The 252602-nt window shown below is 39.4% G+C and overlaps 1 protein-coding gene across 1 annotated transcript; it reads right to left on the bottom strand.

The window, feature by feature from the left end:
* Window positions 1–62965: 62965 nt before the first annotated feature.
* LOC126249536 (EH domain-containing protein 1-like) lies at window positions 62966–233025 on the bottom strand. The gene is made up of 7 exons (XM_049951199.1): window positions 232904–233025; window positions 179000–179785; window positions 127222–127330; window positions 118512–118676; window positions 116509–116662; window positions 86921–87022; window positions 62966–63186 (listed from the first exon to the last, which is right to left on the bottom strand). Exons 1-7 carry the CDS (start codon window positions 232978–232980, stop codon window positions 62981–62983), a joined length of 1599 nt encoding a protein of 532 aa, XP_049807156.1. The 5' UTR covers window positions 232981–233025; the 3' UTR covers window positions 62966–62980.
* Between the last annotated feature and the right edge of the window lie 19577 nt (window positions 233026–252602).

Below are 252602 nucleotides of genomic sequence, written 5' to 3'. Positions count from 1 at the left end.
TAGACAGCAAGGACGAGGTTTTGTGTGAACTACTCATGAGAATAAGGAAGGAGAAACTAGTGAGACGACGCCAATTCCGAATTTATACCCAGATTTCACTTATCAAAGGAAGTCGTACTTTTCTTTTCAATGTTGTATGTGAGAAACTGGAGCATATGGCGGACAGGTGAGACTATTTATCTGTTTTCTAAAATAGTACTGTTTATTTGTAGTAGTATGCGTTTTATTTCAGTCCTTCATGAACTCTGTGGTGTTATTTATGCAAATCAGGCACATGAAAATGACGAATTATGCCAAAACAGTCTTATTTATCTGATGTGTGTTACAATTCTTGCGGTAGTGGAAAGGATTGTTTCGTTTTATTTAGCAGTACCTTAATAGACTTAACCAGATCGAACAACCACACCAGTTATAGGTACTATTTGTATTAACAGCTGTTTTAGTTTGAGATAAAAACATTGATTTTTCATACAGTCAAACGTTTTGATAAAACGGTAGTGTTCCAGCTTCATCCAGCCACATTACTTCAGTAGCAGAAAATTATCTTCCACTCTGTTTTCCCTTACGAATGACTCTTTTCGTAAACATCACATCAGAGTTACAACAACTTTCGCCTTTCAGTGAAAATATTAGGATTATGGGCCCATTAATGCTTCAGAGCAACGGCACTATTACCTCCTACTATTATTCACTGAAGCCTGTGGACTATCTGTGCTTCCTCAAGCTAAGTCTAACACAGTAAGAGTAAAAGGAAATTCAGTAGCCGGCTGGGGTGGCTGAGCAGTTCTAGGCGCTACAGTCTGGAACTGCACGACGGCTATGGTCGCAGGTTCGAATCCTGCCTCGGGGATGGATGTGTGTGATGTCCTTAGGTTAGTTAGGTTCAAGTAGTTCTAATTTCTAGGATACTGATGACCTCAGAAGTTAAGTCCCATAGTTCTCAGAGTCATTTGAACCATTTGAAAGTCAGTATTTAAAAATAAAACGGTGATAGCTGCTCAGCTACAGAGCTACAGAACATAGTTGTTATATATACACTCCTGGAAATTGAAATAAGAACACCGTGAATTCATTGTCCCAGGAAGGGGAAACTTTATTGACACATTCCTGGGGTCAGATACATCACATGATCACACTGACAGAACCACAGTCACATAGACACAGGCAACAGAGCATGCACAATGTCGGCACTAGTACAGTGTATATCCACCTTTCGCAGCAATGCAGGCTGCTATTCTCCCATGGAGGTGATCGTAGAGATGCTGGATGTAGTCCTGTGGAACGGCTTGCAATGCCATTTCCACCTGGCGCCTCAGTTGGACCAGCGTTCGTGCTGGACGTGCAGACCGCGTGAGACGACACTTCATCCAGTCCCAAACGTGCTCAATGGGGGACAGATCCGGAGATCTTGCTGGCCAGGGTAGTTGACTTACACCTTCTAGAGCACGTTGGGTGGCACGGGATACATGTGGACGTGCATTGTCCTGTTGGAACAGCAAGTTCCCTTGCCGGTCTAGGAATGGTAGAACGATGGGTTCGATGACGGTTTGGATGTACCGTGCACTATTCAGTGTCCCCTCGACGATCACCAGTGGTGTACAGCCAGTGTAGGAGATCGCTCCCCACACCATGATGCCGGGTGTTGGCCCTGTGTGCCTCGGTCGTATGCAGTCCTGATTGTGGCGCTCACCTGCACGGCGCCAAACACGCATACGACCATCATTGGCACCAAGGCAGAAGCGACTCTCATCGCTGAAGACGACACGTCTCCATTCGTCCCTCCATTCACGCCTGTCGCGACACCACTGGAGGCGGGCTGCACGATGTTGGGGCGTGAGCGGAAGACGGCCTAACGGTGTGCGGGACCGTAGCCCAGCTTCATGGAGACGGTTGCGAATGGTCCTCGCCGATACCCCAGGAGCAACAGCGTCCCTAATTTGCTGTGCGGTCCCCTACGGCACTGCGTAGGATCCTATGGTCTTGGCGTGCATCCGTGCGTCGCTGCGGTCCGGTCCCAGGTCGACGGGCACGTGCACCTTCCGCCGACCACTGGCGACAACATCGATGTACTGTGGAGACCTCACGCCCCACGTGTTGAGCAATTCGGCGGTACGTCCACTCGGCCTCCCGCATGCCCACTATACACCCTCGCTCAAAGTCCGTCAACTGCACATACGGTTCACGTCCACGCTGTCGCGGCATGCTACCAGTGTTAAAGACTGCGATGGAGCTCCGTATGCCACGGCAAACTGGCTGACACCGACGGCGGCGGTGCACAAATGCTGCGCAGCTAGCGCCATTCGACGGCCAACACCGCGGTTCCTGGTGTGTCCGCTGTGCCGTGCGTGTGATCATTGCTTTTACAGCCCTCTCGCAGTGTCCGGAGCAAGTATGGTGGGTCTGACACACCGGTGTCAATGTGTTCTTTTTTCCATTTCCAGGAGTGTGTATATATATATATATATATATATATATATATATATATATATATATATATATATATATGGTGTCCCACTCAAACCTCCCTGATTTCAAGGACCCAGGAGAGAAAAGCCACAGTAGATAGGATATGAAAAATGCACCACATTGTAGAGCATCTGAAAGAATTTATATTCCCATGTTAGAAGTGCCAAGTATCGTCGCCAGAGTGCAGCATGGTCACAAAATGGCGACTCCACAGCAGTGCGCACGAGCAGTAGTGTGGTTTGCAGAAACAAAATCGCTGATTACTGTGCAAAGAAATTATCTTCGTGTATATGAATGACATCTACCTGATGTGAAAACAATTAAGGAATGGTATAGGAAGTTTCTGGCAACTGGAAGTGTTCTGAAACATTCTGGCGATGCACATTACAGAGTTTCAGAAGAGACAGTGGAGGACATCAGACAAACGTTTCTCAGAAGCCCACGTAAGTCAACTCGTCAAGCATCTAGGCAACTTGATGAATCTCGATTAACATTGCATCGTGTCATTCACCATCGTCTTCATATGTGTGCTTACAAAGTGCCAATTCTGCAACATCTGACGTCAAATGACAAACCAAACTGACAGCAATTTGCTGCAGATATGCTGTAGTGTATTGATATGGATGCCAGCTTCCTGGAAAGAAATTTATTCTCAGATGAGGCAACCTTTCATCTATCAGGAAGGGTTAATAGGCATAATGTTCAGATTTGGGGTTCGTAAAATCCGCATATTGTTATTGAACATGTTCATGATAGCCCTAAATTAAATGTCTGGTGCGGGGTAATACATGAAGGGATTGTTGCTCCGTCCTTCTTTGTGGAACAAACAGTGCATGGGTCAGTGCATCTAGACATTTTGGAGCAGCTTGTGTACCCTCAGATGCAAGACTTTTAAACCAACATCATTTTTCAACACGATGGAGCTCCTCTGCATTGGTCAACAACTGTTCACAAGTTCCAAGATAGGAAATTTCCCAATCATTAGATCAGACTCAGAGCACCCATTGCCTGGTGACCACATTCACTCGACATTACGCTGCTTGAGGTCTTCATGTGGGGATTCGTGAAGGACAGCGTATATGCGACCAAAGTGAATGATATTGCTACACTGCGACATCATATCACTAATGTGATTGCAACAATAATGGAGGAAATGTTACAAAGAACTTGACAAGAAATTGAATATAGACTCGATATTCTTCGTGCTACAAATGGTTCATATGTAGAGGTATACTGATGCTAAATAAATAAATTCCATGAGATGCTCTACAATGTGGTGCATTTTTCATTGTCGTATCTAATGTGGGTTTCTTTTTTTCCTGGGTCTTTGAAATCAGGGAGGTATGAGTGGGACACCCTGTATAATATGAGCAGACAGGAATTTAGAAAAAGTATCAACATCGTTGTAGTATGTGGAAGGAGTGTCTGCAATGCTATGTTTTTATCTTTCTTTGAGTATCAAGTTATTTTCAGTGTCCCCCTTTATTTCAGGTTGTAACTAGCTGAAGGTAACTTAAACTGAAGTATCTTATATTTCACTTCTGCTAAGTGCCATTTTCCTGAGATTGATGGCTAATTATGATTGTTTAATGTAACAAATAGTCTGATAGTGAACTAATTAATATGTAGAAAGAAGGAATTGCCACATTTGTCAGAAACTGCTTTGATTTCAATTATAATGATAATAAATTTCGCTCAGAGCAGCACTTAGAAGCTTGTGCAGCAGAAGTAGTATTTCATACTAAGTCCTCTATAATAGTAATGCTGTGCCGTCCGAACAAGACATAGCCAGGCCCAAAGATGTGAGCTGGTGCCAGTGCTACAGAGACTCACCACTTGCGCGAGCTCCACCAGCGCCACGGACGGCGCTGAGGATGAATATATCGACTTCGACTTGGCCAATTGTCGGCCGAGTACAATCCACCAATGACCAAACGACAATGGACAGAAGTCTACTCGAAAGACAGATCATCGTCCAGGGCTGACTCAGACAGGGAACCTCATTTAGTGAACTCTTAGAAAGTAAGAGACAGTTGTTGTAATTTGTATTTGCTATATACAGTGAAGTTGCAGACTGCATTTTTCGACGAGTCACAAAACTAAGTAAACCTTTTGAACTCAGTTGTGTGACTTCATTATTAATTTGTTGGAGTGTTGTAGAACCTTCGTTCTCCTATTCTGTTACCTGACTGTACGGCATAGTTGTGTAATAGTGGTAGGGAGAAATTGTCATAGCAGTGTACTGCACGAGAAGCCATTACACGAACTCCAAACTCGTCCTCCACAGCAGTAGCGCGAGACCATTACAAAACTGGCGACGAGGGTTTACAAAAAGTAAGTATATACAGAGCATCTTCAGTGAACTTTAACCTCTTCATAAAAAATCTGGAAACTCTGTTATCCCATCTCACAGTAAATGAGAAGGAAATAGTGACTGCTGGTGATTTTCATGTGGATTTATTGAAAAGCTCTGTCAGTGAACAATTATTGCAATCAGTAACACTGTCATTCTATTTAATGCCTACTGTGAACTTTGCAGCTTGGGTATGTAAATGCTCTGATACTGGTATTGATAATATCTTTGTAGACAAATCTACGAAAAAAGTCATATCACAAAACAAATAGTAAATGAGCTGTTTGGTCATGACGTGCAGCATCATGTGTCAAATGTTGACACCAGGATAAAATAGATATTAAATCTGAGGACAGGAGGGTAATAAATCAGTAAAAAATTGAGGATTTTAGGAGATTGCTCAATGACATGAACTGGATAAATGTTTTCAATAGTTCTGACTCAAATGGAAAATACAAAGCATTCATTAATAAAGTTGCTTCCTGCTTTGAAAATTCTTTTTCGCTAAATGTAACTCAGATGAAACAGAAGTCTGAAAATAAACCATTTGCTACAAAAGGAAAACAGATATCATGTGGAATAAAAAGGAGAGTGTATCAACTACATGGGAACAGCTCTGATGTTAGCATTGTTATGCATTACGAAGAATACTGCAAAATATTGAAACAAGAAATCCAGAAATCTAAGCAGCCTTCAATATGAGAAAAAGATTATCACATCAGGCAACAAAACTGCCTGGGATATAGAGAACACAGAGACAGGTCGGGCCGACATTGCAAACCTCATAAACAAGCACTTTGTTTCTGTTATGACAGCTTGGGGTTATCAGGTTCGGTGAACAGTGCAATGGAGTATCTGAGACCAGTCTCTACAAATAAATTTAGTAAAATGGAATTGACGCTCACGTCTCCCACAGAAATAGCATCCATCATAAAATTATTAAAATCGAAGTATTCTAGTGATTATGATGACACACCAACAAAGTTAATCAAAGAGTGCTCATGCGAGTTGAGTTCTATCTTAAGTTATTTGTGTAATCAATCTCTTATTAGCGGAACATTTCTAAACTGGCTAAAAAAGCTGAAGTTAAACGTCTTTACAAGAGGGGGGATAAAGAGATAGCATCAAACTATCTATCAATTTCACTTTTGCCAGCTTTTTCAAAAATATTTGAAAATGCTGTGATGGATCATCCCCTTAAGCATCTGACTGCAAATAATATATTGTCCAAGTCACAATTTGGGTTTCTTAAGGACTCTGATGTAGAGAAAGCTATTTACACGTACAGCGAGAACGTACTTAATTTTTTAGACAACAAACTGGAGGCTACTGGAGTTTTCTGGGACCTGCCAAAAGCCTTTGACTGTGTGAATCACAGCATTTGCTTAAATAAATTAGAATATTATGGTGTCATCAGCAGTGTGGCGAAACGGTTTGAGTCTTATCTAACTAACAGGTAACAAAGGGCGTCGTTGAAAAATACCTGTGTAGTAAGCAATCAGTCTTCATCTGATTGGGAATTAATTACATGTGGTGTTTCTCAAGATTCCATCTTGGGTCCGTTGCTTTTTCTTGTGTACATTAATGTCCTTTCCTTTGTTACATTGCCAGATTCCAAGTTTGTTTTGTTTGCAGATGATACAGACATTGCAATAAGTAGTAAGTCAAGTACAAATTTAGAAATGGCTGCTAATCAAATTTTCACTGACATTGATAAATGATTGAAAGCTAATTCACTCTCATTAAACTTTGAAAAGACCGACTATATGCAGTTCAGAACCTGTAAGAGATTTCCTTCCACCATGTGTATAATATGTGAAGATATGCAGATCGAAGAGGTTGACAGTGTTAAATTTCTGGGATTTGCTGAAGCGTCTAAACAAGTCTGTATTTGAAGTGAGAATGGTGTCAGATGTAGGAGATATAAATATAAAAAACTTGCATACTTTGCGTTCTATTATTTCATTGGGATCATATTCTGGGGTAAATCATCAAACCGAGCAAAAGTTTTTAGCATTCAAAAGTGTGTAATAAGAATCATTAGTGGTGTAAATTCAAGAACATCATGTAGAAACCTGTTCAAAGACCTTTGTATTCTAGCTAATGCTTCTCAGAATAAATTTGTTGTAAGTATCTCCATTTCCAACCAATAGCTCAATTCATAGTATCAATACTAGAAATAAGAATAATCTACATAAAGAACTAAAATCACAAACCAGGGTCCAAAAAGGGGTCCAATACTCAGGAACACACATTTTCAATAAATTTCCAGCATCCATTAAAAACTTGGTTTCAGATAAAGCACAATTTAAACAGAGTTTGAAAGACATTTTGATAGGCAACTCCTTCTACTCTATAGATGAATATCTTAACAGGCACTGTTAGAACAGCTTAACTAAAAATGTTTATTAGATTTCAGTTTTGATAGCAATTGGTCACAACAGTCAAGATTAGGTATTTTGTGTATGATAAATTTATTAAAAGTGCACACTATGTATTAACTCTGTAAATATTAGCAGTTTCAGTTTACTGTAATGTATTCATCTATTTTGATGATCTCCTCACCAAAGAGTATTATATTCAAGTGTTTTATTTTGTAATGTTATTCTTTCTGACATGTTCCACACCCACGAGAATCATCTAATTTTTGGATTTATGGAAAGAAAACTGAATCTAATCTAATCTAATTTAATATAATATACAGAGTTCACTCAACCACATCTATAGCAGAAAACATTGTTCATTCTTATCTCCCACTGGGAGAACAACTTTCTATCTTTTAGAGAATGCTTCAGAGCAAAAATAATTATACACCACCTAGAATTACTCCTATAAACATATAAATTATTTGTGCTTACTCAAGCTAGGTTTAACACACTAAAATTAACAAATGGCTCTGAGCACTATGGGACTTAACATCTGAGGTCATCAGTCCCCTAGAACTTAGAACTACTGAAACCTAACTAACTTAAGGACATCACACACATCCATGCCCGAAGCAGGATTCGAACTTGCGACTGTAGCAGTCGCGCGGTTCCAGACTGTAGCGCCTAGAACCGCTCAGCCATGCGGGTTCACATTTTCAAATAAAATAATCACATCAATAGTTTCCAAAATTGTAGTGAATATCCCAGTTGAGGATATAATTTAGTGTCTCAAACGATCACAAAAGTAGATACGCGATCTCTGATGATATAATTTAGTGTCTCAAACGATCACAAAAGTAGATATGCAGTCTCTGTTGTCTTCGGTAAAACGTGTACATCTGATAATGATGTCACACGTGATACTACCAGCGTGCAATAAGTCTCACCCATTTCTGCCATATACACGGTCATGTGCACATCTCCATATTTCGTTTCGTAGTGGTTTTTCACGGTACATATCAGTTGTTTGTTGTTAGTTATTTGTCTTAAATTGATCCGTTTCGCTATTTCTAATGTTGAAAGTTATAATTTTATAATAAATGACGAAAGATTATTTGAGGTAATGAGGCAGCAATCTGAATTGTATGATTCTAGCGTACTAAATTACTTGCCCATTACTACAAGGATAAAATTCATTTTTATACAAACCAGTATCGTATTTAATATTTTACAAGATAAGGATTGCAATATGGCTGCAACTTCAAGTGAAAAAAAGTATGGGAAGAGTCAGATTGTTTAGTAAGTGGAATTTATTTATAAGTTGTCAGATATTTGTGACATTGCGAGATGCCAGGTTGGAGAAGAGTTTGTACCTCTTTAATTCAGATGAATTTTGCATGAGAACTGGACATGCACTCGACCCCCTCCTTACATACCACCTAATTGAATATGTGAGCAATGGTAATGGAAGAAAATGATTGTGGACCCTGCTAGTTGGTAAAATAAGGAGTGCACACTCACAATAATTTAACAAAAATCGTAATCTACTCAGAAAAAAAGAGAACTTTATCATAATAAACAACATTAAATGGGATTCTGCATATATCTATGAAATTATATGCGGGTTAAATATTCCAATGAGATTTATTATACATCACAACATAAATGTACGTGATTATCGACACAAACAGTGGGTTAAAGTACAGGGTATACTGAAATATTATGAGAATAAGAGTTGGCTTGAGAACAAGGGGCTCCTACTCTCTGTGTTGCAAACGATTGACGATAATGGCTGTAGGCCCTAATGAATCAAATATTAATCTCCCAACTATATAGCAGTATCGCAATTAGTAGTGAGAGCTCAAATGGGGTCACATGGAGAAACAAGCAAGGTGGACTTGTAGCAAAGCGATCGCGCGTGCTGCTGAGGGATTCAGTATAAAATTGATAAGGACCTACAATGCCGGAGCCACAAAATACTGTACTAGTACTGAAATCTGCAGCACGTCGTCGGTAGGCAGCGTCCTGATGATGTAGGCGCTGACTTCTGCCGTGCAGCAACTCTGTGTCAACCCCTGGCAGCGAAGGCTGTCCGAGAATTCTAAGTTCTTCCGAAAACGAGCGACCAAGTCGCAAGACCGTCCGACTCCGAGGAAGATCAGATCCCGAATCCTCTCTGTGATGCGATGCAAAAATGGAGCCAGCATTGCTCAACTCCCTACTCTCCTCGAAAACCGCTAATCAGCATTCAGTTCTGATTCCAAAATTCCCCCACACTGTCTGAGTACATCATTCGCGCCAATAGCGACCATTCCCTCCAATTTCGAGCAGGGTTTTATGACGTCAACTAGCCACAGTTTAAGTTGACGAATCATGCCTCTGCTATTCAGCTGAGGGCACTGAACTTTCCGTTTGACCGGCTACGAAAACAACCTGCCTAGACCACCAGCCATCCAGTGCCAGACAGTCGCACCCAGCAGGGCAGAGTCCACAAGTATTCTCAGAATCTTGAGGACAATGCAGTCAGTCGGTGCTAGGAATCTTTATTCCTGACGTGCCGGAACAGTAAACACATAAACTGCGGCGACACTCAGGCGTCTCGCAGGTCGTTTCGCCCTGCATAGAATAGGGGAAACTCGACCGGCGTCAGTCGTTCCGCTAGGCGCTTTAGCCTATTGTACGAACCTCTCAGAATTCATGGAAGTGCAGCTCCCAACCGGAAATGCAGTGTGCTGCATCCTACAATGCTTGTCTCGCCCAGGCCACCCACAGAAGTAAAACCACATTTTTACGAATCAAGTAAAATGCATTTATTGAGCTCTCAGTACTTAATACTCTCATTACATTAACCTTATTCGGTCTGTTACTACCGTGCAATGACATAGAACATTAATAAAATTGGTGAAAATGAGAGGAGACATGCAAAAGAGGGCATGGAACCTCTCATTACCCTCCAGTCACTTTAGATTATTTTTGGTAGGGGTTGACTCACTTGACAAAGGTAGTGTGTCAATCACTCAAAGAGAATCGGTCTAAACAGTTTCCAAAATGTCACAACAAATTGACAGATTAAATTGGAAATTGATGATAAAATGAAAGGTGGTATTTTTCTTATGACTTTGCCAACATCTTACTCACATTGACGAATAAGTCACACGCAACTCAGATTCACCCTCAGGGAGCCCACTGTCATACAAGGCCATACTCCCACAGTCATACAAATGTTGAACATATGCCAGAAGGCCAAGTTCGAAGCTGCAGTAAAATGTTGACCTAATGGGCCTGCATGCTTCTCATTAAGGTAACATTTAAGAATTAGCTACTGGTGCCCAACTCAAACACACACATACTTCTGCATGAAGCCAAAAAGACCAACACTATTTCTATGCTTCATAGTCGAAACATTTAACCACATTCACGTCATTTCCCTGAACAGAAAGGATGATAATTTCTCACAGTGATTGATTGACTGGTGGTCCATTCACCATTAACCAGAATTGTAAGCGCATATATCCCATTCACATACACAAACAAAGATACTCTCGTGTAACTGTAGCATATTATTGTGTGTAACATTTTGTAACTATTGACACATACACAAAAAATTGGTGCACATAGTGACAATTGACACGCATCAACATAAATGAGATGGATAGATATATTGTACACAAAAAAATAGAAATTTTGTGAGTATACCTGTGTGATCGAAGATTATGTAACATAGTGTGCATAACAAAAAAAAAAAAAAACTTTGTTCCAAACTGACATGATGATAGGGAACCAGGATGCCTTTAGCGTTAACATGTATATATATATAAATAAGACTGAAAGGTATAAAACAAAACAATATACATGCAGTTAACATTGTATTTCTAGTTTCTAGTGTCTTAAATAAAGTCTGGGGGCTGCAAAAACAACAATGTTTTCACTAAAGGCACGAATATTACTGTGTTCACGAAGCTGTCTGAGCAAAAAAAAAAAAAAAAGGGGGGGGGGCAGTTGGCCATAACATCCTTCCAATGCTAACATCACACAACGAATCACTCAAAACACGGACATTACCGCACTCGCCTGTGGAGTGGGGTGGTGGTTCCTGGCGTGCAGAAAGGGTTGCCTCCTGGGAGGAGTGCGACTAGTGGTGTGGGCCACCAATCTAATGTTTCTCAGAACCAGGTGCGGCATCCAGAAGAAGCTCCAGTCATCCTTCAGTCTCTGTAGTGGCGTTGTCCATCGACAAGAAGCTCGTGGTGTGGTGCGACAGCCTATTGTTGATGTGCAGTACAGTGCAGTACAATGGCAAGCACATGTACAGGCTCTGATTCTATTGAGGACCGCAAGATTCGGGACAGAGGCATAGGACAGGTAGTTGGCTATCCGAAGGCTGTAACACTTGGTCTTATCTAGACCGAAAAATTGCAATACAGGATACTACTTTTAAAGTGACTCCAATGCTCGTGGAGTTATCTGATGGATGTTGAAACAAGGATAGCAGATCGATCAATGTGGTCGATTGCTCGGAACTGCTCTCTGTAGGAGAGGAGATAATCACGTCAAACTGCAGTCCAGCAATACCCAGCACAGAACTGCTTTGGCCTTGCAGTTCGGGCTATTGTAGTGACTTATGTGAACTCGTGCAGGAACTGTCAACGGCGTCCGTCGTAAGTGCGGCTCAAGAGGTCTCTCCGAAGCTTCGAGCCGTCACTGTTAGAGCACGCCCTCGTCGTCCGACACCTGGAGTGGTATCCCCATTTCTGTGTCACCGCTGAGCGGCACCGTGCTATCTCCTCGGCCAGCTGCCAACGGGGTCGCCTGTCCGTCCCCAAAACTTTTCACAAAAACAACATTCAGAATTCGTAAAGATCGCATTTTCTACAATCAATTAATAATTAATAGAAATCAATATTTACATGAATAGAACTGTTACACTAATACAATACAAAATTCTTATACTCTGCTGAGAGACTTTATAATTAATGCTTATTGTAAAGAATAGTGACTTAACCTATGGGCCCATTGTTAATACTAGTGAGTGTGTGTGTCTGTGTGTAATTATGGATTCATTAAGGTAAATAAAACCTGAAGTATGCTACCCATAACCCTAAAATACTATATGTAATCCCAACTATGGCCTACCCGTCACTGTAGCATGCTCACAACTACGGATGACACTTTAAATCTGCTAACTACGCTATCTACAGGCGCCACTGCACTTCCCTCGCCATCTCTGATCCCAGAGGCCTGAATGGATCACTGAAACTACTCAAGACATGGCAGCCGCACACAAATACACAATGAACACATATTAGACGATATAGAATTAGACGCAATGGCCTTAGTAATGAAAATTAATAAAAATACTATATGTAACTTATCGGCCACACCCATTTACCATACATACTCCCCCGTCCTGCCCCGCTGAGACAACTTGATGGATGTTGCTGTCTCTGGCGTGGCCGATACGCCAGAGTTGGTCGCTACTCATCTGGGATGCAACTGGATGTACTGAAACTTACGGTGGAAAATTTACACACAAAAACAAAAAAAACCACGGCAGACTTCGCAAGTTACAATGCAAAGACTCTACCTCTGTAAACAAGTTGTTATAAATATCATACTTTTAGACTTCTCTTGTGTGCTAGGTCTCACACCAAGACACCAATTACCGGACTTGTTGAGGAATTGCAAACCTTCTGCAAAACACCGCTCATACGATAAATCCCGACGACCGCACACGTTCAGAGACGTGACGTACCATCGTACGAGAAACTCGCCACGCTCCAGAAAGGTTGCGCCCAGCAGCAGTGGCATGGACGGGCACAATGGCCACCTTCCTATACCCGCCTCCAAACCCTAAGAGTATGGTGCAACGGGCTGTGGCGCGCCCAACACGCCAACGAAGAAATAAAAAAGCCTCACTGAAAATAGGTGCAACAGTGCAATTGTGTGCCCATGACACCAGTGACAAATACCGCGAAAACAAATGGTGCAATGCTGTAAGGTGTGCCCAGATCACTGTCGATATACATCCAGTAGCTCTTCCTCAACAAAGACACATTAATAGGTATGGTGTAAAGACAAAACACACATGAAGATCGAGTCTGTGTTACCAATGACTGGGAAGAGTGGTGGCTCCTCCATGTAACGGAAACTCTGGAAAGTGAGTTAGACCGACACTTCGCTTTCTGATATAACCAATTTCGCGCAAGATCATATGTCGCTTCGTAACCTCTTCGAGTTACACATTTACATGTTAAAGAATATAAATAAAAACAAATTACCAAACTTAATGTCTAATATGTACACAACAGTAAGTAGTTTTCTAACCCAGTTTATTTTACAAATGTTTCCTTTTTGTTTCACACACAGGCACCACTTTTTTTTCGTATACGAAAACTACGTTCCCACGCTCCTTACATTTCAACATATGTTAACGGCTCTGTCCTAGTATTTGTGCGGATTTTCCCCTCTCTGTGATGCGATGCAAAAATGGAGCCAGCATTGCGCAACTCCCTACTTTCCTCGAAAACCGCGAATCAGCATTCAGTTCTGATTCCAAAATTCTCCCACACTGTCTGAGAACATCATTCACACCAACAGCGACCATTCCCTCCAATTTTGAGCAGAGCTTTATGACGTCAACTAGCCTCAGTTTAAGTTGACCAATCATGGCTTTGCTATTCAGCTGAGAGCACTGAACTTCCGGTTGACCGGCTACGAAAACAACCTGCCTAGACCACCAACCATCCAGTGCCAGACAGTCGCACCCAGCATGGCACAGTCCACAAGTATTCTCAGAATCATGAGGACAATGCAGTCAGTCGGTGCCAGGAATCTTCGTTCCTGACGCGCCGGAACGGTAAACACACAAACTGCGGCGACACTCAAACGTCTCACTATAACTGGGTAACCTCAGTTGATACTAGTCAATTGTCAGGATGAGCGTTACTGCAAAGAGCATTTGATTCTAAAGCATTATGTCAGGGTGAAAAACACTAAATAAATTACTTTTTCTCTCTTAATAACATGTGAGCAGGGTGGGTTCTTCGTTGGCTCGGGTATGAGGTAGAACGAAACAGCATTTTTCCATAAGATAACTTTTATTGAAAGTTTTGTACAATGGTTTCCTTACTGGATTGTTCTGGCTGGGAGAGCGGCAGCTGTGTCGTTTGCGAAGCCTTTTGCTGCGTGAGCGGCGGCGTCTGATTACGACTGGCAGTGTGTATCTCATGTCGCCGTCTCGCCCAGTTGACTGGAGACGCGCATCGCGATGTGGCCCGTTTAATTATTGAAAACGAAGTCGTGAATCGGATGGTGATACCTTGGATGTGGCATCCCAGTGTTTCTCTTCTCTATGAGGCTGCGTGTGACAGTGTTGTGCGTCGGCCAGCGGAGCGGCGCGATGGGGGAAGGCCAGTGTCGTTCCGGACTCGAACAATGGACTCCATCTTGCCAGTCTTTGGCTGTCATATCTTCATCACCAGCTCACAGGTGACTGCTGATGTGAGGCCGTTTCCTTTCCCTCCTCACGAGTCACCTGGGTATGTAAAAATCAGTCTTCAAATACCTTCTGACTTCTGTCTTCTGGCGGCGAGGCTGCTGCTTGCTATTCCATTACAGTGGCGGGCTTGGTACTTCTGTGTACGAAGTAGTCTCTTCCTGCATGATGGTCTTCAGCACCAAAACTGAACCGAAAACTACTCCTGTTGAGCCCACTGCGTCTCGCGTATTTATTCACTTCAGTTCACTGGAGGTGAACGACTTCACGGTCATTGCCTCTTTTGTCACGTTGAAAAGCTTCCCGAAGAATCTTCTTAACGTCGGTCATTGGCTCTTGGAATGTAGGCGAGGGCCTTTGATCACATGTGACAACTGAGAAACACGTGAGCCGGTCGGGCGATGCCCTGACGGCTGAATCGACAGCTTCCGCTTATGTGGGGAGGGCGATGGCTTCTCCTGAATGTGCTGACTTCACAGTCATCGCCTCTGCTGCTCTGCCCGCTGTTTGCCAGTGTTAAACTAAACTAAATTTTTCATTTATTTACTAATCTCTACTTCACTTCACATTGATTTCACTAATTTATTCACCTATCTTAAGTAACACTCAACATCACAGTTCGTTTTGCCCTGCATACAATAGGTGAAACTCGACCGGCGTCAGTCGTTCCGCTAGGCCCTTAAGTCTATTGTACAAACCCCTCAGAATTCAGGGAAGTGTGTAAAAACAGTTGAAAATCAGCTTGCAAAGATCGTAGTTATTGCTGAAAAACAGTTGAGGGCAACCATGTGGGTTGAGATTGTGTTACTTGAATTGACTGGATGTGCTGTGACATTATGGACAGTATGAGTACACCGGGACGTGATGGTACTGTGGTGTGATGGTGCTGTGATGGACAGTGCAAACTGGTCTTTACATTGCTATGACTAGTGAACGACAAATAAAAAGTAACTGCAACAGTGAAGTATGATATATTTTTCATGTAGTTTGCTTTGTATTATTTTATGGCGTCTCTTGCACTGTATTGTACGTCTTTATGATCACTAAAGGAGTGTTTATAACAGCTTGTGTCTTCTTACTGCATCTACTTTCATAAGGAGCATTCCTACAGTGGTGACCCACCTTTCAACAGAAAATAACGTCTTCACAAAGCAACCATGGGGTAAAACTGGAGGACATGGCAACATTCAGCTCCCGCTTCAAGCTGCCAGACCAGGTACTTCCGAAGGCCTGCAACCACGACTGCAATGGTCAACAGCACAAGGTAGGACTGCACAGCACATGAAATTGCCAGCGTTCTGGGCATCCAGACCCGAAATTTGGGAAGGTTTTACATTCTTGCAGCTACATGCTGCTTAATATGTGCTATATTAATATCCATAGCAACACCGGAAAACAAACAAAAGAGGTTAATGGCTGCCGAAAATTTCAGGACATTTCACCTTATCAACTTCTTCCCAATCTTCGTTCGCTAGCAGGACTGGATTTGTTGCCAGCGCCATCCTTATGCATATTTTGGCATAAGGTGCTGCCAGAAATATGAGAATAATTTTGGTTGCAGACAAAGATCTCCCCTATCAAGTGTCCTCCGAAAATGGTAAGGTTATGGGGCAGGCTTATAATTGAAAGTTGGGAGCACTGTCGACTGCCTCACTTTACGTAGAGGCCCTGAACCGAGCATTTCGGAGACGGGCGCGCACAGTGACCCAGAGCAAACATTGAGGGGCAAACACCAGTGTCTGATACCAAGCAGCTAGCAGGAAGCATTCAGGCTCTAGCAGCTCAAGTGGCAGCACTGCGGAAAATGCACCGTGGGTCAGATGCAAAATCTAGCAGTTGACAATGATGAGGCAATAGACAGTATGACGACAGGCTTTAAAAGGATAAAACTCACTGGTGCTGATTTCGTCAGAGATTTAGAGATAAGGCACATAACTGCATGGCTCCGTGTCACTACCCAAACTCCTTTGACAACCTCTAATGGGCACAGCAGATCATCAAACAAGATTTCTCAGACGCCCTGTTCTACCCTCTATTAGCTTGGCTACTACATCAGATTTATAGGAGTCGTTAGGAGACGATATTTCCTGCTTTGCGCACCCAGAAATGCAACACAAGAAGGTGTGCATAGTGGAGATGTCAAATCGTCGTCCTCTCTTCACGTGTAACCATTCAAATGGGCACATGTCCTTGAAGTTAATGACAACAACAACAACAGAGGGATATACCAGATGTAGGAGAATATTTAACACACAGGATTCGACACACAATCACCATCATAAGTTGGAACGTATCCTGGGCATGGAGTTGGTGCACACATGGCGATACTGTATTATAGCTGCGTCTGGATATGAGAATTTAAATTTTGAAGAGTACTAATTCTAGGCTGAAACCCAGCAAAGGATAACTCCGAACACAAGAACAACATCTGAGAGTTTTATTTACAAACTTTACAGAATGACTATGATGGATAGATGGCCATAGAGGACTTTTTGGTTGACACACAGTCAGTTATTAGTTTGTTGCTGAGAGACTTGTCTGACCCAGATGGCACAGTAGCACCTCTCCATTTAAGCATGACGAATAATTCTACAATAGAAGGATATAGCAACAAGAAGTGGTGTCAGATCTTGGCATACACGAATACTTAACATGGACTTTTCTGGTTGTGAAGATCACTGAGCCCATCCTGGGGGCAGATTTTTTTGCACTATTCCGTCTCCATTGTGGGCGTCAACAAAAGGCAACAATAGCGATAACTAGCTATGATGAAGAATGTCACTGTATTCTCAAGGAATTTCCAGGCATTTATTCTCTGGTAGAGCCAAAGACGATGATTCAGCACAACACACAGCATTTCATACACATCATGCCAGGTCAATCACTGGTGGTTGAGCTGTGCTGCCTTACCTCTGAGAAGTCTGCAGTAGCAAAGGAAGCATGGACAAGCAGATCAATCAGGGAGTGATTAGGCCTTTGGAAACCCAATAGGCTTCGCCATTGCACATGGTGCAGAAATACGAGAGCACATGGATGCTGTGCAGCAATTTCTGGATATGATCCTGGACTGGTGTCCTATACCACATGTTATGGTTGTAAATACTGTAGTTCAATGGTAGGTACTACAGTCTTCTCTCTTATCGACTGCACATGTGCATACTCTCCAATTCTGGTGACACCATCTGATGTAGATAAGTCAGAAACCACCACACCCTTCAGGTTATTCGAATACTGGTACATGCAATTTGGGTTAAAAAAAAAAGATGTTGCTCAAGTGTGAAGACTGTATAATGGGATAAATTGCACAACCACAGTCACTCAACAAAGAGATAAGGCTGCAGAAGGAGCAAGGTCAATCCAGTTTGAACCTGAAGCAAGTCAAGACATTGTCAGATAATTTAACCTTCTGGTGCAATGTTGCACATGACATGACACAAGTTTTCATACCAGCCTTTTTGGCATGGCATATCTGAGGGGTTCTACATCCTGGCACATCCAGGGATATGGGCTACCATACAGCCGTTGATTAAACAGGTGTAGTGGCCTAGAATCAACAAAGACTGCTGTAAATGGGAACAGCTGTGCAATTGCTGCTAGAATGCAAAATGGGAAGGTATTTGCCTGGACAGATAGGATCCATAATAACACCTACATCAGGGTTTGGACATATCCACATGGATCTGGTCGGGCCACTCCCATACTCCAACAGCTACTGTTATTTGGTTACCATTGTAGACCATTCCACAGGGTGCCATGAGGATATTCCAGTTGCTGACATCACTGCCAAAAAATGGTTCAAATTGCTCTGAGCACTATGGGACTTAACTTCTGAGTTCATCAGTCCCCTAGAACTTAGAACTACTTAAACCTAACTAACCTAAGGACATCACACATATCCATGCCTGAGGCAGGATTCGAACCTGCGACTGTAGCGGTCGCATGGTTCCAGACTGTAGCGCCTAGAATTGCTCGGCCACCCCGGCCGGCAATCACTGCCACACTCATGGCAAGGACACTACTCAGCGGATGTATTGCAAGATTCGGCATGTGCCAAACAGTAGTTACTGGCAGGAGCAACAATTGGAGGCCACATTATTCCAGGAATTGCTTTGTTTGTCCGGCCAGAGCCACGTTCATTCAATGAGTTACCACCCATCCAGCAACGGGATGGTAGAAAGATTCCACAGCACCCTGAAGGTGGTTCTGATGTGTAAGGAAGTGTGCTATAAAACTGTATGCCTACAACATATATCACTACGATATTCTGAACTGACTGCAGTACATACACACAAGTAATAACAACATACCTCATTATTTACACCTATATTCCACTAACCTACAAAATTCTTTTTCCATCAAGTAATCCATTAGCAGGTTTTGCAATGTCTTTTCACTCATACTGTACTGTAAACTTCTAAGAAAATGCTTTGCCAACTGAAGAGTGTGTCCTTAAAAGTCAATAAACACAAAAAATTGAGGAAACGCATTTTTAAGCACCATACTGAGATACTAATTATATAAACGAGATCATTTAGCATTTACAATGATTTTAAAAATAATTCTAAATGTGTGTTTGATTTTTCTAAAATTTCCATTTTTTTATATCAGAGTAGAAGGACAAAGTTTTTCCAAAGTCAATAAATGTACAGGTATAAGTTAAAAGTTTTGTTAATATACACATTCAAAGTTATGTTTTCTGTTTCTTTTTTATATTTAATTACAAAGGAAGTTATTTTATTGTTCATTTTGCATAGAAATACAATACTATACTACAATATAAACCATTAGTATCATTCATTTCATAAACTTTGATACGCCAAAGTGAAAAATAGCAGCAAACTTTGAAATACTACACAAAATACTGGTTACAACAACACTAAACTGGAAATCTATGGATCACTTTCAACAATGTCCTTATAACACTCTTCTGATCCTTCTGGTACTTTAAAATGCCTCATAAGTTGTAAGACTTTTTTTTCCTTATCGACCATGTTCACCTAAGGACATCACACACATCCATGCCCAAGGCAGGATTCGAACCTGCGACCGTAGCAGTGATTAAATCAGAGATATAAAATATGTTTGTACTTTGATAAAGAACAAGTAGGAAGGCCTGATGTTTACCTTTTTTTACAGAAATGTTTCCACATTTTGGTTGTCTTCCACTTTTGGATTTTTTCCTTGAATAGTGGTTCACTGTACACCTATATTTTCTGATATCATTCTTTATATCTGGTGTAACGTTCTTATATTTACTAGTGCTGCAATTTTCCAATCGGTTTGTACTCAGTAACTACGCTGTTACATGAAATTTATTGATCAAATTTGGGAGTCTGTCTTTCGACATACCTGATGTGTGAGCCACCCTTTTTCCTTACGCTGTACTTTGTCGAAATACTGTTTATCCTCTTTGCTTGTTTCGTGATACCACTGCATTTTGATGATGTGGTTACGATGTATTTTGTCTCTCTCACAAAGCTCGCTTGAACTGAGCGATAATCAGGAGTTAAGATTGTTGTATAAAACAATAATTTCTATTGCTGATTCTGGCAGCAGTGCTTGCCTACCGTTTATGATCCTTTTTTTTGCATAAAACTCTCTTACATTATCATTGACAATCACATCCTACATTGTTATTGTCCTACACTGTCACTGAAGACCTACATTGTTATTCTTGATTCAGCTCCCACAGGAGCAAAGTACAGTTTGCGTTCATAGATTTTTTGCTTTAATTGGCTGAGAGCAAATGCCAAGTTTTGCAAAATATCGTAGTTTCCAACACCCTGTAACAACAGCAAATATCAGATTTTGACCAAAGCATTTCAATAAGTCATGCATGGCAAGACGCTTGATTTGTAACTACATAAATCTGGATTTTTTAAAAATCAAACATTTATCGACTTTTGAAAAAACACTCCTTGATAGGGTATTTGACTGTTTTCTGGAAACTGTCTACATGGTTATTATGTCATTTTATGCTACTAACAAGCTTTTCTTTCTTTTGAATTTCAGTATTCTTTATAAAAACGGAAATGAAATTCAAATAATTAGAAAGATCTCTAAAACACTTCATTCATGTCATATGATACCTGTGACATCACTGGCTAGGTCGCTGCTTCTACTTTCGTAATGCTAATTCACAGTGACGTCTCGTTTTGGAATTTAAGTTTCGAAAAATGTGTTACAAATAGTGTGTGGTACTATACAAATACATCTATAAAAGTTCCTAAACAGTTGGTTTTGAATGTTGTAGAAAATGAGAAGATGCGTAAAATGTGTTAGCACTGTATTGGCAAATTGCCACCTCGTCGACACACAAGTTCACTAACTTAATTAAGAATGTGTTACACTGTGAAGTTAACATTAACTTACCTCCGAGATACGCTCTCCCACTGTTACAACGAAGGAAAGCGTCATTCAACAAAATTGAGCTCTTAATGAAAATTGTCGTTTCACCCAACTACACCTTAGTTATTTGGTAGCTTAGTTGTTAGAGTGGTCAACTGCTGAATTTCGTAAAATAATGTCCACAGATCTCTCTTTCGAATCTAACTCGAAGGAACATTTTAACTTATTTGCAAAACGACTAGACAGTCCTCTCATATGAAAATCAAATCACAATTATAAAACTTCACCACATCGACCAGAAACACTAAATTTTGTGTTTTCCTTGCTGTTTACATTTGCAAGCGGTGTTCACACGCCTTGCGTTCAAAAAGATATTTTCTAGTTAATGTGACCACACACTTTTCACTTTTTTAGAAATGGTGTTTTTATCTTCACTCTATCCAGTTAGGATCTTTGTCATTTAAATTTATGCAGTTTTATCATCTTACATAAAGATGAAGTAAGTCTTATGTTACTTTACACTCACAAACATCACAGTCCTAACATTTCTGTTACCTGCATTTTGTACACTCTTTATATCTCTCCATATAACTTCATCGTCCTGCACCTCATTGTACTGTGGGCGTATGGTGATAATCACCACTACTAGCAATGATTTCCAAAAAAGTGAATTGTTTGTTGGCATAGCAAATGCATTTACACTCTGTTGTTCATTTCTCAAACAAAGACTGATGTGTAGCTATATACAGTACATCCCACAATCGAAACAACTGCTACAACCATTTCTTGCCAACGCTATTTTCGTTTTTTGTGTAAAACTATTAAAAATATATGACCCTCCACGATTCAACCATGTGACCCTTTCATCTGCAGACGAAGGCACTATCCATTGCGCCACCGATTGCCATATGGAGGCAGAAGCTCTACTGAGTATCTTCTAGAAAGGAAACAGACCTAAGTTTTGCCAAGAATAGTTTTATTGTTTTACTGCGCTTTGGGTCGTAGCTCATGACTGACAGTCGACAATCGAGTTACAATGTATTGACCCATTTGCAAAAGTTTTACAGTTCCTTAATTTTGAGCAACTTTAATCATGTTGCAAGGAGCAGCGAAAAAGAATGTCCGTTGTTCAACATATCACCACTCTAAATGGGTGGACCATAAACACATCAACTTTTGCAAGGCTTCCACTATCAGCATTCACAAAATTCGTTTCTATTGTTAGTTAAAATTGTCATTGGCTCTCCATCACTAAATAGCCAAACTGTTTGCAGAAAAAGTACATAAAAACCCTGTAACTTCAGCTAACACTCCTATAACACAAATATACGTTGGTGTTACACCTAGTCTGTGACGTCACCAGAGGATCAGTCAAAAACAGCTTATTTGATCACGTGACCAGATCTTGATATTTAATGATTTTTAAGCTTTAATTACATAAAAATAACAGATATTTTGTGGGAATATTGACTGTAAATGCTATTTAAATGCTATAATCAATCAGGATAACAACAATCCAAACCATATTTTTGACCTAAGAAAATAGCCTATTCTACACCCTTTTTTAGCATCTCTTGGTCTGTGATATATACTTCTCACCTGGCCTTCATTGTGTGTGTCATATGAATGAACATTTGCATTTTTTCTAGTATTCTATTGTCTTTGATTTATAAAATTATTGCTTTGTATATGTACGTTAGGGTGACCATTATTTTCCGACTTCAACAGTTTTGGCTGCTCGCCGTTCAGTATTATTTGAATGACCCTATAACATGACTGTTCAAAACTTTGTTGCGATCAAAGCACTGTAACCCATGCTGACATGGGAACAAATTTGCTTGAGGTATGTGATCTTTCACATTTTTCGCAGATGTTGCACTGACGTATCACCTCAGCTTATCAGTGCATGCATGTGCAGTCCAGTCAGTTATTTATTTGTTATCGATTGTGCCACCTCAATTATACAGTGCCAAGGAAGTATGTTTTTAATAGAAGATATAAAACACCAAATAACTGGACATAATTTACCATTGCCGGAAGTTTTACTACACGGGAAGTAAAATTAACCATTAATGAAAGTGCTACCATGTGGTTCCCAAATGCATTATATTTTGGGAGAAACCAAAAATTACGACAAGAGATATTCAGCATCATTCACAAAAACGTATTAACTTGATATACCAGGTGGTTACAATTAAACTTTCCCCATTTGACATAACAAGGAAACCAATTACAGTACGAGTACCAAACTTGGTAATATTAATGTCAAAGACATAGAGAAGAGAAATAAATCAGAATCATTTCAATTGAAATACTTTTAATGAGCTGCTACGGTACACCATACCATTACATACTGGTACCATTACTGCTACAAAAGGGGCTCAATATGGCGCCCATCAGTGCCCAGAAGATTCTGAAAGCGCAGGACTGCATCCTGCACAGCAGAACGAAGCATGTCCATAGGTATGCTGGCTACTTCTCTTGATGTGCTGCACTTCAGATCAGCACATTTCTAAATGTTCCTCAGGTACACCCTGTCCTTCAGGTAGCCCCACATCCAGAAATCACAGGGAGTGAGATCATGTGATCATTCTGGCCAAGCATTTGGAAATGATCAGCTGATAACTCGATCGTTTCCAAATGTGTTTCAGAGAAGCAGGTGAACTTCAAGAGCGATGTGCGGTTGGGCTCCATCTTGCATGAAAACTGTTGAGTTCAGTGCGTCTCTGTCCATTAGGGCGAGAATGACATGCTGGCGAAGCATATCACAGTAATGCTTTCCAGTCACACTCCACATCTTTGGTCTTTGAGCCTTGAGCGCCTGCCTGTTCAAAAACAAAAAACAAAAAAGGGCCAAAGATGAACATAACCGTGAAACCACACCATACAGTGACACAATCACCATAAGGAGGAACTTCATGCACAGTGACTGGAGGTGAAGGTCCCCATACTCGGCAATTCTGTGCGTTCATCTCACCAATCAGAGAAAAATTAGCTTTGTCTGTCCATAGGACATCAACTTCAATCCTTGCGAGAAAGTGGAGAGCGAAGTCAACACATTGTTGTGTATTCTGTGGTGCAAGTTGCTGTACGATATGGATCTTGTATGAATACCATACCGATAAAGCACCAATTGCAGCGTGGCGGACGAAAAAATGTTCGCTAGCACTGAGTGAAGTAAGCTGCAAATTAATGTACATCTACTTCACAAGGGAACCTCCCCACCGCACCCCCCTCAGATTTAGTTATTAGTTGGCACAGTGGATAGGCCTTGAAAAACTGAACACAGATCAATCGAGAAAACAGGAAGAAGTTGTGTGGAACTATGAAAAAAATAAGCAAAATATATAAACTGATTAGTCCATGCGCAAGATTAGCAACATAAAGGAGATTCTGAGCGCAGGAGCGCCGTGGTCCCGTTGTTAGCGTGAGTAGCTGCGGAATGAGAGGTATTTGGTTCAAATCTTCCCTCGACTGAAAATTTTACTTTCTTTATTTTCGCAAAGTTATGATCTGTCCGTTCGTTCTTTGACGTCTCTGTTCACTGTAATAAGTTTAGTGTCTGTGTTTTGCGACCGCACCGCAAAACCGCGCGATTAGTAGACGAAAGGACGTGCCTCTCCAATCGGAACCGAAAACATTTGATCGCAAGGTCATAGGTCAACCGATTCCTCCACAGGGAAACACGTCTGATATATTCTATACGACACTGGTGACGGCATGTGCGTCACATGACAGAAATATGTTGTCGACCCATCTAACTCGTACACTTAGCGAATGGGTAAAAAGATTCTTCTACCTTGCCCGATTTAGGTTTTCTTGTGGATGTGATAATCACTCCCAAAAAAGTGATGAAAACATAAGAGTTTGTCACATAAACTGAAAATAAAAAATTAAACTTTTTACTCGAGGGAAGACATGAACCTAGGATCTCTCTTTTCGTAGCTGCTCTCGCTAACCACGGGACCACGGCGCTCCGTAACTCCCATTGTCCTTGATGTTGCCTATGTTCGCATGGACTACTCATTTTGTATATTTTACTTATTTTTTTCATAGTTCCACACAACTTCTTCCTGTTTTCTCGATTGATCTGTGTTCAGTTTTTCAAGGCCTATTCACTGTGCAACAAACTAAATCTGAGGGGGGTGCGATGGGGAGGTTTCCTTGCAGTACAGCGTTCGTTCACCATCCGTTGCTCTGCATTCGTAGGTACTATGTAGACGATGTTAAAAGTAGCGCTGAAGAAAACCATCGTCCATACTTACGATTACATAATCCGCGTAACTCAGGTAACAAAATAAACCTGTAAACCTCTAGAAATAACAGACAAAAGTGGATGCTTCCTTCCTTCATTGAAAATGTCTGCTTCCCAATACTAATGTTTTTTTATTGTCTTTTAGTTATGGTCGATAGCACGTCTACTACCGGTTCATGCAGCTTATAACACACGCAAGACAGCCAGAAATGTACGAAGTCCAACCCGAAATATTGCTAGATTAATACAGTCAATACCCTGCTACGAAATGAGTTTCACACTCGGTCCTTTTAAGTGGATTCTTCAAAGGAAGATGCTCGCCAAAAAAACTTTTCTGTAAATGCGTACTGAACACCCCACGCAACGCAGAATTTTTCACAAAGACCGATAGTTTCACACTCGGTTTTCTCTACAACAAACACTCCAAAATCTCCCAAACTTCACAGAACTGTCCGTAAATGCGTCTGCTTGCGTGGTGATACAAACCGAAAGCGAAATAACAGTCACTTCCTTATTTTACAAATAACTTTCTCGGACACGTCTAACACGACCTTCTCGTCCGACAGCTAGTCCACGACTGTCTGAATGCCGTTGCTTTCAGGGCATATAACTCATTCCAATGCGCGGGGAAGACTTTACTCTGATTGGTTGATCAAAACGAACAGCCAATCAGATTAATCTTTCAAAATCATATTCGCGCTTAAACTGTTTTACTCCAATCAACATGCGCAGATGCATTTACATCATTTCATGCTGCAAATATTAACAAAATGTTCCACCAAACCAAACCAAACGAAAACTAAGAGAAAACTATGCTTGAAATATAATTTATAACTAATTATCCTCTTATTACCTTTCTGGCTGCCTTATTACAAATGCAAACACTCGTAGACATACGTCGTCAGTTAGGGGATTTGCAGTTTTCATGACACCCTGGTGGCGTAACACTTGCTATTTACGTAAGGTGTAATACAATATAGAATTGAAATTTGACGTATGTCCCATATACACACTCACATTCACTCTCATTTACTCTCACTCTAACACAAAATATAAATATTAACTATTAAACTGTTATTTTTATTACGAAAGAAAAATTATCGAAAGTTTACAGTTGAAAATCTTTATAAACTAATTCAGCACAATGAGAGTGCTATTACTGTTCCTATCTGAATTTACTTTAAGTGTCGGTTAAGTACTTTTTAATGGGTTTTTATATCTCCGAAACTATCATAGGTAGCGGTATCAAATTTTGACGCAAAGTTCGTCTGAATAACAAAAGGTCATGTACCAAATTTGGAATAAAACAGATAATATTTAACACAGTTATTTAGTTTCTTATGTGAGGTGAATAAGCGATTTTAGTACGCACAACAGTGAGCATTCTCACGGTCCGCTTTAGCGACAGGTGTGGCTATGACGGATACGGTAGGCCACAAGTCGGCCGTCGCCGAATGCTACTATACTTCAGGCTTCAAAAAAAGCTTGCCATAACGTAACAAAACTTACTGCAAAAATCTGCAGTCGCGTAATAGCTGCGATACTACACTACCAGAACACATGGACACTGTTGAAGTTACGTAGAAGCTACCTGTTTAAGTAAATAAAGAACTCTGTTAATACATGTGAGCAGTTGTGTTGTAGAAAGAGAATACTCGCCACCAAACAACATCCTCTACCTTGATTCCTATGCTCGAAGACTGAACATAAGGAGCCTGTTCATGAACAGGAATCTGGTTTTTCTGAATTAAGTACAAAGAATGTGCTGGAGCATTGTCGTGATGGAGGCACTAATTTCCTGTTGACCACGAGGGCTGTCTCTTGTGCAGCATCACTTTGACATTGCTGCACACTTGGTGGGCCATCTTTGGACTTGGTGAAAGGCGTTGCTTCCATCGCGACGACTGGGATTTGGTTTCTGGGCCATACCCATACACCCAGCTCTCTTCGCCAGTGATTGTGGCGTTCACTACGTCAGGTTCACTGTTTGTGGAGTCCAGCATGTCCTGTAAGACTTCAACTGAAAGTTGTTTTTGCTCTGCCATCAGCAGCTTCAGCACGAATTTTGCTGACACTCTCCTCATTGTCAAATATTCGCTCGCAATGGAATGTGCCGAAAAGGTGCTTGCTGATGCCTACCTCTTCCACAATTTCTCTGATACTCACGACGGTCCCACATCAGCACAGCGTTCAGTTTGCCAATGACCATGTCATTTCGGCATGTCGATCGGCGACCAGAGCGTTGCTCGCTCTCCACCGTGTGTGGCCATCTTTAAACTGGTTGTACCACTTCTTAATCTGTGTGATGCCCATTGTATCGTCACCAAAAGCCATCTAAATCTTCTCAGTGGCTCCCACCTGGCTGTCGCAAAGTTTCTGGCAAAATCTGATGCAGTAGCACTGCACCAGTCGTTCTGTGATTTCCCTTATAATGAAACGCCCACAAGGAAACTATGTACTATGTCACTCAACTGCTGCTTACCAGAAACTGATGCTATCAACAGGCAGGAAAAATTCATGCGTGAGCTCGAAGGTACAATGTCAGCTCACCAAGTTCCAAATCCATCAGGTGTGCCCGAAAATATAACGTCAGATACTTTTCAAACAGGCTTCATATGTTTTACTTGTGTTACTCTATTTTTGGCAAGCTGATGTTACCTGCCACTTTTACTAGGTCTACAACTTTCCTTCCGCCGTTTTTTTTTCTGGAGGTTTGGGGATTTATTGTGAAAAACTTAAAAAAAATTATGATTCATAGTACTGCCCATCGCTGGCCACTACATTCTCTCCTCTTTCGGATAGCATAAGAACCCTGTGGCGAAAGAACTGGGCGTCTTTTGTGGGGATCCATGAATCAATTCAATTTTGCACTTATTCATATGATCGGAAGTGCTGGTCAGCCAGACTGTATGCCACTGATCGGAAAATGTGGTAGTCAGAGACATAAACGTATGTAGAATTCGGCGGGAGGGATAGGGCTCCTCATTTAAACGTTTCCATGTATATTTTGACGGGTTTTGCGACATGGGGTCGAGCACTGACCTGCTGCAAAATTACCTTTACGTTTCTGTCGCTGTATTGTGGACGTTTGTGTTTCAGTGCTGAGCTCGAACGCATCAAATGCTTTCTATAATGAAGTCCTGTGACTATCTTCATCTGTTTCAGTAGCTACGAAAACGATCTGTCTTCCCCCGCCATGCCGGTCTTCGACACCAAAATCACCGTTCTTTGGGCGTTTAAAACGTTCTCTGCACGTTCTTCCACTGATAATTCCCTCACCATTGGTCTTACCCAGCATTTTAAGAGCCACAGCCGCAGAATTCTTCTTGTTAAAGCAGAAAATTAAAACTTCCCACAAATGGCGAGAAATGGGTACGTAAGTTGACGTACTTAATCGAGAATAACTTTATGATGCAATCACAAATCGACTAGTATTTTCGTGGCATTATGTTTTCAGATGCCTAAGCCTATTGTATTACACCTATGACCAACCACCTGAACCCCACTTGCCGCTACTGCCGTCTATTGCAAAACGGCGGAAGCAAAGTTGTAGACCTAATAATTACAATTTGAGGCAACATCACTATGTGACTTCCAATGTTGTAACAAGCATATACATGTAATAATCTTAAAGATCTGATAATGATAGCAAACATCTGTCAAAACTAGTCATAGTAATATAAAGAATTACTAGCGAGCTTGGAAAACTTGAGTCTTCAAGAATAGTACTAAGTTGCATTCACAGTGGAGAAAATTGGGAAGAAAAAATGAAAAGGAGTGTCAAGATGCGTTTAAGCACTCTGAAGAGAAGTTTATAAATAATTTGGACAATTTATTTTATATCTGACATGCCAGTCTCTACAAACAATCAAACTGGGACAAGACAGGAAGTTTTCCTTTGGCAAGATGTGTTTAAGCACTATGAAGAGAAGTTTATAAATAATTTGGACAATTTATTTTATATCTGACATGCCAGTCTCTACAAACAATCAAACTGGGACAAGACAGGAAGTTTTCCATTGGCATAAAGAGTGCTGGCAAAAAGGCCAACATACAAAAGTAGATCGAATACTTGCAGATAAAGAAGAAAGGGTGAGGCAGAGAAACTTGGAAGTAGAGAAAAGGCAAGAGAAACAAAAATGCACAACTTCTACTTCTACATCTTCTGCTATACTTCCTTCTTCATTAGCCAAAGAATCAGGTACGACATTTTTAAGTTCAGATGAAACTGACTTTAGTGATAGTGATTTTTTTAAGATGTACTTCTGAAAACAGTTCATTGGAGAATGTTGTAAGGCGAGGTAGCAAAGATGTTATTACTGAAAAATTAGCAACTGCCTTGGATAGATGCCAGCTGAATGTAAGTGACAGCAGAGGCACTTGATCACAATACTGAAGAGCGTTGTACTAAGAAAGCTTCTTTTCATGGAATCACACAGAGGAAGAGAACGATCTGAAACAATAAAATCAGCTTTCAAGAATGATATTCCAGCAGTTCTTCCTGTTCACTGAGATGGTAAACTCTTGCAGCATTAAATGTCAGGGAGCCAAAAGAATAAAGATGTCCAACCACTGTTACATTTGGGGGTAGTGAACAGCTCATTGACATTCCAGAATTAAAGAATTGTTCTGGTGAAGTGCAAGTAAATGTTGTTTGGAACGCATTAACATATTGTGGTACCGACGACAATTTCTCTGCAGCAATTCAACTGCCTAAAACACTGCTTGTCTTAATGGGGTATGCATCTTACTTAAACACAAATTGAACAGAGAGTTGTCATATTTCCCATGACGTCAGCACATCTATGAACTTACTTTAAAAATTAATCTGAATATAAAGAATTTGGTGTAACAAGCAATCCTGACATACGAGTTTTTCAACATTTCTGAGCAAAATGGAAAACTGTCAGTGTCAGTAATTTTCACGCTGGCAAGAAAACTGTGCCGTAGTTTTTTAATGAGTCAGAAATTAAGGAGATGTTAGAATTTTATGAAAGTGAATGAAATGAACCAACTGTGAGAGGTGATTATCATGAACTCATAGAGTTCTGTGTGATTCTTTTTGGGGAGAGACTTTCGAAAACTGAAAATATACCTTCCTGGAGCAATGCATCAAGCACGATCGATGACAAACGTAATTTAGTGCTTAAAATGTTTCTGCTAAGATCACTATAGAATTATACATTGAAAATAATACATTGAGAGATACCTCTCTTTTCATTGTTAAGTGTTTATGTTAAGCATTCCATAATTGCAGTGGAGATTTAAACGCTGCTCATCTCGGTCTCTGCTTCTTAAAAAAATTGAAACCATCTGAAAGGATAGATTCACGAATTCAAAACAGCTATAAGGAAATTTAGTAATCATTTGTGATATATATCGGAACAACTGTCTTTGGCTTGGTTCAAATGGCTCTGAACACTGTTGTTGTTGTTGTGGTCTTCAGTCCTCAGACTGGTTTGATGCAGCTCTCCATGCTACTCTATCCTGTGCAAGCTTCTTCATCTCCCAGTACCTACTGCAACCTACATCCTTCTGAATCTGCTTAGTGTATTCATCTCTTGGTCTCCCTCTACGATTTTTACCCTCCACGCTGCCCTCTAATACTAAATTGGTAATCCCTTGATGCCTCAGAACATGTCCTACCAACCGATCACTTCTTCTAGTCAAGTTGTGCCACAAACTTCTCTTCCCCCCAATCCTATTCAATACTTCCTCATTAGTTATGTGATCTACCCATCTAATCTTCAGCATTCTTCTGTAGCACCACATTTCGAAAGCTTCTATTCTCTTCTTGTCCAAACTATTTATCGTCCATGTTTCACTTCCATACATTGCTACACTCCATACAAATACTTTCAGAAATGACTTCCTGACACTTAAATCTATACTCGATGTTAACAAATTTCTCTTCTTCAGAAACGTTTTCCTTGCCATTGCCAGTCTACATTTTATATCCTCTCTACTTCGACCATCATCAGTTATTTTGCTCCCCAAATAGCAAAACTCCTTTACTACTTTAAGTGTCTCATTTCCTAATCTAATTCCTTCAGCATCACCCGACTTAATTCGACTACATTCCATTATCCTCGTTTTGCTTTTGTTGATGTTCATCTTATATTCTCCTTTCAAGACACTGTCCATTCCATTCAACTGCTCTTCCAAGTCCTTTGCTGTCTCTGACAGAATTACAATGTCATCGGCGAACCTCAAAGTTTTTATTTCTTCTCCATGGATTTTAATACCTACTCTGAATTTTTCTTTTGTTTCCTTTACTGCTTGCTCAATATACAGATTGAATAACATCGGGGAGAGGCTACAACCCTGTCTTACTCCCTTCCCAACCACTGCTTCCCTTTTTGTCCCTCGACTCTTATAACTGCCATCTGGTTTCTGTACAAATTGTAAATAGCCTTTCGCTCCCTGTATTTTACCCATGCCACCTTTAGAATTTGAAACAGAGTATTCCAGTAAACATTGCCAAAAGCTTTCTCTAAGTCTACAAATGCTAGAAACGTATTTTTGCCTTTCCTTAATCTTTCTTCTAAGATAAGTCGTAAGGTCAGTATTGCCTCACGTGTTCCAGTGTTTCTACGGAATCCAAACTGATCTTCCCCGAGGTCGGTTTCTACTAGTTTTTCCATCTGTCTGTAAAGAGTTCATGTTAGTATTTTGCAGCTGTGGCTTATTAAACTGATTGTTCGGTAATTTTCACATCTGTCAACACCTGCTTTCTTTGGGATTGGAATTATTATATTCTTCTTGAAGTCTGAGGGTATTTCGCCTGTTTCATACATCTTGCTCACCAGATGGTAGAGTTTTGTCAGGACTGGCTCTCCCAAGGCCGTCAGTAGTTCCAATGGAATGTTGTCTACTCCGGGGGCCTTGTTTCGACTCAGGTCTTTCAGTGCCCTGTCAAACTCTTCACGCAGTATCGTATCTCCCATTTCATCTTCACCTACATCCTCTTCCATTTCCATAATATTGTCCTCAAGTTCATCGCCCTTGTATAGACCCTCTGTATACTACTTCCACCTTACTCCTTTCCCTTCTTTGCTTAGAACTGGGTTTCCATCTGAGCTCTTGATGTTCATATAAGTGGTTCTCTTATCTCCAAAGGTCTCTTTAATTTTCCTGTAGGCAGTATCTATCTTACCCCTAGTGAGATAAGCCTCTACATCCTTACTTTTGTCCTCTAGCCATCCCTGCTTAGCCATTTTGCACTTCCTGTCGATCTCATGTTTGAGACGTTTGTATTCCTTTTTGCCTGCTTCATTTACTGCATTTTTATATTTTCTCCTTTCATCAATTAAATTCAATATTTCTTCTGTTACCCAAGGATTTCTACTAGCCCTCGTCTTTTTACCTACTTGATCCTCTGCTGCCTTCACTACTTCATCCCTCAAAGCTACCCATTCTTCTTCTACTGTATTTCTTTCCCCCATTCCTGTCAATTGTTCCCTAATGCTCTCCCTGAAACTCTGTACAACCTCTGGTTCTTTCAGTTTATCCAGGTCCCATCTCCTTAAATTCCCACCTTTTTGCAGTTTCTTCAGTTTTAATCTACAGGTCATAACCAATAGATTGTGGTCAGAGTCCACATCTGCCCCTGGAAATGTCTTACAATTTAAAATCTGGTTCCTAAATCTCTGTCTTACCATTATATAATCTATCTGATACCTTTTAGTATCTCCAGGGTTCTTCCATGTATACAACCTTCTTTCATGATTCTTAAACGAAGTGTTAGCTCTGAACACTATGCGACTTAATTTCTGAGGTCATCAGTTGCCTGGAACTTAGAACTAATTAAACCTAACTAACCTAACGACATCACACACATCCATGCCCGAGGCAGGATTCGAACCTGCGACCGTAGCGGTCGCTCGCTTCCAAACTGTAGCGCCTAGAACCGCACGGCCACTCAAGCCGGCACAGCCGTCTTTCTCACCGGATTTTGATGATGATGTAGATGTACAATCCAAAATCAAAATGGAAGCATATTTCGACAGAGACAATCTACAAGTGGAAAAGAGATATATTCCTTCTTGTGGAGAATTGCATCGACCGTGGTATGTTAAGTTTAATATTATTCCGATTACCATTTATTATTGATTTTTACTCGCTAATTTACGTCTCCTAATCCAGTCGGATCTCTATTTCAGAGAGAACGTTAGCTGACTCTATGTGAAGCAAGAACAGAGAGATCTCTTCTCTTATGTGAAAATTATGGACACTACTTTTATTCAAGAACGCCCATCAACATGGACAGGCCGTATTTCATATTTAGACGCTAAAAGGATAATTCAGGAGTTAGAAATTGTTAACGACTTTGCTGAAAAGTGTGTTAAGTAATGCAAGATTTTCACGGACTACTGACCAAAGATGAAGAGCAAAAGGAATATCTACCGCTCAGTGTTCAGGAACATCATATACTGTATGTGGACTGCAAGAAATAAACACCGAAAATAAAATATTCTCTAGAATACTAAATGCATCCTAAACAGAAAAATGGGATTTAATTTTGACAATAGCACTGACTAAAAACTGCAAAACATAAAATTCCTAATATTAAAATTTGTCACTCTGGTTGTTAATGATGATGTTTGGTTTGTGGGGCGCTCAACTGCATGGTCATCAGTGCACATACAAAGTCCCAACTTTTACACAGTCCAATTTTTCACAATTCAGTCTAGCCAAAGTCACAAATGATGATGATGATGGTAATGATGAAATGATGTGGATAACGCAAACACACAGTCCCCAGGCAGAGAAAATCCCCTACCCAGTTGGGCATCGAACTCGGGACCCCGCAATCCAGAGGCAGCAACACTAGCCACTAGACCATGAGCTGTGGACAGCATGGGTTAATGTCATGCTATGGAGATGAAATTGATTTCTAGAGTAGATGTAACCAAACAGAAAACATTTCAGATGTGAGCATAAAATGTTTATAAAAAACATTTTTAGGGCAAAATGGGACACCCTAATGTACATGGATGGAAAAGTCAGTATTTTTAGATTCTGGAAGGCAGTTCTGTATGAGTCTGTTTGTTTTTTGTTCAAAATGATCCTAATAACATTTTTTGCAGTAAAAAAACTCTTTTGGTATGGTATTACTATTTATTTACATATTAATCGAAGGATTAGTGCCAAGATAAACTTGTACTGTTATTTAAAAAGTTTTGAGAACAGTAAGCCTGTCCTTGTTCAAAACAATTGGTCTCTAATTTCGTTCTACAGTTTTGTTGAAATAGGATATTTTTGAGAACTACTGGACACTTACAAAACTATATTCTTGTAAGTTACTGGTATGAGTGTTTTGGACACGTAGCTTATTTTGTAGCAAATCAGTATTTATTGTTCTCAGTTACTACCAAAAAATACATCACCCCTGAATTTATTGTATATCAAGGCAAATAACAGTGTGTTTTTGAGAATTTTCGAAGGTACCATTTGTAAATTGCAGAATGTACGAGTAATTTGTAGTAAATCGGCGTTTGCGATTTAGTTACTGTAGCAGACATTCTAAAATATTGTGTTACATCTAGTTTTCCCTTAGAGAAGAGTTGCCATATATATTATCTACATTAATTGTAAACTAACTCTATTTTTGCGTTTGCTAATAACTTCAATTAACCTCAAAACGTTTCAGGAAACAAGTAATTTTTACCAGAGTTCTTTCTGTTGCCTTGATAGAAATCTCGTTTTGTATATTTTCTTCAATTCTTATATGGAATTAACAACTGTTTAGCTGAACAGATTGAAAGAATATCAGCTAGTTTAATTTAAAGTTATTCGTTCACTGGTCCCTAATACGAGGGCGGTTCAGAAAGTAACCTCCGATTGGTCACAGTGCGGGTTGTGGGGGGGAGTAGCGACGCCATCTGTGCGTTCACGCACTCAACAGGTCTGTCGGCATCAAGCCGTGGTCGAGTGAACGTCGTACCTGCGCTAGTTTAGTTTTTGCGGCAGTTTGAAATGTGTGCTGCAATAGAAAACCCCGCCAAATGTGAAGTGCGTGCTGTCATAAGGTTTTTTACAGCCAAAGGATATTCTGCAGCAGCTATTCATCGTGAGCTTTGTGCCGTGTACGGACCAAGAGTTATGAGTGAAGGAGTTGTCCGTGAATGGGTACGTTTATTTAAAGGTGGACGAGGAAACGTTCATGATGAAGAGAGGAGTGTTAGACCATCATTGGTGACTGACGAACTCGTTCAGACAGTTGATGCAAAAGTTCGTGAAAATCGACGTTTCTCAATGTCGGAGTTGTCTACTGGTTTTCCACAGATTTCTAAGACTCTCTTGTACGAGATAGTGACAGCAAGATTGGGTTACCGTAAGTTCTGTGCACGATGGGTGCCCAAAATTCTTACCGACCACCACAAAACTCAAAGAATGGCCTCTGCATTAGACTTTCTGTCACGTTATGAGGACGAAGGAGAACCATTGTTAAACAGAATCGTGACCGGTGACGAAACCTGGATTAAGTACGTGAACCCTGAGACAAAAGAACAATCAAAGATGTGGGCACATTCAAATTCGCCTACCAAACCAAGAAAAGCCTCGCAAGATTTTTCTGCCAGAAAACTGATGGCAACGGTGTTTTGGGATGCCAAAGGGGTGTTGTTGGTTGAATTCATGGAACGTGGTACGACCATTAATCAAGACGTGTACTGTGAAACAATAAAAAAGTTACGACGGGCTATACAGAACAAACGCCGTGGTATGCTGACTTCCGGTATCGTTTTTTTGCACGATAACGCCCGTCCTCACTCTGCTCGCAGAACAACGGCCCTTCTTGAGTCCTTCAAGTGGGACGTTATCAACCATCCACCTTACAGCCCAGACCTGGCGCCAAGTGATTATCACCTCTTCATGCATTTGAAGAAATGGCTCGGGTCACAGCGGTTTGATGACGACGAAGAGCTCAAAGATGCGGTCACAGGCTGGCTCCAGGCACAAGCGGGTGATTTTTATGCAGAAGGAATTTCAAAGCTTGTGAAGAGATACGATAAGTGCCTCAATCGCTATGGAGACTATGTAGAAAAATAGTGCAAAGATGTAGTTGTAAGATGTATATATTGAAATATTTTTATTTAACTTGGTGTATTTTTTTTAAATCAACCGGAGGTTACTTTCTGAACGGCCCTCGTACGTTGCACCAGCCAAATGCAGCCCCTCTTTGAATACTGTTCTCGAGCATGAGCTAAGGTGTTTGACGTTTGCAAACAGCTCGAAATCACAGACTACTGGCAAACGATTGGCAGCTGCTGCGAATCTGTGTGTTGGAAGAGCTCAGAGAGCCGTGTGCCTGTGATACCAGGACCAGAGGTACCCCAAGTACTATCTTCTCTTGTGAATCCTGTCTCCTCTGCAGAAAGTACAGGATCTATCATTAGTCGTACACTTGACTGTGAGTGGTGGTCACTGGTAGATATAGACCTCCTCTAGAGGGTGGATGGGGACGAGGAAGGACTCAGGATCTTATACAAATCCTCCTAACCAACACATTTAAGGCATTGTTTTCCACTGAAACTGAAACTGAGCCAGTGGGACTTACTTCACCTGTTTTGGGGACACCCATCTGATCCCATGTAAAGAGGAGGCAAATGCAAAAGGGTAGGGTCTATTAATCATCAGCAGTTAAACGTAGAGCGAATGATGGTACCCCTTAGGGAAATGGCAGCAAGGGTTAGGGAAGGACACTATGTGCACTCAGTGTATATGCCTGAGGTGTCATTCAACAGGTTGAGGAGGCTATTCCTGCAGCCAATGAGGGAATAGGGTGCAATCAACTGCAGATTGTGCGATATGTTGGAACAAAAGACGACTTTTGTCTGGACTCTGAGGTCATACTTGGGTCATTCTAGAGACTAGTAGAGAAGGTTGAGGAGACCAGCCTTGTGCTTGGAGTTTCAACAAAGATCATAAATTGTGGTAGTGTCCACTGGTTCTGAGTCGAGTGGAAGGACTGAACCAGAGACTTCAAAGGTTCACTGAAAATATAGGCTGCGACTTCCTGGACTTGTGCCAAAGGGTTGTGAACTGTAGGAGGCCCCGTAAATGGGTCGTGCGTGCACTACATGTCAGAGGGTGCTACTCAGGTAGTTGACTGTGTGTGGGGCGCACACAAGTGGGTTTTAGATTAGGCGACTATCCATCCAGTCCAGATAGCTACAGCTGTAGGATACCCAGAAGTATCTGTAAAAATTGAACGAAATGCCTCCCACAAGTGAAAGTATTAAAATCGTAATGTTTAACTGCCAAAGCACTGGCAACAAAGTGCCAAAGTTTCAAGCGCTGCTAAAAAGCAGTGAAGCTCACATAATACTGGTTTTTCAAGCGCTGCTACAAAGCAGTGAAGCTCACATAATACTGGGTACAGAAAGCTGGGTGAAACCTGAAATTGATAGCAGTGAGACTTTTGGGAAAAAATTAAGTGTAAATCGAAAGGATAGCAAAGAGGAAATATAGGTGGTGTATTTGTGGCAGTAGATACGAAACTCAAATCCACTGAGATACAAACTGATGATGCATGTGAGATTGTTTGGGCAAGACTCATTATCACGGGTGAGCATAAAATTATAACTGAATCTCTCTATCACCCACCAGACTTATATTCTGATGTACCCGAAAACTTTAGAGAAAACCTCAGTTCACTTGTTCATGAGTTCCCCAACCATACTGCAATCATTGGTGGAGGCTTCAATCATCCAACAATCAACTGGGAAATTACTGTGTTGTTAGTGGTGGGCCTGATAAGACATTGTGTGAAACATTACTAAATGCTTTCTCTGAAAACTATCTAGAACAGGTAATTGGGAAGTCCACTCATGATGAAAATATATTGAACCTAATGGCCACAAATAGACCTAACCTCTAAGAGGATGTCCACATCGAAACTGGTTTCAGTTATCATGACACTGTTGTGGCAGCAATTATTACAAATTACAAAGGACAATTAAACCAGCAGAAAGATATATATGGTCAGTAAACTAGATAAAAATATCCGTAGTGTCACATCCCAATGAGGAACTTAAGACTTTCAGCACAGGGCAGGAGCATGAACACCACTGATCGAGGAGTTGCTTCGACTATGCCTTTGCTCACACAACTGCACCACCAATTAGCATTCCGCTAGTACTGGAATGGTGGAGTGCCTACGCCAAACCTTGAAGGAGGCATTGATCTGCAGAGTTGAAAAGTGGATAGACACCTTCCCTTTGGTCCTGCTGGGTTTAAGGACAGCTCCAAAAGAAGACATAGGACACACAGGGGTCCAGTTGGTCTATGGAAAAAACTTGAGACTGCTCACTTACTTTACTATTGATAAAACCACACATATTCCACCAGTGATGAGTATTTATGAGATAGGAAAGCTATTCTGCGAGACTATGTCTGCAGAGGCCGACTGCACCTAGACTTCATGGTGACAAACCAGTGTTCAATCCCCGGGATCTGATCACCACTACTAATGTTTGAATGTAAAATGACTCCATCCACCTGTCTTTAGTGCTCCATACAATGGACCTTATGCAGAGATAAAAATATGACCACACATTTTTATAATTTTGTAGAATGGGTGCAAGGAGACGGTTTCATTTTAGTTCTTAAAAGCATGTCTCTTTCAGAGGAGATGTCTGACAAATTAAACCAGGAGCCAGCCTATGTCAATGAGGTATGACCTTCCTCTTATTATTGCCTCGCCCCAGATGGACATCAAGAAGATGAATGGGCCACAGTGGCCACCCCAATCACCAGGGCATCCATTGACGGTGACAAAGACAGGACAACAGCTCAAACACCAGTTCCTGAGGATCTGGGTTTCAAAAATGGGGGGGTCTGGTGAGCACAATGCACCTCATATGAAAAACGTATGTTTTTATGGGTGTCCATATAGTTTTATCACACAGTGTATATTTTATATATTTTACTGTTTTTTTTTTTTGAAAGAAATTCCTGATTCATTCGTCAGCATATATCTCCAGCCCACTTTACCATTAATGTCCAGATGCATCTCACTTGTGTCTTCCCTGGTCGATGGATCAGACGAGAGGGTCCAGTTGTGTGGCCTACTTGTTCGCCAGATCTCACCTCATACAATTTCTGGTTATGGGACCATCTCAAAAGTATCATCTATCCAGAGTCTGGTACAGATGTGGAGACACTGGAGCGAGGTATTCATGCTGTCTTTGACCTTTTGGTATATATATATATATATATATATATATATATATATATATATATATATATATATATATAATGACATGGTGTTTACTTACGCAAAGGCAACTGGCAATGGGCGGAGGGCAGCAAGGTAGTATCGGGAGACCTATCCCCATCGACAACAACCACAGCATTCAATGTCTGAAACAGTGTTTCACCATTTGTCTGAGACAGGATCGTTTCAGGAAGCAGAAAATCATGAAGGATGTACCCAAAATGTTCATATACCAGACTTAGAGGAAAATGTGGTTAATACTGAGGAAGGTGATCGCTGTGTCAGTACCAGGCAATTGGCCTGTCAGTACAGGGTAAGCCAGAGAGCTAGGTGAAACTTTCTCCATGACAATTACTACTACTCTTATCACTTACACCATGTGTAGGACATGCCAGCGACAGAGTTTCACATCAGGAGCAGTTTTGTCACTGGTTTCTTCACCAGGCAACCACGATTCCAGGATCTGTGTCATCCATACTATTCGCAGATGAGGCCACCTTTATGCAGAGTGGTATCTTCAACTTTCACAACAGTGATCTTTGGGGTAGTATGCAGAACCCCCATGACAGCAAAGCATCAGCATCGATGCAGCCATGGTGTGTGGGCCAGGATAATTGGCGACCATATTTTGGTACCAGTCTTCTTTCCACGTCGCCTAACAGCCTGGAACTATTGTTGTTTCTTGTAGGTGACATTGCCTCCCCTGCTGGAAGAGCTCCCACTGATGATTCGATGGGTTATGTGGCTGCTACATGATGGTACTCCAGACCAATTTACTGTTGATGTTCAGATGCATCTCAATTGTGTCTTCCCTGGTCGATGGATGAGACGAGTGGGTCCAGTTGCATGGCCTACTCGTTCGCCAGATCTCAACCCATGTAATTTCTGGGTATGGGGCCATCTCAAAATAATCATTTATGCAGAGCCCATTCCAAATGTGGAGACACTGGGGCGATGTATTTATGCTGTCTTTGACACTGTTTGGACGCAGCCTGGTTGAAGTGAACATGTGAGACAGAACATGCTACATGCATACATTGAGGCACGTCGAAACCATTTTACACATTCTGTAACTGTAGCTGCATGGTACGGTGTATATTAGACCGCAGTTTTTGTAAGAATGTATGTGTGAATAAATGGTCTCTAGCATGGAAACCAGGCAATTCCGGACATAAGTTTTTTGTTCCATATCCTCTCATCAGTCAGTGGAAGTGGACGTTTTTACATGGTGGAAAAAATCACACTGTATATCGAATATCTGAAAGATGGCATCTATTCAAATTTTATGCCAGTTGCATAAGAGTAGCACTAATAACACTACTATGAGGATGCAAATCAGGTTTGCTTGAAATACACTCTGTAATGGTCATGAGCATTAGTTATCTTTGAGACTGAGTGTAGTGAGTTGATGCTAGTGAAGAATACTTTTAAGATGACACAAACACCATTATTAACAGCTTAATGAGTTTGAACGAGGTCATGTAACAGGGCTACGAGAAGCTAAATATTGCTTCTGTGATATTGTAGAAAGACTTGGCATGGCCGGCCGTTGTGACCGAGCAGTTCTAGGCGCTTCTTTCCAGAATCGCGATGTTGCTACGGTCGCAGGTTCGAATCCTGCCTTGGACATGGATGTGTGTGATGTCCTTAGGTTAGTTAAGATTAAGTAGTTCTAAGTCTAAGGGACTGATGACCTCAGATGTTAAGTCCAATAGGGCTTACAGCCATTTGATCCATTTGAACTTGGCATGAATGTAGCTGCTGTACTTTACTGCAGGCAGCGGTGGTCATGGGAAGATATGGTTGCAAGAAGACCAGATGGTCACGTTATTGAGACAGGAGGCCATTGTGTGTGGGTTAGAAGTATTCCAGGTGAGTGACTGGAAGCAAATTGTCTCCGGCCTAGTCTCACTGGAGCTACGTCTGGAGTTATGTGGTGCATTGTACTGATCCTGCAGTAGCAAGTTTGGCAGCAGTTGGCACCATGGTGACACAAGAAACTGTTAGAAACCAGTTACTTCAAGCACAACTCTGAGGCAGACACCATGTAGCATGCATTCCACTGACCTCAAACCACTGACAGTTGTGACTTCAGTGGTGCCAAGTGAGGGCTCATTGGAAGGTGTAGTGGAGGTCCATGGTGTTTTCTCATTTAACGCGGATCTGCCGTGGTGACAGTGATGGCTGTGTGTGGGTTAGAAGTATTCCAGGTGAGTAGCTGAAACCAAATTATCTCCGTTCTAGTCTCACTGGAGCTACATCTGGAGTGTGAATTTATACGCAGCAGGAGCGCTCTCATAGTTATTCCAAACACCCTGATTGCAAATTTGTATGTCAGTCTAGTGATTTGACCCATTGCACTGCCATTCGTGAATGGTATTGCAGGAGGTGTTTTCCAATGGGATAACACTTGCCCACATATTGCTTTTGTAGCCAAACATGCTCTACAAAGTGTCAACATGTTACCTTGGCCTGCTCAATCACCAGATCTGTCTCCAATTGAGCATGTATGGGACATCATTGGACGACAACTCTAGCATCATCCACAACCAGCATCACCCATCCCTGTATTGACCAACCATGTAACAAAGGCTTGGAACTCCATCCCACAAATTACCATCCAGCAGCTGTATGACACAACACCTTCACATTTGTATGCTTGCATTCAACATTTTGGTGCTTACACTGATCATTAATATAGCAGCATTCTATGGCTTTTCTAGCACCTATGTTAAATATATTACCTAGACAAAATTTCATTAAATTAATAATTTCTTGGTGTGAGTTCTTTCCATCAGTGTGTGTCTCTCTCTCTCTCTCTCTCTCTCTCTCTCTCTCTCTCTCACACACACACACACACACACACCTACCCACCCACCCACCCCCACACACACACACACACACACACACACACACACACATGGGTTAAATCACCTAAAACGTGCGCTGCAAATATTGCAGAAATGGAAAGTGCTATTGATGTGTGGTTTTCACATATTGGATTGGTAGTCAGCAGCTCGTATTGTTAGCCGAAAAACAGATTGTAATAACACTTAGAAAGCGCATTTGTTGTGTAAACATACCCTTTGTGAAATGGAGCAACGCCTGTTGACTCTGACAAACTAAAAGTACAGTAAATTAGAATGTTAGTGGTTTTGATGCAGGATCCTAATGCGAGTCGTTTACGAGATGTATTCTGAAAAGTTCCTACAATGACACTTGTACAACACCTATGGTAGCACACATTAAAGAACAACACAAGTGCATACAGTAGTTATGTGGATTCTGATCAGTAACGAGACAATTGACGATCGCAGGTTGTGTTTAGGATGACTACTGGAAATGGCAATATATGCTTCCAGTCTGGTCTGGAATGGCTGCACATGTACTAGCATTTCAGTGGAGATGTCCAAGCAGGCTGCAGTAATACATCATTGCGTATCATCAGTTGTAGTTGGTATGTCCTTATAGACAGTATCTTTCTGCTTTACCCAGAGAAAAAGTCTACAGGTATCAAATCAGAGGAACAGGCCAACCAAGATGCAGGTCTTCTTCGTCGAATTCAGCGATTTGGTAACAATTGATGAAGACATGTTGTAGTACTTTGTGCACTATGTGCTGACAGACATCATGATGGTACCACAGGTTCCTCCTAGTCTGCAGAGGAACATCTTCTAGCATCTGTGGAAGATGGGTTTGCGATACTCCTTCAGCTTCAATTATAAATTATGTGTCCTTTGGAAATCAGATCTGGAACCTGGAGAGATCTGGAGAGATTGAATAAGAGTCTCTAACCATTATTTCCACCAACCTATCGTCTTCTAAAGTTGTGTCCCCAGAGCAGAAGACAGCTCGTCGATCGTGGGATCTTCTTTGGCGGAGGGTGCTATGCTGTCATCTCGAACTTGTGATTGTGCTTTTTATGGGATGCCACTTGCCCAGGTTAGTTTCTGTATCTACAGAGGGCAAGATATGTAGTAGTGACAATGAAGATGGGTGACACTTCTCATTAATGTATCCTGTTTCGATATTATTTAAATATTCAACATTTTACACTCTCTTTTACAACACTCGAGATAGATTTCTTAATTGTATGGTAACTTTTCCCTTCAACTTGCGATATAGGGTACGACATGTCCGCCCCTCCAAAATTCCCGAAACATAGTTACACGCCTGGCTCTGAAGAAGGCCCGAAACAGAGGGACTAGGGCAGCTGAAGTACTTCATCTCCCCGGCACGCCAAAGCGACCTGAAGGTGTCCGAAGTACTTTGGTTGCAATGTTGTTACTCTTATATTTCTCAAAACTACTGAAATTTAATAAACAAAAACGATAGACTGGTAATGTAACCATGAAGGATTGTCATACTAAGAATTGGGTTAAATACAATGAAAAGTATATAAATAACTAATAAAAGAAGTTAGGAGTTTTGGTGCCTAGCACCCGAATGTACCGACCAATCAGAGGCAAATTCAGTACAATTAGCAGACTCTCTATTGGAACTGTTGCTTGTACCTCATTCCAGTTTTGTACCATATGCTACTTCATGTGTATCAAGCTGCATCATGGGGAGCTTCTAGAAAAATGAAATACTAGTGGCCACAGCCAGGAATATCACACAGTATTCTGTCTATGAAAAACGGATCTATGAGTTGACGGTTCACTATCAAATACCACACTTTAACACTCCATGCGTGCTGACATTCCAACTCACGGAGCCAATGAGAATAGTCGACAGACTAGTAGTGCATGTTTCGGCGGTTTAAATGGCCATGATTGGTAAATGTTAGGACTGTTGATATTTGTGAAAATATCAGGAATCCAATAGATCGACGTATAAAAAATAGCACCATCGGCCCTCGATATATCGAAAATGTATCGATATACAGAAAGAATACCAACGTACTGGTCTATAAAAATATCAGCTGTACATTGTGAATATACTGCCGATTTTAGAGCTGTATATTTAAGTATTGATTTATTATTATATATTCTATACAGCAACAAGTTAGCAGTCTGCCCATTCCCCTTAAAGCAAGAATTGAAAGGAAAAGAATGCACGTTCACACTTGGTAATAACCACTTTGGTACCTCTGGTAACTGCATATAAGTGGCACAACAAAAGGTGTCTGATAGGCCTGTCGTTCGTTTCTTTACGTATCGGATTTGTTTGGAACACTTCATGTCGACTTCCCTGTTTTTTTCATTTCTACCAACCTGTCAGTTGTGGTGTCAAAAAGACCAGGTCTGTAGTGCACTTTCTCCACTACTTATGCCTCGTTAAACTATGGGGAAAATTTCTCGCGATATGATTTGTTGCCCACTTTGAACTGAGATTATGCCAAAAGCATTGCTTTCTGAACTCTGCTTGCAACATTTGTGTGTAGAGCACACAAAGTTGTACCACTATACCCAAAAGCAAGAGTCTAGCTCTTTTACATTAGGAACAGTGGACTGCCAAACTTGACGATTTCTTCACGACTTTTAGGTCTCTGTAAAAGTGGTCTTCACGAAAATGGCTCTAGCATCTCAACCAAGTTACAGGTGAGCCTGGAACTTTGCATAAGTTCATGTAGGGCCCTCAGGTACATCCTGTACAAATTTCATCAAAATTGAAGATGGTCGAGCTGGGAGCCCTAGGACTCTTCACGTGGAATGACCCATAGCGAACTGAGGGAGAGCGTTGCTCAACTAGCCTTAAATATACTGGGGCCCATGATGGTCCCTGATGGTGATATGTCTCTCTCCTCAGCTGATGCCCATGGAGTGGCTCTGCCAGGCTCTTCTCACCAGACAGTGTAAAATGGTACAAGGAGAGAAACTGATGTAAAGAACATTGCATAAAGAGTTGGCAACATAATTTTTCATCTTTGTTTTGAACGTTCACGCTAGGCATTCCACCTCACCTTTAGATTGTGGATGGAATGGCAGGGTGAGGTGGTGACGGATTCCACAGGAATTGCAAAATGCTTCAAACTCTTGGAATGAAAATTGTTGACCATTATCAGATCTTAATGTTGTGGGCAAGTCTTTGAGTGAAAAAATTTTGCTCTCGGCTGTGATGGTGGCGGTTCTGGATGTGGAGACACAATGAATGACATAGGAAACAAGAACATGTGTCAATGACCAACAGTCGCATTCAGAAAGAGGCCAGTGAAATCCAGACATGTAGGTTCCATGTGTGCAGTAGTGTGAGAAAGTTGTGAATCTGGGCAACCATTTTATATAAATGTTATGACCTTCTGCAAAACAGGATCTGAAGCTACAGCCTTTGAGACTCATGTGCTCATTACAGGATAACCATCAACCACCTGCTGTGTGGTGATATCAATGTGAAAACAAGGAAATTTCTCCTGATGTGATTCTGGTCCTGGAGCAGCCAGCAAGTGGGACAGAGCATCAGGACTTATGTGTCGATTTGTAGAGTGAAACTGAATCTCGTAGTTGTAATGCGAAAGGAAAAGAGTCCAATGTTCAATGGGATGTGCTACTTTGTCAGTAATGATGCAGAAGGACTGAATAAGGATACCAATGGTTTGTGATCAGTGACTAGGTGGAATTTGGTACTATATAGAAAATGTGGAATTTCTTCACAGCATGTACAGTGGCCAAAGCTTCCTTTTCTATCTGAAAGTACCTAGTTTGAGCAGGAACCAGCGTTTTTGAGGCATAAGCAATAGGCTGCGCAGAGCCTTTGGGATATCTATGAGCCAGTATCATCCCCAACCCATACTGTGAAGTGTACATCGCAAGGACCAAGTGGAGGCCTGGTTGGTACATCACTAAGCTGGACCCAGACTGAAACATGATCATAAGGGCTGAAAACATTGTTTCACAAGCCAGTGACCAGCAAAACTGAGTCCCTTGCAGCAATGCATAAATGGCTGTGTGATTGTCACTGCCCAACGCGAAAATATGTGGTATTAGGCAACTTTGCCTAGAAAAACCTGAAGTTCTTTGACTGATGTGAGGCATGGAAGCAACACAATTGCAGAAACATGTTGATGCAGGAGTTTGAGGCCCTCAGAAGAAACTTCATACACAAGATAAGTGATAGAAGGTTGAAAAATTGACATTTTTCTAAATTATGCTTCGACCTGGTCAGTTGTAAGACAGAAAAAAAAGAGTGGTAGAGTTTGTAAATGTCCCTCAATTGATGCACCAGAAACTACCATGTCATCTAAATAGTTGCGCAACCCAGCAGAAACACTGGAAGTTGTCCCAAAAAGTGTTGAAAAAAGGTGTGAGGACACTGGCAACTCCAAAAGGCATCCGCAAGTGTTGGTATTGACAACTAACATATATTGTGACTCTGTATCTACAGAGAGTTGTAAATAGGCATCCAACCAAGTCAGTTTTTGAGAAATATTGACCAGCTCAGAACTTTGCAAAGAGTTTGCCTGGGCACAATATCGGGTATGTACCTACTATAAATTGTGCATTCACAGAAACTTTAAAATTGCTGCAGAGGCCTAATGAGACCAACGGTTTGCTTACTATTACTATGGGGATAAACCATTCACTTGATGCAGTAGGCCAAACAACGTCAAATTCTGTGAGGCAATCTAATTCATCTTTAACTTGTTTCATGCCCACTTCTGGAACTGGACACGCTCGGAAAAAAAGAGGCTGAGCAGAAGGTTTCATGGTAATGTGTGCTTGAAAATTGTTGGCACACCCCCAATACAGGAAAGAACTAAGAAGAAAACTTAGAGTATAAAGCATCTAACTGTGTATACGACACTTGTTCAGAGACTGAATTCACTTCATTTGAAATGGTAAAACCAAACAACTTAAAAGCAGCTAATCGAAAAAGATTCCCTGTACCTGCATTGTCTACAACAAGAAATATTGGTGACTGCACTATTTAATTGTTGGTGAATGGTGCAGAGAATTGGCCGAGAATAGGAATACTCCGTTTAGTGTAATTTACTAACTTTTGTGACACAGGAAGAATACTAAATGTCTTTTTCCAAAGCTGTTTCACAGAGGAAGCCCAGCTAGCACTAAAGCTTATTTCAAGGTGGATATTGAGTTTAGGTTCAGTTGAAAATTCAAGATTGAAAAATCAACCTGTTACACAGTTTACATCAAGCTGTAAAAATTTAACTTGAACTAAAATAATTTTACCAAGCTTGAAATAAACTGTAATTTCTCTGGGAGGCTGTACAGCAGATGCACGCGCAGCATAGCTTCCATAGACGTCCACGGGAAGCGCCACAAGCGTTTATAAGCCTTGCTGTTGCACTGACTCTGCTAGGTTTACGGCCATTTTATTTTTGTGACGTGCATTAATGATTGTTGACTGTTGTGAAGTTTGTTTTATACTGGAAAATAGTTCGGAAAGTGTGTGGCGTCCCCTGCCTTACTGCTACACCGGGTCTGAAGAAGATATATGGTGTATTACAGGTATGCTGGTGCATTTTTTCTCATATTACAAATGTTAAATATTATTACATAACATAAAGAAATATCATATTCTTTTAAGTAGAAAAATTGAACCTGGATGAAAGTGAAATGGATTACGAGCTAAGAAAACATATTACAAATTGTTCAGCAAAAAGAGGTCAATTTAAACTAGCTCTCTAGTACGTGGCACTAATAAATTAAAACTTAATGTTATTTTACCTTTTTAAAATCTCACCTTTTTATATATATCGCCCTATTACATTTGTTTACTTGTAAATACTCGCGTGTGTCACACCATGAATGAATAATCGTGAAGTGTGAAAAGTTTCTTTGCTAATACAAGTAGTAATGACATGGTGAACGGGAAAAGTGCATCAAGAACCAGTCACTACATAGGTGTCAGTATTTTTTATTTACGTAGCTTTGACTGGTCTTCAATTGCTCTTAATTTTGTTGTTCCCTAGGTGAAATAATACTGCAAGGCCTACTGCTACTTCTTACTTTTATTGTTATTTGTAATGTGGCTGAAATCTAATAAAAGGCAATATTAAAATATGACAAGGAGAACATTTTTTGTTCTTTTACATTTCAGTTCCACTGAACTGGTAATTTCTTAAATTCATTTCGATTTCATCTTTTATTTCATTTTGATTCAGTTTTACTCACCAAAATATAATTGTGGATAGAATAAACCGTCTACATTTTTCTAAACGGTAGTTTCCTTATAAGCTTACAGTATGAGGTGTATATGATTTCAAATAATTGTTTCTTTATAATTCAGATTAAATGGCCCTGAAACTGTTAGAAATAGTGATGTGTGGCTTCTTCATGAAGTCATCTTAAAATTACCCAAATGTCATCTTTACTTTCAAAATTTCAAACAAAAAGTTTTTTCAAATTACTTTAAAAACCCTTTGGAATGAAGTCACCAGAAGCAGCTGCTTACTCAGTGACGTTTATACTAGTTAATGATTCTTACTACATCAGTGAGTTTGAAGTTATTTTGCTAATCTGGGGCATAAATTATATTTAGGTTGATCAGTTTCAACCTTTTACATTTTTTATGTTTAGGTATGGCTAACATTTTCTTTTACCTGTTACAGGATCATTATACCAGTAGAAGTCAGTGATATTTGATCCTGCTCTGGTCTGTGTGCTGGGGCCGGAGGGGCTTCAGAATAATTAAATTTTAAAATAAAACAATTTTAAACACTTTGAAAATAAAAATTTTTAAACATACATGTCTTGATAATTTTTTTCACACCATTACCATTCTGATATTTATTTAATTAATTAGGTTCAATAAATTCAGATTAATAATTATATAGCTTAAAACAAACTGTAAATACCAGGCTGTATTCCACGTGTGTAGATACAGCTGGAGCCAAACTTGATAAGTCAAGCTTGAAATATAGCTTGAACTCTGCCAACTTTGATGTTTGTTTCAAGCTTGAATCCAACTAACAGGCTTGAATATTCCAGCTTTGATCAAGCTTATATACGTGAACTTTACATCTGGAAACAAGTTTGAAACCGGCTTACTGTGCTATCTGGGAGACTGCACTGTAGTTCGTTCTCTAGATTCTCGTACAAATGACAAAATGGTATATATCGAAATAGATGACAAAGGGATAGAAATACAACTAAATTCGCTCAAAAGAGGAAAGGCCGCTGGACCTGATGAGATAATAGTTTTATTTTACACAGAGTACTCGAAGGAACTTGCCCCCCTTCTTACAGCGGTGTACTGTAGGTCTCTAGAAGACCGTAGCGTTCCAAAGGATTCGAAAAGGGCACAGGTCACCCCGTTTTCAAGAAAGGACGTCGAACAGATGTCCAGAACTATAGACCGATATCTCTAACGTCGATCAGTTGTAGAATTTTGGAACACGTATTATGTTCGAGTATAATGACTTTTCTGGAGACAAAATCTACTATGTAGGAATCAGCATGGGTTTCAGAAATGACGATTGTGTGAAATCCAGCTCGCGCTATTTGTCCACGAGACTGAGAGGGCCATAGACACGGGTTCCCAGGTAGATGCCGTGTTTCTTGACTTCCGCAAGGCGTTTGATGCAGTTCCCCCCAGTCGTTTAATGAACAAAGTAAGAGCATATGGACTATCAGACCAATTGTGTGATTGGATTGAAGAGTTCCTAGATGAGAGAACGCAGCATATCATTCTCAATGGAGAGAAGTCTTCCGAAGTAAGAGTGATTTCAGGTGTGCTGCAGGGGAGGGTCGTAGGACCGTTGCTATTCACAATATACATAAATGACCTTGTGGATAACATTGGAAGTTCACTGAGGCTTTTTACGGATGATGGTGTAGTATATCGGAAGGTTCTAACAATGGAAACTTGTACTGAAATGGAGGAGGATCTGCAACGAATTGACGCATGGAGCAGGGAATGGCAATTGAATCTCAATGTAGACAAGTGTAATGTGCTGAGAATACATAGAAAGAAAGATTCTTTATCATTTAGCTACAATATAGCAGGTCAGCAACTGGGAGCAGTTAATTCCATAAATTATCTGGGAGTAGGCATTAGGAATGACTTAAAATGGAATGACCATATAAAATTAATCGTTAGTAAAGCAGATGCCAGACTGATATTCATTGGAAGAATCATAAGGAAATGCAATCCGAAAACAAAGGAAGTAGGTGACAGTACATTTGTTCGCCCACTGCTTGAATACTGCTCACCGGTGTTGGATCCGTACCAGATAAGGTTGATAGAAGAGATAGAGAAGATCCTACACAGAGCAGTGCGCTTCGTTACATGATCATTTAGTAATCGTGAAAGTGTTACGGAGCTGATAGAACTCCAGTGGATGATTCTGCAAGAGAGACGCTCAGTAGCTCGGTATGGGCTTTTGTTGAAGTTTCGAGAACATACCTTCACTGAGGAGTCAAGAAGTATATTGCTCCCTCATGACGATAAAATCAGAGAGATTAGAGCCCACACAGAGGCATATCGACAATCTTTCTTTCCATGAACAGTACGAGACTGGAATAGAAGGGAGAACCGATAGAGATACTCAAAGTACCCTCCGCCACACACCGTCAGATGGCTTGCGGAGTATGGATTTAGATGTAGATGTAGATGTAGATGTAGAAGAAGTGGAGGGGAGTCCAAATCAATGTAAGTTTGTGAGTTTAACAAGGTTACTGCAACTCCTGTATCCACTTGCTTGTGCAGAACTGTACGAAAAACCATAACATCAATGGTAAGCTTGTTTGGCAGAACAGAAATAGCTGATACAATGTTTCAGTCTATATCTGCATCAGGATTGCTGTACTGAATTTTTGCATTATAAACAGAGGTAGTGTGACATTTTTTGTAGCAATTATAGTAGGCAGCCCAGCGTTTTGAGCAGTCTGGGCACTCATGGTTAATGAAACAATAATAGCAACACAGGTGTGTGGAATGCATATGTTGCTGTTTACTGGCATGTTTACTATGTTGGTATGGCAGCTGCTAGGAATGAGGCTGGCTGCCTTGACGCTGTGATCATGTCCGGACCACCATGTAAACTATATGAATCATGGTGTGGAGAGAGAATTGGATTGCTGATACCTCACACCATGACTCAATTTGGTTACCCACAGTTTGTGACTCCTCAAATGACTGTGCAATAGCTAAAACCTCAGAGAGGAATGGATTTTCACACTGTAGGACATGTTTTTGCACCTTATAATATGGAGGTAAATGAATAACAGCATTTCTCACCATCTGATCAGCATACACGTGATTACGCACATTGGACACAAAATGACAAAAATGAGTTAACACATGGGGTTCAGGTGCCCATGCTCAGTAGGGCTGATGTGGTTGCTTCTGACAGTGGCAAAATTCACCCAATATGCATGAACATGAGTGCATTTACAGTAATATTTTGAAAGTAGTTCACACATTTGGCCAAAAGAAGACAGATCCTGCAAAGGGGCAAGTTGACATAGGACTTGAACATTCTTGGCAATATCCATGAAATTAACAAGGCATGACATAAAATAGTGCCAATAATCCCAAAAGCTTAAAACTGTTGTCACAGATGTTTCTCAAGTGTGTCCCATTTCTCAACGGTCTCATCATATGTAGAAAAGGGAGACGGATAAACCATCGAGGCTGCGGAGGGTGAAACAACAGGTGATACAGATGGAGGAGCATGCCAGCAAGACAAAACAGAAGCCTACTGTGTCTGTGATTGGTAATGCAATATCATAGTGAATGATTCTTGCTGTTCCACCAACGAACGTAATATGTCCTCCGTAACACCATCAGTCATCATGAGAATAAACAGAGGACCAACCAGATTATAAATTTGAGTAGAGGACAGGACTACACTTTTCACAGTCATGTTGTAAGTGGGTATCAGTACAAGACGACCAGCAGACAACGCAACTCTATTCCACAGAAGCATCAACAACTTGAACACAGTATTTAAGTAAGATCAAGAAGAAGCTGATTACATATACTAAGAACTGTGCTGATACACAAAGAGAACTGATGTCAAGCATAGCCCAGAGAACACCAAACAAAGACAATGTGAACTGTTGTATGTCTGCCAAAAGTAAAAGTGGAACCAAAGGGCAAGGAAACAGACATCATTACAGTGAATAAATGTGGACTACGAAGGATGAGTGGGAAAGAACAATTATCTTTATAAGTATTTGTGAATAATCTAAAATAAGAAATTTTGCTATAATGTGGATGGACAATGAAGAAAAAGAATTAGAAAGGAAAAAACGTTTTTAATAAGAATTTTATAATTACTTATCTCATTTTTATTTTCTTGTGTAAATGTGAGTGTGTACCATGGACATTGATGCAAATATGAAACAGAATAATTTCTAAGTTGTTTGTAAATGTTTATAATCTGTGTTTTGAGCTAAAGAGAGTCTTAACTTCGTTTTGCATAGGTGTTTTCTGTCCAGCTGCATAATACTTTTTTGTGAAGTTGCCCAAAAATTTTGATTTGGATATTTGACTGATTATGTCACTTTCAGGACTACATAAAATTACACAAACCATTACACTATTAAATATAACACTCTGTATTTGTCTATACCAAAGCTTAGTTTTGCTATATTCACAAAGTGTTTCAGAATATTTTCAGTATAAAGCAAAAACTCAACTAAAAGTGAAAATTTTAATAGCAAGACAAGTTTTCAGTATATGTGATAATAGTTGTCTTTCATAGGGGCACACTTTCCAATGCATCATAAATGCATAGTATTTTGTGGTGGTGGTGGTGGTATGGGTGGGAGGGGGGGTGGGGAAATATTAAAACTATTTAGTACATCAAGTACCTTTGTTCAACAGTAAATTATGATACCAACCAGTATTAAAGAAATTTATGAATTCATTCATTTTTCAGCTATTGCAAATCTGATGTTCAGTAAGGGAGCCTTTGGGATCAATATATTGTTTGCAAAAATTTATTTTAAGTTCATTCTTTTTCATGTTTTACATCATTTGTATTTTACATAATAACCTCTGATTTTTAAGAAGTTAATTGTCAAGTAAATTCTATTTGACTCTTTCATCTGTTATTGGCCTGAATCTTGTGTATTTCAATATTTGGACATGGATATTCCATTGCAAAATTATGTTCAAAAAATATAATTATATTGATTCTATAAATTTAGTTTATATACTGAGTAATTTTAGTAAATGTTAATGCAAGCACAGAAAAACATGTACAAGACTTAATTTGCTTATTTTTTAGTCATTAATGCTGTAAAAATGTATCACTGATACTTTGCAGCAAAGTGTTGTGCTATCTTTGTATAGATTTTCATGTTACATAGTCTTTGTTCAGTTCTCGAGGAGGACAATCTAGTCTTGTTGACGTTGTGAAGTGTAGTTACAATTCTGGTCTGACTGCTGTGAATGTTATTTTTTACCCAATTCTACAACTATTAATGAAACATGAAATTGAAATATAATGCAGTCTCATAAATTTGATATCAGTGTTTGTTTAACTGTGACTCTCTTTTGTGTAGTTCATAAAGTTGAAAACTTGAAGTTGATTGTTTTAAATGTTGGATTTTGAAGTAAACCTCTATGTCATTATACTGTGAACTTATATCTTCACTTATACTTTAAAAACCCAGACCTCAAGAAACACCCCCTAAGATAAAAAGAGTCGACAAGCTGAGTTGCAGATACACTACTGGCCATTAAAATTGCTACACCACGAAAATGACGTGCTACAGACGCGAAATTTAACTGACAGGAAGAAGATGCTGTGATATGCAAATCATTAGCTTTTCATAGCATTCATACAAGGTTGGCGCCGGTGGCGACACCTACAACGTGCTGACATGAGGAAAGTTTCCAACCGATTTCTCATAGACAAACAGCAGTTAACTGGCGTTGCCTGGTGAAATGTTGTTGTGATGCCTTGTGTAAGGAGGCGAAATGCGTACCATCATCTTTCCGACTTTGATAAAGGTCGGATTGTTGCCTATCGCGACTGCAGTTCATCGTATTGCGACATTGCTGCTCGCGTTTGTGGAGATCCAATGACTGTTAGCAGAATATTGAATCGGTGGATTCAGGAGGGTAATACAGAACGCTGTGTTGGATCCCAACGGTCTCGTATAACTAGCAGTCGAGATGATAGGGCATCTTATCCACATGGCTGTAATGGATCATGCAGCCCGTCTCGATCCCTGAGTCAACAGGTGGGGACGTTTGAAAGACAACAAACATCTGCACGAACAGTTCGACGACGTTTGCAGCAGCACGGACTATCAACTCGGAGACCATGGCTGCGGTTACCCTTGACGCTGCATCACAGACAGGAGCGCCTGCGATGGTGTACTCAGCGACGAACATGGGTGCACGAATGGCAAAACGTCATTTTTTCGGATGAATCCAGGTTCTGTTTACAGCATCATGATGGTCGCATCCGTGTTTGGCGACGTCGCGGTGAACGCACATTGGAAGCGTGTATTCGTCATCGCCATACTGGCATATCACCCGGCGTGATGGTATGGGGTGCCACTGGTTACACATCTCGGTCACCTCTTGTTTGCAGTGATGGCACTTTGAACAGTGGACGTTACATCTCAGATGTGTTACGACCCATGGCTCTACCCTTCAATCGATCCCTGCGAAACCCTACATTTCAGCAGGATAATGCACGACCGCATGTTGCAGGTCCTGTACGGACCTTTCTGGATACAGAAAATGTTCGATTGCTGCCCTGGCGAGCACATTCTCCAGATCTCTCACCAATTGAAAACGTCTGGTCAATGGTGGCCGAGCAACTGGCTCGGCACAATACGCCAGTCAGTACTCTTGATGAACTGTGGTATCGTGTTGAAGCTGCATGGGCAGCTGTACCTGTACACACCATCCAAGTTCTGTTTGACTCAATGCCCAGGCGTATCAAAGCCATTATTACGGCCAGAGGTGGTTGTTCTGGGTACTGATTTCTCAGGATCTATTAACCGAAATTGCGTGAAAATGTAATCATATGTCAGTTTTAGTATAATATATTTGTCCAATGAATACCCGTTTATCATCTGCACTTCTTCTTGGTGTAGCAATTTTAATGTCCAGTGGTGTATATTTATGTCAGTCACACCTCTTTTAAGTTGGTCAAACAATGGAAAATCCAGGATGGAATGTATCAATATTGTGAAAAGGAAAAACACACACACACACACACACACACACCATGCAAACACAACTCACACACACGATCGCAGTCTCAGGCGGTCGTGTGTGTGAGTTGTGTTTGTGTGTGTTTGTGAATGTGTGTGTGTGTGTGTCTATTGTTGACAAAGGGCTTAAAGGCTAAAAGCTTTATCTGTTTGTTACAAGCTTTTTGTTGTGCCTATCTGTGACTCAGTATCTCCGCTATATGGCGAGTACCAACTTCTCCTTTAAGTTAGTCATAGTTACTGTTTTCGTGTAGTTTTAGTCATGAAAATGTATCTTGAATAGCATGCACTATCCCATTTACATCAGATCACTTGACTTACAGCCACATTCCAGCTGTGAGGATTCATCTTAGCTGCAGACAGTATGTTAAAAAAGTATTTATTGAGCAAGTCAAACGATTCTCAGTACTGCAAAATAAAGTGTGTTATGTTTAAGGAAGCTCTCTCACTTGATGATACAATTTGCCTCTCTCACTAACTATACAGTGATCATCATTTTCATACCATTTTGTAGGTAGAACAGCAATAAACATTGCAAGAAATGAAGCACTTATTTAATTTTCATCAAATCTATTGTATTTTCATGTGGCATACAGAGACAGTAAAGTGTCATCCTTTTAGTAACACAAGCCACTCAACTGTGAGTGCCAAAAGAAAACAGATTGTATTTCAGATTTATCTGAAATGAAACACACACAAAAAAAACAGACAGGCTAGGTTTTAGATTTCATTTCCGATTCATATAGCATATAAATTGTAAAAGTGAAATATAGATATTTAGTGAACTTTTATTCATAAAATATATTTGTTCCATTACTGCAAGTGTTAACTATGCCTTCTGCTATGAATAATGAAGTGTAGGACCTTTTTTACAGTTCTAACAGTTTCTACATGCTGCATTTCTTGTGCAGCTGTTGCTGTAGTTATTAGGTGATGTGCACCACCACCAGTTGTATTCTTTCTTCTTCTAATCTGAAATGAATTTTTTTAAACTTACAGGGGATATCTTTTATGTTACATACAAAAGTAAATTAATAAAGTTTACATGAACATCATTTGTTTTATTTGTTTCGATGCAGCATGGTATATTTCCTCAAGCAACCGTAAATCATGTTGCAGGTTTCAGAAGTCATTTTAGATAATAATTGTGGGGATAGAACTACACTGAATTTGAGGTCCTTGTAAGATCTGACAGTGGCTAGAAACCATAATGTTGCTAACAGCCTCTCACTGCAGCTTGCAGCTTCTATGATGAGTCTATTTATTTTTTCAGAATATGGTTTTATGACAGTCAATAACCCTAAAAACATGTTTAATCCATTCTTAAACAATTCCAAAAGTCATTAGCTCCCAGCTCCTTAAGTAACAGAGTGCAGCTGCATTTCTCATTTTGTATTAGCTGTTTGCTTGTCGACAGCTCTCTCTCAAATTTTATTTGTCTTATTAGGTGTAAAACAGACAAGACAAATCCAAGTTTGTCTGTGTAATACCAAGCAGCATCTTATAGAACCTAACTGTAACGAGTGTAAGATAATCAGTTCACAATCAGTCAAGGGAACAAGTTAGTGCTGTAATCATTGAGTGAAATTGGTTGGGATATTTGTAGGCTGAAAGAAAATTGGATGATTGTTTGGTTGGCTCATAAACTGGTGTGTGTGTTTGGCACTTGGTGTCTGCTGCAGAGATATTTTTTTTTTTTTTTTTGGAAGATGCATACTACACATGGACAGTTTGTTTTCACTTTCATTTATATATTCTTTGTATCTTGTATTAAATTTTCGTCCTGTTTGTCTGTTGCAGCTAGACTGCATCTATATACTGCTTGAGAATGGGCTCACTCAAAGCTGGTAGACGTAAATAAAGTATAAAAAAAGCATTATTACAGTAGTATGCATTTCATACAATTTGTTAAAGCTACAGAACAGTATATAAAAGAAATATTCAATTTCTATATAGTCTGCTTAATCCTTAAATACATACATATGTGACGTGTGTCAGTTACTCACACAAATTTAAGTTGTAGGGATTTGTGCTGAAAAGGTACTCTATGTGTAGTTTCACTGCAACATCTATTGCCCTCAATCCAGCCTCCTTCTGATAGTCTCTCCCTTGAAATTGCCCTTGTAGAAAATGGAACATCTGTACATATTTGTTATTAAATGTGGCTATATGACGTGGCTGTGAATTGTGGCAGGTTTCACTCATAAATACAATCAGTGATGTGACTAAATACATTTAGTATTTCAGACAATGTTGTGAAAATAATTTTGCTGCACTGCTTTGACACTTTACAACAGAGAGTGATAAAAATATATTACAATTCCTATACTTTGTTATCATGAGTTAAGGCTGTTCTAAGTTAAAGGCACTGACTGCCTCCAGCTTTGGCCACAATCAGCATTCTTTGTATTGCATTTACTGAGTCCTTTTTTGTCAAATGGAGCTTAAGACAATCTGCATAACTATATTCGTTAAATTTTATAAATTGAGATAATTTTCCTTGGGCCTATGGAGCATTTAATTCATACCATGCAGACAAATAGTATTATTAAAAATGTTTTCTTCATGCAAAATTTTCACTCACTTCTGTGAAGCTGAATCATTCCCTTGTGATGCCTGCAGACACTATTTGCATGAAATACAGCTCCTACCTATCTCATCATTGGCATTAACAGCTGTTGCAACTGCTGTTCTGTTGGTCATGAGAACTGGGTATTCTCTCTTATCATTAGCATTAACAGCTGTTGTAAATGCTGATCTGGTGGTCATGAGAACTGGATCTTGTGCACAGCTATCTGTTAGATGCTAATGACAGGAACAATGGACATTATTTTTAATACCATATGAAATACAGAATCAAATTATCACTCTGATCAGAAACATCATGAGGTGGTAGAAATTATTTGGTGAGATAGATGAAGCACATAGCACATTTTAAGTGTGCGATAGTAGAAGTGTTTCCACAACTTCGAAATTTGATTAAAAATAGAACAGTATTATGTAGCAAACAGGGTGCTGCATTAAAAAGACAACTGTTAGCAAAAGAGGTATGCAAGTTTACCAGCTATGGAAAATAATTGCAGAAAAATGAGGCACTAATGGGAAATGTATAGAATAGCTGTGATGAAAATAGCTTTCCATTTGAAAAAGATGTTTTTACCAGGGATGGGGATGGAGCAAGTGCAAGCAGGAGGGTGCATACAATAAGTTTTGCATCATAAGGATATTATTAACTGTGAAGTAAGGAAGCATAATAAAGATGGACATAGAGTTTGTAAAGATATTTAGAGGGCTAACAAAAACTTATGATGAATGGCGTGGAGGGATATTGGGTAGGATAGAGCTAATTTTGGGGCATCACTTCAGATAAAATCCGTGTTGGAGAAAATAGTTCTGACATACATGGTTATGACAGTCTTAAGTGTTAAGAGGTACACTTTTTTGTTTTTTGTGGCTTTTTTATTGTTTACGGCATGCATTTTCTGACAGGAGTGTCTGCATGAAGTTAGTGAACACAAGAGAAAATTTATACAAATGATATTCCCTCTAGTATTACGAGTAGCTCTACATTAATTCTTCTTGCTGATGACACTAGCTTGGTAGTATAGGATGTTGTGTGCAACATTGGCTCGGTTTCCAATAGTGCAGTTCATGAGCCAAGTTCATGGCTTGTTGAAAATAAACTAACGCCAAATCACAGGAAAACTATGTTTTTAGAGTTTATAACACACAATTCAACAATTCAATTTCATAGAATGGGCATATGATTAGTGAAACTGAACAGTTCAAATTTCTAGGTGTTCAGATGGATAATAATCTGCCGTGGAAAGCCCACTTTCAGGATTTTGTTCAAAGACTTAATGTTGCCATTTTTACTATTCGAAAGTTACCTGAAGTGAGTGATCGTTCGACACGAAAATTAATCTACTTTGCTTATTTCCATTCGCTTATGTCGTATTGTATTATATTTTGGGATAACTCTTCCCATTCTAAAAAGATAGTGGGTGGTTCGGGCAATAAGTTGTGTAAGTTCATTCCTTGTTAACAATATATATTATTTATAAGAATAAGCAGCTTTCCTCAGTTAATATTCAGCAGATATCAAACCTGCATTTGAATCGGACTTCCTTAACTTTTGTGCAGAAAGGTGTGCAGTATACTGCTGCATCCATTTTCAATAAGCTACCCTTCTAGTCTGTTGAGGAGTTCCTCAAAAAATTAAGCTGATACTTGTTGTATTGTTGATTGCATTATGGGCTGACTTTTTCCTGGTTCATAAACATTTTATTTTTATCTGTTATTACTTTTATGTTGCAATCTCATGTCTTCACACGTTCCATGACCTTGGAGACTTGCTCCTCAATTTGGTCCTACGGAACTTGGCACGTAAATAAATAAACAAATAAACCTGAAGATGATAGCAAAGTCTGTCAAAACTGGTTGTTTTAAATAACGAAAGATTTATGTGACCTTCGTTGTTGAATGTTTTTTAGTAAAATTTATTAATGACAATATTCACAGGACTAGCTTAAATGGCTTGCAACTTACACCCACCATGGATTTCCAGTTAAATTATTGAAGTGTGACATAGTGACATTAAATTAAGGATTAGCAGTGCTCAACAGAGAATATGTTGACCCAAAACATGAAACAAATAGTTTTTGCAAGAAACGTAAGGTGATAGGTGATCATAACCGCTAAAACAAGCAGACGGCTGCGTTTGATCATTCATATAATGATGACGTTGCACCTACACCTACCTGTGAAAGTTTCAAAATCTGAAAATAAAACTAAATAGACGTGTGCAGCATATCATAAGAAAACAATGGACATTTCACAGTAATTAGAAAAATAAAAAATAATTTTGTCTTGTACATGATACCCTGGTGAAAAATGTGGTAGTGCTGAATTCCTGAATAGACACTCACCCAGCTATCTGTGCACACAAGCTGAATAAACATTTCAAGAACATGTCAAGTTCATGGGATGCTTCGGAACATGAATTCAGCAACAGCTATAAAGGATGTTTCCAGAATGAGATTTTCACTCTGCAGCGGTGTGTGTGCTGATATGAAACTTCCTGGCAGATTAAAACTGTGTGCCCGACCGAGACTCGAACTCGGGACCCTTGCCTTTCGCGGGCAAGTGCTCCACCAACTGAGCCACCGAAGTACGATTCATGCCCAGTACTCACAGCTTTACTTCTGCCAGTACCTCGTCTCCTACCTTCCAAACTTTACATAAGCTCTCCTGCGAACCTTGCAGAACTAGCACTCCTGAAAGAAAGGATATTGCGGAGACATGGCTTAACCACAGCCTGGGGGATGTTTCCAGAATGAGATTTTCACTCTGCAGCGGAGTGTGCGCTGATATGAAACTTCCTGGTAGATTAAAACTGTGTGCCCGACCGAGACTCGAACTCGGGACCCTTGCCTTTCGCGGGCAAGTGCTCCACCAACTGAGCCACCGAAGCACGACTCACACCCGGTACTCACAGCTTTACTTCTGCCAGTACCTCGTCTCCTACCTTCCAAACTTTACAGAAGCTCTCCTGCGAACCTTGCAGAACTAGCACTCCTGAAAGAAAGGATATTCCGGAGACATGGCTTAGCCACAGCCTGGGGGATGTTTCCAGAATGAGGTTTTCACTCTGCAGCGGAGTGTGCGCTGATATGAAACTTCCTGGCAGATTAAAACTGTGTGCCCGACCGAGACTCGAACTCGGGACCCTTGCCTTTCGCGGGCAAGTGCTCCACCAACTGAGCCACTGAAGCACGACTCACGCCCGGTACTCACAGCTTTACTTCTGCCAGTACCTCGTCTCCTACCTTCCAAACTTTACAGAAGCTCTCCTGCGAACCTTGCAGAACTGGTGGCTCAGTTGGTGGAGCACTTGCCCGCGAAAGCCAAGGGTCCCAAGTTCGAGTCTCGGTAGGGCACACAGTTTTAATCTGCCAGGAAGTTTCAGCTATAAAGGAGTCTTCATTCACATAGATACTGGTTCTCTTGTCAGCAGCAGCAATGAGGAAATTGTGAAGCCTCAACAAATAAGCCCCTTGGTAGTAAATTTTCAGGTTAAATGGACTATGTCCCAAAATTCTTACTTATATGTGTAAATTTCCGAATAACACATGAAACTAGTAAAGAATGATGAGGATGGTAAACACTATGTTGTAATAAAAATGATAAGCCCTAAATGCCATAAATAAAAAATAAAACATGCCTCAAAGTGCTACATTAAAATATTCAATACCCCAGCAATAAGTGCATATAATTACAGCACATACTAACTGTGTAGAGTGCAGATGCGGTGTTTCTTATAAAATATGATGTGTCTCATAATTTAATTATTACGGTGAAAGTCAAATACTATGCTTTCTCCAGCAATTTCTGCTGAGCATACATTGAAGTGAGGAAAGAGGAAAAGGAGGGTTGCCATACATATATTGTAAAGATAATTTACATTTCACAAAACTTGATTGTATTGCAGAACTTGGTGTACGGGTAATATTTGATGTATCAGCAATAAAATTAATTGCAAATAAAGTGCCCCTGGTTGTAATAGAGCTGTACAGATCTCACAGTTGTACAACTGGCATCTTTTTACGAAACATGAAATAAATGATAGATATTTTGTGTAAGAAATGTAAGAATACATAAATTATTTTAGCTTTTAAGTTAAATATAGACTTCTTAAATGACTCAAAAATTTTTGAGAACTTGAATTCCGTACAGTGTAACCATAATTCATCAGACAGTTTAGATAACCATAAAGTGAATATAATAAATATTCATTTCTCTGATCACCCTGTCCACGCAATTAAACCATGGGATAGTATGTAGTGATCTACTTGCATGGTCTGCCTTTCCAAACTCAGAATTAATTGAAAGCACTCACTTAGTTTTTCCACTCCTTCACTACACCCTAGCAACCTTTATTAAACACCACAAAAATACATGTTTTGTACTGTATCACATCTGGGGCTGTGTGAAAAGTAGCTTATGCTTGCAGAACAATTGCTTCCCTTACTACCTGTAAAACCAAGAAATAAGTAGCATTTTTGACATGTGAGGTGACTATATTTTTGTCCAGTGAAGTTATCATTACAAGGTCTTGTGTGAAACTTCATTTATATTTTCTGTAAAAGGTCATGCTAATCTTACATAAGGTTTTATACCTTTTTTAGTTATTACTAATTAATTCCTGGTAAGTGTTTACAAGAAAATGACTGGGAATTTCAGTCTTATGACATGTCTGTGGTTGTTTGCGTAGCACTGTTCTGAGTTTCCTTATTTTAGGTACAGTAGAAAATCAAAATAATAGTTGAACTTTTAACATATATATCATATAAAATATAAATTTGTTTCACAATATGATTTGCTGCAAGCTACACTTCTATTTTATCATCTTGACCACCTGAAAATGGCGTCTGATTTAAATTCTCCTGGAACACTTTATTCCTCAATAGATGCATGGCCAGAGAGAACTCATCACTGTCCAGTTGACCATCACTGTCAATATCAGATAGTTTCCATATTCTTCCAAGGACTCCATCAGGCAGGTCTGGGTTTCCAAATTCCTTCTTTGCTTCTGCTGTAACAATTTTTGATTTATTGATGTAATTTACTTACATAATAAACTGCATCAGCAATACTTTAAAACATTTATTGCTAGTATAGACAGATCACCTACCCCATGTAAAAGCATGACTTATCTGACACTATAACTGTGTTCCTGTTATACCACTTTAAGCTTCAAGCAGATTGAAGAAATAAATCAAAGAAAGACAATTCGAGATTAACATAATTCATTTTGAAGACTGCCTGACAAGAAACTGAAGCACTTAGATGACATAGTCAGATGTCATTATAACTTTGTATATGTACACCCCATCAGCAGCTATGAAAACATTTACAGCTGCAATTCACTGAGTGAGATAGAATGGTAACCAGAGTGCATTAGTGTTGTTACCAGGGCTGGAAGGATATATAAGGGGTATGTACAGCATCAGATTTTGAGCAATATGGAGACCACATCCATGTGTGAAGCCGCTGACAGGGTTTCAAAGGGGCCTCAATCTGGTCCTCCAAATGTCTTGCTGGTTGAATCATACAATATCAGATCTGTGGGGCATTCAGATGTAACAGTGGCCCAGTGTTGGGCTACATGAGAATTTATTTGTTTATTTACACGTGAAGCTCTGTAGGACCAAATTGAGGAGCAAATCTCCAAGGTCATGAAACGTGTCAGTACATGAAATTGCAATGTAAAACTAATAACTGATAAAAATAAAATGTTTATGAACCCAAAAAAAGTCGAGCCATATGTTGAAGTAAACGCAATCAACAATACAACACAAGAATCATCTCCATTCTTCAAGGAACTCATCGACAAAATAGAAGAAGTCACCCATAAGGTAACTCTTCAGTTTCGATTTGAAAGTGCGTGGATTACTGCTAAGATTTTTGAATTCTTGTTGTAGCTTATTGAAAATGGGTGCAGCAGTATGCTGCACACCTCTCTGCACAAAAGTTAAGGAAGTCAGATCCAAATGCAGGTTTGAACTTTGCCGAGTATTAACTAAGTGAAAGCTGCGCCAATGTCAAAATAACCAGACTAGTGAACAGGGTTCAACAAGAGGTTCGCAAACCTACACAACTTATCGCCCGAGCCACCCACTTCTGAACCAAAAATATCTTTTTAGAATGGGAAGAGTTACCCCAAAATATAATACCATACGACATAAGCGAATGAAAATAAGCAAAGTAGACTAATTTTTGCATCGAACGATCATTCAATTCAGGTAACTTTCGAATAGTAAAAATGGCAGCATCAAGTCTTTGAGCAAGATCCTGAAAGTGGGCTTTCCACGACAGATTATTATCCATCTGAACACCTAGAAATTTGAACTGTTCAGTTTCACTAATCATATGCCCATTCTGTGAAATTAAAACGGCAGGTTTTGTTGAATTGTGTGTTATAAACTCTAAAAACATAGTTTTCCTGTGATTTAGGGTTAGTTTATTTTCAACAAGCCATGAACTTAGGTTATGAACTGCACTATTTGAAACCGAGCCAATGTTGCGCACAACATCCTTTATTACCAAGTTAGTATCATCAGCAAGAAGAAATAATGTAGAGCTACTCGTAATACTAGAGGGAATATCATTTATATAAATAAGGAACAGGAGTGGCCCCAACACTGATCCCTGGGGCACCCCCACTTGACAGTACTCCACTCAGACCCCACATCACAGCCATTCTCAACATTGTGAATAATGACATTTTGCTGTCTGTTGCTAAAGTAAGAGGTGAACCAACTGTGAGCTGCTCCCCGTATTCTGTAATGGTCCAACTTCTGGAGCAATATTTTGTGATCAACACGATCAATGCCTTAGTTAAATCAAAAAATATGCCAAGTGTTTGAAACCTTTTGTTTAACCCATCCAGTACCTCACAGAGAAAAGAGAATATAGAATTTTCAGTTGTTAAACGACCTCTAAAGCCGAACTGTACATTTGATATCAAATTGTGTGATATAAAATGATCAATTATCCTTACATACACAGCCTTTTCAATAACTTTAGCAAACACTGATGGCATAGAAACAGGTCTAAATTGTGTACATTATCCCTTTCTTCCTTTTTATAAAGCGGCTTTACTACTGAGTACTACCTAAATCGTTCAGGAACCTGACCATTCCTAAAGGCAAAATTACAGATATGGCTAAATTCAGGGCTAACATGTGCAGCACAGTACTTTAATATTCTGCCAGGCACTCCATCATATCCATGAGAGTCCTTAGTCTTCAGTGATTTAATTTTCGACCCAATGTCCCCCTTGTCTGTATCACAGAGGAGTATTTCAGACATCAATCTCGGAAAGGCTTTTGCCAACAGAGTTATATGATTCTTCCTGGCAGATTATAACTCTGTGTCGGACCGAGACTCAGACTCGGGACCTTTGCCTTGCGTGGGCAAGTGCTCTACTGTCTGAGCTACCCATGCACGACTCACGACCCCGTCCTCACACCTTTACTTCCGCCAGTACCTCGTCTCCTACCTTCCAAAGCATCCAAATCATTGTTGGTGAGAATGACAGTGGCCTGGAGAGTGATCCCATTCTTCCACTGAGAGGCGCAGTGGTGTTGCTGTTTGCACCATGGTGTGTCGAGCCATTGTGTATGACTTCTAGTCACGGCTGGTAGGAAATGAGGAAATCTGACTGCAAATTGGTACAACACGGACATCCCTTGTCCTCATATGTTATCTCGAGCAAATCTGACTGCACAGTGGTACATCGCAGACATCCTGTGTCCTCACATGTTACCACTTGTGGCAGAACAAGCTTTCCATCATTTGAGAGATACAGAGGCGAGCGGGTGTGCCGGGACTTATCCCATTTCACTGCTACTAGTGCCACGTCACCATAACGCGCCTGTGTGTAGCATACAAACTATTGCACTATAATGAAATTAAAAATTCTAGTAGCTTTTCCAAACTTTGTCAACATACACTTCGGTAAATTAATGTTAAGATATTTCAATCTCAGAGTGATCAGATGACTATGTTTCCGTAAATACATCGTTTGAAGAAAAAATAAGTGGCGCTAAATAATAGAGCTACGAAGCCAAAAATTGTTCAGAATGTGCAAATGTGTGTCAGTTTCAACTGTTACAAGTCTCAACTTTATTGGAGCAATAATTTGGTCGAAATCGATGTTTTTACGAAAAACTGAACGCGCTAAATATTAGACTTAGAAAGATGAAAATTGGTATGAAGCGTCAGTTTGATATAAGAACCTTAACTTTCGAGTAAGTTACTGAAAACTAAATTTGGAACAAAAACATCCTTATTTGTAATAGATTAAGTGCCATTTATATTAATGATAGAAAGTTATGATTACAGCACCTGATGAAAACCATTAAATAACAAAAGCTATAACAAGTTTCAAGACTTTGATGTAAATAACAATCAATACAAGGTCTCTTACAGTTGTAATTTAGAGGTCATCTTCTACTGTCAGTTCCATTCTAAAAATCTAGCCGTCGAACTTTAAATGCAGTCGATCTGAAATTTTTTTCTATAATGTAAGCCAACTTTACTCTACTCATATAAACATTACGAAGGTTGTAAATTGATTCATGAGCGAGTTATTAAATAAAATGTGTCCGAGAAAGCGGCCATTTAGATGCTGCTACCTGTGCACACAGCAGATGACAACAGGTGTTCCCTTCAGCTGTCCGCTGCTCCCATATATAAATACGGCCAAAGAGACAGTAGAGAGAGTGCGAGTTACGGATGATGTTGCGAAGAGTGCTATGTCGGCGGGCGCGGCTTCGGTCTCGCATACAGACGACTCGGTCAATTCACTCAGCGAGTGTGGTGGGCGGGGGCTTGCTCCCAAGCACCGTAGCGCGCGCTTTAGATGTAGGTAGGAGGCTGTTTTCCGGTGTTACCTGCCCCATGCACCGCCAGTGCCAGCGAAAGCGCAAATGGCGCAGTTACTAGCTGCGCTGTCGTTTCAGAGGCTTCTGCGACCACAGCTGTGGTCAGGTGAAAGTCTAACGTTCCTGGAGGGGTTAATCCCGGCCAGGCACCAGAGACTGAGGTGGACACGACCGCGAGGGGACAACCCGACGCGGACACATCCTCGACGAAGCGCCCTGCAGCATCTTCTGGGGAAATCTCTACTAAGAAGCCTGACACTTCAAAAAGCAAGGCGCGTAATGTGCGCACAAAGAAGAACTCTCTGCCGTGTGCACGAAGGCTGCCAATGGCGACCGCCCCAGCGAGGAGAGCTTAAAAGTGCTGAAGAGGGCCGGCCGAAGTGGCCGTGCGGTTAAAGGCGCTGCAGTCTGGAACCGCAAGACCGCTACGGTCGCAGGTTCGAATCCTGCCTCGGGCATGGATGTTTGTGATGTCCTTAGGTTAGTTAGGTTTAACTAGTTCTAAGTTCTAGGGGACTAATAACCTCAGCAGTTGAGTCCCATAGTGCTCAGAGCCATTTGAACCATTTTTTTTTGCTGAAGAGGAAGCACACCACAAGGGCAGCTGCGCTCACACAGGCACAGCCATTACCGGCTGCAAACCGGTATGTCACATTCCATGACGCATCGGCTGATGACAACAACACGAAACCAAGTAGACCAAACACGGCCGCATCTCCTGCCATTGTTATACAATGGTCGAGTGATTTTAAGAGCTTTCAACAGCTCGTAAATAGTGCGGTCTAGTCCAAATCTCCTGAGGCGATTAGAACAGCGGGCTGTGACACATTTAAGGTCAATATGAAATCGCGAGAGGATTACGATGCGGTTATGAGTGTGTCTAAGGCCCGAGGTCTGCCATACTACACCCACTCGTTTGAGCCACTCAAGCTGCTCAAGGCAGTGTTCCGGAAACTACCTTTAAAAATGAACCTCAAAGAGGACATGGAAGAACTATGTTTCAGCATCAGAGCCGTCTCCCGCATGAAAATGCCATACACAAATAAACAGAACCTGCTGTTTATGGTTATCTTCATCGACAACATATAAAACAGCAAAGTATTCCAGTTGCAAAACATCGCGAACATCACTGGAATACAGGTTGAAAAGTTTTGCAGCAAGGGCCAGGGGGCACGATGTTTTTGGTGCCAAGGCCTAAATCATGTAGCTAGGTTCTCCACTATGCCGCCCAAGCGAGTAAAATGCGATGGGCCGCATGAAGCTCGTGAGTGCAAAGCCGAGTCATAGGAAACGCCCCAGAGATGCAACTGCACCAAAAACCACGTTGCTAGCTATAGCGGGTGTAACACTTACCGTAAGGCCGACACTAAGCAGTGCGCCAATGACACTCCAGCCAGACAAGTTACTCCTGGCCTTAGTTTTAGTAATGTCACGAAGGGAAAGGATACCACCCCCCCCACCCCCCCCCCCACCCCACCCCCAGGCTGTACCGGCACAGCCTCGTGTGGAAAAGCATGCAAAATATTATCACTGCTCACGTGCCGACGTAAATCATGCTGGCCAGCAGGCTGAAATGATAGACGTTCATGGAAACGGACCAGAGACATAACGCTTGTGAAACGTAGACGTTTGCACAAGTAAGGAAACTGGTGCAAACCACGGCGATTTAAGAGATGAAAGAAAAAGTAAAAGAGTTGCTCCAGACTCTTCCCACCGTCCTAGTGACAGCAGTGCAGATGGCCCTTGCGTCCCACCACCAACAGGCAACACAGGTGCACTATGCCAATAGAGTTTATGGCCTAACCGTACGCACATGAAATCCATGCAGCATATGTCACCACGTTGGAGAATTCTGGCAGTTCCTTCGTGACGAGGCAGCTGACATATGCCTTGTCCAGGAAACCTTCCTAAAACCTGGCATCCATGCGTGGGCAGAAAATTTCATCTGTCACTGCACTGATAGGCCTACCGCGGGGGGTGGCACTGCCGTCTATGTTAAGACTTCACTGAAACACCATGTTGTACAGCTCCCACAACTATCAACAATTGAGGTCACTGCTGTTGCAGTAGAGACAATGTCAGGTCGAATTACATTTATCTCGGTTCATCGGTCGCCTGGAAGACCACTAGAACCGAGACATGTTAAAGCATTACTTTCTCTCCACGTTAAAGTTTTTACTGTGGGAGACTTTAATGCAAAACACGCTGAGTGGCGTTCCAGCGTAACAAATAATAATGGTCGCCGACTTCTGCGTGTAGTACGGCAGCACAACGTGGTAGTCTTAGGGTCATATGACCCGATGCACTACCCAACCAACACATGCGGCCGCCCTGATATGCTCAACATCACGGTGTTGAGGAGAGTCAGACACCTTCCTACTACCACTAGTCGAGTGGCTCTCTCGTCAGACCATCAGCTGGTCGTTTTCGATGGGGACATTGACGGCGTGGAGTCATTGAAACGTCGTTGGCAGTTAGGGAGGGTAAATTGGGAACAGCTTAGAGAAGAACTACTGCCATCCCAGACCCTGATATCGTCGGAGCATACGAGTCATTGCGGCAGCTTACAGTGGACTCTCTCTGGGCTGTAGACGCTGCCACACCCAGTGAAACACAAAGGCCTCCTGGCAGATCAGGCCAGCTCCCCCCTGAGATATTGCAGATCATTTCAGATAAGAAAAGGCTTTTCCACAAATGGCAAATTACTCGCCATCCTGCCTCCAAACTCCACCTAAACTGGGTGCACCGTGAAATAAACATGGCCGTGGAAAACCACCGAAATCAAAACTGGGCAGGCAAAATAGCCATGAAGATGGCTCTGCCTTGCGAATAAGCGGTTCGTAAGGAAAGGGCACCACGTTTCTCCTCAGCAAGTCGGCAGAGGGGTTGTCTGCAAGCCTGACACCAAGGCTATCTTGGCTGACAGCTTAGCGAATAACTTCACGACGATAGAGGATAATATAGACGAAGAGAACACACAAACTGTGGCCTATCACAAATGCCTTCAACTATGTTTTGCGGACTGGCAGCTACCCCTCTGCTTGAAACCCGCAGAGGTGGTTGCCATCCCCAAACAAGGCAAAGAAGCGACGCTTCCACGTAACTATCGACCAATAAGCCTGCTCCCTGTTCTATGAAAGGTATTCGAAAGAATCCCTTGCACTGTATGCAGATGACGCCACACTCTACGCGCATTCCTTAAGGACTGACGTCGTTCGCCGCCGCTTACAGGAGGCATACGATGACTTGGGAGCCTGGGCTACGAAATGGCGCCTTAAATTCAATGCCACTAAAAGCCAGGCCAATGTAATAACGTGACGTAGAGTGCCCATGGACCTTCAGCCGTTGCGAATCATGGGAGACCCCATCCCCTGGTCTCGCACGGCTAAGTGTCTAGGGGTAACTGTCGATAGGCACCTCACCTGGAAGCCATATATTCGTGAGGTCTGGGGGAAAGCGCATGCACCTTTGAAGGTACTATATCTCCTGCTAAACCCAGGATCAATGCTTCATCCACACTGAGGAATTACGTGACATCTGGCACTAATCCGAGCAGTGCTAGAATACGTGTCTGCAATGTGCGGGAACGCAGCCGATATACACATTTGTCTGCTTCATGGGGTGCAAGGGAGAGGTCTGTGTGTCACCTTGCACGTACCCCGATACTACCCGACCATGGCCTTGCATGAGGAAACGAGGTTCCACATGATACAGGGTCGCATAAAACAGACTGCCTGACGGTTCTATGAAGCGTCGCGGCAGTCTGACAATCGGTTAATTTCAAGTCTGGGAAACCAGCAGCACAAACAAAAGTCCACCAGGTGGACCGCTCTGATTCAGCAGTGAGATAGGCTGCATCAATGCTCCAGACGCAAAGAGGACAAACACAACAGTTAGGTCAATATAAACCCACTTAGGAGAACGCAGGAACAGTTACACAAAACTTAGCCTGTACAAAAAATAGGCAGTTAGGGCTACCTTTTTAGGAAATGAGCAGTAGAGAGACATACTTCGCACCGAGTTATCGCTCTGTCTGTGTCAGTTAAACTCCTGCTTACGCGCTGCCTCAGATGACGTCACAGCTATGTTCCTGCTCGACACATGTTTTCGGTACAAATAAGAAGTGAACTCACGAGGACTGTACATCGTCCTGGGTCGCTCAGATTTCACGGAAGTAACTGTTTGTGTGTTGCTCGAAAAGTTAACAGAACCGCGTGGCAAATGGTAATATTATTTTCCACTTTTGTGGCGAGCAATTAGCTCTGAATATTAAAAGTCACGGCGAAAGATCATTTAATGGGAACTTACCATAGAGGTCGCCTATGAACTACTGATAGTGCTGTTTTTGATAGAGACATTATTATTATCATCAGAAATATTACAATGTTGTGCATGTGAAATTTTATCAAATATATTAATCACTTACAACTCAAAACTTTCATTTGTAGTCATAGTTTATGATCCCATTGAGTAAATAGAGAGTAGAAACATTTCTTTCAGTGAGTACAAGAAGAATGTGGACCTGAAGACTGGAAATTATGGTGAGTATGTTTTCCATCGCTTTCTCGCTGACCACAAAAATAGTTTTCAGGCTCTTGTACAAAACAGCGCTGCCACTCCACGTGCGGTGCATAGAACAGGAAAGTGATCGGCATAAAACAGTGAACTTGATACGCACTAACAGGATACCGAAGTGAAATATCCAGCAACCAGTGCAAGAACAGTGCTAAGATTTGCTCGCGAGTGGGGAAACTAAGCTGTGAATGTTAGCCACAGTGACCTTGATCGTGATGGAATGAGAGAAGAAGACGACACGAGATCACGGCTGCCACCGGCCCTGAGATTAAAAGAAGACGGTGCGTCATCGCGGAGCTGCATGGACCTTCCAACTACCTACAAGCTACTGTGCGTGCTCACTGGTGCCCAACCCCGCTGGAGCTACTGCAGCAGGCGATGCTCGCTGCCATCCTCACAACCACAGTTGCTGCTGCTGCCTGCGTTACGTCGCGACACGTCGCATCACGTTTGCTGGTACGCCGTGCCGGCATCGTTTGTCGAGTACAAGCAAATAAGTTAGGTCAAGAATGTTTAAAGCATTTGTCAGATGCTGCTAATAGGCTACTAAAAATTGAAAATATTGATGAGAATAATGTGAAACATAAGATGAAACCAGTCTCTGACGATGAATCCTCAGAACTGAAGTTAATGAGGATGATTGTGTCAAAGTAGTAAGTCCAAAATCGGAATGCAATTCCTCGGAACTAGAATCTGAAGTTAATTTCAATGTTACTGCAAAGTTAGAGCCATTTTCTGATAATGTGGTAATTGAAGGTGAGGTCAAAAAGGTAAAAGGTAGAATTGCTAGAATTATCAGATAATGGCACTGCGTTCACTATTTCTAAAATTCAGTCATGTGGAATGCTAGAAAGTCCTTTAAAATCGGTGGAAATGTCAAGTGACAATGTAGAGGCACCAAACTGGATGCAATTACTATTTGCTAAACTCGAATCCCATCATAGAGAACTGAACAATAAGATAAAATTAAATAGTAAGAAGTTGAATAGTAAGATTGAATCTAGTAATAGGGTACTAAAGGATAGTAATAAAGAACTGAATGGAATCCAATAGCAAACACTTAAGTAAGATTGAGTCTAGCAATAGTGCATTAAAGGATTAAATGACCTCAAAACTGGGTAGTTTAAATTCTAAAATTGCTGCTAACCACCATGATCTGAAAGCCAAAGTAGGGCAACAGCTAAATAAATTGCATAGTAGTACCAAAAGCGAAATTAGAGAAGTTCGCAAAGATTTTAAAGACGTAGATGAACTTATGGAAGGGAGACTGTCAAAAAGAATAGGCAAGGAATCCAAACTTTGCTCTACTCGATTTGAAGGAGTAACTACTAGAGTAAAGGCTTGTCAAAAAGGTATTAAGAAAGTAAAATCTGACTGTGTGAAATTATGTGAGGATGTGGACAAAAGATGTTCTGACAGAGTGGAGGCGGTATAATTACAAGTAGAAGAACGAAGTACTAGTATTACTTACATAGAAAATAGAGTAACCGCTGGTAGTTCTATTAATACTACTGTACAGCATGTTGCTTCAATTGACGCTACTTTCATCGGATGTCGTCAATTTCTACGTTTTGATCCAGACAAACAAATTCACCCATTAGAATTCTGGAATGGTTTTGAGGATGTTTTGCCTAATGCATGGTCAGAGCGAGAGAAAATCTCTTTCATAAGAAGTCATTTGTCGGGAGGTGCTTTGCGATGATCAGCTGGCGTAATGATTAGATGCAAAACCCTTCCTAAATTTAAAACTGCATTTCTTAATTGGGGCTGGCCACACAACAAAGAAAACGTGTCTTTAGAGAGTTTTTGAGTGGTAAAAAGTTTGCTCCAGGTCGTGAGTCAGTAAAAGAGTTCCATAGAAAGTGGGTTTCATGGCTGTCGCATCTGACAGAAAAGATGAAACCGGAAATCATTATCATAGAACTTGCTGGTAAACTGCCATTTCCGTATCTAGAGATAATGTGGATAGGTTCACTGAATAAAAGGAACGAGTAGAAAGAGTAGCTGCTGTTATGGAGCAGGTGCAAGATAATAACAGCCCTTCTAACAATCACATAAGCAACAGAAATAATGACAATAGGAACGTGAATGTTAGAAGTATGGGAGTTCAGAATACTAGATATAACTATCGTAGTCAAGGTCGTGGCAGAGGAAGAGGGAGTAAACAGCCATCATGCTTTTGCAACAATTATTATAACGAAAGCAGAAATGTAAATAATGTGCCGTTGAGACATTGAAATTCTGTATCAAATGGGCACAGCAAACTGTGGGCAACTAAGCTCCGTCTATGAGGAAACTGGCACTCACAAGGTGTAAACAGTAACACAGCCAGTAACAAAAACACAGATCGCAGTCGGCCAGCACACACAACCCAATAACAGAGATGATGAAATAGGAACAGACAGTACCAGCGATGTGCTAAACCACTCTCAGTGTGTAGCTGACAGCATTTTGAACACTTTAGAAAAATTGGTCAAGGAGGATGTGTTTTTTATTAGAGGTCTTTTGTTTAAACTGTATTCCATCGATTTCGTGGTGTTAGCTGTACAATCGGTGAGGGGGAGGGGGGCATGTGAATGGGTGACATGGGGCAGAAGAGCAGGTTAAATGCATAACAATAGGTTAATTTGCATAATTTTTATGTAAAACACAGTACAATCGTTTAAGGGGGTGGGTGACATAGAAGAAGATTGCGCCAGAAATTCGAAAAGTGTGGGAGGACATAACTAATTACTTAATTTGGTATCAAAGGCGGTACAATAGTTTAAGGAAATGAGGGTGACATGGAAAACCACTTAACAGAACAATAAGTTAAGTACCTATCAAACAAAGGAGAACAATAGGTTAAGTCCCTGTTAATCAAAGGAGGACAATATGTTTGCCCCTGAGTGCCTACCTGGTCCTGATGTAGGCAACCTGCACTCTACATATAAATAACTATCAATTAAATGGATGAGTCAAAAATTTAAGATACCTATCATTGATACACTCTTGATCAATCAAGAAAAAGAGTTTTGTTACTGTTTGTCTCTTGTTAATATGAGGTTCAAAAGAATTTATGTATCTTAAAGGTTGTATGATGAACTTTGCAAAGTGGATGTAGAAGAAACTGTAGTGCAATTGAGAATGTTTCGAAGGCTCTTGGTAGTGACAACAATCTATGCATCACTTTTTGAACCATGCATAACAATATTGTTCTTTCCTGGTGTGTGTCACATACAATGGTTTGTTGTGGAATGATTATTCAGATATTATGTTAATATGTCAGACAACATGGATGTGAATTTTTATGATGGTGAGAAGTACAGAACAGAAAGTAAACACTGACATGAGGATAAATTAATATTCACCAAAGAGTTATTTAGCAACACAGACATGTAGGTGTAATGGGTTACAAGGAGGAGATACACTTCTGACGGCAATTATAAGAGGGTTTCAGGGATACCTGGGGGTGGGCAGTGATTCTCTGTCAAAGAGATGCAGATGAAGCAGGAGAAGACAATTTGTAGATAAAAATAATTCCAGAATGAAATTTTCACTCTGCAGCAGAGTGTGCACTGATATGAAACTTCCTGGCAGGTTAAAACTGTGTGCTAGACTGAGACTTGAACTCAGGACTTTTGATTTTCATGGGCAAGTGCTCCACTGACTGAGCTACCCAAGCATGACTCATGACCCATCCTCACAGCTTTAATTGTGCCAGTACCTCAGTATTTCATAAAAATACTTCTTTATTACTGTTTGTTTACAATCATTGGACTTTAGAATTGCTAGCTTCAGTTGTGAGTGAGGCTGGTACACATCATGACCTCTCTGCCCCAATGTTGGTATGTGATAACTTTGAGCATATATCTCCACTGCAGCTGCTATCAAGGGAAGTCTCTCGTTTTCTGGCCTGTTGCATACTGGTCCAGTGAAGCTGTGAATACACCAGGCTACACCATGTCCAGTGATGCAGAGTATGGAAGTCCTTCATTGATGCCTTGGCATGGATGGGGATAACTGGAACCCCCATGTCATAGTTCTGTGAAGATGGTGGAGTGCTGAGCTGCCTGTTCACATGGATGCTCAGGCGACAGACAGAGCTTCAAAGCCTGGTAACAGTAAAGATTGCCACATCTTCAATACAGCACTGAACAATATAGGCAGCATATCACATTGCTGTCTGGATGCTTGACAATGATGGCAGATCTGGGAGGGGTTTAAATGTGGCTGCTACCACTTGACTTGGTGGGAGTGATCACATTTTTCAGTCACATGAAAATGTTCTTGAACAAAGACAATGATCAAAGTGGCTGTTGACATGTGGCTGTCAATAAACTCATAAGAGGTTTCTGAGTGCAGGAGGCCTCAGAATCCTGACACGGGGAAGTCTGACAATATGGAAGAGATGACTTCTGCTGGGGTGCTGAGCATTCAGTTCATTGACCAGTGGTGATTGGTGCCCATTTCCTGGTACACTGTTCCTGACTACACACTGATACAGTCCAACCTGTTATTACATAGGAAAGAATGATTACAAGTTGAGCTTTCATAGAAAATCCTTCATCAGACCTCTCTCTCTCTCTCGCACACTCGCATATTCACACACACACACACACACACACACACACACACACACACACATTGAGAGAGAGTGCACCAGTGGTTTCTGACAGGAACCACCATTTTATTATTATTATTATTATTCAAGCAGAAGTGCCTTTTGTATGAAACCGTCAATACCATTGCAAGACAGAGACATCTAGAGGTACACTGAGGTACTTGAATGTAGTGCATTGTAGCAGTCATTTACATCATTCAAAGCAACAGTCAGCATGGACAGTATCCTACATGGTAGTTAGAAATCGTGACCTTTCTGTTTTTCAATGATCATATTGACAAGATCACTCATAGTCAAAGTAACTGTATGTAAAGTTACTATAATGTAAATTTGAATTTGTACTACTGTTGTTAAGAGTGGTTTTGAAATGGAACCACTGGAGCAGTATGCACTTTTGATACAAATTTGTTAAATTTTAATGCCCATTTTTGCTTGTTATTTACGACAATAATTTGCTTTTGGCGTTATAACTTCATGGAAGATTCAATACAAGGGACTGCGTCTAGCAAAAATGCAAAATTGCTTTGAAATATACCTCATAAAATAATGCGTGGTTGAAAACTGTACCCATGTCCCAGTGGCTCCAAAGTGAAATCATGACTTTAAAACAATTTATTTTTTAATTTTTACTATTTACTTCCTGTATTTATTGCTTACTGTGATAATAAAGTGTGGAGACGTTCATACTAGACCAACCAAACATCTTTGGCACAAGCAGTGTGGAAGTTCTTTGGGACAGCACAAAACGACTCTTAAGTGTGAGCTGGACAATGCGATTGACTAGACACTCTGTAGAGAGCTCTGTTTAATAAATAGTATTCATGTGTCATCTCTATTGGTGGCTTACTACTGCAGTAGTATTCCACCTTCCTACATTGTACACCCCATGTCAACCAGGAATACTGCAAATAGGTCTCCAGACCCGATCATGCTTACTAAACTCATGTTCATAAAAAAACAGAAAACCTTGAAAGACTAGAGATAGGTCGTTCATATTCACAGTTCATGTACATCAGTATGTTCTGCATAAATGATTAGCATAACAGTCACCTCCTTTCAGCACGTGTCCACTTGCCAAGTAGGCACAAGGGTGACCAATGGCCCTGGTTACTTGTTAAATGTGTGATGGCATCAATGCATACAAGGCACAAATGGAGTCCTGTGGAATAGCTAACCGTGCTGCATTCACCTGTATCCATACTCAATGGCCGGCCGGAGTGGCTGAGTGGTTCTAGGCACTACAGTCTCGAACCACGCGACCGCTACGGTCGCAGGTTCGAATCCTACCTCGGGCATGGATGTGTGTGATGTCCTTAGGTTAATTTGGTTTAAGTAGTTCTAAGTTCTAGGGGACTGATGACCTTAGCAGTTAAGTCCCATAGTGCTAAGAGCCATTTGAGCCGTACTCAATGTGTTGTGGTTGGCATTTGGTCACAGCTCTGCACCCGTCGTTTCACCATATCCCACACATTTGTGATTGGTGACAAGTCTGGTGGGCCAGGGCAAAAGACTGACATCCTGTGACACCAAAATCCATTTGTCCATGCAGCAGTATGTGATCATACATATCTCTAACTGAAAAATGGCACTGCAGTGTTGTGAAAAAAAGGATATGGCTACTGGTTGCAGGATGCCATTCATGTAGGTCACACTGGTCACAGTACCCTGGACACAAACCAACTGTGATTTGTGATTGTACCCAAAAGCAACTCACACCGTAAGGCCTTGAGTTGATGCTGTACATCTTGTGTGAATGCAGTCACTGTGATGCCACTCCCTGTGTCTGCAGCGAACCAAAATATGAACATCATTTTCATCCAAATAGAACCTGGAATTGTCCGAAAACACTATCTGATGCCATTCCTGTCCCAAGTGATTTTCTTTCATACACCATTGCCATCTAGCAGGTTTCTGCACATTCAGCAAAGGGAGGCAGAGAAATGGACTACATGCACATAACCCATGCCATAATAAATGGCGACAAACTGTCAACCCTGATAGTGTACAATGTGTTACACTGTTCCATTAGAGCCAAGGAGGATGCAGATCTGTCCTGCAATGGCATTTGGATGAGATGTCGATCTTCTTGAGGGTGGTGGTCTGAGTGGTGTGACCTGACCCATCTTGTCATGTTCTACAGCCTTCCATGAACCATTTTGCAGACACCCATTGCACTGCTGAAACACTGTGTCCCACACAAGCAACAATTTCCGGGACTGCTGCATCACATTCTCTCATACCAATAATGTGCTCTCTTTCAAACTCACTAATTCGATGATACGGTTCATGTATACACCTGCGAGGCACCCTGCACGTCTGATCAAGTCACACTGATCCATTACCTTCAGTTTACAGGGGCAACAAGAGCTGCAGGCATATTTTACCAGTAGGCTGTGCTGCACCGCAATATCAATGTTGACCCTGAACTCGCGGGCTGACATGGTTCAAATGCTAATCATTTCTGCAGAACATACTAGCGTACATGTCCTGTGAATATGAATGTCCTACCTTTAGTCGCTGAAGGTGTTCTGTTTTTTTTCTGAACATGAGTGTACGTGGTGACAATGTGGTCCGCATACACCACATTACTGGGCACAAGTCGCCTCTCATGGAGAATAAATATGAGTCAGCCAATGCACTACTGTTACAGAGGCAATTCCGCGTGCTGGAATAGCAACTTCAAGAGGTCATGTATGAGTTCAAACTGAGTGATAGTACGTTACATTTCTGGCACCACCTCTGCAGCTCAACTGATCCAGCTCTTATATTGGATGCGAAACTGTTGGACCTGATGGTTGATCAAGTTGCCAACAGACCTACAACTCACCATGACTGGAAATGAGACGGAGCCGATCAGATGGCGCTTGGCTATGGCTGACAGGTACAATCGACATGGACGTATCCATGCCAACCAAGCAGGGAAAAGATTACTGCTTCCACCACAGGTAGTTATTAATCACCCAGTGTGGATTAACTCTTTACCTTGCACTTATTAGGCCCATTATAGAGTACGCTTCTGTGGTGTGGGGCAAACAAAGCTCTTCACCGTGCTCTGCACCTACCCAGACGCTTCCCCTCTAGGAAGCTTCACGAGCAGGCTGGGGTTCCAGTGTTCAAAGACCGCCTCAAACAGATCGCCCACCAGTTCTATGAAGAGGCGCAGTGGTCTGAAAACCAATTAATCGTCTATCTGAGCAACCAGATACATTGGCTCCCGACCACCAGGTGGCCAGACCTATTGCGTGTATAAAGGGCACAATAAGAGTAATAGGTTAATAAAACAAGAATGACACATAGAGCACACACAGCGGAAAGAGAAGTGTAAAAAGCCAAACAAATAGAGCAGATAAGTAGGCAAGATACTACAAGTTCCAGAACTACCAAAGAAACGAGATCACGAAATGTCCAAAAGTCAAGTTAGTGAGTGCCCCCGGCTTTCGCAAATGTCTTGCCTGCCTTACTAGATACAGGAGGGTTTATTTTTCGCGCTTCATCGTCTCAATGCAGCGCAACCACGATAACATGCTACATGCTTTCCTGGATAATTGCAGAATTTCGGCTTACCAGTCCGTGCTAAGAGACATTCCCCACTGTCATGTTTTCCTGCACAGTTAACGCAGTGGGTGGGCGTCATGCAAAATCTAGCCACGTAGTCGAGACTTTGGTAGATAAGACTTTGTATCCTCTTGCACTTCCCTTTTAATTTCTCTACTTCTGCTTTTATATTCGCGACGAACTCGACTTGGAATAATTTTCTATTCGCGATGTTGTCCTGGAGCACCACGCAGAACAGAGGCTTTGTGGGTCTTAGGAGACTTCATTTTGCTTACAGAACGTGCAACGAAACACAGAAAACTCAGTTCTTCACGCAAGTGATCTGGCTTCATATTGAAGGGCAGTTTCCGAAACACTGCCTTAATAAGATACATTGGCTCTGAGGCGTACGTAAAACTAGACAGTTTTTCGTGCCTGACCGTTTTCATCACTGCTTCATAGTCATCTCTGTAGCACGTCGTAACTTTGTTACAAGTTGCGTCTGGTAAGACGAACGGTAACATTATTTTCCGCAACTGATTTGATTTTAAGTTGGAGGGATATGTCATCCTCTTTCCAGTTAATAACTACCAGTGGTGGGCGTGGTAACCATTTTCCCTGCTCGGCCGACACGGATACATCCATGTCGGTTGTTGTAACTTCACTAGCATTGTCATTCAGGCTAGAAAAACGGTTGTTGGTTTCCAATTGTTGCGTAGGCTCGTTAAGTATAACTGTCCTCGCCGTACGTTTGCGGTTTCGCCTGACAAAACCGTCTTCCTCGGGTATTTCCCACGTTTCGTGTGCTCTAATGCCTTTTCCGGACACTCTTGCCCACGACCTCGCTTGAGCAGAACGTTTGATGGGTTTGGAAACCTCGCTCACGTCAGCACGGCGCTCCCGTGTGTCTACGTCGGATGGGCTAGTAGCGGGAGTGATTCCCATCCTAATGGCCAGGTTTGCTTCCAAGATCTGTGAGTTGTCAGCGCTCGCGTTTGCAGTGCTCAGAAATGGTGTGCTTGCGCTGCTGTGAACAACTGATGGTGGAACAAGCTCAACGTCAGGCTGTTTTACAGGCGCAGAAGCGTGCAAGATAGTAGTCCCGTCCGCGGCACCATCTTCTTGGTTGGGAGGAACCGTCTGCCAGTCACTAACGTCCAGTGTTCTTGCGAGTGCATATTAAGGCACAGCCATCAATACAGGCCGCTTCTGAACTACTTTACGTGCATGCGAGCCCTTGGACGCGTCCACAGTTGGAGCAAATGCTTCAATGGCAGCACGCTGTAGGAAGTCACTGGACACATCACAGGTGCTATCGTCACCTGTTTCAGAGGTTGTTGCAACGTCTGACACTGCCGATCGAGGGGGAACACAGTCTGGAAAGCCATCAGGCACATCAGAGGTGCTACCGTCGCCTCTTTGAGCGTGCGTGTCCACATAGTGAGTCAATGTATGCGGAGCTTGTGCACCATCCATGTACCACCTTCCTCTACACCATACCCACTTCTTTTCGTCTCTGCACTGCCTCTCTGGCCATATTTATGTATGGGAGAAGCTGACAGCTGAAGGGAACATCTGTAGTCATCTGCTGTATGCGCAGGTAGCTGCATCTAAATGGCCGCTTTCTCGGACACATTTATTTAATAATTCGCTCATGAATCAATTTACAATCTTGGTAATTTTTATATGAATAGAATAAAGATTGCTTTAATTACAGAAAAAAAGTTTCAGCTCAACTACATTTAAACTTTCACGGCTAGAATTTTTAGAATGGAACTGACAGTAGAACATGACCTTTTAATTACAACTGTAAGAGACCTTGTATTGATTGTTATTTACACCAAAGTCTTGAAACTTGTTATAACTTTATTATTTAATGTGTTTCATCAGGTGCTGTAATCAGAACTTGCTATAATTACTATAAAAGATACTTAATCTGTTACAAAAAAAAAGGATGTTTGTGTTCCAAATTCAGTTTTCAGTAAATTACTCGAAAACTATTAGAGGTAACTTAATGGGGTCACATAGTTAACGTTCTTATATCAAACTGACGCTTCAAAACAATTTTCATCTTTCTAAGTCTAATATTTAGCACCTTTAATTTTTTGTAAAGACACCGATAGTAGTGGAGCAAACTATGTACGAGCACATTTTGTTAGTGTGGGTTGCCTACATCAGGAGCAGGTAGGCACACGGGCCAAAAATACTGTTCTCCTTTGATTGACAGGTACTTAACCTATTGTTCTCCTTTGATTGACAGGTACTTAAACTATTGTTCTGTAAAGTGGTTTTCCATGTCACCCTCATTTCCTTAAGCTATTGTATCGCCTTTGATGCCAAATTAAATAATTACTGATGTCCTCCCACCATTTTCTGGTACACTTTTCGAATTTCACATGCTTTTGAATGATATTTCTGCCACAATATTCTTCTTTGTCACCCACCCCCTTAAATTATTGTACTGTGTTTTACATAAAAATTATGCAAATTAATCTAGTCTTTATGCACTTAACCTGCTGTTCTGCTCCATGTCACCCACTGACACCGCCCCTTCCCCCTTAACTATTTTACAGCTAACACCATGTTGATATAGAAAATTTATGCAAATTAATTAAATCTCTATTTCCACATATAATTCTGTGAATCTTTTTGTTGTGCCTATCGCAACTCAGCATCTCCGCTACATTGTGAGTAGCAACTTCCCTTCTCTAATATTGTTACATTTCATCCTGGATTTTCCATTGTTCAAGTTTGACTGTTACTACATTTGATAGTTATTTGATAGTTAAACTCAAGTTTCACTGCAAATTATAGGTGGTAACATTAGATGAAAAACAAATAGCTAAAAAAAGAGGGGGGGGGGGCAAGGAACTGAAAGGGGCACAACACCCACAAACAGAGAAATGAATGTATGCAGGAAAATTCATAGGTAGGATATGTAGTGGAACCTGGAAATTATATATGCAAGCAGCAGGTCCTCAAATACATTGTAACACCCTTGGTTATCCAACCTTATTTGTTTGTTACCCACTTTTGAGGGACCATTAGAACGATGAATATAAATTTCAAGTTCCTCAAGTTCTATTAAAATTTTGTCATTTTATTGTTAACTATTTTAAATAATTGTGTCACACATGATTTTTGTAACATTTCTGTAAATATTCTGAAGATAAGCTTACCTGAGATAAATTAATGAAGTTGACTTGTTGAACATCAAGAGATTAATGTTACGTGACATGTATCTGCTGTACAAGCTGAGGAGCAGTGGCAGCAAAGAACTTCTGTTATATGAATTTTTGCATTCTTCCATCCGCACCTGAGTTAAGGAATACTATAATGGGGCAATTCTGTAGGCTCAAAATTAGTGTTTAAATGGCAAAAGAAATCCATAAGGTGCAGAGCTGAACTTAGCCCATATGAACCATGTTGAGATTATTTTAAGAAACTGAATATAACGACAGTGCCTGGATTGTATATTTACAACTGCCTTGTCTTCGTTAAAGAGAATCTGAGTAAATTTGACTTAAGGAGAACAGTTCATGATCATAACATAAGAAGTGGACATACAATTAATATGCCATATACTAGGCTTGCAAAGACACATAACAGCTATAGATAACTTGGTCCTGTCTACTTCAACAAATTACCTGAAAATGTGTACATAGTGCCAGTAAATAAATTTAAAACTAGTCTTTCAAGGTAGATCAAATGTAAAGTAATTTACCCTGCTCATGAGTTCCTGGAGTATGTGACAAATGATCTACTTTCCTTAAGAGAATGAAATATAAATTAACTGCAAACTATACATATGCCACACAGTGCAACTATTTTACTACTGTTTCATGTACTTATTGTTAATTTTCTGTTTGATTATTTATTTGTCATTCACTGAAGTATGTAGTACATTTATCTTTTAATTGATCTGTTAGGAAACTTCTTGTTGTTATTGACATTTGTACAAATATGTATTGTGTCCATTTTAGATTATTATACTGTAGTTAATAAAATTTGTCATGTCAAAGTTTATATTATTATTATTGTTATTATTATTATGTTAACACTGACAACACCAATTGCATGTAAATATGCTCAACAGTGCAATAAAACATTTGTATTTGTATTTGTATTGCTTCAGTAACAATACTGAAGGGCTTTGTCATGAGGGATTCTATGAATCACTGTGAGACAATAAATGATTAACACTGCATATTGTGAAATTGCTCACACCATAGCACCTGGACCACTGTCTACTTACTCATCACAACACCTTCATTTATTGGACATGCCACACTTCTACGATCGCAGTGAGTGTTTCAGATGAGCATGGATAACATTGCATCAGAGCATGCACAGTCAAAAACAGACAGCTGCATCCATTCACTGAATTGATTGTAGTGCAGCTGACCATCATTTCCACACTCAACATTGGTTTGTAGTTTCGGTTGACCAGATTTCCAAAATAAAAATATGGGACTAAAATTAAAAGTTGGTATGAATCAAAATTTTGTGAAAACTCTTGTTTCTACAATATCTATATAGTAGACTTGTGTTAAACTACTTGGTTTATGATGCAATTACATACATCATCATACCATTGTCTCAAAATTTTCACTCAAAAAACTATCAAAATATCTTGCATTACTAATCAGATAAATATTTCATAGTTTTATTATTGACACATGCAAACACACTATGTTACTTTTGCAGAAATAATGTCCATCATAAAATCTTTAAAATCAAAAACATCTAATGGGTATGATGAAATATCAACAAAGTTAATTAAGGAAAGTGATTCTGAGTTAAGTAACATATTAAGCTATCTGTGTAACCAGTCACTTATCAGTGGAATATTTCCTGAATGGTTGAAATATGCTGAAGTTAAGCCACTGTTTAAGAAGGGAGATAAAGGAATAGCATCAAATTTCAGTCCAATTTCACTTTTGCCAGCATTCTGAAAAATTTTAGAAAAAGTAATGTACAATCAGTTCTATAACCATCTTATCTCAAATAACATACTGTCAAAGTTGCAGTTTGGATTTCTAAAGGGTTTTGGCATTGAGAAGGCTATCTACACTTACAGTGCAGGGCTTAATTTCGGCCAGAACGAGTTCCGGCACCTCCCAGAGACTCCCCCCCCCCTTTTTTTTCAAACGGTTCAGCACCGGAGATTTGAAATAGTACACTAGTACACGTGTATTAATTCACTACGTAACTGTAATTTGCCGCTGCGCCAGCAGAAGTGAACGTGACACAATGAGTCACCAACATGATGTGACGGGCAGCAGGTACTGTGTGTGTGTGTGTATGTGTGTGTGTGTGTGTGTGTGTGTATGTAGGCACGTACAGTCATATCACCAGTCTCTCTCTCTGGCCGGAATAGGGGGGGGGGGGCGGGGGGGGGGAGTGGTAGATGGAGGCGTGTTCCAACACCTAAAAGTTTAGAAATTAGGCAGTGTTACAGTGAAAATGTGCTTAATTCATTAGACAAAAAATTGCAGGCAACTGGTACATTTTGTGATCTGCCAAGGACATTTGACTGTGTAAATCACAATATCCTTTTAAGTAAATGAGAATATTATGGTGTAATAGGAAATGCTGCAAAATGGTTCAAACCTTATATCTCTGGCAGGAAAAAAAGGGTGTTATTAGGAAAGAGACATGTATTAAGCCATCAGGCATCATCCAACTGGGAATTAATTACATGTGGGGTGCCTCAAGGTTCCATCTTAGGGCCCTTACTTTTTCTTGTGTGTATCAATGACCTTTCATCAGTAACATTACCAGATGCCAAGTTTGTTTTGTTTGCCAATGATACAAACATTGAAATAAATAGCAGATCAAGTGTAGTCTTAGAAAGATTGGCCAATGAAATATTTGTGGACATTAATCACTGGTTCCTAGCCAATTTTTGTCACTAAACTTTGAAAAAACATACTACATGCAGTTCAGAACTTGTAAGGGGTGTCCAACGAGTATATGCCTAACATATGATGACAAGCAGATAGAAGAAGGGGACAGTGTTAAATTATTGGTATTACAGCTTGGTAATAAGTTCAACTGGGAGGAGCACACCACAGAATTGCTGAAGTGTCTTAACAAATCTCTATTTGCAATGTGAATTGTGTCAGACATAGGGGATGTTAAAATGAAAAAGCTGGCATACTATGTTTACTTTCATTCCATAATGTCATATGAGATTATTTTTTGGGGTAATTTATCAAGCCAAGCTAAAGTTTTCTGGGCACAAAAACGAGCAGTAAGAGTTATATGTGGTGTGAACTCAAGAAAATCCTGCAGAAGCCTATTTAGGGTACTAGGGATACTTACTACTACTTCTCAATATATTTATTACTTAACAAAATTTGTCAATAAAAATGTATAACTTTTTTTCAAACCAACAGCTCAATTCATGGAATCAATACTAGAAAAAAGAATAGTCTTCACAAGGATCAGTGCATTAGTGTTTGTAAAACGATTCTTTCATATAGTGTTCATTAAAAAAATGATGATCATTCCACTTGGGACCTATGGAAGGTAGATTAGCTTATTTGTTTCGGTTGTAAATATTTGTCATGCATTATTGTTTTTCTGACATGTTCTACATCCTGGAGGACCTCCTCACTATGGATCAATTGGAATGAAAGTAATTCTAATCTAATCTATCCTATAATGATGTCTTTAAGTAGGGTAGAACTTACATAGGTTACTTGTTTTTAAACTCAATTGGCCTGGAAGTTTCACTATAAGTAGTTTCTGAAAAATCTTTTTTTGTTATATTTTGCAGAAGGATGTACATAATTCAAGAGTATGATATTTTCAAATGGAATTTTATAAAAACCAACACATGAAGTATCCTGATAATGAATCTTAGTTATAATTGTTTCCTTAATGGGTTCGACACTAAATCTCTTCTTGTCATCAATTCATAAACCATTTGTGATTGAGAACACTGTTTCTGCAGTAGCATTAGTGCAAGGTAGAGCTAGCACAAATGCAGTAAAAAGCTGCAAGTTCTCCCAGCAGTTATGTTGAGATGTAGGGGAGTGGAAAATGATAGATCTCATTCAGTTTGGTTTAAATATAAAATAATCAACTTCCTTCTACATTTTCCAAGTAGAGAATGTAGTTTGGAATTTTTGCTTGATTCTCTCATAAGCATTTCTTACCTGACCATTTCAGTTTCTCAGTGGCTGCAGTTAGAGACTGTTTCTTCTTCCTTTTGTTTGAGCTGTCATTGTTCATCTCTTCAGAAATTTCAAAAACTCCTCCTGAAAAGCACATACACAAATATATATTATATTTGGTAAAATTACTTGTTGCTTGGAGCATAACCTAAATTTTTGTTCAGAATATTTCATAGTTTTCAACAAAATGAAAAAGTATGAGAAGTTTCTCATATCAACAGCACACTCATATTTGGGGAAGCCATGACACCTAGAAAGTGAGATACATGCATCATATCTGAACGAAGATATGCAATGGAATAAATGTTAGCAGTGTTAAGTTGATCATTAATTGTTATTTTGTTAAAGAAACTGACTGACTCTAATTAAGATTTAATAGTTTTTAGTCAGTAAAATAATGTAGATGTAGTTATGAAGGAAATACACTCAGGGTTTTACTTTCAGTGGGCAAGGTGACCTTGTGACACCAAACCATGTGCAAGTGGTGAAAAAGACAGATGGAGATAGGTAGGCAGAGGGTGCAGATGTGAGTAGTGTTCCCTCCTCATATTAGTAATTGTGAGAATTGTGCAACCAGCTCTAATACCAGAAGTGAAAGCAGCAGATAAAAGCATCCCTTTTATTTAAATTACAGAATGCAAGATTTTCTGAACTGAAACTGATGACAATATTGGGTGCAGATACCAAGAGGATAATGATGTCAACAAGCACAAAGGCTTGTCGTAATAATGGTCACCCATACTGAAAAGTATCTCTTCTCAACAGCAGAATCTCAACGTCTACATACTCTAGGCAAGGCAGATTTTAGATTTATCAACAATTTCTGGAACTGTCAGAGAGCTCAGTCAGTATTTCAAAATATGTTATGCAGTCTTATAAAATAGAGTAATTCAAGATAAGTGACTTAAACTTTTGTTTACCTCAATAAGTTTCATGTCTCCTCATTAATATTTAATTAATAAGTTTGAATATATAAATGTTTTTCAAAAGTTCAAGAGTATGACAAAAACTTGTCACCACAAAAACATCACAAGAATGCAATGCTGAACACTCCCTCAGAGCTGAAGAATTGCTCATAAATTCTATGACTGCTTTGCTTATTTAAATGTGCAGACAATATGTTTTAGTTAAAATTAATTTTCTTTGCCAAATTTTCTAAAGTAATATTATCAACATGATAACATTTTTAGTGTCGTTGTGAAGTAGTCATTTGTAGTGAGTGTCCTACAGTTAAATTAAAGTCTCTGTACTCACCTTGTGTTTGAGTTTGGAGAAAGGCTTAACATAAAATACCTAAATATTTCCATTTAAAAGTAAAGTCAGTTTTTTAAACAAAGATTTCAGATGAATTCTGTTTTCAAACTTAAGTTTGAGTCAGGTTCCTCCAGAAATGTTGAATTAAGATTGCTCCCACAAAGCTGCTGACCAACCTTCATGGTTTTGGTTTGTTTTTTCAGGGGAACTCTTAACAGCCTTCATGTCTCAAAGAGGTTAACTGCTGTTGCAGAAGCTGTGTAGAACCACAAATGTACAGAAGTTGTGCATAAGGTAGGCAGTGATTTATTTCACATGATAATTAGGGTATTGTTCTATCATGAATAAAACCAGCCAATCAATTCTGCACTTTAGTATTAAAGTTCAGTTTTATAATGTGCCTTATTAAAATGGAAATACATTAGGAACACTGGTCAAAAGTTCAATAAATATTTTGTAATGTAAAACATGAGAAAAATATAGTTCTGTCTAGTGTATAAATATTCAGAGACCCAACTGGGTGAATGCAGGTGAACACATGTGATAGTAACATATGGAAGGCAGAGCAGGCGACTGTTTTTTGTGTCTTGGGTTCATGTGGCTGGCCACTGCAGTAAAAACAGCCATACATGATGGAAAAGATTGCAATGCATGTGACAGATTCTGTTAAATTCCCCTAAGGCAGAGAAAAATACTTCACTTATCACAATCCTAGCAAATTATGTGGCAATAAGTGCACTGGCACATATTCTACTGTTTATTTTAGTTAAATTTAAATTACAACACTAGGAAAAAATAGTGGGTTGCACTTTTGTGAACTTATATTTCTACTCTTCAAGTGTGAGTCTGGGTGGGATTTTAATGAACATTGTGATGAGCAGTTCGGTTACAAGCTCAAGGAATTTCAAACTGCTGTATGTGACCAATTTGCAGATAAGGTCATTGTTATGATTACCTGTGGATGAGCCACACAAAATATAACTGACAAAAAATAAATAAATAAAAACAAGATTTGTGTAACATTTTCAAGCAAGCCTTCTGGGTTTCTAACATTCTCTATTGACATAACTAGACCATCTGCAGAGAAACTATTTCCAGATGACCATGTGATAATCAGCACATTGACACAGATTTTAGGTTTCCTTAGTTACTTATTTCTTCATTATTGATTGGTTCATTTATTTATGCATCCATAGAACGATACACATTGTATGGATGTTGTCAAATGTTTGTACAATATTTTTTATTAAAATAAACACGCCACTTACAGTATTTATAGCTCTTATATTTAGTCCTACTCTTCTAATAATGTCATAAATTATTACATAGTACAATGTTCATGAACATTAAGTTATTTTAAATATTCATTTACAATATGATCACTATTATTTAGTGAATATTTTTTTTAGCCTTTGGCTAAGGTGTGGAGACCATTTACATCTTTTATTTCTAGGAGCAGTCTATTTTACAATTTTATTCCATGGTATAATACACCATTTTGAGTTTTTTACTTTTTCTTCTGTTTAGATGAAACTCTGTCTGGGTTTGGTTGTATGGTAATGTATTGTGCTGTTTATGGTGCATATATTAAGATTTTATACATTATGCTGCGATAGATGTCCTCCCTCATGAACCATAGACCTTGTCGTTGGTAGGGAGGCTTGCGTGCCTCAGCGATACAGATAGCCATACCACACCGGAGAGGTATCTGTTGAGAGGACAGACAAATGTATGGTTCCTGAAGAGGGGCAGCAGCCTTTTCAGTAGTTGCAGGGGAAACAGTCTGGATGATTGACTGATCTACCCTTGTAACACTAACCAAAACAGCCTTGCTGTGCCAGTACTGCGAATGGCTGAAAGCAAGGGGAAACTACGGGTGTAATTTTTCCCGAGGCCATGCAGCTTTACTGTATGGATAAATGATGATGGCGTCCTCTTGGGTAAAATATTCCAGAGGTAAAATAGTCCCCCATTCGGATCTCCAGGCGGGGACTACTCAGGAGGACGTTGTTATCAGGAGAAAGAAAACTGGCATTCTACGGATCGGAGCGTGGAATGTCAGATCCCTTAATCGGGCAGGTAGGTTAGAAAATTTAAAAAGGGAAATGGATAGGTTAAAGTTGGATATAGTGGGAATAAGTGAAGTTCAGTGGCAGGAGGAACAAGACTTCTGGTCAGGTGAATACAGGGTTATAAATACAAAATCAAATAGGGGTAATGCACGAGTAGGTTTAATAATCAATAAAACAATAGGAATGTGGGTAAGCTACTACAAACAGCACAGCGAACGCATTGTTATGGCCAAGATACACATGACGCCCATGCCTACGACAGTAGTACAAGTCTATATGCCAACTAGCTCTGCAGATGATGAAGAAATTGAAGAAATGTGTGATGAAATAGAAATTATTCAGATAGTGAAGAGGAATATTTAATAGTCATTGGTGACTGGAATTTGGTAGTAGAAAAAGGGAGGGAAGGAAACGTAGTAGGTGAATATGGAATGGGGGTAAGAAATGAAAGAGGAAGCCGCCTGGTGGAATTTGGCACAGGGCACAACTTAATCATAGCTAACACTTGGTTCAAGAATCATAAAAGAAGGTTGTATACATGGAAGAAGCCTGGAGATACTAAAAGGTATCAGATAGATTATATAATGGTAAGACAGAGATTTAGGAACCAGGTTTTAAATTGTAAGACATTTCCAGGGGCAGATGTGGACTCTGACCACAATCTATTGGTTATGAACTGTAGATTAAAACTGAAGAAACTGCAAAAAGGTGGGAATTTAAGGAGATGGGACCTGGATAAACTGTCTAAACCAGAGGTTGTAGAGAGTTTCAGGAAGAGCATAAGGGAACAATTGACAAGAATGGCGGAAATAAATACAGTAGAAGAAGAATGGGGAGCTTTGAGGGATGAAGTAGCGAAGGCAGCAGAGGATCAAGTAGGTAAAAATACGAGGGCTGGTAGAAATCCTTGGGTGACAGAAGAAATATTGAATTTAATTGACGAAAGGAGAAAACATAAAAATGCAGTAAATGAAGCAGGCAAAAAGGAATACAAACGTCTCAAAAATGAGATCGACAGGAAGTGCAAAATGGCTAAGCAGGCATGGCTAGAGGACAAATGTAAGGATGTAGAGGCTTATCTCACTAGGGGTAAGATAGATACTGCCTACATGAAAATTAAAGAGACCTTTGGAGAGAATAGAACCACTTGTATGAATATCAAGAGCTCAGATGGAAACCCAGTTCTAAACAAAGAAGGGAAAGCAGAAAGGTGGAAGGAGTATATAGAGGGTCTATACAAAGGAGATGTACTTGAGGGCAATGTTATAGAATTGGAAGAGGATGTAGATGAAGATGAAATGGGAGATATGATACTGCGTGAAGAGTTTGATAGAGCACTGAAAGACCTAAGTCGAAACAAGGCCCCGGGAGTAGACAACATTCCATTAGAACTACTGACAGCCTTGGGAGAGCCAGTCCAGACAAAACTCTACCATCTGGTGAGCAAGATGTATGACACAGGTGATATACCCTCAAACTTCAAGAAGAATATAGTAATTCCAATCCCAAAGAAAGCAGGTGTTGACAGATGTGAAAATTACCGAACTATCAGTTTAATAAGTCACAGCTGCAAAATACTAACGTGAATTCTTTACAGACGAATGAAAAAACTGGTAGAAGCTGACCTTGGGGAAGATCAGTTTGGATTCCGTAGAAATATGGGAACATGTGAGGCAATACTGACCCTACGACTTATTTTAGAAGCTAGATTAAGAAAAGGCAAACCTATGTTTCTAGCATTTGTAGACTTAGCTAAAGCTTTTGACAATGTTGACTGGAATACTCTCTTTCAAATTCTGAAGGCGGCAGGGGTAAAATACAGGGAGCGAAAGGCTATTTACAATTTGTACAGAAACCAGATGGCAGTTATAAGAGTCGAGGGGCATGAAAGGGAAGCAGTGGTTGGGAAGGGAGTGAGACAGGGTTGTAGCCTATCCCCAATGTTGTTCAATCTGTATATTGAGCAAGCAGTAAAGGAAACAAAAGAAAAATTCGGAGTAGGAATTAAAATCCATGGAGAAGAAATAAAAACTTTAAGGTTCGCCGATGACATTGTAATTCTGTCAGAGACAGCAAAGTACTTGGAAGAGCAGCTGAACAGAATGGACAGTGTCTAAGGGATATAAGATGAACATCAACAAAAGAAAAACGAGGATAATGGAATGTAGTCGAATTAAGTCGGGTGATGCTGAAGGAATTAGATTAGGAAATGAGACACTTAAAGTAGTAAAGGAGTTTTGCTATTTGGGGAGCAAAATAACTGATGATGGTCGAAGTAGAAAGCATATAAAATGTAGACTGGCAATGGCAAGGAAAGCGTTTCTGAAGAAGAGAAATTTGTTAACATCGAGTATAGATATAAGTGTCAGGAAGTCGTTTCTGAAAGTATATGTATGGAGTGTAGCCATGCATGGAAGTGAAACATGGACGATAACTAGTTTGGACAAGAAGAGAATAGAAGCTTTCGAAATGTGGTGCTACAGAAGAATGCTGACGATTAGATGGGTTGATCACATAACGAATGAGGAGGTATTGAATAGAATTGGGGAGAAGAGGAGTTTGTGGCACAACTTGACAAGGAGGAGGGACCAGTTGGTAGGACATGTTCTGAGGCATCAAGAGATCACAAATTTAGCACTGGAGGGCAGCGTGGAGGGTAAAAATCGTAGAGGGAGACCAAGAGATGAATACACTAAGCAAATTCAGAGGGATGTAGGTTGCAGTAAGTACTGGGAGATGAAGAAGCTTGCCCAGGATAGAGTAACATGGAGAGCTGCATCAAACTAGTCTCAGGACTGAAGACCAAAACAACAACAACAGATGTCATCACATCTGCAGCTTGTTGTCAAGTGGCTAGCATTACTATCTCTGGATCACAGTGTCCCGGGTTTGATTCTGGGCCACGTTGCCAGGTTGGGGATTTTCTTTGCCCAGGGACTGGGTGTTTGTGTTGTCCTCATCATTCCATCATCATTCATGAAAGTGACTAGACTGGACTGTGTACAGATTGGGAATTTGTATGGGTGGTGATGACTGTGCAGTTGAGTGGCCCACAAATAAAACATTATCATCATCATCAGATGTCATCATATGGAACTGTCAGAATTTCTAGCTTTTTGAATAATTCTTTAGACTTGTTGCCTTATTACTGTTGGTTACTATTTGCACAGCTCTTTTCTGTATCTCAAAAATAGTCTGCATGTTCCCAGGACTTATGCCACAAAACATTATCCCATAACTGACGCTACTTTGAGGCATGAAATTTGGCATGCTGGAGCAAGGATTTGTGTAACATGCTGAAGGTGGCCTCTTTGCAAAAATTCTCACATGTTCTTTCTATTTCAGTTGACAGCCTACATTCATAACCAAGACTTTGGCATCACTTACACAATATAGTACATCATTCTTTACTATCTGTGGCGGCACGGTTCTCTCCGTCCCTTTACGACGAACCTGCACCTGTCTGTGAACATTGTCTCAGCAGATAATCAGTAGGAAAGCCGAGTGAAACCTACTGTACTTCAACGTGAACCAGGCTGCAATTAAAATCACCAGTCTACATTTTAGGAGAAACATGAAATGAAAGGTTGGAAATTTTGTCCTCAACTAATATATTCTGAAACTTAGGTGAACAAGTATCACTGCCAAGCCTGTGCTAGTCTTAACAGAGTCACTCACAATCCCTTTCACTCATGTTAGCAAGCAAGTTTATGGTGTTGCATTTCCCGAAAATGTAATAGCTACAAAAATACTAATTGTTTTTGATTGAGAACATTCGCCAAATATTAAGTCTGTTGGTACCAAATGCAGTCACAGTTTTTAGCCACCGACCTGCTCAATATGCCATGTGGAATAGATGTCTTTTCTCATCACAAAATTCACTTAAAAATTCCGAAATTTCTACACACAAATCGGAATAATTTTGCCATCACTTTCCAACACTTTTGATGTCTGAAACACTGCTAGATCTGGCAACTTATCATTTTCATCGGAACTACTACTGCACACGTCCGATCTCTTTCATGGCTAGGCTTCGGCTCTTGTCTAGATCACTCTAAGTGTTCTCTACCAGCAGAGAAAAATGCGTGAAGAATATTGCTGTACCATTGGTCAGTTTACTGAACAGCCAATAGCAAAACAATATTCTCCCACGTCAGTCCGTACTTTTCATCCATGACCAATCGCAAAATAGTAAACCTAATGACTGCATTTTTTACCGACGTAATTATCTAATATGCTGATGTTTAGCTTATGCATAAAGTTATTTACTATTGTTATTTATACTTGAATTAACTTTCCCTTTACCATAAACTTACTTTACAAATCTATTCCACAAAAATCCCCTTTGTTCATATCCATATTTCTTCGAAATGTTGTCACACTAAATCCTACTACACAACTCATTAAACAATTATCTTCATATTAACCTTAAACCACACTCACGCATCATTCATACTGCTAAAATACATTTATAACATTTTACATACAGAAAAATACATAATAACACTTTATGAAAATACTAGAACAGTTTATGAAAAACATTCTATTACTTTAGTGCACTCTAGTGGTCACAATCGAAACTAAAATCACAGTCCCCCTATCCAATATTGTCCCCTATCGGTTGATACATAAACTATGTGTGCGTCCAGTCTCGTGTCACCATCTGTCACTACCCAGCTCTGAGACACATCTCCCACTTAACCGCCTCCAAGGCAGGATCGTTATACTGCGCTACGCCTCATGTCATTGTTTTTTTTTTTTATTTAGTTAGAAGTTTATACATATTATCTTTTTCACATTTAAAGCTAGTCTATTCTTTAATGACAAGTTGTGGATCTCTCTCAGAGCTTCATTGGATTTTTCTTTCAGCTGTGTTGAATTTTTGTCAGTAATCACGATGATGCTGTCATTACAAACAGTACTTTTTCTCCACAGATTAGATTAGATTAATACTTGTTCCATAGATCATGAATACGACACTTCGAAATGATGTGGAACGTGTCAGGTTAATAAAAGATGTCTGTACAAGATATTACATTACACAAAATATTGCATAACACTAATGTTTAAATTGTTTTTTTTCCCTTAATTTATATCTAAAAATGTAGCCAATGAGTAGAAGGAGTTGTCATCTAGAAATTCTTTTAATTTATTTTTAAATGTTAGTTGGCCATCTGTCAGGCTTTTGATGGTGTTTGGTAGGTGACCAAAGACTTTTGTGGCAGCATAATTTACCCCTTTCTGTGCCAAAGTCAGATTTAAACCTGCATAGTGAAGATCATCCTTTCTCCTGGTGTTATAGCTATGCACACTGCTATTACTTTTGAACTGGGTTGGATTATTAACAACAAATTTCATAAGTGAATATATATATTGTGATGTTACTGTGAGGATCCCTAGATCCTTAAATAGATGTCTGCAGTATGACCGTGGGTGGCTCCAGCAATTATTCTGAATACATGTTTTTAAGCAATGAATACTTTTCTACTCAACAATGAATTACCCCAGAATATGATGCCATATGAAAGCAGTGAATGAAAGTAGGCATAGTAAGCTAATTTACTAAGATTCTTATCACCAAAATTTGCAATAACCCTAATAGCATACGTAGCTGAACTCATACGTTTCAGCAGACCATCAATGTGTTGCTTTCAGTTTAGTTTCTCATCAATGGATACACCTAAAAATTTTGAAAATTCTACCTTAGCTACAGACTTCTGTTCCAAGGGGGGGGGGGGGGAATCATTTATCTACATAAGGGAGAGGATTGGGCTCAATACACTTAGATGGGGGCTGCCTATATTAGTATATTTCAGATCTGATAAGTGTTTTACTACTTATCTTTTAGAAATAGGTGACATTTCAACCAGTCTTCCAGTTTTCCGAGTATGACTGAAACTAATTCTTTGCCATACATCTTATCATTAATAGGTCTATTTTATGTAATAAAATTCTGTGGTCAACTGTATCAAATGCCTTTGATAGATCAAAAAAGATGCCCTTTGTATTCTCATACTTGTCTAGTGCTTTGAGTCAAGACTACCTACAATGTATTGTAGGTGGTCTTGTTTGAGTACAGCTTTGGCAACCTGTGCTATAGCCAAAAGATATGAATGGTGGGCTCCATGTGGTTCCCAAGTCGTGCAGCAACTGTAAACCATAAAATTACCAAATATGCAGCAACCAGTTGCAAAATCATGTTTTATTTATTCACTTTTGCAAATTGATTTCAACTGATTAACAGCCATCATTGGTGCTTTCATCCAATATGTGCCCTGAGTAGTAATACTGTCTTAAGCAGTGGTCAAACATAAACTTGACCTCTGCTTAAGACAGTATTACTACTCAGAGCACACATTGGTTGAAAGTACTGATGGGGGCTGTTAATCAGTTGAAATCGATTTGTAAAAGTGAATAAATAAAACATGAATTTGCAACTGGTTGCTGCATATTTGGTAATTTTATAGCCAAAAGTGTAGCTCTTGTGGGCCTGGAACTGAATTGCTCATTGCAGAGGAGGTTCTATTTATTTATTTACTTCATTAGTCTATTTTTCATTATGGTTTTTATTATTTTGGAAATACAAGATCACTAAGAAATTGGTCTGTGGTTTTCTGCATTTTCTGCATCACAATGTTTTAGTATTGGTATTACTTTTACTTGTTTCAACAATGTAGGAAAAGACAGATCACTTCTTACTATAAAGAAGACACATCAAGTTGCAGAAACGCACAATTAAAAGATGCTTACATAAAGCTTCTGGCCACAGCCTTCACCAGTAAAAGAGAGACACACACCATTCACACACAAAAGCAAGTACACCTCCCACATGCATGATCACCAACTACAGCATCTTGAGCTGGAATACAACTATCACGTGTGATGCAAGCAGCAATCTGGAAGAGGTGGGGAAGGGAAATGGAATAGGAAGTGCTGGGTGGGTGGATTGATCAGGTTTTGCACCTGGGTCTTCCACAGGAATATGATCTTTGTGTCAAGGGGTTGGAATTCGGAATGACATAGGGATGGACTAGGATGTTTTGGATGTTGGGTGGGCAGCACAACAGCACTTTAGGGGGGTGGAAAGTATCTCAAATAGGATGTTCCTCATATCAGGGCATGATGACAGATAATCAAAGTCCTGGAGAAGGATGTGGTTCATTTGTTCCACTCTGGGGAGCTACTGGGCAATGAAGGGAACACTCCTTTGTGGCTGGTTCTTGGGGGTGGTGGGAGGATTGGAGGTGTTATTTTGAAACTTTATTACCAAATAAATTTGTGCACTGGACTGGGACTCAAACACAGAACCCTGCCTATAATGAGAATTGTCCTTGCCCACTGAGTTATCCTCACATTACTTGAGGTCCATCATCTCAGTTTCAATACTAACAGCACCTCTGCCCTATTTTTCAAACTTCTCAGAATGTCCCCCGTATAGCTTACTAAACAAGCACTATTGGAAGAAAGGACATACTGCTGAAGCAGCTTAGTCATTGCCTAGGGATTTTTCACAGAATGAATCTTTCACTCTGCACCAGAGTGTATAGTGGTTTGAAACTTCATGCCATATTAAATCTGAGTGCCAACCTGAAATTTGATCTAAGAACCATGAATTTTTCAGGGAATGCTCTGACTTACATCTGAATGGGCACAGCTCATGAAACACACTTACACCTTCAATACTGCTGGTATCTGTCTCCTACTTTTTGAACTCCTCACAAACCCTCCCAAATATCTCACTCAACTTTCACACCTGAAATGAAGGATGTGACAGAGAAATCACATGATGGAACATTAGATATTGAATCCAGATTGGATATTTCAGTTTGTTGTAGAGTGTGTATTACTCTGGATCTTCCTGGAAGATCAAACTGAGTGCCGCACTGGCACTCAAAACCAGGATGTCACCATTCATGTGCAATGCTTTTACTGAGTGAGCTATTTAGGGCTGACTTGTGGTACACACTCAGAACCAAGGGAGATGGAGCAGTGGTTAGCACACTGGGCTCACATTCCAGAGAATGATGGTTCAAACCCTCATCCAGCCATCCTGATTTAGGTTTTCTGTGATTTACGTAAATCGCTTCAGGTAAATGTCGGGATGGTTCCTATGAAAGGGCATGGCCAACTTTCTTCCCCATCCTTCCATAATCTAATGGGACTGGTGACCTTGTTGTTTGATCCCCTCCCCCGAATCAACCAACCAACACTCAGAACTATGATACTACCGGTATGCCTCCCCTACATTTTGAACTACACGCAGGGTCTTTGTATACCTTGCCAGGATAGCAATCATGTATAAAAGAATATAGCAAAAATAGAAACCTGAACCTTGTCTTTACCAACTTCCCTGTTTCTCTTTTCTTTTCTTTCCAATTATACAGCATAAAAATGCCAATTTGTTTCATGGTTTTCAGTTTCCTGTTCAACTGTTTTCAGTTTCCTGTACAATTGGTTGGGCCAGTTAATTGTAAGGTGAGAGGAAAGTGAGGGAAAGTGGACTGTGCTCAGTAAAGCACTGGGATGTTTGCACTGACCTTTGAATTGGTAATAGCTTAATTTTACAATTAAATTCTGCTTGCCTTGATTTAATTATTTAGTGAGCTTCATGTACTTCAGTACGCAGATCAAGTGCAATGAAAATATTTTACTTTATCATAAACAGAGGATTGAGAAGTTGAAGTGTATCTTTGTGAATAAATACGCTAATGGATATGAAAACTGTGATCCCAAGAGAAATGTCTCAAAAAAATACAAACTCTGAAGATGAGCAATGAAGTCTTCTTTCTGCTTATTTTTTTAAAAGAAAAAAACTGCCTTCAGCTAATAAAATACTAAATGAAATAAACTTTATGTCTCAAGTTCCTCATTCAACATCTATAAACAGTGTCTTCTAACTGTTTTTATTGTATGTATTGTTTGAATATGAACTAGTCCAAGATCTAAATGCTAGAGAATTAAACGAAAAGGAGTAAAGTAAATTATGGTCTTTCTTGTCTGGTGAAACAAGGAGAAAGATTCAGTTATGGTTCCCAGTATAGCCTCAGTCCTGGTCTTGGTATGACACAATCTTTAAAAGCTTATGAAAACATTTATCAAATTTAAAACTAAAATATTTCTTTATTTGACAATGTTCCTTCACAAATTGTAGTTGATAGTTTCATAAGTCTTGTGCTTGCATAGTGACCATATAACAAATAAATTGCCCATCTAACAACATATAGCTATTATTTTATGCAGGTAGGAAAGACTGCAATCTGGCTGGAGCATCTCTGATATTTTTGTGAGATCTGAAACAGTTATATTGATAAGAGTGAGCTTCTCTCTAGTCCAGTTCCATGTCTCCATTTGACTTGCACAAATCTACTTTTCAAAGTGACATGACCATATGCATTTGCAGTACTGGATGGTGTAAGCTTAAATTTATGTAGACACTCTGATGTAGAAATTATGTTCTTGATGATGTCATATCACACAATCCATACTCTAAACTCTAGGACAAGATTATGTATCCAGGACTGCTAGCCCCACAACTTAGGTAGGAGAACTTCTGTGAAGTTTGGAAGGTAGAATATGAGGTACTGGCAGAATTAAAGCTGTGAGGATGGGTTGTGAGCCATGCTTGGGTGGCTCAGTTGGTGGAGCATTTGTCCACAAAAGCCAAAGGTCCCAGTCTGGCACTCAGATTAAATATGTCAGGAAGTTTTGACATTACATTTTTTCCAATATATTGATCTACGTCCCGAATATACATTTTGTATCACTCATGTTGCATGGATTGTCTTACATAAAGGTTTTTGGTATCATTGCTATATTTATGTAAGAATGCCTTCTATATGTAATACATTTGAACAAAAAGGTATGGTCATAATTAAGGTGTGGACTAATTGGTGCAACATTGATCAGTGGGTTTCTGCCTCCGTGTGTTGTAGAATTGTAATCAGGCATTTGGTTATGCTGACCTGCTTGAACTGTACATTCTTCTGGATGTGTTTGAGATAGCAGCTTTGACTCACCTAATTCACTGGCTAATCATCACTTATGAGCCATGTACAATGTTTATAGATATGGGTACTATAGGAACAACATAATATATAATATGTTACTGAAAGCATAGCTATCTATGAATGTAACTTTTTGTTTGTAATGTAGAATCATCATGTCATGTGCTTCAAGAATTGCTTGTACTTAGCTACTCTTAGACTCCTGAGTCAACTTTGTTAGTTTGATACGTTTGGCTTACAGTAGTACATTTCTAACTGTTTTCTAAGTGTCAAATATTACAACAAATTCTCTCTCCCCAAAAACATTATTCCCAATTCATGCAGGTTAAGCCTGGTGCTGCTTCCATTCTCATATTTTTGTAAAGTACTCTTTGAGATCTCTAGTCTTTGTTATTATTAAGTAAAAGTTTGATGTTAACTGCATATATATGAAAAACAGTTCTTATATTAACATCTGCATTCTTGTTAACATGTTGTAGATACTTCCCAAGTAGAAGTGTTTGATCAATAGTGTGCAAAGTTATGGCCTTGATGAATGCTCCAGATGATTGTCCATTCACTTTAAACTTGAAGTGAGCGCAAAACTCACAATTTTGAATATTGAGAACTGAACCATATCTAAATCATTGTGTTAAGTAAGTACTGATGACTAATTCTATCTAAAGTCTTAGCAAACCCAATGAAGGCTAATGCTATTTCTTCTTGATAAAAAAAGTTAAACTGATAATGTATCTATATGTTGTTTCAGTGTTTAGTCTTAATGGACCAATTATGGTGCTTCCTTGATAATAACTAATTGATGTATGGAGTAAGGGGAGCATTCTGCTATGTGATGAGCTGCATAAGGATATTGAAACATTGATTTAAAAGTGTTTGTGGTCGAAAGCCTAGTAGAACTTTGGCATCTGATTTCTTGGATGTCAGAATTTCTGATCATTGTGAGAAAGCCAGTGGGAATGCAATGCTTGCCAATGATTCATCATGCATCATTATATCTGCTATGATTAGATTCTTAAAATAAACATGAATTCAACTAGAGCTTGTCAGTTCTTGAGATCTTATGTCAAAGTGCCTTAGGGATAGTTTTGATTTTGTCATCTGAAATTTTCCATTCCAATTGCATTTTCTTCAAAAGCAATCTTAGGAAGAGTTTTTTATTAAGTACCTGTCCAGAAACAGGATGAGATTACCCCTTGTTATCAGAATATGAGTGGTGATCAACAAATACTTATACTGATTTTTTCCTGTAGCTTCTGCTATAGTTTCCTATCTGTACCATGAATATTTGAAAAGCAGCAGGTTTTTTTGTATGTACTGTCCATAGGTGGCACCACTGTTCTATCGGTAGGTTACTAGTAATGCTCCATTTTGTAGATGCTCTTTGCATTTCGGATACCAAACAATGGAGGTGACGCAGAGGAGCAATATGGTGCAACAAAATTATGTTTTTGTTTAAACCATATATCCACTGAAACTTATGTAAAGTTCCAGAAAGTATATGGTTAAGATTCACTATCTCATGTAACAGTGTTTAGGTGATTCAAGGACTTCAAACAAGCCTGACTTGTGTGTGTTAAGTAAGGTGGATCTGGTGTTTCAGCTTCTGCTGTAGCTGAAGTCAACACCAACACAGCTGCTGTGATTGTCCATGAAAATCAGTGAGTAACATTAAGTAATCCTAGTGAAGTGTTGAGAATCTCACGTGGCAGTGCCTTTATAATAATACATGATTATCTCCATATAACCCATGTTTGTGCCTCTTGGGTACCATGTCTGTTGACTCCCAAACAAAAGGCTGCATGAATGGAGACAAGGCATGAGGTGCAGCATCTCTTGACTGATGGAGGGCATGCATTTCTATAACTGATTATCACTGATAATAAGTCATGGCTGCATCATTGTGATCCTGAAGGAAAACAAGCCAGCACAATATGGAAATCACAAGGTTCTCCAGCACCAAAAAAGGTGTAATTTGTTCCATCTATGGGGAAAGTGATAGTGATCACATTTTTTGACTGTCACTGAATAATTTAGTAGCATGCAGTCCCCTCTCACACTGCTATTACAGTAGCATACTACTAAACATCAGTATTGACTAAGTTGAGGCAGCACATTTCAAGGAAATGACCAGACCTTTCTCAGACAGGGTGATGACTTCATTATGACAATGCATGGCCTAACATCTCAGATCAGGTCATGCAGTTTCTGGCTTGAGTCAATATAACCTGTGTACCACATCTGCCCTACAGCCCCAATCTTGCAACCTATGATTTATTTTATACCCATTACTAAAGGCAGAGCTTCAGGGTATTTGATCTCAGACATCTGAAGCAGTGATCGAGAAATTTGAGTCGATTCTGAAGGACCTGACCAAGAATGGCCTGCACCATGTGTCTGAGGACTGGTAGAGATGATGTAAAAAGTGCATTCCAGTAGGAGGGGTGCAATTTTAAAAAAATCATGTAAGCATTGATGTGGAGTAATACATATCTGTAAAAAAATCAGTCTGAGTCTTTGTTGATCAGCCTTCATACAACTTCATACAACATTCAATCTTGTCTGCCAGTAGCAGTCTGGTCAGAAAAGTCATTGCTAATTTTATTGTGGATGTATGTCAATATCTTTAGTGAGCTCTTCATATTTTCCTGATTATGAGATAAATAGATATGTGATCTTGGGTAATGTTCTTTGCACTATGGGAGCATAACTGATAACTTGCAAGGAATGGTTTGACAGCTTGGCTTTAACATGTTTTAATCTGATAATGTTTTTTGCTAATGCGAGGCTCCTGCTGAATAAGCCAGGGACAAATAAAATGGTAGTCCAAGGTAGTTTTCCTCCAAAGTGCTTTATCTCTTGTGCAATGAATAAGAAGTATTTTAAACTGCAGCTTTACATATTGCATTCACCATGTAACCCAAGAGGGTTCTCTCAGTTGAGCAGAGAGTGACTTTTGTCAAGTATTTTCTATGGCAATCTAAAGTCTATTGTCATTTAAAATTGACACTCATGGCCAAAATTCTTCTCCATCAAAAAATTTAACCCCGTGTGGTTCACTGTTGTATGATACACGCTATGACCAGAGAAATTCAGTGACCGCATTTTACCACCTAGAAAGTTCTGGTTAAGGGCTTTAGTTAAATAAATTCTGTCAGAAAAAAATGTTTCACCATGAAAAAATTGTACCCTACTATCAGTTAAAACTAAGGAGTTTGTTATAATTTTAAGATTTAAATTTTGGGTCTAATTCTCCATAAAAAATTAAATTCTGTACCTATTACTATGTTTGTATGCATCTCCACAGTTACATTGGCCTCTAAACAACATGCTTCTGGCACACCTTATGTTTGTTTTGATGGTTCATCAGGATCAGGTCTCAAAAATGTACCATTAATCCTGTACCAAATGATAACATAGCTTTTACAGCATACTGAATTCCTTCTGTAAAGAGAATAGCAGTGTCTCCCTCAGGAACCTTATTTAAAACTGCTACATAACTAACAATATTGAAAAAAATATTGTTGTTACTTTCAGTAACATACAATAGCTGTATCCACAGCAGACAGGTAATTGCTTAGACTGTACAGTCTGATCACATATTATTATTATTATTTATTATTATTATTATTACTATTATTTCAATTTGTTCTATTAAGATTTAAAGTAGTTACTCTATATGCTCACATTATGAATGCGTACTATCATTGCCCCATATCTTCAAACCACAAAATGGCGATTTCGTATTCACAGTGTTCTACTGTATTCATCAGTCTGGAAGGTTGGTTTTTAGTGAGATAGTCAATGTTTTGTTCCACCTTATGACTCACAGACTTATTAACATCTTCAATAACAACTTTGCCTCAGCTTCCTTTCTATGACCTGTTTCTACTTTTGTTGGAGTTTCTGTTAAAGATGTATTAATTATTGTTTGCTTTGGTTTAGACTGATTTTGTTTACATACTTCCTCCACAGTGAATTCATGTAGATGGTTGTAATTTTCTAGGTGGAGCACAAGCACAGTACTACATGATCTTGTTCCATCTTGTCTGCAGGACTCAAAAGACCTTGTTTAGGAGTTAAACTAGTCTCCAAAATTTTTTGGTGAAGTTATCTGACTGGAAAGGTTTGGTATGGGCACAGATGTATCTATTGCAGCTAAAACCATTCTGGCATATGTAGTTCCAGCTGATGTATTTTGTTTTTCCTACTTGAAGAGGATTCAGCTCTTCATCAGATATTGTCACTTGAGAACCGTTACCTTGAAATGTTTCACCAAACTACATTTAGCATATATCCTGCACTATCCCTTGTACAGAACCAACACCTTAAAATCTCTCTGAATTATTTATAACACAACATAATTTTAAAATCAATCTTCATAAATCTTATAAGACCTTACAGAACGCAAACAATAAAATCAGAGCCATTTCGAATATAGTAAAACAAGAAACTGGTAACAAAAAGTCAAAGTAGATGAACATAAATGTTTGAATTAAAGGTAATTTAATAGATAACCCAAAGGATATGGCCAACTTCGTAAACAACTACCTTAGTAATATAGCAAGCAAACTGTAAGAAAATCTTCCAGTAATACAACATACAGCTACAACTGACTATGTACCTTACACAATGCTGCTCCTATCCACCACTGGAGAGGAAATAAGTTCTATATGAAGTTCCAATGTGTCTACTAAAAGACTGCATTAGCAGCATGAAAGAACCTCTAACAAGACATTGTAAATAAGTCATTATCATCAAATTACTTCCATGATTATCTAAAGCATTAAAAAGTTCTTCTCATACATAAGAAAGGTGTTATAGAAAGTATCGAGAATTACAGACCATTTCCATTATTGTTCCTTTTGAAAAATAATAGAAACTATCATAAGACACAGATTTACAGATTATTTAAATAAAAACCAACTTCTATTCAAAGAACAGTTTGGTTTCAGATCTGGAAAGGGAACAGAAGCTGCTAGAGCAAAATTTATAAAAGTAGTTTTAGGACCCTTAGGTGGAGAAGAACAAGTAACAAGCATTATCCTAGATCTCAGTAAAGCATTTGACACAGTTGATCATGAAATACTTGTAGGTAAACTTGAACTACTAGAAATAGGAGGGGGTGGTGGTAAATAAATGGTTTAGGTCTTACCTAGCAGACAGGGTGGAGAAGCTAAAGAGATCCAAAATTTCAAGTGGTTTGTATTATATGGTGAAACATCTTTCAGGTCAAGACATCTGAAGTCCCTTGAGGGCGTGTATTATGCCCAATATTGTTTCTTGTTTATGTTAATGACTTTCCACTGTGGGTCGCACAAGGAGAAACTGTGTTATTTACTGATGACAGCAATATAATAATTACAGATAGGATACCAGAAATATTGGAAGTAAAAGCAGAAAAGTCACTTATGGCAGTCCACGACTGGTCAAATAACAATAAAGTAACTCTCGATGTAAAAAGACTAACAACATGAACTTCTACATAAATAAAAAACTTAATATAACAAAACTTAAAAGTATATAGTGAAACCACAAGGTGCATAGCTGGCACAAAATTTTTAGGTGTGTATTTTGATCAACGATTAAAATGGGCTGAATGTAATAGGGCACTTGGAAAAAGAATTTAAACTGCAAGTTATGCCTTACAAATATTAACGGCAGTGTATAATAGTTCATGCCTAAAACCAATATACTTTGCACACAGACATTCTACCATCAGTTATGCCATAATGTTCTGGGGTGCAAATGTTCAGAATAAGGACAATGTGTTCAGACTATAAAAAAGAGCAATGATAATCATGAGCAAGAGTCACAAAAGGGCCCACTGCATTGAAGTACTCAAAAAATGGGGCATTCTGACAGTTCCAAATGAATACATATTTCAAACTGCAGTTTTTATACAAAAATTTTGAGCAATTTGCAGCAAGCAGCTCCATACATGATTTTCAAACTTGATGCAGCAATTGCTTATACATAGATTGAATAAGTAGAGCAAAGGTCCAAACCCCAATGTTTTACCAAGGAGTCAAGATACATAATAAATTACCAAAAGAGATCAAAAACATAAAGTTCTATAAATTTAAAACATATATTTACTAAAAAATAGTGTTTACTCCATTAAAGAGTTCATAATGTTGCATACTACTCCATACACAATGGCAAGGAGAGGTCGGCTACAGAGTGGTGCAGCAACAGCCACTGTACAAAAGCTGAACAGGAGCAGAAATGATTAGTGAATGAGTAAATACAGTAAACAGAAGATTTACACAACTTCTGTTCCTCCAAGCTTATGCAGACTCATCACAAATAATGCAGCAAGAAATAGTGTCCAGCTCCATGTTAACAAGACAGAGGCTCTCTGAACTAAAGCACAAATGATGGTGTTAGAGCCATGACTAGGCGGTGTCCACATAGCATCACACAGTAAAGTCTCTCTGAGTGTGAATGGGTTGTGTGGATGCTGTTGGTCATCCCACACATTGAGAGCTGCTGGATGTGTGGCTCAGTGGGCATGCACCATAGAATCTGGAACATCTACCGTGACTGCTATCAACATCTGAAGGAAATCTGCACTTCCATTGCCAATTTTATGATGCACGTGAGGTGATATCAATATGTGATACCACATCTCTCCCCCCTAAACCTTGTCTCACCACCATCATGCAGTGTAGATGAATGAACAAAATGAACAATGTAGGAGGGGGGGGGGGGGGAGAGGGAGTAGATGAGGTAGATGGATGCAGGTGGCAATGAGGAGATGAGATCCGAAACAATGGCTGGTGCTGAGCTCTGCCCTGAGTCTACGTGGGAACGCCAGCTGAAAGACCAATCAGAGGACACACACCCACATCCAGAGGGAAAGCAGCAAAGGAAGGTGAAGGCATCCTGATGACTGCAGAAGGACCCAAGGCAGCACATGGGACAACCACTGAAAAGAGCGGCCCAGCCCCAGATGATGGTGGCTGTTGAAATGGCAATGGTTGTAAAAATGCGTTGACTCCCATCAGCTCCCAGATTGATGCTGATGGCATGGGGCCCATAGGAGCCAGATGCAGTCAGGGCTGCTGCACCTAGGCAGCCACACAGTCTGAAAGCACAAAGCCTGCAGTAGGATCACAAAATTCACGTGGATGAATATGATTATGGTGGCGCCTCAAAAATTCTCTGAGTTGATGCAGTAAAAAGAGAGAACATCCAAGAAATCCTACAATAGTGTTTCACTCTCAGCACCTCCATCCATCATAAAACCTGTAAACGACCAAACCATTAGTGTGATACTTTGCCTGTCCAAGTGGAGTTGGTACCACACACGAGAGTGGGTGCTGAAACTGAAGCAAGGTGTGGTGGCACCATCCACCATTCCAATGACGATGGTCCATCACATGACTGGGAGCAGTATGAAGACAAGAATAGCAACAGACCTTAATCCTTTGTATGGGAGGCACAAAGTTTGTCCATCTGTTGCTTAAATGTTTGCACAAACTGTTCAGATTTTCCATTGGACTGACAATGGAATGGTGCACTTGTGACTTGGTTGATGCCAGAGGCAGTGCAAAACTCTTTAAACTTAGTGGCAACAAACTGAGGTTTGTTGTCAGTCACAATCACTTCACACAGTACCTTGAGGCAAAAGAATGATGACAATGCCTGGATTGTAGACTGAGCCATATTAGAGTGCATAGGAACCATGAAGGGAAATTTCGTGTAAGAATCAATGATGATGAGCCAACATGTATTCCAGTAAGGACCCATGAAATCATAGTGCAAATGTTGGCAAGGTGCTCAAGGCTTGGGCCATGCATAAAAATACTGAGGTGGGGTTCACTGACATTCAGCATAGGCTTGGCACTGAGAAGTCAACTGTTCAATTTTGCATCCAGACCATACTAGGTGCAATGATGTCACCTCAACTTCTTGAGGCAAGCATTGCCCAGTGACTGAGGTATAGCAATCAAATCACATTAAGCTGGAGACACTTGGGAACCACAACATGTGACTGATCTTTATCAGTGCAAAGCAAAATGATACCTCAGTGAATTGCAAGTATGCACAGACAGGGAAAATATTGGCGAACCAACAAGCTATGAATCTGTCTGATTGAATGTTGCCAGCCAGTGAGGATATAGTGCAACAGAATCCACAAATCAGGGTCCACAATTGTGGCCTGGGAAATTTTCCAGTGATTAAGTGGAGAGCTATGTGACACATCTGTGTCTTGTGCATCAATGTAGCAACAAGAAGCTGAGGACTCATTGAATGTCAAATCTGGACAGGAAGGAAGGAAACAGCATTTGTTTTGGCATGCTTAGAAGTGGGCCAATACACTATCTCATATTTGACAAAAGAAGGACACATCATTGCAGTTTCTGGACTGTGCAAGTTGGGACTGGTTGAGAAGGGCTAAAAAATATTGCAGAGGTTTGTGGTCAGTTAGCAAGTAAAATTTTCTGCCAAAAGGATACTGGTGAAACTTAGTGAGAGCCTCCTTTTCAATTTTTGAATAATTAGCTTGAGCTTTGTTCAACAACTTCAAAGCAATGGTAACGGGCCTGTGAACAGCACCAAATTTCTGCAACAAAACTGCACTGATGCTATATGAGGAAGCATCCACAAGTTTGGCCAGATCAAAATGAACACGGCCACAAACACTGAGCAAAGCATCTTTCAACTTCTGGAAAGCAGACTGACACTCTTATGAGCAAACAAAAGGAATATTCTTCCTGTGCAAGTGATGTAAGGGAGCCACAATTTGGGTAGCATTAGAAATAAATCAGATGTAATACATGAACTTCCTTAAGACAGATTGCATTTCCCATGCATTGAATGGGGGGTGAAAGTTCATGGATACCAAACAAATGTTATTGAAATGGGTGAACACTCTGGCTATTAAAGACAAGTCCTAAGTACTCAAGTTCAGTCTGTTATGTTTGAGAACAGCTACAGACAACACCTGCAACAGAGTGACAATATTGCTAATGTGCTCTGCAGGAGTGCAATTGAGATGACAATGTCATCTAAAGAATTTCAGCAAAAAGGAACTTTTGCAGTCAGCTGCTCCAGAAAGTGCTCAAATATGGCAGGTACAGAGGCACTGCCAAATGGCAATCTCAAAAATTTGAAGAGACCCATATAAGTATTAATGACAAATACCTTTTGAAACTACTCAGCCAGTGGGATCTGCAAGTAAGTGCCATGGAAATAAATTTTGGAAAAGTAATGACTGGCATCTAACTTATCCAGCAGTTCTTCTGGGCATGGCAAGAGATAACAAACATTCTTTCTTAAAATCAGTGCACAACCAGAGTCTGCTGGACAATTTCTTTAGAATAACAAGAGGGAACACCCATTGGCTGGCAACAACACATGCTGTAACCCACTGTCTTCCAAAGAGTGAAGATATCAGATTGTAATATCAGCAAAAATCTAGTTCTTATACCTAATAGTTTTCTGAAAATGGAACATAAGTATTTCATACCAGCTAGAAAACCACCTCAGAGCACAGGCACCAGTATTTGGTGAGCAGTACAGCCATAACAAAAATTATCCTCAGCAGCAAATGTAGAGAGCATATCTGCAGCAGTGAAAAAGTAAAATTAGATATAGACAAATCAGATGAGGTTGTGCCAGGTTGTCAAGTGAAAGAGGAATGTAAGGAGTGTGAAATTAGCAATAGTTTAAATGAAAAGCAAGTAGTAAGAATTAATGTGTATAATGTTGTGTTGAAAGCTGTGAATGTTGGAAAGGTAAGGGTTACCAAAGTGAAGGAGCCTGTTGCTGTATTGACAGTGGTAGCTATGTACAGACTGTTAGAAATTGATGAGGAAGTAAACAGTGTGACGAGTGTAGAAACAATTATTTGAATTTAAATAAAGTAGACAGTTTGCAAAAAATGATTATCAATGCAAATACGAAAAAAGTAATTTTCAATGTAGATGTAGTGTTCAGTGCATATGTGTTTCCTGGTTGTCAGATGTTTGAAGATTTTGTTGAATTTTGAAATGGAATGGCAAATGTTTTGTGAAGTAAGTGTAAAATTTCACCTAGTATTCCAAAATTACGTGGAAAGGCAGGTGGTCAATGTAATTCCGAACTTACCAGTAGGTAGAGGGTTCACTGTTATGTGGTGGATACATTACATGGTGAGTAATGCCCCCCTGAGCTGTGAGATTCTAGTCTTCTTTTCATATATCGCTTGATCCTCTGACTATCCTATCAGTAGATTAGAAGGAAATTTAATCATCACCTACTTTTCTCATATTGCAGGTATATTAATGTCCCTAAATCAGGGAGTGGCTTTTTTGTTTGTCTTTAAATGTAAGTAGTATAACAGAGGATGGAAGCAAGACAATTAATATGTCAGTTAACATTTTGTGAAAAATGTTTTAACCTTGTTTTGGGTTTAATAATGTTGAGACATTTGTGTAATTAATTTCAAATTCTTTTTCAGCTTAAAGTGTGAATTTAAGAATGGATAATGTTGTATCGCACTTTTAACACAACCACAGAAGGAGATTTCAATTTATAATGTACTGAGGAAACACTGTGAGAGAAGAACAAGGAGAACACTGAAACAATGATAATGATTAGTGACAAGAACACACATATTTATTGATGAATACTCAACTTTGTGCAAATTGACTCAGGAAACAGATCCTGAAAAACAACTACTGGTACAGAAGCTAAGGCTGGATAGTAAACAGTTCTTGTCCTACTATAAAATTCACTGAGGAGGGGCTGGTGTCATCTTGTTAGAAGCAGACGATGTGGTACAAAGTACACAAATAGAAGGCAGTCTTCTCGGTAGTTGACCTCACTTGGAACTGTCTGTTCTGCTATGGCGCCAGTGCATATCACTTCTCTTGTGGTGCCACCAATGTGACTTCTGGGTGTGGCAGTCACTGGTCTGTACACCGTCCCAGGAGTGGGTTGTCAACATACCAATGCCTGTGGTGCTGCCTGGTGATGTGTGCTGTGCTTACAACACCACACACACACTGATAGTGTAGCACCAGTAGAAATAAATTTACCATTGCTCTGCTCACTTCATGGTAGAAATGAAATCAGTATCTCATAATGTGCTGCTGTCCATGAGAATAAGTCAATATCTTGCTCTTCAAGCTAATGTAAATTTTTTTTAGATAAAACAAACAGTGTTACCAACCATACTGACTACAAAAACAGAGTGTTTGTCATGGAGGAGCCCTTCAGGCAGGTTAAGAATAGAATACGTAATTTTCAAGTGAAGTAATATACTCACATATGAACTGCAAAATTTTGTTATAGAAAATTGGTTTATTGCTGTAAAGAGTCACTTTAGAGTTAATTTTTAAAAACAAAACAAAGTTCGGAATTAAGGATTTATGATACTATGCTGAAGATATATTTAATGAAGTTATGCAGAGTAATAAGGAAGTTAGTAATGAAGTAATAATGAGTATTGTGGAGGGCAGCAATGGTTAGGGACCCTCTCTTTGTGGTAGTTTTTTTTCTGCCGATGCAGTGTTACAGCTAACAAGGTTCCCTAGGCAAAGTATTTAATGAGAGTACAGGCAAACTGAAAGAATGAAATGTAACTATGTGAAAGTGAATATAATTTTGTTATGGTGAAGTTCACATGTGGTCTGAAGCAACATTTGATAATATGCATGTAATTAATGATACTTCAAACAAGAGTTGAATGGAATGTTAATATTTGAACACTATATGAAACAATATAATGCTGCACAATTATATTTCTATTACAATAAAAAGTACTATTTCCATCATTGGTACCTATAGCTTTAAGCGAATATCCATTGCAAGGAAAGATACCATGGCAACTAACTAATTACAACATTTGAAATGGAAACAAAAATTCTGATAGAGACAAATAATTTAACTGTGTTTCCAGTAAAGTTTCATGATTTTGCTTTTTAGTAACACCAACTCAGATTAAGAAAGATACACCTCTACCCCTTAATTGAAGTAATTATGTAATGAATTATTATAAATTAGTAATAAATGTTAAATACAGAATGATTTTTTTATTTTTTTCAGATGATGCAGTCATCTATAACTAACTAGTGTCTGCAAGAAACTACTAAATATTCTGTCAGATCTTGATAAGATTTCCAAGTGTTGCAGAAAATGACAACTTGCTTCAAATGTTCAGAAATGTAAAACTGTGCACCTCACAACATAAAAGAATGTAGTATCAAATGACTATAACATCAATGAATCAGAGCTGGAATTGGTAAACTCATACGGATACCTGGGTGTAACACTTTGTAGGGATATGAAATGGAATGAGCACATAGGCTCAGTTGTGAGCAAAGTGGATGGTACATTTGTAGAATACTATGGAAGTGCAATCACTGTGCAAAGGAGATTGCTTACAAATCACTCATGTGACCCATTGTAGAATATTGTCCAAGTGTGAGGGATATAGTGGGTATTGAAAGTATACAGGGAAGGGCAGCACATATGCCAAAGGCTTTTTTGATCCATGCAAGAGGGTCACAGTGATGCTCAAGAAACTGAATTACCAGACTCTTGAAGGTAGACATAAACTATCCTGAGAAAGCCTGTTTACAAAGTTTCCAGAACTGGCTTTTAGATGATGACTCCAGGAATATACTGCAACCTCCAACTTATCACTTCCATGGGCATCATGAGGACAAATTTAGATTAATTACAGCCTGCACTGAGACATTTAAACAACCCATTCTTCACATCCTCCAAATGTGAATGGAATGGGAAAAACCCTAATAACTTGTGCAATGGGATGTTCCCTCTGCTACACATTCACAGTGGTTTGCAGAGGATAGATGTAAATTTAGGTATAGATATTTTGCACTTGGCTTAGAGAAAACATACCATTAGGTTCACATAAGTCGTGTTGTACATTCTTTGCATGTAAGCAATTCATCAGCACAAGTGTAGCCACAGCCATTGTCAGGAGTTCCCGGGAACAAACTCGTTGCCTGGTCATTTGGAGACAACAAATTAAGGCGTTGATGAAAGATATTGGATTACAGCCAAGAAGTATTGTAAATGTCAGATTTAAAAATGTTATTATTATCCATTTGTAAAACTGTAAATTGTTTTCTTAGCCAAGAAATTCATTGTCTGTACATAGATAAAAAAATAAATCAACATTGTCAGCATGAGAAATTCTGGACTATGAAGTGCAAACACTTTACAGAGAAGAATTCTGTAGGATGGGAAGAACTGCATTCAGTCTGATAAAGTCCTACTTCATGAACAGATATCAAAAAGTAGAGATACTAGATGAGGAGAGTAATAAATACTACTCAAATATGGGGAAGATCCTAAATGTTGTGCCTCAGGGAAGTGTCTCAGGGCCACTACTGTTCTTGGTATATATTAATGACCTTCCTCATGAGATCCATATAATTCGTGGATGACATAAAGATTTTAATTAAGGGGATGGATCTAGAAGATATGCTGTAAAATAACATTTGTGTGTCATGCTGCAACCTGTGCTAAACATGCACTAAAATGTCAGGGACTATATGTAATGATACAACCTGTGTCAACTAAAATACAACGAATGGCTGAACAAATTGATAAATTCAGTAAATACAAACTTAATGTAAAAAACTTGTATATTTCAGTATGGTGAGTGATGACCAATACCAGAAACAGTTCAAGTTATAGAATAATGTCTAATAATGTAAATTAAGGCTTTATGAAAATGTGATGACTATTGTGTAATGCATTTTAGATATTTGGATTATGCACTCAGCTATTTATCAATATCTGTCTATACAACTCAAAGTTGGGGTGAAGTGACATCAAAAGTTGGAACTATTCCCTCTGTTATGATTTCAACTCCTGTGAATAGCTACTTTTCTCCCTTTGTTTATTTCTCAAATTCTGTACATCTTCTAAGTATTGTTCATTTTGAATATTTCAAAAGTCAACTAAACTGTTACAAAATTAGATTCATCATTAAAAATAATATTTTTGAAGCTCTGGGTCCAGTGTTGCACTTAGTTTTGCTGGGAATCTAATTAATTAAAAGATTATACCTAACTGAAAATTCTACAGTGGAAACTCAAAGTTGTAATATCAACAAAGAAAAGTTTCTACTGCTACTCACTGTAAAGATGAACTGTTGTTTGCACACAGTCACAAGAGAAAGACTTTACACATTACAGCTTTCGGTCGAAGCAGGCTTACACATTACCACTGCCAGCTCTGACTAGAGTGATCATGTGTGCATGAGGTGGGCTTACTTCTGCGGATGTGTCTGTGTGTTCTTTGCTAATGAAGACTTTGCTTGAAAGCTATAATGTGTAACAGTCTTTGTGTTGTACCTGTCTGCAATTCAGTGGGTCATCTTTATGGTGGGTAGCAATCTATCTTTTTCACAATATTTTTAATTGAAAATTCTACCACATTACATACCTACCATAAAAACATTGTGATCTAATAAGTATTTCTTGGCATAGTGAAACCACTGAACAGAAAGATTAGTAGTTCAGCTTTTAAATAAGGTATTCCAATTCTGTGAAACTAATTAATTGATGAGATAACTAACATTAAAGTTCACAAGAGGTCAAATTTTACATTACAGATTTCACCCAAATACTTGTTAAATTCTGACCTTTGCTATTGCACTTTTGTTACACATATTTTTATGCACCAGATGACATACTTTATTAAATGACTTAATCATTAATTAAGAATGCCACATAATGTACAGTAATTCCAATATGGCACTCATACTTGTAATTAAGGTATTCCCATTGTGGATGCATAAAGCACTTCCATTAAATTTTCTAAATTCATAGATTACCTCATCTTTTAGGAAACAAAAATTTTAGCAATATGTGTACTCCATCTGGAAGAACAAAATGCAATATTTGAAATGATTGTGTGGTTTCTGAAACAATTTGTTTATGCACCAGTATCTAAATAGTTAGATGTGACTCATTGTCAGCAGTCTGTGCTCAGTCCATGTCAAGCTAACAAGCATGCAACATCTGTGCTATGGATATATGCTCTTTCTGTAACTATGTGTAGTTAGTTCATGAAAATACATGCATGTGCTCAGCAAAAACTAAGTGATGTTTACAAACTTTCAAGTGATTTTTGTAACTACAGTTAATGAATATTTTGATTGGACTGTGTTGGGGTTAATAGGACACTTGAACTTGTCATTGTTATTCAAATTAGTTATTGTTGAGCATGATGACTTAATTAATGAGTGAACTAAGTGAACTACTGCAGTGCACTTTCATCCAGTAGAGTTCTGCAAGCCAGTATGGCATGTGAACTGTGCCATTTCATGTCAATGTCGATGTTTTGTGTCACACTTGGTTTCATGACTTGTTAGAACTACCACTGATTATTGGATAGAGCTTTCTTAATGTGTGTTTTAATAACTTTGCAATTTGTATGAGTGATTCTGCCAGTGGTCTCTCAATTATTTGTGAGGGCTGACGTGACTACAAGTGCTAATAATTTTCACGGGGTAGCAAAACTAGTCAGTGGCCAAATAATCTAACTCTGAGGCAAATAAAATGTGTGGAGTGCAAGTTAAATTGTAGTGTTGAGTTTAAGTTATTGAGAAAACATCAGCAGAGACTGAATAAGATCTTCAGCTTCAAGACAACAGGCAAGTTTGATACCAAGGAGGTGGTGGAGACTACAGAAAATCAGGTGGTGCTTTACAACCTACTTCCACTTTTGTATACCAGTACCTTGTTGTATTAGCACTCCCACAAGAAAATATGTATTGAGGAAATGTTTTAGCCACAGCATCAGTACTTTTATACTATCTACATTTGTGTATATCTGTAGAGTTATTTGTACGCATGCACAAACCATATGCACATTATATATGAAATTGTGCACACACACACACACACATACACACACACACACACACAGCATTAATTTAATTATTGACTTGCCATCATGTAGTGTACCCAACATAGTGCAGAAATGTATGTAAATTCTGTGACTTGCCATTTTCACATAACTGCTAAACAGTCTAGTGCAATCTACATTCAGTAAATTGTCCAGTAAGTTTGTGATTGCTGACTGAATCAGTTCAAAGAACTAGACCTTCACAAAGGTATGCTGCTGCACTGTGTGTAGATTATCAGTGGCATTTATCCTAATAATTACACAAATTAGGTTATAGGATATTTAAAGAAAATTCAAATGGTGGATTTTGATATTTTTATGAAACCTGCTTCTTCAAGTAGGTATTTCATTGGGAGTTAACCTTGTGCCTCTGGTTCAGTGTTATTTTGAATTTCATCCTGGACTATCATTTCCATCAGATGAGGGATGTCATGTTGAAGCATGTGTTCCACAGTTTCAAACAGTTCAGGCTTCAATGGTTGAAAAGTGCTGAAGTCATGTTCTGTCAACAGCTCCTGAAATAAGATATTGAACATTGATTTTATTCATCCTGGTAATATGAAGAATAAAGTGTTTTAGTATATGATCTATGAAAGAAATGAACATTCACATCAGAATGACAGTTAATGTGCCATCTGTATCTATTTAAATTCATACATTAAGGAAAATGTGCATTTTCAACTTCTTGCGCTGTAATAAATAGTCCATTAAATTTCGGGCATGCAGCCGCACAAATAAAATTTCCTCCACTGATATTTCGGCAGCGTATCATCCGTCCATCCTCAGAGTGAGTCACAAGACTGACGACAAGATGCCAAGTGTGACCTTATATGCTCCACCGCGGCGGTACTGCGCATGCAGGTCACAGATGCTGGTCGGTGGTAGAGAAATACCATTCCCTGCGGAAATTGTGAGAAGTCGTACATAGGTCAAATAACACGCACTGTTCATGAGAGGTGTGTGGAGCATTGAAGATACACATGCTTATTACAGCCAGACAAGTCAGTTGTCACCGAACATTGTATTGATACAGGGCATTCCATGACTTAGCGATGTGAAGATTTTAACATCAACCTCTTCTTTTTGGGAATCTGTCTTCAAGGAAGCTATAGAGATTAGATTAGCTAATAATTTAATAAATAGAGATAATTGTTTTAATTTGGACAAAGCATGGAATCTGGCTCTTGGGGTGATTAAACTGCAGAGAAGTCGTCATGGTGTTACTGCCGCCAATCATACATCGATAAGCGAATCGAATGTCTGTATGCCTTCGCCAGAGGCAGCGCATGTGTAAACATATTTCTCTGCTGCCGACCAGCATCTGTGACACGCATGCGCAGTACCGCTGCAGTGGAGCACATAAGGCCACTCTTGGCACCTTGTCAGTCTTGTGACTCACTCTGAGGATGGCCGAACGATACGCGGCTGAAATATCAGTGGAGGGAATTTTATTTGCATGGCTGCATGCCCGTAATTTAATGGACTATCAAAGAAAATATCAATTTAATTATTAATATTTTGTTTCTGTTAGCAACACAGAATGCTTATATCAGAACTAATTTACATATATACCTATGCTTACAATGTTATAGGTACCATAAATGTCAGATTCTAACAAGCACATTCCATTATGGAGACTGCACACTTCTTGGTAGACATAGGAGAATTAAGATTTCTCTCTCATATCTGTTGCCTTTCTCTTTCTCCTTCTCTTCTCTCCTATTCCTCTTTTATCAGGAATCAGCATCGTAGTTGTTTCCTGTGGATGAGTTTCAGCGGCTGTGTGAGTTGGCCTTTTTTTTCTCTTTTTGTGTATGTGTGTGTGTGTGTGTGTGTGTGTGTGTGTGTGTGTGTGTGTGTGAGAGAGAGAGAGAGAGAGAGAGAGAGAGAGAGAGAGAGAGAGAGAGAGAGAGCATCGTAGCATCAGCATCGTAGTTGTTTCCTGTGGATGAGTTTCAGTGGCTGTGTGAGTTGGCCTTTTTTTCTCTTTTTTGTGTATGTGTGTGTGTGTGTGTGTGTGTGTGTGTGTGTGTGTGAGAGAGAGAGAGAGAGAGAGAGAGAGAGAGAGAGTGCTTACCCTATAATAAAGTAGTAGCTCAACTGCTAGTTATGGTTCTATGCTGTTATGAGTGTTTATACACCATACATCAATTAACATACAGGTGGGAACATTTAACAACATTGAGAATTTGGATCAGGCCACAGTGAGTGTGTGGATACCCTAATGGTTTGTGAAGAATAGGAAATTGCTGTCTATTTGAGTCCAGATCTTGTCATGAATTTTCAATTTCCAATTCAGCACACATTCATTCTGTTACTAGGATAAATAGTTAGTCTCATACAGCCAGCACTATTTGTAAATACCTGCATTTTTTTCAGCTCTGGGAAGTCTCCATGAGATATCTGATATTTGTGTTCAATATTTTTGTAAATAACATCAAGATGTTGAATTAAATGCTCTTTTTTGGCTTCTTTTCTGTATAGTATTGGCATCTCCTTGTGAAGAGTGCTTATTATATATGCATGAACCTGAAAAATAATTTTAAAGTGAAAAGTTTATCCATCTCATACTCTCATGTTTGGAACTGTAGATTTTGAGCAGTTATAAAATATGGTGTAGAAACAATTCAGGCAATACATAATGGCAAAGAAATACTCTAACATTTCATACACTTCTAGTATCCACTATTTCATGTCCAACTATAGCTATCATATTTTCTCATTCAGCTACCATGATAGAGAAACTGTTGAAATTCAACTGACTAGAACTTGATTATTTTTTATTTATTTGTTTCTTGTAAATAACTATAAACCTTTTTTTGGAAAAGAAGTTGGTAATGTAAATCACAGTTGAACAATATACATCCAGGTATAAATCCACAAACAACTGGAACAACAGAAACACTATCAGTGGGAACTCGAGATATTGCTTTAGAACTCGGGCAGTGAAGAATTCAGCTCACAAGCTGCGTCCTGGATTGGTGCCATAACGCTCAGCCTACCTGCACACTTCACCACTACCGCATCACATTGCCTGAGTAGGAGAAGGTGGATGAGGGGAATCTGTGACCACATCATATTTAGATGGCAATGCAGTTCCACTGTATTTGAATGTTTCCTATTTTTCAGCAACACAGATCACAAACAAAACAAGTTTTCAGTACTATTTAATTATTTTTAGAACAGTGAAGACACATTATAATTTTTAATCTGGACAGACTATTAATATACACGCAGACACAGACAATTTCACAAAATTTTGGACTAAGCTTGCCACATAGTTGTGACATATTTAGTTTCATAATCGTAAAAAGGTCTTCCACCCACACATTAGATCAAGATATTGTAGCACATTTGCAACCTCATTATAGGGGGCATGCAAATTCTTATCTGAGGAAAACAATGTAGATGTCTAGGATAGTGAGTGAGTGGCCAATATTTTGCGTCCATGATTCCCCACTGTTCAGGCTACAGAAATCCAGTTTTGGTTCACCATGTGTCTGCTGTGTTTACATCTCAAATGATACTGATCAAGGCAACAATACAAATGTTTAAATGTGTATTAAAACAGCTGGATATACCATGTATATTAATTGATAATAAACAAATCATTTTAAATTTTGAAGAATCTCCTTTGCATGCCACAAGCTACCCATGATTCTAATTGACAAAATAAACAATTAATTCTTGCTTTCATGTCTGCACAAATACTCACCAAACTAGATGGACCTACTCAAAATCCATTGATTTCCAAGATTATAAATCTGAACATTACACTTACATACTGACAAGAGAGAATAATCAAATAATGTTCTGTATATCCCATTAAGCATCTCACCCAAATGCATCAGACTTAAACCCCCATGAATTATTTCCGATACCATAGTTACTTCTTTATCTAATGCCCCCCCTCCTATATATCCATGCATATCTTCTCATGAATAGATGAATAGTTAAAATTCCTATGATTCTCATTTAAATGAAACTTCTGTCATCAATTCCACCAGTATCAGCTGTACAAACCATGTTACACAACATTCGTATACCATTCAGGAAACAATTAACAATGAGATACCCCATAAATTGCTTAGAACTGTACAACATGACAAATAAATGTACACTTGAGTACTTTGTATTCTCTTCATTCAGTTTTCAATATGTATCCTCAGCTCGGTTATATTTTGCAGACTCAAACATTTCTTTGATATTGGGTGCACCAGTCTGTAGGCATTGGGATGTGGACATTCTGTTACTTCAAATGGCCCATTATACAATTCAAATAATTTTTTGATTTCCTCATTGGTTTCTTTATTTCTAAGACTATCTCCCTGTTTAAATTTTTACTGTCCTATGTTTTCCATCTTGTCTCTTCTTTCTTTCAGAACTCTTCTTTAGAAAATGTTGATTAACTAGTGCCTCCCTCTTGCCTGGTTCAAAGGTTAACTGAAGGAAACTCAACATTCTCTGCTAGAAAATTATTAGGTTTTATTCCTATCATCACTTCATATGGAGAGAAACCAGTGGCGCTATTTTTAACTATATTCATAAGATCTTCAAATACAGTCACAGCAGGTCCTGCACAACCCACCCAGTTCCCATGTGCACCTCTCAGCAGGATTTCTGGAGGTGGTACACCAGTACCCTCATGTGTCTAATGCCTGCCCATTCTACAAATTTGTCCCACACTCTGGAAGTAAATTATGCTGCATTGTCTAATAGGATCTTATCAGGCAATATGACATTCACTCTGAGGTCCTTCTCTAGTTTATTAACTACACTATTACTTGTGGCTCCTTTTAGGGGTACATCTACTGCTAATAATACATATTTCAGTCCACCATGACCTGCGGGCACCAGCTAAAAAAAAAAAAAAAAAAAAAAAAAAAAAAAAAAAACTGCCAGTAACTCACCTGCTCCACTGGGGATGGTGTTCTGCATTTCTCTCTGCATAGCTACTGTGCTAAACTTTACCCTTTGACATTGGTCACAAGGTGTGAGCTGTTTCATTACTCTTCTAGCCATGTTATTAAAGATGGCATATTCCTGAATTATTTCTAACCACTTCTGTGCTCCATGTTTCTAGCTATTCATCTGGGAAACCCAGCCTCCATTCTTCCTTGTCTAAATTTTTTTGCCTAAACAGTACACCCCTGTAAATCTTATAATATTGGGGGGGGGGAGGGGGGGAAGGGTACTGGGGCAGGGAATGAGGGAATGGTGTACACCTACTCTCTCTCTCCCTCTCTTCTCTCTCTCTCTCCCTCACACGCCCACACATACCCCTCCCCCCTCCCCCCCCCCCCCACACACACACAATTAGAGGGAGGGAAAGGGTAGTGGGGTAGTGGGTTATGTTAGGTTTATGCCAGGAAGGTTAAGGGAGTGAAGAATGTGCTGTAAGGATAGCTCCCATTGGCACAGCTCAGAAGAGCTGGTTGTGGTGGGGAGGATCCAGATGGCAAGGGTTGTGAAGCAGCCATTCAAATCACCTCACATGTTGTGCTCTGCTACATGTTGTATCACTGGGTGATCCACCTCATTTTTGGCAGCAGTATGGTGTGGCCACTGATTCTAATTGACAGCTGGTTGATTATCATACCAATGTAAAGTGCTTTCAGTGGTTGCAACAGAGTTGGAATATAGTATGGCTGCTTTCACTCTCCTGGGATAGGATAAGTCTGTGATGGGAATGGAATAGGTGGTGCTGGGTAGGAGGATTGGACAGGTCTTGCATGTGGGTCTTCCACAGTAGTATGATCCTTGTGGCAGGGGATTGGGGGTGGAAGTGGCACAGGAATCAATTAGGATGTTATGAAGTTTGGGTTGGTGGCAGAACACCACTTTTGGAGGGGTTGGGAGTGTCTTGGGTAGGATGTCCCACATTTCAGGGGATGATGATAGATAATCAAAGCTTTGAAAAAGGACGTGATTGTTGTTCCAGTCCGGTATGGTATTTGGTGACAGGGGGGACGTTTCTTTATGGTTGATGCTTGAAATGGATGTGAGGATCAGGTGTGTGTGAGGATATGTCATAGGAACTCTGTGAATTAGGCCTGGAGGGTACTGTCTGTCTGTGAAAGCCTTTGTGAGGCATTCAGCATACTCGGAGAGGAAGTTCTCATCACTGCAGATGTGTTTACCGCATTTACCATGGGTGGCTAGGCTGTATTGGAGTGATTTCTTGGTGTGGAATGGGTGGCAGCTGTCAGAGTGCAGGTACTGTTGGTGATTGATGGGTTAGCTGTGGACCGAAGTGTGTCTGGTTGGTTGGTTGGTTGGTTGTTTGGGGAAGGAGACCAGACAGCGTGGTCATCGGTCTCATCGGATTAGGGAAGGAAGTCGGCCGTGCCCTTTCAGAGGAACCATCCTGGCATTTGCCTGGAATGATTTAGGGAAATCACGTGTGTCTGGAGTGGAGCCATCTGAGAGGAGGCAGCCTAGAAAGGTGGCACAATGGGTGGAGGAGAACCAGATGAAGTCAATGGGCCACCCGTGAAAGGAGCCATGTTATATGCGTTTCACACTGGTATGACAACCAACCAGCTGTCAACTCGAATGAATGGCCACCACCAAACTCTTGCCAAAAACAAGGTGCAGCAGGCAGCGTCACAACATACAGCAGAGCACAACAACATGGAAGACTTCAATGACTGCTACACAATCCATGCCATCTAGATTCTCCCCACCACCACCAGCTTTTCTGAGCTGTGCAGGTGGGAGCTATCCTTACAGAACATCCTTCACTCCCTTAACCTTCCTGGCCCAAATCTAATGTAACTTGCTACCCCCCCCCCCCCCCCCAACAGTGTGTGTGTGTGTGTGTGTGTGTGTGTGTGTGTGTCCTGCTGCAGTACCCCTGCCCAGTATATGTCCCGACATCAGCTAGTTGTGTGCTGTTATATCATGCCCTAGTCTATGAAATCACACGCCCAGCCATCTGCCATCTGCCCCCCCCCCCCCCCTACCTAGCTAGCCCACAGATGGCACCCTATTCTCCCACGAGCTGCTAGACTTTTCCCTCCATGCCCCCTGCCGCCCACCTCTCTCCCCCCCACCCCACCCCCACCCCCCACCCACTACCACTACCCACCACCCCACACTTCCACCACACCCCAGTACACTCTCACTGTGGGCCAGTAAAGAGCTAGCAGTCAACTGAGAAGTGTGTGTGTGTGTGTGTGTGTGTGTGTGTGTGTGTGGGCGTGCAAGGAAGTGCATTCTGAAAGCTAGCCAAGCTCTGCACTTTTCTGTGTGTGCTTAGTGACGGCACTGCAATGTTGCCTTTCGGTTGCCTTCATACCTAAATAATTCATAACTTTCAACCAGAACTTTCCATACATTTTTCTATCCAGTGCCTTGTGTACAACAGGGGCACCATAATAAATCTAGATGAAACAATTATTTTGTTGTATCAGTGTAAGAGCTGTTTGGATTTTATTGCAGTGTCATTCTTTTTGGACTACATGTAATACAAAAACAGTACTAATAATAACAATACACAATATGTCAACAAATTACATGTAATGATTATACCTATGTCCTGTTTTAGATAGATTTTTGAAAAGGTACTGCCTAATATGACAATTGATTATTGCAAACACAATGGTAGTCATAAAGTTGTAATTATAACCTCAACAAAAAAAAATATAAAGTTATGTAATTAATTTCCTGTTCGCTTGCTGGTCTACTTCTATAGTCATAGTATGCATTGAAATCCCCTTGCCAAAGTACTGTTGCATGCTGAGGAGCCAAGACAAAATTACACAGCCCACTGATAAAATAGAGCACAGTAGCAATTCATTTTCCACATTTGGATGGGAACAACTTTACAACAATCCATAATAAGGTAATGGAAGTGTGCACCAACAGTATACTGTGAAATGGCATAGTGGTTAGGAGGCATAGATGCTTCAACTGTGGTGAAACAAGATGCAAAACAAAGTGGCAAACTGTTGCTCAGTGAAGATCTGGTAACTGTGAGAGAAGTGGATGACTTGGTCCTCTAAGATAAGCACATAAAAATAGAGTCAATAGTGAAAAGCACTAATGGATCAGCTTCCAACATCTTACATCATATTTTGAACATAACAAAGCACTGGGCTCTATAACTGCTCACACCTACAGGCTGTTTCAAAAATGACCGGTATATTTGAAACGGCAATAAAAACTAAACGAGCAGTGATAGAAATACACCGTTTGTTGCAATATGCTTGGGACAACAGTACATTTTCAGGCAGACAAACTTTCGAAATTACAGTAGTTACAATTTTCAACAACAGATGGCGCTGCAAGTGATGTGAAAGATATAGAAGACAACGCAGTCTGTGGGTGCGCCATTCTGTACGTCGTCTTTCTGCTGTAAGCGTGTGCTGTTCACAACGTGCAAGTGTGCTGTAGACAACATGGTTTATTCCTTAGAACAGAGGATTTTTCTGGTGTTGGAATTCCTCCACCTAGAACACAGTGTTGTTGCAACAAGACGAAGTTTTCAACGGAGGTTTAATGTAACCAAAGGACCGAAAAGCGATACAATAAAGGATCTGTTTGAAAAATTTCAACGGACTGGGAACGTGACGGATGAACGTGCTGGAAAGGTAGGGCGACCGCGTATGGCAACCACAGAGGGCAACGCGCAGCTAGTGCAGCAGGTGATCCAACAGCGGCCTCGGGTTTCCGTTCGCCGTGTTGCAGCTGCGGTCCAAATGACGCCAACGTCCACGTATCGTCTCATGCGCCAGAGTTTACACCTCTATCCATACAAAATTCAAATGCGGCAACCCCTCAGCGCCGCTACCATTGCTGCACGAGAAACATTCGCTAACGATATAGTGCACAGGATTGATGACAGTGATATGCATGTGGGCAGCATTTGGTTTACTGACAAAGCTTATTTTTACCTGGACGGCTTCGTCAATAAACAGAACTGGCGCATATGGGGAACCGAAAAGCCCCATGTTGCAGTTCCATTGTCCCTGCATCCTCAAAAAGTACTGGTCTGGGCCGCCATTTCTTCCAAAGGAATCATTGGCCCATTTTTCAGATCTGAAACGATTACTGCATCACGCTATCTGGACATTCTTCGTGAATTTGTGACGGTACAAACTGCCTTAGACGACACTGCGAACACCTCGTGGTTTATGCAAGATGGTGCCCGGCCACATCGCACGGCCGACGTCTTTAATTTCCTGAATGAATATTTCGATGATCGTGTGATTGCTTTGGGCTATCCGAAACATACAGGAGGCGGCGTGGATTGGCCTCCCTATTCGCCAGACATGAACCCCTGTGACTTCTTTCTGTGGGGACACTTGAAAGACCAGGTGTACCGCCAGAATCCAGAAACAATTGAACAGCTGAAGCAGTACATCTCATCTGCATGTGAAGCCATTCCGCCAGACACGTTGTCAAAGGTTTCGGGTAATTTCATTCAGAGACTACGCCATATTATTGCTACGCATGGTGGATATGTGGAAAATATCGTACTATAGAGTTTCCCAGACCACAGCGCCATCTGTTGTTGAAAATTGTAACTACTGTAATTTCGAAAGTTTGTCTGCCTGAAAATGTACTGTTGTCCCAAGCATATTGCAACAAACGGTGTATTTCTATCGCTGCTCGTTTAGTTTTTATTGCCGTTTCAAATATACCGGTCATTTTTGAAACACCCTGTATTTAAAAAGCCTGCCAAAATGAAGCAGCATTGAAACTGATGTAGCTGTGTTAGGCCATTCCAGAAGACTTCTTTAGCCACAGAATCATGATGGATGAATTCTAGATGCATCACTATGACACAGGAGCAAGTCAAGCAGGGGAAACACATGGATGCAGTACCACTAATAAAATTAAGATAACATTCATCGGACAAGGCAATACTGAGTACTTTTTGGGACAGCCACACAGTGGGGCTAACAGATTATGCTCATAAGGGACAAACAGTCACAGCAGTGTCCTTATGTACTCTTCTGATGAGTTTTACCACATTCATAATATTGTACTTTTTATTATTATGTTAAGTTGCAGTGGAGCATTATCCTTCTATGGTGGAATACATTTGTAAACACATACATATGCTCACACATAACCAGCAAATTTCTGTTAATCCACTACCTCACATACTTTGTCTTCCTCTGAAAACATAGTGTCTCAGGGTGGGGGTTTAAGCTCTCTCTCACACTAATACATTTCTTTCTCTGGACCTTTTTGTTGTTGTTGTCGTTGTGCTCTTCAGCTGACAATTGGTTTGATGCAACTGTATCCTGTTCAAGCCTCTCCATATCTGAATAAGTACTGCAACTTACATCCTTCTGAATCTGCTTACCATAATCATCTCTTGGTCTCCCTCTACAATTTCTTCCCCCTACATTCCCTCGAATACTAAGCTGGTGATCTCTTGATGTCTCTGAATATGTCCTATCAAGCAACCTCTTCTTCTAGTCAGGTGGTGACAAAAATTTATTTTCTCCCCAGTTCTAATCACTGCCTTCTCATTAATTATATGATCTACCCATTTAATCACCAGCATGATGATGTTTGGTCTGAGTGGCACTCAACTGCGTGGTCATCAGCGTAATCATCAGCATTCTTCTGTAGCACCACATTTCAAATGTCTCTATTCTCTTCTTATCCAAACTCTGTCTCATCTATACATATCCGCTTCTGTTCTTTTCTTATTTAAACTATTTATCATCCATGTTCCACTTCCACACATTGCTACATTCCATACAAAAACTTCCAGAAAAAGCTTCCTAACATTTAAATCTATATTTGTTATTAACAAATTTCTCTTCTTTAGCAAAGCTTTTCTTTCCATTGCCAGTCTACATTTTACATCCTCTTTACTTCAGTCATCATCCATTATATTACTGCCCGAATAGCAAAACTTGTCTACTACACTTTATTGAGAGGAATCTGCCCACTGACCAGTTATGCAGTGACATATTCACATTATGAGAATTGTCAATGTTCTGGCTCTCTCTCATTCTTCTACCTCCAAATTTTTGTTTTATGACCTAAAATCAGTACATTGCCTTATGGTAGACAATATCAGTATAAGTTATAATGTTGTATACTGCACCTTAGCAAGACGAGCTCTTCTGCTTAGTTCATTAAGTTTCCACAAAGCAGCATTTCGTGGCAGAGATTGCATTTCATGGAACAAATCTTGTTCTTCATCTTCAAACAATCTGCAATGAAAATTTTTCATATTGTAAACATCCCACTCCGTTAATTTAAAGCAAAGTAAATAATTTATAAGGTAAATGTGGATAAAAGAGCATTAATAGCAAGAAGTTTTATCTTCTAGCATATAATAATGAGAGGATTACAACACCCTATCCACATTCCTCCAGAACCTCAACACCTTCTCCTCCACTGGCTTCACCTGGTCCTACTGAAACCAACAAGACATCTTCCTCAATGGTGACCTACACCTCAAAGATGGCTACATCAGTACCTCCCTCAATCTCAAACCACCAGCAATACCTCCACTTCGACAGCTGCCATCCATTCCATACCAAGAAGTCCCTTCCATACAGCCTAGCCACCAACTGCCTTCACATCTGTAGTGACAAGTGGTCCTTCTTGAAATACGAGGTGCTATCCAAATATTTTGGGGCCTGGTGCTGCCATCTGTTGAAAACCTTACCTTCGGACCATCACCCTCAAAGTAGTTCCCACTGGCACGTACAAACCGGTCCCAGCACTTCTGCCACTGGTTGAAAGTTTTGTGGAAGTCCTGTTCTTTGAGGGTGTTTATCACTGCCAGCAATGATTCTTGAGTCCTCTCTAGAGTGTTGAACCGATGGCCTTTCAACTTGAGTTTCAGTTTTGGAAATAGCGCAAAGTCGCAAGGTGCCAAATCTGGCGAGTACGGTGGGTGGGGTGCAACTGTCATGTTGTTTTTTGCCAAAAAGGTCCTGGTGAGCAAGGATTTGTGACAGGGCACGTTGTCATGATGCAGCAGCCAGTTCTCTTGACACCAAAGTTCAGGCCATAATCATCACACATTTTCATGGAGCCATCACAAAACATCACAGTAGTACGTGGAATTCACTGTTTGGTTGGGTGGGATGATTTCTTTGTGCACAATTCCTTTGGTATCAAAGAAACCGATGATCATGCTCTTCACTTTGCTCTTCACCTGTCTCACTTTTTTGTGTCTTGGAGAGCTGAGGCTCTTCCACTGGGATGATTGCTGCTTTGTCTCTGGGTCATAATCGTAGCTCCAGCTCTCGTCGCCAGTGATAACCCATGACAAGAAGGTTGGATCACCAGATGCAGTCTGACGAAGGTCCATGCACACTTCAACATGCTGTGCCCTCTGATCGGCAGTCAAGATCCTTAGCACAAATTTTGCAGCGACACGATGCATGACCAATTCATCAGTCAACATTCGTTGGCATGTCCCATAACCAATACCCACTTCATCTGTAAGGTCTTGAATCGTTCAACATCAATCCGCACGCACCAGTTGTTGAAGTTTGGCAACAATGTCTGGCATTGTGCAGCTAACGGTCCTTCCAGTGTGAGCATCATCTTTGATGTCTGTACGACTGGCCCTGAACCGAGCATGCCACTCAAACACACACGTACGGCTCATGCTCTGTCCCCCCAACACTTGTTGGATCATTGCTAGGGTCTCCATAGAACTTTTTCCGAGATTCACACAGAATTTGATACACATATGCTGTTCTGTTCATAGATCCATCATAAAATTGCCACACACCAAACACAGAGTATTACGGAAATCACTGTGGACACACAACACATCCTCCCAGCTGAATGCCACTCTGCACACTGACTCATTAGATATGCAACTCTCGCCACCTAGCAGTGCAAAGATCTGTTACTCCTACTTTCCAGATGGCAGCACCAGTCCCGAAAATCTTGGATTCCACCTAATACTCACTCTTAAAGCCTGTCTGGTCAGTTTCAATAACCAATCCTGTAGGATTAGGGAAATCCCACTTCACCCTGCAACTGAAAACTGTCTGAGCCGACCATAAAAGTGAACGGGGCTAGCACACCTGGGTGGCCAGGAAATTAGAGGTCACTTTAGGGCCTATGTGTACAATCAGTTACAGTGCCTACCTTTACAAATTACTTAAAAGTCTCATTTATGTATGTTAAAGTGATAGTGAGTGAATTGGAGAAAAAGTTTTACTTTAGAAACTTAGATGGAATATTGTGTTGTTAAATATTTATACAATCAGTAACAAATATTTATAATTGTGGATAAAAGTTATGATTACAGAGCGAGATGGCACAGTGGTTAGCACACTGGACTTGCATTCGAGAGGACGACGGCTCAATCCCGTGTCCGGCCATCCTGATTTAGGTTTTCCATGATTTCCCTAAACCGCTCCAGGCAAATGCTGGGATAGTTCCTTTGAAATGGCACAGCCGACTTCCTTCCCCATCATTCCCTAATCCTCGGTGTTTGGTCTCTTCCCCCAAACAACCCACCGCAACCTAACTTATGATTCAGATATGATATTGAAAGCGTGCATTGCACAGTAGAGAGAAACATCACAGATATGTCATTGTCAGACAATAATATTAAAAAGTTACTTGTAGAGGAAAGTGGTTCACATCTCTTATTCAGAACTTTGGAATTGTTTCAGGAACTTCAATATTACTGTGAAAGATATGGGTTGTATGATAGAATGGCATGCAAGAAAGGGGAGAGGATGTAGAAGAGTATATAATAGTCAGTAAGTCTCCCTTAAAATCTTAGAGAAATCATATGATTATGTCTAAAAAGAGAGTGAAGTTTTATAGCAATGGTAATTCATGACTCTATACCATAAATGACAATAACTACTATTACTGTGAAAGATGAACCTGAGGTCGAAAAGGAGCAAATGTGAATGTATAAAATCAGAGGAATTGTAGAGGAGTATCATAAATTGGGAATAAGAAACATGGAGTGGAATGTAAATTACATGATTATTGATAAGATACACAAACTGAGGTCAGCAAGGAATTAGAGTAAATGAAAATAATTCTAACGAGGGAGGAGCATAAAGCATGTACCTCAAAAACCATTATCCAAATAGTGAAATTAGTAAAATATTCCACATACATTATAAATTTTCCATATTGTTCTCCTAAATTTGTAGTACTACTTATAACAAACCATGATTTATGGTAACTTTCTGGGTTAACTGATGTTTTCTTTTCAGTAATTTTTATTCCAATTTTAGCTAGAAAGTATGAGATTTATGTTACAGATATGCTATATATTTGTGCACTTATGAAATTTTATACATTTTCAAATTTCTCAATAACATAATAATATTGTTTCATGTATCTGTGTGATAATATTGTGCTATGAAAATTAGTTATTTATAATGACCTAGTTTCAAAATAGAATATGTACCTACACAAAACTTAATTTGGTTTTTATTGTTTTTTGAAATCATTCACAACAAATGCCATATGTTTCAAATATTTTTCCAAATGTATTTTACATAATATTCCACGCAAATTTCATTATCATTAAATACAAAACTGTCATTATGTTCTAAAAGCACACTTAATTTTATCATACAGACATTTATATTTTGTAACAAGGTACATATTTGCTGTCTTATAAAAGTGGTGTATCCCATTATTTCAAAAGTTATATTTCATAATTATTTAAAAGAGTCTATATCACTGGTATTATTTTTATCCTTACATTTTTGTAAACATCAAAATAGGCATTTTTGTTTAAATTGTTCGTTTACTTAATAACAGCAATGTAATGATTGATTTCAATAATGACTGTTTCTGGACCAGACTACAAGCTCATGTTCTAAGGGAGCATCTTCAAAAAAGGAAAACCTATTCAAACATTACTATGATATACACACATGTGAAGCTTAAGTTAATGTTAATGTAATGATTGATTTCAATAATGACTGTTTTTGGACCAGACTACAAGCTCATGTTCTAAGGGAGCATCTTCAAAAAAGGAAAACCTATTCAAACATAACTATGATATACACACATGTGAAGCTTGGCAGAAACTGAACAGAGTGTGGGGACTCAACCAGCAAGACCCTACAACATGACATCTCTGACCGTTGAGTGGCTCTTTGTAGATACTCTCTGCCAGTTTAATCTGGACTCAGCCTATGTTTCAGTAGGATGATCAGCCCACAACAGTGTACATACATTACATAAATAAAGTAATAAACTGTATTGTATGGATGTATGTTGAATATCTTATCGCACCTGTCCATACCCAAGTTCCTTCCCTGGTAACTCCAACTACCACATGGCGCTGTATTTTCTCAGGTTACCACCAGGCATTGACTGCATTGACAATGCAGTCATTATTGCACTTTGTCTCTATCCATTTTGCATGAACTGACAGTGATTTTCCTGCATCCTTGCTTAATGTGCCATGCTATGATGTAGAACATTCACTTGCAATGCATCAGACTCTCTTCAGATTTGAAATAACGCCACAGCTGTGTAGTGTAACGACCACCCAGTGCATCTACGATGCTCTGTCTCCATCAGTGTACAAGAAGTTACTCGTTTAGGCATGGAATGTATAATTGACATGTTTGGTGCTGCATAATGGTGCATTCAACAATCTCCACGCAACTTAAATTCAGGTATGAAGCGTCATTACAGTACCTGCAATGCTATCCAACTAGTTAGACAGTGTGCTCTTATTAATGCTACTGTTTCAACTATGCTGCATTTGTACAGTAGACATTTTCAAACTCGTGCCTTTCAACCAGTTGAACAGTGCTCGGACATGTTTCTCAACCCTCCTGACTTGTGCAGGTGGCAATGTACAACCAGCCCCATTGACAATGGCCGCCATCTTGCCTCGCTCCAACTTTGGCTCTCTTCATGATGGAAAGGACCTGAACGCGCATGAATTCAGCCAATCATTACCGAGCTCGACACTCTTGCTCCCGTGCCATTCCTGCTGTTTGATACACCACAACTTTTCCCAGCTGTCACTGAAGAAGCTGGCAACCCCACCTTGCCATGGCAGTCAGCCATGATGTCATGCCTCCATCCAAACCACACTGAGTCAATATGACCCAGACTGTTCAACACCCCACGAGAGGATGACACTTCCCCACAGTGGCTGCCACTTGATATAACAACTTGTCATGTGGCAGACACCAATCTCCCACCATCCACCACACATCTCTGCTGGTTCCATCAGAGTTTTGGCTCTTCCATTAATGGGCATGCACACTTGGCAATCACGTTGTACGACCCACATCACACTCGCTGCATTGCAGATGCTACCCGAGACAGTCACCTACTGGATATGACAACACCCTCAGCGATGTCATGCTGCTGCTTTTGTGCTGCCTGGGGAAAAATGTTACTGCACTGAACAAGACGTTCAAGCAGTACATCACAGTCCAAGCTACATTCCAGTAGTCATCTCCACAACATCTGTTCGCTTGTGAACGACTGCAACAGCAGTGTGATCAGGTCACGACATACATTTTGCTGATTTCAAATAACCTCCTCTCAAAACTGATGACAACTATCTCGAACTGCGACCTTCACAAGATGGATTTCAACTGTTTTAATGAGTGAAGTGCACGTAGACATTTCAGTAGCTTATATACACTGATCAGCCAGAACATTATGGCCAGCTACCTAATAGCCAGTATGTTCACCTTTAGCATTGATTACAGTGGCAATGCATCATGGCATGGAAGAAACGAGGCCTTAATAGGTCATTGGAGGTCGCTGGAACTACATCTGCACATAAAGAGACACCTAATTTCCATAAATGCTGGGGAGGGTGGGCAATGAGTTAGAACTACTCCATCACACTCCTGGTGTTTTGACTTGTTAAAAATGCAACTGCTGTTGGGAAACACGATCATCGTGAAGGGGTGTATGTGGTCTGCAACCAGTGTACGATACTCCGTGGCCATCATGGTGCCTTTAACAGCTCCACTGGACCCATGGATGTCCATGTGAATGCTCCCCATTGCATAATGGAGGTGCTGACAGCTTGTCTTGATCCCAAAGTACAGGTATCAAAGAGCTGTTCCCCTGGAAGATGATAGATTTGCGCCCTCCCATCACCATGATGAAGAAGGTATCAGGATTAATGAGACCATTCCACATATTGCCACTGCACCAACATCCAGTGCCGAAGGTCATGTGCCCATTTCAGTCATAGCTGCTGATGTCATAGTGTTAACATTGGCACACATATGAATCTTCAGCTACGGAGGCCTATCATTTTATGTGTTTGGTGCGCTGTGTCTTCAGACAACTTGTACTCTGTCCAGCAATAAAGTCTGCTTTAGTTCCGTGACAGTTCACTGCCCCTCCTGTTTGACCAGTCTGCCCAGATTACACATCTGACATCTGTAATGTGCGGTGGCCACCGATCCCCCTGATGTCTGGATTTTACCTTGGTTTTGCGGTTTTGCCATGTATTGAAGACATACACAACAGCACTCCTCGAACACTCGACAAGTCGTACAGTTTTTGAAATTCTCATGCTGAGCCTCTGGGCCATCACAATCTGCCTTCAGGCAAACTCAGATAGATTGTGCATCTTCTCCATACTAGACATAGGCAGCACTCTCTCTGATACTACATGCACCATGCATGTGTCCGCCTAGCAGTTATTCTTCGCCAGGTGTCGCTGCTGTCTCCTGGAAAGGTTTATATTGATAGTACATTGATGGTCACAATGTTCTGGCTAATCAGAGTAAGTCCACATTTGTACAAAAATGACATTTACTTGGCTCAAATGATTTGCAGCTTGCAGGAATGCCTTGCACATTAGAGACGGAAAACAGACCTACAAAGAATCAAAAAAGGAGTGTTGGCCCAAAAAATGTCATTACGTGATACAGAAGGGAAATTTAACACACTACAAAAGGAACTTGAGGAAGAGGAACTTACATTATATGAGTATTTTAAAAAGTCTAAGTACCAGTGTTTGCATTTGTCACATCAAATTGCACCAAGAATTACTAAAAGGAACACATTGTTACGAGCTACCTTCACATCCCATGAAAAATTGGTTGAATTAAGGTTAAGTTTAAGATGCCAGTCCAGTGTCAACTTTTGTGCAATAGTCATATCTCTGCCAATAGCTCTCCCTCCAAGTTTATAGATGTTCTTTATGTTTTGTATTTGGCTTTTAATAGTCCAAGTGTCTTATTTGGAATGGGATTAGGTAGTGAAACCACATAAACATTGACAACTTATGCTTGAAAAACTTTTTCACATGCAACCCAGAAAGCTACTTAACTATAAATAAGCCTACCACAAACATATATTTAAACAAATAACTCTAATAAATTACTTGAAGTATACTTAACAAAAAATGTATTTTTCCACTGTAGCAGTGTCTGAAGGCTTCAGAACATTTTTTTATGGACCATTGCAAATGCATGACAACATTCAAATAAGTTCTTCTTACTAATCAATCTGATACTATCCCCATACTGTTTTCACTTCAAGTTGCAGCCATATTGCAGTCCATTTTATTGTACAATATTAAATACGGTAACAGTATGTAGAAAAATTCACTTTATAAATGTATAAGGTGGCAAGTAATTTTGTATGCTCATATCATACAATACAGAGTGCTGCCTCACTGCCCCAATTAATCTCTCATCATTTATTATAAAATTACAAATATACATATAAGGTATAATTAACATATTTGGATATCTAAACGATCTTGAATGTGTTAACTCATTTTCGTTTACAGTAATTTTCGTTAACAGTAATTATTTGTATTCTGTATTCTATTCACACCCTATGAATATCTAAATGATGCTCAACATGTATCCTCAGACTTTGCTTAGCAAGAATTATTTTCATTGTAGTAATCACACATCTTGTACCTTGTGAGACAGTCAAAGAAGGCTCTAGCTGAGCCATCTCTCTACAATATTCATTCTTCCAGAAGTGCTAGTCCCAAAAGCTTTGCAGGAGCACTTCTGTGAAGTTTTGAAAGTAGGAGAGAGATGCTTGCAGAAGAAAAACCATGAGTGCATACAATAATTTCCGCCATCATACCTTAGTGAAAGATCTTGTTGAGAACCCAGGAGAATTCTGGTCATACGTAAAGCCACTAGGTGGGCCAAAGGCTTCTGCCCAGTCACTTGTCAGCCAATCTGGTGTGACAATAGAAGACAGCAAAATGAAAGCTGAAGTTTTAAATTTCGTGTTTAAGAAATCATTCACGCATGAGGATCGTACAAACATACCATCATTTGACTGTCACATAGACACTTGTTCGGAGGACATGGAAACAGATATCCATGGCATAGAGGAGCAACTGAAAGAGTTGAAAAACAAATAAGTCACCAGGTCCAGTTGGAATGCAAATTCGGTTTTACAGAGAGTACCTTGCAACATTGGCCCGTTACTTAGCTTGCTTTTATCATGAACCTCTTCCCAAGGAAAAGTCCAATTTTCTTAACATCGGCTTGCTGCAGAGATCATGAACACCTTCATAGTTCAGATTTAATAAAGTTCCATGAGACAGTATAATTTCTGTTCACATATCAGCACGGTTTTAGAAATCATCGCTCTCGCGAATCTCAGCTTGGCTCTTTCTAACATGATATCCTACAAACTATGGATAGAGGGCACCGGGCAGATTCCATATTCCTTGACTTCTGGAAAGCATTCGACATTGTGAGTCACTGCAGGCTTTGACGAAGGTCCGAGCACACAGGTTAGATTACCAGATATGTGAGTGGCTAGAAGACTTTTTAAATAGTAGAATACAGTACGTTGTCCTCAATGGCGAGTGTTCTTTGGAGACAAGGAGTGGCCCAGTTAAGTATGATAAGACCGCTAATATTCTCTACTCTTTATACACATATATGATCTGTTGGACAGGGTGAATGGCAATTTACGTCTGTTTGATGATGACGCTGTGGTACACAGGAAGTAACTGCAGAGGGATACAAGATGATTTAAAATTTATGGTTCGTGTGATGAATGGCAGACTTGCTCTAAATGTAGAAAAATTAAACTTGACACAGAGATTACCACATTATTAATGTGCTGCTAGACAATCACATCGATTAAACATCTAGGCGTAACGTTGCAAAGAGATATGAAATGAAATATGCAGCTGGCTGGGGTGGCCGATCGGTTCTAGGCACTACAGTCTGGAACCACGCAACCGCTACGGTCACAGATTCGAATCCTGCCTCGGGTATGGATGTGTGTGATGTCCTTAGGTTAGTTAGGTTTAAGTAGTTCGAAATTCTAGGGAACTGATGACCTCAGCAGTTAAGTCCCATAGTGCTCATAGCCATTTGAACCATTTTTTTTTAAAATATGCACGCCAGGTTGGTGATTGGGAAGGCGAATGTCTGACTTCATTTTATTGGGCGTGTTTTGGGAAAGTGTAGTCCATCTATAAAGGAGACTGCATATAGAATGCTAGAGGGACCTGTTCTTGAGTACTGTTCATGTGTTTGGGATCCCAGGTCACATTAAAGAAATACATCAAAGCAGTTCAGAAACATACTGCTAGATTTGTTAGTGGTTGGTTGGATCAGCATTTAAGTATTACAGAAATGCTTCGTGAAGTCAAATGGGAAACCCTGGAGAGAATGCAATGCTCTTTTCATGAGGCATTATCACGGAAATTTAGAGAAGCGGCATTTGAGGCTGACTGGACATCGATTTTACCACCGGTAATGAACATTTCACAGAAGGACCACGAAGGTAAGATGAGAGAAACTAGAGCTTGTATGAAGGATTATAGATACTATTTTTGCATGCTATATTTGCGAGTGGGACTGGAAAGAAAATGAAAACTAGTGGTGTGTGATGCCCTGCGCCATGGACCGTTTGGTGGCTTGTGGAATATATATGTAGCTGTAGATGATAGATCAGTCAGTAGGAACATTGCCCACAAAGGCAAGTTTATGGGTTCAAGTTTCGGTACAGTTCAAAGTTTTAATCTGCTGACAAGTTTAGAAAATAAGGCAAACTCTGCTGAAAAGTGAAAGGGTCATTCTGTAAAAAATCCCCTGCTATAGCTAAGCCATTTCTAGACAATATCCCTTCTTACAAAAGTACTATGTCAGAGAACTTCTGTGAAGTTTGGAAAACAGAAGAGAGGCACTATACTGTAAGAAGTAAAGCTGTAACAGTGGGCCCTGAGTTGTCCCTCAGTAGTTTGATCAGTGAGGGCATTTCCCACTATACTGACTCTAGTCGTATCAAACTTTTGTTCAATTAATGAACTGTATGATACAATCTAAATTCAGGCCCGGAGTAAATTGGTTTTGATACGTTAATTCTGTAATCCAAGTTTGTGAATTCTTATTAATTCTTCTGGATGTTTGGCATATTTTTTCTATAAATATAATTTTTCATTTATATATCGACATAACTTTAAACCTTCAATCCAACACTATGAAAATTAGTTGAAAAAAAAGCAGTAACAAATACTTTGAAAACAATTATAGATTAATTTTGTTATTTTTAACACTCAGTTTTAAATGCAGGTGAAGCTTATGTTCCTATTTATGTTTTTACTAATTTCACTGCAGATATGTAATTGAAACCATAACATAACAAAAATTTTCCACATTTTATATTTACGAAATTTACAACCATTGGCATTTGATACGATTACTAAAAATCATCACATGAATACATATCATCAGAAAACGTAATATAAAATAAATTTGTTAAATAATGTAGAAAATGGAAGTTGTCATATTATTAATTTGACTTAATTAAAGTTTTAGGATGTTCTGGAAAGGCACAGAAGTCATTAACCACTGTCATCAGTCTTTTATTAGTCATCTTCAGTCCTGCTTCTGTCTTGGTTAGTTGGCATTTTGTATTGATTTGACTTGGTGGATTTTTATTTGTGTCTTTTCAAAAATATATGTGAAATATTGGGTGAAAGGATAAATAAACAATGATTAACCACTGAAGATTTGACTCCAGCCTGTGTCAACTAAGAACCCTGTATGGTACCTATTCATAATATTATACTATGCTCTGTCAGATATGAACACTGATTCTGCCTTTAAAAACGAAGACAAAACTTTTCACTTTTCTTCAGCGTTACTTCTCTTGGATCTAGGAATGCATTTCTGTAAAACAATTTTGTTTCTCAAACAATGTTCATCAAATTTAAGTATTAATTGATATTCAACGAGACAAGTACGCTATATATGTGGAGAAAAGCAGGAATAAGCAATCTCGTAGCCAGACTCTAATATTTTCCAGGACACCAAAATATCAGAACTGCAAGGCCCGTGTTACGACAGAGAAACAGAGAACGGCAAGTGAGTGACAGTGAACTCTGAATACGAGAAATATGGCGCGGAAATCTGTATAATTTCTGTTTGAAATATGAGCATAAAATGACCAAATTTTTCCATTTGTACTTTACAGGTGGGCCTCGTAGTCTAGCAGTAAAATGTGTGACTGACCTTCAGAGCGAATAGACTCAAGGAATCTCAAACAAAAACTTTTCGAAGCCGGGGTTCAGTGAAGCAAAATTTTATAATTGACACCATGATCGCCTTTTGACGGTAAAATTATCTATTTGTCAAACTAATATTGCCATTTCCATTGTGTGGTCATTATCAAGTGGAAAAAACAGTTATTCACAGTTGACAATGGCCACATTATCGAAATTACAATACCGGATTTGACAAGTAAATAATTTTACTGTCAAAGATTGACCATTCAGTCATTGAGAAAATATAGGGAACAACACTATATGCTACAAAATAATAATGTTCCATAAAGTCTGTTAAAATAGATTTACTTTAATTTTTATTGAATAACATTTATGTATATTCATTCACCTAAAATCATCATTCAGTACAATCAGTTCAAACAATTTAAAATTGTGAAACTCAAAATACATATTTATGTTGACTGAAAAACAAACTGGTAGATGGGTAGGTACACATTGTATGAGTGTAGCCAGTTTTTATATTCTTAATGACACACAAAGAAAACGTTCTACATAACATTTTTACCTTTTCTTTATCATTTCCCCCTGACTGAGAGTTTTTGGCTATACCCATGTTTTTCTAAATAATGAAAGTAGAAGTAAGTTCAACTATTACTTTTAAGACTTTTATTTATTTGTTCTTTGGAAAATTTGTTAAGTATGCTGCTGAAAATGAACACACATATGCCAGATAACCGTACTTTATCAGTTACATTCACAATTTTCTTTCAGATGCCTATCATCAAGTTCATGTAGTGCCAGCTGCAACTGGAACACAGAAGGCAGGAAGCAAAAGCAGAAATATTTTTTTGCAATACGCAATTATCACCAGATTAAAAATATAGTCAGCAATTTCCTGAGCACTTAGCATTTGTCTGAGCCAAGATAACCCTTAAATTGTAGCAACATTTCCCAAGAAGATTTTTTTAAAATTGCACTCTCCAATCATTTGATTTTACTGACAGTGCATTATAAAGTATGACACCCATGTGCCTAACAAGTCTAGCTGTTCTTGCTGGCATATGGAGAGACCTCAGAGTTCAGTGAGTTGTAGTTACGATAACCACAATTTGTAGATATGCACATTTAGCTCTAGTCAACACCACACATCTTTGCATGTGTAGGTGGGTTACTGGAATTTTGCATATTATGAATAATGAAATTCACAGGTTACTAAAATGATCTAAACTTCTTCCTCTTTTATAGCTGTTGCACACAAAACTTTATTTTGCTCAAACTTTTGTTCTCTTTCACATACCATACTTGAATATGATGAATGGTATGCTTGTCTTTAGAAATGTCTCTTCTATGGCACGTTTGTTACAAAATGTTATACAGGGCAGAGAGAATATTTTTTACAAATAATTATCATGCATTCTTCTTTTGTAACCATGGCTTTAGGTACTCATACAACTGATCATGGAGCCTCCTCAGGAAATATCATAACATTTTCACTTGCATATTTCAAATGGGGAGATACTTCGTTATTCTCCTTAAATGATGAAAATAAATGATTTTCAGCTACTGCAGATGAGTAGATACTGGTTTTACATGTTTTACAGACTTCTAGTACATCTATATTTTTCATTAGATCCTGTATAGCATGCTACATAAGCTAAGGCCTGGTGATTTACAGACTCCCTCACATCATCTCAGTCAGAATTAAGAATTAGCTGAGGCATATTAGTGTGTTACAAACTCACTTTCATTTAAATGTTCATCACTACCACCATTTCCCAAAAAGTGACACAAATTGTTCAGTGGTGTGTAATCACTTTCACAATTACTTCAACTCATAGTTTTGAAAGACAAAGTCATATGATCCACAATACAAGTCTTCAGAGTTTGTAAAAATCGAACACTAGTTGGATTCGTATTAGCAATACCATGTTGCCCTGTATAACAAATGAATTTCTCTAGAGCCTCTTGATTGAAGGTCTTCAAATTTGAGAGATCAGCTTCTGTTTCATATTAAACTAAAACTAAATATGGAACCGTTTACACCACACAGTAGTACAGATGGCAGAAAAAATCTAGCAGAATACTAGCAACAAAATTACATAGCAATTTAAACAGTACCATTCACACGATGTTGCATGCAGGAACACAATGGTATGGATCCCACTTCTGTCATGAACAAAACCAAAATAAACATGAAAGACTTTAAAACACTCAATAAGAAACCAATATGATTGATTGATAAACTTGCAGTGCTCCAAGTGACATGGCAGTGAAGCAAGAGAGTGTTATCGAAAGTTCGAGTTTCATCCCTATGACATGCTTTTAGTTCTAGATGTCTAAATACATGCTATTAAACCAGTGTGGGATTTGTTTACTAGTATCTTTGAATTTTGGAGAATAACCCATGAGATGCGTGTCAAATGTGGTTGCTGCCGTTGGGAATACAGACTCATGGCTGAAGTATTGTGGGAGCCATACCACAGAACTGCATGGATAGTGGCACACCAGTATTCGCCCATGAGCACAAATTTCACTGTTAGGCCAACTTTTGGCAATGGTGCAGTGCTCACCGATGTGGAAGAGACAAAGAAAAAGTTAGTGTGAGCTAGACCTCGATGCCATGTGGACGTTTATGCCGCTCGGAGACTCTGTCAGCCACAGACCACTTGGTTCAAGTACAATGCATGATTGGCACTGATCTGTTCGCAAATCTGAACATGTGCCAACTGTTTGCTCTGTCTCATCACATCTGCGAATTAAATGGCACCCTGCAAGATGAGGGATAATTTGTGTTCAGCTGGACACCTGTCTTTTGTCTCTCCATGACCATGAGATCAAGCTATGCACTTGATTGCTGAAGAGCGTGTACATATGGGATGAGTGGTTGAGCTATTTACCGCACTCATGCGACAGTGGCATGTGAACATTCGTACAGTACTTGGCAAGTCTTTTAGTGTACCAGCCTTTGTCAATAAATGTGTTATCACTTCAATTAAGTCAAATTAATAATATGACAACTTCCATTTTCTAGATTATTTAACAAATTTATTTTATATTACGTTTTCTGATGATATGTATTCATGTGATGATTTTTAGTATTCGTATCAAATGCCAATGGTTGTAAATTTCGTAAATATAAAATGTGGAAAATTTTTGTTATGTTATGGTTTCAATTAAATATCTGCAGTGAAATTAGTAAAAACATAAATAGGAACATAAGCTTCACCTGCATTTAAAACTGAGTGTTAAAAATAACAAAATTAATCTATAATTGTTTTCAAAGTATTTGTTACTGCTTTTTTTTTTCAACTAATTTTCATAGTGTTGGATTGAAGGTTTAAAGTTATGTCAATATATAAATGAAAAATTATATTTATAGAAAAATTATGCCAAACATCCAGAAGAATTAATAAGAATTCACAAACTTGGATTACAGAATTAACGTATCAAAACCAATTTACTCCGGGCCTGAATTTAGATTGTATCATACAGTTCATTAATTGAACAAAAGTTTGATACGACTAGAGTCAGTATAGTGGGAAATGCCCTCACTGATCAAACTACTGAGGGACAACTCAGGGCCCACTGTTACAGCTTTACTTCTTACAGTATAGTACATCTCTTCTGTTTTCCAAACTTCACAGAAGTTCTCTGACATAGTACATTTGTAAGAAGGGATATTGTCTAGAAATGGCTTAGCTATAGCAGGGGATTTTTTACAGAATGACCCTTTCACTTTTCAGCAGAGTTTGCCTTATTTTCTAAACTTGTCAGCAGATTAAAACTTTGAACTGTACCGAAACTTGAACCCATAAACTTGCCTTTGTGGGCAATGTTCCTACTCACTGATCTATCATCTACAGCTACATATGTATTCCACAAGCCACCAAACGGTCCATGGCGCAGGGCATCACATACCACTACTGTTCATTTTCTTTCCAGTCCCACTCGCAAATATAGCATGCAAAAAAAATTATCTATAATCCTTCATACAAGCTCTAGTTTCTCTCATCTTACCTTCATGGTCCTTCTGTGAAATGTTCATTACCGGCGGTAGAATCGATGTCCAGTCAGCCTCAAATGCCGCTTCTCTAAATTTCCATGATAGTGCCTTGTGAAAAGAGCATTGCATTCCCTCCAGGGTTTCCCATTTGACTTCACGAAGCATTTCTGTAATACTTACATGCCAATCAAACCAACCGCTAACAAATCTAGCAGTACGTTTCTGAACTGCTTTGATGTATTTCTTTAATGTGAACTGGGATCCCAAACACATGAACAGTACTCAAGAACGGGTCACTCTAGCATTCTATATGCGGTCTCCTTTACAGATGGGCTACACTGTCCCAAAACACGCCCAATAAAATGAAGTCAGACATTTGCCTTCCCAACCACCAATCTGGCGTGCATATTTAAAAAAAAATGGTTCAAATGGCTATGAGCACTATGGGACTTAACTGCTGAGGTCATCAGTCGCCTAGAACTTAGAACTACTTAAACCTAACTATTCTAAGGACATCACATACATCCATGCCCGAGGCAGCATTCGAACCTGCGACCGTAGCGGCTGCGCGGTTCCAGACTGTAGTGCCTAGAAGCGCTCGGCCACTCCGACCTTCGTCAAAGCCTGCAGTGACTCACAATGTCGAATGCTTTCCAGAAGTCAAGGAATATGGAATCTGCCCGGTGCCCTCTATCCATAGTTTGTAGGATATCATGTTAGAAAGAGCCAAGCTGAGATTCGCGAGAGCGATGATTTCTAAAACCGTGCTGATATGTGAACAGAAATTATACTGTCTCATGGAACTTTATTAAATCTGAACTATGAAGGTGTTCATGATCTCTGCAGCAAGCCGATGTTAAGAAAATTGGACTTTTCCTTGGGAAGAGGTTCATGATAAAAGCAAGCTAAGTAACGGGCCAATGTTGCAAGGTACTCTCTGTAAAACCGAATTTGCATTCCAACTGGACCTGGTGACTTATTTGTTTTTCAATTCTTTCAGTTGCTCCTCTATGCCATGGATATCTGTTTCCATGTCCTCCGAACAAGTGTCTATGTGACAGTCAAATGATGGTATGTTTGTACGATCATCATGCGTGAATGATTTCTTAAACACGAAATTTAAAACTTCAGCTTTCATTTTGCTGTCTTCTATTGTCACACCAGATTGGCTGACAAGTGACTGGGCAGAAGCCTTTGGCCCACCTAGTGGTTTTACGTATGACCAGAATCCTCCTGGGTTCTCAACAAGATCTTTCACTAAGGTATGATGGCGGAAATTATTGTATGCACTCATGGTTTTTCTTCTGCAAGTATCTCTCTCCTACTTTCAAAACTTCACAGAAGTGCTCCTGCAAAGCTTTTGGGACTAGCACTTCTGGAAGAATGAATATTGTAGAGAGATGGCTCAGCTAGAGCCTTCTTTGACTGTCTCACAAGGTACAAGATGTGTGATTACTACAATGAAAATAATTCTTGCTAATCAAAGTCTGAGGATACATGTTGAGCATCATTTAGATATTCATAGGGTGTGAATAGAATACAGAATACAAATAATTACTGTTAATGAAAATTACTATAAACGAAAATGAATTAACAATTTAAGATCATTTAGATATCCAAAATGTTAATTATATCTTGTACGTATATTTATTAAGTTTTATCTTTATACACAAAAATTCCAATATTCTGTTGGAAATTTGTTCAAACAACAACCTCGACCACAATATTCAATAACAAATTAATGGAAGAAATTTTGATGAGATGCTGTTACTAGCCACTGAAAAAGAAACTGTGCTCTATCTTTCTGTTGGAATACTTATATTCACTATTGTAACGTAATTTCTTAGCATTCTATGTTGTTGCTCTTCCCTTTTCTATGTAAAATTCAATGATAAGGAGAGAAGAGAGGACGAATGTTGGTGTGGTCATCTGCGCACAGGTACTTGTGACCACTCACATCGTAGCTTGCTGCAAGGCAGGACAGGGGTGGACTGTTTTTCAGAGGGTCGAGCCACAGATGCATGTGACTGGCCATGCCGTGAGCATTGTTGGTGTGATGAATGACTGTAACATTTCTGGCAGAGATCATGGGATATGAGTTGTCAGGGTGTCAAACCACATCATGTCATGACCTATCAAAACATTCCACAATGCATTTCAAACAACAGCATCCACACTGGCCAATCCATTATATCATGGCATATCATGGCATCGCCGAGGCTTCTTGGAAAGAAAGTTTTGATGGCTGATCTCATCTGTCCACTGCTGATTAAATGAGCCTCAAGCTCATTTCCTCCTGATACAAAGACATGTGCATGTCCCCATGTTTCGTTTTGTTGTGATTTTTGTTGCTGACATCAGTTCTTTGTTGTTTATTATTTTTGTTATTTGTTATAAATTGTTTAATTTTGTTATTTGTTTTTTTTAAATTTGTAATTTTATAATAAATGATGAGAGATTAATTGGGGCAGTGAGGCAGCACTCTGTATTGTATGATATGAGCATACAAAATTACTTGCCACCTTCTACATTTATAAAGTGAATTTTTCTACATACTGTTACCGTATTTAATATTGTACAATAAAATGGACTGCAATATGGCTGCAACTTGAAGTGAAAACAGTATGGGGGTAGTATCAGATTGATTAGTAAGAAGAATTTTTTTGAATGTTGTCAGGCATTTGCAATGGTTCATAAAGAAATGGGCTGAAGCCTTCAGACACTGCCACAGTGGAAAAATATATGTTTGTGGTTGGCTTATTCATAGTTAAGTAGCTCTCTAGGTTGCACGTGAAAAAGTTTTTCAAGCATAAGTTGTCAATATTTATGTGGTTTCACTACCTAATCCCATTCCAAATAAGACACTTGGACTATTAAAAGCCAAATACAAAACATAAAGAACATCTATAAACTTGGAGGGAGAGTTATTGGCAGAGATACGACTATTGCACAAAAGTTTACACTGGACTGGCATCTTAAACTTAACCTTAATTCAACCAATTTTTCATGGGATGTGAAGGCAGCTCGTAACAATGTGTTCCTTTTAGTAATTCTTGGTGCAATTTGATGTGACAAATGCAAACACTGGTACTTAGACTTTCTAAAATACTCATATAATGTAAGTTCCTCTTCCTTAAGTTCCTTGTGTAGTGTGTTAAATTTCCCTTCTGTATCACATAATGACATTTTTTGGGCCAACACTCCTTTTTTGATTCTTTGTAGGTCTGTTTTCTGTCTCTAATGTGCAAGGTATTCCTGCAAGCTGCAAATCATTTGAGTCAAGTAAATGTCATTTTTGTACAAATGTGGACTTACTCTGATTAGCCAGAACATTGTGACCATCGACGTATTATCGATATAAACCTTTCCAGGAGACAGCAGCGACACCTGGCGAAGAATAACTGCTAGGCAGACACATGCATGGTGCATGTAGTATCAGAGAGAGTGCTGCCTATGTCTAGTATGGGGAAGATGCACAATCTATCTGAGTTTGCCTGAAGGCAAATTGTGATGGCCCAGAGGCTCAGCATGAGAATTTCAAAAACTTTACGACTTGTCGAGTGTTCGAGGAGTACTGTTGTGAGTGTCTTCAATACGTGGCAAGACCAAGGTAAAATTCAGACATCGTTGGGTTGGGTGGCCACCACACATTACAGATGTCAGATGTGTAATCTGGGCAGACTGGTCAAACAGAACAGGCAGTGAACTGTCATGCAACGGATTGGATGTGGACCATTCTGTGGTACATTTAGTGAGTATGTTCAACACCTCAGCATGAGTATGATTAGTGAGGTATGTTCATGTGTGTAGTGTAGGAAACAAATGTGTGAGTGATCTTTGAGGTCTCCACTTAACCTGATCTTGTTAGTGAATAAGAAATCTGTGTTATCTCTGGGATAGCTACCTACTCTCTTTCCTATGAAAGGATATATGTTCCAAAACAATTCCTCAGGAACTATTTGAAAACTGTTTCTTGTGTGTAGATGCCATAAGCATTTCTTGGTAGGAGCCTTTGACTTTTATGACTGCTCTGAAGGCCAACTTGCATAATCTACAAGCTTATAATGCTGTATAATCAGTTAATGATGATTATACAGTACATATGTTAAGTAGTGCTAGTTTGTGATATAACAGTTCTGTAAAATAATAGAGTGGACTATAATGTAAGATAGTAGTATGAGACAATGTTTTGTCCTTTATTAGGGGATTAACAGGTCTGAGCTGTCACTAGTACACCCAATTTATACCATAATAATGCTTGAGTACAAACGACGTGCCAGTGATACATCATTCATTAGTAGTACAGTTTCTGAGGGTAACATTTTCTCTCATTGTACCATTGAGACTTAACTTTATGTATATTCAGTGTAGATGGGGAGAAAATGTTTTCCTCTTGGAGTTCATTGCCTTTTTGTATGCTATTGTCATCACAAGAATGTATGTGCCTTTATATGTAAATACCTCACTAACGCAGCTCACAGTACTAGTAAGTTCTGTTTTTTTAAGGATTATTGGTACATTAAAACTCTGTGCTCTTGTGAGAAATGATAAGATGGTAATCCGTCACTTTGTTTTATGTCTGTGTTGTTTGTTTTATCTACAGGAGTTCCATAGTGAGGAATGATGGAGATCGCCTCCATGCTAACGATGTCAGAAGTGTATAGTATTCAGCAGTGTGTGGGCAGATTTGTTGGTTAGCCCTAAATTAATTTTAAGATGTTGTGTTTTTTTTCATAATTTAAATGTAGAAAGACATTCAAAAACTGTGCATAAATGCTGCACAGTTACTTCCATTCATGTACATGAGATAGATTCAGGAAGGCTGATGCAGTTCACCATGTGGTAGAATTAATTCTTTATGTTATTGACATAAGTAGGACAGCAAGTGAATGTTTTAAATGAATCTGATTGACTGTTGCAACTTCATGGCAGCAGAAGGGATTGAACAGACATTCAGGACCAAACTGTTCGGTATATGTAAGGAGCCATGTTAACTTTACTTGGAACTAGAAGGCATGTTATGGATATTTTTGTCGGGACATTGTATATGGTTGAGAACTTCGTTACACCGTTTGTGGGAAGGAGATGCCGTACACATTTCTATACCTATTTCAAGTTCAACAGAGAGGTCAAGCCGCTATTATGGCTGCAGTGACAACAGTTTGATGGCGAATGCGTTGGAAGAAGGCTGAGTCAGTGACCCAGCGATACAGCCAGCTGAACAGTGCTGAATGGCATGCTTGACATCACCCAAGTCTCCACATAGCTGTCTGGATGACGGGCTTTCCATCTACATCTGCTTAGATACTCCGCAAGCCACCTCACAGTGTGTGGCGGAGGGTACCCTGTACCACAACTAGTCATTTCCTTTCCTATTCCGCTCGCAAATAGAGCGAGGAAAAAACTATTGTCTATATGCCTCTGCATGAGCCCTAATTTCTTGAATTTCATCTTCACGGTCCTTACGCACAATGTATGTTAGCGGCAGTAGAATCGTTCACCAGTCAGCTTCAAATGCAGGTTATCTAAATTTTATCAATAGTGTTTCTGAAAAAGAACATCGCATTCCTTCCAGGGTGATGGGATGCCCTATAGGTGCAATGTGGGGACGTTTTATTTCTTAGGAGAAAGGGAGAAGTATCGATTAGACTCTTGAGTTGACTCAGTGTATGACTGAATGAGAGAGAGAGAGAAAGAGGCTCTGTTAAAGTGATCCTGGATAGACTGGCTCCTCCAAGTTTCTTTGGTAGAATGCCCACTGCAACTACGACCTCTTTCTCTGATGCATAGTATTTCTATGGACTCCTCTTGCCTATGGACAGATTGGTTTTTTGTTTAACAATAACGTTATAAGATGTGACCATTTTGGACAATCTGAGGATTAGAATTCGATAATTCGATACTTTGGTAATATGAGAACAGTTATTCAATATGAAACAGAAAGGCCCAAAATCATTTCTTCATCGTTTTAGGTGTAAGTATTAGTAGCAAGTACTTGAATCAGGTAACACATGACCATTTGGAAGTGAAGTTTTATTTGTGATGGTAGTATCCTGTGGATATGAATGGAGGTTTTCATTGCATATGATTAATTTCATAGTATGACATGGTTAAGGGGCTTCTCTCTGAAATGTCTCTGTGATTCTTCCGAGTAATTGCAGCTGCTTAATAGCCATATCAGACTAAGTTTTAACGGAGTGTGAACTCTAAAGGCACAGATACTGGATGGTGTTGCTTGTTCATGTGAACAGACAAAAGGGTCATACTAGATAAAAGAAGATAGTGAATAAATTGACATTGGAAAGGTTAGTACCATAAATGATGTCATTTACAAACAACGCATTACTAGTGTTTTTGTATTTTGTTTTGCTTTTCCTAGTGTATTTATTATACAACTGTATGAAAAAGAACAGGATCACAATGATCATTTAGTGTGTGTGTGTTAACGCTCCCTATAATACATGGGGCGTGATTTGATTTCATTTGTGTTTTCTGTAAACTAGACTTAGGTACTGTATATCAAGACTATCACGGGATTATGATGTGTCTCATGAGTGTACCTAAATTACTTGTAGTATTGTACTCCAGGTGGTGGAGAATTCAAATTCATTCAGTGGGAGTGGCCACAAACGTTGTGTTAGTAGAGTTTAGCATTCTATATCATAGATACGAGAACTCGAAGTTCTGGGACAAATTTTCTTTTGCAGTTTGTTGTATTACATGCTGACTAGGACGTTATGGTCTTATCCTAGATAGTACAGTTGTCTGGAAAAGATGTTAGAGACTGTCACTGATTGCAAGGACAGACCTTGTTCATTTTTCCTCCTAGGAATGAGGTGGTGAAAGGGTACCACTTTTCCTATTTCATTTTTGTCTACTTTAGATAGACCAGTAGGTCGTGATTTATGCACATAATTTCTCTGTATTTCAGTAAAGTGCTATCAGTGTGCTATGGAGAAGGAATGGAAAAACTGTGCTGTTTTGATTTTCAGTGCACATCCCTCATTAATCGTCAAGTGCCCTCAGTGTCTCAGTGATATTTTCATTTCTGTTTTCTTCTGGTGGTTGGTTTTGGTGTTGAATGGCTTGGAGTGCGTCATCTGCTCTGGTGATAGAGGAAGCATTCATAAATTTTGCCTGTACAGTTCCAAGTTATTGCCTACTTGGGTTTTCTTCCAGGAACAGCAGAGCAGGATCATGGGTCAAAGATGTTTATAGTTCTTCAGCTGTGGTGGGCCATGGTTGGTAGTAAATCCTCTCCCCACCACTTACTGGAAGAAGGACTGGTCACTGGTGACGCCATGTGTGGCATTCAGACACTGGTGCTAGAGAAGGACAGTTGACTTTAGTATGTGCTCCACTAATTTTGCTGATGGCAAGGGTATCGTATATGGAATATTTAGGTCGTTCCTCTTTAGGAGATATTGCAAAGGGATAAGAAGCTGATATTTCCATAGGACAATTGAGGAGGAAAGATTTAACCAACCCGGCATCCTTGTCTTATGCAAAGGGCATGCTTTGTAACCAGACTTGCAATTGATAATATGTTGAAACTATGTGCGAGTGAAGCATAGAAGTAAGTTGAAATTATTTGTGTGTGACTTCTTTTGAATGGGCGAGCATGAACATATGGTGAGTACTTTGAAAACCTATTGTCTCCAGTGGACCTTGTGATCGCTGGCTACACAGACAATGTCGACAGAAAGTGCTTGATCCGAATTCAGATGAGGCTTGCATGTGCAGATTGTAGATCGAGATTATTCGTGTGTGGAGTGTATAATTAAACTAAATTTACTTCTGTGTGTAATCATTTGTACAGGCAAGTATGTATACATGGTGAGTACATGGAATTCTCATTATCTGTGGCAGACATGGTGGCTGCTGGATGGACAGACAATAATTACAGAGACAGCGTGCGTGATCAGAATGCAGTCGAGGTTGGCGAGCATAATCTTAACTTGTACTAATCAGCATGTGCCTCGATTAGGTAGTTCATGACAATTTTGGAGGGGAAATATGTTACTGTATTATTTATTTAATTTTTGTCTGGCCTGGAACTGGGTATGTGTATGAGAAAGAAATTGCTCTATTAGGAATTGCGATAATGTATCGATGTTTCCACAGTTTGGGTAATGGCCTGGGTAAACCATCAAATTTAGGGTAGGATGCTTGAATATTCCAAGTGGCCACTGTCTTGTTCTGCTATTCCTTTCTGCTTCAAACTCTCAAGGATGTAGAAGACGTTAGGGAGGTAGTGTGTGAGTGTGTGTGAATGTTTCATTTACAGAAAATTCTTTTCCATTTCATAGAGCAGTACAACATCGCCTTAGAGATTAAATGCTTTATTATTTCCCGCATTAGTAAAATAACTTTGAATAGCTAATGATATACATAGGAGACCAGTAGCTTACATAGACGAAAAACAAGAGAATTATCTGTTTCCTGCCAAGGGTGCTTATCTGAGTAAACAAATGTTAAAAGTGTACAAATAATATGGAGGGATATCCATTTCTATTTACAAACCATACCTTGCACCCACTCCCGCCATTTTGTACCATCATGACCGCCATTATCAACATGGCAAGGCCAGTGCATGCCATGAGTGTGCAATAAGAGAGACATGGAGAATCCAATAATACACTGAATGGTACACTTTGTGAAACTTCCATTGATGTAAATTCACTTACACATTATTCACTGTGTGACTTAGCTTTGAACATCAATAGTATGCCGTATTGAATTCAGTTAGGGCAGGTATTTGTCCGATATATGCTTATTCTAAATTTCATGAAGGGTAAGTAATATTGAGTGGACCTCTACATTCAGTGTGGTCTCTGAGTGCAAAGAGCATTTGTAGTCCTGAGCTGCTGTGCATGTAGCTGAGTGTGCACACACCACTGGGTCTGCCAGACTCCGTTCGACCGCTACCAGTGTCAGACAGAACTTCTTACTCCGTTACCAACTTAAAGACGCCCATAGGGTGATACTGGTACATGAGACCACAGTGCCCGAAGTGTGAGGGTGGCGGCCTCTGTGTCCCCTGTCTCCATGTCCACAGGAGCCAGTTTAAGCCATTCAATAGACACCATCTCCTCTCGGCCATTCCAGCGAGTCTTAAATATGTGTGGCTCCCACAACACCAATTTCAATGGTCCTTTGTAAGGATAGAATAATGAGGGGAGAGGGGGAGGGGTGAGCAGAGTCATATTGAAGCCACACATGTGGTGAGCTGATTAGGTCCCTGTGGATAAAGATGGGTTTGTCTCTGTGAGGCTTGGGAGTGGTTGGTCGGGGGAGGCCCATAGTTTCACGGTGTGGTCTGCCAAATTCTGAAATCAGCTGCATTGACAGGGTATCTACTAGCTTGTCCAAGATCCATTGAGCAGGTAGGTGTAATGCTTGACCGTATACGAGTTGTGCCAGTGGGTGTTCCATGTCTTCCTTGAAGGCTGACCATACTCCTAACAACACCATCAACAAATCCTCCATACATGTAACATCATTGCACTTCAGTACTTCCTTAAGGATGTGGTGGATTCTTTCCATCATCCTGTTGCTGGATGGGTGGCAACTCATTGTATGAATCTGGTTGCACCTACAGATGCAAAGCAACTCTCGGAACAATGAGGGCTTGGACTATGGGCCCTTATCAGCAGTTATTGTTTCAGGCATGCTGAATCTTGCAACCAACCAGTAGCTTTCTTTCCATGGGCACAACGGTGATGTTGACAACTGGAAAGCCTTAGGCCATCTTGTGAAGCAGTCTGCGGTCCTGACCAAATAACATTAGCCTTTGGAGTGTGTTACTGGTTAGACCTTATCCACATGAGTGAGTCTGAACCAGGCTGTAGGTCTTATGATTGATCCTGTCAGTCTAGACATGTGCCTACCCTGTTCACATCTGTGGAAGTGGTCACACTGTTTGATTCCAGATCACACCACCTTTTCAGTCATCAGCTGTATGGCAGCTCATACCTCTAGATGCACCAGGCCATGGAATGCTTCGAAAATGACATGCTGAAATATCTTGGGTATGAAAACTCATGACATACCGTGTGCATGTCGCATCATAAGGTCAAATTGCCTGACAGTGTCTTCATTTGCTTCAGGTTCTAACCTGATTGACCCTGCTCCTCCAGGGCCCATATCTCTGGGTCAAGTGCTCAAGCATGTGCTACGTTGTTCCACTGTACGGTCTTTATGCTTGTGCAACATCTGACTATGCTTTCACTTCCATTTATGTGGTACACATCCATTGTGAATTGCATTATGAAGTCCGTTATGGTTGTCAACCTGGGTGAGCCATTAAACGAATCTCTCTTCAATAGAGGCATGATTGGCGTGTGATCCATATAAATCGAGGAAGGTTTTCATTCGATCAAATACCTGAAGTACTCAACTGTGGCATACACCGTGTACAGCACCCTGTCAATAGCGCTCCAAGACTCTGTGTGCCTGTGAGTGGCTGGTAATAAAACACTAAAGGCTGCCAGCAATCCTCGGCCAGTTGCTGGAATACCAGCCACACAGCCACCTGACTTGTATCAACCATGAGAACCAATGGTGCCTGCAACAATGGATGTGTCAGCGGGACCACCCGTGCAGTACATTTCTTTGCTTCCTCGAATATTGTCACCTGTTCTGAATTCCAAAGTACCTTCTTTGATCCCACAAGGTATTTACCTTTGTAGAGATTTGTTAATGGAGCAGCAATGTTGCAGCCTGGAATAAGTGCCAACGATAATAATTCAGCGTTCTGAGGAATCTTCTAAAGCCGTCAAATGTTTTCAGACTGGGAGCATATTCATGGCTGTTACTAATTCCACAAGTGGTGTGAGTCCTACTGCTGATACCTCATAACCTAGGAATTTCACTTTTGGCTGGCAAAGAACGCACTTATCTTTGTTGACCATGGCACCAGTTTCCTATAGACGTGTAAAAACCTGTCAAAGGTATTTTTATGCTGTTTTCATGACTGTTAAAAGACTAGGATGTCGTCCATGTAAGAAGCAGTAAGTACGCAGAACATCTGATAAATGAAACGCTGCTAGATTTGTGCAGCGTTTCTTATCCCAAATGGCATGTAACAATATTCAAATAATCCAGAGTGTGTGGTGATTGCCATCCTATCCAGATTGCATGGTGCTACTGGAATTTGAGTATAAGCACATGTGCAATCAATAACAGAGAAGATTGTAGTTCCTGCAACTGAATTGTGTACATCCATAACAGGAGGTATATGGTACAGGATAACAGCCCATAATCGTCCTTAAATTTAATATCCAGTAATTTCCACACAGCTTCTACATGCAGCTGTGCTTCTGCAAAATGTGCAGTGGTGAAACACACTTACTTTCCAAAGGCCTGGTCACTCCCTCCTTGGTGCATTTGTCATATCTTTTTTGCTGCTGTAAACTACATGGTTGTCCTGGCATGGTGAGTACAAAACATTGTGTGTTATACTGAACCATCGCCTTCACCTCTACCAAAGAAGAAATGTCTGGGAATTCGTTGACAATATGGGGCCATTCTTCACTGTGATTAGTCATTACTACTGTAGCCTTTTGTATAAGCCCTTTACTGTCATGCATAACAGGGTCGAAAGAGTGCTAAACATCTGCTGCCAGGATGGGCTCAGTGACGTTTACAACCAAAAACCGACCAAGATCTAACACCATCTACTTTTTCACATACACTTCTATTGTTGAATTATTCATGGTGGAGAGTTGCCGCTGTAACATCTGGGCGAAGCAAGTCTCTGGGCAACACTAATATTCGACCCTGTGTCGACCAAAGAGTCCTTCCCTGACTGTCTATCCATCATGGCCTATTGTTTGGAATGGTCTGTAATATTTGTAAATCCAACCCTCAGATGATTCCCCTCATACTCAGAGTCACTTTTTGTTGCATTGTGACCTTACAATTATAACCTTTTAAGCCCACGCGGTTGGCCGTGCCGTCTAACACACGGCTTTCCGGGCAGGAAGGAGCGTCGGTCCCCAGCACGAATCCGTCTGATGGATTTGTGTCGAGGTCCGGTGAGCTGACCAGTCTGTGGATGGTTTTTAGGCGGTTTTTCATCTGCCTCGGCAAACGCAGGCTGGTTCCCCTTATTCCGCCTCAGCTACACTATATCGGCGATTGCGCAAACAAGTTCTCCTCGTATGCGGACACCACCATTACTCTACCAAGCAAACATAGGGGTTACACTCGTCTGGTGTGAGATGTTCCCTGGGGGGCCACCGGAGGCCGAACCACACAATAACCCTGGGTTCGGTGTGGGGCGGTGGAGGGGTGACGTGGACTGCGGTAGTCGTCGTGGGGTTGCGGACCACTGTGGCGGCGGCGGGGACGGAGCCTCTCCGTCGTTTCTAGGTCCCCGGTTAACATAATATAACCCTTTAAGACTAAAATTCTCACATCTGGGTGGGGCTGTAATATAGTGTCGCCGCATGTCTACTAACTCCCTGTCCAGGATGGGCTCTAACTTATAGTGCTGCCCGTGAGACGTTTCCTGCATGTTAAATGTACTCCAGTGTGCAGTATTCTCCTCTGGTGTTGTTGTCTCCAGACTCAGGGTCGTGTATCCATTTGAACAGTTGTGCTGAGTGAATAAAGACGACTTGGCATCTCCGCCGTGAACATATTCTTGCACTGCACATCCGGATGTACATCACGGAAAATATTGTTTGCAGACGACCCCTGTGAAACTGGCTTGATAGCTGAAACAGAGGGGAGCAGGGGAGGGCCACTGACAATTCCTGTACGACCACCTGCTGCGCCCGTTAGAGGTAATCAAACGAGTTTGGGTACCAACATGGGGCTGCGCAGTTGCGTACCTTAAGCCTTAACCTCTGATAGAACTAGCACAAGTGATTCACACCTTTTCGTAGCCTGTCGTTATACTGTCTGTTGTCCTACCATTGGCAACCACTCGATTTTGAGTCTGACGTTTGCTGCTTGTTTTGCAGGAACTGCTACCACTTCTGAAGCCAGAACCTGAATGCTTTCTGCTAGCTGCTTTGTAGTGGAAATCGGTGCTTTCCCCATGATGCTTGCTCCAGGGCCGTTGCGCACGCCCGCCTCCTAAATGCACGGTTTTGGGCCTCCAGAGGAAGTAATGCAGTCAACAGTACTGGCATTTTTCAGTTCTAAGCATGTCGCAATAGGCTCAGTATTTCTGCCCACCCTTGAAGGGGAGGGGGCGTCTAGGTCTGCAGCCAAGATTATTCTCATATTTTCTGGCAGTGTCTTCAGCCAATGCATGCATAAGGACTGTTCTGGCAGAAAATCAGGTACTGCTAGTGAACGAAGTTTGCACATAAGTTGACAGTTTAACTTGTTACCAAAATCTTTGGAGACCATTATCCTTTTTAGTCTGTTTTCGGGTGTTGGGGTGAAATATTGAATTAAGCAGCTCTTAAAAGGTATGTAACTCTGAGAATGCAAAACCTCCTCTGCTAGAATCCTTTGTGATTTGCTGAGGTGCACTGTGATACAATGGAACTGCACTGTGGCATCGTGAGTGTTGTACTAGCAAAAAGTGCTCTCTGCATACAGGAACCAAAGTTTGGGTCTAGATGTCCAGAACACTGGCAATTTGACGTGCTGTGCAGTTCTACCTTGTACTGTAGACAGTTGCAGTTGCGATTGTAGGACGTCAGAAATATCTGATCTCGCAGCTCTGAGCAGGAGCTAAACACTGCCGTTGTCCTTTTTTGTCCCGCAGTTGCTTCGTCGAGTCATAATTTTCTGCTCATAGTCGGGTTACCACAGAAGGAGTCCTCCTTGAGAAAGCAGATGCAGTAGGCAGACACAAGCATTTATGTAGCACATTCATTTAATAATCACAAACACGTACAATGAGATTTTATCACAAAGTACAAAAGGTGGCATAAAATTACAAAGAAAACTATATAAAAGATATATCATACTTCGCCATTGCAATCACTTATTTGTCGATCGCCAGCTACTACAAGACAGTTGAAATGGTAACTTGAAACCACACAGGCATTAAAACTGTCACTTTTAGTAGAGAATAACGCAGGTAGATGGAACAGCAGCCATTTGAAATGGAAGTAAGTGGTACAAAAATACCCTGATTGATTGTATTCAAAACATAATCTACTTTCATCATATAAATTACTCATTATCTTTTCATAACGCACGTCCTACCACTGTAGCAATAAACCTTACTCAAAACAATGTGTTTTACATACATCCTTAACGCTGTTGATAATTGAATCTACATAATTTCGTCGTATAATTGTAAAAAACATCAAATACAGCATATTAGGTTAAAAGATGGTGTCCCTGTCTGATGCTAAGTGATGGTGGGAGAACGAAAATTCCATCATAGAGTTAAAATGTTTTGAGTTTTTGTGGCACAGCTAAACGTGATGTCACTTGAGTGGTGCTTCAGAAGTTTGGGTGTATCCACACACAACTTCAGTGACGCCACTCGAGTGATGGACAAGTGCCATCATTTTTGTTGCATGTGGAAACCCGTCTTAAAGAATGTGTTTCACATGTTTGTCAGAAATTTGGATTGATGGAGAGTTTGACAAGATGGCGAATGTTTTTTTTTGTTTCTGCATATGTTTACTGAAAAATAGTTTCATTACAATTTATCTTAGTGTACCGTTATCATGAGTTTCGACAACTATGGAAAGTACAGTCAAGGACAAAAACCAAGTAGCACTAGCATTTACCAGAATGATAAAGGTGTCACATATTTCCCAGGCACATATTACACAGGAAGAGGTAATAAGAAAACCAATATTATACACACAACATGGAAGCAGAAGTGCAATATAATAGGAAAATTGTAGTTCTTCGGTCCTTCCACAAACGATGTACGTTATATGTCCCCATATTGTGATATTTTAATGGACTGGCATTAGAGGACCAACCAGAAGAGAATAAATTTTCACATGCTTCTGTTTTATTTTTCAATATGTGGGTGAAGTACTTCAAAACAAGTTATTAAAAGTTTCACTGCACATTCGCAGAAAGTTGATACCTTCCAACCATCAGGTTCTGAGAGTAACATTTGCTTTAATGGGTTTTCATGTTTATTGTTCTCTCTTGTTTTCAACCATTCCCTGGACCAATGTCTTGTTTTCTTCTTCTTCTTCTTCTTCAAACAGACTGCCAAGATAAAATTTAGAAATGTTTTATCTGCATCTGTAGCCATTCCTGTTAGTGTCAAAACACACCATAAAGACCAACATCTGCTTCAATAGTGAGATTAATAAAATATACTTTGTTAGTGTGTGTATGGGCTTGTTTGACAAGTCTGTGGCTAAAAAAGAGCAAATTTGACAAAAAAACTTAATCGTTTACTAACATCCTAAGTTTTACAAGTTATGAGTATTGAAACGAAAACGTTGATATTTTGTATCGATATTGTCCCAAACGTAATGTCCCTCTGTAAAATATTTATATTTGTATGTAGGTCTTCTGGCTATTATCTGAAAACTGACGCTCCCTCGCTTTTGAGAACCTCAGTGTGCTGACTGTCATACTCTACACCAAATTTCAAACATCTCCAAAGACTGAGATTTCTTAAAAGAAACTGTACCAATTGTCAACTAATTATCCTATTTGTAGATTCTGTTTTCACCATCAACAAAGTTTTTCAATACTCTCACTCATTTTATAATCGACTTTCGTTACGTTTTATATCTTCTTACTTCATTTTATCGGAATGTCACATTGTAACCACACTCAAACTCAATACCGAAAGTAGGGTCGTCAACAAAATACAACATTTAACAGTGAAAGAATGTTGATTACGAACACAAATGTATGGCTAGAACCGAACTGGCGTGCTGGATGGAGAGTGAAGATATTTGTATAAATATCGAATTTTTCTGATCATACAAACATCAGATATTTCAAGAACCTTTCAGAAATGATAAATACCACATAACAAATGATTGCTACTGATCTGGTTTGAACTGGTAACCTGCAGCACACAGGACAGTAACGCTAACCACTATAGCACAAGGCAAGCGTCACAATTCACAGCAATATTTACAGGTCACTTTAGTAATTTTCCACGCATTTTAGGTGATAAAAATCCAGCATCTATGGTTAAATGTAATATATCATGTTTCTTTGATGCAGTAGTTACCACTGATTTTTGCATCATCTTGCCACTGGTTCTTCCGCCTTTCAGGGACAGTTTTCCACCCCATGGTCAAAAGGTTGCTCTGGAACTGTGTCTGCTCTTCTGCTGTGATTGACAAGGCCATTGGCAGGAGGAGGTTGGATCCTTATATCGAAAGTCTTTGGCCCTCATATTCGTAACTAAATAAAATTTCACTAGGAGCAACTGCCCCCACTGGGCTCCACTTACAACCCTGTGCACATCGTTCACAGTAAGTGTGTGCACAAGACACCTGTGTGCTGAATCAATGACAGACTATTGTTTGACCAGCTACGTAGCATGAAGGGTACAAAGATGCTTGATTGTAGTTATCTGTACCAAGTTAGGGCATACTTGATGTAAAGAATTTGAATTTACCTCATTTTAGACCAGGTGGCATATGTGAGCGTAGTTTTTCATTTGATCAGATCAGCAGAGACGAACTTCTAAGAGGAGGGGGAAAGACTTCCAAGTTTGCACGCAAATACTTCACGAGTTCGCAGTAGCCACAATATCATACTTGGACTAGATTTTCTGATGAGGAGAACACGGTAATTGCCATAACCCGATTGCCCGTAAACATTACTCAGTGGAAGAGGAGTCAACATAAGCGAACAGTGTGTCAGCTTATCCGTAGATACTCGACCGTTTCCGAGAAAACGACGGTCAGATTTCTCGATTTAATTTAGATGCCTTTTAGCGCACACTGATCTCAACCAGAATGGTAGCACTGCAGCTAGTATCGCGTTGTCTCAATATTACACCCCACGTTCGAAACCCGATGATTGTTTTTATTTTATTTATTTATTTATTTTCATTTATCTACCCACGTCTGTAGGATATTACTACACTAATGTTTCTTATCAAGTTAAGGGATACGAGGGCGTTACATTAATTGTAACAACACAGTTGCGTTTCACAATATTTGTCGTACATTTACTATATAATATATGTGTGTGTGGCATTTTCAGGGGTTGCAACCTTTTTAAATTATCATATTCCTGTAATTATTTCATTCTTATACCAATCTTGTATTGATTCTTATGTTTTTATTCTTATGTTTATTCTTCAGGAAGATTTTTTGCATTCCCTTGAATGATACCAATAATAGAAACATTCGAAACATAAAAATTTCGAACACCATGAGCATCCCACGAAGGCAGGTTTGCCACAATGACATTAATTCCAGTGAATCTCACACAGGAAAGAAACTTCATTAGTATCGCTGAAGATTTAGCGCGTTGGCAATAATTTCGTGGCAAACCGCACATAACACATCACTTTAGCGAAAACTGTTGCTTGCAATTGATTACGAATGAAGATATACTACAGTAATTTCACCAAAAATAATTTAAAATGATTTTCTCATTCGTTTATTGTTTTCTTTTAAATTCAGTCTCCAGACATGCAATTGGCAGACAAATAAGGACAATGATTTGTTTGGAAGGTAGGAGACGAGATACTGGCAGAAGTAGAGCTGTGAGGACTGGGCGTGAGTCGTGCTTCGGTATCTCAGATGGTAGAGCACTTGCCCGCGAAAGGCAAAGGTCCCGAGTTCGAGTCTCGGTCGGGCACAAAGTTTTAATCTGCCAGGAAGTTTCATATCAGCGCACACTCCGCTGCAGAGTGAAAATCTCATTCTGTAAACATCCCCCAGGCTGTGGCTAAGCCATGTCTCCGCAGTATCCTTTCTTTCAGGAGTGCTAGTTCTGCAAGGTTCGCAGGAAAGCTTCTGTAAAGTTTGGAAGGTAGGAGACGAGATACTGGCAGTAGTAAAGCTGTGAGGACCGGGCGTGAGTCGTGCTTCGGTAGCTCACATGGTAGAGCACTTGCCCGCGAAAGGCAAAGGTCCTGAGTTCGAGTCTCGGCCGGGCACAAAGTTTTAATCTGCCAGGAAGTTTCAAGGACAATGATATTTCAATGTTCATCAGAAAACATTTGTGCAGTAATCTTCTACGGATACATGTAGATGAATGAAAAACAAGAATAAAAGTAGTGATCGGGTTTCAAAGACAAGTCACAAGAGTGTAAAGCTGAAACACTAGCCACAGCGGCACCACTTCATCTGAACGATTTACTTGTTAAAAGGCATCTAAATTACATTGAAAATTTTGACCATCATTTTCTCTGAAAAAGTCGAATATTTATGGATAAGCTGAGACAGGTGTCCACTTATAATGACTCCTCTTCCACTGAGCGAAGTTTCTGGAAAATCAGGTTATCGCACTTGCTCTGCTCTCCTTGCGAGTAAAAATCACGCCAAAGTCGATCTGGAATGGCACACAGTTGAGCTGGAAGGGACGTAATTGCCCTCTTTGGATTTTTCTGCAGGGAAAACAGAAATGCCCCAATGTGTGTCCAGAGATCAGTAAAGCTATCTAAAGAGCATGAAAAGTTCCTTACTCTTGACTCATACAATAAAGTGCCATAAGGTACCAGAAAGTTAATCTGGGTAGGTGTACGAGTAGATTTGTCAGTTAATACGTTGTGTATATTTGAACCATAGGCAGAAAATGAGGAATTGGATAATTTGTACTATGTGCAGGAGGATGCTGAAATCAGTGTAGTTCCCATCTGCATCGATACTTTTGGGTCGTTGGAATTGGAGCTGTCATTAATTGTACTGATAGCTAGCCTGGAAGTGTTGGAGGAAGAAGAGTTATGTAGGGATTTCAATATAAGGTATCCTAAGCTGAGACAGTCTAGAAACTTAGCCTAACTACGGGAAAAGTGTCACATTTACAAGGAAGTGACAGGGGAATAATAAAGAAGTTCCTAGAAGAGTGCACAGAAATGTTCAGTCCTCCAAGAACATTGCCAGCTACACAGATAACACAGCGTTTGATTCCTAGTGTGAATGAAACACCACTGTACAGGAAACCACATCGCGTTCCAACTCACCTTCAGCTGGTGATGCTAGAATTTATGAAGCAACAACTCTACGATGAAATAATAGAAGAGTGTACCAGACTGTGGAGGGCGCTTGTAGTAATTATGTCAAAGAAGAGCTTGTAAGGGAGTAGGTGCCAGTACATTATCATTGACAGCGAGTGTTCATCAGAGACAAGGGCATCATACGGAGTGCCCCAAGGTAGTGTGATAAGATCGCTCTTAAACTCCATATACATAAAAAAATATGACCAATAGTGTGAGCAGCAGTCTGTGGCTGTTTGCTGATGCTGCTGTAGTGTACAGAAAGATATTGTAGTTGAGAGAGTTTAGGAGGACAAAAGATGACAGAAAAAATTTCTAATTCGTCTGGTGAATGGTAGCTTGCTCTAAATGTAAAAAACAGAATCTCCTAAGGTTTGAATACAGCATTACCAGCATACAGCTTGACAAAATCACTGCGATTACATATCGAGGCATAATGCACCAAAGCAATATAAAACGGAACGAACAAATAAGGATGGTTTCAGGGAAGGCGTATGGTTACTTTGGTTTACAGGGATAATTTTGGCAAAGTGTGGTTCACCTGAAAGGAAACCATGTATAGAACACTAGTGTGACCCATTCTTGAGTACTGCTGGAGTGTTTGTGATCCCTACCAGGTCAGATTAAAGGTAGACATCAAAGTAATTCGGAGGTGGGCTGCTAGATTTATTACCAGTAGGTTGGAACAACATATGAAAATTTTGGAGGTGCTTCATGAGCTGAAATGGGAATCGCTGGTTGGAAGATGATGTTCTTTTCATGAAGCACTACTGAGAAATTTTAAAGAACCAGTATTTGAAGCTAACTGCAGAACGACTCTACTGCTGCCAATGTACAGTTCTCGTAAGGACAACAAAGGTAAGATAAGGGGAATCAGAGCTCATACACAGGCATATAGGCTGTCCTTTTCACCTCACTCTATTTGCAGATGGAACAGGAAAGGAAATGACTATTAGTGGTACAAGGTATCCTCCACCATGCAACATATGGTGCCTTGCAGAGTAAGTATGTAGACCTAGAAGTAGGGTCTACAGATTATGTTGTGACTGCTGTTATTTAAATCAATGTATGGTCACGGATGTGTACCCTAATACCAAATATTACAGAAACTTTGGATAACTGAGGGCACTGGCCATTATTTTATTACTAGGGATTTGTGAAGTTGGTACCATCAGTTGAAAGTAGTCCTGGAGGAGAGACCTAAGACTTTATTTATGGTTCTATCAGGCCATTAACAGTCCTGTTGAATGGCATTCTGGTTGAATAATGAGCTGGTGACATTCCAAGTCCTACTGGATGGAGTGTTATTAGGCTTGAACCTGAAACAGTGTATGGTCTACTCAGACGGTATTATAGCATTTTCTAAGGACATTCTAGAAATCGTAGCCTGTTTACAGGACTTCTTTAGTGGATTACAAGTGACACAACTGACACTTGTCTGCAAATGTGCCATTTTGTATTGAAGGAAGTTCATTGTCATGTGCAAGAGTGGATTTATGGAATGCTTTAAAACATGTCTTGTGTTACATTAAGGAAACCCTAAAACTGAGTCTGTTATATGGTAGGGATGAAAAGTGTACTGATCCTATAACATGTAACATGTAACAAATCCAGCATAAATAAGTTACTGAATATGCAAAGGCAGCACAACTTCCATCATGTAAATTCAGAACCAACAAGACTAAAAGAATGGTTAGACAATGCTTTTGTCAACTGTGCTTATGATATGTACTCCACCAGTGGACATGAATTTGCTTACTCAGACCACTCCATGTAACAGGAGAGTTAATACATTTTATAAAAGGGGTTTGAGAACAAGACTGTACAAAAATTATCAAAATCTAATAACATAATATTAACAGAAAACAGTCTCAGAAAACTAACAGACCAGCTGAACATAACTAACTGGGAGAAATTATTTCCGAGATGCAATTCCAATGCCCAAACAGTTTATGAAACATTCCACAACTACCTAATACGAATGTTAAAAGCTCATCTTGTTCCCTACAAATGTCATAAAACAAGAAACGTTAACTGTGGTATACCAAAGACGTGGAGAACTAAAAAATAAGCTATTACTGTTAAAGTGCCTTGACAAAGTAAATAACTCTAATGAAATAACCACTAAGAAACAGTATAAGAAAGAGCTACAATTGGCTAAGCAGAGATACAACACTAATCTCATGAAAATAGTAAAAACCAGTGCAAAACAGCCTGGTCAGTAATTAATACTGTTAAATGTGAAATCGGAAACTTTGATAAGATAGTCACAATACCAGCAGACACATTCAACAAATACACTCCTGGAAATTGAAATAAGAACACCGTGAATTCATTGTCCCAGGAAGGGGAAACTTTATTGACATATTCCTGGGGTCAGATACATCACATGATCACACTGACAGAACCACAGGCACATAGACACAGGCAACAGAGCATGCACAATGTCGGCACTAGTACAGTGTATATCCACCTTTCGCAGCAATGCAGGCTGCTATTCTCCCATGGAGACGATCGTAGAGATGCTGGATGTAGTCCTGTGGAACGGCTTGCCATGCCATTTCCACCTGGCGCCTCAGTTGGACCAGCGTTCGTGCTGGACGTGCAGACCGCGTGAGACGACGCTTCATCCAGTCCCAAACATGCTCAATGGGGGACAGATCCGGAGATCTTGCTGGCCAGGGTAGTTGACTTACACCTTCTAGAGCACGTTGGGTGGCACGGGATACATGCGGACGTGCATTGTCCTGTTGGAACAGCAAGTTCCCATGCCGGTCTAGGAATGGTAGAACGATGGGTTCGATGACGGTTTGGATGTACCGTGCACTATTCAGTGTCCCCTCGACGATCACCAGTGGTGTACGGCCAGTGTAGGAGATCGCTCCCCACACCATGATGCCGGGTGTTGGCCCTGTGTGCCTCGGTCGTATGCAGTCCTGATTGTGGCGCTCACCTGCACGGCGCCAAACACGCATACGACCATCATTGGCACCAAGGCAGAAGCGACTCTCATCGCTGAAGACGACACGTCTCCATTCGTCCCTCCATTCACGCCTGTCGCGACACCACTGGAGGCGGGCTGCACGATGTTGGGGCGTGAGCGGAAGACGGCCTAACGGTGTGCGGGACCGTAGCCCAGCTTCATGGAGACGGTTGCGAATGGTCCTCGCCGATACCTCAGGAGCAACAGTGTCCCTAATTTGCTGGGAAGTGGCGGTGCGGTCCCCTACGGCACTGCGTAGGATCCTACGGTCTTGGCGTGCATCCGTGCGTCGCTGCGGTCCGGTCCCAGGTCGACGGGCACGTGCACCTTCCGCCGACCACTGGCGACAACATCGATGTACTGTGGAGACCTCACGCCCCACGTGTTGAGCAATTCGGCGGTACGTCCACCCGGCCTCCCGCATGCCCACTATACGCCCTCGCTCAAAGTCCGTCAACTGCACATACGGTTCACGTCCACGCTGTCGCGGCATGCTACCAGTGTTAAAGACTGCGATGGAGCTCCGTATGCCACGGCAAACTGGCTGACACTGACGGCGGCGGTGCACAAATGCTGCGCAGCTAGCGCCATTCGACGGCCAACACCGCGGTTCCTGGTGTGTCCGCTGTGCCGTGCGTGTGGTCATTGCTTGTACAGCCCTCTCGCAGTGTCCGGAGCAAGTATGGTGGGTCTGACACACCGGTGTCAATGTGTTCTTTTTTCCATTTCCAGGAGTGTATTTTGTAAGCTGTGCTGATGAAATCAAAAAGTTGATCAGTAGCCCATTGGAACATATATAGATTATCTTAAGAGCACAAACCTAAATCATAATCAGGCCAAACCTTCTACAAAACACTTCAAAAAGGTATGCCAAGACGAAGTTCTTAAAATTATCAAAGAAATCAAAAATTCATAAAGTAAAGATACTATTAATACGCCAAACAACCTACTGAAAGAAATAATGCGTTACACTGCAGCACCATTAACATATTTTATAAACTTGGTCTCATAGAAGTGGTTTTTCCTTATCCTCTCAAACTATCCATGGTGACTCCAGTCTTTAAGAAGGGCAGCAAATCTGATCCAGCAAACTACAGGCCAATTTCTCTCATTTCAGTAGTAGCCAAAGTCTTTGAAGGCATAATATATCAGCAGATGTATGAGTACTTAGAACTAAATGGCATGTTAAGTTCATCACAGTTTGGTTACAGAAAAGAAAATGCCGCAGAACTCTTAGTGAGAGACATTTTAGCAGCATTTGAGGACCGTGCCCAATTACAGGTAACCTTATGTAATATGAGCAAGGCCTTTGACTGTGTTGACCACTCTGTTTTGCTCTATTACTAGAGTACTATGGAATATGTGACAAAAGTTTAATAAAACTTGTCAAATCATACCTTAATAAAAGGAAGCAAGTGGTGAGTTCAGGAATTCATCTGCCAAACACACCTGAGGTCCAACATGGAGTGCCACAGGGATCTAAATTACGACCACTTCTATTCCTTGTACATATAAATGACTTACCTGGAAACATAGACATAAAGACATATATGTATGCAGATGATACAACTTTTCTGTGAACCATGTATTTGAGACTCTTGCTAGTAGTATGAATTTGGCAAAAGAAAACGCAATATCATGGTTTAATGCAAATGGTCTACTGTTAAATGAGAAAAAGACCAAGAATATATAGTTCAGTCTATCAAAGACTGTACAAATAGAATAATAAAATGCAAAACTTTTAGGTGTCATACGTGACACTAAACTAATGGAGAACTCTCGTGTTGAACACATAGAAGAGGGGCTAGTGTAATTGTTTAATACAAACCATACAAAAATGCACGGAAGTATGTTTTTTAACACAAACCTACGTTTTTTTAAATGGAACCACGTTAGTTTTGTTAGCACATCTGAACATGTAAACAAATACGTAATCAGTGCCGTTTGTTGCATTGTAAAATTTTAATTACATCCGGAGATATTGTAACCTAAAGTTGACACTTGAAACATTGTCCTCACTTCATTGGAGGGGCCCAAACAGCTGTAACATACATCGCGTTTCTACAGAATGATCTGCTAACGTTGCTCGAAAATGTCCCACTGGAAACGCGTCGACGTATGTGGTATCAGCATGATGGTGCACCTGTACATTCCGCAATTAACACTAGGCTGACCCTTGACTGGATGTTCGACGGGCGTTTTATAGGACGTGGAGGACGTATAAATTGGCCAGCCAGTTCTCCTGATCTTACAGAACTTCTTTCTGTGGGGTACGTTAAAGGAGAATGTGTACCGTGATGTGCTTACAACCCCAGAGGATATGAAACAACATATTGTGGCAGCGTGCGGCGACATTACACCAGATGTACTGCGGCGTGTACGACATTCATTACGCCAGAGATTGCAATTGTGTGCAGCAAATGATGGCCACCACATTGAACATCTATTGGCCTAACATGTCGGGACACACTCTATTCCACTCCGTAATTGAAAACGGAAACCACGTGTGTACGTGTACCTCACCCCTCATGGTAATGTACATGTGCGTCAGTGAAAAAGACCAATAAAAAGGTGTTAGCATGTGGACGTAATGTGCTGTTCCAGTCTCTTCTGTACCTAAGGACCATCACCGTTCCCTTTGGATCCCTACGTAATTCGGTGCTCTCCGATACACACGATCGAACAGCGGAGGAGTGGTACTCAAGCGTCAACTTTAGGTTACAATATCTCCGGATGTAATTAACATTTTACAATGCAACAAACGGCACTGATTACGTATTTGTTTATATGTTCATATGTGCTAACAAAACTAACGGGGTTCCATTTAAAAAAAACGTAGGTTTGTGTTAAAGAACATACTTCCGTGCATTTTTTTATGGTTTGTAGTAACCAATTACATTAGCCCCTCTCCTCACGTTAGGTCTGTGGAATTGATTCGTCAGTATTTGATGTGGTTTACTAAATATATCGAGCGGTAATGTTAGGTGACTCACCATGTATATCTGCTGAAGAAACTGATGCGCTGTGTGCCATTTGAATATGTAAGGACAGCTTGCTTTGCTTTTTTTCGGTCTGTTTTAAGGTGTGGGTTAATACTCTCGGGAAACAGCAAAAGAAGAATAAAATAGTCTGAGTAATGGCAAAGGTAGACAATAGGGCACATTGTAAACCATTGTTCATTAAATATGGAATATTAACAGTTATTAATCTATATATTCTTGATAGAATTAAGTAAATACTTGCTGAACTACCAAATTTAGGTGTAACGAATCAAAAGCATGACTAAAATACAAGAGTCTGTACTTTTGTGCTCTCCCCACTGAATAGAGTAGCAAAAGCTAACAACAGTCATAAGTACATGGCAGTTAATATATATAAGAAATTGTCTAAACATGCCTCAAGCATGCCAATCCAAGTATTTAAGGAAAAGCTACACAACGTCTTGCTAACTAACCCATTCTATTCATTGAAGAATTTTTAGAAATGCCCAATATCAACGTAAATAGGTAAAAATGTATTTTATAAAATTAGTAGGTTTAGTGAACTGACGAAGTCTGTTGCATGTAACAATGCTGAATGACGAATAAACAGTCTGAATCTAAATCTGGGTTTCTTCCAGTTTCGAAGACTGCAGTTTGGAAGTGTTTCAGGTCCCACCATTTCTCACCACTTAACAGCAAAAGTTCCTTCTTGTATCAACTATTTAGACAGTATTCTTGTCACAGGTTGTATGCCTGCTGAGCATTTGGTACATTTTTAGTGCTTGTTTGAAGTACTTTCTCCAGCTAGTTTCAACTGAAACAAGGAAAAGTGATCCTCCTTCCACAAAGAACATGAATATTTAGGGCATGTTATACACTGTCAGATCAAAAGTATCCGGACACCTGGCTGAAAATGATTTACAAGTTCATGGCGCCCTCCATCGATAATGCTGGAATTCAAGATGGTCTTGGCCCACCCTTAGCCTTTATGGCAGCTTCCACTCTCGCAGTCACACATTCGGCCAGGTACTGGAAGGTTTCTTGGGGAATGGCAGCCCATTCTTCACAGAGTGCGGCACTGAAGAGAGGTATCGATGTCGGTCTGTAAGGCCTGGCACAAAGTCGGCGTTCCAAAACATCCCAAAGGTGTTCTATAGGATTCAGGTCAGGACTTGTGCAGCCAGTCCATTACAGGGATGTTATTCTCGTGTAACCACTCCACCACAGGCCTAGCATTATGAACAGCTACTCTATTGTGTTGAAAGATGCAATCACAATCCTCAAATGGCTCTTCAACTGTGGGAAGCAAGAAGGTGCTAAAAGCATGGCTGTAGAACTGTGCTGTGATAGTGCCACGAAAACAACAAGAGCTGCAAGCCTCCTCCATGAAAACACGACCACACTATAACACCACCGCCTCCGAATGTTACTGTTGGCACTACACGTGCTGGCAAATGACGTTCACCGGGCATTCGCCATACCCTCATCCTGCCATAGGATAGCCACATTATGCACTGTGATTCGTCAATGCACACAACGTTTTTCCACTGTTCAATCGTCCAATGTTAATGCTCCTTACACCAATCGAGGCGTCGTTTGGCATTTACTGGCGTGATATGTGGCTTATGAGCAGCCACTCGACCATGAAATCCAAGTTTCCTCATCTCCTGCCTAACTGTCATAGTATTTGCAGTGGATGCTGATGCAGTTTGGAATTCCTGTTTGATGGTCTGAATAGATGTCTGCGTATTACATATTACGACCCTCTTCAACTCTCGGTGGTCTCTGTCAGTCAACAGATGAGGTCGGTCTGTACGCTTTTGTGCTGTACATCTCACTTCACGTTTATACTTCACTATCACATCGGAAACAGTGGACCTAGGGATGTTTAGGAGTGTGGAAATCTCGTGTACAAACATATGACACAAGTGACACCCAATCACCCTACCATGTTTGAAGTCCATGTTCTGCAAAGCACCCCATCTGCTCTCTCACGATGTCTAATGACTACTAAGGCCGCTGACTTGGAGTACCTGGCAGAAGTGGCAGCACAATGCCCCTAATATGAAAAACATGTTTTTGGTGGTGTCTGGATACAGTGTAAATGCACAGGGTATTCATCCTTCTAATTCGCACTTACCTGTCATTAAGTGCCTGCCAGTGTCCTATAACTTTAAGGAGCTCCAAGGTGCCATGGGGAAGCTAACCTATTACATTAACTTCATTGACAACACTGTGCAAATTGCTCGTCTGCTGACCAGCAGCACCAGAAAAATATTCCCTTTGTGTGGTCCAAAGAATGTCAGGACACAATTCAGCAACTAAAGAAAACATTATAAAGTCGTCATTGTCTGATTCATTTTGGTCCAATTAAGCCTGTAGTGTTAGCTGTGGATGCACCTTCTTATGAAATTGGAGTTGTGCTCTCCTATAGAACTGGTTTTTCTCAAAACTCTTTACAAGGCGCAATGTAATTACAATCAACCAAAAACCGAGGTGCTCGCCATAATCAATTGTGTTACCGAAGTCCACCAATGCTTGTAGTTCAGAAGTTATATTTGCTTACAAATCATTTGCCTTTAACAGCCTTGTTCAATTATTTCAATTCCGTCCCACCATAGACAGCGCAAAAATTGCGATATTCGGCTATGATATTTTCTAATTATGAGTTGTTATACGCGCCCACTGCACAACTTTCGAATGCTGACTTCCTGTCTCAGTTACTGGTCAGTATTGACACAGCATTTGATTTGTATGAGCAATTATGACATTATAGAGATACACAGGATTTTGAAAGTCCTCAAAATGTTCCACTCGACTTTCGGCAATTGCTGTAGAAACTGCTACTGACCCAGCTGTGCAGGTTGTTTCGCAGTATGTGCACAGTGGGTGGCCACGTAGTTTGAAATAAAGCCTTCATCCAATGGCGTGCCGCCATTTTCCACATCCTGACACACTACCCACATGGTCAAGTGCTCTGCTGTTGCATACAGAGAATGACAATGCATGTATTGTGTTTCCTGACTGCTTCCTATGGGAAATTTTGTCTTAATTCCACCACAGTCATTGGGATGTATTTCACACAAAGCAACTCACCTCACATCACGATATTTCGCAAGGTATGGATGCTAAGATAGAGCAAACCATTTCTTCTTGCAGTGTTTGTGCAGAAAAGAATCACTTCACCCAGGCATCTATTTGAGTGGTCACATGCGTATGGACCACGGTAACATATTGTAGTGTTGCGGAATAGTAAAGAGTTGGAAACGTGGAATATTATACCGAGAGCCAGAGGCAGTAAGTTAACCAAAAGGTGGGAGGATTGCACATATATCGGAATGTGTCGCCACGCAGGGGCAATGGCCTGGTTACACACAACAGGTGAGAGAGAATTGCATAGCACGCGGGTTTGTGTTACACGGAGACTTTCGTAGAGTGCAAGACAGAGGTATAGCGTCAGTTGTACTGCATTTCACAACTTCGCGTAAGTCTGCCGCAACAACACGTAACTCTGTCGCAAGAACACCTAAGGGGCGAGTACGACAGATGAATCAGCAGTATAAGTGGAACGAATGCGTCATTACAAACAAGCATGACGTCAGGACGTCACTCGTGCTTCCTTTAAATACGCCAGCTTTGATAGCAACAAGGCACTCGCACTCGCAGTTAGACTTGCAGTTAGATTTGTACTGGGTCGCTGCGTAGCGCTCAGCTCTGTGATCGACATGTTAATCTTTATTAAGGAGATGTTGCAGTAAGGGCGGCCCATCCAGCAGCAGACGTGAGGGGACTGTACCACCTCTGGTCCTCTCTGCTGCCGCTGTCAATCATCAACCCAGGATTAGCAGACATCGCGGCAGACTCGCTCGTCGCCAATGCTGACCACATCAGAGAGCCGTCGTCGAGATCGTGCGGGCGTAGGCCCTGTGCATCCGCCGTCACAACCGGGTGAGCCGACGACGCTGGGGGATTGCAGCCCGTTCCGCCCGTCCATCGCGGACGAGTCACCAGGAGGATCAGGGGAGAAGACGGGGTGAGATAGAGTACACTCCGCACTGTGAGAACGCCTCTCGTGCCGACAGCGCCGGGACTCCAACCCGGAGCCATCCACGCGCAGCAGCTTGCTGTCCGCAGCCGAGCCGCCGCCCAGCCGGGCGCCGCCAGCCATGCGCGGCTGAAGTAACGACATTCCTTAGCTACGTCGCAGCACGCGGCGCTGCTCTAGCAAGACTGCGCGGCCCGGATCCGGTGTCATCGCTACGAGTCAGCGAGGACTCGGGGAAGGTCGTTGATATCGCCAAGCCACATTGTACTCGGCAGGAATAAAGGTGTTATGAATTAATAATGTTTCTTTGGCGTTTCTGACGCTTCTACAGTCATCTCCTAGCATCCTGAAAACTGGAGAGGTCACCGCTCGGCCATCCAGTCCACCGTAGGCGACCGGGACCACCGGGGCACCTACAGATTTGGTGTCAGAAGTGGTCACGCCCACTGCCTATAGATTTGGTGTCAGAAATCCTTGCGCCCACCGCCTACAGATTTGGTGTAGTGGTAAGTGCACGAGGCGACTTTTGTTAACAACTATGGAGGCACGTTCTTTGTTGGCAGTGCACTTTGTGAGACCTGCGGAAACAGCAGACCTATCTGAGTTTATGAGAAATAGTTGGGAAACGTACTTGGTACCAGTCAGATGTACTGTGTGTAATTTAACAGGGCTTGGGGAGCCATGCACGAAGTTTGTACCAGTAGAATGTTCAATTTGTAGACGGTTTGGTCACGCAGCGCACAATTGTAGAGAGTGTCGATGGGTGATAACGAGGCGGAAGGATTAATTTTGTTTAGTTGTGCATTGTGAGTCTTGTTTGTCTTCTTGTGTGTAGTGCTCAACTGTGACAAACGAGTTGAGTAGCTGGTGTAGTTATTGTTCTGAGGAGTAGATTCAGTATAGAGTAAGTTGTTGGTAATTTGCACAAATCATGCCGGAAACAAGATCCATTAGTACTGAAGTGAGTATAGCTGCTCTGACGGAGCAAGTCTCAAAATTGTTAGAAGAGAATGTGCAGCATAAGTTACGTCATGTAGAATTAATGACGCAAATGGAGACCTTGCGTTCGGCGCAAGAGTCGCAAACGGGTTCAAGTGAGTGCAAGTCGGTAGCATTGTCCAACCTTGCAATATATCCTTCAGTAGCTAACCTGATCACGCATTTCTCGGGTAAAACAACAGAGGATGTCACAGCGTTCATTAACGATGTTTTGGCAACAGCTGCAATGAGCAATTGGTCAGACGTAACTACGTTACGCATGGCAAATTTACGACTTTCAGGGGAAGCCAAGACGTTCGTGATGTCCCATGAGACGCTTAGTATGGCGAGAACGTTTGAAGAATTGGCAGATGGGTTACGACAAAGATATCGTAAGCAGAATAGTGCAAGATTTTTTAGGGAGAAGTTAGCTAATTTGACACAGAAGGTCAATGAGACAGTGGAGTCTTTTTCAGATAGGATACGGAAAATTAATTCGCAGACCTATGAATTATCGGGTAATCCTGATGCGGATCGTGTATTACTACGAGAGGCAGAAAACAGAGCCCTCGATGTTTTCCTCAGGGGAATTCCTGCAGAATTTTCTCGTACAGTTAGGATGGAGAATCCTGGGGATTTAGCTTCAGCACTGCGTATTGCAACGCATCTGCAGGAGATAGACATTGCAACAAGGGTTCATAATGATAAACGTATCTTTGCGTTGGGGAGGAATTGTTACCGCTGTGGGAGGAAAGGTCACGTGAAGGCTCAATGCAGACAGCCGCGGTGCTATGCTTGTAAACGCTACGGTTACAAGGCGAATGAGTGTCGTAGTAAGCAGAATGGTAACGGGAATAAACAGGAAAAAGCGTTAAACGGGAACGGGAGTGTTTCGTCCGTCGGAAGACATTCCCGGTAAACAGAAGTATGGTGAAAACTACACTCCTGGAAATTGAAATAAGAACACCGTGAATTCATTGTCCCAGGAAGGGGAAACTTTATTGACACATTCCTGGGGTCAGATACATCACATGATCACACTGACAGAACCACAGGCACATAGACACAGGCAACATAGCATGCACAATGTCGGCACTAGTACAGTGTATATCCACCTTTCGCAGCAATGCAGGCTGCTATTCTCCCATGGAGACGATCGTAGAGATGCTGGATGTAGTCCTGTGGAACGGCTTGCCATGCCATTTCCACCTGGCGCCTCAGTTGGACCAGCGTTCGTGCTGGACGTGCAGACCGCGTGAGACGACGCTTCATCCAGTCCCAAACATGCTCAATGGGGGACAGATCCGGAGATCTTGCTGGCCAGGGTAGTTGACTTACACCTTCTAGAGCACGTTGGGTGGCACGGGATACATGCGGACGTGCATTGTCCTGTTGGAACAGCAAGTTCCCTTTCCGGTCTAGGAATGGTAGAACGATGGGTTCGATGACGGTTTGGATGTACCGTGCACTATTCAGTGTCCCCTCGACGATCACCAGTGGTGTACGGCCAGTGTAGGAGATCGCTCCCCACACCATGATGCCGGGTGTTGGCCCTGTGTGCCTCGGTCGTATGCAGTCCTGATTGTGGCGCTCACCTGCACGGCGCCAAACACGCATACGGCCATCATTGGCACCAAGGCAGAAGCGACTCTCATCGCTGAAGACGACACGTCTCCATTCGTCCCTCCATTCACGCCTGTCGCGACACCACTGGAGGCGGGCTGCACGATGTTGGGGCGTGAGCGGAAGGCGGCCTAACGGTGTGCGGGACCGTAGCCCAGCTTCATGGAGACGGTTGCGAATGGTCCTCGCCGATACCCCAGGAGCAACAGTGTCCCTAATTTGCTGGGAAGTGGCGGTGCGGTCCCCTACGGCACTGCGTAGGATCCTACGGTCTTGGCGTGCATCCGTGCGTCGCTGCGGTCCGGTCCCAGGTCGACGGGCACGTGCACCTTCCGCCGACCACTGGCGACAACATCGATGTACTGTGGAGACCTCACGCCCCACGTGTTGAGCAATTCGGCGGTACGTCCACCCGGCCTCCCGCATGCCCACTATACGCCCTCGCTCAAAGTCCGTCAACTGCACATACGGTTCACGTCCACGCTGTCGCGGCATGCTACCAGTGTTAAAGACTGCGATGGAGCTCCGTATGCCACGGCAAACTGGCTGACACTGACGGCGGCGGTGCACAAATGCTGCGCAGCTAGCGCCATTCGACGGCCACCACCGCGGTTCCTGGTGTGTCCGCTGTGCCGTGCGTGTGATCATTGCTTGTACAGCCCTCTCGCAGTGTCCGGAGCAAGTATGGTGGGTCTGACACACCGGTGTCAATGTGTTCTTTTTTCCATTTCCAGGAGTGTAGTACAGAGACGGATTGTTGCTTGATGGGTGTTGTAAGGAATAACAGATGTAAGTTTTTGATTGATACAGGGGCACATGTATCTGTTGCTAGTCTAGACCTCGTGGGTAGGGGAAGACTAGGTACTCCTAGGTATAGATTATGTGGAGTAGGGAATAATGAGTTGCAATCATTGGGTACAACACAGCTCGTTTTTAAGATTGGAACTGTAGAGTTCGGAGAGCAAATGGAAGTGTTGCCAATTGTGGGACAAGGTTATTCTGTGATTCTCGGACTGAACTTCCTTGATAAACACCATGCCAAAATTAATCTTTCACAGCGTACAGTTGAACTTAGTGGAAACTTGTTTTCAATGGGTACAACAGCTGTAAATGTTTCTACGTCGCGAGGTGCATCCGTTGCTAAGATGTCACCAATTGAACCGCGTACAAGGGCATTAAAGATGATTACGCATGTCAAAGTGCCTTCGGGTACAGGGAAGTTAGTTTGGTTGTCAGTAGGTACCGATGTACCACAGCAGAGACTATGTGTGGTGGAGCCACTGCAGAGCAATGACGCATTGGATGAAATGCATTGTTTTATTAGGAGGAGCGTTGCGCGCGTGACGGACATAAATGGGGAACTGATGATTCCTGTCAGTGTAGATAATTTTGAGGCAGATGAAGTGGATCTCCCAAAGGGTTTAGTGGTAGCGAGTTTGGAAATACTCGACGATGAGGATATAGGTAAATCCCATGGTGATTATAACGTCAAGCAAACCGTCAAGGCATCTGTACTACGTGATAAGATTAGTCATTTGTAGAGTGGTGATCGGAAAGCTATGGAAGCTTTGCTATTAGAGTGCTTAGATTTTTTTAATTCAGAAGGTCCATTACCAGCAACTCCTATTACACAGCACCGTATACCGACTGGCGATAGTCCGCCGGTCTATAGAAAACCATACAGGATAGCGAAACACCTACAACCACTAGTGGAAGAATTTATTAATCAACAGCTAAGGGACGGTATTATAGAGAACAGTGAAAGCCCGTGGTCTGCCAACATAGTGGTAGTTCCTAAGAAGTCATTGGACGGTACTAAAAAATATAGGTTTTGTTGTGACTATCGTTTTTTGAACGCACGAACTGTAACAGATGCGTATCCAATCCTGAACATCATGGAAACATTGGACAACCTAGATCGGTGTAAATATTTTTTGACACTAGATCTAAAGAGTGGGTACCATCAGATAGAAGTAAGTCCCGAGGATAGACCGAAGACGGCCTTTACAACAAGCCTTGGTCACTTTCAGTATCGCAGAATGCCATTTGGGTTGAAAAACGCTCCTGCTACTTTCCAGCGTCTGTTAGATGGTGTTCTTCGGGGACTGAAACCGAAGATTGCTATGGTATACCTTGATGATATTGTTACTTTTTCGCCTAGTATAGATAAGCGTGTGGAATGACTGAACGAAGTATTTAGTAGGCTAAGAGCAGCAAATCTTACGCTTAATGTCGAGAAATGTCAGTTTGCTCAGACGCAAGTGACTTATCTTGGGCAAATTATCAGTCAGGATGGGGTAAGAACGGATCCTCGTCTAACGTCGGCTGTGCGTGATTTTCCAGTACCACAGACCACTAAACAAGTTCAGCAATATGTCGGTTTATGTAATTACTACATACTACAACGGAGTAACGTGGTGACAACTGCATAATACACTCCTGGAAATGGAAAAAAGAACACATTGACACCGGTGTGTCAGACCCACCATACTTGCTCCGGACACTGCGAGAGGGCTGTAAAAGCAATGATCACACGCACGGCACAGCGGACACACCAGGAACCGCGGTGTTGGCCGTCGAATGGCGCTAGCTGCGCAGCATTTGTGCACCGCCGCCGTCAGTGTCAGCCAGTTTGCCGTGGCATACGGAGCTCCATCGCAGTCTTTAACACTGGTAGCATGCCGCAACAGCGTGGACTTGAACCGTATGTGCAGTTGACAGACTTTGAGCGAGGGCGTATAGTGGGCATGCGGGAGGCCGGGTGGACGTACCGCCGAATTGCTCAACACGTGGGGCGTGAGGTCTCCACAGTACATCGATGTTGTCGCCAGTGGTCGGCGGAAGGTGCACGTGCCCGTCGACCTGGGACCGGACCGCAGCGACGCACGGATGCACGCCAAGACCGTAGGATCCTACGCAGTGCCGTAGGGGACCGCACCGCCACTTCCCAGCAAATTAGGGACACTGTTGCTCCTGGGGTATCGGCGAGGACCATTCGCAACCGTCTCCATGAAGCTGGGCTACGGTCCCGCACACCGTTAGGCCGCCTTCCGCTCACGCCCCAACATCGTGCAGCCCGCCTCCAGTGGTGTCGCGACAGGCGTGAATGGAGGGACGAATGGAGACGTGTCGTCTTCAGCGATGAGAGTCGCTTCTGCCTTGGTGCCAATGATGGCCGTATGCGTGTTTGGCGCCGTGCAGGTGAGCGCCACAATCAGGACTGCATTCCACCGAGGCACACAGGGCCAACACCCGGCATCATGGTGTGGGGAGCGATCTCCTACACTGGCCGTACACCACTGGTGATCGTCGAGGGGACACTGAATAGTGCACGGTACATCCAAACCGTCATCGAACCCATCGTTCTACCATTCCTAGACCGGAAAGGGAACTTGCTGTTCCAACAGGACAATGCACGTCCGCATGTATCCCGTGCCACCCAACGTGCTCTAGAAGGTGTAAGTCAACTACCCTGGCCAGCAAGATCTCCGGATCTGTCCCCCATTGAGCATGTTTGGGACTGGATGAAGCGTCGTCTCACGCGGTCTGCACGTCCAGCACGAACGCTGGTCCAACTGAGGCGCCAGGTGGAAATGGCATGGCAAGCCGTTCCACAGGACTACATCCAGCATCTCTACGATCGTCTCCATGGGAGAATAGCAGCCTGCATTGCTGCGAAAGGTGGATATACACTGTACTAGTGCCGACATTGTGCATGCTATGTTGCCTGTGTCTATGTGCCTGTGGTTCTGTCAGTGTGATCATGTGATGTATCTGACCCCAGGAATGTGTCAATAAAGTTTCCCCTTCCTGGGACAATGAATTCACGGTGTTCTTATTTCAATTTCCAGGAGTGTATTTTCCCATGCAATGACTTGGACACTAGGACATTTGTTTACCATGGCTATTTTGAATATATTGTATGATATGGAATAGTCTTTTGAGGGAATGCAAGTAGTACAAATTGGATAATACTAATTCAGAAAACTACTTTTAGAAATATAAGTAACAAAAGCCTAAAGATACATGCTGACCTTTATTCAGGATCTAAAGATTGTAACTATTCCATTTATTTAAAATTGTGAAACTTTCTCCCTACTAGTCCAGAATTAATTGTAGAAAGCCATTTTCAACATATGTGTGATACACAAAACAAAGGTAAATTCATTTTACCATTTCATAGATACTCCCAGGCCCTTCGAGACATGGCTGTGAAAATTTATAATAAGTTAAAAATAAAATCTGTCACAGTATCAAACTACGTTTACTGAAGATAAAATTACACACCTTTCTATTTCAAAAATATTATTATTCAGTAATGGAATTTTTAAATGATGATTCTTTGTAATGTAACAAAATACTGTTTAGCTTTCTTATTAAATTAATGAAATAAATTTGCAATGATTTTTGTAAATTACGATTAATTTCAGTTTTTTAACACATTGAATGTATCTCAGTTGCAGTATTTACACGGATGTGTCTCCTGTGCTTTAAAGCAACGATTTATTTGTGTACATAACGAGACAATAAAATTCTGATTCTGTTTATGATTCTGAAGAAGTAAAATTCCCTGGAGACATTATTGATGATTTTAAAACTGACTAACATTAACATAACATGCATTTAATCTGATTGTTATGACAGTATGTAATTACTTTTCAGCGTATTTTACATTGCAAAGCAAACTATTACTAGTACGATAAATTTCATAAAAATGCTTAACGTAACATACCTTTTGTGTACATCATTTCTTATTGGTTTGTCCCAGAATGATCCTATATAAACTCTTGCTGTTTCTGGTGTGTGCATTATTCTGCCTAATGACCACATAAGAGCACCATAAACTCTCATTAACTGCTGATGATCCACTGTATCAGCTTTATTAAGCACAATTCTAATTTTATCTGTGTGAATACGTAAAACTTCAATTGCCCTTTTAAATTCATCAGAGATATCAAGCTTATGCGCATCAAACAGAAGAATAATTTGGTCAACTCGTTCAGAAAACCATTCTAAGACACCTGTGAAGTCATATCCCCGGTCAATGTGATGCATTTCTCCAGACAAAATGCCTGGTGTATCAATAATTGATATTGACTTAAGAACTTCATTATTCATTATTGAGCATTGAAATCTGTTCAAAAAATTGTTTCCAAATTTTGATAATGGTCTAAATTGCTTTTCCGGATCCATCACCAATGCATTACCAGGAATGATTCCTTCTTTCTCACCATGCATTACAACAATAAATTTGTCAGTGGTTGGTTCAGGACCAATCCGCATCCCCGGATATTCGTCATTTAGAAGGTATCTTACAAACGAAGTTTTTCCTGTGGAATACTGACCAATAAGTAAAACTGATGGTTTTGCTTTAAAATCAGATTCATACAGTTTTGGCGAGTGGAATTCATGGAACAAATATGTTTGCTCAAGAGGAAGCAGCTTCTTAGTATAAATTGTTTGGAGTCCTTCCAAAACATTTTCAAATACTTCTTCACTGTCCTGGTCTCTGCTAGTCCTGAAAATAAACATTGAGTTGCATGAATCTTCTCTGAATACTATTTAGATGTCGATAACGATAAATAATTCCACATTTGCAGCATATTTTCTTTTTATTAAAGTGACTTGTAAAAATTTAACGTAATTACTGTATGAGGTTTAATAAATGTTAATATCTCCAAATTAGCAGTATTGTTACTTTGTGAAAAAATCTCTGAAATATTCAATTTACAGTTCACAGTAGAGACAAATGAATGGACTGTTCGCCACAGTGTGTGTATTCAGTAGAGGAAACAGCAGAGCGGAAAAAACCCATAAAGATATAAATGAGACAAATCAGTGACAAATGAACTAATTACTTTAGATCAATATGCAATATATTATAATAATGCTCTGTATCAAAGAAAAACAGTTGACTAGTTCCGCTAAATTAGTCCAGGGTGACTCAAAATCTGTTTTTGCCTTATTTATTGTTACTCAGACCTGGAAAGCTGTGAGGTTCTGTGTGAATCACTTACATTTCAGCCCTGACATTCCCATATACCTGTCCTAGCTCAATAGACAGAACCATAACACATTCAAAGCATAAAATTAAAAATTGCATGGACCAAAAGTAACATTGAGAGACATAGGAAAAGAGTGCAAATGACATAAATATTATTAAAACAATGAAAACTGAGAAAACCAGAGTTACACATGCAGCAAACATCGCTAACATACTCCTCAACAATTTCATATATACTGTACAAAGTTTCGTGTGGATCAGTGACAAAATAGGAACTCATAAACACCATTCAGAGACTAAAGTCAAAGAAGTCTGTAGGGGATAACGAAATGTCGAGTCATATAATAAAGCATGTAAGTGAGGAAATAGCTGAAGCATTGTTGGAAATGGCACACTGCTCATTCAATGCAGGATTATTTACGAGAAAATTAAAAATAAACTAAATAATTTCAGTATACAAGAAGGGCGAAAGGATGATCCATGTATTTACAGACTAGTATCTTTAATAACTGATTTCTCATAAATATCAGAGATGTTTTCTCACAGTGGATTGATTAAATTCCTAAAGAAATTCTGATTCTGGTACAAAACATTTTACCAAAAGGAAACTGTGCAGAAATGGCTCTGTCCAATTTGGAATCTGTGGCATATGTGCACATGCAGCACAATGGAAAAAATTGTATGTTGGTTACAGAAGTAAGTATGTGACGAAAGATATTAGATTCAAGTTGTAGCTCAGGGACTTGTACTTGATTCACTATTATGCAAACTTTTTAGAAACAGTTCAAAGTCAGTAACAAGAAAAGATATATACTGTATGCTGATGAGATGACATTAGTAAGCATACGAAAAAACCTGTAAACACTTGAAAGAAGCGCATCTATTCAATAAACAAGACATTGTGTTTGCTTATACCGAATAACTTAATTGTAAATCTAGAAAAAAGACGGCATTGTTCCCTAATAAAAGTAATGAAGGCCACAAGGACATACTTTCAGATTAAAATTCCTTACATTGTTTTTTCTTTAAATCTAGGTGAGTTAAAAAGGTTTTTGACAACATATTGTAATGACGTTCTTATCTGCATTGTTCTATTATCACTTAGCTCTCACATCCTTTCTTGTTCCGTTAGATCTCCTTTCCTTTCATGTTTCGACTGAACTTCAAAGAGACCATTTTATTCCATAGCTATGCACGTCAAGTTGCCATTATTTTGATGCAGTTTTAAACTGAAATTTTGTATCAATGTTTATTAAAAGATTTTACTATTTTGGTATCTGTACTCTGCTTCAATTCTACTTCAAAGTCACGAACACCCTAATCCATTATGGTTCGTACAATATTATCCTTGTTAGCCACAAACTGTACTCAGTTAGAAGGATGAAAATTACAACACTGGTTGTAGTTACTTATAAGATTCATACAAAAAAGACCAAGTTTGATCGAAACATACGTACTGAAAGGCAGTTGTGATCTTTTTGCCCGACACACAGTCCTGGCATACGAGTGGCTGGTTGGACTGGAAAATGCTTCAGGCTGAAACAATGTACACTGCCAGAAATTGCCACTGTTGACATGAATGTTGTCAAATTGTTATAACAAAATGCATATCCTGAGACAGCTTTATGTTGACCACACTTCAGTAACTGCCTTGCCCCACGTGATATATCACCTCTCTTCCAAATAAAGAGCCATTTTAGCAGATTACTCAGTATATATACACTGAAGTGCCAAAGAAACTGGTATAGGCATGCATATTCATATACAGAGATATATAAACAGGCAGAATACGGCACTGCTTTCAGCAACGCCTACGTAGGACAACAAGTATCTGGGGCTGTTGTTAGATCGGTTACTGCTGTTACAATGGCAAGTTATCAAGATTTAAGTGAGTTTGAACGTGGTATTATAGTCAGCGCATGAGAGATGGAACACAGCATCTCTGAGATAACGATGAAGTGGGGATTTTCCCTTATGACCATTTCACAAGCGTATGGTGAATATCAGGAATCCGGTAAAACATCAAATCTCTGACATCGCTGAGAGCGGAAAAAGATCCTGCAAGAATTGGACCAACGACAACTAAAGAGAATCGTTCAATGTGACATAAGTGCAACCCTTCCGCAAATTGCTGCAGATTTCAGTGCTGGGCCATCAAAAAGTGTCAGCGTGTGAAACATTGAATGAAGCATCATCGATATGGGCTTTCGGAGCCAAAGGTCCACCCATGTACCCTTGATGACTGCATGAGACAAAGCTTTACACCTTACCTGGGCCCGTCAACACTGTCATTGGATTGCTGATGACTGGAAACATGTTGCCTGGTCAGACAAGTCTCGTTTCAAATTGTGTCGAGCGGATGGATATGTACCGGTATGGAGACATCTTCATGAATCCATGGACCCTGCATATCAGCAGGGGACTTTTCAAGTTGTTGGAGGCTCTGTAATTGCGTGGGGTGGGTGCAGTTGAAGTGATATGGGACCCCTGATATGTCTAGATACGACTCTGACAGATGACACATACTTAAGCATCGTGTCTGATCACCTGTAGCCATTCATGCCCATTGCGCATTGCGATGGACGTGGGCAATTCCAGCAGGACAATGCGACGCACCACACATCCAGAATTGTTACAGACTGGCTCCAGGACCACTCTTCTGAGTTTAAACACATCCGTTGGCCACCAAACTCCCGAGACATGAACATTATTGAGCATATCTCGGATGCATTGCAACATGCTGTTCAGAAGAGATCTACACCACCTCGTACTCTTATGGATTTATACACAGCCCTTCAGGATTCATTATGTCGGTTCCCTCCTGCACTTTTTCAGACATTCGTTAAGTCCATGCCATGTCGTGTTGCAGCACTTCTGCATACTCACCGGGGTCCTATACGATGTTAGTCAGGTTTACCAGTTTCTTTGGTTCTTCAGTGTATATTGGCAGTGAATGGGCATTGATTTAAATCACTGGGGAAAGTTTACAATTTGTGCAAGTCCAAGATTCGAACCCAGGTCTCCTGGTTGCTAAGCAGATGCTCTGGCCACTGAGCCATCCAGACACAGTAGTCATCGGAATTGCATGGACAACCCTCGCACACCTCCTGCCAGACTCAAATTCTCAACTTAACGATGCACTACCAATGTAGTGACCCTTGCCCACTATTCTCATTACGCAAAGCATTTCGCTAATTACTGTAAGAGTTTGAATCTGGTGTGCATCTACACTGAAGATAACATTGGCAGTCCAAAAGAATGGACACCACACTGTAGGGAAGCAGCATACTCACGCCTTATAAAATTCACATCAGTTTTTCCATTGTGTGCCAGCCTAGTCCGCTGTAACTAGCTCTGACGTCATAAATATTCTGCAATACTTTAAAAATGAAGTAAATAACCTGAAACGTTTCTAGCATGTCAGGAGTAATACAAAATCAATATGTGTTGGATATCAGTTCAATAACTTTAACCATTTTCGAAATTTGGATGTTTTTCTGTAAAAATCATTGGCGCAACAGAAAAAGAGCTAGAAACTTACAAATTTATATTTAGGCTCCTTTTGCACAATAATTTAGTAGAAACAGTATTCTGGATCTCAAAAATTAAAATTTTAGTTGAAATTCATGATTTTCTGGTTTTTATCTTAGAAATTAAGGAAGCAAGATAGATTAAGTAGGCGAATAAATAAAACTAGGATGTTTAAATTTAAGTAGAAGGGAGATCCGCTATAATCATAAAAATGTGAGAAGTTTCAACAGAATAACTATAAAACTATAGCTATAGCGTATCTCCAAAGAGCAAGTTCAGAGCTCGTCTACTGCATGTAGTGTAATTAAATTAATTCTCTCGCCCAAAATATGTGACTTAGCCACGTCAGACTTTTATTATGATTACTTACTTGTGTGCTGATTGCACAATTAAATTGAAAGCTTCATCGGCCATCAGCAAAGGAAGCAATGATTTATTCAATAACTTAAAGTGGTGCATTACTAACCCAGCGGCTAGTCGGGAGAGCAGATTTGATCAGGCGTTCCCTTAGCCGTCCGCACCGCGGCTTTATATGTAAGAACACTGCGCGAGAAAAAAAAAGGCCCCAGTTCTCTCCAGACACTGATTAGCGCACCACCTGTGCCGGGAGTCGTGTCGCGTAGCATTGGTGTCATTGCTATAAACAGCCTCGGATGCCGAAATAAGTTACTCGGGATACGTGTAACCATGAAATTGTTTTCGAGTGAAGTGTTAATTCTGGGATGCCTTTAATGATCTATCTTCAGTTTGCATATGTCGTATTTTCACATGCCGCCACAGGACAGACGTACTACCATTATTTAGCGTGGCGTTTGATGAACATTATCATCAAATTATGGCGAGCATTCACTTAAACATTTAATTTGAACATTTATAGTGGCATCAGCGCATTAGACTCAGAACTGCTATGGTAGTTGGATTGTGTGGATTCTTTTTGGTCTGTGACTTTCAGAATATAGTGAACATTTTAGAGAGAATGGTTTTTGATTATGAATCCCAGACGATCTCCTAATTCCTTCTTTTTGGTCTGTGACTTTCAGAATATAGTGAACATTTTAGAGAGAATGGTTTCTGATTATGAATCCCAGACAATCTCCTAATTCCTCAGAGCTATAAGCTGTAGCTATAAATGTGTTTCTCAGATAAAGTGGGCACTAGGAATTGTAATTACAGGCTTCACGTTTTGCTAATCACTTTCTGGTTGTCAATATTGTAGTTAGAGAGCCAGTGTTGAGAACGGCAAACAACAGCATAAATACAAAACATTTATTCTATTATTCCACCCGCCGCCCCACAACACATACATAATTAAGGAAAGTACAGCCAATGATCTCTTCATTGCAGATGCACACCAGGCTCGAACTCTTACGGAAATCAGCAAAACGCCATGAGTAATAAGGATAATAAGCAAGGGGCACTACATTCATAGTGTGTGGATAAGTTGTGAATTTGGGGTAGCCCACATAGATGTGACGATCACTGTGTCCAGATGGCTCAGTGGTCAGAGCATATGCCAAGTAGAAGACCCAGGGATGATCCTGGTCCAGCACAAATCTGCAACTTCCCCATTGATTCAAATCAATGCCCACATGCAGCCATTGTCTGTAATACCTTTATGTCATACTCAGCACATAATTTTTTTGCTGATGTATATCCTACAGATTCATGTGGCACATTATACACATTCAGAAAAAATTAATGCTGTCTGTGTCCCTTCCATGGATTTAAAGACAATCTACAATTCTATTTTGTTCTGTAAAAGACATAACTTCTAGATACCATAATTAAACTGAAATGGCTATTTTTGTGGTTCTTGCTGAAGAGTACTGAGCTTAGTACCCTGCAGCAATTATGCAGTATGCTTATTGCTCAGGCCATTCTTCATTACAAAGAATTTCACATGACAGAATCATATACGTTGTAAAAAATCATGTACAGTTAGTGGCATTTGTTTATTGATATTTTTGTATTTGGGTTAACAGCTGAAACGTTACATGTAAATTTGAGAAATGTGTAACATTACTAAATATTTCAGGTCATGTGAGAGACTCCATTCATTCTGAAGAAGTCACTAAGATACACCTAATTAATCTTCAGAAGCTCTGCATCATGATTTTTTGGTGTCAATGATAATCAACACCTGAGAGTGAAGCACTGACTGTAAATGATGGTTCTGATGACACATACTGTAAGAATTATTTGATCTGACCTTGACTCTTGTATGTGGATGTGTACATATCATGGTCTGCACATAAAAAATAGAATAATGTATGATACTTGGTACCTCTGCGGTGGTACTGAAATCAAGTGTTGTTAATAAGGAGACTGTTTCTCTTCATACCTTTATACTTTTAACCTAAATATCCAGTTGAGAATTTCTGTATTAATTGGAGTATGTACATTCTGACAGTTTTAATGGCTCAGCTACTTCCCACAAGTAAAGCATCAGTACCCACTGAAGTCCTCTATAAAAGTGCATTTTCAAGCATTGTAGAACAGAACTGGTAGTCATGTATATGTTGCTCTACGCACTGCATTTCAATCTTTACAACTGCATTTTTGCACAATTATTGCTCATTTGTGCCAAAAGTAATACACTAACCAAGAAAGCAAGATACTTAATTGAAATTGTTTTAAACATTACAGTATCCTTTCTGATTTTATTTTTCTAGCTTTCCTTGTTTAATTTTCAAGGATTCACTACGTTTGTAGGGACTATGAACATAAGGTACACATATCTGTAATACAACTAACAGACTGAAAGTAGGGGAATGTGTTGTACCTTGGAATACACTTCTAACTTTCACCTCTAGGCAGCCCTGTAATAGAAGTTTAATATATATTCTTATTCCATAATGAAACGATAGCATCCACATTTTGAATGCTGCAGTCTTATTCTGAAATTACAAAAATTATCCAGAAAAGTAAGATTTTTTCAAATGTGAAAATATGTTCGAAGGTATAAGTTGGTCATATACTGTGGAATAAGTATTCTGTTGAAACTTACAGGTAGTACAATTGAGGAAATCTTGCCAATACTGTATTTAATTGTCTATATGTTACATTATAACTCTAATACATACCAATAGTCAATAAATAGCATCGAATTAAGTAGAAGTATTAGCAAAATTTATTTACAAGTTTAATACATTGTAAATAGAAGCTGTTGTAAGCTAACTCATATTTTCATTTTGAATACAGTTAAAAGGTTTAAGAACTCAAAGAAAGTCAACTCATTTGCAAATATCACATGCTCTATGGTAGAACTCTTTCCATTACAAGGTACGAAATGGTGAGGGAGTGGCAAAGTGTGGCTCAACTGCTATCACTTTATACTGGGTGGCCCAAAAAGGATGGTCGGATTTGAACTGCGTAGTACCATTGAAAGGTGAGGAGGGGGGACCACTGCCGGCCGTCTGCAAGTCGGCCATTACACCCAGTTTGCCACGAGATGGCGCAGTGGACGGTCGAGCATCGTGTTTTTGCTGTGGAACAGTTTTTCAGAAATGATGAATCGTTTATTACTGTGCAACGATTGTTTCGACAACGTTTTGGTGTAGCGCGTGATGGACCCATTCCAGATCGCAGATCCATATCACGTTGGGTGACTGCATTCCGGACAACAGGGTCTGTCAAAAGTGGTAAATCTACAGGGCGTACACGTACGGCAGTTACTCCACAGAACATTGATGATGTTAGAGCGTCAGTGCTGCAAAGCCCGCGTCGTTCCACTAGGCGTCGTGCTCAAACTTTAGGCCTCAGCCGTAGTTCGTTGCAGCGTATTTTAAGCCGTGAGTTACAGTTTCACCCATACAAAATTATGATCACGCAAAAGCTGTATGATCGTGATTTTGAGCAGCGAAGACGATTTTGTGAATCAATGCTTGACATTTTGTACTCTAATAATGATGTTGTGCTTCTTATGTCAAATGAAGCCCATTTCCATTTAGACGGCTATGTCAATAAACAAAACTGCAGGTATTGGGCAGCAGATAATCCCAGAGAATTGCACCAAAAGCCTCTTCATAGTGCTAAGGTAACAGTCTGGTGTGGAATTTCAAGATTGGGGATTGTTGGTCCTTATTTTTTTGAGGAGAACAACGCTACAGTCACAGTGAACTCGAAACGTTACGTAAACATGCTACGTAGCTTTTTGGTGCCGAAACTGCGAGAGTTACATGTAAATCGAGATCGAATTTGGTTTCAACGGGACGGGGCCACGGCCCACACAGCCAATGACTAAATGTGTGTTTTAAGGCGGATGTTCCCCCACCACATCATCTCGCGTTTTGGAGATTTCCACTGGCCCGCGAGATCACCTGACCTCTCAGCCTGTGATTTTTTTCTTTGGGGATACCTAAAGTCAAAAGTCTACGTACAGAAGCCCCGAAACTTAATTGATCTGAAGGAGGCAATTAGTGCGGAAATTATGGCAATTCAAGAAGAAACAGTAGTGAAAGTGATGGAAAATATCGAGGAAAGACTTGTGGAATGCATCACCGAGGAAGGACACCATCTTCCGGAAGTCATTTTCCATACATGATTTTTTGTGGTTAGTTCTTGTAATTGGGTGCCTGGGAGCATTTAGTTACGTAATTGAATAAAATTAATTTGTAAAACTGATGGAGTTATAGTTATTTAAAATGTGACCATCCTTTTTGGGCCACTCTGTATAACTGGTTTTAGAAATGTGCAGAATTTTATTTCCCATAAAATCCTGTGACTGAAGAATTAATGATACCGTCCAAATAGCTTTATATATGCTATTAATAGATGAGTACACAGCATTGCCAGAGTATGGATATGTTGCTATCTTGTATTAGTCCATCTCCTCCTTCCATTTCTCTCTCTCCATCACCTCCTTCACCCCTCTCTATCCATCTCCTCCACTACATCTCTCTGTCCACCATCTCCACTTCACTCTCTCTCCATTTCGTCCTATTCTCCTTCTCCTCTTTGTCCATCTCTTCCTCTCACCTGCCCTTGTCTGGCTTCTCTGCTTTTCTTCCTTTGTGTATCTCCTCTTCTCTTCACTCCCTGTCTATCTCCTCCTGTTCCCTCTCCTGCCGATTTCCTCCTCCCCCTCTATCTGTTCACCTTCCCCTTCTCCTCTCTCTGTGTGTTACTTCTTCCTCATCTCTTTCCTTCACCTCCTCTTTTCTTTCTCTGTCTATATTCTCCTCTCCCATTTCTCTGTCCTTTTCCCCCTCCCACTCTCTTTGTCCATATTCTCCTCCCACCTATCCATGCCCAAACGCTCTTTCCTGTCTCTGTCTGCCCAACTTCTCCTCCCCCTGCTACATCCATGTTACCACTTGCAATGCAATAGGAGGCTTGTGGTTCTTACCCCAACAGAATTTCTTTCCAAATCGTAAATTGTATGTGTACCAAATTTGGGTGAAATCATTCCAGATGTTTAGGACGACTTTTTACCTGGGGTTTTACCCAAGTACATATTACATATATATTTAAATTTTTTCACATGTATTTGCACACATATTTCACCTGTATCTCTACAGAATTTCACCATGCCGTTTGATTTTCAATGTTTATGATGAAGTAACTCCTGAAATATGTATCAGCCAGTTCTACCGTGATTTCCTGGGGTGCTGAAGTCATCAATTAACCGTCAATGTCGTCATTGATGACATCATCCATGAATAGTTGGATTCCCCCCATCGCCACCACCACCATCTGAGAAAGGTCAATTGCCCAACGTATAAAACAGAGGGGTTACAAGTTTTGACGGAAAATTCAAAAAAATAGCCCAACTATGCTAGTGTGAAAGTAGATCTGTTGTCCCAAATATGAAATGGTGCGAAATTCAAGCTGATGCATTGTCATACTGGCTAACTTGGAATACTGGAACAGGCTCTATGATATCACAACCATACACTACAGTCAATTTCTCGACAAATCCCTTAACTGAATAAATAAACTGTATCCAAAACACTGCCCTGCATCCCATAAATTGTTTAAATAAACAATATTCTACACATTGCCTTGTCTAACAATTATTTTTGAGCAATATTCTATACACTGAAATCGATTTCCCACATAATGGCCAATCAACTGAGTCTTTTACCCACCTGTTTCTGGGGTGGGCAGGGGAGGGGGAGGTGTGGGGGTTTCCCAGGGGCAGGGGTTAATTAATTGATCTATTCAATTAATTAGTGAATCAGATTGTTAGAGTGGGAGGAGACTATTCGAATAACTCAGGCCTGGAAGCATACTTTTATCGGCTAGGGCAGTTCCCAGAGGGGTGCGGGAGGAGGAAGAGGAGGGGTGGTGGGTTTCTTGGAAGGACAGATTATCTCCAGGGGGTCATAAACCACTTAGCAAAAGAATAGGTTAAGGACCTGTCGATCAGAATAGAACAATAGGTTCGTCTATGAATGTATTCTTGTCCCTGAATGTATGCATCCCACACTAACAAATTATGCTCCTGCCAACCTTTCCTACTACTGCCATTACGGGAGGAGGGTGTAAAGGAATGGCTATAAATAGTATGCAACAAAAAGTAAAATGAAGTAAAGCTCACCAAATTGTAAGTAGGTCCATTCTGTGAGTGTGTAATAACGAACTATGAGTGAATATTAGATTTGCATGGTCATATGAGTTATTATCATAACTTCGAGAAAGATGTGTGTTCTGTACATTCAACTATGTACCTGTTGCATACTTGATATATAGCCCAAGAATGATTGTGAAAAAGAAGTATTTCAGGTGCATAAAGCGTGTTTTTGAGAGAAAAAAAGAGGAAAAGGCGAAAATCAGGTGGTATCTGCGTCTCTATCAAACAATACAAGTGGTAAAAATTTCAAATATGTGTCATAGCACTGGTAGCGGATGTAGACATTTGAATGAATTAGTGCTACGATATATGGGTAATAGTACAATCTACCTATATATCCATCCTGAACTACTGCTTTGTTTTTTGTGGAAGGCAGATTTTGGTTTCTGATTTTTCTATTGCTCTGTGCAATACTTGTAGAGATTGTGATGAATGCAGTGGATAGTTTAAATTTTTGTCTACAAAATGATGTAGGACTCATATTAATTAAACATGTATCCTAAAAACTTGGAACCATGCCAACTAACCCCAGGAGTGTAGTTTGTTAGCATACCCCAAGGCATTAACTGATATGCAGAGGGGCACTTAAATAGAACAAAGCAATATTCAAGAAAAAACATTTTATTTTATCTAAGCTCATGAAGAACTAACATTTGAACAAAAATAAATTCTGCTTAATTGTATAAACAACAGTATGAACTTAAATGTATGAACAACAAATCCTTCCAGGAAAAGAAATTCTGATTATTATTGTAGCTCCCTGTTGTTATTCAAACACAATTAGCTCAATGCCATAAATCAACCATAAATGTAGGAGGTGGGCGCTTGTTTATTTAAGCAGGCGTGTTCAATTTCTACATAACTTTACTTTGGTCATATCAAGTTAAGTCATTTTAGTCCAGCTACATAGGGGTTGCCATAAGTTTCCCCAAGTGAAATTCCCTGATAGTTCCCTGATTTCCAGACAAGTTTTAGGATTTTCTCTGACAAATTTTTAGATCTCAAAGGTAAGGTAAGACACAAGTTTACAATCTGTCTTTGCAGCTACGGTACAAGAAACAATAATGCAAACGAGGAAATATCTAAAAAAGAACTTGCAAGCTTTTCCTGATATGAGCAAAAATATTAAGTACTAACATTAACATCTTTTCTAATGAACTGTTTTTAGATAGAGAAAGGTAACCAAGTGGTGTATGTGTTTCATTAAGACCTCTGATGTTATTTTATTTCAATAAAACGACACACATTTGGTGACAAAAATACGGATTTCTTTGGACTCGCAAGACAAGTTTAAAATACCTTCACTGATTTGAGAAATAACCTCAGAAAAAAGTAGGCCATTTGAAATAAGTGTATATGGCAGGGAAGAAATGTGTAAACCAACACTGTAGCGACCGCCAATAAAATGTTGGTTCTACTATGTTCTTTATTGACGATTACGACCCATTGTGTTATATCTATTACTTTACCGTTATTGTGTGATTTTTCTTTCGAGAAATGTATGAGAACATAGCATGCAAAGCGCCATACTTTGTAATATATAAACTACTTCCGAAGTGCCAAAATGCATTAAAAGAAATAAAATGTCTATAAAAAGGCCACACTGTACAATGTCCTTGTGGTGAGACAGTCGCAATTCCTGAAATCCATCGCCTGTGGCCTCTGGCCTGCCGAGGAACACCACAGGCCTCGGTCCATGGATAAAGCACGAAAATCCGCTGCATTACGCCGCACGAAAACAGGCCCGGCCTGTAGGCAGATAGGTGAGGCTAGATCCGATGGGCAGGGCGTGCACATTAGTGGGAAACGAAGGCTTCAGATCGGCAGGCCCGATCCATTACAGATACCTGCAGAAACAGACTGTAGTTTTTGCCTGTTGCGGAAATCCACTCATGTGGCCAGCTGTTCACGAGTCACAGACAGTATGTCGATGAAATGAGACTGTGGTGATCAATCCATGCAACAGATAACTTGTTCAAACACTTTGAGAATCAATAGTAATGGGGATAGGTAGCAACGCAGTGTGAAGATGATTGCTGAGCCACAGACGGGCATGTAGAAGACACAATTATCCTCTCGCAACTAAATTTTCTGCCATAGCTTTCGTCAGAAAACGAGAGTGCACACACATTCATACAATCACTCAGACATAGGTCAGGCACACATGGCCACTGTCTATGGCCACATCTACAGTCTCTGAGAACCAGATTCTAACCAACCAGTCCTCATGCCTCTCATCGGCAGCTGCTAGGCTAGTGACAAGAAGTGGTGGCAGCACTGGCTGCAAGCTGAGGGGAGTAGGGAAGCGGCACACATACTCAACTGCACCCAGTTAGCGATGGTGCATGACACCTCAGTAAACAAACCATTTCATCTACTGAGACAGAAACGAGATTTTACCAGTGTTTCTTTTTTTGTCAAATTTCCCTGATACTTCCCTGATTCCCCTGATATTCTACATCTACATCTACATACATACTTCGCAATCCACCATACGGTGCGTGGCGGAGGGAACCTCGTACCACAACTAGCATCTTCTTTCCCTGTTCCACTCCCAAACAGAACGAGGGAAAAATGACTGCCTGTATGCCTCTGTAAAAGCCCTAATCTCTCTTATCTTATCTTTGTGGTCTTTCCGCGAAATATAAGTTGGTGGCAATAAAATTGTACTGCTGTCAGCCTCAAATGCTGGTTCTCTAAATTTCCACAGTAGCGATTCACAAAAAGAACGCCTCCTTTCCTCTAGAGACTCCCACCCGAGTTCCTGAAGCATTTCCGTAACACACACGTGATGATCAAACCTGACAGTAACAAATCTAGCAGCTCGCCTCTGAATTGCTTCTATGTTCTTCCTCAATCCGACCTGATAGGGATCCCAAACGCTCAAGCAGTACTCAAGAATAGGTCGTATTAGTGTTTTATAAGCGGTCTCCTTTACAGATGAACCAAATCTTCCCAAAATTCAACCAATGAACCGAAGACGACTATCCACCTTCCCCACAACTGCCATTACATGCTTGTCCCACTTCATATTTGCTCTGCAATGTTACACCCAAATATCTAATCGACGTGACTGTGTCAAGCGCTATACTACTAATGGAGTATTCAAACATTATGGGATTCTTTTTCCTTTCATCTGCATTAAATTACATTTATCTATATTTAGAGTTAGCTGCCTTTCTTTACACCAATCACAAATCCTGTCCAAGTCATCTTGTATCTTCCTACAGTCACTCAACGACGACACCTTGCCGTACACCACAGCATCATCAGCAAACAGCCGCACATAGCTATCCACCCTATCCAAAAGATCATTTCTGTAGATAGAAAACAACATTGGACCTACCACACTTCCCTGGGGCACTCCAGATGATACCCTCACTTCAGATGAACACTCACCATCGAGGTCAATGTACTGTGTTCTATTATTTAAGAAGTCTGATTTCCAGAACCTGTGGCAGCTCAGTATATACAGTTTCTCCCTTTTTGACCATGGTGGACACGCGAATCTCATTGGCATTTGTATCGACGACATTCCTGGGTACTGGCGACAATGGTACTTCATCAAAATAAAGTCATTTACATGAAATTCAGGGTGTTAATGGGCCTTTGAGATTTTAAGGGATTCGTTATTGGTCTGTTTCTATGTTACCTATCAGCATCTTTTTGAGGATCTTCAGGAATTGTGGGAACTTGAATGAAACCCCTCATCATCGTCTAGGCAGGAGGCTGAGGGTGAAAGCTCTTCGACATGGAGAAGTTATTCAGTCCCAGAAATATCATTAAGAAAGGCAAAGCTGTCGTCATATCTGGCACAATTAATATCAGACACGCTGTCATCAGAATCTGTGGAAGAAAATTCAAATCGACATTCTCTGGGAAGTTATTTTCTTCTTCAACTTCTGAATCTTAGACATGGCGCCTTTTTTTACTGTCCATGGCTTTTTCTTCTTATTGGCCCTTTCAGTCATGATTCTATCTTTAACGGGACTGTCTGTCAGGATAGCAGTAAAATCTTCTTTTACAGCCATTGGGGGGATTGACGTCATGGCCTGGTCTTGGGGAAAGGACACATTTCTTGTGGAGTATTGTATATTTGCTAATCTTTACAGAGATTGTTTCTATTTTAATTAACAGTTATGTAGTTGGCATAAGTGTGGGCCAAATCGCCATAGGTATGCCAGCTGACCCCATACATTATTATGCTAACTACCCTGAAGGCGATATTAAAAACGAAATGACTACCACGTGATCCCAAACACCAGAAGAAGAGAATCATAATGCATGCATGCAACCCCACTGAAGCACTCTTTCTAAAACCACCATCAGTGGCCCCTCAATTTGATCTACAGGTTCACAAGAACAAAGAAAACTGCGATTAAAAAATTACTCAGCAGTGAGAAATATGATTAAACAGCAGTCCATCCCTCATGACACTTCCAAGTGGACTGAAGGTATAATGGATGGTGTGTCTTTATATGCACTCCATACTAGCATGATGACAGTGCTTTAATTTCATGGTGACAGGAAACAGAACCTGTGTGCCAACTAGCCCTTCATGCCAACTAACCACAGTCTCCCCTACATGAAATTCTGCATGTATGTGGTCCTGCCTGTGTGCAGCTATGGGACTGCCAAACTCTGGACCCACACACACATACACAAACACACACACACACACACACACACACACACACACACACACACACACACACACACACACACAATGCTACATTACATGTCTCACAATGTCACTAAACTCATTTCTCATGTTTACACTTACTTGATATATTTGGTCTGCAGCAAAACATATCGCATTGTGTAGTGCATGAATTTCTGCGACACTTTGCCTTTTTAACAATATACTGTGCATCATCATCTGATCCTTTACACCAAGTGCTGTGCCACCTAACACATTTATCACCAAGGCAGTAATATGGCTGCTCTTGCTGGTGTTAATGTTGCTGCTGCTGGAGAAAACATCAGCAATGAATTGGTCAAGCACATAAGTGTTGTTTAATAGGCTCTCAGTGTATGAGGGGCGTTTGAAAAGTCCACACAAAAATAAAAATTACTTACGTGTTTGGGGTAAATCTTTTTTATTTATTTTGTACACTTATACACTTCGTTGCTGTTATAATCTGTTGATCCCTTCCGAATAATAGGAATTGTCCAAGTCTGCAAAATTGCTATTAGTCGCTGCAATCACCTCCTCGTTTGAATAAAATCTTTGTCTCATCATCCATTTCTTCAAATTGGGGAACAAATAGTAGTCTGAGGGAGCCAAGTCTGGAGAATAGGGGGAATGTGAAACGAGTAGGAATCCTATTTCCATTAATTTTGCGACCACAACTGCTGAGGTGTGCTGGTGCACTGTCGTGATGGAAAAGGACTTTTTTTGCAGGACAATCGCTGGCGTTTTTCTTGCAGCTCGGTTTTCAAACGATCCAATTACGATGAATAATATGCACATATAATAGTTTTACCCTTTTCCAGATAGTCGATGAGAATTATCCCTTACGGATTCCAAAAGACTGTCGCCATAACCTTTCCGGCCTGAGAAATAGTCTTCGCCTTTTTTAGTGGAGATTCTCCCTTGGTAACCCATTGTTTAGATTGTTCTTTGATCTCAGAAGTATAGTAATGTATCCATGGTTCAACCACAGTGACGAAATGACGCTTAAAGTCCTGCGGATTGTTCCTCAACAGTTGCAAACCATCCTTGCAACACTTCACACGATTCCGTTTTTGTCAAGCGTGGGCAATCGCAGAACCCATCTTACAGACAGCTTTCTCGCGTCCCAATGTTTATGCAAAATATTATGTACCTGTTCATTCGAGATGCCCACAGCATCTCATGCACCTTAACTTTCCTGTCATCCATCACAATATTATGGATTTTTCAATGATTTCTGGAGTCGTAACCTCCACAGTGCTTCAAGAATGTTCAGCATCACTTGTGCCCATATGGCCACTCCGAAAATTTGGAAACCACTTATAAACTGTTCTAATCGAAGGTGCAGAGTCACCGTAATGTTTATCAACCTTCTCTTTAGTCTCCAGAAGCGTTTTGCCTTCCATAAAGTAATGTTTAATCACCACACAAAATGCTTTTCGTCCATTTTTTGACAATCACTCAACTTCCTTGATTCACATGGATGCCGAACACAAAGAAATAAACCAATATGGCTGAAACTTGGTGTTAGGTCTTCCCAGAGATGCTACTAACTAAATATGACCTCGATATGCGCCGGTGGTGCCATCTTTCGGCTTTTGTGCGGACTTTTCAAACGCCCCTCGTATGATAGTTTGTTGCAAAAGTGCTTCCACACTATTTTCATTAGGTAACCTACCTACAATATGATACATTCACTATGTCAATTGCCACCTCAAACTCAATGTCAAGTGAACTTCGATGTAACCAGATGGGTCTTTCAGACCAAGCAGCCACTTCAATGATGTATGATCAGTCAACAATTTAAGTCCCCTACCACACAATTAAGCTTGGGAATATGTAATATCATGTATGACTACTAAAATTTCCTTTTCAGTTTTTGAGTAGGTACATTTTGCCTTATTTAATTGCCTCAAAGCATATGCTACCAGATACTCCTGTCCATCAGTCACCTGACCCAAAATACAGGTGACTACCTCGTTAGAAGAGTCACAATATAGGATCAACTCTTTTTCAAAACCTGGGAAAACCAATACGTGATCTGAAATCAACGCTTCCTTCAATTTCTTCAATGCTAGCTGACACTCCTATGTCCAGTGAAACTTAACACACGTTTTGAGTAATCTGTTCAAAAGTTTGGCTTTTTTTTGTGAAATACTCAGAGGACTGACACTGGCTGTGCACTAGCTCCCTGTATTATTGACGCTTCCCTAGTTCTACGGCCGTTATCTGATAGGTACATACGCCTCACTGGAACTTAGTCAGTCAATCAGTGGGCAGCTATTGAACTGATCTTCATCACAAATAATGGGTGATGGTTCTCTCAAATTCAAAGGCCCATCATTCTCTCCAGTTCAAGACTGAGACTGGCAGCATGAGTAAGTGGTTTGAACCCCTAAGCTTGATTGTTTATACCTTTATAGCAGCGCTTCCGACGTAGTCCTATCGGGGGGGGGGGGGGGGGGTGAGTAAATCTACTTCCTACTACTTGTCTTGTCAAATTTTCCAAGCTCGCTCTGCCCCAAGCATAGGTTGCTAGGATTACAAAATATTACTTCATACTTTGTCACACCATGTTAGTTGTTCCATGCACTTCCATCTGCCTGGAGTGTTTTGCTGAATCGTCAGCAATACTATCCAGTGACCTACGTGATTAGCACATCAGCCGGGTTGGCATCTACTGCCTGGCTGTGGTAGGAGTAAAACTTTAAAAAGTTCACAATTCATGTATTGAATTTTTCTGAGATGCAGCTGTATGCCTGAACAGGTTCATATCATTTTACCTCCGAATGGGACGCAAGCAGGAGACTCGAATCGAAAAACATGCTGTAAGTGTAGCTCTGCATCAAGAAGGTTATTTTAGTAGGACAATAGCAACAAAAGTTGGCATAGCATAATCTTCAGTGGAGTATGAATTGTAGCAGTTTAAGCAAACTGATGCCAATGCTATGGTTTTGCTATCTGGGAGATCCCAAGAAATATCATACAGGGAAGTTCCGCTCAGATACAGAGTAAACATCAGAAGACTTATACTGCACATGAAACCCGCAAGGAAGTGAATAGTACACAAGCAGCTCAAATCTCCATCTCAACACTGTAGCACTGTCTGCAAGAACAAGGCTTAAAGGGGTGCATGGCTGCCAGACAACCTTTATTATAAGAACAAAATAAGGTGAAAATTGCAATTGGCACAACAATGTAAAAGTTGAAGCATGCAGCACAGGTCGAAGGTGCTGTTCACAGACTAATCTAAGTTTGAAATATTTTGAATTCATTGTAGAAAAATGTTTGTTTATCAAGCTCATGGATAACATAGGAAGAGTCAGTGGGTGACACCCAAGGTAAAGCATGGTGGAGGATCAGTCATGGAGGGAGGCTACTTTGCAGGAGATAATGTTGGTGATCCACTAAGATTTAATGCATCATTTAAAATGGAAGGGTATCACAGGGTACTGATCAAAAATACAGTTCCACTGACCAGAGACTTATAGATCGTAAGTCTGTTCTGCAGCAGGACATCGATCTCGAACATGATTCTAAATTGTGCTGAGGTTATGTCAATAGAAAAGAAAAATATGAGGAACTAAAGTGATTCAGCTGTGTCAGACCCCTGACTTAAATCCCACTGAATGCTTACGGGATCATCAGAAAACTGAGGTCATTTGATGTTGAAGAAATGTGAAATAATTTACAGACTTTTTAGACTGACATATCTGCACAAACAATACAAAATCTTATCTCCAGAATGTCAGGAGTTTGTGCTACTGTCTTGAGGCGAAGGGTAGGTACTTTGAAGAGTCTAATATCTAAACCATACAGTATTGTACTCAGTCACAGAGAGAGATAAGATCTATTTTGTTGGCCTACTTAGTTTGTATGATGGTAATCATCTTGTGGTATTGCAGTTCTTATTTCCATGCATGCTAAGAAAAGTATATGAGGAATTCCGCCTTATGCAAGACACTTTTGGAGTTTTGTTTTACCCTGACATGTTTCAGCACTATCTGTGCTGTCTTCAATGGGTTACTTTATTTCCTTTCTGTTAAATTATTATTAGATATTAATGTTTAGAGAAAACATTTAGTACAAAATATTTCCGCTTGTGAATGAAGTGACTCTTGTCAAATATTATACATGGTTTGTTTACAGTTCACAGTTGAGACAAGTGTTACTAGGCTGATGCAATGTATGTTGTTTATTACAATAAGTCTAATGTTCTGGTTTTATAGCTTATTTTGGAAGAAACATGTATGTATGCATTAGTTTACATACTTTACATGAAGCTGTTGAAAGTTTATGTTGGTGGCTGTCAGTCCGCTACACAATCTACAACTTGTAATTTGGAAACAGCAAAACGTAAGTTTTATTTTTATTTATTATACATTTCCAAGCGAAAATTAATACAGGTATGTATCGCGTTATTTTGCATGATGCTTACGGCTTTGATATAGTATTGTTTGACTGCTTTGTTTGTGGTGTGGTAACACACTGATTTCTACCACTTTTGTCATTTCACAGGCATTTTCTGGAATTTTTGGAACTTGTACAGTGTTTTCACCGCCATGATGTGTTGTTGTGGCTGTGTAATATTCATTTATTTCGTGGTATGTTTGTCTGTGTAAGGTGAGCAGAATTAAAGTGTTGTTGGCGTTTATGGATGGTGTGTATGTGTGTGTGTGTGTGAGAGAGAGAGAGAGAGAGAGAGAGAGAGAGAGAGAGAGAGAGAGAGAGGGAGGGAGAGAGGGAGAGAGAGAGAAGGGGGAGGTTGTTTGGAAACGCATCTAGACTGAATGTTGTGCAACATGGAGGAGAGGAACATTTAGTTAGTTCTGTGGAATGATCATGTGAAGTTTTGGTGTGGGTGTTATTTATATAGTTCGTCAATTATGGCAAGGAGGGTTTTATCGCAAAGTGATGTGTATTCATTTAGTACTCTCTTTCCTTGGGCTATTGATTTTTGGGTGTGATTGTTTTCTTCTACTGTTAATTTTTGGTATAGGCTGTTACTAGGTTTAAGAATATTTAAGTCAGTTTCATTGTTTCTTGGGTGGTGATTCTGTGCTATCAGGTGATCTGTGAATGATGATTATTTCTATGACAAGCCAGGAATTTTCTTCCCAGCTCTTCAACCAGTTCCAGAACACAACCATCCAACTTCAAAGAACCATACTTAAAATAAAAATCGACAAACTATATTTGCTTTATAAAATAGTACCAAGCTATATAATCATAACTGTAGACAACATGTCATCAGCAGTACAACAGACAAAACGTAAGGCAGAAATCATGTAGATAAAGCAAAAAATCTCGTCTTTGTGTTCCAAAAACAGGCATTGAACATTGAACTATACAAATTGCATATGGAACTAGTAAATCACATCAAGTGTACACTATTTCTTGATTAATTAATGCACAGGGTTAGAACATACGCAAATACCATAATTGAAAGAAGACATGCAATATAACAAAAGACCGCAACAAAATGATAAGTCAAAAAAACACCTATACACAAGGAAGTCACCTTTCACAAAAGAGTGATTAATATAACAGACATAAAAATGTCTGAACAAATGAGCAATTTACTTGAAAAGGGTCCCAAACATAGCATAAACACAATGGTGTCAAACAGGACAATAGAAAATATCATAACAGAAACCAAAGACGTCATAAAGCACACTCCTGAATTGAACGCAGCTCTAACAAGAGAACTAGTTGCTGAGGAAATAAGAAAATACATAATCAAAGAGAACAAAACCACTATAAAAGAAAAAACAATGAAACTAAAGAAAAAGCCTGCAGAAAATTACACAAAAAATGAATGTAAAAAATCTGACATGGGTAATATGATCATAGTCATAAAAGAAAAGGAATACATTGACAATACATTAAGATTCATCAAAAGCAACGATGTCACAGAATTAACAAGGGTTCAACTAACCGATTCCAAAGAAACTTACAAAAAAATCTAATAAACATAGAAACAGTTTTTACAGACAAACAGACTAAAAGGATGATATAGGAAAACCCAAGGCCCCCACTTTAAAATCATTGCCTAAATTTCACAAACCTGGAATTCCTATACATTCACTGGTAAACTTTATCAAAGCACCAACATACTACCGTACTTAGCGAAATACACACAGACACGCTGCTACAGACAATATGCAAATATACTGAATACGGCCACCCCCATGAACCATGGACCTTGCCGTTGGTGGGGAGGCCTGCATGCCTCAGCGATACAGATGGCTGTACCGTAAGTGCAACCACAACGGAGGGGTATTTGTTGAGAGGCCAGACAAATGTGTGGTTCCTGAAGAGGGGCAGCAGCCTTTTCAGTAGTTGCAGGGGCAACAGTATGGATGATTGACTGATCTGGCCTTGCAACACTAACCAAAACGGCCTTGCTGTGCTGGTACTGTGAACGGCTGAAAGCAAGGGGAAACTACAGCCATCATTTTTCCCGAGGGCATGCAGCTTTACTGTATGGTTAAATGGTGATGCGTCCTCTTGGGTAAAATATTCCGGAGGTAAAATAGTCTCCCATTCGGATCTCCAGGTGGGGACTACTCAAGAGGATGTCGTTATCAGGAGAAAGAAAACTGGCGTTCTACGGATCAGAGCGTGGAATGTCAGATCTCTTAATCAGGCAGGTAGTTTAGAAAATTTAAAAAGGGAAATGGATAGGTTGAAGTTAGATATAGTGGGAATTAGTGAAGTTCGGTGGCAGGAGGAACAAGACTTTTGGTCAGGTGAATACAGGGTTATAAATACAAAATCAAATAGGGGTAATGCAGGAGTAGGTTTAATAATGAATAAAAAAATAGGAGTGCGGGTAAGCTACTACCAACAGCATAGTAAACGCATTATTGTGGCCAAGATTGACACGAAGCGCACACCTACAACAGTAGTACAAGTTTATATGCCAATTAGCTCTGCAGATGATGAAGAAATTGATGAAACATATGATGAGATAAAAGAAATTATTCAGGTAGTGAAGGGAGACGAAAATTTAATAGTCATGGGTGACTGGAATTCGTCAGTAGGAAAAGGGAGAGAAGGAAACATAGTAGGTGAATATGGATTGGGGGGAAGAAATGAAAGAGGAAGCCGCCTTGTAGAATTTTGCACAGAGCATAATTTAATCATATCTAACACTTGGTTCAAGAATCATAAAAGAAGGTTGTATACATGGAAGAAACCTGGAGATACTAGAAGGCATCAGATAGATTATATAATGATAAGACAGAGATTTAGGAACCAGGTTTTAAATTGTAAGACATTTCCAGGGGCAGATGTGGACTCTGACCACAATCTATTGGTTATGAACTGTAGAATAAAACTGAAGAAACCGCAAAAAGGTGGGAATTTAAGGAGATGGGACCTGGGTAAACTGAAAGAACCAGAGGTTGTACAGAGTTTCAGGGAGAGCATAAGGGAACAATTGACAGGAATGGGGGAAAGAAATACAGTAGAAGAAGAATGGGTAGCTCCGAGGGATGAAGTAGTGAAGGCAGCAGAGGATCAAGTAGGTAAAAAGACGAGGGCTAGTAGAAATCCTTGTGTAACAGAAGAAATATTGAATTTAATTGATGAAAGGAGAAAATATAAAAACGCAGTAAATGAAGCAGTCAAAAAGGAATACAAACGTCTCAAAAATGAGATTGACAGGAAGTGCAGAGTGGCTAAGCAGGGATGGCTAGAAGACAAGTACAAGGATTTAGAGTCTTATCTCACTAGGGGTAAGATAGATACTGCCTACAGGAAAATTAAAGAAACCTTTGGAGAAAGGAGAACCACTTGCATGAATATCAAGAGCTTTGATGGAAACCCAGTTCTAAGCAAAGAAGGGAAAGCAGAAAGGTGGAAGGAGTATATAGAGGGACTATACAAGGGCGATGTACTTATATTGATTATGGAAATGGAAGAGGATGTAGATGAAGATGAAATGGGAGATACGATACTGCATGAAGAGTTTGACAGGGCACTGAAAGACCTGAGTCGAAGCAAGGCCCCGGGAGTAGACAACATTCCATTAGAACTACTGACAGCCTTGGGAGAGCCAGTCCTGACAAAACTCTACCATCTGGTGAGCAAGATGTATGAGACAGGCGAAATGCCCACAGACTTCAAGAAGAATATAATAATTCCAATCCCAAAGAAAGCAGGTGTTGACAGATGTGAAGATTACCGAACTATCAGTTTCATAAGTCACAGTTGCAAAATACTAACGCGAATTCTTTACAGACGAATGGAAAAACTGGTAGAAGCCGTCCTCGGCGAAGATCAGTTTGGATTCCGCAGAAATGTTGGAACATGTGAGGCAATACTGACCCTACGACGTATCTTACAAGCTAGATTAAGAAAAGGCTAACCTACATTTCTAGCATTTGTAGACTTAGAGAAAGCTTTTGACGATGTTGACTGGAATACTCTCTTTCAAATTCTGAAGGTGGCAGGGGTAAAATACAGGGAGCGAAAGGCTATTTACAATTTGTACAGAAACCAGATGGCAGTTATAAGAGTCGAGGGACATGAAAGGGAAGCAGTGGTTGGGAAGGGGTTGAGACAGGGTTGTAGCCTCTCCCCGATTTTATTCAATCTGTATATTGAGCAAGCAGTAAAGGAAACAAAAGGAAATAATGTTCAGCATTCTTCTGTAGCACCACATTTCGAAAGCTTCTATTCTCTTCTTGTCTAAACTATTTATCGTCTATGTTTCACTTGCATACATGGCTACACTCCACACAAATACTTTCAGGAACGACTTCCTGACACTTAAATCTATACTCGATGTTAAAAAGTTTCTCCTCTTCAGATACGCTTTCCTTGTCATTGCCAGTCTACATTTTATATCCTCTCTACTTCGACCATCATCAGTTATTTTGCTCCCCAAATAGCAAAACTCCTTTACTACTTTAAGTGTCTCATTTCCAAATCTAATTCCCTCAACATCACCCGAGTTAACTCGACTACATTCCATTATCCTCGTTTTGCTTTTGTTGATGTTAATCTTATATCTTCCTTTCAAGACACTGTCCATTCCGTTCAACTGCTCTTCCAAGTCTTTTGCTGTCTCTGACAGAATTACCATGTCATCGACGAACCTAAAAATTTTAATTCTTCTCCATGGATTTTAGTACCCACTCCGAATTTTTCTTTTGTTTCCTTTACTGCTTGCTGAATATACAGATTGAATAACATCGGGGAGATGCTACAACCCTGTCTCACTCCCTTCTGAACCACTGCTTCCCTTTCATGCCCCTCGACTCTTATAACTGCCATCTGGATTGTAAACAAATTGTAAATAGCCTTTCGCTCCCTGTATTTTACCCCTGCCACCTTCAGAATTTGAAAGAGAGTATTCCAGACAACATTGTCAAAAGCTTTCTCTAAGTCTACAAATGCTATAAACGTAAGTTTGCCTTTCCTTAATCTTTCTTCTAAGATAAGTCGTATGGTCAGTATTGCCTCACGTGTTCGAATATTTCTACGGAATCCAAACTGATCTTCCCCGAGGTCGGCTTCTACCAGTTTTTCCATTCGTCTGTAAAGAATTCGCGTTAGTATGTTGCAGCTGTGACTTATGAAACTGATAGTTGGGTAATTTTCACATCTGTCAACACCTACTTTCTTTGGGATTGGAATTATTATATTCTTCTTGAAGTCTGAGGGTATTTCGCCTGTCTCATACATCTTGCTCACCACATGGTAAATATATTCTATTAGAATCAATCGATTTCGGTCTAGGACTACACCATCAGTAGGTCCAAAAAGCATCTCAGTTATGCATTAGCATACCAGGGAAAAGAATTGCGAGATGTAAATTTTCCCATCTTTAATAATGTTACATGTATACAGCAAATATCAGTGATAGAAAAATGTGCATGTGACAGCTATTATTCCAATTACATTAATGCATATTGTAATAATTATAATGTCAGATAAATACAGCTAATATCAATGATAGAATACAGTACACCTGATAACTGTTGTTCCATTACACTAACACATAGCTGAAATAGTTTTTTGACTAAATGATGGTCTGATCCTAGACCAAAATCAGTTGTCTCTAATAAAATATACCATTAGAGCTGTGTATTGCATGCTGCAGTTCTTAACATTCAATAAAGGTGTACAACACCACCTCCATATAATATTTCTGTATTATATATGTTTTTTTCAACAATCGGAGGTAACGACTACTAAACAATCAATCTTAGCTGTCTTATCATACACTTTAGCCCCAGGTGTCACTGTATATGCGAAATGTCAGTGTTTCTTCTGAGAGGAAAATGTAGAAACGGACTAGTACTGCACGGAGCAGTAATTACATTAAGAACAATATTGAAGAGCAAGAAAGTGGAAATTTTACAACTACCCAATAAATTAAGAGCAGTGAATGCCAAAATCCGTCTTTTTAAGCAGCTATCGGATGAAAAGTGTAAGATGGCTCAATCAAATATCCTAGACCATTGTAAGAAACAGTAAGAAACAGGAAATCGTACTTACACTATGATAAAGAAATGCCAATTTAAAAACAATAAGGGAGTGTGGTATAATAACGAGTTTCTTCTGGACTGTGTGATCTTAAAGAATAAGTTGCCCAAAGGATAGAGACGTTGTCTGAAGTACGAATTGTTGCAGCAACCTTCCAAAACAAGTGTCAGAAATTTAGTAAATGATCTCAAATGCTCATGTAGAATTAACACACAGACTGTGGAAGGAATTAAGAATTATTTTAGTGACTAACAAGATGATTTTTGACAAAATTAAGCTCGAAGAAAAGTAACATTTTAAAAACACTTCACTGAAAATTCACGGGTTTCTCAACTTAGGGAAATATATTCCATATGATTCTAATAATAACCTTGCAAATAATATTCTGCTGTTCGTGTTTGTTGTTCTGCCACCTAACTAGAGTCAACCTGTTGCTGTGTATAAAAGTCGCAGTCCCTCTTGTAGTGAAGTCTTGCATATGTTGAATTCAGTAATTAAATAGTTAGAGCAATCTGAAACGAAACTTACTGCATTCGCTTCTTGTGGTAGTCAACCGAATAAAAAGATCTGGCAATGTCTAGGAATTACTGGTATAATAAACAGTTACCTGCTTTATGTCAAAACCAGTGGACGAAACCAGAAGAATATGGGCTTTTCAGAATGTATTCATGCCATAAACTGCGTAAGAAACAATTGATGTAATAAAAATGATGTACTTTTTAACGATGACGTCATCAGTTACAATTTTTACCGAAAACATATGTACTTTCCAGAATTCGATGGAATTAAAGTTTCCGACAAGTTAACTTTCATTATGTCCATTTCAACGAATGGACATAAGATTAGCCCTGCGGTAACTCAGTAGCCAATGGCATAACATTCTTCAAGGAATTTAAAGCAATATGATTCGAAGATAGCGAATCAACGGGATCGCTATATTAACAGCTTGTTGGACGCAATTTTATTTTCGTAAAGCTGCTTTGTAGGCTATACAAAATAGCGGAGGTTCGTAAAAAGACAAAAGTAACAGCTTTGCTTCTGAAAGAACTCTCCAGTTTTTAATACTAACTACTGGCAATACTTATGAAATATCTCAATACTTATGGAAAGGAAATCTCAGCTATTCCCTGATTAATTCAGTAACGTGGGGTCTCTGAATTGTAGTGGTGATCAGTCAGTTACAGACATACTCATTTTGCAGAAGTTACATTGTGATTACACTCCTGCAAAACTTTCATTATCTTCCTGTGGAAACTGTGAATATAATTGTAAATTTTCTTTGACATCACATGTAAGCCAAATGCGAACATAAGCTAGTCATTAGACATAGAACAAGCGAGACAGAGTTTTTGCAACAGTAAAACATGATTAAGAAAACACTGTGTGCTCGACATAACTTCACAGAGGCTGAAACCGACCCAGACTTATATCTACATCGCTCTTCAATTACGTAACTCGTTTAAAATCAAGAAATGCATAGTACACCAGATAATAGTTTGGTGGCTCCAGATCCCACATTTATTCAGGAAATATTTGATTCCTTCAATTTTTAATGTAAATATTATCAAGTTTAATGTGATCATATCATTATGAATCAACCAGCTGGTTAGTTTTATTGTTAGTTTGAAACACAACAAAAACAAAATATGGCACATTAAACTCTAGTGAGTTAGAGTAATATGTGATATCTAGCTCGTCGTTACATAAACCAGTATCTTCTACAGTTTGTCATTCTTAGAAAGATATTGGAATTTTCAGTATTTTTCAATATATTTTTGCGCACTTCAAGCTCATCATTCGGTTCACATTTGACAATAGGTACACCAATTTCCAATTTCACCTTCTTTTGGAAGTGTACCTTTTAGTTTAACTCCAGCCTCATTCTAGTGAGGTCCTCTAAGAAGAGCCATGTATAGCACTGGAACTCCAAGTAAAAATCACAGTGAGATGCCCTTCCTATAAAATTTCTTTATAGTCCCTAAAGAAACCACCAAGCATATTCATTGGATAAATAACTTTATTTTTCTTACTCTATACTTCACAGCTATTCAGAATATGTCCTTCCATACTTATTTTATCATTAACAGATGAAGTCAAATATAACAAAACTGATGATGAAGTAAAAAGATGTGCTATTCTAGAAATAACATTATTTCCTTTCTTTATGGTTGTAACATCAAATAGCTTTGCCACATAATTATCAAATTTTTTTATTAGATTTTCAATAATATGTTGGATAATCTGTACCATTAGTTCCAATAATACTGAAGTTCATGTTTAACTGAGCATAATTAAATGAAGCATCCATCATACCTATGTTAATTTCTGTATCCTTGTTAGAAATATTTAGATTATTTTTTCATTTTTCTTTCACAGCAAATGGGTGGAAGTGATAGCTCTCTATTTTGTTTATAGTTTACTAAAGATAAGAAATTATTAAGCCATTTCTAATATAACTGTTACAGTAGTGCCATTGAAGTTATTCAAATCACCATTTTCTTCAGTTACAGCTATTTCTAATTCCTGTATAGTATCAAACATTGTAATATATACAGGATAAGGTGGTTCATGGATTTTTGGTCCACCAGATTCAGCATTAGGCTTCAATGAAGCAATAATATTAGTTTCTTGACGAAAGGAATTGGTATGCCTCACAAATACTCCACCAGTCAAATTAAAATTTATGTTAAATAATTTGAACAGAATAAATTTAGGAACATCATTAGCTACTGCTTTCTTATCAGCTTCAATAATCTGGTTACTTAATCCAAGAACACTTCCAATACTCTCTTTCACACCCAAACATAGTTCAAGATCACTCTTAATAATAATTCTATTTCAAACTTCATCTGCTTTAACATGTGTATTAGGCTTTTTCGAATGAATAAATTTTCCAAAATTTCATACTATATTGGCCAACAGGAATTTCTATCGATTCTACATCACAAGATAATTTATTGCTTTTTCTTGTAATACTTGGATTTAGAAATGTATGAAAACCAACCATTGTAACATTGTTAAAACTTTCTTATATAGGTACAGTCAATCTTTTTTTTGAGAACAGATGAGTTGCAACTTAATTGAAATAGGTTACTCATTTAATATTAACAAAATTTACTTAAATGGCAAAAGATTGGGAACCAGAAATAAGAAATCCAGAGAAGAAATACGAACATAAACATGTTAAACTTTAGCCTAATTCTTTGATGTGTTATAATAGGTCCAAGTGGTTGTGGGATTGTAAATTATATTCTAGCTCCAGGATATTTAAACAGGCAAAAGATAAATTATTTGTATGTTTATTCAGTAAGTTTAGATCAACTGAAATACGAAGAATTTATAAAAATGTGTAAAAAAGTTTAAAAGAAAAATAATGAGAAGAATACTGCGGTTTTTGAGGAAACGACGAAATTATATCACTAGATTAATGCCAAGATAATTCACTTATAGTATCTGATGATTTCACTCCTGAAAAGCAAGATGTAGTTAGAGAATGTTTGATAACAGGAAGACATAAAGGAATAGATCGTTTTTACTTAGCTAAGATGTATTCAAAAATAGCAAAACAACTAGTAAGGCCTAATCTGAATTTTTAAAATATGTTTGACAAGGTGATGCAAATTTAAGTTACATTTATCATAAATTTGTTGGCGGCGAATTAAAATCTGATGAATTTTTTAAGAAAAGTAAATGTTTGAGCATGATGATATTTTACTTGAACACATAAATGAATTTAAAGAAGCTCTTGACTATATAATGGAATATGAAAAATTAGAAAGAATTTGTTAACATTATACTAATTATTCATGGGTATAGTAAAGAAGCTAAACCTGGGCCAGCTACATGGGGTTGCTATGTTTTTGATATGTGTGTTTGCTGAAGATTATTTTCCGAAAGTGAGACAATCACTTTCAAGTTCAGATTTACGCAGAAGAACCAAATGAATAAATTTGGATCAATGATGTTCGAAATTTAATCGATAGATGAGCAGTTATTCATGTAGAAGAATTAGGTGGAAATAAAAATTACTGTAATGAAAATGTGGGAATAAAACAAATTTTAAGAAATAAATTTACTGAGTTTATTATCAACAATCCAAAAGAAATCTCACATGTGTTTATATTTTTGAATAGATTACCACACACATTCTGGCAAAGTGAAAAAATGGAAAAGAATTGGATAACACAATAATTAATAAATTACCATTTGTAATTCATCTACCTAGCTATAGATTTTGTGGTCTGGGGACTAATTTAGATCAAAGATTAGCTAGAGACGATCAACAAATAAATTCAATAGATGAAGCTTGCAGAAAACATGATATTTCATGTAGAAATAACAAAGATTTAGAGGTGAGATGTATAGCAGATAAACAAATGCAGTTAGCTGGAAAAGAAAAAATGTATGCTTCTGATGCATCAACTGGAGAACAATTGTCTGCTACAGCAGTCAGAGGAATAATGTATGAAAAGATAAAATTAAGATGGTCTTGGATCTTGACAATAATGTTTGTGGACTATAAAATATGTTAATCCTTATAAAAAGTTTTATTTTTATAAAGGAATAATTTCACCATTTATTATACCTTACTAGGTAGTGGAGAAACTAAACCAAAATCAATTAACATTAAACTCCAAAATGATATATTAGATGGTATTGAAATTTTTAACTGATGCACAATAATTCCAAACTCCAAAATGATATATTAGATGGTATTGAAATTTTTAACTGATGCACAAAAAAGAGACATAAGAAAACAGGTGGTAATTTACTCATAACATTAGGTAAACATGAAGTGAAAAATTATCGAACACTTAACAATAAAGAAAGAAGGTTCAGAACTAACAAATCTTGAAGGAGGATTTCTTCCTTTATTATTGGCAGCATTATCGTATCTAACAACTATCAGTCCACAAGAAGGTGGAGCAGCAGATATTGCAAAAGCAGAAATGGAGAAAAAAGTGGTGCAGAATTAGAAGAACCAAAAAACATAATACAGCAATGGAGAAGAAAGCTGGGGTGCGAATGAAAAAAAATAATCCATATGTATCCTATTCCATTAAGTAATTCTGATACAGAAAAACTTGCAAAACAATTAAAAATCAAATACATTCGTGGTGTTTCTATGATTGATGAATTACCTAATCGTCCTAGAGAATATGTATCTGGCATAGTTAATTTAGATATATCTGATCATGGTGGCTACCACTGGATCTGTTACTATAAGAATAAAGATAAAAATTTGTTTATGATTCATTTGAAGGAAATATTCTTAAAGATGTGGTTAAATGTCTAGGCTCAAGTGAATTGTACTATAACAACACGAATACAAATTTTAAAAAAGTAATTTGTGGCCATTTGCGTATATTTGTTTTAAAATTAATGGCAGATATTTGTAAGTTTAATGATATTTTGAATCTAGTTAATGGACAGTTTTGGAACTAAGGCATGGCCTAAAGGCAGCTACAACATCAATGTGCCTATAAAAAATTTTAAAAAAAGATTTGAATCAAAAACTGAAGATTTTCAATAAACATTAAAGAAGGAAAAAGTTCAGAAAATAAAAATTTAATCAAATACTTCAAAATTAACCTAAGTGATATTTATAATACGTATGCAGAATTAATATCATTAGTAGATCGAAAAATAGAATGGAATTATACAATTTAAAATGAACTGAGTAACATTTTTAAAGCATTTAAAAAGGTTTATTGATTTTAAAGGCAGTAGACAGGTAGATATAAAAGGTCTCGTAAATAATTATGATCCAGTTGCCAAAAAATATTAAGAAAATGAGTCTGCCTCAGCTAAAGTAGACTTTGCGTCAGCTATCGCAACTTAGTCTGCGACTAAACAACCTTCTTACAAAAATTGAATATGAAAATATTTGAAAGTAGATGTGATTTCTTTCAATAAAGGGAAAACAATTTATGATAGTGCTACAGAAGAATAACGTAATATGTTACATAACAACAATGCAACTGTGATTTATGCTTTAGATAGATGCGGTATACTGGAACCAAAGGTATACGATAAACAAATTACTGAATTCACTTTTATGACCGATGGTGAATAAAAAATACATAATTTTGAGTATTTAGCGTTATAAAGTTGGTGTTATTCATAAAAACATAGAAAAAGATTTATCATTTAATGATTTTGATATTTTGTTAAGTGTGTTTGGTAATCTATATGAAATATCTACCAGCAACTAGTCAGTAAAAATATTGCACAAATAAAATTTTCTAAATGTAAAACTGAATTCAAGTGAGACATCGGTTTTATTAATCTTAACAGTTAAACAGTTACAAATTGAGATTTAATTATCTCGCGTTACGAGAAGTATGCTTGAAGATAGTAACATTCACGCCTTCAAATAGTCTACGATTTTTAACAAATGCCAAGAGTGATTCGTTCATATGGTTCAAATGGCTCTGAGCACTATGGGACTCAACTGCTGAGGTCATTAGTCCCCTAGAACTTAGAACTAGTTAAACCTAAGTAACCTAAGGACGTCACACATATCCATGCCCGAGGCACGATTCGAACCTGCGACCGTAGCGGTCATGCGGTTCCAGACTGTAGTGCCTAGAACCGCTCGTCCACCCCGGCCGGCTCCAGTAGATGCAAAAATAATTTTCTTCAGTGGCTGGCTCTGAGCACTATGGGACTTAACATCTGAGGACATCAGCCCCTTTCTTCAGTGACAGTTAATCTTATATAAATGAATAACGTTAATAATCTTTAAAAAAATTAATCTTATATAAATGAATAACCTTAATAATCTTTAAGACAAACATATTTGGTGTATAATATGTAAAACGTTTACTGGAACCCATCACCAAATAGAACTACAACAAAAAGTGGAAGACAAAGAATTGAAAGAGTTTAAGTAATATGTAAAAGCAAAAAGTGGAAATTCGCTGAAACATTTTGTAGGTGAAGGGGTGTGTGATTCACCCAAACCATAAAATATTCGAGAAGAAATAACTAATGAAGTACATAAACCGATAAGAAAACATTTTAAAAGAAGACATGTTGTCCCTCTTGATATAGGTGATTTATGGCAAGCTGATATGGTAGAAACAGATTCTGTGAAATTTAAAGGAATTTCAAAAATAAATAAAAGATATAAATACTAATTACTGTAATGTTTCTTTATCAAAATATGCTTGGTTTATTCCAATTAAAGGAACTTACATACGGATAATGATAATGCAGTTTATAATAAATATTTTCAAAAACCTATAAAAAAATGTAATATGAAGCATTGTTCAACTTTTACCAAATTGAATGCATCTGATGTAGAATGATTTAATAGAACGTTTAAAGAAAAGAAGTGGACAAAAGTTGCTCTTAAAGGAAATTATAAATGGATTGAACTAACTGAAAAATTGGTTGATGAATAAAATAGTATAAAACATAAAACAATAAAAAATAAAGCGAATAGAAGTTAATAAAAAAATTATAAGCCAAACGCGTTTGTATCTAATGACAAAAATAAATATAAAGTTTGCAATAAAGTTAGAATTAGTAAACTTAAAGAAATTTTTGAAAAAGGATAAATAGCCAACAGTCAACAGAAACTTTTGAAATTGAAGATGTTATTCGTTCTAATCCAACCACAAATAAATTAAAGGCATTGGATGAAGAAAAAAATAAAGGGAAATTTTGATGAGCATGAACCGCAGAAGACAAAATATCGAGATCTATATCTAAGTGTGAAAGTTTTAAGAAAGAAAGGAGATAAAGTGTATGTTAAATGGTTGGTATTTTATAAGTCAATGTTATTTTATAAATGATTTCTTACATCTTCTGCTCAGTATCCCCATTATGTAATGAGGCGTATTATCTGTAAAAATCAATATTCTGATTCAGTTCTTCTTTTATTTTATTGCACAAGTTGATTGAGTTAGGAATTTATTCCATTGTTATTATTTCTTCACTATATGAATGTCTGTCTTCAAGTACATACATTCGAATTGTTGCAGTCTTTATCAAATAAACAATGAATATCAATCATATTTCTCTGATCAGCATTTTCAGTTGAGACAGTGACATATGGTTGCATTTCGATATTTTTTTCCACAAGCAATTCTTCCATCTTTTTAAGCTATGAATTTCATATTTTCTTTTCTTCAGCACACACATGGAAATTTCTTCAGCTATTTCTAAATCTTCAATTTGTTCTTCAAAATTTTCAGTTGTTGCTTGTAGCTTAAATTGAGCATGTTTTTTAATTGTTGGTATAACTTCTTCTTAAGCCCAATCTCGAAATTGTTCAGCTAATCTTATTTTTTACTTTGTAAATAATGAATATAAGATGGTTGATTAATAAATATACTGTGTGGCAGCATGTTTGAAGGGAGTAGCAAATCACTATACACAATATCTTTATAATTTTTTATCTCACATGATGTAAAATTGCTGCTCATGTTTTCTTAAATTCTAAAATGTCAGACACATCCTTAGCTTTAAGCCAGGGATTATCCTCTTTATCAGTTATCATGAACAGTTCTTTATTGTTCAAACAGTCATGTTATTATTCTCAAATATATACATTAATGGTGTTTTTGATCTAGTGACAGCTGATGAAGACATACTTGAAATTGGTTCCAATTAACAGACAACAATTTCTAATAGATTTTTCGTTTTTATTAATAAAAAATTTTATATACAAATGTATTGTACAATATGAATGAGAAAATACACACTTCCATATTTTCTATCTGTATATCACCCGCATGATGATGATGCCTTCCACTCTATTTCCAAACATTTCTTTACTAAAATTAAACACTGATTTCTTTTTCTTCTTTATTTCAGTATAGTCAAGATTGTAATTATTTAAAGACTGAATAAAGTTAGACTTCCTTTTTCTAATTTTTTCAGTGCCTGCCATCACAGGCCCTACAATGGTAGGACAAGTATTATTGTTTAATCTACAATGAATAAAACAAAGTATATTATCATTAGTAATTAGTATTATCTCTTCAAATGTTTCTTTTATGGAAATGTAGTTTTTATTTTTCTTATAAAAATATCTCTTATAAATGGAAAGAGTAAACGAAAGTGAATTAAAAGTTAGAGCAAAATAGTTTGGAACTAAAGGTTATTCTAAACTTAGAGAACAATAACTTATTGATCTTATTAACCACTGCATCAATAACAAACATAATATTAAGAATAACAGTAACAGCAACAATAACATCAACAATAGTAATATTAACATTGACAGTAATAAAGAGGGAAATGAACTAAAAGCTAAATAACAACAACTTATTCATAAGATACATCTTCAGTGAAAAATTTAAATGTTGAGTAATTATATGAATTATATTTAACAAAGGAGACATGCAGAGATAAAGCTGTTGATTATATTATAAATAAGAATCCATTTACTTAAATTGATTGGACATACATATCAAATAGAGAAAAATTATCTGAAGATCTTATGAGAGAATTTAAAGATAATGTGGATTGAAATAATGTATAAAGGTGCCAAAACTTTTCTGAAGATTTTGTGAGAGAATTTCAACATAAAGTAAATTGGTAATATTAATCAGTGTATGAGAGATTATCTGAAGATTTTATTAGAGGCTTTCAGAAAGATGTAAACTGGCATAGAATATAATATTGACAAAAATATCTGAAAACTCCATATTGAATTTCACGATTAAATCAAATGAATTCATGTATCATGTAATCAAAAATTTTCTGAAGATTTTTCAGAGAATTTTATGACAAAATAGAGACCTGAAAATTGCATGAAAGACTTTCAAAATATCACAAACTGGGATAATTTATATCACTTTTCCAGAAGTTTTATGAGAAAATTTCAAAATAAAACGTGTTGAGATGGTATATCAAGTATTGTCTGAAGATTTTTATAATGGAATTTAAAGATCACTGGGAAAAAATATTAAGCTGTCAAAATGTTTCCTAATCATTGATACAAAAAATAATAGAACCTTAGGAAATAATGGATCAGTCTGAATGTAACGATTTTTTCTATATGTTTAACTGATTAAAGTCATCAGTGTGCTAAAACAAAATGTAACCATATTTTTCATGAAGAATATATTGATAAATAGTTAGTAGATCATTCTCCTTGCCCAATGTGTAGAAGTATTTTAAACATTTTGTATGATGACTCAGTTTTGATGAAGACTAGTTATATCATTAATCAACTGCTATTGTGTGTAATCATTTAAAAATTGAAATTATTGTTCCAACATACAATTCTTAAGGTTTCTCTCAATCTTTAGTATAAATTTACTGAATTTGGATTATAATTAAGTCTTAACATTTATTCACATTTTTATGTCTATCTTCGATTCCACACAATTGCCTTTGTAAATTTTTTTGATGTGCTCTAATGACATGATAATTACATTGAATGTTTTCATCAACTAATTTTAAAGAACAAAAGTTGGTCTTAAATTCTGATCGAATGTTTGAGGAAAAACATGATGTAATAAACTGTCTATTTCCCTGTTTCTTTCTTCAATTATTCTCATAGCACTATCAACTATTCCATTTAAATTTTCGAGTCCTTCGTCCTTAATTTTGTTTGTATTTTCATAGTGAGTTATATAACATCAATATATATCTTTCACTTCATTTTCAATTTTATACTCTCCATGTTTGCAAGTTGATGGTAGAACGTCTTCAAAAACCAAATCTTCAAAATTTTCAACTAATCTTATTGCTGATTACATGATTAATGAATATGGAACAGGTTCATTAACAAACTTTGTATCTGGATGCAAAAGTGACAATTCGTTACTCTTCAAATCTATATACTTTTTCCTAAAATTTTCTCTAGTACGGTCAGACATTGTCTTTCTTGTGTTTGTAAATTGTAGAAGTTTAGCCATATCTTTAGCTTTAAATCATGGTTTATTCTTTTCATCAACAATCATAAACACTTGCTAATTATTGTATGAGAGCTTGTTGTTGATGAGATCGATGCTGACTCCATTTAATAAAAACAGTTTTTATTATAATTTTTCATAATTGGTTCACTGACAAATTTCATGTTTAGGTAGCGCTATTTCGTTATTTGTCAACTATTTCAGTCACATCATATACTATTTTAAGTCTACATGAATGAAGGTAGTTTTATTACTGTTGTTTTTGAAAATAGTAGTTGCAGATGAATATCTTAAAGCATTGAAATAGTTGAATGATTGTGATTACTTAGAATTCAGGATGGTGGAAAAATTACTCAAGTGTGTGATGTTGTATTTATAGAAGCATTAATGATAATTTAGGACACATATGGTCTTGAAATAAGTTGTGAACTGAATGAAGAAACTTTAAACTTTTTTAATAAACCTATAGTATAGAACTACTATGTATAAATGGAATAAGAAAAATATAAAACTGAATTATAAAGGTGCAACTAAAAAGCTATTGCAAGTCACAAGGTCTGTATTTCATATACAGTTAAACTATGTTGACATTCAGAGTCATAAGGATAGCAATAGTAATGATATTTTAATTATAAATAAGAGAGAAGTATATAGCTATCAAATACATGGTCACCATTGTCCAAAGGCTGTAGAGGGGTATTATTAGGTCACTCATTTTTCCAAATATGAATAATGATCTAGTGGAAATATATATGGATGATGAAGAGTTGTGGTACTTGGAGATTGAGGGGAATACACCAAGCAATAAAATAAACCTATTTGAATTTTTAGTTCAAGCACTAGGTTTAGAACATACAGATGTTGATGGAGCAATAATGTATCCATACTATAATGGTTCACATTTAGAAGATGATATCAATGGTATCCAAAGTTTGTATGGTAAAAAATGTCGACAACAAAGATACCTATACTGAAAAGAATTCCAGTTGTTTCATCTGAACCAGTCGAATCTCTCTGTAAAATTAGGATGTTCAATATCTTATTATTTGTGAATGGAATTTTATGTTTTTTTTTAATCAGAAGTAGGTGTGGGTAAGGCAGAATATGAAATCACAGCTAATAAAGAACTGTTTAAAATTTTTGCCGAAAGATTTACAAAAAGTAGATGGAATATCTCAAAAACCAAGTACTGAAGCTGTTCTATTTGTTGACAGTATGATAAATTTGTATACATTACAATTAATATGAGGACATCCTAAGCCAATATCTAATACAAGATTGCATAAAAGTTTTTTTACTAAATATTGTAGTCAACACATATACAGGAAGAATATTTTTATTCTTTAATGAACTTTTCTATGTGGCGATAGATGAACGCGATTTTAAATATAAAATATGAGGTATTATAACTAGAGAATTTCCAGGAGTGCCTACTGGAATGAATTATATGTTTAGGTACATTAATTGTTTGGTGTATTTTTTCACAGATGATACTTTCTATGAATTCATAGAAAAGTAGCTAGGGATGGTACAGCTGATTTATCTTTATTTGGAATTGATTGTAATAAACCATCAGTATTAGTTCCTAAGGTAATAACTATATTAAAAGATACATTGAATACTAGGAAATTTTACTTTTTTTCCCAATAAAATTTTTTCCTATATAAATGGAAGCCTTAGTGAAGAAGTTCAAGAACTCTGACTATATATATTTGTATAAAAAGATTAGTGAGCTACAAGTAAATTTTATATAACTACCACTTGCAAATATTTGAATACTAGACAAGAATATAAAATATGTTAGGAACTCAACAATGAATTAAAATTGTTTTGCCAGACATATATCTGAAATTATTTTGTGACTGGGATTTTTAATTTTCTGAATGAGGGACTATTAAACTGAGATATGAAGGAGTGAACAAACTAACAATAATGGTAATGAATTTCGTGATTTAGACTTTTTGCTTTAAATTCTTTGATTTTTTCACAGTAATCTCGTGGGGGATGACTACCCCCCACTAAATTTGATTCACAAATATAAACTTTTTAAACATTAATTCAAGTGTGCTCAGAATGCCCATTATTTTCAACTGAAATTTTATTTCAGTCTGTACAGATTTTTACTATATCCTGTAATTTTAGTGCATTGGCTTGGATATAATATATCATTATTAAATTATATTACTTAATTTCTATAATATAATTAATTAAATTTACTTCTAAAAAAGTACATGCAATAAAAACATACCAAGTGCACTCAATGTACCCACTCACTACTGGTATGTACACAATGCCTTCTATCTTTCATATCAACTGCTGTGTTATGGAATATATACAGTGACTTGTGTTAAGCAGTGGGTGCATTTGATGCATCATCGCGCTTGTAAGGTGTGTTATATTGAATTTTCATAGAGGACTTATTTATATTATGATAAGAACGCATTTTAATGTGTTCTACAGACATGTATGATTGCAGAGTATCATGACGGTAAGAGTGAATAAAAAGTTCTCAGGTTTCCAACAACATCAAGTAATTAAAATTACACAAGCTTCCAACTGACCACAAATATGACTGCCACTGGGCTTCTGGTTCGCACCTTGTGTACTCTAGCTGCTGGCTGTGACCCAAAGGTTGCCACAGCATCGCCATATCTCAGTTTTCGATGCACCTACTTCAGTTGAACAACTGCTGGATCCCAAGTTGCGCTGAGCTGCCAGCCACCATTTCTATTTAGAGTGTTATAGGTGATTTTTGTTTCAATGGCTTCTGTAATTACACAATCCCAGAAGCAGTTTGTGCGAGTCATGATGGCTGTTTCGTCAAATTTTATCTGGTGTCCCTTTTCTAAAGCACGCTGAGCTAAAGCAGACTTCTCAGGTAGCATAGGTGATAAAGTTTGGTTCCCTCTTCCAAATCAACCAACCTACTGCATCTTTAACTTGTCTCAGTAATCGCTCGATTTTTGTCAGAGGCCTGAGGAGCGATATGATCTTGTGTCGTTTCAGTACATAGACTACACGTTCGTCATTTTGCCCCACATACGTCAGAAACTGGGAACACGTTAACAGCATTAACAGTAACATTCAGTTTACCGTGGAGGTTGAAAAAGAGAATGTGTTGCCCTTCCTCGACTTTCTCATCCGCAACAAACGAAATAGATACCTTGCTACTGTGTCTACAGGAAACCCACCCACACTGATCTGTACTTGCATGCCATCAGCCATGATCACCTAGCACAGAAATGCACTATTTTACAAACATTGGTGCTTCATGCAAGAATATCAGATGCTGATAACCTGCCCCATGAGCTGAGCCACCTACGCAAGGTCTTCAGGAACAATGGTTATAACGTCCATCAAATAAATGAAGTGATCCCAGGCAATACTCACAAGAAGACCACAGACGAACAGCAGGCAAAGAAACTTGAATTCTTATCATTCCGTGGCTCTGTGTTGGCAAGACCAACCACCTGCTGAAACGACTCTAGATCAAATCGATCTTCAGGACTTCGACAAAAATCCGTCAATTACTGAGCCCAATTAAAGATGCAGCAGATCTCAGAACACCTTTGGTCTACAAGATACCTTGGCAAGTGTGGCCAGTCGTACATTGGGCAAGCAGTACGTACAGTGGAACAACGCAGGAAGGAGCATGAGAAAAATCTGCTTTAGCTCAGCATGGTTTAGAAAATGGACACCATTTAATATTTGACAGAACATCCGTCGTGGCTTGTTGGCTTCTGGGATTGTGCAATTAAGGAAGCTATTTAAATAGAAATCACTGATAACAACCTAAGCACAGCATAAGCTACAACAGTCATGCAGCTGAATAGGATGCATTGAACGCCTAGTCAATATATGCCCACATATGGCGATGCCATGGGCACCTGTGACGCCACAGCCAGCTGTTACTGTATACAAAGAGCGTATCAGCAGCTCACTGGCAGTCATACCACTTGACAGTGGTCAAGGAGTGCTTGGCTGAAAGAATCGTGTAATTTTAATTACTAGACGTGGTGGGAAGCCAAAGAACTTTTTATTCAGTCATAGACACAGTTTACATGGTGTAATATTTAAGTGTAGGAGCTTCATTGTGCTTGCAGACTCGAATGTCTCACAATATATGGCAAGTATTTTTACAAGTACCGAGATATCGACCTTGACATTGTCTTTGGAAATGTTACATCTCTCACTGTTACCATGTTTCGTCATATGATTATAAACAGTTCCTTTCGTTCTGCAGTTTAAGCAATATTTCAAAATAAAGCTCCTTCCTTCCCAAATAAGATAGTTGTCTTGTGAGCGAGAGTGTGCGCACGCACGTGCATGCTTACGTGTGTGTGTGTGTGTGTGTGTGTGTGTGTGTGTGTGTGTGTGTGCGCCACTTCTGCAAGGTTCGTAGGACAGCTTCTGTAAAGTTTGGAAGGTAGGAGACGAGGTACTGGCAGAAGTAAAGCTGTGAGGACGGGGCGTGAGTCGTGTTTGGGTAGCTAAGATGGTAGAGCACTTGCCCGCAAAAGGCAAAGGTCCCGAGTTCGAGTCTCTATCCGGCACACAGTTTTAATTTGCCAGGAAGTTTCGTTCGCTTATGTTGCACAACTACATCTTGGTGTTGTGATTTTTTTCTGTCAGTGTATATCAATCGGAAGGAGAACGTGCTTTTTCCTATAACAGGAGTGAGAAAAACTAAAAATTTTATTAAGTTCGAGAAAATGTTAGATACAGGAGTCAACATAGTCTCTAACTTCACAAGTAACAACGCTATTCATCACATAGCAACAGAACTACATATTCTGCAATCCACTGCATAATGTGTCAAACTGGAAATATGAGGGCTGTCTTATTATAATCCTAGGTAGTTACGTAATGATTCTAGATAACAGTTTGAGGGTGGGTTTAATAGCGTTTCCACATTCATTTAGATGAATTCCAGGTCTGGGTTACACCTTAAACCAACAGCCCAGATCATGTAACTTTCAGTATACATTTGTTGAGTGTTAATTATGAGAGTCAATGTTAAAAAAATGAAAGACTGAGAAAAAGCTCGATATATTCATTCATATGATTAAATCTGAACTTTCGAAAGGGGTTATTTACTTAGCGTACAGTACTGCACATGAAATGCAGTAAAAGTAAAATGACATAAATACAAACCAGACATTAAACTAACAATGAATTGTTATGTGTATGCTAATGTCCTGTCTCCTTATACAATAATGCTTGATGGTGTAATCGTGAAAATGTGATTTGTATCATTCAGGCATGTTCTAATATATACTCCTTTACAATGTGCCAGATACAGAGCCATATAAAGGCGATATTGCACCTACGGCAGAAGTGCCAAATCTGTGACATCCCTCGTCCCCCTTAGTAAAACTACATTTCTGCAAGTTTTCTAAATAGTTTTAGCTATTTTAATAAATGAAAACTATTACTTAATTGACCTATATTATGTAAAATACTGCACAAAACAAATAAAATGTATCATTGCCGTGAATAAATCACAAGTACAGTATGTTAAAGTTGGCCAAGTACTGAAATGGTGGAAGTCGCTAAAATTGGACAACTACAGTCGATATTCTTTTCATTTTGGCTGTGGCCATCATTAACTAGCTGACAGTACTGTGCGAGATAGCCGTTGTTGTGTGCTGTGTTACTTTGTCGCACTTTATTGCGTTTAGTAATGGTTCCTTTGCTTGTGATAAGTGTACAAAATTACTGCAGGTGGGAGTTTTATTAAACATGTCGATATGTACAACAATTTCAGTTTTGTTTACAAACAACGTTTAAACGATTTTCGACTTTCTTGCATGACTTCTGCAGAAGCACAGATTATGGTGCCAATAGGCCTACTGCAGGAAATAGGTGTGAACTCTACACAGCTCCTCACCCTGTGCAAACGTCTGTGGGGGCCATGCTTGCTTTCTTCACACCTAACTCACCACATCTGAAAGCTGCCAGCTTATGGTTAACATACTGTAGTACAACCTTTCTACAGAAAATTGAAATAGAACGTTCTTTTTTGTGTATGGGGCTACTGTACATTGGTTTTTCTATGATGTATAATAAAGACCGATATAACAATCTTACTATGGGATGAGAATGTTAATTTGGTAGAGAAAAGGTATACCAAAAAACAGTTAGCAATTTCTCAACACATAAATTCACCAACACTATCCTTCCTGCCTCAAAGTCAAATAACTTTATCCGAAAGTAGCGCACTTGCAGACTATACACGTTCAGAAAATTGATGCAAAAGATTTAAAAAGCTAAGATAAAATAAGAATAGGGGAAAGGAAAGGCGCTCATCTGTGTGTAGTTCCAAACCATGATTTTACAGAAAAGCAGAACGCTAAACCACAGAAGGAGGACATGAAACAACCTTGATGGGACTAAGCATGTGAAGATATTTTGGAAGAACGAATGAGAGTATTCCAGAAATATAATAGCAAAAACTCACTCAAGACTAACAACACTTGTCGAAATCAGAAAGCAGGGGGCAACATTAGTCAGACAGACAGAGAGGAGACACATGAGAGAACTATTTTAAATTATTGAAAACAACTTTACGAAGCACAGCATGCATGACTTTTACAGGATGGTGAGTGAAAAGACCCATGGATACAAACCACATAGTCTATGTTTCACAAAGTAACGTGGTAAAATCGCTATGACATATCACAACAACAGTACGGAGCAATTTCAATGAATCTCTGAGCTGCACAACTATCCAGTGTTATCCTTAAAAGTATCGCACAAAGACTCCTATACGTACACACCAACCAGCAAAGACGAAATTTTCAACCGTATCATTAGACTCAAAAATGATGGTACATCTGGGGAAGATGGCATCATCATGAAGTTATTTGAAGCACATAGACACAACACAATTGACGAATTAACAAAAATCATCATGGGTATTTGGCACACAGAAAAATCGCCAAAAAATTTGAAGTGTGCACTCATCCACCCATTCCAGAAGATAGGTTAAAGGACCGATGTAAGGAACTACAGAGAGATGTTAATCCTTCCCGTCACAAGCAAGCTAACCGCAAGATGTTTACATCAAAGAACAATACAGCACGAACATAAGATCAGCAACTACCAAGCGAGCTTTCAAACAGGGTGGTCCTTCACAGAACAGACCAGCTACCTAATAACAGTACTGAAATATAAGGTAACACAAAACAGCTCAATCATATCCACTTTTATCGAATTCAAGAAGACATTACTTAATTGACTGATAGTCTCTGTTTGATATATTAAAAAACTAAAAACCCGCCTCGACTGCAAAAAAAGCACCTAGTGTTAACCCGGGTTTCAGCATAGATAACTACACCTTCCTCAGAACAATAAAACGCACAAGTGCCTAAGAAGACCTTTGTCAATGATTAAAAGAACACCATCGCTATACATTTATAAACGAAAAAGGAAAGGAAAACACAGACAGTACATATGTACCAAGTCAAAACCATTAAACTTAATAGTGTACGCTCCACCTCACACCGGCCTATGTTTGATGGGCCATGACCCGCCATAAACTGCGGGTTTTATTGTTCTAAGGAAGGTGTAGTTATCTACGCCGAAACCCGGGTTAACACTAGGTGTTTTTTTCGCAATCGAGGCGGGTTTTTAGTTTTTTAATATATTAACCAACGATTGCTGACGCGCTGCGATGTTGAAGGTTCTCTGTTTGATATCCTAGAAGGGCAGAGACTTGTCCCAAAGACAGTAAGCTTCGATAACCAAACACTGACAGACAAAAAGTCCAAATTAAAATTTACAAATAGCACAAACTTTTGCAAATAAAACAGGTGTCCATCAAGGAGATGGATGGCCACCACTCACCTTCAATCTCATATTAGGTGAAATCCCACGGAATGCTGAAAATAATTAAAAAATCTAAATATTTGGAAACCTATTCTGCTTGGACGAACAAAGGTGACAGTAATATTTGTTGCTTAGCTTTCGCTGATGATGTGGCTATACTAGCGGACAGTAAAACCACAGCAATAAAGTGAAGGTGCTCAAAGAAGGCGATGAAAAGGCTGACTTACAGATTCCTTAAAAACAGAAACCGAGTTGATCTGTACTAAATTTAACGTTTAGAAACTAAACTGAAGTACAGAAAATCAAAAGAGTCAGAAACTTCAAGAATGTTGGAGATCATAGAAGAAATGAGGCTAGTAAGGGAAGCACTGAGAGATTGATTTCAAAAGTGGAAAACAGCGTGAATGAAAGAACATACAATAAGGTGATCTGTCCTGAAAGACGTATGTGAACGAAATTTAAATTCTCAACAGAAAAGGCAATATGTGAGACATCCTAAAGGAAGAACGAAGTATTACACTGTCCAGTCACAATAATATGCCTCACAAGCGACTTCCAGTCAAGCCGCGGGCCCATGGGGTATCGTCTCAGTTGTGCGACTGGATTCGTGATTTCCTATCAGGAAGATCGCAGTTCATAGAAACAGACAGCAAATCATCGAGTAAAACTGAAGTGATTTCAGGTCTTCCCCAGGGAAGCGTCCTGGGAGCTCTGCTGTTCCTGAGCTATATACAGGGTGTTACAAAAACGTACGGCCAAACTTTCAGGAAACGTTCCTCACACACAAAGAAAGAAAATGTTATGTGGAATGTGTCCGGAAACGCTTACTTTCCATGGTAGAGCTCATTTTATTACTTCTCTTCAAATCACATTAATCATGGAATGGAAACACACAGCAACAGAACGTACCAGCGTGACTTCAAACACTTTGTTACAGGAAATGTTCAAAATGTCCTCCATTAGAGAGGATACAAGCATCCACCCTCCATCGCATGGAATCCCTGATGCACTGATGCAGCCCTGGAGAATGGCGTATTGTATCACAGCCGTCCACAATACGAGCACGAAGAGTCTCTACATTTGGTACCGGGGTTGCGTAGACAAGAGCTTTCAAATGCCCCCATAAATCAAAGTCAAGAGAGTTAAGGTCAGGAGAGCGTGGAGGCCATGGCATTGGTCCGCCTCGACCAATCCATCGGTCACCGAATCTGTTGTTGAGAAGCGTATGAACACTTCGACTGAAATGTGCAGGAGCTCCATCGTGCATGAACCACATGTTGTGTCGTACTTGTAAAGGCACATGTTCTAGCAGCACAGGTAGAGTATCCCGTATGAAATCATGGTGAATCGAGGAAGTACAGTACATACTGACGAAACTAAAATGAGCTTTAACATGGAAATTAAGCGTTTCCGGACACATTTTCACATAACATCTTTTCTTTATTTGTGTGTGAGGAATGTTTCATGAAAGTTTGGCCGTATCTTTTTGTAACACCGTGTATATGACCTGGGTGACAATCTGAGCAGTTCTCTTAGGTTGTTCGCAGATGATGCTGTAATTTACCGTCTAGTAAGGTCATCCGAAGACCAGTATCAGTTTCAAAGCGATTTAGAAAAGATTGCTATATGGTGTGGCAGGTGGCAGTTGACGCTAAATAACGAAAAGGGTGAGGTGATCCACACGAGTTCCAAAAGAAATCCGTTGGAATTCGATTACTCGATAAATAGTACAATTCTCAAGGTTGTCAATTCAACTAAGTACCTGGGTGTTAAAATTACGAACAACTTCAGTTGGAAAGACCACATAGATAATATGGTGGGGAAGGCGAGCCAAAGGTTGCGTTTCATTGGCAGGACACTTAGAAGATGCAACAAGTCCACTAAAGAGACAGCTTACACTACACTTGTTCGTCCTCTGTTAGAGTATTGCTGCGCGGTGTGGGATCCTTACCAGCTGGGATTTTCGTCGTGGCGGGATCTATTTACGAAATTTCAGTCACCAACTTTCCCTTCCGAATGCGAAAATATTTTGTTAAGCCCAACCTACATAGGTAGGAATGATCATCAAAATAAAATAAGAGAAATCAGAGCTCGAACAGAAAGGTTTAGGTGTTCGTTTTCCCTGCGCGCTGTTCGGGAGTGGAATGGTAGGGAGATAGTATGATTGTGGTTCGATGAACCCTCTGCCAAGCACTTAAATGTGAATTGCAGAGTAATCATCTAGATGTAGATGTAGATATGTCAAGGAGATGGACTCCCACCACTGACCTTCAATCTCATCTTAGGTGAAGTCCCTAGTGAATGCAGAAAATAATTAAAAAATCTATCTGGAAACCTATTCTGCTTGTCAAAAACCTGGATAAGCACCTTTAGCAGCACGGACCAGTGTGAGATGTGCAGGCAGAGTGTCAACTAGGTTCTGGAAAGTACCAACAGGGATGTGGTGCCACGGCGACTCCAGTGACCGGACAGCTGTGCTAGACTTCTCAGTTGAGAATCAATTACACGAACAGCCAAATCAAGGTGGTCCCACAGATTTTCGATTAGGTTTAAATCCAGGGAGTTTGGTGGCCGTGGGAGTACAGTAAATTCACTATGGTGCTCTTCAAACCCTGCATGTACACTGTAAGCTGTGTGACACATTCCACTGTTCTACTGGTAAATGCCATTGTGCTGATGAAAAAAAACTGCATGTAGTGGTGGACATGGTCCTCAAGGATAGATGCATACCTGTGTTGATCCACTGTGCCTTCCAGAATGATGAGATAACATAAGGAAAGTCACAAAAACATTCCCCAGACCATAAGTCGCCCTCCTCCTGCCTCGACCCTTCTGACGATTGTTGGAAGGCGGCCATCTGTTCGATAGAACATAAAATGTAATGAATCTAAAACGCCCACAAGCCTGCCAATCAGTGAATCCCCAGTTGCAGTATTGGCGTGTAAATTACAGCATTCATAACTAATAGAAAGCAGACAGTATGGGCACATGAACCAGGTGCCAGCTGCAGAGACCCATGTGCAGCAACATTCACTGCACAGGTAGTGTTGAAGAGGCACTGTTGGTAGCCCCTCAGTTCATCTGCGTGTTCAGTTGCTCAACAGTTGCCCGTCTATTTGCCCTTACACAACTCCGCAGCCATTGTTCGCACCTGTCAGCTATTACCCATGGTGCACCACAGTTGCCTCAGTGGCAGTTTTAGATAGCACCACTTTACCATGCATGGTGTATTTTAACAATGGCGGTATGGGATCATTTGCTAACATAGCAGTTTCGGAAATACTTCCGCCCTTGGCCTGAAAGCCAATGATATGCCCTTTGGATATCAGATAACTCGCTCCATTGCCGAAATACAATGACTGCACGGTTCTCCACATCCCGTAACTCACTTTATATACCCTCCATGGCTAGCGCTGCCACCTACCGTCTGTGAGGGATTACTACTCGTTGACAAAAACATAGGGCGGTGGTCATATTCCTGTAACTGGACCATGTATAAGGAAAATTTTTGGCCTAGATAAACCAGAGGTCCAATAGAGATTGAAGTCTCATAAAACAGAGAAATTCTCAAGCCTGGCAACTGACATTAGAAAAGGAGGATTTAAATTTAGTGGACATGTTGCAAGAATCCCGACAACAAGATTTACACACTAGTCTATAGAATACATTGGAAATTGGAGAATATACCATGGATCAAACAAGTTGGAAAGACTTTGAGAAAACACAGATACAAACAGTGGAAGTAGTATACAGTAGGCAGTTCACTAAAAAGGTAAACTGTTGGGGAGAATGAGATAATATCATATGATGGTGTTTAATAATAATTTATTCCAGTACACCCAGGTGTGATTTTGGTAAATTCCTGTGTTTCTCATAAGAGTGCCATTGGTGTAAAATAAACAGTGTATTACTGAAAGATTTCTTGTTCATTGATGGGGAAGATGGAAATATTAACTGTTCAGTTCGTTATGCAAAATTTAGTACTGGAGTTAAATCATGTGCTGATGTAATTCATGTGTCATCAAACTAAAGGAAGTGGTCTTAAAAGTATGCTGCTGAAATTTAAAATTTACAGCTGTTCATTGATAAAAACTATTACAGGTGTGAAGAAAACAATGTGTACTGTGAGAAATTACATTTACATATCACACTGCAATGCACAACTAGAGTTTCAAGTCAGTGAATTGCACTACTCACATACTGTTTTCTGCAGAACAACTAATCAAGAGCCACAAAGAAGCATTGTATATTTTATTAATGATGAATTATTTCTGTCATATGAATTTTAAACAGATACATGTATTTGTTACGTGTTACCATGCATATAGAGGTATCACAGTCCAAGTCTTGGAATTGATGAATTTTCAAGTGCTGAGCATTTGACTTCTTATGTCTTACATGTTCTGAACAAGTGTTGAGAAAAGGGTAATAGGAATTTCAGCAGGCAGCACAAATACCAGTTATGGAGAGAAGGAAAGAAAGATAAAAGTAATCTTATTACATATTGCAAGAAAAGAGTGAAAATAAATGAATATGTGTAGAAAGTCATGCTTATGTTGTGCATAATGGTGCCCAGGCAGCTGCAAACTGCTTATCAATTAATAGACAAATAATAATTGGGAAAATCTTGCAGCATTATTATATTTATGCATAACATGTTAACAAGCTAAAATCATTTGGTGGATTTACTGAAACAGAATACAAGACTTCTGGGTCACAGTAAACCCAGATGATTACACAGCTCTACATTTTTTTTTTTATTTCCAAATATATTCAAACACATTTATTATATTTCAGAGGCCCTGAATCCGAATATGGCTTCACTTTTCTGAAGATATTTATGTTCTTGGATTTTAATTAAATGTTCTTATAGATGCTGACTTTCCGTCAGTATCGTTGATCTTTATTTTCATCTAACTTTTGACACCCTTTGATATTTCACAATTAAATATTCTATTAGATTCTTTAAAATTTATTTTGTGTTTTTATCTTATATGTTTCAGGAAAATATGAGTTCTTTATGAAGAGGATGCATAAACAACCCAAATGTGTTCTGTTAGATTTGCAGTGAGTACTGCTTGCAGAAACAAAGACCGAACATCACAGCTTTGTAAGTAAGGGGTACCTTGAATATTTTGGGATACAGCTTGGAGACCAAGATAGGCCATGGGCTCCCCACACTGTGTGTAAAAATGGAAAAATGGACAAAGAGAATGTTTAAATTTTGGCGTACCAGTGGACTGGCGAGAGCCAAAAAACCACCAGTATGACTGTTACTTTTGTGTAGTAGATATCAAAGGTTTCAGTTGATTCAAAAAACATAAATGGGTGTACCCAGATTTAGAATCATCCAGGAGACCTGTGGCACACAGTTAAGTTCTATACCAGTGTTTACTGAACTACCTGAACTTATGTCACAACCTGAAGAAACATGGAATTTGGAGGGCAAAAGCAGTAAATGTGAAGGAGAAATTTCTACACCTAAATTGTTCACTCAAGAGAAACTAAATGATCTGGTATTTGATCTTAATTTGTCAAAGATGGTATCAGAACTTCTGGCATCCAGGCTAAAGGAAAATAATTACCTTAGTCCAGATGCAAAAATTTCAGTGTACCATACAAGAAAAGCAGGTCTTCTACAATACTTCAACCAAGACAAACAATTTGTATATTGCAATAACATTCCCAGTCTACTCATTCAGATGGAATTACAGGGATATCAACCTAAAGACTGGCGGCTTTTTATTGACAGCTCCAACAGTAGCCTGAAATGTGTCTTGCTTAACAATGGTAACATCTTTGTTTCCATTCCCATTGGCCACTCAACAAAACTGAAAGAAGAATATGAAACTATCAAAATTATGTTGCAGAAATTACACCATCATGAACATCAATGGTCTATTTGTTGTGATCTGAAGATGGTAAACATCTTGCCTGGGCAGCAGAATGGGTACAACACAAAGTACCCTTGTTTTATATGCTTTATGGGACAGCAGAGCAAAACTAGGTCATTGGAGCAAAGTGATAAGGCCGTTAAGGGAAAGTCTTACTGTAGATGCAGCACCCAACTTTTTAATGGCTGTCAACATGTTCTGCACAGTTTGTGTGTATCTGTCTGCCTTAAGATCACCTAAGAAGTTTTTCACATCTAAGGTATAACTACACCAGGCCAACAGCATCATTCAGGAGCCATTAGTTAAGAGAGAAAATAATTCTCCCTCCATTGCATATAAAGCTATGACTGATGAAGCAGTTTGTTAGGGCTCTAGATAAAGAAGGCAATTGCTTCAAATACAAATGTAGATTTTTTCCTGCATTGAGCACTGAAAAATTGAAAGCAGGTATATTTGATGGGCTGCAGATTTGCAAACTCTTGAATGATTCCAAAGTGACAAACTTCATGAATAATTCAGAACTGTTGGCCTGGTGTAGTTATACCTTAGATGTGAAAAACTTCTTAGGTGATCTTAAGGCAGACAGATACACACAAACTGTGCAGAACATGTTGACAGCCATTAAAAAGTTGGGTGCTTTATGAATATCAAAGTGCATTTCCTCCACAACCACTTATCAAGATTTCCATATAACTTAGGTAATTACAATGAGGAGCAAGGGGAGAAGTTCCACCAAGAAATTAAGATAGTGGAAGATAGATATTGAGGCAGGTGGGACACACACGTGATGGCCAACTACTGTTGGTGCCTCCAATGCAATTGTCCTGAAGACCAATACACAAGAAAATCAAATCAACATCATTTCATGAAGGGATAATTGCTAAGGTCTCACTGAACATAGGCATACTGTTTTGTATGTGATGAAGTAATGCAACATAATTAGTTAATTACAGTCATTAATAAATCAGTTTTGTGTCAGTTGCAATAATCATATGAATTGTGATCAGGATACACCTATTTAGACATGATATTGCTCTACATTTACATTCACCAATAAATGTTGAATTGCTAGAAAATGGGAGCCAATTTAACACAATTGAGACCATATCCACATTCAGAACATATAGTGGTCCTAAAAACACTTAAAAATCACCGGAAAAAAAGAGGCTGTTGTAAAGTCAAGATCTGAATGAATATTTATGCATCTTCTTTCAGACAGTACTTCACTATAGATGACTGCATCATCTGCAAGGTATCTGAAGTTACTGCAAGGTCATTAATATACAACTTGAACGGCAAGAGTCCCAACACATATTTCTGGGGCACACCCAAATCACTTCTACCTCTGATGATGACACTCCACCCAAGATAACATGCTGTGTCCTCTCTACCAAAAATTTGTCTATCCTGTCACAAACTTTGCTTGATACCTCATATGACTGTACTTTTGACAGTGAGTGTAGGCATGGTATTGAGTCAAATGGTTTTCTAAAATGAAGAAATACTGAATCTACCTGAATGCCTTGATCCAAAGTGATCAATATGTCAAGTGAGAAACGTGTTAGTTGGGTTTCACATGACTGATGTTTTTGGAATCCATACTGGATGGCATGGAGGAGGTCATTCTGTTATAGATATCTAATTATGTTTGAAATCAGACTATACTCTAAGATTGTATAACAAATTGTTGTCAAGGGTATTGAACAGTAGTTTTGTGAATCACTTCCACTACCCTTACTGTGAACGGGTGTGACCTGTGCATCCTTCCAGCTAATCTGCATGGTTTTTTGTTCAAGTGATCTATGATAAAGTGTAGTTAGAAAAAGGGCTAAATCAGCCACAAATTCAGTATAGAATCTGTTAGGGATTCCATTGGGCCATTCAGCTTTGTTCAATTGTAATGATTTCATCTGTTTCTCAACACCACTGACACTGATACTTATTTTATTCATCTTTTGAGTCGTATGAGGATTAAACTGGCGCAATTCTCCTGGGTTTTCTTTTGTAAAAGAATATTTGAAAATAGAATTTAGCATTTCAACTTTTGCTTTGCTTCCCTCATTTTTATTTTCTGTCTCACTGATGAATGACTGTACAATAACTTTGGTGCCAATAACAGCCTTTAAATACAACCACAATATCTTTGTGTTCTGTGAAAGATCATTTGACATATTCTGCCTGTTGATGATCACCTTTCTGATTTTTGTTTTATTCCTGTTGTTTAGCCTTTCAATTTTCCATTTTTCTATAATATTTTTAATACAGAAAATGAATATAGTTTGCAAGTGCCATAGGTGTGCTATTAACAGTATAACATCTGTTTGAATATACAATTTTATGATATACACACTCAAAGAACTTGGTAAATTCTTTTAGCACTACATAGTTGAAATTAAATATATATATTGTTAGGAAATTCAATTAAAAGCTGTTCTGTACTAAGTTCTAAACTCATTTTTACCAGAAAAGAATGAAATAATCACAAGTAGAAAATCTAAGCTTATTTCCACTTCTGTAGATAGGGAACACATACACCTATTTCATCTTTTGGAAATAATGTGGAATCACTGACTGTCCAAAAGAAATATGTCAAGTTTTAGACCTATGTCTCTACTGTCTTGGTTATTTCCCAATTTTGGTTTAACTCAGAAGCAAAAACTACAGCTCTAAGCTTACATTATAAAACACTTCTTCTTCCGTGGGACATATGCTTTGAAAACATTTATAAGTTTAAAATATTTGTTTACTCACAGGAAGTAGTACATTGACAATGACACAACTGCAACTGTCATGCAATTTTTCCAAAATTCTGAAGTTCCATGAGCCATAATTAGAAAAAAGGTTTGAATGTTGTCTGGCAGCAGAAGTGTTCGTTTTCCACTGTGCTACTGTGAAGTAAAAGAAAGCACCATTTGTTTTGTGCTTGTTTGTTACTCTATAAATCATGTTTCTGAATATTTGCCAGTGGATTTCACACTGCATGATAAGATTGCTGTGTACCTCTTACCTGTTATGTCATAACTGAACCTGCATTTACAGTGAATAGCACAATAGTCCTCCTTATAAGTTGATCAGAAAATGGTAAAATAAAATGGATAATAAAGTCCTCAATGAAATTTACTCCCGTGTCACAGGCTTGGCACATTGATAGTTCAAACATATCTTGCTGCTAAGTGTGTTTCTATGTAAGTAACAAGTAAACCAAAAAGTTCAGTTACCCAAATGAGTGTACAAGATTCATAGTGTAAATTCATTCCAGATGTAGATTTAAACAGCACAGAAAATTAAAATCATCACCTGATGAAATAACTGGCTGTAGTGAGTAATAAAGTACATTATGCATTAGGCCATCAGAAGTATGTGGAATGAATTTTTATAAGTGTGTAACATCTCATTGCAGTATTCTGTTATACCTATAGAGGAAGAATGATTTTTCTGCAATACAGAGTGATTTCAGAACAACAAGTGTCATAACGTATCATATGGCTATTTGAGAAGATGTAATAACTGATGTCAACAGTACCTGATATGATGCACACAACCTGTTGCTTACATAGAAGTAGTTGTAATTTAACTCTGACTGTTGTAAAATTACAGCAATTATAAGTATTGGTACAAAAAATAAATTTTGTATTTTGCTTCTGTTTTGTATGTCTGTTTCTCTTTAAAGTCTTTTGGATACTGAAAGCAGCTGTTTATATTGGGTCCAATGCAACTCAGCAGCAGCAGTCCACATGCGTGGAAGTTATGAGTGGTTACTTGGATACTTAAATTTGGATTTGCTATTCACTATCTGTAACAATTAACAATTAAGGGAGCACACAAGATATCCTCATACCTTCTTTGAATATTCTAATACTTATTTGAAGAACATATGAAGCAGCATAGTTTGGCAAACAACAGTCCAGCATTATAATCCTAACAGTAAAAACAGACACTCTAATCACTTGAATGCACCAGCAAGACACACGTCCAATAAATGGAGAATTGCTCAATTGTTGCAGCTGTATGGGTTATAAGTCTTCTTTATACGAGTTAACTCTGTTATGACTAAATATGGTTCTCAGTCTCTCAAATGAGATAAAACAGAATGTAAATAATTTCATTTCTTCATTAACACATATTATATGATAATTAGGCAGAAATAAACAAAATAACGAACTGTTATGCAGGGGAGCCATAAAACAGAGAACAAAAATGTGAACTGTGTACAAAATAAAAGCTCTGTTATTTTAACACACAACTCATAGTACCAGCACTAAAACAAATGTTCTTCCCCATTAAATATGGCAATAATCTGCTGGATTTTTATCATTATTATACCTCTTTATAAAATTCCTCAGAAGAATGATTCATTTCACAGTTACTTGAAACAGGTAGAATCAGAAAGAGAGAAAGAGGGTGATATAGAGAAGGGGGATGGGCAGAAGGTGTAGGAGGGAAGAAAAGGGAAGAGGGGGTGGGCTGTAGAAATATTCTTGGGCAGAATCAAACATATAATGAGTAGGGTAAGTTACTTTTGTTTATGACTGTCAGAAGATTATATCATCTAACTTCTAGATATTTTTAATACTGCATAGACACACTGCACCTGAGTTAAATTTTAACATATAAGGAAACAGATATACTGCTACTCATAATGAAGAAACCGTGTTAGCAGAAGCAGCTTCCAATCAAGACAGATGCCTGAGAACTAGGAGACCTGCTACACTAAGTGAGGATTTGTTATGGTACCGAGTAAGCAGAAAGAGAACATGGAAAAAGATGTAAGTAAAACTGTCCATCTTAAATACCAGTGTGACAATAGTGAGAGGAATATAAACACTGGACAAAGATACGATCCAGGTTTAATGACACAAACTGAAAAAAATCACTGCATAGTACCAGAAGCAAAGGGAGCAAGTGAAGTGCTTAGTATATTACAGGAAAGTAATACATTTAAAGCCAACTGTTAGAATACTTCACCAACATGTTCAATACATAAACAATAAAACAGAGGAACTAGAGGTAATATTACAGGAGTATAGGCCAAACATTCTAATAGTTACAGAACATGGGTTAAAAGAAAATCACATAGGAATGTACACCTTGAATAATTATGTGAAAGTAGCCAGTTTTTGCAGAACTTCCTATAAAGGTGGTGGGGTTGCCATTTTTTCTAACTATAAATCAACTAAAGCCATAAATATAACAAAATATACTATCGAATTGAGCTTTGAAGCTACAGCACTGGAAACTAAAATTGCTGGGAATTTATGTTGTGTATTAGGTTTGTATCGATCACCAAATGGCGTAATTAAAACCTTCTTTGAACAGCTGGAATATATAATCCAACACCTCTCCAAAACATATGCTTATTTGATCATTATAGGAGATCTGAACATAGACACGAGTAAAAATACAGACAATACTAAGACCCTACTGGACTTATTGTGCATATACAATCTAAAAATAAAAATAGATAAACCAACCAGAGTAACAAAGCATAGTGAAACTATAATTGATCATGTAATAACAAATATTCCTACATGCTATTGTGACACACAGGTAATAAACTCCACATTAGCAGACCATTTTGCAATCATGATAGACATAAATATAAAGACTAGTGATTCAGTGCAGAAGATATGGGAGATTAGAAGACAGAACTACCCACATAACATAAATCTGCTAAAAAAGATGTTAGAGGCAGAAAATTGGGAAACAATATTTGCAGCTAAAGATGCAAACACCAAATGGAAACAGTTTTTTTCTTTATTCAATTATTATTATGATGTTACATGTCCTGTTAGTAAAAGGCTTGTCAAACAGCAACAAAAAAAGAAAAGCTGGGTGACTGGAGAAGTAATCCATGCCAGAAATAATCTGAGAGTGTATTATGACCGCTCCAAACAAAAAAATACTGAGGCCTACAACACACTGTATAAAATAAAAAAGAAAGAGTACTGTAGTTTTATCAGAGAAACTAAAGCATCATTCATCAGGATGTCTATAGATAAGGGAAAGAACTACTCAAAAGGTTTATGGACTTTCATTAATGAAGAGAGAGGAAAAGTAACAAATCCGACAGAGGAAATCTGCCCACTGATGAGTGGGAAAAGCAACTCAAACCCTCTAGAAATAGTCAATACTTTTAACAGATATTATATTACTGTAGCAGACGAATTAATAAGACAAAATAAAACAAATGCAGTAAGTAAATTGTTAAACCCCCCACATACAAATCATATTATGGTTTTCATACCTACAACAGATACAGAAGTGTCAAACCTAATAAAACAACTTAAAATTAAACATTCATCTGGCTTGGATGGTGTCACATCACATCTCATAAAGGAATGCAGAGAATGTATATTAAAACCGTTGACACACATGCTGAATACTGCGATAGAAGAAGGTATATTTCCAGATTCACTGAAAGTAAGTAAAGTGAAGCCAATATTTAAGAAAGGGAACAGGGATGAATTAGGAAATTACAGGCCAATATCATTGATCTCAACATTTGCTAAAATCTATGAAATGATAATAAAGAATAGAATTGTAAGTTTTATAACAAAGTACAGTATATTGCATTCATCACAACATGGTATCAGAGAAGGGAAGTCAACAAAAACAGCATCAACAGATACAATTGAGCACATTCTTAATTTACTTGACAGACAACAAAAGACTTGTGGGATTTTTATGGACCTATGTAAGGCATTTGATTGTGTGAACCACTCAAAATTAATGATGAAATTATATCAGCATGGAATTAGAGGAAAATGCTATGACATACTTAAACCATACATTACAAATAGGAAACAATGCACAGAAATCAGACATACTAGTGGGGGAAATATAACAAACTACAAATCAGAATTACAAATAGTTAAACACGGTGTGCCGCAAGGGTCTGTGCTTGGGCCAATACTATTTATACTCTACGTAAATGACTTCCCTAGCTATATAAATCAGAAACTTATAATTATGCTGATGACACAACAATCATTTGCACAGCTGACACAAAGGAGGAGCTTGAGAAGGAAGCACTCCTGAATATCGAAAATGCAAATAAATATTTCACACAAAACAACCTGTATATGAATAAGTCTAAAACAATGAATGTAGTATTTCAGACCAAGCATAAAAATGGTTCAAATGGCTCTGAGCACTATGGGACTCAACTGCTGTGGTCATCAGTCCCCTAGAACTTAGAACTACTTAAACCTAACTAACCTAAGGGCAGCACACAACACCCAGCCATCACGAGGCAGAGAAAATCCCTGACCCCGCCGGGAATCGAACCCGGGAACCCGGGCGTGGGAAGCGAGAACGCTACCGCACGACCACGAGAGACCAAGCATAGTGAAAATTATAATATAAATGTTAATATAAATGGAAAAACTATTAAAGAAGTAGCCAGCACTAATTTTCTAGGAACTATAATAGACAAACATTTGGCATGAGGGGAGCACATAGATGCACTGTGTAAAAAGATAAACAAACAGATCTTCATCATGCATAAAACAGCTAAGACTGTGGATGATAAAGCCCTCAGATCAATGTATTATGGACTTGTCTTCCCACATTTGTCTTATTCAGTTCATATATGGGGAAGTGCACAAGCTGGCTACCTAAAAAGAATATTCACAATTCAGAAAAGGGCAGTGAGATGCATCGCAAAAATACCACCAAGACAGACCTGTAGGCAAGCTTTTGTACACTACAATATTATGACAGTATATTCACTGTACATATACCAAAGCATAATGGCAGTAAGGTCAAGCGATAAACACCTCCTAAATAAAGATGTACACAAACACGGTACAAGAGGAAATGAAAATTACTACATGATAAACAGAAATCTAAAACTGTTTATGACTGCCCCAGAAGAAGCAGGCAAAAGGCTTTTTAATAAACTCCCCAAAATCATTAAAAAGGAAACAGACCTAAAATGTTTTAAAAATCATTTGAAACTATATCTCACAGAGAAATGTATATACAGCTTGAGTGAATACTAAGATGGTGTTTAAATATGTTATATCATTACTGAAATGTACCTTTAAAAATTATCATTTATGTATAATGTTTGGATTTGTGTGTACATATAATGTGAAACATGTGATACCTTTGTATGCTAATGGACTATTTCTGTTTAATTATTTGTTTCATTTATATATCATGAAATCAAGTTTGATGTTAATAGCCTATTGTATTACACACCCAATACTCTCAGCTGGATTTTCAGCTGGAGTCCATGGGCAAAGAATAAATAAATAAATGTTGAGTTTCAGACAGGCACAACAGAAAGACTATTAAACATTTAACTGTCGGCTAAAGCCTTCCTCAGAAATACTGGGAGATCTGAATATCAACACTTTACATGCTGGTCAGGAAAGCAAATGTTTTACAGATTGTATCCTGTCTTATGGGGCTAAAGATCTTCTTGGACTAGTAGCCACCAGAATAGCTAACTCACATAGTAGTTCAGTGATGACCACATCATCTCAACAGACGTAATAAGTGGTCACCTTTCAGATCATGAAGCCAAACACTAGTGCTAAAATGTTATACCAAATTCAAACCAAGAAAAATGTATGAGCACAGGTAAATATTATCTGCAAACAACATTGCTATACTAAGACACAGTTTAAGCCAGGAATCATGGGAATCAGTTACGACTACCAGTGGGGTCAACAATAAATGGACCATGTTCACAGAAATTATGACTGAGCACAAGGGTGTACCCAGGATCTGAACTGGGGGGGGGGGGGGGGTGCTAAAATGTTATACCAAATTCAAACCAAGAAAAATGTATGAGCACAGGTAAATATTATCTGCAAACAACATTGCTATACTAAGACACAGTTTAAGCCAGGAATCATGGGAATCAGTTACGACTACCAGTGGGGTCAACAATAAATGGACCATGTTCACAGAAATTATGACTGAGCACAAGGGTGTACCCAGGATCTGAACTGGGGGGGGGGGGGGGGGGGGAGGTCATACTAGTCTCAGGAAACAGCATTTATTATTAAATAAAAAAGTAAACTAGTAAAAAACAGCGAATATCTTCTGGGGGGGGGGGGGGGGGGAAGGGGGGCAGCTGCCCCTTGCTGGGTATATCCATGACTGAGCCATTACATTAAAAAAAGTGAGTATCCAGAAAAATCCACCTTCAAAATCAAAACCTGTGCCATTAGGTTTTAAAAGAAAAGATCTGAAAGAAGAAATGGAAAACATGTATAGCTGAGACAGACTGACTAACCCAGAGCTACATAAAGAACTCTACAAGCAGTACAAATATAAGTAGCGCAAAGAAGTCAGGAGATCAAAATCAGAAAGAATCAGCCACCAGATACGAGGTTCAGATACCATTTCAAAGACTTGCTGGTCAATTATAAATAAAATCAGAAACAATAAAACAGAAACTAAAATTAATAATGTACAATTAACTGTGAATAATGAAGATCTCTTATCGTCTACTGGTCAGCAATATTTTTAATAATTACTTCATAGATATTGTTGAAAATTATGTCTCTATGAAACAGGATTTACAGCACTCATTTAAGTCCTGTAACAAACAGAATTGCAATATAATACCCACAGTAAGCACATATGACATTCTGCAGCTTATTGATAACTTCAGAAACAAAAAACTCATCTGAATTAGATGAAATTTCTCCATATCTATTGAAGAAATGGAAACACGAACTAATGAAACCACGAGTTCATCTAATAAACTGTGTTCTTGAAGACGGTGTGTTCTGTGAGAAGTTGAAACTATCTGTAGTGAAACCAATACACAAAAAGGGGGAAATAAAGCATGTACAGAACTACGGATGCATTGCCCTAATCTCAACTTTCATCAAACTGATAGAGAAAATAGTATTAAAAAAATCTTGGAACATTACAACAATGCTGACATATTAAGTGATTTCTAGCATGGTTTAAGAACAGGTCGAAGTGCCAAATCAGCAGCAGTACTATTGAAAAAATAAATGAAAAATCTCAAGGAGCAGGAGTATTCCTGGACCTCTCAAGGGCTTTTGATAGAGTACATCATGATGTGCTCTTATCAAAAATTGTGAAGAGTAGTTTCACTGGGAAACTCATGCAACTGCTAGAAACATATTTAAAGGATAGACAACAGTGCACAGAGATTACATACTCTAATGGAGAAATAGTGGAGAGGAGAAGCTCAAGTATAAGAAATATATATTTTGGTGTTACTCAGGGCTCCATTTTAGGTCCAATCCTATTCATATGTAAATGATTTCCCAAGTTCTCTTGACAATAAGCAGTTGATCACTATGTACGGAGATGATACATCTGGTGTCTGCTATGCAGACAGTGAGCCCAGCCTAGTTGAAGAGATACATAACTTTACTGAAAAGGCAAGAGTTCATTTTGAAGGAGAGAACCTAAAAGTAAACATAGAAAAAACTAATAGTATTCATTTTAAACCAAGTGGTGCAAACAGACAAAATACTGTGACTTATGAAATTCTACCAAAAACCTGTACAGATTGTAAATTCTTGTGTTTATGCATACATGATCAACTTTCATGGACGCAGTAAGTTGATTACGTCTGGAAAAAAAAAAGCAGCCAGTCTATATGTATTAAGAAGATTATCACCTCATCTTAATTCTGAAACCCTAAGGACTGTATATTATGGATTACAGTATCGTCACTTGTCTTGTGGAATAGTACTGTGGGGCAGGACATGCCAAACTAATATGAAAAGAGTTTTCATACTGCAGAAGCGAGCCTTGAGGATCATGGGAAAAGTAAAACCAGGAACTTCTTGCAAAATTCTATTCATTAGGCACAATATTGGTTGGTTGGTTTGGGGAAGGAGACCAGACTGCGTGGTCATCGGTCTCATCGGATTAGGGAAGGATGGGGAAGGAAGTCGGCCGTGCCCTTTCAGAGGAACCATCCCGGCATTTGCCTGGACTGATTTAGGGAAATCACGGAAAACCTAAATCAGGATGGCCGGACGCGGGATTGAACCGTCGTCCTCCCGAATGCGAGTCCAGTGTAGGCACAATATTCTCACAGTTTATGCGATGTATATACTAGAAAATATAATGCTAGTGAAAGAAGACACTGAGATCAGAAAAAGAAACATGGATTTTCTCAACTGTGAAACAAGGCATAGAAAAGATTATCATATGGTTAACAGAAGATTAACTTTAACAGCAAAAAGCCCCTATGTCAATGAGGCTGTTTTTAATAACTTGTTATAAAATGAAGTTAAGATATTGACAGGGGATACTTTTTAAAAGTGAGTCAAGCAGTGGCTTTTCCAAAAATGCCCTTATAATTTGAATTTATCATGAATTACAATGTAATAAGAAATAATGTAAACTAAAAAAATTGTAATTGTAAATCTTTATACTTAGTCGAAAATGCACATGCATGTAAAATTACATTGTATGAACAATAAATTAAATTGAATTGAGTCGAAGAAAAGCAAACCTTTGGAAAGTGCTGTTTTGAAGGTGCAAAATTGCTTCCATTCTGAGCTAGGGAGAGTATGATGGATAGTTGTATTGAGGTGCTAGATAACTGAAGGTGGCAGACCAAATAAGTAATAGGCAAATGTACTAACACAAAGAGAGCAAAAGGACAAACATACCAGTAATGCCTTTACTTCAGAACAATTACCTTAGAAGTTATGCTATAGGAAGTGCACTGGCACTCATAAAACTTATATCTCAATTACAATTAATCTGATCAGAACTAACAAGGCATCATCCATGAGCTCTTATTGATGGAAATCGATTAAACCATGCAGAATTTAAGTGCTATACATAGCAGCTCAGAGGAAGGCAGACAGTTTTCTGCTTAAGAATGCATGATGGAGGGGTGGCAGGTGCGTCTTCTAGGAATGTGATGCGCAGTTGTCAGAGCCAGTGGGAAGCGAGCATGTTGGAGGTGATGTGGGGACACGGAACTGGAGGGGGTGACAGGATGGAGGAATGGGAAACAGTTGGGTGTTGTGTTTGGGGACAGTGAGTTACCAGAAATTGAGTCCAGGACAACTATGGGAGTGAGGAATGTGTTGCAAGGATAAATCCCAGCTGCGTACTTCAGAAAAGCAGGTGGTGGAGGGAATGATCCAGGTGGCCTGGGTTGTGAAGCAGCTACTGAAATTGAGCATGTTATGCTCAGCTGCATTTTATGCCACTGGGCTGTCAAGTTTGATCCATGGCAACAGTTTGGGGGGGGGGGGGGTTCTATATGGTGTAATATAAGTTTCTTGTATTGTTGTTTAAATAAACTAAAATTAAACTGGGATTTAGCTAATACATGTTGCCCTTGGTAGCATAATGCCAGCTTTTGACTACGTGTACAAAGTGCACCACGTGCCCACTTGTGTTACGAAAATTGGCATGCCTGCTTGAGGGTTAAACACAAACAGAACAAAATGTTAGAAATGTTAGAATTTACTCCACTTTAGACTCCATTTTCTAATGCATAAAGGACACTCCTCATAGCATAAAAAATGAGAAATATTCAAGTTGTCATGGCACAAGCTATACTACAAACTTGAACAAAATAAGAACACAGTTAAATACGTTTATAACAACATGTCATACAGAATCACCATGGAGCATGCTGAAACATAGTATTATATCATATGAAATGTTACATAATGTTACACTTGCTAACTCGAGTGCAGAAAAGTCTGCTGGAGATCATAGGCTCTATGCCCGATGTGTCATGATCACATGGGCAGATGCTGGTCTGTGTCAAGTGGCCACTGGCTGATGGCACTGAAATTGGTCTTACCATGATAGACACCCATAAGCCCTTTCACAAACATGTTTCCACAAGATTTTCCTATTACTGGCCGGTTAGAAAATAAATGAAACTGTCTATGACCTTCTGTCAGATTGATGCTTTTAAAAAACACAAACAATATGGGTCAAAAAAGAAAGGAAAAGGTTGGATTTGATATCATGGCTTTATATTCGCATTGCATGACATTGACCACTAGACCATGAAAAGATTATTCACAAGAACAGCTCAAGTGGAAGTCAATGCTCCTCGTACCATCTGTTGTGTACCCCATTTTGATGGAAACATTATGCTAATGCATAAAATTCGGTGGTTGGTTGGACTGAGGCTAGCTTGTAATGGCTAAGGTGTGAGTTTGATCCCACTGGGGGTATCAATTTTTAACAGCCATGAAATACCCTTTTCACCTCCAGTAACATCAAGTAAAGAACCCAGGACTTTGCTGTGGTTCCAAATATACATTAAATATGTCTATTCACTACTGACTCTGTAACATAGTTGGATTAGTTTTGGCTGTCAGAGGCAAAAGTCATTACTTGCAAAAACTCTATCTCTAGTAATGTCATTATAGTAGTAATGCTATTTTAGTTTATAAACCAATCCTCATGTAAGGTCATAAGGTCATAGGCTCTTCATTTCTTATTTTAAGTGACCTTGCGATTTTGAAAATATTGTAACTGGACCTGGACTCGTGTTCTGATTCCAATTTTTCTCTGGATCTGAACCCTTCAAGACCTTAGTGTCCCATGATTTCATCATTTCCTCACGATACAAAACTCCTCCATGTCCCTACAAATGGTGTGATTCTAACTACTAATAAAAGACAATTTGATGGTTGTCACCTTTTCATGTGGTGTCAACAACGATATGCACAGGGCTGGAGTCCCAGGCAGTGCAGAACTATTTGTTGCATTTCCTCTAGCCAAACATGTTCATATCCCACTGCTGGTGAAGGAACAATAAATATTTCATGTCTACTCTAGCTATAAAACAATAGCAAAAGGTGCCGGGTTCAAATACCTGCCAGGCAAAAATCATTTGTATTGTCATTTCAGGTTCCAATATCACACTACTGGTGAACATATTTAATATCTGATATCTGATTGTGCATAGGTAACAATTTTGATACGTACTGGGTTCTACTCCCCATCCATCACAACTACTTTACTTCATGGCATTTCACACTTGTGCTTTGCACTTTATTACATATCTTTTGTGGTTACGTCTCAGGGGCAATATAAGCTTTGTGGGGTTTCTGGTGCAGTGCTAAATGTATCATCATTTATTTCTAGGTTTGGACATTTGGTCTTGTAAACTGATACTTGTGAAAAGTTCAGTATTTTTCATCTCTTTATGCCTAGTCGAGTGTCCATCATACATGCAAGCTTTGTTTGGTTAATAGTGGATTCAAATTTGGATCAGGAACAACAACTCGTCATGTAATGTAATGAGTGTGGTAAGACTTCTGCGTGTCATGTTTTGTAATGAAGTTTAATTTACAAATGTTAGGGACTGCCTCATCTCTAGCAATGTTTTTTTTATATTTGTTGTATAATGGTATAGGTTTATATCTGGACTGTCTGCCATAATGAGCAGTGTTATCTAATAGTCTCTTGTGGTACCCACTGTATAGTCAACCGACTGTACTGCAGAGCATTTAGAGGACCTGCAACACAGCTATGAAATGTTGGTTGCATTCAATCAGGTGCAGCCTACACATTGGAATTCAGGGGTGGCCCACTTATTGTGCCATCGAGTGTACATGCATTTGGAAACAAACCTTGTAATATTAAAACATACCAGTATCAAAGTGAAGTTTCCGCCCCATAAAATATATTGTCATAATACTCATCCCATCCTATGGACCAAGAGAGTGGCGGTCACTAATGACTTGAAGAAAATGCTCAAATGGAAATGTGTCACTACATTTCCATGGTACAGGCCTATACTAGCTGTGGAAAAGTCCAGTGGAAACGTTTTATTAGTTATACATGTGAGAGGAATCAACAAAATCATTATTTTAATAAGTACTTGACCTGAGAATTTAGGTGAAAAATTGCAGAAGTTCCATGAGTTAAATTTCTTATCAGTGTAGATGTGAGAAGTTCATACTGGCAGTAAGCCCCACCAACACATTCAGGAATTATAGTGATTTCAACTTTGGAGGACAAAGTTTTCAATTTGTGTACTGCCACTCATTTTAAAAGTAAGTTCAGGTGCATTTATTACTGCCTTGTGTTCAGTCTTAGGTCCTGAATTACTAAACACAGTCAAATTATACATTCATGATTTATTAGCAGCCACACATACATGGGAAGAGAGAGTATATTTGTTGGGAAGGTCATTTCAAAAATTTTCAGAAGCAAGGGTTACAGTAAATATACAGATGACAAGATTTGTAAGCTTCTAGGCCACATAATTTCTTCTACAGGAGTAACACCAGACCTAGACAAAATTAGTGCTGTAAGAGATTTTCCTTACCCCAGCACTGAAAACAGCTTAAGGCATTCTTTGGTTTGTGTTCATTTCACTGACAGTTTGTGCTAAATCAGTTTTCAAATGGTACACCTTCGATACTTCTACTGAAAAATCAAAGTGCACCATGGGTGTTGACAAGTCACTACAAATGGAATTTGGTGTGGTAAAAGATGCTTTAGTTAACTCTGATATTTTACATCATCCACATATGACTGAAGCCTTTCTTACAGGCTTAGGAGTCTGTCTATTTCAAATCAATGAAGAAAATGGCAAGCAAGATATTCTTGTTATTTGTTTTGCTAGCCACACATTGTCAGAATGTGAGCATGCCTACTCTGCTACCAAGTTGATAACTCTAGCAGTAGTTTGGGCCTTTTAAAAGTTCAATTATTTTATTTATGGAAAACATCAAGGTCTTATGTGAACATCAGGCATTAAGCTTTGTCATGTCATGCAAACTACTCCATCCATGCTTAGTGCATTGGTCACTGCTTTTAAGGGGGTAGAGTTTTGAGATCATATACATCTCAGGAAAAGATAACATAGTGGCAGATGCTCAGGTTTACCAGGGTACAAGTAGCTAATAACAATGTTATTTGGATATGTGCAGGAACACTGCTGATTTGCAGAATGGTGACCAGCATTGAAGTAAAGTGAAAACATTGCTTACACAAAAGCTGACAGACAAATGGAAACAGCATTACAAAATACCGAATGATGATTTATTCTACAGATGTGGTGCTCAATCTCACACATGGTGTTTGTATTCCTGTCACATGTGAAGAGGTTTTAATTTGGTAAATTCATCAGGTGCGGGAGACTTATGGTGCATACAAGTGTCTAAGAAAGATCTGTTTGTACTGCTATTTTTTTGACTTGAGAAGATGAATATGACAGCTACTTAAAACATGTCTCATACGACAAAAACTAAAACCCACAAACAAATGCTGTCATAGAGCATTACATCCAGATGTACCAGCAAAACCTCTACGAACTGTTTCAGTTGATATTTCAGGACCTTTACTATCAGCTAGAGGTGGAGTTAAGTGCAGTAACACTATATGATATTTTCACAAAGTACATTAAACTATATGCTACTAAGTCTATTGCAGCAGGTCTGTCATTAAAAGAATAGTTAATGATCATATACTGACAGCTGGCATTTCTGCCATCTTGGTGTCAGACAATGCATCTAATTTCACTTGTAGAGTCAGGAAAACATTTCTACATGAAAATTAAATTAAAGAGATACTAATACCCCAATTTTATCCTAAATGTAATCCCACAGAAGACATTTTGCTTGAATTTAATAGGTTAATACAAACATATGTGCACAGTCATCAGTCAAAATTGGTAGAATATTTAGAACTTCTCGAAAAGATTCTAAACAGTTTGCCACTATACAACACACACAATTTTCTCCAGCTTAATTCAAGAGCAAGATGAAAGAGTGGAATGAATGGATATATCCACTTCCACATCTTCACAGAGAATAGTCATCCTGGGATGCAAAGGTATAACAAGTCTAGGTCACACTCATTGAGCAGATACACTGGAGAAATATCTACTGTGATAGATTTCGGCAAATGTAGAGACATCAAGTAGGCAAATGTATTCTTTTAAAAACTCATCAAAAATCTTTGCTTCTTTGGAAAAGAAATAGTAAATGGCAACATGAGACCTTATAAAGTAGTTAGGATTCTGTATGAAGGAAGTTACCTCCTGGCCTTTTCAAAACCCATTAAAATTAAAGGATTATATGCCCACCAGGACCTTAAAAATCCCTTGCATAAATGACTGGTCTTATTGATGTTATGTGTGATGTTTGTACTTAAAAATGGTTGATAATTGTATTCTAAGGACTGGTTTAACCAATGATATAGAAACTTTAGTGCCATTTGCTAGCAATGGATCTATATGGACTGAACATATGCTGTGACATTAATACTCATAGTATTTGGACAGTCCTGACAAGGAGAAAGATAATAGCATCTACATGAAATTGATCCTCAATTACCAATTATGTATGTGGAATGAATTAATTGCTAGACACTGCACTGCTGAGGCATACTGAATACTGTGTCACAAACTGTAAATTCCTTAATCTATGTATTCCAATAGCAAATTGTTTTATGTGTAGTCCATATATGTAACATTGTTCTCTCAACTAAATTTAGAAAAAGTTGTGTAGATAATAATGCCAGGCAATAATATGTAACTCTTGTAAGTAATGCTCTGACTTATCCAGAAGACTGGAACAAAGAAAAGCCTGGAAAACCTGCCCCATGCACCCCCCCTCTCCCCCCCACAACCACCACCTACTCTAGCCCCGCTACTGGTAAAACATACAAAATTCAAGGCAGGGCCACATGTGAAACAACACATGTCATTTATCAGCTGACATGCCTGCCCTGCACAGCCTTTTACATTGGTATGATGACAACTAAACTGGCTGAGCGCATGAATGGGCACAGAAGAACTGTCTGCCTAGGAGACGTCCAATACCCAGTAGCAGAGCATGCCCTCCAGCATAATTCTAGGGACCTAGGAACCTGCTACACCGTACGTGCCATTCGACTTCTCCCACCCAACACCACTCCCTCGGAGCTGCGGAGATGGGAACTTGCACTCCAACAAATCCTTTCATTCCACCATCCCCCTGGACTGAACCTACGTTAACCAACCTCACTCCCGTTTACTCTTCAGTCTTCTCCTCTTTCCCTTTCCTCTATAACCATTCACGCATCTTTTTATCCTACATAGTTGTGTTTATACTATATACCTCTCTACTTCTGTATGCATCCTCTTTGGTTTGAAGCTGGCACAGTACTTACAGTAGAATATCTTTGGCTTCCGTCTGACACCCATGCCTCCATCTTTGCTACCCTCCCTGTTTACCTTTCCCCTGTTGCTTCATAACCTGGGTTGTGAGTAACTGAATCCACTTTCCCTTCTTCCCACTTTTTCCCCTCTCCCCTCCCTGATGAAGGAACAAAGTTCCAAAAGCTAGCATACGTAAATTTTCTGTTCTGTTTTGTGTATCTGTCAGCTGTACTGAGCTGAGGTAAGTACTGGCCAGCCCCTCTCTCTCTTTGTTAGTATTTGTTTCAAAACTTTTTTTGTAATCAGTTGATGTTTGATAGAAATTAATAAATAAATTTAAATATTTATTGATGTATATATGGACGTAAACAGAAGTTATAAGCAGAATGAGGCAAAAAGACACTGTAGCATTGGTATGAATATAGCATGGGCATCTCATTATAAGAAACAGAACATACATTTTATGGTGATAAATGAGGTAGATATGTTGACCTAGCTCAAGTTTGACTACTTCTGATTCCAAAAACACAAAAAGATTAAAAATAACTTTTAAACTTACCTACCTTAGATGGACTCAGCAAGATGCTGTCTGCTGCAGGTGTAGCCAACAGTTCTGGGGAGTGGGCATCAAACCTGATAGTTGCTGCAACTAATGTGGCTGCCATCATTACTGATTTGAACTGTATATTTGAAACAATATCAATCTGCTCAGCAGAAACACTGCCCTCACACATGTTGTTGACATTCATTTAAAGAGTGATTTCTACTTCATGAACCTGGTCCTCACAAACTCTAGTAGTTCAAATCACCATGTCTTTGTCAATGAGAGATGTTTTGATAATAACAGATGCAAAAGTGACCCCAGATAAACACAGTTCCATCTCACATAACAAATTTGTACTTTATTACGAAAAGAACAGTTGCTACACACCATATCACAGAGATACTGAGTCGCAGATAGGCACAACAAAAATACTGCCAGAAAATGAACTTTCAGCCAACAAGGCCTTTGTCAGAGATAGAACATACGCACACACATTCATGCAAACACAATTTGCACACACGACTGCAATCTCTGGATGCTGAGGCCACACTATAAGCAGCACATGATGGGAGATGCAAGTGGACAGTGGGGGTAAGGAGGAGGCTGGGGCAGGGAGAGGGATGGATAGCAGGGTAGGGGTGGGGGATGGTAAAGTGCTGCTTGTGGGAGCATAGGGACGAGGAGTAGAGAGGGTAGGGCAGCTAGATGCAGTCAGGAGGTTAGCTGGATGGCGGGGGAGGGTTAATGGAAAAGGAGAGAGGTAAAAAGACTGTGGGTGCATTGGTGGAATAGTGGACTGTGTTGTGCTGGAATAGGAACAGGGAAATGGCTAGAGTGTAAGGACAAAGACTAACGAAGGTTGAGGCCAGGGGGGCTATGGGAATTAGGATCTATTGTAGGGAGAGATCCCACCAGTGAAATTTAGAAAAGTTGGTGTTGGTGGAACAATCCAGGTGTCACGGGCTGTGAAGCAGTCATTGAAATTAAGAACATTGTGTTTGATCATGTGCTCAGCAAAGTGGTGGTCCAGCTGTTTCTTGGTCACAGTTTCTAAGTGGGCATTCATGTGGACAGACAGCTTGTTGGTTATCATGCCCATGTAGAATGCTTCACAGTGGTTGCAGTCATGAGGGGACTCAGTACTACCCAGGACTGGAGCAACTGAATCACATTCTCTGCCAGGGTTTCAACTACCTCCCGTCGTGCCTTGAAATGAGGAATGTCTTCCTCACTATCCTTCCCATCCCTCCCACAGAGGTATTCCTCCACCCACCAAACCTACACAATATTCTCATCCATCCCTACACAACTCCTGCTCCTAACCGCTTGCCTCATGGCTCATATCTCTGTGACAGACCTAGATACAAGACCTGTCCCATACATCCTCCCACCACCACCTACTCCAGTCTGGTCACAAGCATAACCTATCCCATCAAAGGCAGGGCTACCTGTGAAAACAGTCATGTGATCTACAAGCTAAGCTGTAACTGCTGTGCCGCATTCTACATGGGCATGACAACCGACAAGCTGTCTGCCCTCATGAATGGCAACTTACAAACTGTCACCAAGAAACAGCTGCACCACACCATTGCTGAGCATGCTGCCCAACACATTGTTCTTCATTTCAATGACTGCTTCACAGGCAGTGTCACCTGGATCCTTCCAACGAACACCAGCTTTTTTTTAATTTTGCAGGTGGAAACTCTCTCTACAATATATTTTATGTTCCCATAACCCTCCTGGCCTCAACTTTTGTTAGTCTTTGTCCTTACAGTAGTAGTAGTAGTAGTAGTAGTAGTAGTAGTAGTTAGTGTTTAACGTCCCGTCGACAACAAGGTCATTAGAGACGGAGCGCAAGCTCGGGTTAGGGAAGGATTGGGAAGGAAATCGGCCGTGCCCTTTCAAAGGAACCATCCCGGCATTTGCCTGAAATGATTTAGGGAAATCACGGAAAACCTAAATCAGGATGGCCGGAGACGGGATTGAACCGTCGTCCTCCCGAATGCGAGTCCAGTGTGCTAACCACTGCGCCACCTCGCTCGGTCTTTGTCCTTACACTCTAGCCCCTTCCCTGTTCCCATTCCAGCACTACACAGTCCTCTATTCCACCAGTGCACCCAGAGTTTTCTTACCTCTCTCTCCTTTTCTGCTAACCTTCCCTCACCATCCGTCTAATCTCCTGACTGCACCTAGCTGCCCTACCCTCTCTCCACATCGTCCCTAAGCTTCCAAAAGCAGCACTTTACCATCCCCCGCACCTAACCTACTATCCCTCCCCCTCCCCACCTCACCTCACCCCAGCCCAGCCTCTTCCTTACCCCCCATCCGGTTGCGTCTCCCATAATGTGCTACTACTCGCAGTGTGGCCGTAGCAGCCAGAGACTGCAGGCATGTGTGTGTGAGTTGCATGTGCGTGAATGTATTTCTGTAGGTTCTGTCTCTGAAAAGGCCTTGTTGGCCGAAAGCTCATTTTCTGACAACCTTTTTGTTGTGCCTAACTGCAACTCAGCATCTCTGCTAGTCTGTGAATAGCAACTATCCTTTTCATAATATTGTGACATTCAATTCTGAATTTTCCATTGTTAAATTTGTATTTTGTTACTTCTACTTATGTAAGAATTCTGTTTGTGTCCTAACAAAGAATTTCTTTCAGTTTACCCTATATGGATCCTACAATATATAGTACATGCTGGCCACTCTAGTCGAGCGATGTCATTATCCTGAAGGGAGTCATTCGCAACATGTGTATGATGGGCATGTGAATTGTCGACCATGAAGATGAATTCCTCGCCAATATGCTGCTGATATGGTTGCACTATTGGTCAGAGAATGGCATTCATGTATCGTACAGCTGTTACAGTGCCTTCCATGACCACCAGCGGTGTACATCGGCCCCACATAATGCCACCCCAAAACAGAATGGAACCTCCACCTTGCTGCACTCTCTGGAAAGTGTGTCTAAGGCCTGACTGGGTTGCCTCCAAACACGTCTGGTTGAAGGCATATGCGACACTCATCAGTGAAGAGAAAGTGATGCCAATCCTTAGCAGTCCATTTGGCCCATCTGAACTGCACTGTGTGGTGTCATGGTTGCAAAGATAGACCTCATCGTGAATGTTGGAAGTGAAATTGCGCATCATGCAGCCTATTGCACACAGTTTGAGTTGTAACACGATGTCCTGTGGCTGCAAAAAAGCATTATTTAACATGGTGGCATTGCTGTCAAGGTCCCTCCGAGCCATAATCCATAGGTAGTAGTCACCCACTGCAGTAGTAGCCCTTTGGCAGCATGAGCGAGGCATGTCATCGACAATTCCTGTCTCTCTCCTCCATGTCCGAACAACATTGCTTTGTTTCACTCAGAGACGCCTGGACACTTCCCTTGTTGAGAGCCCTTCATGGTACAAAGTAACGATTTCGACACCATTGAACCACAGTATTGACCGCCCAGGCATGGTTGAACTACAGATAACACAAGCCGTGTACCACCTCCTGGTGGAATGACTGGAACTGTTCGGTCGTCGGACTCACTCCATCTTATAGGTGCTCCTCATGCACGGTTGTTTACATCTATGGACAATCAAAGGGACTGTGTCTGTGATACAACATCCACAGTCAACATCTATCTTCAGGAGTTCTGGGAACTGGGGTGATGCAAAACTTTTTTTGATGTGTGTATATGCAGCTGATTCAATCAATGAACACAAATGGTGACTCTCTAGGGGAATTATAAGTAGTTCATTGAGTAATCTGTGATGGACATGTGAACTGGCTTCAGTCTTTAGTAGAACAACATGTGCCTTTTCACAGTG

The sequence above is a fragment of the Schistocerca nitens genome, chromosome 3 (assembly GCF_023898315.1).
Source record: "Schistocerca nitens isolate TAMUIC-IGC-003100 chromosome 3, iqSchNite1.1, whole genome shotgun sequence".
Lineage (NCBI taxonomy): Eukaryota > Metazoa > Arthropoda > Insecta > Orthoptera > Acrididae > Schistocerca > Schistocerca nitens.
Note: the sequence above shows the minus strand (reverse complement) of the source record. Positions and strands in the feature narration are given on the sequence as shown.

What these genes read in the sequence shown, in the direction of transcription:
- LOC126249536 (XM_049951199.1), bottom strand. Translation starts at nt 232,980, where the DNA reads ATGGCTCATGGAACTTCAGAATTTTGGAAAAATTGCATGACAGTTGCA. An exon ending in TTGTCAATGTACTACTTCCT is followed by an intron (nt 179,786 to 232,903) that starts GTGAGTAAACAA and finishes GTTTATTTTCAG; the next exon opens with GACTAGCAGAGACCAGGACA. An exon ending in AGAAATGATGTACACAAAAG is followed by an intron (nt 127,331 to 178,999) that starts GTATGTTACGTT and finishes TTTTCATTGCAG; the next exon opens with ATTGTTTGAAGATGAAGAAC.